Source organism: Ostrea edulis, chromosome 3, assembly GCF_947568905.1.
Source record: "Ostrea edulis chromosome 3, xbOstEdul1.1, whole genome shotgun sequence".
Lineage (NCBI taxonomy): Eukaryota > Metazoa > Mollusca > Bivalvia > Ostreida > Ostreidae > Ostrea > Ostrea edulis.
This window is the reverse complement of record NC_079166.1, coordinates 66523241-66811598: the sequence shown is the minus strand read 5'-3', so window position 1 is coordinate 66811598 and position 288358 is coordinate 66523241. Positions and strand designations below refer to the sequence as shown.

Here is a 288358-nt window from a genome sequence, read left to right as displayed (position 1 = left end):
TTATTTTTATTTCTACAAAAACTAGGTATATCTTAAGCGAAATAAACATGAAGACATACTGATTTAAAGTATGAGACCGATAAAATGTAGGATCGGATCAGTCAATGTTCGAATCGGCATGCAGTCGTCTCAAATATCTCCGTGATTCAGAATTGGCGGTGTGATGCGGAACGAACCTGTAAACTTGGGTATGGAAAATGTAAAGACCTGTGACATTTACAGCAATTTTCAGACAATTTAAATGATTTTTCATTTGAGAAACTTCTGATCTTCTCACAAGAAGATTGAAACCTAAATTATCTTCCTGGTACCCCCAGCAATCGTTAATGAAAATGTGATCCGGAACTGGACAAACGACAGTACATTTAGTCTTGAAATGTATGTACATCTGTACCTGTACATGTACAAATACAATTTTAAATGCATTCACTGAATTGTGTTATTCATTTCTTCATAATGAATTTCTATACGCAATGCTTTGAACACGTAAACTAAGCAATATATTATCACATTTGGGTATAAACAAAATGTCTTACAGAAACACTGCCTGTAATTTTGTATTTACTGAATTATCAATATGTGTATTCAAAGGGGCATTTGCTTTCATTTTGTCACCAAAAAATTTGATTCAATGAAAATTGCTCAATATTATATATATCAGGAATAACTGCACGATTTAGTTATTTAAAACACTTTTTTATCCCGAATGCAGGTCCATGAATTATGTATATATTTTTTTATGATTAATGTCTTGCAAGGCAATTATTCTTCCATATATATTTCTTTACACCAAAGCGGTTATCTAACATAGTCTTATCAGGGTTTCTCTTGTTTTTGTGCAAAATAAATGTGTTATTAGTTATTTTATATATTCCTTTGCCATTGAGAAATTTTGAGGAAAACAAATTACTGTCACTTTCACAGTTAATGTCCCTTTTAAAAAAAATAGAAAATTGGTTATTTTACATGTCAGGTGATTTTGAATATATTTTTCATTGTTTTACAATACAAAAGTTTAAGAAAGAAAAAAAAAATATAATCGCTCGCTTTGCTCTATTACGATACCGCCTGAAAATTATGTTGAAAATAAATTTTAATATTGTAAATAGTAAATCGCTCGCCCGCCCTTATTTTTTGGGGTCATTTGTCCGAAGAACAAGAAATTTTATTGGTTTCGCCTTATTGTCATTCAAATAGTTATTTTCAACTAAATACGGAAATTTTATTAGAACTGTTAACCATCAATATACGTTTCGTTCAAACCCTATATTACATTGTGATGTAAGTGTAAAATTTTAATAACGAAAGTAAAATCATACTAGTGCATTCCCCTTTGCATATAATGTAAACAAAGAAATTAGTTCATTTAGTGTTTAGATAATTAGATTCAGAAACGTCAACTTATTTCTGATAACGATATCTACACGTGTATATAACTTGATTAATACAATTTATCAAAATTTAGTAAACAAAATACATATACATGTATACCGTATGTATCGAATGCACTCAGTTTAAAGTAGATGACGTTGGAGACGTGTTTATGTTCCTAAAACAGCGGACAATACATCCAAATCACGTGGTGTCGTATTTTGTATAGAGCGAGCTGCTCCGGGTAGGTCATCAAGTTCAAACAGGTTTTCATAATGGAGAGGCCTCTAGTGAAAATTTTGCTTATCTTTTTTTGAAGATATCGACGATATGGGCTACGTTTATCACCATACGAAATTTAAAAGTTTATAATGATATACAATTACAGCCTGAATGATTTAACAATACCTAATATCACTCATATATTTCCAGATCTGTGAATTTCAGCTAATGAGGAAACCCCAAGCTTAAACTCAGCGTTATATACCGTTTGTGGCGAATTTATGCGCCGTGTAACATTAAATCATGCAAAGTGCAAATGTTGATAAGTTGAATCATGTAAAATTTTCATAGATATATTGGAGGCCATTTCACACAATCATTTCACTTCATCCTTTGGTTTGAAAGTGGTGGGGTGTTAATGAAAATTATGAATTTAGTATTTTTTGACAGATATTCATCGTCGGAAACCCACGGTTGATTACGCTTCGTTCCTCTCTCCATCACCCGTGGGTCCATTCATACCTATTCGCTCGTTCTCATGAATAATATCTAAAAATATTGTCCAATCAAAGTAATCGTTATAATAACGGAACTCTTCTGTTTTTAAAGGTAGCATTACTTAACTGCTACCACAGCAAATATGGCCGCGCCTGTAAAATATTGCGTGCTTTGCCAAAAGACCATTACTGACCGATCATACAGGTCTCTATCGTCAGCCACGAGTCAGGAACAGTACAAGGATGTGTACAAACTTATGTGCGTTCCAAGCATAAAAGGATTTGCATGTAATTCCTGTGCCAACAAGCTCAACCGCGTTCAAAAGCTCAACAACGATCTGAAAACTAAATTAATTAGCATAAAAGACGAACGAGATAAGCTGTTATCCACGTTGAAAGATATGACAGGTGTTCGAAGTCTTAATGACAAACTGTCAACGCCTAAAGGGACAAAACGAGTGTTAAGTTCATTAAAACTCACCCCAACTCCAAAATCAAAAGTAAAAAAGGGTTTGTTTTTAAGTCCTAGTTCTTCAAGAAAAAGAAGAGTTGAACCTGTAAAGTGCCACGATGATAAAAAGATTGATGAGTGTACTCAAACGAAAGACCAGTCTGAGGAATTTGACGTGAAGGTAATTATTTTTTAAAAATATCATTTGGGGGGGGGGGGGTATTTCTTTAATGTTCCATGATCTTTTGTCTGAAAATAAGAGGGGTGAAAATGAAGATTTAAAAAATACTTTCACAAATATCATGTTTAGCGTAATGTATTTGAACCGTGCAATGATTTCAATACATGTAATACATAAGATTTGTTTCTGTCATGTCTGTTTAAAATATCCTAGAGTAGATAAAATGTAATATTTTGATATTTCGTCATAATGTAACCATAGGTATGGAACGTTTAAACCAAGAAGGGTTGAATTGAAAGAACGCAACACTTAAAAAATTAAGATAAACAAGTTTATCAATACTTGTTAATCCTTCTATTGTTTTAAAATTGAAATGCAGGAATATGTGTGACAAAGGTAGAAAAAAGCTCAACAAGTTGTTTTAGACGTTGAATTTAACTAATTTTCAGTATTTTCCTTTAATTTATATGTATGCTTCTTAATTCTAATATTTTTTGATAATTTTTAATGACTTACAACCCAGAATCATTAAAGCTTCCAAACATCGATCTACCAATTAATCAGACAATGAACAATTTGTAGCAAACCTGTTCTTACAGCACTGAAGCCCCTTTTATTGTTTACACCCACCTGTACAGGTATACAGACATACATGTACATTCCCTTTTGCATCTGTGTAAACAATAGCTTTCACACTTGTCGCTCCATTGACCACAGGTCGCCCTTATACTCACCACTCCAATGAGTAAATATCACCATTACAAAGTTTTTAATTTTGTTTTTATATATTTATTTTTATTATCTTTTTATTGGGGGGGGGGGGCAAAATTATTGGGGCGACGAGTGGTGCCCCTGAACTTATTTTACTTTGAATGGATTTTCTTATAAATGAACATTTACATCTTTATACAGATAGTAGTGAAGTACAGTGGTGTTGAAAGATTAAAGATTATCAAAGAAGAACACGAGCAGGCAGCTTTAAAGTCATTGCTGAATAATGCCTCACCTCGAGCAGTGCTGAAGAATTTAAGTTTGAATGAAAATTACAAGAAGGAAATGTTTGACATTGTTAAAAATGTGATACTAAATGAAATAAAACATATTTCAAAAAAGGATAGTGAAATATTCAAAGGACATGCATCCAACAATGAAAAACTTATAAAATTTGACTGGAAATGTACAAGTCAGCAGCTCCAACTAAAGGCACCATATCTGTATTCAGTATTTAGCAGCGTTGTTGGCTTGCAAAAGAAGAAAAACCTACCACAGATGCTTACATCCCTTGCTGTACTTTTGTATGGAAGATCACAGACCATTAACCAGTTGCAATACATACTAGGCTTAATTCTCCAGAAATGTGGCTTGAACAGAGAGGTATTATAAAATTTAAAAAGTGTTGTAAATGACATCTATATTTATAAATCTCCATGTGTATGTTATTTAATTGCTGTATCACAAGTATGACCTACAATCAAAAAGGCCTGCAGGAGGTAGTACTTTCGAGGATCCAGTGCTACATTTAGCCAGTTTGAATTTGGGTTGTGTAATGTATCTGGTAATTAAATTTGCATGAAATTGAATTAATTGTTCGAATCAGATAAACTGTAGTTACCAATGTACAAGTAAATTTTTAGGTCGCCTGAGTAGACTTGCATGTAGGTCACATTTTGCAATTGTTTTGCATCCGTCGTCTTGCGTCTTCCGTCGTGAGTTAACAATTAAACATCTTTAACTTCTTCCTTGATAACTACCATTCCAATTCTTTTCAAATTTGGTATGAAGCATCATTGGGACAAGGGGACATAAATTTTAAATTTCCCCTAGGGCGTGACAAAAACTGCCCAAAATTTTACCAATTTTCAAAAATCTTCTTTACAACTACACATGTATGGGAAAAATTAAATGCATAGTAATGTAGAGCCTCTAACAAAATTGTAACTTTCATGATCACTGGTATAAGGGTTCTGACTTCAGGGTGGGGCAAGATTTGGCATATAGAATTTTTGTGTAAAACATTTTAATGACATTTTTAATGCTATTGATACTAAATTGTAACTAAATGGATATTCAGAATGAGCAGGTAGCCCTTTACCAAAATTGAAAATATGATGATGGGTCAGGCCCTAGGTCAAATAGTGAAAATATATTAAATCTTAGAAACTCTTCTTCTCTACTCCTATGTATAATTGAGATAAACTAAATGCATGATTATGATGTGCATAAAGCTCTCTACCTAAATTGTGAAATTTTAGGCTCCTGTGTATGGGGTTCAGGTCCTAGGGTGGGGCCAATATGGCCACATATAATGAAAAATGAAAATGTTTAAAAATACAATTAGGAAATGTTGATATGATTTATATCCTCTAAACTTCCATTTTCCTTATTCTGTAATTAAATATGAATTGTGTGTATTTTGAAATATCATGAATATGTGCACAAAAGACTCCATATTGATGCTTATATAGAAATTTGAGGCTCTGTATGGGCTGTGATACTCAGGTGACAGTTAAGGCCCATGGGCCTCTTGTTTGTAAGTTTTAAAAAGAAAATACATCTGAATTTCAGGGAATGAATATCATTCATGACTTGGGAATAACAATTTCCCCTACAAGTCTACACAAGAAAACAAAAGAGCTTGTGAAGCAGCAAGAAAATCGACTCCATTCAATGATGACATCTTATGTTGAGGAGATTGAAAGCAGGCATGAGATGGGGAATGAAACTGCTGCAGAAGAACAAATGGATGCAGAGGAAGTTACATGTAACAAAAAGCTGAGACCAATTGAAATACTAGGTGACAATCTAGATATTACAATCACCCCTTCTAAAATGAGCTTGCAAAATCAAAAGAAAAGTTTACACTGGTTTCTAGTTTTGGTCAAAGAGAAACAAATCACTTTTGATGAATCCAAGGTCCCCTTTGATCCGCCTGTGGATTTCCCAACATTGAATGCTGTGAACTGGATCCCATCAAGTGAACAGTTGAATTCTTTAATGTCCAATTTCAAATTTCATGTGGCTAATGTTCTTATGCATTATGTTCCTTTTCTGCAGTTACATATTACAAATTTTCCCAAGTATATAGAGCACATGTATATGGACCAAATGAGAAAGAAATCTGTTTTTCTGAACTGTGATTTAGTAGATGCCAGTGAGAATAGCTCACAAGGAATGATAGAAATTCTCCAAAGAGTTCATCAACTTGCTGTTCCACATGTTAGGGAAAATCCTGAAAAAAATGTTTTGGAAAAGGTAGTTTTTGGTGGGGATGTCCTGACAAACGAAAGGGCATTTAGTGCTCAAGAAGCAATGCAGAACAGCCCTTCTGAGTATGAGTCTTTATTGGGAGTAATTCACAGACCAGAGGGTCTACATAGAGAGATGAACTTCCTTCTGGTATAATTTAACATCAGTTGAAAGCAGTTTGGAGTTTTGTTGAAAATTACAGTCGTTGTTTATTAAGGCCCATATTACCATTCCTTAAATTTTTGACTAATGAATACTAATAATAGATATCTCTAACTCATGACTGTTTTAGATACTGTAGTTCCATGTTCAAACATGTTCCTCTAACACAACTATTAGCCACCTTCAGAGTTTTTATCCAATCCCCAACATATAGTTTCTTTCTGGAGATTAATTCTAAAGGTACATGTAAGTAATGCTATATTTTTCTGTACTTTTCTCCCCTATATGAATAGGAATATTTAAGATTCAAATCCTGTTATTTCCAGATTCCCCCCCCCCCTTCCCATTGATCTTTTCAATCATTGACCAGTACATTATAACTAATTTGAACATGGAACTGCAGCATCTAAAACAGTCATGAGTTTCCCGATAATGTTACCACAAACCCTAGCCAAATTGTTACCTTATTATAGTTTTTTAGCTCAAGTAAGCTTTTCTGATCACCTGTTGTCCGTCTGTCTGTAAACTTTCACATTTTAAACTTCTTCAGAACCACTAGGCCAATTTAAATTAAAATTGGTACAAATCATCTTTGGGTGAAGGGAATTCAAAATATCAGTTCAATTGAAGGGCCATACCCCTTTCAAGGGGGAGATAATCACAAAAATGCAAATATGGTTCAATCAAAAATCTTCTTTCCAACAATCAGAAAAACCAGAAAAGTTGGAATTTACATGGAAGCTTCCTGATATATTGCCGATTTAAGTTTTTTAAAATTATGGCCCACGGGTTAGGATGATGCCACAGTAGGGGATCAAAGTTTTACATGCTAATAAATATGAAAAGTTTTTAAATATGAATTATTGTTAAGATGACTCAGAGCGATGTGGCTCATGGGCCTCTTGTTTTGAAATGTTAATTTTGTGTTTGTTTCATTTTACATTCATATTTTTTGTTTCAATTATAGAAATCTTGTTAAAATATAGAGTAATTAGATTGATATAATTACTTCTTGCATTGTTTGGAATTTTCATGATACATATTTCATAATAATGCTGCATTTTTTAAAAACAAACCTGCCATTCAGGCTTTTGAAAAGGGCTATAAATGTAATATATAGTAGTTAATAATTTTTGAGCTCTTTTTGCCTTTGTAAAATTTTATAAAGTAACAAATAGAACCATTGGTTAAACAATCTGAATTTTTAAGCTACAAATATTTTGGTTGTTGCTATTCTTCTTTGAATAACCTTGTTCACTTTTCTTTGTGCAGGGAATTTATCAGCTCTTCTACAAAGAAAAAAGCAGTGCAGATAAAGGGTCTTTATACCAGTTGCGGAATCTGATTAATAGACGAAATGTTTCTGGCCCTGAAGAAGTCAATTCAAGCTACAGGTATTGCTAGTCATACATGTCACACATGTACTTCATTAATTTCTTGATATGACAATTCCTTTTATAAGTGTTAAAATTGGGTTGTTACATTCCAAAATATATACATTGCATCGAACCTGTAATATGTATTATCAGAATCATACAAAATGGATGAATTTTAGTAGTGCCTATTTTTAAGTCACCCAGGAGACCTATTGCCATTCGTCTTTATCCGTTGCATGTTAACAATTATATACATTTTTAACTTCTTGAAAACTACAAAAAGCTATATCCAGGTGACTGTTATGGCCTGTGGGCCACTTGTTAAAACTTGAAAGTTTGCTATTATTACTTTATTTAATTATTCAGAGCACATCATGACTTCAAAACAGACATCACAGACTCGTACATTGTTGCAGCATTTCTAGATCTCATGCAAATGGAGGATTTGAGTTGTACACCTAATCCGATACCCTTGTTTTCGTTGATGTCTGATAATCAGAAAAATGAGTGGCTTCTGAATGCAGCAGAAAGAGTTTTGAATGAGCTGAAAGTAAGCAAAGTTTCCTTTCAGGATATCGTTGACGACATGGGGGCTCTGGACGGTGATGTAAATAACCTTGATGCTATGAAGTCTGCTGATTTCTTTTTATGTGCAGTATGTGGAAAACAATATCATAAAAGAGGCTGGCTTAAAAAACATCTAGAAAAGAAACATCATTGGAAATTTCATATTCCGAAGGGAAACTCTGTGTGTTACAATCCCATACAGACTTTTCTATTCATGTCTTTGCTACACAGAGACACCTGCGACTCGTATCGAATGGGTGATGGTGATAGAATCGTACGAAATGTGTATTTTGAGTGGTTATTCGCATCAGGACTGAAGCACTCAAAGTATAAAATCTGGCTTTTCAGAACTCTTTGCTACATTTATCTTCTAAGTCCTGAGCTGAGTTTCGAATACAAATGGAATATGACAGTAAATTTAAAAGGTGGAACTGGACAGTGTATTCCCAATGATAACTGTGTTGAGTTACAAGTGGGCAATATAAAGAGCCAGTTGAACACTCAGGGTTCTAACAAGTCATATAAGTCAGCAAAACAAATCTGTATGACTACTCAAGTCATTGATGCTGTAAAAGAGAGTCTTATGTCGTCCACAAAAACAGCAAGATCCAAAAGCAGTCGACCAGTGGTTGACAAGATGAAGGACATTGTGGCCGTTATAAACTGCTTAAGATCTAAAGACTTCGTTAAAGACTTAACATGGTCAAGTTTCCACAATTTTAAAGATCCAATCAGTGGTATTGACTGTAAAGATTTGCATGAGTGGATTTTTCATCAGAGAGAAGTTGCCAATCAGTATATGAAATAATGTAATGATACTTGAACATGTTAAGTGTTCAAAATATCAGAGTATAAATGGGGTAGATTGGGAGTTTACAACTAAGATTACATATATCTGATGTTAATAAATTGGTATTTACTCAAATGAAGGTTTATTATTTTTATTTTTATGACCAGTTTGTATAAAAGTACACACACCACTTTATATTACTCATCATGTATTGTTATTCATCACATACATGACATGCCACACAAATGAATGGGATCTAACTTCATCTACTACTGCACTGCACTTAAGATAATTTTGCTATGATTAAAAAGTGGTAAAATAAGGTAATTGGTTTTTTCCCTTGATATGAAAACAACGAACAATGACCACTAATGGCAATTTATTACCTCATGTACATCATGGTATGCAACTTAATTAACATGAAAAATTAATATGTAATTTGAAATATACTTATGTCAACAAGCAAGATTATTATGTTGATTCTTGTGACATACTTATCGTAACATTTGACTTATTTATATGAACAGAATTTTCTTGCATGTTCACACAATTATCTTTCATATCTGCATAATCTGTAGAAAAAATGAGAGGGGACAGAAATATACCACAATTTTTCAGAAGGGTTTAAATAAAATGGACATATTTTCCATATATAATATTTTGATTATACAAATAACCTGAGATAGAAAATTCTTCATATCACAAATATTTGGCAGATATCAAAGGTCAATATTGAAATTTCGTCCAACTCTGAACTACAGTATAAAAATAACAGCCAAAAATTTAATGCTCTTTTTTTACACGTCAATAACTTGACAAATACTGAACATTACTAGTAGTCTTTCAGACAATATTAAATGGTTAAATACAAGCAATTAGAAAGAATCAGTATCACTTTCACTCTCGGAGTTATCAGAAGATGTTTCTTGTAGTTCCTCATAATCCATGAATGAATGTTCATAATCATTACAATTGTCTTTTCCGCATGAGCAACTAGCATTACATATATCGCAACATAAATGCTTCACTCTGTTTTCTGCTGGATCATAGTTGTACGCAGACAACATAACTTGTCTCCTGCACTTATCCGAGTTATCAATGTACTTTTTCATATCATCATCTAAATTTTTGCATTGTCTTGAATTATAAAGTAATAAGGCCATTGCTGTTTGTGAACCATCTCGTCCTGCTCTACCTAACTGCTGTACAAAAGAATCCATATCCTTTGGTGGACCAAAGTGAATTACATTGTTTACACCTTTAAAATTAACCCCCATTCCTGCAGCACTTGTTGCAATCAATACTCTTATTTTACCATTTTCATCCTGCATATCCTGTTTAATATTTTCTTTTACAGTTTCAATTGTTTTTGAATGATACATATCAATGTTCTGAGTTTTTTCCATCTGAAATGCACTAAATACATCTCCACATAACTTGATAGAAGGACAAAAAATAATATAACGTTCACATAGCTCTTTTTTTTCCTTCAATAATCTTACTAAAAACAAGAATAAATCTGCTATTGGTATTGTACTTTTGACCTTTTTCACAAAGAGTTTAATATTGTCTCTATCAGGATTGTCAATCAATTCAAAGCAATCATTCATGGCAAACTTTCTCTTCAGGTCAGATCTAGCTGCCTTGTTAGCAGTTGCAGTTATCAGTAAAATAGGGCATTGAATCAGGGATCGTATTTCTCCAATTTTACCATACCACACTCTGAAAGGTTCATCACCTCTGCAACCACTTTCTCCCCTGAAATAAAAATAGAAAACTCTTCATTTTGCAAAACTTGCTCATGGTTAACAGGTCCAGCACAATCTCTATCAGCTGTTTATTAAGCTATACAGCTTTATTTAGCCTTATAACTTTATAAAGCTGTTTTAAGCATCTTTGACCGTGGAGAACTGATCCCACTGTGTACTGTTTGACCACAGGGATCAAACTCTGGTCCCACCGGTGAGAAACGAGTGTGTTAAGTACAGTACTTGGACACCCATAGCTTAATAAAGCTATAGCTAAATAAAGACATTCATTGTGCTGGATCTGGTTAAATTATGATACACTAAAGCTCATGAAACAACAGTACATTTTTAAAACAATTACATATAAATGCTAATATTGAATTGGACTCCTTTGATATTGAGTACAGGTTATTATTATAAGTGCACATGCTTAGAGGATGCTTGTTCTCTCTCTCTCTCTCGCTCTCTCTCTCTCTCTCTCTCTCTCTCTCTCTCTCTCTGAAAACATACCATCGTAAAACAGTATGGGCCTCGTCTACAACAATCAATTTGAAGTGCTGGCTCCTGGTCACCATTTCACGCCATTTCGTAACGGATAAAATCGCTTCCGGAGAGGTAAATAAAAACTGAAACTTCTCATCTGTTATTTGATCATCTTCTTCTGAGTTTCTTCCGATGTAGGTCGCAGTAAATCCAAGTGACATCAAAGACTCGCACTGCTCTTTCATTATTGAAATCAGAGGGGTTATCACTAAAACATTGCAGGGATTTCGATGTTTTTCAGTCCACAACAATGGGAAAGCTTGATAACATAAGCTTTTCCCGCCCCCTGTCTTCATTGACAAATATACATCTCTTCCTTCTAACAACTTGTTTATGGTGTCTTCTTGGAAATCCTTTAATTTGCTTATTCCGAACCGTTCAGCAATCGCCATTTTGAATTGTATACCGAAATTGGACTGAAAGCGTCTTTTTGATTGGACGAATTCGCTCAGGGTATACGTAAAGCGCCCAATCAAATTGCCTCATGAATTATTCATGAGAACAAGCGAATAGGTATGAATGGACCCACGGGTGATGGAGAGAGGAACGAAGCGTAATCAACCGTGGGTTTCCGACGATGACAGATATTGAACTTTTGATCTTTTGATCCCATCCCTTTGTATATTCGTTTGTCATTTTAAATTCTTTTTAAAGTGTTTTTATTTTGGTTGCTAACCTATATAACCTAATGCAGACGATAAAAAATTACACAAAATACATATCATGATATCAAAAACTTAATCCTCATGTTCAACTCCTCTCCCAGGAAAATTTTCTAGATTCGAGACTGGATAATGTTAATTGCATGTTCATGTATATTGCATACGCATCTAATGTAATCTTATCATTGAAATCCGGGCTAGTTTTTGCTTTTTCACGTGTGATTCAATATTTTGAAAATTGTTTTTTTTAAATCAACTTTTAATACATTAAACAGTTCGACGTGTATTGACTTACGTATCAATAGGTGATGGAGGTGTGGATTAGCTCCATACGTTTACGATCTATATAGGCTGGCTCGTGGTTTTATTTTAAATAGTAGTGGAAATATAATCAAATTAACCGACGAATTGAAATAAAGGATCGACCCCTCTTACCCCCACAAATTTGGATTTAAATAGAGCTTTAATTTCATTTTTGAATTTTGCGAAATAAGAATTTTCAGACGTGAAACCAACTTTTTTTTCGACTTGCCTCTCTTGTTTATAACAGGTTACTTCTAAAATTCTCGGTATTCCTATTGTATCACAACTTGGACATAAATAAACATTAGATACGGCTGTACCCCCCCCCCCCTTCCTTTCACCCAAAACCCTACAATTTGACAAAATTCTTGGCAAAATGTACCATACTCATATGTAATGCTCCAGTTTGACATGCTACAACCGTGTTCAATTCTCGTTCAGTCCGTGTATGAACAGTTTGACGGCGTGACGTCTAAAACACACACCGCTTGTCAAACACTGTTGATTTTCTGTCTTCTAATTTTAGAATGCCTCGCTATATAGTGCAAAGGCCATGCCATTTAAATGTTATAGTCGGGAGTTTTACATGTTCTACCATGAAATGATTTTTTCATGGTCAAAAGAAAATTATGATATATAGACCCTTGTCTAAAAAAATAAATAGATATATAAAAGACGTCATTCTTTATTAGAACACTTCCGCGGTAATATACACCTGTTCCGCAGAAGCGCATGCGACTTCTCCAAACTTATATCATAGAATGGGCCGGCTCGTGCCTGTCCATAACAAGAACTGGGTGTAACTTCTAGTATGATTGTATGTTACAAAATCCCAGTTTTTTTTTTTTGTCGTTATATTTTAATTGTTTAATCAAACTATATGTAATTTATCCTACCTAACTAAACAATTCTACGTCCACATCGCCATGCACTTTGATTACTGCCTCCTGTTGTCTGTTTCCTGTTTAATCTCCGTTTGTTAACAAACGATGAGATCGTCGGTGCATGCATATGTATAATATATGGTCGACTTTATCTTAGTTGCATTTTACGCGCTTGTCGCGTGCTGCTTAACCCATCGTGCCTCTTTATCCCGAAATAGGTTGTTTAGACGTTTAAGTTTCGTTTCTTTACAAAATTTCCCTTGAAGATTATTTCACGTCATTTCATTTCACTACAGGATACCCTTTTTACACGTTATAAATGAAACTGACCACGGTCAGAAACGGTAAAGTACGAAGTGGTGAAACGGACCGATATTGGTTCCCTTTTTTACAATCACAAGTGAAGTATAGCGAGAGTGGCATTACTTTCAGGAAGTCAAAGGGACTTTACCGATCTTTTCCCCCGATCTATAAATAGGTCGGTAGAATACTTGATCACCTGTCTTCGTTGCGCCTGTGTATATTACCAGTAAGTTGATTTTGTTTCATTATATGTAATATTTCCCCTTGGTTATCTGTAAATGAGCTATTCTGTCTACTTGAAACATTCCTGCAGGAAGGTAGAATATATGAACGCTGAATCATTACAGTATTTTTTGCGTGTTTAATGTACCTACTCTCTTTCATTAATCCATCGGATAAGCTTACCTTTGTAAATTGTTGTATCTAAAACACGCTTGAGTAATCAGGAAATTCAAACGTGAATACCAGGTGTCTATATCTGGGGTAATTTACATGTATATGTAGTTAATTCGTGCTAGATAGAAGAGTCACGGCGGGCTTGGCTGGTCATAAGCGAATCGTTGTTAGTTTTGTGTCCAGTCGAGAATTTTTCAATTATATTGAAACGCTACTAGCTGTAAGTACCACTTTAGTCCTACGCTTAACGCTTCTGCTCGTAACAGTGAGAGTCATTTAAAGTACCAACGCCATTCGCGACACGGGACCTTCGTTTTGTAAAGTCATATCCGAAATCAACGTCGGAAACCCACGGTCGGTCGCACTACGTATACCTCCTGTGGGACAAAACGTTGATATTTATGTTGATCAGCTTCTATTACCCAAACTCTCTGCTCATTGTAGCTCGGTTTTGCTGTCATTAAAAATCTGAAGAAAACAAAAGTTATTGAGATTGAAAAATTGTCATTTATTACAATATCAAATGACGGGGGAAATCTTCAACAGAAGATTCTGGTGAAAATCAGTGAATACATTCTACATCAAAGTAACGGCAAAGTTGAATTACTCAAAGTTTGATTTCCCCCAAAGAAGACAAAATGACGAAAATGATGCTACGCTATGAGATGACAAATACAAAATCATCAAAACAAACCCAGAGCCATCGTCGGATTCCCACGGGTGATCTCGTCTTTTACTCATCACCCGTGAACAAACTCGCCGAAAAAAAAATCATCTTATGTAATTAATAAGCGCAGTTCAGTTGATTGGCTGCTGCACAGAGTCGCGATGGCTAATCAACGAATCAAAGTTTATGTTACGTGTGTATGTTCGGCAATGACAAAAACTTTTCCGTAGTTAAGACACCGATTGCAAATAAATCCACTCACCGATGTATTTCGCAGTTTGAGAAAGGTACTCCCATATAATTTTTGACTGGTATTTGATCTAAATGACCTTTACGACTTGTCTGTCATCGTTTTAAAACAAAATTTGCACGTTTTAACGGGTGTCAAGATCTTTAACATAAATGGCAAACTAATAAACATATTTTCAAAATTGAAGAATTCCAACATTCTGATTGGTTGTCTATAATCAACAAATTAGCATATTTTACACCATATTTTGGAGAGTTTGCCCACGGGTGTTGCGTAAAAAACGAGATCACCCGTGGGTATCCGACGATAACCCACAACAAAAAGATGGCGAAGAAATAAGGTCATATATATATACAAAAAAAAAATAAGAGAAAAAAAAACAAACATGTAAAACCAACATCTAAACACATTACACAATATCACTAACCCACATAATTTATATAGAAAGTTACATAGCACCGAAGTAAACGCTGATATTTTCGCTGGAAAGTGTTTCTCGGCTTCTATATGCGATTGGTCGCTTTACCATTCCTTATTGATTGTTCAACCAGTGAAAAATACCCTTATTTTCAGTGTTCGGGAGCATAGAAAAACATGTTTTTGAAGCGAAGATATTTATTACGTTTAAGTTGGACAAGTTACAAAGCTTTCATCGAGATGCTTTATCTGTATTATTGACGCGGATGGTGTATTTGTGTCTAGAAATACTGGGGAGGAAAAAAACTGTGTCACCAAGCATTTACTACTGCGTACGAGTCTATGTACAGGTCTACATGTTCAGCACTCGTAGTCTCGCGATCTTTCCACTTTTATCTATCATACAGGAGCAATGTGTTTTTAAGAGACTTCGTATTCCATCGCTTTATAGGCCTATAGGTACATGTATGTTAAATTTACTTGCGTATTAAGTTCCTGCTGTAATTTGTTCCAGTTGTGGTGTCGACACAATTTGAATAAGTAATTATGACCTTCTTTACATACCTTTTTCGTGTTTATAAACACAATTGAAGTCTCAACTACGATAATTACAATATGACATGTGAACGGGATTGTAAGACCATATTTTGATCATGCATTATTGATTTTATTCACGTGCTATGTAGCAGTGATGATGATAAACATACCAATGGCGGATCCAGGATTTCTAAAAGCGAGGGGGGGGATGTGAAAGTGAACTTGTAGCCATAATAATCAACCATTTTGGGCACAAAATCTGGAGTTTTCATCTATTTATCTTTGCTAGTGGCACACAACAGACACACACTTTCATGGCGCAGTCATTACTGCTGACACTTTGAGTTCCTGGAACATTTTCGGCGATTCCCATTGGTCCTCAAAAGGTCATGTAAGGTCATGCATTTTGATGAGTTATGCGAAAATATCGGCGTTCTATCTCACGGGAGGTAAACGTAGCGCGACTGACCGTGGGTTTCCGACGATAATCCGAAATACCTGTGATTCTCATTTTTAAATGCCGACCGTTTGGCAAAGGAGCAATGGTTATCTAATAAACGTTTATGTCTAAGGCTTCACGTGGTTAATGTACGTGCGGGGTACACACTCACGACCTCCCTGTTACGAAGTGAACGCTCTACTACAGAGCTATCGCGACCGGAATTTTATTTTACAGTTGAATCCCTGATTATGAAAACGTTTTACACAAGTAATAAAAAATATGTTAAATCAATTTACTAGTAGCTATCTGATATTTATTTTGCGGGATAATTATACAATACACACACAGGTATTGATATTGTAACATGTATTCTTGTCCCAGCCCCAACCACTTATTGATCATTCGTTTTGTGGTCCCCAAAACGGGTAGTCAATGCGTGGTATAGAACGGGGACCAGACTAAGCTACAAGTAGCCTAATCTATAATAATTTGTTTTTCATGATGAAATCATTGTTAATGCTTATATACTTGTAATGTTTTAAATACCGATAAAGGAAATTCCCAAACATCGCTTGCAGAAAATAAAGGTCTTTAAAAATCTATAAATTCTAAGTAATTCAAATTACTATGATATAAATTTTATAATTAATTAAATATTTCGTACGACCTCTACTTGCATAGTACATGTAGATGATAGATATGGTGCTAGCACCGTAATCTTTTTTTAAAAGATAAACTTGTAGTAAGGTAACCCCACGTTTGGTGTGCCCAGTGATCCTTGTTTTATGTTTTCTTTGAAAAATTGTTGGGATTGCTTACGTTTAGTTCGTTTTGGTCACCTTTTTCATCTGACGGAATGGTCATCGTATCCATTACTCTTTGAGACGCTAATAGGGGCAACCATAATATCATTTGGAAAGAACAAAAGACAAGGTCAATTGGGATTTTAAATCTTATGCACTATATGTAAAATAAAAGTCGAAACTGGTTCCGGATTTGATTGAATATTGTAAAGGTCATCTTTGATATACGCGTTTATCAAATAGATAGCTCATGCAGGAATGAAACAAAACAACAAATGAATATTTATTTGTGAATATATTATCGTTGTAAAATAGCTTTTTTGGAGATCACCTTCACTAATTAATAAGTTTTAACAAAACTTTATCAAAATATGATTTATAATTAGTGTACCGAATTAGCAAGTGTTTAACGAATCAGGTTGAATTGTGATACTAAACACACCAACATTTCAGTATCATCGTATGACCTCGGTTTGATAGTTTTTCATCTTCACAAAATAGATCATATGTGAATAATTCTATACAAAATGTATGTTGAATCATTGATACCTATGATAGTAGTAATAAAGTTCTATATAAAATGTAGGAAAAGACACGAGTATTCAGATGTTACAATTTTGATCTCATTTGTTATGAACACATACTCACAGAAAATAAACCTGTTTTTTCACAAAACTTAAAAAGAATAAACAGTCTTGGTTATCAATGAGAAATACCAGCTCTCTTAAAATAAACTAACCAAAATATAAAGTTTTACTCAAAGTTCTTTTGTTTAGCTTGATAAGCATCTTTGAAATTGGGATTTTTACTTGCCCGTATTGTATAGAGTGTATGTGGTTGGTTCCGCGGAAACCCCAAGTACCATAACACGGAATCTATGTGAGCACAGTAACCTAAAATTCTAATTCCCACTTTACAATCGCAGTACCAGCCGGATATTGGATTGTTAGTGTTATATTCATTCTCTATCCAGCAGTATCTTTTAGCCGAGACATGGCAAAACTGTAATCGAACATGGATAAGATTAGATAGGTTTTCATTTTCATTTACAAATATTTCATAGGTGCCCTTCGGGCTAATGTGCTCATTCACATAGTTAATAGCTTGCTTCAGTTGATAAACACCAAACGTTATCCCTCTTGAATATTCCTCAGACAAAGTAGTAAAATCAATAGGCGCTTCAGAGCTTTCAGAATCTACTTTTCGCCTTTTTCCCCTTTTTCTTTGTTACATGCATGTTTGCTACGCGTTGTTAAACAATATTTGACTTTGTCTTCATGTTTAACATTTGTCTTGCAAGATTTTCACCTTGTGGTGTATCGGTTACTGTATGCATTGACGAGGTTGATTGATTATATATGTTTTAACATCTCACTCGATAATTTTTCACTCATATGGAAAGGTCTCCATCGTCGGTAAAGGGTTGCAAATTTTAGGCCTATGCTCGGCGCTTACAGCCTTTGAGCAAGGAGAGATCGTCACCGTGCCACATCTGCTGTGACAAAGGGCCTTGGTTTTTCCGGTCTCATCCGAAGGGCCCTCTTATAGTCGCCTCTTACGACAAGCTAGTTGTACTGAGGACCTATTCGTACCCGAATCCCCACGGGACTGCATCGATGAGAGCAACAACTATGTTTACATAGTCTTTTTTAAATGGTAATTGAGTATTTGTCACTACGTTTGCTAAACATTTCCAATGTTTAAGCCTGCAGACTCAACCACCCAACGTAATTTTGTAACCAATCTAGTGCTATTGGCCTCATCTGTACTATGTTGTTTTTGTGACCTGTTTAAGAAAGCTGGTATTTCCCATTTATATTGAAAACTGTTTATTGCATCAACAGCATCTCGGAATCCACGATCAAGAATTAATAAATCTTGATCATGCAACAAATAAAAAAATCCATTGGTATTACTTGTAAGCATACACATGTACTAGATACGATATTGACGTCATTGTTTTCCCGTCAGTGACCAACAACACTGCATGATGATGTACCCACTGGTACCAGTACTTATTAAGGATTAACAAGTAGCTTATCTTTATGCCTACTAAAGCACCTACGGTGTTGGGCATAACAACTACTCTTTCCAATATATATGTATGTCCCACCCATGACCAGAATGGCAGTGTCGTATAACCCAGTCAGAGTAAATCTTCCTTCGTAAATACAGTGGTGTGTTTTTCAATGACATCTTCACGCGATATATGAGAGATATCACCTCCATATGGTGTTTATATATCTCAACTGATTCGATATGCAAGAGCTTGTTCTGGGTATAATCAGTTTTTAAATCGAGGTAACCTACTGACAAACAAGTTGATGGTACAGGGATTTCAACAGTCTCGATTGAAGTCAGCATTTCGCAAATTCTATGGTCGTTATAACGATCTAGTTCGCCAATACAACCTCGCATTGGGTCAAATGTTGTCTGACGTGTTTCATACCGATTGTTAAGCCGTTTTTGGCACACTGATTTGACTACGGATAACTCCGTTTACCTGATCAGGATATGGGGCTCACGGCGGGTGTGACCGGTCAACAGGGGGTGCTTACTCCTCCTAGGCACCTGATCCCACCTCTGGTGTGTCCAGGGGTCCGTGTTTGCCCAACTATCTATTTTGTATTGCTTGTAGGAGTTATGAGATTGATCACTGTTCGTTATCTTCACTTTGCATATGCGAGAATCTGAGGTATAGGGCCACAAAATCTGCTAAAAACGCTTTTCTGGCTAATGCAATGATATGCGTGACTTGGTTTCCGTTATAACCAAATAGTGTAGAAAGAATAGAATGTGACGTGGCTGTAGGTACCTTAGTCAACAAGGGAGCTGCGGCATTGCGAGTAGAACGCATTGATATGGGACTGAAAATGGTAGACGGGTTAAAGATATTGAAATTGTGAATACGTTAATCCAGTTAAGGTCATGTGGCATCCTTGGATAAACGTGAGGAGTTGATTTCACTGACATTGTCCTTAATTTTGTCGTATCAATATGACCCCCCTTTCTCAAATGATTATTTTGTAGATGAGTAATGCAACATTTCCCACAGGGGATGCTTACTCCTCCTAGACACCTGATCCCACCTCTGGTGGTACTTATATTTAAAAGGTAAAACAGGTAAGGAAATACACGGCGAGTTAGTAGATGTTTATGAGTTTTCTGCACCATCTTATGCTCAGGTTAAATTCTGGGTTAGGGAATTCAACCGTCTGTAGAAAATTAAGCTAGCTCTGGACGCCCACTGGATGCCACCGACGAAGAAATGTGTAAGAAAGTTCGGGATCTGGTATACTCTGATAGACGAATTGATGCGGAAGAAATAGCGCAGGCGTTAGGCATTTCACATCGTAGTATTTCAACAATCTTACATGACGTTTAGGTATGCGCAAGCCCGCTGGGTCCCCAAATCCCTTAGCGATGAGCAAATGGCAACCAGAGCATCAGTATGTAGCGCCTTGTTGAAGCGTGTTAGGTAAAAAGATGATTTTCTTTTGCGTCTGGTGACTGTAGATGAGACTTGGGTTCATCATTATGAGCCAGAGAATAAAGCTCAGAGTCGTCAGTGGATATGACCTGGATCCCCGAAGCCAAAGAAGTTCAAGACGCAACACATCTGCTGGCAAGGTGATAGCCACAATTTTGGGACGCAACAGGCGTTATTCTGTTGGAATTTTTAACCAAGAGAAGAACAAAAACTGGAGTGTACTATACAAACTTGCTAGACCAGTTGAGACCCGCCATCCGTGAAAAACGCTAAGATAAACTCTCTAAAAGTGTTTTGCTGCAACAGAACAACGCGAGAGTCCACACTTGCAAAGTTGCAATGGATGCTGTAGAGCGAAACGGGTATGAATTGATACCACATACTGCCTATTCGCCAGACCTAGCTCCTAATGACTTCTTCCTATTCCCAAACTTGAAAAAGGATATCCTTGGACGTCATTTCCGGTCTAACGAAGAAATCGTGATGGCAATTGAAGAGTGGGTCAATGGAAAGGACCGTGACATTTTCAATTCTGGGCTGATGACACTTGAACACCGTTGGTCTAAGTACATCGCATTAGAGGGCAATTGCATCGAAAAAGAAGAAATGGATGTCAACCGGAAATACGTTAGGCTGAATACGTATTGACTCACCTTCGTACATTGAATGGAAACCCGTTTTACTTGAGTGAATCAGTAGTTACATTTCTCGTTTCATCTATTAATTATGTTTTTGTACTAATCTTTAATTTGATGATGGAAAAAGAATGTCCTTAAGTATAAGAAATGTTGTTAATGAAACGAATAATAAGGATAATAGTCAACCCATCACTGTCAGTAGGGCTCGAAATCATGCAAAAAGGTTCTTCATGCACATCGGTGAAATCACTTCCACTCTACCTGTTGTGCCACGGGATACACAGTTTTTTGGGACATACGTTACAACAATAATTTTCGATGGGGGGGGGGGTCGATATTTTCACTCTCATGGCAGTGGTGCCCCTGAAAATAGCATTATGATAAGGAATTAACAAAGCTGAACATGTTTAATTTGTCCATCGGCACAACTGCCATCATGCTTTTTGAAGGGAAAGTACTGTCAAAATTGACCACAAAAATGGGAAAACTGTGTTATTTGCCAAATATATCATCTAATTAAAAAAATAATATAACCCCGTTGTCTGTTAAATTAAGAACTGTTATGATTGGAGAAATTTGAGTGCACAAAAAGGTGACCTCAAATTAATAAATGTTTTGCCGGAACTCTGAATCTAGTTGTGGGTCAATTCCTCTAGCAAATCCATATCATCCTTTTCAAAATAAATCAAGTTAGTAAGTCAGTCATACACTTGTACATGTATCAATTGACGTCCAAATCTGTACGTACATTGTATATCATGTCATATAAAAAGGTGTATAATATAAGGGATTATTTACCAAATTCACTCTAAGTTTACGATTAAGTTTTGCTTCCAAATGTCTCATTGATAAGTCCTCAGGTGTTGGCAGGCAAGACCATCAATAACGGTCTGCCAGAATTGCAGTCTATCCTTCATTTTCTTATCAGCGCTTTAGTGCATATTGTATCGAAAAGGGCGTGGAGATGATTCCAACTCAAAATTTCCAAAAATTTCCTCATTTGTAATGTTTACAACGCTTAACTAGGGTATTTCTAATGTTCAGTAAATATTTGAATGTCAGTTGTTGAGTTACAACACTCACAATTCTTTGTTATATTTTGGAGTTGATTGTCCAAGATTTTGGACTTGTATCCAATACGTTTGTCTGATTGGCAATAAAATAAATTCAAATGAAAGCTTAATGGAAATTGTCTACCCCATCAATTAAAAGTACACTTAAGAATGAAATGCAATGTGAAGTCACATCATTATAGATTGGCTGTCGCATTAGCAGACTGTGGATCGTTAAAGTATATGTGTACTATTTCCATATTTACAGGTATAATCCAAAATGGAATGCTGTTCTACTCATCATGAAGACTCGGAAATCAAAGATGTTGGACTTGAAAATGTATCTCTCCCGTACGATCGAAGGACGGTACAGGTGCGTAGAATGTTTTGTTACAAAAGTTGAGATGCATCCTTTTCGTTATTAAGACGTTTTAAGAAAACATACATGTAATAAGTTCTATCAATCATCAATAACTTACGTTGCACGTATTCTATGCGTTAACAAATGTGCACTTAAGTTTATGAAAGTTATTTGTAATCAATAGTAAGATTAATCCTGTTTTCCTATTTGTTTCCTTGTACTGTATATAGCTTAAGTCCTTTTAAGTCCCTTCATTCATATTGAGACATAACCAGTCACAGGGTATATTACCGATTGTAAAATTACCCATTGCTTTCATTATATTAGATATTTATTTCTGAGATGATTTATCTTATCACAAAAGGAAACATATATATTTTTATGTTGCCGTTATCCTTTCCCGTGATTCGGTTTCCTTCTATAATTTTCTTTCCATTAATTATCTCTACATCCAGCTACAATTTGGTAAATATACATGTATAAACCATGCAAACTTCAAAGTGAAAACTTATTTGGTTTCGGCCTAATGTTTCTTTTTACGGGGGTTATGTTCCTTCGACATTGAAAATTTCAAAGAAATGACAGTCTCAATCCATTATCGCAGTCATAGATGAACGATTTGTATTGAAATTTGGCATATAGATACACCATGAGAATACACAGGTCAAAAATGCATATGTGTCCAAAAAAAATGGCAGTGATGAAACCTGTGGTCGGAGACATTCATGTCGATCAGTCACATCTAGTTTATTGTTTGAGAAAGTTACTTGAAAGCGCTAATGATACAATACCGAATTAGTGATTGAAAAAGTATTAAGCTGTACAAATACAACGCTTGATATTATAAATAATTTATTAATAGTTGCCACTACCAACAGCTAAGGCTAAGTCGCTGCTTTTTAAATTAGTGATTTGATAGTAAACGAAGCGATATGCCTCCCCCTTCCACCACCGTAAAAATGTTGAGGCACAGAAGACCCAATTCCTGTAAAATTTGTAGAATCAAAATGCGACGCAATGTGATGAACTGCATATTCCGACTAACAATCTTGCAAAATTTGAACAAAATATGTACAGCGGTCTCTGAGAAGTTGCGACAACAAACTGTTTATCTATAAGAGCATATACAAAATATGCAAAGCTCCAACTTGGGAGTATTTGTATTTGGGTGTGATTTAGTGTGGTCCTGCTATTGAGAACACACAACTTGGGACTATTTGGGTGTGATTTAGTGTGGTCCTGCTATTGAGAACACACAACTTGGGAATATTTGGGTGTGATTTAGTGTGGTCCTGCTACTCTTGAAAAGAATTTGTTTATTTATTTCCTGTATATCCCCATATAAAACTTTTATTGTATCCATGACCACCGAGAGGTTAAAGCGTTCGCCCTGCATGCGGAAGGCCGGGGTTCGAATCCCGGCCGCAACAGACCTAAGTTGTTAAAACAGGTAGTGACGATAACATCGCCAAACGCTCGGCATGAGGTATGAATGCCACGGATCTTCGGATATGACCTTAAAAAAGGATGACCCGTGTCAAAGTAGGTGTGGCACGCTAAAGAACCCATAATGCTCAATGGCCGTAAGCGCCCGAGCATAGGCCTACATTTGAACCCTTCACCGGTCTTGGTGACGTGTACAACTGAGTGAAAAATTCGCGAGCGAGACATTAAGCAAGATACAGTCAATCAATCAACCCATAATTCCTGTGAAATTTGTCGAATGAACATGGCGGTGCAATATGATTAACTACATGTGGCGACTAACAATCCTGAGAATTTATACAAAACCGTTGAGCGGTTTCGGAGGAGTTCCGTCCACAATCTATTCCAAAAGTGTAGCAGTTCCATAAATCCTTTAAAATGTGTCAAATCAAAATAGCGGCGCAATATGATCAACTACATATCGTGACTAATAATCCTACAAAATTCAAACAAAATTTCTTTAGCGGTTTCGGAGGAGTTACGCCCACAAAGTCAAGTGGGACGGACGCATGGACACTAGTAATTCTATGTCCCCTTCCGCGATGCGAAAATTGATTTCAAGAACACATGCAGTACAAAACTTTATTTTCCATATACACGTATATTGTAGCTGTTCAATCACATTAGGATCCGTTGACAGGGCGGAGTACAGTTTTTCTTTTACGCGAAAAGAGGTTTTCAGGAGAGGTATTTGATCCATGGGCCTCTTGTGTTCACACTATAAAACTACCCCAAGTATATTTGTGTCAATTTTATGCATCAAAGGAGATATTACTTGTCACGTTACTTTTGACATCATAGCCAGTTGCTTATTCAACAAAAATGGAAAGCGGAAATATTCATATCTAGTGATCAGTTATCGAAAAAAATACTTTGTTAATCACCACTTTGATTCCACGCACAAGTACTTTCAAGTTGAAATAAAGAAATATGCTAGAGTTCCTCATTGAAAATATCTTCGTAGTCTTTGGTGATCAGGTCTTCCAACAGTCTGTTGGAATTCCCATGGACACAGATTGTGCTCCTTTGTTGGCTGATCGGTTTTTTATATTCTTATGAAGCAGGATTTATTAAAAAAATTCTACGTTAGAAGAAAAACTCTCTTCTTGTGACCTTTAATTCGACATATAAATATATCGACGATGCATTATCTATTGACAATAAGAATTTTCATTCATATGTCGATTCGATATATCCCTGTGAACTCGAAATAAAAGACACCACAGAGTCGTCCACTTCTGCTTCATACTTAGATATTTTATTGAAAGTAGATATTAACTGCAAACTATCAACCCAACTTTATGAAAAAAGGGATGATTTTAGCTTCTCCATCATCAACTCCCATATTGATGTAGCAGTATTCCATTACCACCTGCATATAGTGTTTATATCTCTCAACTGATTCGATATACAAGAGCTTGCTCTGCGTATGATCAATTTTAAATCAAGGAAGGCTACTGATAAAAAAGTTGATGATGCAGGGATTTCATTAGTCTCATTTAAAATCAGTATTTCGCAAATTTCATTGTCATTATAACGATCCAGTTTGCCAATATAACCTATAATTGAATTAAATGCTGTCTGATATGTTTCATACGGATTCTTAGGCTGTTTTTGGCTTTTGACTTTCGGATATAACTTCGTTTACCTGATCAAGATATAGGACTCTTGCGGGTGTGACCGGTCGACAGGGTATGCTTACTCCTCCTAGGCATCTGATCCCACCTCTGGTATATCCAGGGGTCCGTTTTGCACAACTCTCTATTTTGTATTGCTTATACGAGTTATGAGATAGATTGTTGTCGTCTTCGCCTTTCATTAAGACACTTAGAGTGGTAATAGGGAAAATGTGGGGCCCTTGAGAAAAATCATGTTCCGTAAGGCGTAAGTCAACCTAATTCTATCTTTTTTTTATTAAGGATCCCATGTATTTCCTTGTTGCCCCTCTAAGTGTCTAATCCCGTGGGGATCCGGGTTAGAATATGTCCTCAGTACCCCCTTGCTTGTAGTAAGAGGCGACTAAATGGGGCGGTCCTTTGGATGAGACCGCAAAAACTGAGGTCGCAGCAAGTGTGGCACGATAAAGAATCATCCCTGCTCAATGGCCGTAAGCGCCGAGGATAGGCCTAAATTTTGCAGTCCTTCACGGCAGTGTTGACGTCTCCATATGAGTGAAATATTCTAGAGAGGGACGTAAAACAATATTCAATCAATCTAAGTGTCTACATAAAGCAGTTATCCTGTCGATAACTCTACGTATACATTTAACTGACATTATTCATTCTTGATGCTTTACGTATGTACATGTACAGTAATAATAAATGATTGCAATGTATGTATTTTCTATATACTTTATCAAACGTAAAACAATGAAAAAATGGCTGCAACATTTATACTATTAACAACGGGATAAAAACAAGTTTTTCAACAACTGTGAATTCAAAAATGAATTCATCTGTTTTCATACACCCATGACGTCATATTATGCGCTGACTCCACTGAAAGGGTATACGTACCATGACGTCATAGTAGACATATATGGTCAGTAGACCACGTGGAAGGGCATATTGACAAAATAATGTTAATAATAGGCATGATATCGTTGTATTTAGTATTGATTTAAGCCAATGAAATTCCAAGATTTTTATCAGAGGTAGGATAACAAAGATTACATCATGCTTACATATGCTAATACACTGTAAACATCCCTCCTCCAACTCGGACATGTACAAGTATACTGGGAAAATGTCAACACATACCCACACATGATGCACACAACCAGCTATTATTCATTCCTGAAACAATTTGTTTTGTAACAATCTAAAACCTGTCTTTATGAAGTGTTTATGGTTCATGAAAGTTATCTGTTATCAATAATTTTTTTGTAAAGAAAAATAATGTAGAACTTTATATCCCAGACCTAAGTGTCCTGAAAGGGTCATTTGCAAAAGCATGGCAGCGCGGTCAAAACACGCCGTCACGCCAAAAAGTAACACATCGTTACTCTAACACACCTTTACACAATTCGCCTTCGCGCCGATAAGCAATGTGCCGTCACGCTTTTGCAATTGACCCTCTCTGGACACTATCAAAATCGGGTAAAATGGTCAAAGATTCATATAGAAGTTCAATAATCTTCTTAACATAAATGTATCAATAAGTTCAGTAAGGTTGCTATATTACGTGCCTATCTCTCTCTCTCTCTCTCTCTCTCTCTCTCTCTCTCTCTCTCTCTCTCTCTGTGTGTGTGTGTTTGTGTGTGTGTGTGTAATCCAAAAATAAGTAAATATCCACATAAACAATAGTATGAAGAAAAATTAGAATACATGATATAACTCAACCGGTTCCATTTTCAATCTTCAACACTTATAACAATATTGCATAGTTACACTAAAGATTTAACAATGACGTCAAAAGCGCCGGATCTTATTTGCGCTTTCAAAAAGATCATTGTGACATCATGATACAACGTTATGAAGCATTACAGGAAAAAATCACAGTCGACTTTTGGTCTGTGCAAGATATAAGATATACAGTATGTACAATATGTATATATGACTGACAAGTTTGTTTATACAATAATTGATTAATAAAGTTTTTCAATATTTTTAACACATTAAGTCCTACCACTATGGAATTCGATAAAAACATGTTTTCATTTCTCGATGTCATGGTATTTAAACGTAACAACCGCAGTACTGACAGACGTGTTTTACAAATTGACAGATACCAAACAATATCTTATGTTTGATATCACCCTAAGCATACAAGAAACAACATTCCATACAATTTAGCAAACCGCCTCTGCACAAGTTTTTCTAATACTGAAATCCTAACAGTCGCTTGGCGGAATTAGAAAACGCACTTCCACAAAAACGTTACCCAGAGTAATTAATCAAAAACGGAATAAACCAAGCCAAATCCCAAGAAAGAAAGGATCTCCTGAAAGTAAACTCCAAATCCTGTCAAAATGTTCTACCATACGCTTCAACCCACATTCCAAAGAATCCGGAAGTTTTTCAAGGTATCTTAAAAGAATAACCCCCCTATCTTGGAAGAGGGCCCAGACATGAGAAAAATATTGGAATAAATAAACATTATCAAAAATAAACGACAAAGCCCTTCTCTAAAATCAATTCTAACTAGAACATATTTTCCAGTAGCAACAATGATATCCCTACCGTCAGCAAATGTTATAAGTGAAGTTGCGCCTTCTCTGCTGTAAAGGGTAGCAATCGTCCAGATTTTGTCGTATCCGAAGTTAAATGTCACAGAAAATGGGGCAGGTGAAAGTCTTTCCCACCACAACTTCACATCACCGTCATAAAGGATATTCCTGAGTGTACAAAGTATCCCCTGTTTCCATTACCTAGACATTTTTCTTGATATATTTGAACCTGTAACAAAAGTAACCTGTAGGATTTTATTTCGTGAAATAACACGGGCATAGAATGATACCCTTTTCCGTCATTTTGTCTTCCCGTTCTGATTTTGTTCCCGTTCATTATCTCTCTACGGATGCACATACTCAAATTAAATTTGATACACCATGATAATCTTAAGTATGCATTCTATCTAATTCCAGTTAAATGAAGGGGGAAAAAGTTTTGACACAGTTTTGCCCATTTGACTTTTAAATCAGCAAACACTTCATACTTTCCGCTCATTATCTCATTCATACGTTGACATTGGGATGTAAATCCATCATGATTTTATATTCCTTTTCTTCAAGCCAAGCAACGGTGGAAAAATGGAGAAGGAAGAAATTGAAATTCCAGATGTATCACTACGTTCGGTAAGTTTGTTATATTATGTGCATAAATAGATAGATAGATAGATAAATAAATAGGTAGATAAGTAGATAGATAGATAGATAAATATGTGTATGAATAATCCAAAGTATAAGTAAATATCCACATAAGTAGTAGTATAATGAAGAAAAGTTAAAGTGCCGAAAGTAACTCAAGAGGTCCCATTTACAATCTTCAAGAGTTATAGCAATATTGCATAGTTACACATTAAAGATTTAACTATGATGTTAAAAGCGCTGGATTGTATTTGCGCTTTAACAAAGATAATTGTGACGTCATGATACAACATTGTGTAGTATTAAAGAAAGAAAACCACAGTCGAATCGTTGTCTGTGCAAGATGTCATTTATACAATATGAACAATATTAATAACAAGTTATATGTGACTGACAAGTTTGTTTACATAGCAGTTGACTTCTGACCTATGTGTTAACAATCAAATAAAACAGTTTATAAAGTGTGAAAATGATGAATTATTAATTATTATTATAACATAATAATTATTGACATCAAAATATAATAATATAATGAAATAATAATATATTATTATTATTATTGATTATTATTTAATGAAGTTTTTCAATATTCTAAACACACTAAGCCTTACCATGAATTTCACTATGGAATCCGATAAAACATGTTATCATTTCTCGATGTCATTGCATTTAAAAGTAACAACCGCAGTACTGACAGACGTGTTTTACAAATTGACAGATACCAAACAATATCTTATGTTTGATATCACCCTAAGCATACAAGAAACAACATTCCATACAATTTAGCAAGCCGCCTCTGCACAATTATACCCGATACTGAAATCCATAACCGTCGCTTGGCGAAATCACGAAATGCAATTCTACAAAGACGTTACCTAGGGCAATTAATCAAAAACGGAATAAACCAAGCCAAATCTCAAGAAAGAAAGGATCTCCTGAAAGTAAACTCTAAACCCTGTCAAAATGTCCTACCATACGTTTCAACGCAAAATCCAAAGGATCCTGAAGGTTTTCAGGTTATTAAGAACAACCTCCCTATCTTGGAAGAATACCCAGACATGCAAAAAATATTGGAAACATCAAACATTATCAAAAGTAATGACAGGGCCCTTCTCTATAATCAATTCTAGCCAGACCATGTTTTCCAGTAGTAACAATGAAATCCCTACCGTCAGCAAATGTAATAAGTGAAGTGCGTCTTCCCAGTTGTAACGGGTAGCAATAGTCCGGATTTGCCGTATCCGAAGTTAAATGTCACAGAAAATGAGGGAGGTGACAATTTTCCCCACCTCAACTTCATATCATCTTCACAAAGGATAGTACTGGATGTACAAAGAATCCCCTCTTTCCACTTGACATTTTTCTTGAAATATTTGAACCTGTAACAAAAGTAAATCTGTAGGTTTGTATGCGTCCCCCGTGAAATGACAGGGGCATAGGCTGTCACTCGTTTCCATCATTCTGTCTTCCCGTTCTGATTTTGTTCTGATTTTGTTTCCGTCCATTATCTCTCTACGGATGCACATATTCAACTTAAATTTGATACACCATGAAAATATCAAGTTTGAATTCTATTTAAATCCAGTTTGATTGGTTTTAAAACAGTTCTGCCCATTTGACTTATAAATCGGCAAACATTTGTTACTTTCACGGTGGCCGGGAGGTTAGAGCGTTCGCCCCGAATGCGGAAGGCCGGTGTTCAAATCCCGGTCGCGACAGACCAAAGTCGTTAAAACAGGTAGTGACAGTTCCATCGCCAAACGCTCGGAATCAGGTGTGAATGTCACGGGTTCTCGGAGATGACCTTAAAAACCGATGACCCGTGTCACTCTAGGTGTGGCATGCTAAATAATCCTCACTGCTTAATGGCCGTAAGCGCCGAACATAGGCCTAAATTTGAAGCCCTTCACCGGTCTTGGTGACGTCTCAATGTAAGGGAAAATTTTTCGAGCGAAGCGAGACATTAAGCAAGATACAATACAATCCTACTTTCCGGTAATTATCTATTTTATAGATATACATTGGGATGTACATCCATCATGATTTTATATTCCTTTTTTTTCAAGGCAAGCAACAGAGGAAAAGTAGAGAATGAAGAAGTTGAAATTCCAGATGTATCAATAAGTTCGGTAAGCTAGCTATATTATGTGGCTATATATAGATATTATATATATATATATATAGATATATATATATATATATATATATATATATATATATATATATATATATGTATATATATATCTATATATATATATATATATATATATGTGTGTGTGTGTGTGTGTGTGTGTGTGTGTGTGTGTAAAACTTATACGGTACCAATTTTGATGCACCAGATACGCATTTCGACAAATAATGTCTCTTCAGGGAAGATCAACCGAAATGTTTGAAATCCGAAATAACTATGAAGTTTTAGATCTAAATATAGACAAACACAGCGTGCCAAACAATATATATATATATATATATATATATATATATATATATATATATATATATATCAGAAGTTGATTCTTCGGCAAAGTTGTAAATTAATATTGAAAATCAGAATGACACATTCCATAAAAAACAATAATTTACTGCTAGCGCTTTCTCCATGTCTACATGCCTAAAAAAACTACTAACTCAAGCCAATTTTTCCCCGAATAAGGTCAAACACGTCCAAAAATGTGGTGACCCACGCTGGGGGACGTGCGAATACATAGAGGAGGGTGATTCCATTACTTTTAAATCCGGGAAAATATTGAAAGTCAATGCCAACATGAACTGTAAATCCGAGAACCTTATTTATTGTGCCACTTGCCCAACTTGTGGAGAAAACTACATAGGACAAACGAACAAACTTAATGCGCGAGTAAGGGTGCACAAACAACAAGTAAAAGATCCTAGTGTGCGGAACATCCCATGTAGTGAACAGTTTGCGGAATGCCGGGGTGGTAAATTTAAAGTGTTCCCGTTCTTTAAAATGTGGACTGAAAATGAAATAACTCGCAAAGCCAAAAAGGACTATTTTATTAAACTTTTCAATCCAAGCCTTAATAGAAAATAATTATTTGAATAATTGAACTACAATTTAGCATAATATTTTTACAAAATAGACAATTACCAAACCCTACCGGTTAACGTTATTATGACGTCATAAAGGACTCGTTTAATTGACGTCATAACAAAGACGTTACTAAACAATTTTTGTATACATATTTGAACTGCCTGATGAACCATGTAGACATGGAGAAAGCGCTAGCAGTAAATTATTGTTTTTTTTATGGAATGTGTCATTCTCATTTTATATATATATATATATATATATATATATATATATATATATATATATATATATATCCAAAGTCTCTATTTTGTAAGAATACTAAATAAACATTAAAACACTTTTCGAAATATTTCAGCCGTTTCACCAGCCTTCATCAGTCGTGTTTATTAAAATGCATAGCAACTAACGTTGAACAACGTATTATGACGTCACAATGTACATACATCTGAAAGGCAACGTATTGTATCAAAATTGCGTCAAAAACATCTGAAAAATTGCGAGAACTACTGTAATAACCTTCTAAATCATACCTGTAAGTGGACTCTAATTGGTGTAAAGTAAATTCTTGCATATACATAAACATATATGTTTAAAAAAATATTTTAAATAGGTAATACACATATACTACACCCAAAAATGTTCATTAAGATAGTTTATAGACACAAAAGTGTTTAATGTTTATATATATATATATATATATATGTGTGTGTGTGTGTGTGTGTGTGTGTGTGTGTGTGTGTGTGTGTGTGTGTGTGTGTGTGTTCGCGCACTATGCCGACACTTACGACACGTATAAGGTTACACACGAGCAACCTACGACATTTTCAGAACCTACGACACAAAAGTGTGTCGTAGGTTTGGAGACCCCTTGAAATCGGAATTTTTCATCGTGTTTTACCCAGAAAATACAAAATTTTGTATAGTGTGAGTTTCCGGGTTACACACGACTTTTGTTACACACAACACCGAGCCATAATGGGGTGCTTACACACTTTGCATCCTTGCCACATTCTCGCGCATGCGCAAATTCAACTTCCTAAGGAAACGAGGTCGGATGGATGGAAATGTAAATGTAAGTGTTTTTGTTTCTTTTATTGGATATAAGTAATGGATTGATGACTCAAAATTGATATTGATGTTCCTGGCCGGTTTTTCCCCTCAATACGATAAGATTTGATATATCGTTATTCTGCAGTAATGATGAGAAAAAGTAAGTTGACCTTTGACATGTAGATATTTGTAAACTTTAGCCAAGTTTAACGTTAATGCTTTCCATTTCCTTAATGTTTTAATGTTTTATATTAGTATGCATATATTCATTATTAATTGGACAGAAATGATTTACTAATGCAGAAGCATGCAAGGAATAGTTAGAATTTCCTCTTCAATGCAATATCGGTGTACACATTTTTTATATACAAAGGCATCGTTATAAAAGATAATCATTTAAGTCTTGAATGAAATTTAAATGATTTACACAGTATTTGACATACATTATTTTTTTATTTCCGATGAATTTATAAATGATATCTTAATTAATGTATGTCATTGAGGTATAACAAACTAACGAGTAATTCGAATTTTCTCTTTCAAATATAATACAATAATCAGGGCCGTAGCTAGGACTAATTAAAGATTCTTTAAAATGTAAAGTCGAATATTCAAACATTTATCAATCGTGATTGCCGCATCGCATAAGTTTAAATAAAAACATATTAAATACCGAGCGAAGCTCGGACGGGCCAAGGCAAGGTACTAAAGGTAAAGCATCACATGCTTTAGCATCCTCTCAAATCTCATTGAACCATTTTCCAGTTTCATATCAGTGAAAGCCAACACAAACGCAAAAATCTTACATATTTTGAATGTTACTGGACGTTTCATGATATGCATCTGAAAGTTAGACATTCTTTTTTCTAGTCTGTTTATTGTATTTTACCAAATATGATTATCACTTTGGACACGCCAATGACCATTTCCTGCTGCACTCGGTCCAACGGTCACACTGTTATACACATTATTAAGATTTCCACTTTGAAATTATCTGGAATCTTGATTTTTTTTATTCAGGCATAATGTGGACACTTTTCTTTCCTTGTTGGGTTTATTTGTGGCATGGTTGCTGTCGTTATTCGATATGAAAAATTTACAAATTGAATTTGAATTTTTGCGGATAAATAACTTTTATATCAATCACATACTTGATTTGTTCTTATAATTTTCCAAGACAGGCATCGTGATATCATGTAGAATATATTGTTAAAAAAAGGGGGGGGGTTAAATAAATAATTCTATTTCCGATTCTAAGATATGAACATATTTTGTGCATAAGTTTATGAAAATTGTTCAATGAAAATAATGTGTAGGTGCGTGCCTACTCGAGCGTAACGGAGCTATGGCCCTAACACAGGCCAACATCTATTTTAGTTTGGCGAAATATTTTCAACATTTTAAAAATAAAAATCACGTTTTATAGCGACAATATCAAACGAATTCGTATCTCTTCATTCATAAACTTGTCTCTTTATTATTGTACCACTAATTTTGGAATTTTTATCTCGCACGGTATGTGGCGTGTGCAACTATCCAACGCCATTCTCCTTAATGTTGTATTTTATCATGATTTGTAATTTATCTGATTCTTTGCCAAATTAAACATAATAATGATAACAATAATAATAAGGGAGGGTGTGATCAATAGGCTTAAAAAAGTTCATGGGAAAATATCTTTCCTAAATTGGTTGTATGGAAAGTATGTGTGGTTGAAGTGTCTCTTATAGTTGCCAAAAAATTAAGCTTCTTCCCGTCTCCAGTGGCGTAGCTTCCATTGAGGCAACCGAGGCAGCTGCCTCGGCAAAAAAACCCACCTTTTACGTTGTTAAAATGTCGATAGCTTCTGGGGGGCGCAGCCCCCCAGACCCCCTGCCTCGGTAATATTCAAACCCAAGCTACGCCTATGGTCTCTCCAACTCCTCCTTCCCTAGGTACCCCCACCCCTATTCCGAAACTTCCACAAATATCAACCAGATAAAAGAGGAAATATGTGCAGCTAGATCCAGTGTTTTCATGCAACACCGATGTCATAATATTTAATGATATAAAAATATTAATGTTTCTCCGGTTAAGCAGATTTCTTTTTTTATACAAAGATTAATTAGCCTAGTACTTATATAGACCTAAATTGAAACCTCGACCTAATTTTCTGAATTTATGGAAAGGCACGGACAGATCCAGAATTCTTTCTAGGGGTGTTGTAACCCAAATTTTCAAGGGTTTTCGACCTGTTATGAATTTTGGACACTAAATACATTACAGCACATCCGCCCCCCCCCCCCCCCCCCCCCGCCCCCTCCCCTGTATACGCAATGTGAACCAGTACTGTAGGCCTACAGACGATTGTTCATTCGGGCGGGAAAAATCCACCCAGTTTTTTCTTTTCCGATAGGGGCCTACAGGTGCAGAAATGACAAATTTTGTCGGTTTTTCTATGAGGGTGTTTTGTGTGTGTTTTTTTTTTTTTTTAATTTATTTATTTATTATTATTTTTTTGTTTTTGTTTTGAATTATGATAGGGCATCAGCACTGTACATACTATTACATATATTTGGTGCATCAAAATTGGTACCGTATAACTTTTACATATATACGAATATTATCTACAGTTAAAGTCGAATGAATAGGTGGTTGAACTGACTAGTTCAGGACATGGGGGGGTGGTCGCCCATCATGGAGTCACTACTTTTCCGCCAGATTTTGAGTGTCGGCGATTGCAAAATACCACCAACTTATAGGTATATTTATATCGTTTTACGTGTTTTAAAATGTATAAAGTTTCATCAAGTATATTAGATTTGAAACAGTTAATAACCAGGGATGCATTCGCAAATTAACAACACTTCAAAAGTTAAGGGGCCATGTGGCAACTTTACAAACATGTCTTGCCCACACGAATATGTTAGGGCCCACAGTTGCAGATAACAAAGTTTCTGTCATATACTTATATCCATACAAAAGAATAAACCTCTTAACACAATAACATGGTGCTTTATTTCTAAGTTTATTCAAATTCTCAAGATTACACTGTTCATTCTAGCTGCAGTAATTTTATGTAGCCCTCAAAAAAAAAAATTTCTCCCTAGGATCTCTGTAATGGTGCAAATGCGGGAGTTATTCACTCCCGCAACATTTTTGATCATTCTAATAATTTGCCGACTTTCTTTACGTAAATAAAATGATATTCTATGTTTCTTAGTCAATATATGAATTTACAATCTGCAACTTACGATTGGGCTCTATTCTATCATTTTCAACAATTTCAATATATTGCAATTTCTCGATTCATATTTGTGTGCCATATTTGATGTACTGAAGTTTCAACTTCCTATTGTCAAGTTATTTGTATATGCCATATAAGGTAGCATTTACATCAATGGACAAGTATGGAGGAGAAAGCTATTTCGTTGGTATTAAAAAGGTTTAAATTTAATATCCAGCAGAGCTCCAGATAAGGTGCGTATCAGCGTAAATACTCATTAAATTTTACCAAATACGCATTTAAGTTGAAAATCATGCGTACAATTACGCATCAGCAAATGTAAATATGCTTTACACTCCCAATGTAATGCGTATTAGTCCGCGTATTTGTGATACATGTAGTATGATATAAATATGAATTATCTATTCATATGAATTGAGGTTAGCTCAGAACTTGATCATATATGATATTTAGCGCTATGAAATACGTTTTGATGGCAATCACAATTTTGAAAAATTGGAAGAGTTAACTCAAAACACTATTTATATATAGGTCTACTTGTTATACTTTCTTTCTTAAAGAGTTAGTGTGCGGTCGAAAGCACAGGGGAAAAAACTTGTATTATCAATCGTGGACGAATGATATACAGAATTGGATCATAATCATGTGACTGAGTGTCTGACATATTCAAATTTAATGTATCAATGATAAATATCAAATTCCAAATGACAATGAATAGTTTTGATAAAAAGAAGTACAAAGGATTTCCCCCGTAAATAGCTGGAGCGGCCTTTTAGTATAAACTGTAAGTTAAAAGTTTAATGGAAGAAGTATCGTTTATCTGGTGACATCCTCTGTGCAAAAGAGCAACGATAATCAGTAAATTAACTAAATACACTTTTGAATTTTTCTGAAAAGCAAAATACTCATTGATTTGAAAATCAGGGGGTAAATACTCTTTGTGGTAAAAAATTATCTGGAGCTCTGTCCAGTTAAAAAGCGAACAGCAGAGTGTAAATTAATTCTGCAACCATGATTTCCCTTTCTTTGTCGGAGTGGCTCGAGTAACTACATTTTTGCACAGATTGTCTATGTTTAGGTTTTTCAGTAGATCCACCTATGAGATCTCGCGATAACAAACATGGTGAAGCAGATGAAGAATTTTGCATGCTGTACATGATATTTAATGAAAATTCCTGTATTAGACATGCCCAAGCACAGTTGGTACTCCTTTTGGTGTAAACATCATTTGAGACTAATACACGGAGCTTATTATCGGTTATTCATAAAATTATTTTGCACCATTACAGAGATCCTATGCAATTGTAGCCCTATCCTGAAAACATCAGAGTAAAAAAAATCGAATAGAGCTATATTATTGCAGCTATGTTCATTCACTTTCAATCTCACTTCTACACTTTACACCCTCTTTTTGCAAATTTTCATTCTTTTTTTTTTAGCACTTCCATATATCTATCTAAACTTTCGTCCTCATTATTCTCTCTCCCGTGGGGATACGGGTTAGAAAAGGTCCTCAGTACCCCTTGCTTGTCGTAAGAGGTGATTAAATGGGGTGGTCGTTCGGATGAAAGACCGAAAAAAATGAGGCCCTGTGTCACAGCAGGTGTGGCACTATAAAGGTCCCTCCTTGCTTCAGGCTGTAAGCACCGAGCATAGGCCTGAAAAAGGTGTTGCACATCTCAATAATTTCCCTAAAGGTGTTCCATGAAAGGTCGATAAAATGAAGTTATTATATAGCTAATAGATAGTCTATTATAAAATCTGTGTAAAATCTAGAAAATGTTAGCGTTCAATATCCTGAGAATTTATTGAACGCTAATTTTGAATTGCATAAATTGTGTGTGCCCAAAACATTCCGAGTATGAGCGTTCAATATTGACCTTACCGTTACTCACTTGTTTATAGATGAACAGAAAAAAGAAAAACCTGTGAAATCGACCAAAGGAGATATTAAGATTTTCACGGGTTTAATATTGAACAGTTAAGAAATGCATGCTGATATTGCACACTTTCACCTTAGATGCCAATATTGATGAATGCTCTTCTATTTTGGAGTATTTTGAGTGAAAAGGGATATAATTTAACAACTAACTACTTTAGCTAATTTGTCTTTTTTGGGGTAATATTTATGTAAGTGCTATAACAAATACATGTACAAATAAAAACAAAGAATGATCATAAGTTAACAAACAAATAAGTCAAACTTCCTGTCAGTGACTAAACTAGATCTAATAACTAGATTCGTTGTCCGAAACTTTCCTCATACATTCAGAACCACATGCATGCTGATATAGCTTTGTTTTGGTAAGATTTCTGCATAATGATTGAATTTAAACTTTTATTGATTTTCAAAATGTTTGAAAAGTATGAGTACTTAATGTATAGGTATTGAAAGTGTATCAAAATTTTAGATTCGAAAAAACAAACATGCCTTGTTTGCTGTGCTGCATGACATTGGCCTTAATATATGATCATTGCAACCATACAAAGGCTAGAAATATTACATATCTTTCCCTTAAGACTCTTCATTCTTCAATGAATATCATTATGACAGCCTTGTTTAGTGTTGTTATCGAAAAGTGAAACGACACTGAAGTATTCTGCTCTGAACTTTGGAGTTGGCAGTTTTATCAATAATGCTCTTCATCTTCCCTTCATATTTGAAACATTTCTAGTCCTTACCTTTAAATCTAAACTTTGCGTTTAAAAATTGATCACCACTAAACTATTACATTTAAATGAAAAATTAACAAACAATTCATAGACAAGACATTTTATATATGTATATTCATTTTTAAACGATTTTACTAATAATATTCTGAATCAACAACGATATTTCAGCAGCAGAAAGTCGCATGATCCTCATATGGTAATTGATAGGGTTTTTTTTTGTGTGGATATTTTACATTTATTGCATGATAGTGAGGGAGATATGAAGATTTATTCACCCAAGAAAAATCATATTGGGTGAATAAATCTTCATATCTCCCGAACATTCATGCAATAAATTGTTTATTATACCGAAACAAAGCAAGACTACAAAATTGTATTTGAGATTGGAGTTTACTCATCTATACATCGTACATGTATGTAGCTGAGATCGCCCTAACAGTAACACCGCGCCGTCAATGTATATATATAAGGTACAAACAGCGAAACGCAGTGATATGATAACCAGTTTTTGTATTTCCATTCTCCTTGAATGCTGATTTACTTGCATGTTTTTATATCAACCAAAATCAGTCGATTTTAAAACTGTATATCAGAGACCCGCATATTTTGTGCCTTACGAACAATGAAAGTAGAATGACTCGGACTTATTGTGACGTCATAATACACTTCGTCTACTTTGACGTTAAATTTATGGAAAATGCACGAAGCTGCCCAAGGGGAAATATGATAGGGAGATATGATGTTTGAGAGGGAGATATGAAGTTTTGTCTTCCCTGGCATGTGACTGTCTAGACCAATCAGATTACGCGTTGCATAGAATTCTCATACTGAGGTATAATAATAGATTTTAGAGTCAATTACGTCAGAATCAGGTGGGACATATTATGACTCGTGGTGTTGTAATTTTGACTGAATAAATCACCCTTGACTAAATGTAGCACTAGAGCAGAATTTGTCAAAATTGCATTGCATTTCTGGCACCACGCTTGCAAAGCTCAGTAGTTATTGTTAACATTCAAACTACCGACTCCTGTGGTCCAAGTCATTTGAGGTGGAATTGAATGTTTTTGTTGGCAAACTGACACAAATCTAGAAATGTTGCAAAAACAAATTAAAATGATGTTTTAAAAAAATTAAATGATATACCTACCTACCTATCCTACCTAATTTTTTTTTCAGAGTGAAATTTTAGGAAATACTCATATTTTATTTTTGGACTAATGAACATAATCATTATTAAAGGGACTGATTCACGATTTTACCCAAAATTTTGTTTTTCACTTTTAATGATCAAAATCTACTGTCTAATGTGTTTGAAAGATTTCAAATAAAAATTAAGGTTATACATCATCACAGAAGCTAATTTTAGAGAGTTTATTATTTGTTTTGTAAACAAAGATTGCAATATGTTATTGTTTACGGGATTTTCAAAAGAAATGGATATCGATCTAAGTTTATTATATCTTTCACATTTCAAGCATTTTAAGAGTAAAATGTGTCATCTAAAAGTTGAAATTTGTGATTATGCAAAAGTAAGATGAATTATATTACAAAATCAATATTTCACTTGTTTGTTTGTTTACATAAAAAAGACTCGAGTCTTTGTTTACATAACACAGATTTAAGGCTGAAATATTGCTTTCATTCTTGCATTCAGAAGGTCAAAATTTTGGCTGTCAATATTAAATGAGTTATATTTTTAATGCTTAACATCAAAAATGAAAAATATTTTGATCAAAAATCGTGAACCAGTCCCTTTAATGATTTACATAGCAACATAATTTTGGCAATATGTTAAACAGATTCGCAGTGTCAGTCTTACAAACTTGATCTACTAGAAAGTAGTTTGGGTATAGCCTTGAAATAGCTGCTTGATTCTTATATTTACATTTTTATGCAGAAATGACATGTCAGTCTAATTATGCCCTGTTTCATCTAGTTCTGATTATTCCTTGATTCTTTTTCTGTAGTTCATGAATTAAGATTATCTGATTTGATCATGGCAGCATATTCAAGAGGAAAGATTGCAGTAAGTGAAAAATTGAATAATGCACACATTCTACCATAGTCATGCAGTCAAATTGTTGCATATTTTTTGAAAAAATATTATTACATACAAAAATGTAATTTTTTCTTTAATCTTCTGAAAGAGACAGTGCTGCTGATTATGGTAATGTTTGCTCTGCACAGTAATGAAGTAAACACACTTATCGCAAGGCAAAGGCAGTTGATAACTTGATTTATTATATACCCATCAATGTATCGTTCTTTGATACTGTGGATTTCACAGCGTGTGATCCGGTTTTCTGGATCACCACCCTGTGGTTTTCTGATTCCGTATCAGTATTCTCTGAAACTGATACCGTCACAATGACGTCACAATGCATCAACGTAACGTTTTTTGCTTAAAATATTGGCCGCGTCACAAACAAAACTGCATAAACAAAACATAATTTCACTGTATGTCTGTATTTTTGATAATTTGGATTACATTTAGTATCATATAAATGTGGATTTAAAATGCATAGGGGGTATATAATAAATTTATCATTACTACGGTAACTTAATTGATCCGAAGAGTTGGATCACATCTCGTTGACAGGCGCGGATCGTCAGATCAAACTCGACGCTTCGCGTCTCATGTGATCTGATGATCCTCGCCTGTCAACTCGGCGTGATCCGACTCTTAGGATCAAGTTACAGTAGTAATAATATATACAACATAATTTCAGTGTGTACAATGTATATGTCAGAGCAGTAATTTGGTGCTTCATTGCATTTTGGTGAATCAAATGACATCAACAGATTCGAATGATGTAAGACAATATTGAGATAAATGTATTGTTTGGTTAAATTATTTTGAACCATTGAATCATGTAAAAAAAAATTAACAATGTATTAATTCCTATTTGTAAATAGTTCCAAGTGTTAAATTCATGATATGCATTAAAGCTTATTACATATAGTTTTCATTTTAATCCTAGTTGAAAAGGAGTTTGCAAGCAAGAATGCAATGCCTAAAGGTAATTCAGTTTGAACAAAACAATGTAATAGATTCTATAACATTTTTGGAATTCTCAATTGTGTTATCTGACATAAGATTTGTTGTACATGTTTAGAAACAACGAATAAGCCCGAAAGCAGAGGCAGAATTTATGTGCCGTTCAGGACTAGATAGCGATCTGTTGAAAGTGAAATACATCAACAGAAGAATTGGTGAGTTCGATCCACATGTAATAGAAAGTAACAATCATTATGCAAGTTGCAAACACATTAATGTTGTTTATTTTGTGACATGAAATTTTTAACTATAATGACTCTTTAGTACCTGTATAGGAAATGCAAATCTACTTTGGTGTAATATCATAAACCCGAAGTTAACAAAAAGTTTGAAAAGTTTGAATTTAGATTTACTAGACATAGACCTGTATGTATTATGGTAACCGTTGTGGATTTTTAATATATATATATACAAAGCACTAAAATGACCAACGACACAAACAACCAGATTGTCAAATTTTTGGGACTAATAAAGAAACAACAGACACATTAAAAAGAATGAATAATAATATAATAGTCCAGGAAGTGATGGTTTTACAACTGTACAGAGTTTTTCACATTTTTCTGGACAGATTTAGGCCATTTTGTAACTAGATCATTAAATTATGCATATGAAATGGGAGAACTATCTAGTACTCAAAAATGGGATTATCACTTATTTATCAAAACAAGACAAACCAAAACAATTTTTAAAAAACTGGAGACCATTAACTCTACTAAATACTGTCTACAAAATAGGATTAGGATGTATAGCAAATCGAATAAAACATATTCTACCAAAATTAATAAATGGGGATCAAACAGGATTTATACCAGGCAGAAATATTGCAGAAAATACTAGACTGATTTATGATATAATGAACTATACCCAAGTAAAAAACATTCCATATCTAATGCTACTCTGGAAAAGCTTTTGACACGGTGTCTTGGGATTATTTAATTTGTGTTATGAAACTACTCAATTTATATAAAAAATATATAAAATTTATACTTTATTTTTATAGTGTTCATTCATATACATATATATATTATTTTTTTTATTAGTTTTTTTTATTGATGTTCAGTCTTCACGAAAAACTTTGTAAAGCACAGGCCCTTCGGGCCTCCCGGTATAATAATTGTGCAAGCCCGAACAATATTTTACAGGCCCCAAATGTTTTTTTCTAATTTGACCACATGTCATTTGCTGATTCTACACTATAGATACATGCATGTTCTACTGTAGGAAAATACAGGTCAAGATGATCATAGTTAGAGAACAACTGACATTAAAAGGATTGTCTTATTTTATTTTTCAATATATTAATCTCGCAGATACATCAGCAGCTCATGTTCAACTTTGTTTTGTATACACCGCGTACAAATCATTTTGTTGTCTCCAGAATCAAATGTTAGCCAAGGCCTACCCTCGGTCCAATGGGCCATGAATTTTCGCTCTTTTCTCCTCGTACGACAGGTTTTTTGGGTTGTTTTTTTTATCGGATGGTTGTGATTATGAAATACGCTTGGGTGGTTTTGAATTTCCCGGACGAGCCCCCTCCCTATACTTCAGAAAAGGCAGCATGGTTGATAATTTTTCTATGCGAAATTTGACTACTAAGTCATGACATTTAGTCTGAGTCAATCTCACGCTTTATTTATAATATATACAGAACATATAAGAAAACATTTACAGGCCCGCCGGACTCCTGGGTTTAATATTTTAAGAAGCCCGATCCCGATTTTACTGGCCTCGGGCATCGGGCCACTGGTTAACGTCGAAGACTGGATGTTTTTTTATTATTATCTTTTATAAATTATTTGTTCATGGATACATAATTAGTATACATAATAGTATAAAATATATCTTAATATTATATTAACCATGTTTGTTTTTTATCCAAGTTCATCATTATAATCTTGGCTTGTTTTTGTTTTATGATTTCTTGATGGGTTATTTTTGTGTTTAGGGTATGGCGTTTTTGCTAGTGAAAACTTCTCTAAGGGCAGTTTTTTAACTGAATATGTTGGGGAAAGAATTGCTCCTAAAGAAGCAGAGGAGAGGGATAGGAAGCGGAAAATTAAACACTGTTACCTCTTCTACTACAAGTGGAATGGTCTTAGATGGTGAATATTGTCTTGCCATTGATATACATGTATCTGTACTTTGACAATCCATATTTAGTATAAAATGTTATATTAATCATGTGTCATCAATGCTTGATTAAAAACTATAAACACACTGCACTTCAAAATCTAATGTCAAGTTTCTTTTTCTTAGTGTTGACGCAACAGGTACAGACAGAATTGGGAAATATATAAACGATGCTAAAAATGGTGACCCACTAAACAATTGTGTTATGAAGCTTTTGACGGTGGAAAACAACCCTCGACTCTGTCTATTTGCTAATCGAAATATAGAAAGGGGAGAAGAGTTGAGATACGACTATGGGGAAACTAACCTACCTTGGAGACAAGTATGTGACAAATTATTCATATCAATTGTGTTTTGAAATATCACCTGGATTTCAGGAATATATATAGTGTAACATATATGTACAACAGTTTGATACAATTATACATGAACTTAATCATTTGAATTGTTGCTTGTATGAATATTTTACAGAGTGCACTGCATGAGAGTAAATCAGATCTGCATAGTAATACTTTTTAACATGAATTTATCATTTCAACACTTTACATTTACATTTGTAAAAAATTCATTATGTTCATACGAATTTACAAATTTAAAAAAAAAAAAGAAATACCATAACAATGATTTTTTTCATAAATCCTTAGTTTAAATTTCTTGTTGACATTGTGTTTACATGTTACAATGTACATTACTAACTTTCTTAGTTTTATCTTTAAAATATAATAACTTTTTTCAAAGTGTGATGAATTCGTTCAATGTTGTACATGAGATAGTTTATTATATTGTAAATAACTTGCCTGTCTATAGACATGCATGTATATGGAAATTACCTCATTCTCTTAAAACTGCACAAAAAAGATAGAAGTTTTAAAACACTAAGGTAACCTGGGGTATGATAAATATTTTACCATTTTCCTGCATGTCATGATTTTTGTTGCAATCTTACAAACTGCTACTGCAGGTTCAACTGGTTGGTCATTTGAAATAACCCTAAGTGCACAATTATGTCCTGAGATATTGGGGTGTTGAGATAGTGCAGTGGTTAGCTGCTACCCAAGTTGTTGTATGTGAGAGGGTGATCTCCTGCTAGAACTCAAGGACTTCATCCAAGTGTTTTAGTTTTCCCCTACATCATTGACCCACTTGCACAACTGCCTATACTAATGAGAAATATTGATACTAGTTGTAGTACTCATTTGTCAATCATTATGAAATAAATATAGGTCCAGTACTGAGCAGAGACCTCAGTTATGCAGTGTGTCATGAGTAATGGGTGACATCCTTGATTTAAAGAAATCTTTTCAAAGAAGGTGTTGAATAACTAAAAACTAGAAGGCTTCACCCCTTTACATGAACTTTAGATATACTATAAAATTAACAGTATGACAAATTGTACAAAACTGATAAGGTCAAAATAGAATAATTATATGTGTGTTTCCAGTTTCCCTACCCTACCTACATTTTTGCTGACAACTCTAAATATTTTATTTATGCTATACATGTAATTAAAAGAAAATAAAAATCCTGAATTTGGAATTTTTATCTTTTTGCATTCGAGTTTCTCTGATTTACATTTTACAACTATTGATCTTCAAAATGTGTGAAAAGTATTTGTAATGTATATAGACCTGTATTGAAAATGTATCAAAACTAAGACTTCAAATAAAATGTTTTAATAAAATGAAATGTTTTACCTACATGTAACTACCCCACCTAATTTTTGGGAGTGAAATAGGAAACACACATATATTTTATTTTGACCTAATGATGGAAACTTTTGCATTTCATACATGTACTTCATAAATTTTGAGTAATTATTATTTTTGTGTTCAAGATTCCTCTGACACAGTGGATGATGACCCATTTGATGTCACCAGTAATAAAGATGAAGACTGTGAAGGTAAAATTCAATTAATACTAATCATTTTGATATTCAATTGTATTAAATGTATGATTTGAATATTCACAAGTTTTCTTTGAAAGAGAATCTTAATTGATATTTTAAATTTGCACAAGTCAACTTTCTTAGTTTGCATCATGAATACACCATTTCAATTCATCAGATGCACATGTAATTAGATTCATGCCAATATACATTTATAGCACACATGTAGTGAGTTTTGATGCCATTGCACACTGCACGGTCACATGTAGTGATTTTCAATGTCAGTACAGTTTTATCACACACATGTAGTGAGTTTCAATGTCTATACAAATTTATCACACACATGTAGTGAGTTTCAATGTCAATACAGATTTATCACACACATGCAGTGAGTTCCAATGTCAATACATATTTATCACACACATGTAGTGAGTTTCAATGTCAATACAGATTTATCACACACATGTAGTGAGTTTCAATGTCAATACAGATTTATCACACACATGCAGTGATTTTTAATGTCAAAACAGATTTATCACACACATGTAGTGAGTTTCAATGTCAATACAGATTTATCACACACATGTAGTGATTTTTAATGTCAAAACAGATTTATCACACACATGTAGTGAGTTTCAATGTCAATACATATTTATCACACACATGCAGTGATTTTCAATGTCAATACAGATTTATCTCTTACGTGTGGTGTATATTGAAAGTGAGATAAAACATTGGCTTTATCACACGCCCGTTTGATAAAACACTTCCGGTCCGAACTACTTTTGACACCGTCCCCGCTTGGATGACATATTGTCTATGTTTATGCATATCGATGCTTGAAATAACGTGTACAATTTGTTATTCTGTATTTATTTAGAATATATTTTATAGCAAAATTAAAATGATGTTGCCCCCACTGACATATAATGCAAGTTATCGGCCATAAAAATGTCAACTCGATCAATATTAAACTACTCAAAATATTCGACCAAAAAAATGTCCACACTATTATCATCGACAAGAAATCAACCGCCTACTGGACAAGCCTAATTGAAAGTACCTAGACATGCTGTGGTACCAAGTATTCACAAGCACAGTCTCTTTTCTCTGGAGCCATATTGAATGTGAGAAATCTCAATAGCTTTACTTCCTAGGCCTAAAGTGCCTCAGGATTTCCTCTCGCCCTCAGATCTAAAGAAGACACGTGAATAAAATCCAAATGCACAAACACTTCTACTTTTCATTGTAAACTATTGAACATTCTAATACTGCTGCATTAGAATATTACTTTCATTGATCGTTGTTACACATGTTTATTTCAAAAAGACGCCGACATCAAACTTTTATCAGAAGGTCAGGCCTACGTCAAAAAATAAATACTCGGTCAATAGTTTTTATTTTGTTGGAATGGCAAAACCATTATTAATTATAAACTATAATCCTCTCTAAAACAATTCTATGCCCCCCTTTGAAAAAGAGGAGGCATATTGTTTTGCAACTGTCGGTCGGTTGGTCTGTAGACCATGTGTTGTCCACTCAATATCTTGAGAACCATTCACTTGATGATAATGATATTTCATATGTGGGTTGGTTATGAGTAGAAGAGGACCCCTAGTGTTTTTAAGGTCAAAAGTCAAGGGTCAATCTACTCTGGACATAGGAATATAATGTCCGCTCAATATCTTGAGAACCCTTTGCTGAAAAACATCAAACTTAGCACACTGGTACATCCTAAGGAGTAGATTACCCCTATTGATTTTGAGGTCATATGGTTAAAGGTCAAGGGTCAAACTGGGCATAGGAATATACTGACCATTCAATGTTTAGAGAACCCTTTGCTTGACAGACATCAAACTTGGCACACCAGTACATCTTCAGAAGAAAATTACCCCTATTGATTTTGAGGTCACATGGTCAAACTGGACATAGGAATATACTGTGAACCTACACTGGTACATCTTCAGGGCATATGTGTTTTACAAACATCTCTTGTTGTCCATGGTTTCTTTTATAAAAATGCCCTTTGTACTGTATATGAATGGATTATAAGCGCACTATTTTTTCCCGCGTAAGGAAAACTGATAACCATGACGTCTGAGCCACGAATTCAAAACAAATTCAATCAGCTGTTTCTACCATACTGGGAATCATCTCAAAATTAAGCGAAAAGAAGACGTACGACATAAATACAACATCTATAATTGCGTGTTTTGATATTTGGTTTATCCAACGAGTTTATATGGTGTATTTATTCGCTCGGCAAGCCTCGCAAATAACTACACCATATCAACTCATTGGAAAACACGCAATATAGATATCCTCTTTTTATCACACACATGTAGTGAGTTTCAATGTCAATACAGATTTATCACACACATGTAGTGAGTTTCAGTGTCAATACAGATTTATCACACACATGCAGTGAGTTTCAATGTCAATACATATTTATCACATACATGTAGTGAGTTTCAATGTCAATACAGATTTATCACACACATGCAGTGAGTTTCAATGTCAATACATATTTATCACACACATGTAGTGAGTTTCAATGTCAATACAGATTTATCACACACATGTAGTGAGTTTCAATGTCAATACAGATTTATCACACACATTTAGTGAATTTCAAGCCAGTACATTCAACAGTGATCTTATTTTTTTGCAATAAAAGTTACTTGATATTTGTCCATTATATTGTTCATTTTTTAAAATTTTTAACTCTTGAAGTAAACAATAAAAATTTATAAGGAAATCTTTTAACTCTGTTTTAATAGTGTCTATGTCACACCTTCTCAATAATAATGTCTCCCCTTCTCAGAAGGGGGAATATTCTTTTAGTGTGAATTCTTCTTTTTCTTCTTTCACTTCTTCTTCCTCTTCTTATACAAAGTTTGTCCGGGCCATAACTTTTTTTGTCTTTTGACATAGGCCTTTGATATTTGGTATGTGGGTATACCATGATAAAACTGTGTCACATGTCATTTGTGATGACCTTTGACCTTGACCTTTTATGTAAAGGTCAAATAATAGAATTTTTGGGCTAGGCCTTTGGTATTTGGTATGTTGGTAGACCATGATAAGACAGAGAGTCGGAAGCCATTTTCGATGACCTTTGACTTTGACCTTTTATGTAAAGGTCAATAAAAGAAGTTTTTGGGTATTTTTGTTGTCCGGTCCATAACTTTTTTTGTCGATTGACATTGACCTTTCATATTTGGTATGTGGGTATACCATGATAAGACTGTGTCAAGTGCCAATTTTGCTGACCTTTGACATTGGCCTTTTATGTAAAAGTCAAATAATAGAAAAAAAAATTGTCCAGACCATAACTTTGTCTTTTGACATATATGCCTTTGATATTTGGTATGTTGGCAAGTTTAGTTTACTATCATATGTTCACAACACCGTTCCTTGTTAGAAGCTCATATACATATCTAGGCGATTGTTATTTTCTGTAAGTCCTAATTTTCCACTTTAAAGATGATCCCTAAAAATGTTTTTAAAAAAATTATGGAAAATGTCGTCTCGTCAGTTTTAGTGACTGTGAGCTTAAACAATTCTTCCTAGTTTATGTATGGCTTATAGTTAGGATTATAATTTTAAATGATCCATTTTCCCCATACATAAATATAAGAAATAAATAACAATGTTAAAAAGTTTTCTGGAATATGAACTTGGTTGGTACATGATCAAATCTACCGAAAAGCCTGAAGTAATGGACCAAGTTTATATCCCAGAGACCTTTTAACATTATTCATTTCTTAGATATTCAAAGTTATTTGGATTTCAAAGATCTTTTGTCTCTAAACATTTGAAATTTGGTGTAAAGTATACAGTATTGGTGTTGAACTTTTGATTTAATTTTCAACATGATTGTGCTGATTTACCATCCTTCATCCAGAAAATCCAAAGGCAGCTTCTAAATAAAAATGAAATAATTTTAACCATAAATTTTCAAAATTTAAAAAGATATATAATGTCATCGTGAAATATTATTTGTAGATACTGTTGATGAGGCCGAAGTTAGAAGTATGAAGATAGGTGAGGGAAGTGAGAGACAAGGAGTCAGAAAAGACAAATTGAGGTATTTTGGGACAGAAGTGAGCAACCAAGAGACAGATGTTTGGGTTAACCAGGTAACAGATTTGGGTAATCCAGGAACCAAATTAAGTAATACACAGGAGACAGATGTGAGGAATACACAGGAGACTGATGTGAGGAATATTCAGGAAACTGATGTGAGGAATACTCAGGAAACTGATGTGAGGTATATTCAGGAGACTGGTGTGAGGAATACTCAGGAGACTGATGTGAGGAATACACAGGAGACTGATGTGAGGAATACACAGGAGACTGATGTGAGGAATACACAGGAGACTGATGTGAGGTATATTCAGGAGACTGATGTGAGGAATACACAGGAGACTGATGTGAGGAATACTCAGGAGACTGATGTGAGGAATACACAGGAGACTGGTGTGAGGAATACTCAGGAAACCGTGAAAAGGCAGAAGAAGAAAAGGAATTTAGAGACAAATATGAGGAATATTCAGGAGACTGATGTGAGGAATACACAGGAGACTGATGTGAGGAATATTCAAGAGACTGATGTGAGGAATACACAGAAGACTGATGTGAGGAATACTCAGAAGACTGGTGTGAAAAGGCAGAAGAAAAAGAGAAGGAATTTAGAGACAAATGTGAGGAATACTCAGGAGACTGATGTGAGAAATACACAGGAGACTGATGTGAGGAATACACAGGAGACTGATGTCAGGAATACTCAGGAGACTGATGTGAGGAATACTCAGGAGACTGATGTGAGGAATATCCAGGAGACTGATGTGAAAAAGCAGAAGAAAAAGAGAAGGAATTTAGAGACTGATTTGAGGTATATTCAGGAGACTGATGTGAGGAATACACAGGAGACTTGTGTGAGGAATACTCAGGAAACCGTGAAAAGGCAGAAGAAGAAAAGGAATTTAGAGACAACTGTGAGGAATATTCAGGAGACTGATGTGAGGAATACACAGGAGACTGATGTGAGGAATATTCAGGAGACTGATGTAAGGAATACTCAGGAGACTGATGTGAGGAATATTCAGGAGACTGATGTGAAAAGGCAGAAGAAAAAGAGAAGGAATTTAGAGACAAATATGAGGAATATTCAGGAGACTGATGTGAGGAATACACAGGAGACTGATGTGAGGAATACTCAGGAGACTGATGTGAGGAATACTCAGGAGACTGATGTGAGGAATACTCAGGAGACTGATGTGAGGAATACTCAGGAGACTGATGTGAAAAGGCAGAAGAAGAAGAGAAGGAATTTAGAGACTGATGTGAGGAATATTCAGGAGACTGATGTGAAAAGGCAGAAGAAGAAGAAAAAGAATTTAGAGACTGATGTGAGGAATATTCAGGAGACTGATGTGAGGAATACACAGGAGATTTATGTGAGAAATACACAGGAGACTGATGTGATGAATACACAGGAGACTGATGTGAAAAGGCAGAAGAAGAAGAGAAGGAATTTAGAGACTGATATGAGGAATACACAGGAGACTGATGTGAGGAATACTCAGGAGACTGATGTGAGGAATACCCAGGAGACTGATGTGAAAAGACAGAAGAAGAAGAGAAGGAATTTAGAGACTGATATGAGGAATACACAGGAGACTGATGTGAGGAATACTCAGGAGACTGATGTGAGGAATATCCAGGAGACTGATGTGAAAAGGCAGAAGAAAAAGAGAAGGAATTTAGAGACTGATTTGAGGTATATTCAGGAGACTGATGTGAGGAATACACAGGAGACTGATGTGAGGAATACTCAGGAAACTGATGTGAGGAATACACAGGAGACTGGTGTGAGGAATACTCAGGAGACTGATGTGAGGAATACACAGGAGACTGATGTGAGGAATACACAGGAGACTGATGTGAGGAATACTCAGGAAACTGATGTGAGGTATATTCAGGAGACTGATGTGAGGAATACACAGGAGACTGATGTGAGGAATACTCAGGAAACTGATGTGAGGTATATTCAGGAGACTGATGTGAGGAATACACAGGAGACTGATGTGAGGAATACTCATGAGACTGATGTGAGGAATATCCAGGAGACAAATGTTAGAGAAGCAGTGATAAAAAAAATCCATATCAAAAGCACTCGGTAAGTTATTACAGATAAGACTATTTGATATAATTGCCATATGAAAAATGTGAGAATTTATTTTATCACAATCATTTGAAATATCTGTTGTATAATTTGGTACCTCTAATTTCATTAGTTCCCATGTTTGGTACAATTTATTTAGTATTACAAGATGAGATATATTTAGGAATGAAGCTAATTATTTTTATGAAATGATACCAATAGACTTGGTTCAGGGTAGTTACTAAGAAATGGCTTATGGGTCACATTGCTCACCTAAATTTGTTGCACAAAGAAAATTAGTTAATTGTATACCATGGTTAAAATTAAGTTTGATTCCATTTATAATTTCAATTATAGGAAGCTGTTCAGTTTTCATTAAAAATTGTCCCATTGGGATCCAAGTTAGAATAGGTCCTCAGTATCCCCTTTGTTGTCGTAACTAAATGGGGCAGTCCTTCAGATGAGACCGCAAAAACTGAGGCCCTATGTCTATTGCTCCCACTGTGTTTCTTTTAGAATTGAATGTATTCAGGCAGGCAGAAATTTTGAATAGGTGTTTTGCTGATGCATAAGTTTGATATATGGTTTTATTCATAATTTCAGATATTTTAGAACATCTGTCTGATGATGACTATGCAGCTGAGAGTATTGATGGGATGGATGATGATTCCTATCATCCATCTGAAAGTGAAAGTGATGAAGACGAAGATGAAGATTCATCAATCGAATCAGGTATATTTGTATAATCCATGCCAATAACTACATGTGTAATTTGGCAAGATTCGTTTTCTAAAATTTGATTGAATATTGGAATTTTTGTTAGAAATGTTGTTGATTTAAAGTTAGTAGGTTTTATATTTCAAATAAGAACGAAGTGACACATGATGGTTCATATGTTTTCCATTTATAAGCTTAGACAACCATACATATATATATATATATCTTCAAAGAAGAGTAAATAAATAATTTCTTATAGCATGTGTAGTTGTACACACACAGAAACAATTTCTTCATTTTTTGTCAATAAAACTTGAACATGTTGAAGATTATAGAGTATAAACAATCAAAGAAAACACAAAAAAGTACAGTACTCTATGCAATGCACAAAAATCGAGTAATCTATTTTTAGCTCACCTGAGCAAAAGTGAGCTTTTCTGATCACCCATGATCTGTCTGTCTGTCTGTAAACTTTCACATTTTCTACTTCTTCTCCGAAACCACTGGGCCATTTTCAACCAAACTTGGCACAAAGCATCCTAAGGTGAAGGGAATTCAAGTTTGTCCAAATAAACGGCCATGCCCTGTCATTGGGGAGATAATCACAAAAATGCAAAAAATAGGGTGGGGTCATTAAAAAATCTTCTCAAGAACCACTTGGCCAGAAGAGCTGAAATTTACTTGAAAGCTTCCTGACATAGAGCAGATTCAAGTTTGTTAAAACCATGACCCCTGGTGGTAGTTTTGGGCCACAATAGGAGATCAAATTTTCACATGCGAATATATCTATAGGTAAAATCTTTGAAAATTTTCTTCTCAAGAACCACTTGGCCAGGAAAGTAGAAATTTACATGAAAGCTTCCTGACATAGTGTAGATTTAAGTTTGTAAAAATCATGGCTCCCGGGGGTATGTTGGTGCCACATTAGGGATCAAAGTTTTACATGCAAATATATATTTTAAAAAATTCTTTAACTATGGGTAGTGATGAAACGATTATCGCCGATGATCGATTGTCGGTCGTTCAGATACCTACGATGCTACTAATCGAATACAAAATATAAGTCGCCGACATCGTTGACCAAACAAAATCCGGAAATCACTTCAACTTTGTTCAAATTTTATTTTCTGTATGTCAAACCCGATCAAAAATAAGCAAACAAAATGGCGGGAGATATGAAGGACAGTAACAACGACATTCAACAGTCAAATAAAGGAGCCTATCTCTGATGTCTTTGATACATTGAGATTATAGATAAATTCCATTACTTGATATATTGGAATTCTGATTTATTTACCAGTGAACAAATGAAACAAAGAAGAATTCAAATGTTTCCATACATTTAATGGTTCTGTTACATCTCATTTGAGGGGGAAACACTTAAATGCCAATTCCGATTATAATCGATTATTAATCGAGTACATGTGTCCGATTATTGTCGATAATCGATTGTGGTTTTTGGTCCGATTGCCCATCACTAAAGTCCAAGGTAACTTGGGTGAGCGATGTGGCCCATGGGCCTCTTGTTTATGTATACAATTTTGGCCTTTTTGTTTACTGGATATAATGTTTGTGCATAAATCTTTTTGTTTTTGGAGAAGTCATATATTTATGTAAATTGAACACACATTTTGTAGAGATTCTGTATTAACTACATTAAATTTAATCAATATGCTGCATACAGGTATCCTCAGGGTATGCCTTGGTTTTAAAGGATTAATTTCCAGATTTTGTATTTGATTTTGTTTTTGTAGATCATTCTACAAACATGACAAGAACTGTTTTCCCACAACATGAACATGTTAGTGACAGTGATGATGAGGATGATGAGTATTCTTCAGTCAGTCAAGTTTTTCCAATTTTGAATGGGACAGAGAAGAAAATAACTTTCATGAAAACTGATAAATCAGCTAAGGGACATTATACTAACAAAAGACATGCCTGTCTATTCTGTGAAAAAGTTATGCCGAATATGGCTAGACATCTGACTCTAAAACATCACAATGAACCTGAAGTGGCCAAAATTCTAGTGCTGTCCAAAAGAAGCAAGCAAAGAAGACAGCTCTGGGAGGAACTTGTGAACAAAGGAAATTTTAATCACAACTACTCAGTAATTGAAAAAGGAAAAGGAGCAGTTATTCCTAAATACCAAAAGAGTAACACATCCAGTGCTGATATCAAAGATTATGTGCCTTGTTATTACTGTAAAGGATTGTACAAACGTACAGAATTGTGGAAACATACAACTTCTTGTGGAGAAAAATCCAAGGAATGCAAGTTGGATAAACAGAATCATGTGAAACTTGGGCGTTTGTTACTTCCTCCTTCATGTAACAATGAGCAGTTTGAACAAAAGGTACTTAATGTAATGAGAGATGATGAGGTAAAATCTGTAGTAATTTCAGACAAAAGGATATTGGATTTTGGAGGGAGGATGTTTCGTAAGCATGGAAATGAAGAACATAGAAACATGTATATCTCTCAAAAATTAAGGGAGCTAGGAAGACTGTTGCAGCTCAGTAGGAAAAGGTCGTTGAATGCCTTGGATGATTTGTTGAAAACAGAGCATTGGGATACCCTAATTGAATGTGTGCATTTAGTATGTGGTTATTCAGAAGTTAGTAAAGTTTATAATGCTCCATCCCTTGCATTGAAATTAGGCCATAGTTTGGTCAAGTGTGCCAGTTATTTAAAATCTGAAGGATTGAAAGAAAGTAATGAAGAGAAAATTAAAACTGCAGATGCCTTTCTCACTTTATATGAAAATGAATGGACTGAAAGTGTGTCATCCCATGCACATTCCACTTTAAATGAGAAAAAATACAACAAGCAGCTCTTCATTCCACTGGTTGAGGACGTGAAGAAACTGAATGACTTTTTGGTTCAACGAGCACATGAACTTTGCTCAGAAGTGGAATTCAGAAAGGTGGATTTGTATCCAGAACTTGCACAGGTATGTTTGGCACAAGTCATTCTTTTTAATCGGCGTCGCAGTGGAGAGGCAGAGAGAATGACTGTGGCTGCCTACTGTGATGCACTGAAAGGCAGTGGAAAACCAGATCCAGTAATAATGAGTACCCTCAATGAATTTGAGAAAATACTGTGCAAGTCCCACATTAGAGTGGAGATCAAGGGAAAGAGAGGGAGAAAAGTGCCTGTACTGTTTACCGCTGATATGAAGAAATCTATTGACATTCTCCTGAAAACCAGACAAGAAGCTTGTGTCACACAGCCATATCTCTTTGCCAGGCCTGGAATGACCACAAAGCCCTACAGAGGCACAGATTGCATGAGGAAATTTTGTAACTTGGCTGAGCTTCGAAATCCCAGTGCCATTAATTCCACAAAACTTAGAAAACAACTTGCTACCTTAGCTCAAGTCCTAAACCTCAGTGAAACGTCACAAGATATTCTTGCCACTTTTCAAGGACATAACATAAAAGTCCATAGAGAGTTCTACCGGCTGCCTGAAAGTACTTTGCAAGTAGCAAAAGTTTCAAAAATACTCCATAGCATCAATAATGGAACCATAGATAGATATAAAGGAATGGATTTCGATCAGATTGATTTTGCTGACAAAGGTTTGTGTGTTTATCATCATCATGGTCTTTGTTAATTTTCTGCCCAAGTTTCATCTCAGGCTGTCTAAAAGTGTTTCTGATATCTAATGGATCTTTTCTTCAACTTAGAAACACTTGACAGTGAAACAGAGAGTGAAGTGGATGATGACAGTGATGATGATTCCAACCATGAATCTCTTTTGGAAGGTATATTGAACACTTTCAGATCTTCAAATTCTTTCAATTCTTGAAACTTCACATATGAGTGTTCCAGAGTGCTTAACATTTATTTTGATGATAAGGATTGTGATTTTTGTGTAGTCTATTTCTTGCCCTAGGCAGGGCTGTGTACAATTCATTGTCACATATATTTCAAACAGAAGTATTCCTATAGTCCAATCCTCCTTAACACGTACACTTTGGTTTTGTAGTACTTAGTGCTTCACTTGAAAACTCTGTCTGATGATTCTTTATTTTATGACCACCTCCTCAGATATCTGGTACATGTACTACCTTAGAGAATACCCAATTACTAATGTATTACTTAATTACAGTACTAATTATGATCATTATAGCATACTTTCTACTCAGACTTGATTTGTGTCAAATTGATATTACAGAGCCCTGTAATTCTGGAGACATGGGTAAAGAAAGGAATGCAAGGATGCCTCAAACTTCAGCACAAGGTTTGTTTTGATGAATTAATTTATCACATGTTTACCCCTTTATCCAGTGGAAATCACCCATTGCATAACTTTTGACATACATCTATATTTTCGTACTCCGCATGGCATCAACAGTTTATGCATCGTTTATGTGTGGAAACTTAAAGAAATGCAGTCATTTAATTGAATGTCTCCAACATTGCAGAAGGAATGCAGATGCAGAGACCTAGCTCATCTAGGAAGTTGGGAGGAAGAAAGCAAGGTATTTATATGTCATAATTTGTATTATATTTTGTTAAACCATGCTGACAGACAGGCATCAAAAGTTTATGCATGGTTCATGTGTGGAAACTTAAAGAAATGCAATCATTTAATTGAATGTCTTCAACATTGCAGAAGGAATGCAGATGCAGAGACCTAGCTCATCTAGGAAGTTGGGAGGAAGAAAGCAAGGTATTTATATGTCATAATTTGTATTATATTTTGTTAAACCATGCTGACAGACAGACAGACCAACCAACAGACAGACACGGTGATTCCAATATATTACCAACATTCGTAATAAGTTTAGGAGGGTATCTTGGAATCACTGTATCTGTCTGTTGGTCTGTTTGTCTGTCGGCATGGTTTTGGCTGGATTTATTCTAAGAGAATGGCACATACATTTTTCTTAAAATGTGTACACTCTCTGTTCCTCATGTAAAGACCTGTACCTAGTGTTTTCTTAATGAATGGACAACTTTTACTCATCTAACAGGTTTTTTTCACTTCATGGACTTTATTTTTTACTTAGAAATTAGAAAAACTGGAAGCTTGTACTTGAGTTAAAAGTTTGCTTGTGGCTTGAGGGTATGTCCCAACCTTTACAGAGGGTCATTTGGACAAGGTCACTGATATAAGAAATATGCAAATTTTTGCCTTGGCCATAATTTTCAAGAGGATTGATTGTTTAGCTGTTGTCCGCCACACTCAACAAATTTTAAGTTATCTGGTGGCGCCCAGTTTTTATTGGTGGAAGAGAGAACCAGATACAATGTACCTGGGAAGAGACTACTGACCTTCCGAAAGTAAACTGGGAAACTTTCTCACTTACCAGTGCGAGCAGGATTCGAACTCGCGTTGACCAGAGATGAGAGGTCGTGTGATTTTGAGCGCCATGCTCTAACCACTCCACCACGGAGGCCCATAACATGAGGAATATGTTGGTGCAAAGGTTACTTGTGACTAGAAAATGTGTAACAACCTGACATGATGATCTTTTGACAAGGTGAAGATCCCTGGTAGGAAGTGCACAATTCTTGTCCTTAATGTCATTTTATTATGAAGATTATATATACCCTCAACATTGACTATGATGGAAGAATGTGCCATGACTTTGAACTCAAGTCTGACATTTAGACAGTTTAAGGTCACAGAGATTGAAAGTCTCAGAAATATAAAATTCCATGGCAGACTCTATTGGAGGTGCATCAAGAGGTAATACTTGACACAGAGGCAGCTTATGGCCAAGGGGTATGTCATAATTCTATGCCCAGGTTGTTTGTTGAGAGTCAAGGTCACATGACTCCGATGTTCTTTAGATTGTGACATTTTAGTGCTTGAATTTGGGAGGTTAACTTTTTCTGTACTCCAAACAAAGCTCACAACCATAAACCATTTTCATTTCCATAGTATTTAGCTATTAAGCTCTTTTAAAATAATCATTTTCTGTATTTGCCTCATAGGAGTATTAGTCCTATTAGGACAGTTCTAATTTTATTTTAATTAACCATTGATAGTTTACTGAAGGTTTATGACAAATGTTGATAAAAATTATTGGTAATTTGAAATCATTTAGTTTTAGCTATGGTAAATGACAGAAAAAATAAGTTGGACGTACTTTTAAGAAACTGTTGTACAACCGTTACAAGTGATATCTACTGTCCATTCTTTGTTACAGGCAGTGTTCAGCGCCACACTTGGACATCCGCAGAGAAGGCAGCTTTGCACAGACAGTTTGATACTTTCATCAAAGTAGGGAAAACTCCTGGTCAAGTCGACTGTTTAAATGGCATTAGAATGGAGAAATCTCTGTCCACTTTTACATGGCGTCATGTAAAGTTTGCTGTGAAAAACATTATTACTTCTCGGCAGAGGTGTTGCAAAAAGTAATTCCAGTTTACATGGTTGTAATTATATTGACAGCTTCAGCATTGGTCATTCACTGTCTACCATACATCATTGCATTCAACATTGATATGTAATTTATAGCAGTTTTGTTATCTGACAATTCTTGAAATAATTAACTATATAAAAGGTTTGATGGTCATACCATTTTAACTCTGTGAAGATATAATAAGATAGTACAACACTAGTTAACTAAAACTATCTACAGTTTATATACCAATAGACTATGAAGTAATTGATAGTATCACATCCTCCTTGTAATTTTTTTTATATGCCCATAAAAGATGGGACGTATTATGGTATGGCGTCATCTGTCTCTCCAGACCTTGTAGGCAAAATTCAAAATGAACGGTAAGCTCGAGGATCTTACAACTACATGTATATATAGACATTTCACCGTGAATCAAGGCCATAGTATCAGTTAATAGGAAAACCTTGTAGGCAGAATACAGACTGAACTATTGGAGCTAGGACCGTCTAACTTGGTACACATACTCCTCATGCCAAGTGTAGGATGCTCTATGTTCTTCAAGGTCAAGGTCGTAGTATCACTTAGTAGGAAAACCTTATAGGCAGATACAGACCGAACCGTTGGGTCTAGGACCATCAAACTTGGTACACACACATTATGCCAAGCAGACAATGTCTATTGTTTCTCATGGTCAAAGGTCAAGGTCATAGTATCACTTAGTGGGAAAACCTTGTTTTCGTTTTGGATACAGATATTGTTTTGAAATTTAGTCACAAGCTTCCTCTAGGAGGAATAGGAGTTCAGGTTGCTGAATACATGTCAGATAGATTGGTGCAACATGACCCACTATTAGGATTTTCTTTTTGGAATATGTATGATATCAATACAGAGTGCATAATGTGCTTACAGGTCCAACGGGTGTATATTGTACTGATGTACTGTTTGTAGTACTCTTGTTTCATTCCAAGTTTGATTTTAAACCTATTCAAATTGTCATGTATGAATAGATATTAAGTGTCAGCTGTTTTAAGAGTAGCTTTATTTACATCATGTGAGCTTTTTGAGCTAAATTGAACAGCTTTGTATGCTTATGAAATAAATATGTACACTTTGATTCTGCAGTTGATTATATTTTGATGTCTTAAAAGACTGACAGGTTTGGACTTCACAAGTGACAAAGGATCAGTTATTTGTCACAAAAGGAAAAAGCTATTAGTCGGGATCTGGTTTTAGTCTTTACAAAACGCTCACCCTAATTGTTCTAGATTGTCACCAAAGGCCAAGTAAATATATTTGAAACCTAGTAAACTTTCAATAGACCTCTTACAGGGATGTACTAGCATGTTTTGTTTACGCATTTTGAGCTCTATTTGATATTTTTGTAATGGTATATATCCGGTCTTTATTAACTTTGGGCTAACTCCCTACTTGATACACATTCATTGTTTCTGGGTACAATAAAACATATCACTGATGCATGAAGTACATGCAGGTACAATACACAGGGCATGTTTTTTTCCCATTGAGTAACGCGCAGAATGAATGAATATTGTTCTTGGAATAAAATCAGCCATGGCAAGGATAGTTCCACTTGACTGTACTTGTTCTTTTAATGCATTCTATTTAAAGAATGGATATGCGTTTGAACGCATAATTGTGTAAGATATGGAAGTGTTGAAAATGAAAGATACGCGAGGCAGATTCGAACCATGGCACAAACTAATTGCAGAATGTACTGCCAGCAGTGCAGGTGACTGAGCTGTTCTAAGCATAAGTAATACATGTACCTATGTAAATATGAACCAGGTTTTCAAAAACAAATCCCCAAGCATTTTGTCTTTTTATCGTGAATTTCAACCCCAAGGCAGGGGTGGTGTCTCGTCAAAAAACATACAGGTGTAATTTGTTTTAAGATCAAAATATCAACAAGTATTTTAGGGACAGGCATGCCTTGAAAGACGTCAAAGCCCAAATTCATGTCAAAATCGGTGATTAAATGGGGAAAATGCTGTTTGTGTCATCTTTGAAGGTTAATTATCAATTTGTAGATTTTACATCATACTGTAAGTATGAAAATCCATCTATTTGCACCACAGAAAATAACTAAAGAAACCACGGGCACCTGAAGTATGGATATTACTTACACCCCCCCCCCCCCCCTCCTCTTGATATTTTTTTGCGGCGATAATTTTTCTGGAAGCTGTAGGATCCCTGATGATCTCATCCCTTTTCGACTTGTGTAATTGTTTCAGGCCTTTCGTAAGCATTAAATTAGAGACGGGCCTTCTACCGTTATAACAAAATACAAAAGGTATAGGAAACAAAACTTTGTAAACAAACAGGGGGTCTCCGTTTCGGGGCACATTTTCCAAGTAATTACAGCGTCAGATAACGAATGTTGGCGAGCAGGACAGGTCAGGGGAGTGTCATACTACAGTACTTCAACTCTAAACCTATCTCATCTCTTATTTGTCACAATCTGACAGTGTGTATTATAAACCTATCTCATCTCTTATTTGTCACAATCTGACAGTGTGTATTATAAACCTATCTCATCTATTATTTGTCACAATCTGACAGTGTGTATTTTATACCGGTGGAAGGCCCATCGAAAATGGTGAAACGATTTCATAAATCGAAAGAGAGATGAAATAAACAGGGAATCTACATGTACATATTAGAGAAATTATCGCCGCAAAAAAAGGGGAGGGGTGTAATTTCCATACTTCAGGTGCTTGTGGAAAGGTTAGCAAGAGCTCAAATCCTGAATACTCTAAACCATATACAAATATCACACACTAAGAAAAAACGACAGATATTAATAATCTAATTTCTTAATTAGAATGATACACTAATGTATTGAATTTAGAAACAGCATTGGTTATATTACAAGTGTGACTGACAACCCCGTTGAAATGTACAAAACATTAATTATAAAAGTGAATTTTTGGTTAGAATATAGCATTATCCCTAACTCTCTCTCTCTCTCTCTCTCTCTCTCTCTCTCTCTCTCTCTCTCTGATATTTTGATTAATTTTCTAAAAATTTGCCTTTTGAAAAATGGTTGTAACACTGAGTTTCCTGTGAGTGCCCTCAATCAGTCGCCAGACTAAATGTAGTGACTTTCAGGTAATATATCAGGTGTATACACTCTGTAGTGAGTTTCCGGTGTGTGTTCACATGAGTCATGTGACTTCGTGTCGTAGGTATCCGGTGAAAATTCATTTTTTTTAGAGACGGGTTTTCAATATTTCAAGTATCAGAACAATATACAGGTGCCCCACATTACGTAAAAATGAATTTATATTCTGGTTAGCATGCCTAGAACATAGTGTAGTGAGTTTCAGGTGTAAAGTCTTGTGTAGTGAGTTTCGGCATTTTGCACGTATGTGTGTGTGTGTGTGTGTGTGTGTGTGTGTGTGTGTGTGTGTGTGTGTGTGTCAATGTATAATCCAAAATTTAAGTAAATATCCACAAGTAATAGTACATGTATAATAATAAAAAAGTTAGAATGGCGAAAATAAGTCAATCGGGTCCATTTTCAATCTTCAAGAGTTATGACAATATTAAATAGATGTAGTACACATTAAAGATTTAATTATGACGTCAAAGTGCCGTATTGTATCTACGCTTTAACAAAATTCACTGTGATGTCATGATACAACGTTATGAAGTATAACCGAGAAAAAAACACAGCTGACTTTTGGTGTGTGCAAGATATAAAATATACAATCTGTACAATATTAATAACAATAATTGTGCAGAGGAGGGTTCCTAAATTGTATGGGATGTTGTTTCTTGTATGCTTAGGATAATATCAGAAGTCAACTGCTATGCAAACAAACTTGTCAGTCATATATAACTTGTTATTAATATTGATAAATATAATACGAATATTTATGCTTTTTCATTCATTGTTAGAAGAAAAAATGAATAGAGGAAACAAGACATTTTAAGTATTTGAGGCATCTTGGAAGATGGTAGATGGTATATGAGGTTATTAACTCACATAAATTTTTTGAAAACTATTTATCTCTTAAACTAAAGATTTATAGTTCTCATAAAGCAGTGAACAAAATTATCAAAGAATAATTCAAACAAATAGTATATGGGGGAAAATACGAGAATTATAAGGAGAACATATTCGGTGAAGCACAGAGGTTAGAAGATTTTGCTAGAATTATCGTTCTTTGAAATATCGCTTATGCGAGAATGGAACACATTTTTCTATATTTACAACCACAATTTGGCATTTTCTTATCAAATTTGAACATATATAAACTAAATATGCTTTAATTTATACGTTGAAAGGGGGATTTCGGTAGTTTCATGGGGCATCTCGTTAATTTCTGGGGGCATTTCGGTAAATTAAGGACATTTTGATAATTCGGGGTACCCTGTTTTCCAGTAACAGCAATGAAATCCTTACCGTCAGCAAATGTAATAAGTCAACTTGCGTCTTTCCTGTTGTAACTGGTAGCAATGGTCCGGATTTTGTCGTATCCGAAGTTAAATGTCACAGAAAATGGGGGAGGTGAAAGTCTTCCCCACCACTTCAAATCATCGTCACAAAGGATACTCCTGGGTGTAAGAATTATTCCCTGTTTCCATTACCTAGATATTTTTTCTTGAAATATTTGAACCTGTAACAAAAGTAAATCTGTAGGTCCTCGTGAAATGACAGGGACATAGGTTGTCTCCCGTTTCCGTCATTCTGTCTTCACGTTCTGATTTTGTTTCCGTCCATTATATCTCTACAGATGTACATATTCAACTTAAATTTGATACACCATGATGATATCAAGTTTAACTTATATTTAATTCCAGTTGAACGATAGGGAAGAATGAATAAGTTTTGACACAGTTCTGCCCATTTGACTTATAAATCGAAAACACTTCCTACTTTCCGCTCATTCATACGTGGATATTAAGATGTAAATACATCATGATTTTATATTCCCTTTCTTCAAGCCAAGTAACAGAGGAAAAGTGGAGAATGAAAAAATCGAAATTCCGGATGTATCACGAACATCAAGAAGTTCGGTAAGCTTGTTATATTATGTGCCTATATGTCTATCTATCTATCTATCTATTTTATCTATCTATATATATACATATATAGATAGATAGATAGATAAGGAAAAAAGCATCTCCTGAATGTAAGGTTTTTCAGGCTATTAAGAACAACCTGCCTATCTTGGAAGAAGACCGAGGCATGAGAAAAACCTTGAAAGCATCAAACATTATCAAAAGTAAACGACAAAGTCCTTCTCTCAAATGAATTCTAACCAAAGCATGTTTTCCAGTAGCAAAAATGCAATCCCTACCGTCAGCAAATGAAATAAATCAAGTTGCGCCTTCCTTGTTGTAAATGGTAACAATAGTCCAGACTTTGTTGTATCCGAAGTTAAATGTCACAGAAAAGTCTTCCCCACCACAACTTCATATAACCGTCATAAAGAATATTCCTGAGTGTACAAATTATCCCATGTTTCCATTACCTTGGCATTTTTCTTGAAATATTTGGACCTGTAACAAAAGTACACCTGTAGGTTTTGATGCCTCTGTCAGGAAATGATCGGGACATATGTTGTCTTTCCGTCCATTATATCTCTACGGATGCACATATTAAATCTTATACACCGTGAGAATATCAAGTATAATTTCTATTTAATTCCAGTTGAATGAAAGGGAAAAAACGAATAAGTTTTGAGTGGGTTCTGCCTGTTTGACTTATAAATCGAAAACACTTCATACTTTCCGCTCATTATCTCATTCATGCATTGACATTGGGATGTAAATCCATCATGATTTTATATACCTTTTCTTTTTCTTCAAGCCAAGCAACAAAAGAAAATTGGAGAATGAAGATATTGAAATTCCAGATGTATCAATACCGTTGGTAAGTTTGCTATATCATGTGCCGATATATATAAATATATATATATAGGTAAAAAAGATACACGAAGATGTTTAGTAAAGCTTTAACGCATTCATTTCAAATCTTCTGAAGATTTGAAATGAAAGCGATAAAGCTTTACTAAACGTCTTCGTGTATCATTTTTATTTTTTACCTATACTTTTACTGATCATTGCGAAAAGTAATTATATATATATATATATATATATATATATATATATATATATATATATATATGAAAGGTGAAGATAACGAACAGTGATCAATCTCATAACTCCTACAAGCAATACAAAATAGATAGTTGGGCAAACACGGACCCCTGGACACGCCAGAGGTGGGATAAGGTGCCTAGGAGGAGTAAGCATCCCCTGTCGAACGGTTACAGCCGCCGTGAGCCTTATATCCTGTTCATGTAGATGGAGTTATCCGAAGTCAATATCAGTGTGCGATATATATATATATATATATATATATATATATATATATATATATATAGGTTCATGAATCCTAAAATGTACAGTTGATCCCCCCCCCCCTTGTTCCGAAGATGTTTCATACCAAATTTGAAAAGAATTGGAATGATAGTTATCAAGAAGTTAAAAATTTCTTTTCCTCACACTTTTAATAACTAACCATTTTAGCCCCACCGTAATACCAAACTTCTACCCCTGGGATTTTCAAATTTACAATTTTGGTAAAGGAATACCTGCTCTTTCTAAATATCTATTTAGTTTCAATGTAGTATTAACAACACTAGAGAAGATGTTATTTTAAGTGTTTTGTACATAAACACAATATAGTGAGTTTGGCCATGCCCTGGGGTCAAAACCACTTCCCCGGGGATAATGAAATTTACAATTTTGGTAGAGGCCTTCCTGCTCTACATCACTATGGATTTAGTTTTCGTTAAATATACACGGTTTTAGAAAACAACATTCTTGAAAATTGATGAGGTTTTAACAGTTTTTGCCCCACGCCATAAGCCCCAGGAATGCAGAAATCCTGAAATGTACAGTTTACGTCCCTTAGATGCTTCATACCAAATTACAAAAGAATAGCTTTTCATTTCAAATCAAGATCTTAAAGCTTAATACACGTCTGAAACACTACATGTCATAAATTATCATTGTCTACTGAATTTATATAATCTCTGGTATATGATTCATTTATTTAGCATCAGAAATAAATTGCAGAGAGCTAAGGCTTGATACACAATATTTCCATGTATATACATGTAGGAATGTATGATGAACTAAGAATTTTAAGTGAGTGACAATCTTCTTCTACTTCCTCCATGGCCGACTGGTTAGAGCATCGCGCTCAAAATCACACACCCTCTCACCTCTGTCGGCGTGGGTTCGAATCCCAGTTTACTTTCGGGAGGTCGGTGGTCTCTTCGTAGGTACATTGTATCTGGGTTCTCTCTTCCACGAATAAAAATTGGGTGCCACCATATAACAGAAAAATTGTTGAGTGTGGCGGAAAATATCAATCAATCAATCAATCAATCTTCTCCTTCCATTTGTTTCAACTTTTCATTGTCATTTGTTCAAATTGTTTTCCTTTCATTGAATAATTTTGTTCGTATTTTGAGGTACTGTTCGTTCACCGAAAGATGGAATATGGATGTCACAATATGGGCTTCCATAAAATCTGTTATGTCTTTCTTAAATTTCTTGTAAATGGAAAAGAAAAAAAGTTAAAACAAATGTTTATTGCAAACATCATTTTAGATTTCATGATAAATGTCTGATAATAAATGTGTGAAAATATACATCTAAGGTTTTTTTCTATTATCATGTATGCTGTTAATCTTTTCAATGTGTACTGATAAGCAGACTAATCATCATATAAACAAATTATGAGAGCGTCATTTTTTACTGGCTTAGGTAAAAAAAAAAAACAACTAAAAAGTACTCACTTAGAAGATCTCCTTCATTTTGTAATTGCCTGCTAGCTATATCATATTTAGTCTGCACATATTTTTGAAAGTAATCGGTCAAAAATATAATTTTCTGTAGATCATTTCACTGTAAAATTTTTTTTTTTACTTTTTTTTTTACATGTTTAACCAAAAGTGTGATACTATATAAATATTGCATGTAGTTGAGGGTAGCATTGAAAATTTTCACCCCGAGAAAACCGTTGTCAACCGAGGCGTAGCCGAGGTTGACAATGGTTTCTCGAGGGGTGAAAATTTCAATGTTACCCTCAATTACATGCAATATTTGTTTTATTATACTGAATGTTATGTAAACTGGAAAGCAGAAAAAACTTACGTCTGTTGACATTTGATCAATCACTGCCATGCGATATTTCGTATTTCGATGCGGGTACTCGCGTTTATTACAAGCGATAAAACGACGTCGTTTAGCAATCTACGGCGAACCGTACGCGCATAAATTTGACGCATGTGATAATTTTTTTATAATATCACCCGTTGTCAAGTACTCTTACCCGTTGCTGAATACTATCACCCTGGGGCGCGTGTTTTTTTGTTGTTTTTTTTTTGTTCTCAGAGGGTAACAATATGTTTTTTCAAATGCTTCTCGACCAATCAGGTTCGAGTATTGTACATGAAAGTATAATAAATGTAATTATATTATAGTGGTATTATTTGAATGTACTTCGCCGAAATAGTAGTCAGGTTTTGACACAAGGTGAACGAGCCGGAGTTGGGTGCACTCTATATCAAACCCTGACTACTATGTCGGCATGGTACATTCAAATAATATCACCATTATAATTATTAAGCTGACTGTTGTACGTATACGACAATTTAAGTTAAATTCTCAATCCCAAATCTGTTTACAGACATTAATCTAAATAAAAATTTTCTTGATCATTTCTTACTAAAGTATAATAAAAAGAAGAAATTTCATGATGACTCCAATGTACCATTTGATGTTATCTAGAGCCACGAAAGGTCAAATCGGCCTGTATTTTTATGAAAATAATCTGAAACTTAACAAACAAATATTGCACTAAATATTGTCAATATACATCGTAGTAAATGTATTCATATCAAAATGTTAATTCCGTGACATCATAACTGTGCCGTAGTTGCAAGGTGAAGATAACGAACAGTGATCAATCTCATAATTCCTACAAGCAATACAAAATAGATAGTTGGGCAAACACGGACCCCTGGACACACCATACGTGGGAGTAGATGCCTAGGAGTAAGCATCCCCTGTTGACCGGTCACACCCGCCGTGAGCTCCATATCCTGATCAAGTAAACGGAGTTATCCGCAGTCAAATGAGTGTGTCAAGAACGGCTTAACAATCGGTATGAAACAAGTCAGACAGCATTTGACCCAATGTGAGGTTGTATTAACGAACTAGATCGTTATAACGACCATAGAATGTGCGAAATGCTGACTTCAATCGAGACTGTTGAAATCCCTGTACCATCAACTTGTTTGTCAGTAGCTTGCCTCGATTTGAAACTGACTATACCCAGAACAAGCTCTTGCATATCGAATGAGTTGAGATATATAAACACCATATGCAGGTGATAATGGAATATTGCTACATAAATGTGGGAAGTTGACGATGGAGAAGCTGATATCATCCCGTTTGTCATACAGTTGAGTTGTCAGTTTGCCGTTAATGTCTACTTTCAATAAAATATCTAAGTATGAAGCAAAAGTGGACGAATCTGTGGTGTCCTTTATTTCGAGCTCACAGGGATATATCAAATCGACATATGAATAGATGTCATAACACGTGACGTTTGCACATTTTTCTCTAAAAATGACAAATTTTGGAACTTTGATTCAAAATTTCAGTTTGGCCACATTAAACGAACAAATTAAAAAATCTGACATGGGTAAATAAATGGAAACTGCACAAATAAATGTTGGATTTATTTTGTTCGATGAAAGTGTCCATACGTAAATTTCTTGTTTTAGGTCTTTCACAAACATAATTTATGCATCGAATGATGATAGTTTCTCATATTAAAAATAGACGTGTCCTTATAAAACATTATAAAATGATAGATGTTTACATAGGATCTCAAAGCATACATGTATATCCCAATTATTTTGAAAAGTTTTATGTACATCTATGATCGAGGAATGAAATATAGATTTTGGATGATCATCGTCGAAAATATATAATGACAATAATCAATTATATGCCTTTGCTTTTAAAGATAGCTCTAATTTAATCAAAGAGAGATAAGTCGATTAACATAACCGGTAGAGGACTAGATAGGACAAGCTACAAAAACTGGCCCCCATTTTCCTTGAAAATTACACATATGTAAAAATTACACCCAATGGATCAAATCTTTTAATTTTTATCCTATCTTGCTGTAACAAGATTTTTTTGGTCCAATTGTTTTGTTTTAGCAAGATATCGGTCTCCAATGTTAGCATAATTTGGAAAAGCATGGGAATTTTCGATTTTCATGCATTTGTATTGAGTTTTTTACTATGAGCAAGAACGTAAACAACGACGATATCTGGACAATGAGTTATCTGAATACATAATATTTTTCTGTATCAAACATTTTCGTGGTTTGTAATCTTGCTAATATCGAAAATTAATTAAGAGTAATTCTCTGTAACGACCCAAAAAATTCTGAAGGGGTCCGGCACACATGGTCTCAGATTTTGATAAAATTTACAGATTAAAGAAAGTATCCCACAAAATGACAGAAATCAAACATATTTTATTATTGTGATGCATGGTTGCCATCGAAACCATGGTAATGTATTTTAACCATTGGGGGTACTCTAATTCATAGCTATAATTGTAAAAACTTACATTTTTACAAGCCTAATAACAAAATTAGCAGCAACTCTTCTCTATCTTTGAAATCAGTATAGGTAAATTAACATATCAATAGCTGAAAATTCTCATAAGTTTGAGTTTTATCGTTAACAACGAATTGGCTAACGTTGTCATGGAAACACATCTGAACGGCTCATTGTCAAGTGCACAAAAATTGATGAGAATTGTTATGTTCACCACCTATTCACAGGAAAAGCCAGCACTTTACAGCAATATGAATATTATAGTTGCATAGAACTAACTTCAGTATTGCATATTATGGAATAAAATCAGTGGGCAAATCATATACGAAAATTCTATAAATAATAAAAAAAAATGCATAAAATTCAAATTTTCAAAGTTGCTTCTTTATTGAAGTTTGAATACATTTTTATTATGCACATAATCACAACACTATCTTTTGAAAATGATTGATTACTAATTTTTCAACAGTGAAATTGACATAAAGAGATCAAAATATAACTGATAAAACGGTTGCTATGGCAACAAAACTCTTGAAAAAACAATATAATCATGTCTAATATTTAATTGATCAACCAGCCAGTTTCAACAATTAGAATATTCAAATTCAACTTCAAAATAAAATCTAATTCAGAATTGCAGGTATCAACATATCAATTGCAAAAAAAATAGTTGCCATAACAACCCTTTCAACAAAATCAGTTTTAAAGATGCATTTTTTTAACTATTAAATTTTACATGGAGTACCACAAACATAAAGATAGTGGTGCGTATTTGTTGTTTTCTATTAGCATCAAATATTAGATTTCAATTTTATAGCTTTACTTCCATTTTTTTTTTCAAAGTAAATATTGACCAAAAATTATCATACAGCTTTACAAATTACGAACTTAATCCAAATTTCTTCTGTTAAATATATAACACAGCCTTGTAGCAATTTTCAGCTGACTACAAACTTCCCATGCCATCTTAAATGATAGCAATTTTTCACCATATTTCATTATCTCTATTTTTTCAAAATTTAAATTAAGTAACAAAAAAACAAAAAAACAACAACAACAAAAAAGAAAAAACCACCAAAGACCAAAATAAATTACAAGTGCATTCAAATCCGTTCTTGGCACACTGATTTTGACTGCGGATAATTCCGTTTGCCTGGTTGGGATATAGGGCTCACGGCGGGTGTGACCGGTCAACAGCGGATGCTTACTCCTCCTAGGCACCTGATCCCACCTCTGGTGTGTCCAGGGGTCCGTGTTTGCCCAACTATCTATTTATATTGCTTATAGGAGTTATGAAATTGATCACTGTTCGTTATGTTGACCTTGCATTCAAGAATCAAGTTTGAATTTCCTTTGCGAAACTAACATTTTTTTAAAAAGATAATCGTAACTTTCTAACTACTGATTGCATCTTGATCAAAGGGAACATATGTTTTCAGAAGAAATTAAATTAGTTTTTTTAAGGTCGTCCATGCCAAAGGTCAAGGTTATAGTAGGCACAGGGATAAATAGGGTAATTTAACAAAAAAGAAATTTTCATAGACATTACATAAATGTTTTTTCTATATAGCATAGCTTTCCTAGAAAAGATCAGCTAAAATTCATACCTAAAATTGTCAACATTTCCTAGTATTGCTTACAAAACATTACAGTAAATTTCTCCTTGAAATTGAATCATTATAATTAAATAAATAAGATAGATCAATCTTACATAGTAGGGAACATAGTATTTAACTACATGTTTGTAAGATTTCACATTGTGTCTTCTGCTCAATGATCAGATAATGAAATTTCACATTGTTTTGCTTCCTAATGCTAATGTAAACCATTGCTGTACATTGACAAAAGTTCAAAAAAAAAATTTAAGTCTTGATAAAATCATTAAACTGGGGTTAATCCAAACTGACTTGACAAATCTGAATACTCTGGATTCCTTCTGACTGTGCATCCTGGTTATGTATGTCTGGCTAGTCGACATTAACTGATGTAACCTAAATCACATAAAAACTGCATGTAGAATGAATATATCCAATGCATACACCCGCTGCGGTGGTCGAGAGGTTAGAGCGTTAAAACAGGTAGTGACAGTTCCATTGCCAAACGCTCGGCATCAGGTGTGAATGTCACGGGTCCTCGGATATCACCTTAAAAACAGATGAACCGTGTCACAGTAGGTGTGGCACGCTAAATAACCGTCACTGCTCAATGGCCGTAAGCGCCGAGCATTGGCCTAAATTTGAAGCCGGTCTTGGTGACGTCTCCATATGAGTGAAAAATTCTCGAGTGAGACGTTAAGCAAGATACAATCAAGCAACCATTACATATATGCACACAATATATTCTATGTCTTGATAAGTTTTCTATTAGAAATTTATGTCTGATACATGTAAAAAATATTAATAAAAATTCATTTTCTAATACATGTGCAATTCCAGTATTCCTACACTGCCCACCAAAAATAAGTATACACTCACCAAATAAGTTACTTGCGCATACAATATATGGGTTACATCATAGATACAGATTTTTATTGGTCTTTTAACTGTTTATGTCCTTATTTTCAATCAAAATACCCCATTTTCTGAATTTTCTAAAAAGAGATAATATTCTAACTTTTATCTTGAAAAAAATCAAACTAATTACTTATATATATTATTGTGTATTTAATGTATACTTTTATAAGATCTTTTGATTTTTCACCTAAAGTAAATCAATATCACAATTTAACAGACTAAGCCAAAAATACTGAATGTCCATTATTGTTTTACATATAATAAATGATTATTTTACTGAGATAAATTAAAAGTTATACATAGTGAATTCAGCTCCTTTTCATTATATTGAATATATTTCATTCCAAAATATGTAAAACACTTATGTGTATAATTATTTATGGTGGGTAGTGTATGCAGTGGCAGATTTAAGGGGCATGACTTTTACTGAGATAACTTACATTTTTTCCGAAAACCCTTAGAATTTGCGTCATTTTATTAATTTCACCTCATCAAAAATGATAGAAAATAGTAAAAATGACTAAATAGAAGACATATTTCAAGCCAAATAAAATCCAGGAGCTTTCGGGGGCTTCGCCCCCTGGGCCCCCACCAGGGCTTCGCCTTGGACCCATTGGGGGCCTCAAGGCGGCCCAGGCCCTGCCTCATAATTTTTCCGCCCCTAACCGTGATTCCTGGATCCGCCCCTGGTATGTATAATACATACTGTAGTCCAACCTCATGATTTAAACAAAATCACCTGGACTACATTTTGTGATAGCGCTACCACATAACAAACATGGTGGGGATCAGGGTTAGAAAAGGCCCTGAGACCTAAATATCCCTTGCTTGTCGTAAAAGGCGATTAAATGGGGGTGTTCCTTCGGATGAGACCGCAAAACCCAAGACCCCTTGTCGCAGCAGGTGTGGCACGATAAAGATCCCTTCCTACGTGTACTCAAAGGCCCCAACCGCCGAGCATTGACGTACATTTTGCAATCTTTTCACCGCCAATGAATCAGATGACGTCTTCGTGTAAGTGGAAAACGTTAGACAATATCAACCAACCAACCAACAACAAAAATCATTCAATTTCTACTAATCCCTTCGTTTCATTAATTTTCAAAGATATGCTGTGCAATATCAGACTAAGATAAAGATTTATACAGTGAAGTTGGGAGGGGGGGGGGGTAGTCCAGGGCATTTGAAAATTGTTGTAAACCAAATAAAAGTTACATGTACATGTATATACATCAAGCATTACTGAGAAAATGTTTGAATGCAGGATTTCTCTCCAATTTACAATGATTGCTCCTTTGTCAAACGCTTGGCATTCAAAAGTGAAAATCACAGGTCTTTCGGATATGACCTTTAAAACGGAGGTCCCGTGTCACGTCAGACGGTGGAACGTTAAAAAAGCCTCATTTCTACGGCCTTGAGGGCTAAGTATAGGTCTAATTTTGTGGTACTTCACCTACAGCTAATGACATCTCAATATAATGAATTTATTTTAATAGAATGTAAAACAAACAAACATAACCAACCAATATTAACCTGGAACATCTGACGGTCTTGGATTACATACAGTCCCCATTCCCTCGCAGTATGCGTGATGTTATGTATTATACACTTAAAAAAGTCAATATAGACAACGTCTTTTAATGATATCTGCAAGTGACCTCGGTTTATGGTTCATGCACACTTTCTGGTCCCCCTGTAAGTACATGTTTGTGCATTTAGTGTATTGATTCATGCCTCTCTGATACAAAGCTACAACTCTAAAAATTTTGAAACCTTGACATTGACTAATTCAGAAAGTGATGCAGCAACAAATGATTCTATTCTCTTTTATATGTGACCTTGAGCAAATTATTTTGAAATTTAGATCTATGGTAAATAATTATGGGAAAGGATAGTTTATTGTTTATATAGATATGCATTGTCAATGGAACAACTATACACATATTACACAGGTGCACCAAACATTTCAAGCAATACAATAACATATGCATGTACCTTATCATTTAATGAAATTCATCACAATCTATAAAGGCATGTGGTCATTGAAATCATTTACACACATTATTTCTTTTTTTAAAAACATTATCACCACTGTTATTATATCACGAGAGGGGGGGGGGGGTGAGAGAGAAACTGAAAATTTCCTTTCCATAATTCACTTGAACAATCTGTTTTTAATGTACGAGATGAACAAATGTTTGGACACTATTAGAATAAATATAACATTTATCTTAACCTTCGATATTGAAAATAGGTGAAATTAACATTGTTAATGTTAAATAAACCAGTCAGATATATTATAGTACTTATTTTAAGATTACAACCCCTCCCCCTTCTTTTACACCCCCCCCCCCTTCTGTCTCAAAAGCATTATCTGCTTTAGAAAATATTTATTATATTTTCACCCTAGCCCAGTGAAATAACATGAATGTGGATGCATTTCCATGATCACTAATTTACTGAGAAACAGAACTTGTCATTGTGAGGTAATGTTACATTATCAATGTATCAAACTACAAGCAGTACTTCCGTAAAATTGTGTTCTGCAACTGTCATGAATACACTTTTTTCGTAGTAGCAGTGTCTGTTGAATAAACATGTCGGTTGCGAACGTCCGTCATATATATATATATATATATATATATATATATATATATATATAAATATATATATATATATATAACATATACAATAACACACACACACACACACACACACACACACACACACACATATATATATATATATATATATATATATATATATATATATATATAATCCAAATAGAAAGAGTTGATATAAGAGTTATATATATATACATGTAGACACAAGCTGAGTTTTGAATTCATATTCAATGAAGTTAATTCTTCAGAAAACCCTCTTCACTACATGCAGTGTGTATTTATTAACTCCTTCACACTTGAATACATCCAGTACATATATAGTAATGGTCAAAGATGTTTAAAACACCCTAAAAACACATGTTTTCTGCATTTCTTTCCTTTCCTTCCTGTTAACAATACAACTACTTATTATCTCCAACATTAGAAATTCCGCAAAATGAGATAACTCAATGTGCAAAATTCAACAAATTCATATTTTCCATGCCAAACTTCTATCATAAAATGTCATTTGCCCATTGATTTTTTTATCTGCATTATATTACTTATTTACCTTCTTCTTAAATTTATATTTTATTATCTTTCATATGGCTGGTTTTTTGCTCTGGAGTTGGTCAAAGTGCACAGTAAAACTGCTAAATTTTGGTCATTTGAGCCTGAATTATAGGCTGTGCTACAATAATGATACCATTTCCAGATGAATTTACATACTGATAAAGATTGTTACTACTTTGTCTGAGCATGTAGCATAAAATTCCTTGTCAATTATTCGTGATATAATAAATTCAAGTGAAAAATTCCCAAAACTCCAATTTTCCTGTTTTTTCTATATAAATAGCCCGTTGCTATGGAAACGAGTCACTTTTCAGAATAAGTGTACCAATATTTTTTAAAGAGTTTATGTATTTCAATTGAATGATGACATTTATAGTGGAAAATTTTTCAGTGAGTGCCGCAATATTTTGGTCCTTACAGAGAATTGCTCTTAAAAGAGTGATAAATGTCACTGTCGGATATCTGTGTCGCTTGTTGCGCGATTAGATGAGGTGAAAATGGCGAGAAACACAGAAATGTGCATGTTATGTATGCTTTCCAGGTGGAGATTACGGTAGATATAATGTTAAACATTTGGGGATTTTAATGAATTACATTCATATGCATTTCAATGACATCAATGCGTGTTCATTCCGTTAAAAATGTATATAAATTAGTTGTTGACGCAATTGTTTATCGGCAGACGTCATTCTTGTTGGTTTACCAAATTTTCATTTGTGATTATCAAATTAGTAATTTATGTAAATAAAATATTATTTAGTAAAATCTAAGAACAAACAATAAGCAAATAAAATAAATAATAATGATAATAATATTAATAATAATAATGCTTTATTTAGAGAAGGTAGTCCGATTAGTACATGCTACTATTCTTCCCCGGGACCTTCTGAAATACAAACAATATACTCATAATGTTACGTACAATCAAAGATAAGAATAAAATGATAGGTTCCGTGATCATATACAATGTACAGCAAAGTGGTACTTAAAACAATTATGGGGGTGAATATTCATGGCGTGGAAGAGCTACATGTAGTAGAAGAGAGAAAAGGGGCGGGCATGAAAAGATATACATAGATATATCAACGACGTTTTGTCTATCAACAATAATAACTTTCATTCATATGTTGATTCGATATATTCATGTGAGCTCGAAATAAAAGACACCACAGAGTCGTCCCCCTCTGCTTCATACTTATATATTTTATTGAAAGTAGACATTAACGGGAAACTGACTAAACTGTATGACAAACTGGATGATTTCAGCTTCTCCATCGTCAACTTTCCATATTTATGTAGTAATATTCCAGTATCACCTGTATATGGTATTTATATCTCTCAACTGATTTGATACGCATGAACTCTGCGTATAGTCAGTTGTTTTAAATGAGGCAAGCTACTGAAAAACAGGTTGATGGTACAGGAATAGCAACAGTCTTGATTGAAGTCAGCATTTCGCAAATTCCATGGTCGTTATAACGACCTAGTTCGTCAATACAACCTATCATTGGGTCAAATGCTGTCTGACGTGTTTCATACCGATTGTTAGGCCGTTCTTGGCACATTAATGTTGACTACGGATAACTCCGTTTACCTGATCAGGATATAGGGCTCACGGCGGGTGTGGCCGATCGACAGGGGATACTTACTCCTCCTAGGCACCTGATCCCACCACTGATTTGTCCAGGGGTCCGTGTTTGCCCAACTATCTTTCTTATACTGATTATAGAAGTTATGACATTGATCACTGTTCGTTATATTCACCTTTCATTTTGTTTTTAACAGTAAGTATGTATAGTATATGATCTTATATTCCTTTTCCAGAAGTTATACAAGAGACCACGCTCACAAACACGCATATTGGTAAGTTGCTAGAATATGGAGAGAGAGAGAGAGAGAGAGAGAGAGAGAGAGAGAGAGAGTTATCATTTTGTGATCGTTTTGATCATGAACATTAAAAGAGTGATAAATGTCATTGTCGGATATCTGTGTCGGTTATTACGCGATTAGATAAGGTGAAAATGGCGAGAAATACAGAAATGTGCATGTTATGTATGTTTTCCAGGTTAAGATTACGGTACATATAATGTTAAACATTCGGGGTTTTTAATCAGTTACGCTAATATACAGTTCAATAATATCAATGCGTGTTCATTCCGTTAAACATGTATATAAATTACTCGTTGACGCAATTGTTTATCGACACACGTCATTCTTGTTGGTTTACCAAATTTTCATTTGTGATTATCAAATTAGAACTCTATGCAAATAAAATTTTATTTAGTAAAATCTAAGAACAAACAATGAACAAATAAAATAAATAAAAATAATGCTTTATTTAGAGAAGGTAGCCCGATTAGTACATTCTACTATTCTTCCACGGGACCTTCTGAAATACTAACAATATACTCATAATGATACGTAAGATCAAAGATAAGAATAAGATGATAGGTTCCGTGATCACATACAATGTACAACAAAATGGTATTAAAAACACTTATGGGCGTGAATATTCATGGCGTGGAAGAGCTACATGTAGTACAAGAGAGAAAAGGGGCGGGCATGAGAAGATATGCATAGATATATCAACGACGTTTTGTCTATTTTACAATAACTTTCATTCATATGTCGATTCCTTATATCCATGTAAGCTCCGAATAAAAAACACCACAGAGTCGTCCACTTCTGCTTCATATTTAGATATTTTATCAAAAGTAGACATTAACGGCAAACCGACAACTCAACAACATGACCAACGGGATGATTTCAGCTTCTCCATCATCAACTTCCCATATTTATGTACCAATATTCCATCATCACCTGCATATGGTGTTTATTTCTCTCAACTGATTCGACACGCAAGAGCTTGTTCAGCGTATGGTCAGTTTTTAAATCGAGGCAAGCTACTGACAAACAAGTTAGCAGTTTTTACTCGTTTAGTTTTCACTTTAGCATACCCATTGATAATAGTATTAAACAAATTGTAAAAAGTTTCTAATTTGTCCTTAGGATTGTTTAAATTTCTTAGGCTATTGAAATTGGCACTTCGCAAGTCCAAGAGAAATTCGTTTTCATTAAAGTTCTTGAAGTAACGGTATTGAATGTAAAACTTAAATGGTATAAATTTTGATGCACCAGTAATGCTCAAGCCGAAATTTTGGACATTCGAAATAAAAATAAACTTGTAAGAGCTATAAGGAACACTAGAGTGCCAAGAACTGGATCCAAATTCGTCCAAGGATAAGAGCTATACATGAGGGAGATGATCCTTAATTTTGAAATGAATTTCTAAATTTCATCCCAGCAATTAAATATACATCCGTATTTCCAAGCTAGTAACGAAGTACTTAGCTACTGGGCTGTAGAGACCTTCGGGGACTAACAGTCCACCAGAAGAGGCCTCGACTCAGTATGTGTTCCTTTACACTGCATGTTATTAGATCTGCGCGTTACACAAAAAGGATAATGGTCTGACATAGGTATGGGGGTACCTGAATTTCACAAATATTATCAGGATGGGTTTTGTAGAAATTATCAATAAATGTAAATGAGGTGTAAGTAATTCTAGTAATTGTGTTAATTAATTGAGTTAGTCCAAATTCTCCAAATTCAGATGTTCAGGATAGAGGAGAGTCTTTTAACAGATTAACATTATAGTCGCCTGTAAGTTTTACATAAACTTATACGGTACCAATTTTGATGCACCAGATGTGCATTTCGAGAAATAATGTCTCTTCAGTGATGTTCAAGCCGAAATTTGGGAAATTCGAAATGACAAAAAACTAGAGTGCCAAAAAAAAAAGCACTGGAGCCAAATTCGTCCAAGGATCAGAGCTATGTATGAGGGAGATATCATCCTTAATTTTGAAATGAATTTCTAAATTTTATCCCAGCAATTAAATGTACATCTGTATGTAGGGAAAAACCGTTAAAATCAGTTTATCAAATTCATATCAAATAAGTCAGGAAAAAATTTGTTTTCTTCTTCTTTCGGGAAGGGGGGTGGTGGTGGTGGTGATTGGGTCAGCTGAATACCTTCAAATCTACGTGCAATCTAATCTAATTAGATTAATACATGTATTTGCCATGTACATGCACATGCATAGAACCTGCATGTGCTCCCGTGAATTTGTTTTATGAGCATATAACAAATGCATCCTTTGTAAAAATTCATTTGTAAAAATCACGCAAATTTTCCTAATCAGGAATACAAAATTAAAATATAAAACGCGATGGGAAATGGAAATAATCCCTCAGGGAAACACGATTTATTTTAAATATGACTACGTTTAAGTTCATATCGATTGGTCAATGCACTGTCTGCTTCGGGTTGAGAAAAGTTCGAAATCAATTTTCTGTGGCGTGTAAATTCCGACAGTACTCGAAACTCTCCTATTCATCGACGAAAATTTCCCATATTATGAATTAACGCTAACTTTATTATGGAATGAATCCTTACAATTACCATCTAATTATTTTTTAAAACAAAATCTTTTTAATTTGTGAAAAAAAAGTTTTATCCAAACCGTATTACAAAATAATTCAAACCGTACCTAGTTGAGTAAGCATTGTCATCCAAACATGTCCCGTTTGTTTAGCGTGTCGCCGATTAAAACAGTTACTTTACACTGATTTTCCGAAAAAATGTCAGGATCACAATATTAGTAATTAATTAAAGATTAAAACTGTCCTCTAGTTGCACAATAGCACATTTCATGTCTATTATTTCACTTAAACCATCGCTGAACCAACGTGTTTTTGTTTATCTCATAAAGTGCAAACAGACACAAGCAATACATGTTTATAAATGTTATTTGGCGATAAAGTGCACGGCTGATTAAAGTATCAAAAGCAAACAAATTAAGTTGAAATTGTGGGCTGCCTCACACAAATGACAAGCCCCAAAAGCATCATATCAATGTCAACATCAATTAGGGATGATCTTGACCCTGGGAAATGGAGAGGTCAAGGTCAAATTCAAAAACAAATTCAACATATGACCTTGACCCTGGGATATAGGCAGTTTCTTAAATGGTCCTCCAACCCTTCCTAATTTGACCTCATTGTTTATTTTTTCCATACTTTCGTTGGGATGTTGACATGGTGAAACTAAATTACTATTTTCTAAATGGGTTCTTGGGCCTGAATAATGTAAATGAATCCAAAAGAAAATCCTGACAATAATTTGTTTGCTACTTATCTGTTGAGATAGTTTACCAGGTACTTTTTAGCACCGATTTATTGATTGGGGCTTTTCCTAGTTCACATATGTTTTTGGTTGCCTGCATTACTGAATTTGTGTGGTTGCGGTGACTGCTGTCTCCAATAATGATGTTGGTTTGAAACCCTGCATGGTGATTGGACGAGGTGTACGAGGAGCTTGGACGACGAAAAGATGATTGGCCCGATTTTTGTCCATAAGGTGTATAGAACTGGGGCTTATTTGGATTGCAATTAACTTGCGGGTGCAGACCACTACATCGAGTGCACGAATGAGAATAATGGTATTGTATTTTTGTGGAAATGCCCTTAAAGTTGTAGTCGACGCATTTTTGTGTTGTTTGTGATGGAATGTAGGACTTAGGTGACATATAAAGTAGCCATAATTCTGTATCAACCCCCCCCCCCCCCGGAGCTGACTGGACTGATGGCCTTGCGAAGTCTGTATTGGGTGTCATAATCAAACCAACTTACTGCCCCTCTTGCTGCCCCTAGCCTTACTGTATGGATGTACTTTAGCAACTCAGGTGATTTAGCAGGGTGTGAGGCCAGATATATTGAATCAGTTCATTTATCAATGGAGTCAATCTTTTTTGTCGCCTCTTTGGTGATTATCCCCCCTGCACTAGTGAGTACCAAGTTTCTTTGACTTGTATTAGCCCCCTGACCCCCAGCAGATGGGATGAGAGATTGAAGTTCGATAAATTTCCCTTGCACTATATTGTGCCTAACTGACTCGCTAACATTTATGCCTAAATTATGCACTGATTGCATAGGTACAACATCATTACCTTCTGCTGGCTGCTGTACCCCTGGTGGGCTCTGCTGTGGGGAAAGTGAAATTGTCTGTATATGCTGCTGTGGAATCTGCAGATTTTGTTGGTCCTCTGTACCCTGCAGCGGGGCCGGTAAACTTAACTGGGAATGATAAGGGTACTGTGGGGTCTCCATCGATTGACGACTTTTACCCTTGGCAGGTTGTGGATCAGGCGGTGGCAGGGCTTGGCCGTCTTGCCGTCTCCCCCTTTTGGCCCTTTTGGGTGGTTGATCTGATGTTTGTCGTTTGCGTGGCTTGACAGGTGACCGCCTTGTGCAATGATTCCCTCAATGAAAGTTCAACTCATTTAAATCATATACATGTACCTACACAAATCGGTAAATAAAGATCGAACAATACAGATCTCTAGCTTTTCAGTCTGGGGTAATGAATATTGCTTATAGGAAAGAATTGACCGAAATCCCGTAACTGCTAGCGGCTATGTATGTAGTGGGTAAATCAACTTAAGACTTTTGATCACCAGAGAAACAGATATCAGATAATTTCTAGTCCAGGTAACTGCACCAGGGTATTGACTAGGCATGCAAAGGTAAAACATACTCCATACTCGTGTTATCCATGAAAACCCCAGTAGCTAAAAATTTCGCATCTCGATCCCGATTTAAATTCATGACGTCGGTCGCCAAGTCATGCGAGTGTAGCTCGCGCGTAAATATAGATTGACCACGATATAACCATTGCATTGTCCATAAATTTCAGTCTGACTAAAGCCAGTCGCTACTAATTTGCTTCTTGTAGGGATAATTTTATAATTAATATATCTGTAATAGTTTGCATGCGAACAAAAGGAATTAATAAATTCCTTTTGATTTGTACGATACCCCCCCCCCCCCCCCCCCCGATTGAAATTGGTATTCAATCATAAAAATAATTAATTCGAATCGTTTTCCATTGTACGTACTTTTTACTGTATCAAAATGTCTAGAAAACTTAACAATCAATGTTTGAACAATTAAGAAAAAAAATCAAAAATGTAATGAGGAAACCAGTATGGCCGGTGATCAGGGACACATGTAAAATTAAACAAACAATCCGATGTCATCGTTACAACTTATGCGCTAAAATATGACAAATAAATCTATTAAACGCAATAAACAATTGTGCTAAGCCAAATTAGAGGTTTTGCGTATTTGAAAATTCAGATATTAAATACAAATTCTTATGAAATAGGGGAACACCAACCTGTGTGTAGCAGTTATAAATGGAAAAGGTTGAATTAAACCGGGGTACTTAATGTATATATGCCCAAGGGAAGTAATTGGAGAGCAATGAAAGACAACACAAATGGTTGGCAGCCTTCGATAACAACATCGTATGTGAACATGCGTATCACATAAATGCCAACTTATTTAGTCTGTGATGTTCGATCGATTGATTACGGTTTTATGCCTGTGATGTTCAATGAAACATCATTATTTAGAAATAAAACTTTCATCTAAATCTCTCTGTTTAAACATTGATCTTTTATATAATGCGTTTAGATAAGAAGTGCAGAAACCAACAAAAATGTTGCATTTCATTAAAGTATTCAGTGTAAAAAACTTTCTTTCAAAGAAATTCTCCATTTTCATATAATTCAAAAACATTACAACTGGCGCGGATGCACGACAATGAATACTATTCATAGAACACATTGACTAAGGGGGAGATCAAAAGATCAATGTCTGACAAAAACTAAATTAACAGTTATCCCTTTAAAACTAAATATGATGAATATTGAAACTAATTAATTAACACGTAAAAACATACGAGTATAAATAATACTCTACATACAACATTGCAAATATATATATATATATATATATATATATATATATATATATATATATATATATATATATTGACTTACCTAGATGGTCGAGCGGTATAGCGCGCTGGTTACATGCTGCTAGGATATTTGGTTCCGCAGGTCATGAGTTCAACCCCGGGTAGGAGCGGAAGTGAGTATCCAAATGAAGTAAAATTATCTGTGCTTGATATTAAATATTTCTTCACTTAAGGCAGTTAAGTTCATTTAAGAGTTCATTGCTATTGCTCTGCTTTATATATATATATATATATATATATATATCTATATATATATATATATATATATATATATATATATGCTTTTTACATGTAGGTCAGTGATTTGATTGTAAAACGTAACGATATCCCCCGCCGTGTAAACTTTGGAACAAAATCCTGTAAAATTTGTAGAATGAAAATGTAACGCTATGAGATGAACTGCATATTCCGACTAACAATCTTGGAAAATTTGAACAAAATCCTTACAGCGGTCTCTGAGAAGTTGCTTCATCAAACTTTTCCTATATTGGAGCATACACAAAATAAACAGTCTCATCACTCCTGTGAAATTTGTCGAATCAAAATGGCGGTGCAATACGATTAACTAAATGTGGCGACTAACAATCCTAAGAATTGAAACAAAATCCGTTGAGCGATTTCGAAAGAGTTGTATCTATAATCTATTCCCAAAATGTGGTATGTACAAATTCAGCACTGTCCCATAACACCTTTAAATTTTGTCGAATCAAAATACCGGCACATGATGGTCAACTACAAAGGGCGATCTGTTCAGTTGTTTCCGAGGATTTGTGCCCACAAAGTCAAGTGAGACGGACGCACGGACACCAGTATTTTTATGTTCCCTTCCACGTTTCGGAAAAGGGACACAAATTCGAAATTTGATTTCAAGAGCACATGAAGTACAAAGTTTTATTTTCAACAAATATTGTAGTTGTTCAATCACATTAGGACTAGTGGACAGGGCGGGGTGCAGTTTTTCTTTTGAGTGGAAAAGGGTTTTCATGAGAGCTATTTGGTCCATGGGTATCTTGTTTGTGTTCATACTATAAAACAATCACAAGTATATTTGTGTCCATCTTATGAATCAAAGGAGATATTATAAATTACGCACTTTTTGATATCATTGACAGTTGCTTATTCAACAAAAAAGGAAAGCGGATATATTCATCACCACAAGAGCATAATGTTTCGAAAATTCTAACAGTACCATTAAGTGTAGATTAAAGTTTGTTAAAAGCATGACTCTAGTGATAGGGTGTGGCCACGATAGAAATTTGAATTTCGAAAATGGAATACAGAAGAAAAAAAATAAATTATTAATTTCAAGAGTCAATTGTGGAACAAAGCTTAGTCATCCTCGTATAGTGTAGATGTTTAAGTTTCTTCACACTTTATATCTTGAGCTTAATATTGTTTTTAATAGTAATTATATTTAGTACATGAGTTTATATTCCTTTTCGTGAAGACAAACGCGTCAGTCCACCGTCTGTTATCATTATAACTCTTGGTATAGATATTTAGATATGCATGACTTTTCTTCCTTTTTAAGAAGTTTACGGGTCTAACGTTCGCATATCCAATTTATTAATGCAAACAGTGTGATGCTGTCTAGATTTCCAAAGCGTTGGCTCTCATATTGAAAATGCAATATAGTGGAAAATCTTTGAAACGTTTATTATCAATAGCCACTTGTACATATTGATTCACATGGGCACCCGTGTAGTTGGTGGCGTTATAATGAAGGTTTGTAGGTTTAGTTCCATTTGTGAAAATAATTTTTTTCAGATTATCCATTTGATATATGGCCTTCTAGTTTGTGTTAATTTTATACACAGTGCATGCACGTTCGTCTTATGGACCTGAACTGAGAATTCTGGTGGGTTTTTTTTTTTGTAGTTTAGTAGAATCGATTCTAAATGGACATGCAATAGGAATATTCCGTTCAAGCGATTTTTTAGTCCTGATTTATAAAATACAATCCTCGTGGAAAACATGCAAGAGAGACACAAAAGTGCACGGGTTCCTTCAGTCTCGTTTTAAGTCATTATTTAGCAAATTTTATTGTCATTATGACGATCCAGTTTGCCAATACAACATTTCATTGGGTCAAATGCTGTCTGTCTTGTTTCATACTGATTGTGAGGCCGTTCTTGGGTTTCTGATTTTGACTGCGGATAACTCCGTTTACCTTATCAACACGTAGATTTCAGGTGGGTGTGACCGGTTGAAAGGGGATGCTTACTCCTTCTAGGTACCTGATCCCACCCCTGGTATATTCAGGGGGTCTGTTTTGCCCAACTATCTATTTTATAATGCTTATAGGAGCTATGAGATTTATCACTGTTTGTTGTATTTGCCCTTCGTGTAGACACTTAGAGGGGTAAAACGGAAATATATGGGGCCCTTGAAAAAACATCATATTGGGTGAGCTGTGAGCGAAGCCAAATATGTTTTTATTAAGTATCCCACATATTTCCGAATTGACCCTCTAAGTTTTTACATAAATAATTTATCCTGTCGTTGATTTCACATGATCTTTTAACCGACATTATTCATCCTTGATTCTTTTGGTATGTACATGTACAAAAATGATACATTACTGTAATATATGTATTCTTGAGATATTTTATCAAACGTAAAACAATGGAAAAGTAGCTGTAACATTTAAACCATCAACAACAGGATAAAAACAAGTTTTTCAACAACTGTAAATTCAATAATGGATTCATTTGTTTTCGTCTACCTATGGCGTCATAATATGAGTTGACTTCAGTGAAAGAGTAACCGTATCCTTATGACGTCATAGTAGTGGTCAATAAACCACGTAGAAGGGGCATATTGACAAAATTATGTTATTAAGAGGCATGCTATCGTTGTTTATCACACCTCAGATCTTGGTCACATGATGCCATAAAGAAAACCGTATTATGCGAGAAAAATCAGTATTGAGGAAGTAATTTATTGTCGGGTTCGACTTGCCAATTCTTCTTAATAAAAGGAAAGACATTTGACCAGATTGTATGATACAGACCCCCACACATACAGATTGTGGTCTTCAACGTGATGAATTCGTTACACAGTTAGTTAGTGACGTGATATGGAAAAATACATGATTTGATAAAAAAATCTTTATTTTTCGGGGGGGGGGGGGTGTTTCACACCATGTATTTTTCCGTATCAGGTCACTAAATATGTGCCACACCGTACCTAGTCGGGTAAACAGTGTTACCCAAACATATTTCGTTTGTTTAAGGTGTCGCACCGTCGCGGTGGTTTAGATGTTAGAACATTCGTCCTGCATGCGGAAGGCCGGGGTTCAAATTCCGGCCGTGACAGACCTAAGTCGTTAGAACAGGTAGTGACAGTTTCATCGCCAAACGATCAACATTAGATGTGATTGTCACGTGTCTTCGGATGTCCCGTGTCACAGAAGAGGTGGCACGCTAAAGAACTTTCACTGCTCAATCGCCGTAAGCGCCAAGCAAAGGCCTAAATTTGAACCCTTCACCGGTCTTTGTGTCGTTTACATATGAGTGATAAATTCTCGTGTGAGACGTTGAACAAGATATTATCAATCAATTTAGGGTGTCGCCGATCAATAAAGTTACTTTACACAAATTTTGCGGATGAAGGTCAGGGTCACAAAATTAGTAATCAATTTAAGATTAAAACTGTCCTGTATAGTTGCACAACGGCATATTTCATATTTATTATTTCACTTAAATCATCGCTGAACCGAAGTGGGTTTTTTTTTTGTTTCTTTAGTCTATGATGTTCGATTGATTGATTGCGGGTTTACGCCTGTGATGTTCGATGATAAAACATTATTTACAAATAAAACTCTGATTTGAATCTTTCTGTCGTATCATTGATCCTTTATTTAGTTAAAAAGTGCAGAAAGTATCAAAAATGTTGTATTACATTAAAGTATTCAGTGCAAACAACCTTCCTTTCAAAGAAATTCGCCATGTTCATACCATTCAAACACGTCACAATTGGAGCGGATACACGGCATTGCAGGATGTTGCTAAAACGCGGAACGGAAGACGGAACGGAACGAAAAACGAATTCAAGAATTATTATTGATATAGCTAAGATAACACAACAAATATATGGGAATGCTTTATTTTTTGATGAAAATCTAAATTTTGGGAAATTGTTTACAAGCGGTAAAACAACTTTATCGTAAAATTCTGCATCATAAATCGACTAAGCGAAGTAAACGTTTGTATAAGAATTTAAAAAGCGTTTTACAAGAATTTTTAAAGTTCGGCATTGACAGATGTGTTAGTGAGCAGCGACACCTATGGGTAGAGAATGGAAATATGCCCACCCCCCCCCCCTCCTGGCATTAACGCACATGTAAATGTAGTTACACATAATATTGTGCATGTGTGTACCTGCAAAAGGGAGTGTGATATGTATAAAACAATACTACATGATCTTTTAAAGTTGATGTGTTATGTATATTATACCAGGTGTAAAACTAAATTCAAATATAATTATCTTAAAAATATCTAGTTCGAATAAAAGCAAGGTCGCTTTAAAAGGCTATGTTAGGGGAAAATTGTTGAAGAAATTATCTTTTACAATTTTATTTTCGGGGGGAGGGTGATTACTTCAATAGATAAACTATTTGAAAAGGGGTTAAATTATAATTTAAGTCTTTTTTTTCAGAACAGTTTTGTTTTCTTTATTTGTGACACAACATACTGGAACAATCGGGGATGGAGGGTGGGGTCAGAAAATGACAAAGCCGGGGAAAAAAGGGGGAGGGGGCAGAAAATGACCGATGGTATCCGCAGGCGCTTGCTTAACATTTTTCATTGTAAGTGAATAGTTTTAAAATACATATATATGTGCATTAACTAGTATGAAAGTATATGAAACGGTGGGTTTTGTAGATTAATTTCCGTTATCTCTGTAATTTTTGCTTTCTTTGTTCATAATAAGCCTTTTGATTTTACAAAATGCTGTCCTCCTCATAATATTATTGCATACGATGTTTTCCGTTCCGTCTTCTGTTTCGGTTTTTGTTTCTCGTTTTAGCAACACCCGGCGGTGAATACTATTCCTGGGATACATTGATTAGGGGCGAGATCAGAAGTTGAATGTCTGACAAAAACTAAAGTAACATAGTTTTCCCCATTTAAAAGTAAATATGATGAATGTTAAACTAATCTTTTAACAAGTAAAAACTTACGAGTATAAATAACTATGCATACAACAATACGACATTTAACTTCGGTCACGACAAAGTCCAAACTTTTTGCGACCATTGATTGATTGTATTGTACTTACTCCCTCGAGAATTTTTCACTCATATGGAGACGTCACCAAGACCTGTGAAGGGCTTCAAATTTAGGCTTTTGCTCAGCACTTACGGTCATTCAGCAGTGATGGTTCTTTTGCGTGCCACGTCTACTGTGACATCACACGGGACATCCGTTCATCAAAGCTGGGCAAACACATATCCGTGGACATACCAGAGGTAGAGCAGGTGCCTAGGAGGAGTATGGATCCCCCTTCGACCGTTCACACCCAACGTGAGCCCTATATCTTGATCAGGTAACCGGAGTTATCCGTAGTCAAAATAAGTATGCAAAGAACGGCCTTACAATCGGTATGAAACAAATCAGACATCATTTCATCCAATGATATATTGTATTGGTAAACTAGATCATTATAACAATAATAGAATTTGCGAAACGCCGACTTTAAACGAAACTGTTAAAACTCTTGCACCATCAACTTATTTCGTAGTAGCCTGGCTCGATTTAAAACTGATTATACGCAGAAAAAGCTCTTGCGTATCGAATCAGTTGAGAGATAGAAACACCATATCTAGGGGTAGGAAGGGGGGGTGGGGGGGGTAGTTAAGCATCTTGGTAATGTCATGTTTTACTCATTGACGTGACGGAACCACAGACAATAGAAAAAGATTTAGTCTATGTGTTTTAATTTGCATTTCATGAATTGTAGCTATAGTAAAAGAGCACATATCACATTGATACATTTAAAATTGGTAGATTCTTATAATTCAAACATTTAGGACCACTTATCAAAAAAGCTTTAAAAGCGTCAAAAAATGAACAATAGTTTCCTTCGCCACTCCACTGACGACCGATCGTCGTTATATTCGCTGCTCCAATAACACGGATCTATGTCACCAATCATTCCTCCCTCTGGAAATCTATTGGGCGAAGGTCATTACCCTCTCCCACCTGCGTCAACGCCCTTGCCATAGGATACAGGCACGATATTGTATCACGTGACAATTGCACAAGGGAAAATGCAAACAGTCATTTTAGTATAGGTTTGTTTGTGGGAGAATTCTGTAAATTGTGATATAAGTTATGTGACAATTTGCTATTATTGAAGGTGTTACTCGCTTGAATTTTGCATTGTGTTGACGTTCGTCGTCATTTTCTGTGTAATTGATCATGTTAGAATCACGTGATTTCCTACCGTGATTGGGGTGAGAGTCATCGACAGCACATTAAATCGCGTTTGAGAACTCATTTTTGAAAGTGTCTGTATTGTAGGTATCACACCGGTAATTATGATCACTACATATTCATATGTAGGGAAAAAACCTTAAAATCAATTTATCAAATTGATTTCAAATAATTCTGCAAGGAATATCCTTTCTTCTTATTTCGGGGTACAGGGGGTCAACAGAAAGCCCTCAAATCGACGTGGAATCTAATTTTAATTAGATTGATCCATGTGTTTTCCATGTGCCAGTACATGTATAGAACATGTATGTGCTCCCGGGATGTTTTATGAACTTACAACAAATGCATCCTTTGTAAATAAAAAAAATGATTTCTAAAAGTTACACAACTTTTCCTAATCAGAGATACAAAATTTAAGACAAAACGTGAAAAGAAATGGAAATAATGTCTTACAGAAACACGAGTTTTCGTAAATTTGAATAAATTTAATCTCATTTCGATTGGTCAATGTATTGTCTGCACGAGGCGGAGAAAAATTCGAAATCACTTTTCTGCAGTGTGTAAATTCCGGCAATGACTCGAAACTCTCCTATTCATCGACGAAGAATCAAACAGTACCTAGTTGGGTAAACATTGCCATCCGAACATTTGTTTAGTGTGTCGCCGATTAAAAGTTACTTTACACTAATTTTGTGAATTAATGTCAGGGTCACTAAAGTAATTGATAAAAGAGAAAAACTGCCCTTTAGTTATAAAATGGCATATTTCATGTCTCGTATTTTACTGAAACCATTGATGAACCGAAGACGTTTTTCGGGGGGTTTCTTTAATCTATTATGTTCGATTGATTGATTGCGGTTTTACGCCTTCGATGTTCGATGAAAAAACATTTACAAATCAAACTTTCTTCTGAATATATCTATCTTATCAATGATCCTTTAATCACTGCATTTAGTTAAGAAGTGAAGAAACCAACATTACAGTATTCAGTGTAAACAACCTTACTTTCATATAAATTCTTCATTTTCATATCATTCAAACACGTTACAATTGCCGCGGATACATGGAAGTGAATACTATTCTTTGAATACATTGATTAGGGGTGAGATCAAAAGCTCAATGTCTGACAAAAAACTAAATTAACATAGTTTTCACCACAACGCCTCCTCCTTCCCAGTAAAACTAAATATGATGAATGTTGAAACTGATCTATTAACAAGTAAAACATACGAGTATATTTAATTTTCTGCATACCACAGTGCAACATTTAACTTCGGGCACGACAAAGTCCACACTTTTTGCGAAAGATGAAATGTGAAGATAACGAACAGTGATCAATCCCATAACTTCTATAAACAATACAAAATAGAGAGTTGGGCAAACACCTATCCCTGGATATACCAGAGGTGGAGTCAGGTGCCTAGGAGGAGTAAGCAGAAGAAGCTCTTGCGTATTACAGGTGATAATGGAATATTGCTACATACATATGGGAAGTTGACGATGGAGAAACTGAAAGCTAAAGTTGAGTTGTTAGAGTTTGCCAGTAATATCTATTTTCAATAGAATATCCAAGTATGAAACAAACGTGGATGACTCTGTGGTGTCATTTATTTCGAGTTCACAGAGATATATCAAAACGACATATGATTGAAAATTAGCATTGATAATAAATAAACATTGTTGAGATATTTAAATGTCGTATTGAAGGCCACAGGAAGATATTTTTTATTTTCACAAAAACTTTTTTTTTTAAAGAAATTCTGCTTCGTAGGAATATAAACACAGGCAATGTACCATAAGGCATTTTTTCACCCATAAGAAAATGATAAGATTTTGACAGGACAAAAAATCCTCCATTCTTCAAAAGGATTTTTGTCTTTAAAGTTTGCATTTCTTATTGTACTCCATGAATCAAGTTCAGCCTTGATAAGGGATACACTGCACAGAAATCACATCAAATATATTTTATTTGTTTCTGTATCTCTCTTGTAAAGGGTAGCAATAGTCCGGACTTTGTTTTATCCGAAGTTAAATGTCACAGATAATAAGGGAGGTGAAAGTCTTCCCCACCACAACTTCACATCACCGTCACAAAGGATATTCCTCAGTGTACAAATTATCCCATGTTTCCATTATTTATCGTGGATACAACCTAGACAGTGTTACTTGAAATATGTCAACCTGTAACAAAAGTAAACTTGTAGGTTTTTATGCCTCTTCCGTGAAATGACAGGGGCATAGGTTGTCACCCGCTTCCGTCATTCTGTCTCCCCGTTCTAATTTTGTTTCCGTTCATTATCTCTGCTACGGATGCACATACCTAACTTAAATTTGATACACCATAAAAATGTAAAAAATATCGATCAGACACTCTTGGCAGAATTCTGCTCGATGGACTCAAGTTACAATGGATGTTCATTATCTCAGCAATGCATGAAGATTGTGAACGAAAATTTGATGTATAAATAGTTCCTGAAAATATGCAGGTCAAGTTTATATTTAGTTGCGGTCGAATAATTTTGAAAGACTTAAGCCGTTTGGAGTTTGAACGTTTCTAAGAATACAGTTTCATATCATCATCTCAATCATACATAAACCCACTGAGCTTAGGTTTCGAATATTGATACATCATGAGAATACATGGTCAAGAACAATAATTATGTGTCCAGTAGGATAATTAGCAAAGGTGAAGCCCTCGGGTGGGATATTCGTTTCGTGCCGGCACATCTAGGCTTTTACTTATTAATACCATTTTAAAAGTATACCTGTAGCCTCTTACATATAAGTCATAGTAGTGGTCAATAAACCACGTTGAAGGGGCATATTCAGAAAATTATGTTAGTAATAACATGTCGGTATCTTTGTTTTTCACGCCTGCGACAAAATTGTTAAAATTTAATTGGTCAGATCTTGGTCACATGACGCCATGAAAAAACCGTATCATCCGAGACAAATCAGTATTTAGCAAAGTAATTTATTGTCGGGTTCGACTTGCTAATTACTCTTAATAAAAGGAAAGACATTGGACTAAATTGTATGATAAAGACCCCGATATAAACAGTGTGTGGTCTTCGACGTGATGAATTCGTTACACAGTTAGTTAGTGACCTGATATGGAAAAATACATGGTGTGATAAAACCGTATTTTTGGGGGAGTTTTCACACCATGTATTTTTCCGTATCAGGCACTAACTAACTATGTATCAAACCGCACCTAGTCGGGTAAACAGTGTCATCCAATCATGTTCCGTTTGTTTAAGGTGTCGCACCGCCGCGGTGGTCTATATGTTAAAGCATTCTCCCTGCATGCAGAAGGGCGGGGTTCGAATTCCGACGGTGACAGCCCTAAGTCGTTAAAACAGGTAATGACAGTTCCATCGCCAAGCGCTTGGCATTAGGTGTGATTGTCAGGGGTCCTCAGAGATGACCTTAAAAACGGATGGTCCGTGTCACAGAAGGTGTGGCACGATAAAGAACCCTCACTGCTCGATGGCTATAAGCGCCGAGCAAAGGCCTAAATTTGAAGCCCTTCACCAGTCTTTGTGACGTTTCCATATGAGTGATAAATTCTCGAGTGAGACGTTAAACAAGATACTATCAATCAATTTAGGGTGTCGCCGATCAATACAGTTACTTTACACAAATTTTGCGGATTAAGGTAAGGGTCAAAGTTGGTAATTAATTTAAGATTAAAACTGCCCTGTAGTTACAAAAAGGCACATTTCATGTTTATTATTTCACTTTAATCATCGCTGAACCGAAGTTTTTTGTTTCTTTAATCTATGATGTTCGATTGATTTATTGCAGTTTTACACCTATGCTGTTCGATGAAAAAACATTATTTACAAATAAAACTCTTATTTGAACCTGTCTTATAATTGATCCTTTGTTTAGTTAAAAAGTACAGAAAGTACCAAAAATGTTGTATTACATTAAAGTATTCAATGTAAACAACCTTCCTTTCAAAGAAATTCGCCATTTTCATATCATTCAAACACGTCACAGTTGGAGCGGTTACACCGCATTGATACACGGCGGTGAAGGATGTTGCTAAAACGCGAAACGGAAGACGGAACGGAAAGAAAAGCGAATTCAAGAACTAGAATGATTAATGTAGCTAAGATAACACAAAAAATCTAGGGGAATGCTTTATTTTGATGAAAATCAAAATTTGGGACATTGTTTACAAGCGGTAAAACAATTTTATCGTAAAATTCTACATCATTAATCGATTAAGCGAAGTAAACGTTTGCATAAGAATTTAAAAAGCATTTTACTAGAATTTTGAAAGTTCGGCATTGACAGATGTGTTAGCGAGCAGCGACACCTATGGGTATAGAATGGAACCCCCCCCCCCCTCCTGGCAAAACGTCATTAACGCACATGTACATGTATTTACACATAATACAGTGTATGCAAAGGGGAGTGTGGTATGTATAAAACAATAGTTCATGATCTTAGTAAGTCAACAAGTTAAACATCTTGTGTTCGATTTATCATTTTGACTTGGTGACCGCAGCACTCCAGTCCTAAATAGGGAAGACCTCTGGCAGTTTATTTCTAAACTAAATACTTGTATCTTATCATTTAAATTAATAATGAGATGACCTTTTAATTCAATTCAAGCATACATTCTCTGTTAGCCTTTTAGATAGTTGATATATTATGAAGTATATCTGTTGATTCTTAATTATGGGTAGTAAACGTCACCTTAATTTTCATTGCTTTTATTTCAATCTTTCTTTCCCGCTGTATCTCTTAAGATTCAACACTAATCTGCAGGTTTGAACTTCCACATCAATTCATTCCAAATGAGGCAAACCTTTCATACAGTTACACCGGATTCGTTTCCTTTTAAATTTGATGTGATACATGCATACTATACCAGGTGTAAAACTAAATTCAAATATAATTATATTAAAATATCTAGTTCGAATAAAAGCAAGGTCGATTTAAAAAGGCTATGTTAGGGGAAAATTGTTGAAGAAATTATCTTTTACAATGTTATTTTCGGGAGTGCGGTGGGGGTAATTCATTGGATATAAAATTTGAAAGGGGTTAAATTATAATTCAAGTCTTTTTAGTACGTACATTTTTTTTTCTATATTTGTGAAACAACATACTGTAACAATCGGGGGTGGGATTGGAGCTGGGGCAGAAAATGACAAAAGCCGGGGGGAAAGGGGGGGGGGGTAGAAAATGACAAAGCCGGGAAAACCGATGGTACCCGCAGGCGCTTGCTTAAAAATTTTTCATTGTAAGCTAATGGTTTTAAAATACATAAATACATGCATTAATTAGTATGAAAGTATATATGAAACGGTGGATTTTGTTGATTACTTCATGTTTTCTCTATAATTTCTGCTTCCTTTGATCATAATAAGCCTTTTGATTTTACAAAATGCTGTCCTCCTCATAATATTATTGCATACAATATTTTCCGTTCCGTCTTCTGTTTCATTTTTCGTTTCGCGTTTTAGCAACACCCGGCAGTGAATACTGTTCCTGGAATATTATATTGATTAGGGGCGAGATTAAAAGTTCAATGTCTGACTAAAACTAACTTAACATAGTTTTCACCATTTAAAAGTAAATATGATGAATGTTAAACTAATCTATTAACAAGCAAAAACGTACCAGTATAAATAACTCTATACATACAACAATGCGACATTTAACTTCGGGCACGACAAAGTCCAGACTTTTTGCAATCATCGATTGATTGATAGTATCTTGCTTTCTCTCGAGAGAATTTTTCACTCATATGGAGACGTCACCAAGACCTGTGAAGGGTTTCAAATTTAGGCTTTTGCTCGGTTCTTATGGCCATTGATCACTGGGGGTTCTTTTGCGTGCAACATCTACTTTGACATCACACGGGGCATCCGTTCATAAAAGTTGGGCAAACACGTATCCGTGGATATACCAGAGGTGGGAACAGGTGCCTAGGAGGAGTAAGCATCCCCTTTCGACCGATCACACCCACCGTGAGCCCTATATCTTGATCAGGTAACCGCAGTTATCTACGCATAGTTAAAATATGTGTGCCAAGAACGGCCAAACAATCGGTATGAAACAAATCAAACAGCATTTCATCCAATGATAGGTTGTATTGGCAAACTAGATCGTTATAACGATGATATAATTTGCGAAATGCCGACTTTAAAGGAGACTGCTGAAACTCTTGCACCATCAACTTATTTTCAGTAGCCTGCCTCGATTTAAAAACTGATTATACCAGAAAAAGCTCTTGCGTATCGAATCAGTTGAGAGATAGAAACACCATATCCAGGGGTAGGAAGAGGGGAATTTAGGTTAAGCATCTTGGTAATGTCATGTTTTACTCATTAACTTGATGGAACCACAGACAATCAAACAAAGTTTAGTCTATGTGTTTTAATTTGCATTTCATGAATTGTAGATATAGCAAAAGAGCACAGATCACATTAATGTAAAACTTATACGGTACCAATTTTGATGTACCAGATGTGCATTTCGACAAATAATGTCTCTTCAGTGATGCTCAACCGAAATCTTTGAAATCCGAAATAACTATGAAGTTTTAGAGCTAAATATAGCCAAAAACAGCGTGCCAAAAAAGTGGAGCCAAATTCATCCAAGGATAAGAGCTACGCATGAGGGAGATAATCCTTAATTTTGAAATGAATTTCTAAATTTTGTAAAAGCAATTAGATATAGATCCGTATTTTCAAGCTAGTAACGAAGTACTTAGCTACTGGGCTGTAGAGACCCTCGGGAACTAATACATTTAAAATTGGTAGATTCCTAATTCAAACATTTAGCACTGCTGTCAAAGAAAGCTTCAAGAGCGTCCAAAATGACAATGGTTTACTTCACCACTCCACCGACCACCGACCGTCGTTGTATTCCCTGCTCCAATAACACGGATCTCTGTCACCAATCATTCCTCCCTCTGGAAATCTATTGGGTGAAGGACATCACCCTTTCCTACCTGCGTCAACGCCCTTGTCATAGCATATATGCACGATATTGAATCACGTGACAATACACGTATCAACACTTCGCCGCGAGTTACGTTCCTTTGCGGGGTCAGCCAAAGGTCAATCGGTGAAAAACCAAGTTTTATTTCTCTACCTTACCAAATGTAAGATGTTATTACTTTGAATTTTAGCAAATTGTCAAGTTTTCATACAAGTTAATGGGTTGCCCCAATCTGGGGCATTATTGTAGTTGACTGCAATTGATGGAAAAATAAGAGATGTCAAAGCTACAGATAGGAAAATTACAAAGGCCAACGTAGGGAAATACGATTTTTATCCGGAAGATGGCGGACAAGGGATGTAACTTTCGCGAAGTGTTGATACGTGTATTGCACAAGGGAAAATACAAAAAACTAGCATTTTATTATAGGTTTGTTTGTGGGACAATTCTGTAAATTGTGATATAAGTTATGTGACAATTCGCTATTGTTAAAGGTGTTACTCACTCGCTTTAATTTTGCCTTGTGTTGACGTTCGTCGTCACTTTCTGTGTAATTGACCATGTTGGAGTCACGTGATTCGCTACCGTGATTGAGGGGAGAGTCCTCGACAGCAAATCGTGTTTGAGATCTCATTTTGAAAGTGTCTGTATTGTAGGTATCACACCGGTAATTATGATCACTATATATTCCTATGTAGGGAAAAAACCTTAAAATCAGTTTATCAAATTGATTTCAAATAATTCTGCAAGGAATATCCTTTATTCTTATTTCGGGGTATAGGGGGTCAACAGAAAGCCCTCAAATCCATGTGAAATCTAATCTTAATTAGATTGATCCATGAGTTTTCTATGTGCTAGTACATCTATAGAACCTGTATGTATTCCTGGGATGTGTTATGAAGATACAACAAATGCATCCTTTGTGGGAAAAAAAAATGATTTCTAAAAGTTACACAACTTTTCCTAATCAGGGATACAAAATTTAAGACAAAAAGTGAAAAGAAATGGGAATGGCTTACGGAAACACGACTATTTGTAAATTTGACTACTTTCAAGGTCATATCGATTGGTCAATGTGTTGTCTGCACGGGGAGGACAAAATTTCGAAATCACTTGTCTGCAGCGTATAAATTCCGGCAGTAACTCGAGACTCTTCTATTTATCGACGAACATTCAAACCGTACCTAGTTGGGTAAACATTGCCATCCAAATATGTTCCATTTGTTTAGTGTGTCGCCGATTAAAACAGTTCCTTTACTATAATTTTGCGAATTAATGTCAGGGTCACTAAAGTAATTGATAAAAGAGAAAAACTGCCCTTTAGTTGCAGGATGGCATATTTCATGTCTCGTATTTTACTGAAACCATTAATGAACCGAAGGTTTTGTTGTTATATATTTTTTGTTTTGGTTACTTTAATCTATGATGTTCGATTGATTGATTGCGGTTTTACGCCTTTGGTGTTCGATGAAAAAACATTATTTACAAATCAAACTTTCATCTGAATATGTCTGTCTTATAATTGATCCTTTCTTCATTGCGTTTAGTTAAGAAGCGAAGAAACCAACATTACAGTATTCAGTGTAAACAACCTTACTTTCAGAGAAATTCATTTTCATATCATTCAAACACGTTACAACTGCCGCGGATACATACAAGTGAATACTATTCCTTGAATACATTCATTAGGGGCGAGATCAAAAGCTCAATGTCTGACAAAAAACTAAATTAACATAGTTTTCACCACAACACCTCCTCCCTCCCATTAAAACTAAATATGATGAATGTTGAAACTGATCTATTAACAAGTAAAAACATACGAGTATATTTAATTTTCTCCATACAACAGTGCAACATTTAACTTCGGGCACAACAAAGTCCACACTTTTTTCGAAAGATGAAATGTGAAGATAACAAACATAGATAAATCCCATAACTTCTATAAACAATACCAAGTAGAGAGTTGGGCAATCACCTATTCCTAGATATACCAGAGGTGAAATCAGGTACCCAGGAGGAGTAAGCAGAACAAGCTATTGCGTAATACAGGTGATAATGGAATATTGGTATATAAATATGGGAAGTTGACGATGGAGAAGCTGAAAGCATCCCGTTTATCATAAAGTTGTGTGAATTGAATTGTTAGTTTGTCGGTAATATCTATTTTCAATAAATTTCAGGAATGAAACAGTCGTGGGTGAGTCTGTGGTGTCTTTTATTTAGAGTGCACAGGGATATATCGAAGCGACATATGACTGAAAATTAGCATTGATAATAGATAAACGTCGTTGCGATATCTAAATCTTGTATTGATGGCCACAGGAAGATTTTTATTCTCACAAAAAAGTTTTAAATAAATCCTGCTTAGTAGGAATATAAACACAGGCAATGTACCATAAGGCATTTTTTCAAACACATAAGAAAATGATAAGATTTTGATAGGACAAAAAATCCATCCTCCAACAGGATTTTTGTCTTTCGAGTTTTGCATTTCTTATTGTACGTCATGAAGCAGGTTCAGATACTGCACACAAATTCCATCAGATATATTTTATTTATTTTCTGTATCTCTTGTAAAGGGTAGCAAAAGTCCAGACTTTGTCGTATCCGAAGTTAAATGTCACCAAAATGGGGGTGGGAAAAGTCTTCCCAACAACCCCCTCACATCACCGTCACAAAGGATATACATGAGTGTACAAATTAGGTCCTGTCCTGTTTCCATTACCTAGACATTTTTCTTGAAATATTTCAACCAGTAATAAAAGTAAATCTATAGGTTTGTATGCCTCTATCGTGAAATGAAAGGGACATATATTGTTACCCATTTTCGTCATTGTTTTTCCGTTCTGATTCTGTTTCCAATCATTATCTCTGCTACAGATGCACATATTCAACTGGCCATGAAATTGTGAAATGTCGATCAGACAATCTTGGCAGAATTCTGTCCGATGGATGTTCATTATCTCAACAATTCATGAAGATTTTTAACCGAAATTTCATGTATAAATAGTTCCTGAAAATATTCAGGTCAAGTTTATATTTAGTTGCGGTCGAATAATTTTGAAAGACTTGAGCCGCTTGGAGTTTGAACATTTCTAAGAATACAGTTTCATATCATCTCAATCATACAGGAACCTACTGAGCTGAAGTTTGGAATATTGATACATCATGAGAATGCATAGGTCGAGAACAATAATTATGTGTCCAGTAGGATAATTAGCAAAGGTGAGGCACTTGAGTGGGGTATTCGTTTCGTGCCGGCACATCTAGGATTTTACTTATTAATAACATTTTAAAAGTATACCTGTAGCCTTCGAATTACTACTCACAAAATTAGAAGAAGAAAAAACAATCCTATTATGTTTGTAATTTTCTCTTCTTTTAAATGACTCCATATTTTCTACGATTTATGAAAGGTTGCTTTAGTTCAGTGGTACAGCGTTCGCATTGTAACCGGGGAGTCGAGAGTTCGAGCCCCGCTTGTTTCATGGTCGCACAGTGTCAAACCTAAACATTTTACATAGACAGTGACTACTCCTTCGCCAAACGTTTGGTATTTGAAAGTGAGAACCACGGGTCTCTCGAATATGACCTTAATAATGGAGGTCCCGTGTCGTAAGGGGAGTTGGCACGTTAAAGAACCTTCATCACTACGGTCCTGAGGATTTCAGCGGTATTTTCCCTACACCTGGTGTTGGCTTATTATCAGTGTAAAAGTTTCAACGGGACATAAACGAAGAAATAAACAATGGATAATGATATTTGAGACGTTGGAGAAGTTCAGGTGTATTTAACGTCTTGCGCGGGGATATTCGTGTCCCTCCGGCACATTTAAGTTATTGTTCATGAAGTTAAATTTACTTGTTCAATATTTTTGAAAGTATACATGTAGCTTTTGAATGACTATCACTAAGAAACTAAAGAAGGAATTCAATTTAATATGTCTCTTTTTTTTTTTTTAAGGATGTGTTATTTAAGTGTTATAAATACAACGCTTAACGCTTTAATATGATATTGTAATAATAGAATAGTTGGCAGTCCCAACCACTAAGGCTAGATCGCTGCTTATTGAGAGAAGTATATCATTAAGCATCACAAACGTACAACATTCCTAACACTTAATGACACAAATATCTACATGATCAACCGCTAATGATGCACAGTAATGTATAAACAAACGTATCAGTAACAAGATTTAATGAGACATTCGTTTCGCTCCGGTACATCTAGGCTATTTCTTGTTATCAACATTTTCAAAAGTATACTTGTAGCCTTTAAATTACTGCCTATAAGAATTAGTTTGTAATTTCCTGTTCTTTTAAAGGAATGTATATTTTCTACTAATTCTGATCGGTTGAAGTAATTCAGTGGTACGGCGTTCGCTTTATAACCGGGGGGGGGGGGATCATGATTAACCGCTAACAATGCACAGTAATGTATAAACAAACGTATCAGTTGCAATATTTAATGAGACATTTCACCTCCCCCCAACCACACCTCACACACACACACACACACACACACACACACACACTCACACATTCTTTTCTGACGTCGTATGCTGTTTATATAAACCTCAAGAGTATAATTTTTCGAAAATGCTAACAGCCCCATTAAGTGTGGATTAAAGTTTGTTAAAAGCCCGGCTCTCATGACTAGGTGTGGCCACGATAGAAATCTATATTTCGAAAATGGAATACGGAGGGGGAAAATTAAATTATTAATTTCAAGAGTCACTTGTAGAACAAAGCTTGGTGATCCTCCTATAGTGTAGATGCTTAAGTTTCTTCATACTTTATATCTTTAGCTTAATATTGTGTTTAATAATAGTTATATTTAGTATTTGAGTTTATATTCCTTTTCATGAAGACAAACGCGTCAAGATTCGAATGATCCAGCTACAAAGAGAACAGAAAGTCTGGATTTTCTGCCACGTCTAGCGCTATCTTATATAAATCGTCTATCCAACGCTCCCCTCCTCCTACAGCGGAACTTCTATAATATACGTACACATGTTTTGAAGATGTCAGGAAAACAACAATTTCAAGCCAACGCTGACAAATTAATTCTAGAAACAAGTTGATTGGGTTATAAAGCACTCGAACCCGCTTCAGTCCGTCATCTGCCATCATTGTAAATCTTGGCATAGAATTTAAATATGCATGAATGTGCTTTCGTTTTAAGAGGTTTAAGGGTGTAATTGTCAGATATGCAATTTCTTAATGCAAGCAGTGCAATGCTGTCTAGATTTTCGAAGCGTTGGCTCTCATTTTGAATATGGAATATAGCAGAGTGTCTTTGAAACGTATATTATCAAGAGGCCCTTGTACATCATCTTCACTAGCCAAGTGTTAACGACCCGCTCCGCTTCTCTACAACCCTTGGCTGCATTAGCATAATCTAACGAGGCTGTTTGTACAGATTGTAGCACAAATATTAACAATTTTTGTTCAGACTAAGACCAGTGTAGTTGGTGGGGCGTTAAAATAAAGATTTGTAGCTCAAGTTCCATTTGTGAAAATAAAAGTTTTCAGGTAATATATTTCATCTATGGACCTCTAGTTCATGTTCATTCTATACACAGTACTTATTAATTTCATCTTATGAACTTGAACTGTCTATGGTTTTTTTTTTTCGTGTTTTTCGTCAATTAATTCTAAATGGGCATGCATCAGGAATATTCCTTTCTAACGCTTTTTCTTGGAAACAAACAAGAGAGCATAAAGTGAAAATACGTTAATAGCAAACACGCAGTCATTGTTTATATATCTACAGAAAATTTCATCTATCTCATTCATTTTTATTTACATTTTGCAAATGTGTAAACCATAGATTTTATACTCAGTTGTGTGGTGGAGAATGAAGTAAGGATGAATAACACCAACGCTATGTTTTGAATGAAAGGTGAAGATAACGAACAGTGATCAATCTCAAAACTCCTATAAGCAATACAAAATAGATAGTTTGGGCAAACACGGACCCCAGGATATACCAGAGGTGGGATCAGGTGCTTAGGAGCAGCTAGCATTGACCGGTCACACCCGCCGTAAGCCCTATATCTCGATCAGGTAAACGGAGTCATCCGTAGTCAGTGTGCCAAGAACGGCCTAACAATCGGAATGAAACATGTCAGACAGAATTTGACCAAATTATAGGTTGTATTGGTAGACTAGATCGTTAAAACGACCATAGAATTTGTGGAATGTAAATAAAAGATAAATACGTTATTCACACTGCGTCATTCAATCTCATGAATTTGCGGAGGTAGCAAGTAAGTGGTAACGAAATATTGTATATCGAATAGTGCCAGTGTCGGAAATATCTAGCGGATTTGTTTTTGATAATAATATAACAACCGACCAAAACTGCAGATGATGTATATGTATATAGTATTTTGTGTAAATATGTATGTTCATTTTGTTGTGTTTTTCGCAAATGTACATCATATTTCATTTGTGAATGCAATTTATTTTTGTTGTACCTTACACTGTGTTTCATCTAAAAATGGGGCGTTGCGAATACATAGAACTGACAATGGAACGGAGAGAGGGATATCAAGGGATAGATTAATCAATACGGTATCGGGGGAAATAGTATGAATATATTCTAAGCTTCATACACCAATCATTTATATTAAGGAAAGAAACAAAAGACATGGATCATAGTAACATAGTTACATTATTACAACGACAGGATTGCTGATGAAGATATGTTACAGTATATCTGGTAATTTTCGCGTCCTGGAAATGTCCGTATCTATAAAGAATTATAAAAGTTTGCTAAACTTAAAGAGCCAAAATTTTGAATCATATCAATGATACAATTGTTAAAAAAATGTGCAAAAACTGAAGAGCTAGAATTTGAAACTACTGGTATATGTTTTCGACACAACCGCTAAATATCATCGACGCCAAAATTACCCTCTACATGTGTATGCGGTAAAATTGGACGTATAATTAGCATGATATTTTCGTTATATAATGCTATCACTGCTGTACCTTGGTGATACTTCATGGTAAAATTGTATCGATATTTGGCGATTTCTCATTAGCGGTTAAAAATGTCAACTATTAATGCGATACTTCAAAGCATTAAGCGTTACATTTGCAATTGATATTTCTATCATTAAGCGGCGTAGTATCAGTAGTGGTTGATAGATTGCATATTATACAATGACTACATTGTTTGATGATGTCAGAGAAACGACCATTTAAAGAAAGACTGAAATTGTTCATGGAAAACATTGATTAGATTTTTAAGCAACCCAAGAGCTCTCCAGCCTGTTGTTGTCTGTTGTACATATAAGTTTTAGTTTAAAAAATCTTCATAAGAACCAGAAGAAAATTCTAACAGTCCCACGTAGTGTAAATTCATGTTTGTTCAAGTCATGACTCGTGACAGAGTGGGACCACGTTAGTAATATAAATTTCGGACATGTAATATACTGACAAACTTTGAAATGTTAATTTCTAGAGCCACGTCTACTATAAAGTTTAATCCTCCTCCTATTGTGTAGTTCTTTGAGTTTCTTCACACCGTGGACAGGGCGGAGTTATAATGAAGTTTTGAAAATGTCCACACCAAAGAATAACATTGTTGAGGGGGGCTATATAAACCATGAGTCCCTTGTTTGTGTTGATACTACAAAGCTACCCTCATTATATTATGTTATGAGTCATAGATCTAGAAAATATCGTCGAACATACAGATTACGCTATGCGTACATTTCATTATGTGCATACATTTACTAGTAAACTGCAGTCCCCCACACAATGTAAACTACCTAGACATTTATTCCTGGAATAATTCACTTTGCAATGAATCTAAAACTTGCCTTTATGAAAGTTTTCCATGATTCATGGAAGTTATCCGTTTTCAACTATATTTATGCAAGTTTTAATCAACATCCAGCAGCAGTTAAAGGTAAAATTCTCATATAGGAATTTCGTAAACTTCTTAACACAGCAACAGAGTCAGTTGAAAATGTTCTTATATATTAAGCTTCATACTGTTTTAAAAGAAATTATATCTTGTATATGATTTTAATTTCCCTTTCAAGGAGAGCGCAAGTGAAGGAGTGGATCATAGAGCATATTTGAAGGACCTATTCACAGATTATACTCTATCGATACGTTATATAAAACCTATACCCAAGCCACCCCCTCCTCCGGAGGGGCCTGTATAATATATGTATTACTGTTTGCTATCTTTATCCTTTGATGCATGCATGTTTTGATGTCATAGAAACACCATTTCAAGACAAAACTAAGAAAAATTTAACGATAGAGAAGCTGAAATCACCCTGTTTGTCATCAAGTTGAGTTGATAGTTTCCGTTAATATCTATTTTCAATGTAAAATTATCTAAGTATGAAGCAGACGTGGACGACTCTGTGGTGTCTTTTATTTCGAGTTCACAGGGATAAATCGAATCGACATATGAATGAAAATTATTATAGACCAGTGTCCCTTTTAAGCTGCGTTAGCAAAGTTATGGAAATGATAATTTTTAAACATGTATACAATTATTTTCACAAAAATAATTTGTTTTACAAATATCAAGCAGGATTTTTGCCTTGGCATTCTACAGTTTTCCAATTACTAGAGACTTATCGTAGCATTGTAAAAAGTATCGATGATGATAAATCTTGTTGTATGGTATTCTGCGATCTATCTAAGCCATTTGATAGAGTTTGGCACAGAGGTCTTTTATTTAAACTACATACTTATGAAATCAGATGCAGTATTTTTCAGTGGTTTAGTAGTTATCCCTCTTGTCGAACCCAAAGAGTTATGTACAAAGACCAATCGTCATCAAGTACAAGTTTAAATGCAAGGGTACCCCAAGGCTCTGTTCTTGGACCTCTATTATTTTTAATCTATGTTAAAATGTAAATATGGCGTCGGTGGCCTAGTGGTTAGGCCGTCAGACTCTCGACCAAAAGGTCGTGAGTTCGAGTCATGGCCGCGAAAGGGCCGACGTTGTGTCCTTGGGAACGACACTTTACATGAATTTCCTCACTCCACCCAAGTGTAAAAGGGGTACCTGGCTATAGACAATGAAGGATATTGTTAGAATGTTAGTGCTCTAGAGCTTGTAATTGCAGTTTACACTGTATGCTTCCTAGGAAGCTGCGAAAGTTCTAGATTGATATAAGGTTTGCTGGGGTAATGATGCATTGTAAAGCGCTTTGAGCAGCATACGCTGGAAAAAGCGCTATATAAAACCAATTATTATTATTATTATCGTGATGTTGCTGAACATATGTCTTTCTGTAGATTATTTGCTAATGATAACTCAATTCAACATGCATCTAAGAATTTAAATGAAATTGCATTATCGTACTAGATGAACGGAGGGAAAGGGTTGTTAAAGTTTAATCCCTCTAAAACTAAAGCTGTACTTTTTCCCTTGAATAAGAACATTGATCCTCCGAAATTATTTTTTCAAGACTGTCAGTTAGAGTATGTGCCAGTGCACATACATTTAGGATTGGTTGTTTCATGCGATATGGGCTGGTCCCAGTATATAGTACGGCTTACAAAAAACTATGTCTTCTTAGAAAATTAAAATTCACTTTAGGAAGAAACACTCTTTCAAAAAAAAATATACCATACTTTCATAAAACCAGCTTTAGAATATGTCTCTCTTGTTTGCGATGGCTGTAACTCATATGAAAGTGATCTGTACAATTATGTGCAGCACGAATTATTACTGACCTTCCTATATTAGCCTCTAAAGATTTTCTATATTTAGAAACTGGTTTAGAACCTCTATCTTCTAAACGAACAAGGTACGGTTTTAGCCAAAATCTGCCCTGTCAAGGAAATTCACCAAACTACTAAATCTGGTATCTGAGAATGTGCCATTTATGAAAATGAGCATTGCTATTCTTTATCTACAATAGTAGCTGTAATATATTCAACGGAAAACTTGATATTAACCTGACGACGTCACCAAATTTGACGTTAATTTTGACGTAATATACGAGAGTTCTCCCCAAGCGATGTTTTGAGTAGGAAATAAAAACTGTATCATACATAGAAGTATTAATTCTTAATAGATGCGAAATTATTGGTTTTTGTACTTATATGAATGGGTATTAAATGGAAATTGAAACCACATCAGATATGCCGCACAGGGGCAAAAACTGCAGGTATTCGCGGCTTTTCTGGTGCAGAAATATAATGGTTTAAACACCAAATTAATTAAATAAACATTTATATACTGGTAACAGTGATTTCTTATTTCTGTCTCCAACTTCCTTTATTGTGGCGAATTTTAAAGATTTTTTTTTATATTTGTTAGAGTCTCGCGTGCATTCTGAAAAATATGATGACATCAAAGGCAGCTCAAATTCAAATCACTGAATTTTATGCGAAGTTTGGGTTATCACCAGTGTAATTCTTCACGAATCGGAACACAATATAATTCATCGGTATTTGTTTTTAATTGGCATACGCAATATTCCATATATGTATATTCTCAATATTATATGCGTGGTATTAAGTTGGAGCAAAGTGTCATTTCATAGGTATATTCAGGAAAAAACGCAATGTTTCTGAGAAAATAGAAACACAACTTCAAAGGGAAGATAATTATGATACGGTTATCAGTGGTAGGGCATTAGCTTCGTAACCGGGAGGTATAGTGTGTTCGAACCCCGCTCATGACATGCCACGTCGAACCTGAGAGGTAGACATACATGTGCTCTTCGACAAACGCTCGACAAAAGTGAGAATCACGGATCTTTCAGATAGGCACCTGATGCCACCTCGACTGTGTCCAGGGGTCCGTGTTTGCCCTACTCTTTATTTTGTATTCTTTATAGAAATTACGCAAATTCGAATTCATCACTATTCGATATCTTCAGCTTTTCGTGACCTTTAAAAAGGAGGTTCTGTGTCACAACAGGTATTGGCACGTTAAAAAAAAATCAATGCTATAGCCTTAAGTGCTAATCATAGGTTTTATATGTGGTACTTCAAATACAGCTGGTGATTTCTCAATTTGACAGAAAAGTTCTCAAAAGGACGTAAAATAAACAAACAAAACATGAAAAACTTTTTAAGTCAAAATACTTCTCTCTCTCTCTCTCTCTCTCTCTCTCTCTCTCTCTCATAAATATACCATGCCTCAATCAGACCATCTCTCATACATATATTCACACACACTCTCACTCACCACTATCAGGCTTCTCCACAAAAAAATCGTCAATGTGTTCGGTACTGTACAACTGAGCTATACAAAGCTGGTACACCCCAACATTTGGTTTGCGCAATTTAATGTCATTGTATCCACTTTTGTCCAAAGACACCCTCTTAAAATTTGCAAAATACAAAAATCATTCGATAGTTTATACAAGAGAAATAAAACTTAACACTTGCTACCCAGCCCCTGCCCCATGATAAAAGAAAATCATTCAAATATAAACTGCATTTTCTCATTATGCAAGTATATACATACATCGTATATTTATCTGGAATGGAGAAAAACAAAATTTTGACGGAATGCTCAATACTGCGAGTCTCAATATTATATTTATATATATCCATATGTTGTGTATTCGCTTTGTGTAACCTCCTTCCCCCGGGCTGCATTTTATAGTAGTAGAGATAGATAGATGAAATGTAATTGTAAGTGATACATTGGATACATGTAATCAACCCACTCCAATGATACCAAAATCCCAATTTTTGTGTTTGTCAATGTTTTCGAGAAGTCGAGAAGTAACTCCCCCCCCCCCTTTAAAAAAAAAGAAAGATCAATGCGCCTATAATCTATTTCAATCATTGTAAATTAAAATACATATCGTAATACGAGTAACACATATGGAGCAAATTATCTTTCAGGCACCTCAATTTAAAAATAATTTTAATGAGTAACATGTATTCCTTAGTAAAAAGTGCCTTGCAAGAAATGTATATTAATTCCTATCTTAGCTATACACACTTTTTTTGTTTTGTATTGTGTTTTGAAAAATGAAAGTGAATTAGTGTTCCCCAAACTACGAAATAGTTTTGTAACCATTGCAGATATAGTAGAACACTGAAGACCCCCAGTGCCATATTGTGACACCGGTCATCTCCGAGGACCTGTGACATTCACATGTGATGCCGAGCATTTGGCGATGAAATTGTCAATACCTGTTTTAACGACTTAGGACTGTCGCGGCCGGGATTCGAACCCCGGGCCTTCCGCATGCGAGGCGAACGTTCTAACCGCTGAGCCACCGAGGCGGTGTCTATTTATGGATAGTGTGCGTAAAATTTTATATTCGTGAATAACCATCGTAAACTTTCTGACAAATAAATTATTGTCTTTGAAAAATATCAAATGTTACATTCGCACTAAATACGTCAATGATGTACGTACGTACCTAGGGGGATATTGTCGTCTGCTGTTACATGCCGTTTCCCATTTAATCAAATGAATGTGAATGGTAAAAAATAATGCTTGAATCTTCAAGGAATATATTATTTATTAAAAGAATCGTCCATCGTTATATAAACTATTTAAATGTAGTTTGCCTGGTATGTAACATGAATTCTCACGAATCGTCGGTTGGTGCTATTTATACACCGTTCTGTTTACACTATAGTCATAACAACAAAAGTGGCATCCGGTCTGTAAGATAGGCTTAAATTTATCCGGATTTTTATCATTATTATGATGATTTTAATAAATGTCAATGTGTTTAAATAAATAACTATATAAGCATATATTATTTGAAAATATATTTACTACTCAAATGATTCTCGTTTCCTCTTCAACCGCCACGATCAACGCAAATTGCATCACGATGGCGAATTTGTTAGCATCTTTCAACTGATATTTTAACCCCTCTTCCATCGTCGCCCGGGATGAAACTAAGAAGAATTGTAAGTTATTTAGTAAATTTTTAATCCATATAAAAATTATTCCGGGCGACGAGGGAAGAGGTGTTCAATTTCACAGGTTTATCAATACAAAAACCATGAAAACACCACAAAGAGCCTGAAAGCCCTTACTTTATTTGATTATGTACTACACATGCGCGTAGATGAGTTGATTTCCATATGCTTTTGAGAGTTACTATAAGTTACTCTTTTAGGAATTTGACAGGAAAATATCTGCAACGCAAAATTATTTTCTTCCATAAACGCCGGGCAGAATTTGGTCAAAACCGCACCTACTCCTTAGTTACCATGTACAAGATTCATAATAACAAGGTTCCACAATATCTAAAAGAAACAATACCTAGTAAAATAAACAATGTGTCCACATATAGTCTCCGTTATGGAGATAGCTATTTAAGAGCCTGTCTAGCATAAAACCATGCAATACTGTCCAAATTGTAGGTTAACACATCTTGATGAAATTTGGTGGGTAGGTAGACATCCAAAATAGTAATTGAAAAATTCTCCCCAAAATTGCTATTTTCAATATGGTCGCCACATTGCATATTTTCGTCAATATTATATTTAAAAATACAGAGAAAGGGTAAAAATCAAATGTAATTTATTTCACTAAAAATTAAATTTATATTTTTCAAAAGTATTTCAAAGTTACAACAGACACTCTTCTTCCAAAAACGGCATAGTTCATAATCAAACATAAAAAAATGCCAATCTTTCATAAATGAAGGAAAAGTACATATTGGAAGGGTTCAATCCTCCAAGAGCAGGCTAGGATATAATTCATTTTTACACTTATGTCAAAATAGACTACTAAACATCATTAAAGCATACTATTAAGCTTGGGATTTAAAAATCAAAAGATATATTAAGGGTTTAAATAATGCCTTTTTCTTCACAAACATCTACAGAAAAAGTTAAATGTACCTATACATTTGGGTTAATAAACTAAAATTAAATTCATACCTCATTCAATGAATTTCATAGTTGCAAATTACAATGGCATTCCAAAAGTAACATTAGTAAGTCTTTAACATACAAGACAACATAATACAAAGGGTAAACAAGTCTTAAAAGTATGCAATTTAGGACATTGACTGTACTTCACATTGACATGGCCATTTTATTCGAGTACAAGCTGGGGAATAAATTTTTCAAATAGTACATTTTTAACAACACATTTCATATGAGTGATATAAATAGTAAGTTTGACTTTTAAAAATCAAATGATATCTTAGATTCTTTGTATTATTCAAAATTGTTGAATTCACATAAATTCATTGACTACAATTATATTGATAATTTTTCAACGTATTTCAAAGTTATAGCTGACAATGATCTTAAAAATTGACAAATAAAAATTAGATATGCAAAACATAAATGGGTAGTCAACCCTTAAAAAGTGGCATCATGCCACAACCAGTTTTAAAACAGGTCAAATAATCAAAAACATAGTCACTCCGTTTTCAAGTTCCCAATCAGAATATGATCCTTGAGTTAACTTAGTTGACAGGGTAGATTGGATGGTACATGTATTACTTTCCTGATAGAAATCCTGTGACAGGTAATCTGCAAAAGAGAGGACGAAGATAATAAAACACAATACAATTTATAAATAATTGTAGAGATAAAAAAAACCACAAAGTGAAACCTAAATGGAGAAAAAATGAGATAATAATCATAATGCATGTGTGGTGGTGGGGGGGGGGAGATAAGATAGGGTTCACAAGTTAACAATCTTATATAGGAATTTTCTCGAATCTAGGAGCTAGATACTATTGAAGGGTTACATGTAAAAAAGGGTATCAGTAGTAAAAAGAACCTTGGTAATGATATATACCAATCATTACATATTATCATATCACATTCACAAATGACATCAAACATACATTGCATTTTAAGAGCAAAATTTCGACTTTCACAATAAAGAAACCAATCAGAAATTACAGTTGATATAATAAATAATCATTCATAAAAATATATACCCTATTCAGACTCTGTTATAATGTGTAAATTGATTAAGAATAATATGATGTCACATAATGAATGTAATCAAAATTATATATCCTACATATGTCACTCACTGACATACGTAAATTATTGTATGTTTGAAATGCTACATGTAGTACATGATTTTCAATATACATTACAAGTAATATGAATTTCAGAAATAAGACATTGTGAATAACTGTGTCTTGTATATCTGTGGTAACCGTTCAGTAAACTAAAAGGATTGTGTTTCTTATTTTTCATTGTACTCAATTATACTAATTTATAGAGCAGATAATGAAATGTTTCTTCACTGTTTTGAATATGAAATACAATGCAGTAAACTTAGTGGTAAAAAACAATAGAATATAATTTTAAAAACATTTTTATCATGGAAATATAATTGAATTAAACATACTTTATTGACATTAAAACAATGTTATTGACCATTGACTGATTAATGTAGACTGGTAAAACACAATTCTCAAAATGTTGTGAAAACAGTGATGTATGATAAAAGCAAAACAAATTTATGTTGTATGATGTAAGAATATCAAATATGTAGGCCGAACAAAAGTTACAATATGTAAGAGTTGACACCCCAGGTTGTGACATATTTCATTTGTAAATAACCATGCAGCCTATCAATTCGTACTATATTTAAAATGTAACTCTTATAATATTGGCATTTTCTGTAAAATTCTGTTTTTATCTCTTACCAGTTCCCACTGCAATGAGTTGTCTTTTATGAAGTCAGTATTCTTTGCATGAGGATGGTTGTGTATCTCTGCTCGCTTTCGCCTTACTGGTGTTGGGATGACCTTCAGATTGGCATGTTATTTTTTCACTCTTCAGTAAATGCCCAACTCATCATGATGCTTTGGACAAATACTAAGTTCTTAACAAGTTGGCCTATTGTTTGTCTATCGTAAATATTCCACTTTGGTACTGTAAACAAGAAATGCAGTGTTGCCGAAATGTCCAGACCTGTTTGAGCGTCTTAAATGAGTTGTGGTTTCTTTACAACACTCGTATATCTTTTACAATCCATTTTCACTCTAATTGTACAGCAGTGTTCCACAACAACTCCCGGAAGTTGAAAAATAACATGAAATATTGAGATTACCTCCTTGCATCATTTGTGTTACCGCCTTTTTCACAAAACAATATTGAGGAGTTCTAACATGGGGAGATAACAACGCCCAAACCCTCAAAAATACATTTTTGTAGATTTTTCAAAACAGCACCTTATAAAATCCAAAAATCCATTATATTTTAATTTAAAAAATGAATAAGTTTTTTTTAGCTATATAACGTGTTTTTAATTCAATTTTCACCAGATATATATTATTTGCCAAATTCAATATTTTTACATGTGTTGGAACTAGGATTAGTCTGAAGAATATTTCTACTTTCATCCATTTCCGTACCTACTTTTGAGAGAAATTACCTTCTCAAAAAAGGCAAACAATCTAAGTTACTGATGTGGGGTCTATAGAGAGACCTTAAAGAATATAACCCCATCATCAAAATTCATTTTTACAGTATTTATTGTGTAGTTGATAATATATTTTTATAGCAAAAAATAGGTTTTCAAAATGAATTCATTGTAATAAATTATCCCAGAGTCAACCATATTGTGAATATAGTCCTCAAAAATGAGCTGTTACTAAAAATAGATGCAAGGTTGGGCAATTTTAGGACGATATTCTAACTTCAAAACATATGAAGAAAATAATAAACAATTATTATCTTGCGTCTACCCTTTTGGATGATTTTTGGTATTGTGCATGGTTTTCTGGTGGATTTACACTTAATACCAAAATGCAGTGTTGAAGTTTACAAAAAATCATTTGTACCAGACGCTGTTTGAAGTGGAATTCTCTTAGTATTGAATTAAGACAGGCTTCTTCAATTAAACAGTTTCGTAAAAGTGTTGGCTCTAATATCAGCAATCCCAAACTCCCTGTATACTTTCATATGGTTCTCGTCTTTTGAATATAATTCATACCAAACTGAGGCACACATGTATTTTGAATTATGACCTTTATAGACGAAGTATTGTTGATTCTCCATTATGTTCTTGTGGCATGCGTGAAGACGCATATCACTTTTTCTTTATTTGTGAGAAATAGTCAATTGCTAGATACAAATTAATGGATATATTGCTTAGGTTAAATGATTTAGTTATTATTGATACACATCTTCTACTTTGTGGTGATAATCTCTTCTCTACTGAATTGAGTAATTATATGTTCTCCTATGTTCAGACGTATCTTCATGAAACCAAAAGATTTGGCTGATGATCATATCATATTCCATTGTTTATCTATAGAACACTTACCATTCATGTATTCTGTGTATATTATGTTAATGCCAATTGTGTACCATGTATTAGATTATAAGCAAAAGAACTCGTAAGTTGTAAGAAGTTGCTTCTGATCCCTTTGTATATATTATATATAATAAAATACGTTCAATTCGAAAATTATTATTGTCGATAGATAAAACGTCGTCGATATATTTAAATGCCGCATTGGAGGCCACAGCAAAAAGTTTTTTCTCACGTGGAGTTGTTTTAATAAAGTATGTTTTACGTCAATATAAAAACAGGCCAGCTAACAGGAGTAAAATGCATGCTCATGGGAAGTCCAACATACTGTTGGAAGATCTGATCACCAAAGACTACAAAGATATTGTCAATGAGGAACTCAGAATACCTGTGCGTGGAATCAGAGTGGTGTTTAACAAAGGATTACAGTCTTATCATTCACTACTGCTATCAAAAATAGTCAGGAGGGCAGCAGACCAATATATCTTTATTTACATATGAGAATAACAAATAATGTTTGTTGTCCAAAACGCCACCGCTGTTTTCAATATCGAAGCGGATTTTGACCAGACTAATGAATTCAATTTTCAAACGTAGTTAATCTTAAACTCTTAACAAATATTTTCAACCGAACTGGAATGATGATTTCATACAAAATATTTAACTAAAATACTTGTGGGGATAATAGTTCACATAGACATTATTTCAAAAATGAGTATGAGTATGGAAATCAACAGGGTTTGATTGGACTGGCTTCCTTACATGGTTAGTTCAACATATTACAATTAATTACGCTTTATGAGGTCAACATGGTGAAATGAGGATCCGACACCTGGTCCACGAGGTGATCTGATCGAGTACGCGTATCGGTCGAGGTCAGGTCAGGTCAGCGAGAGGGCCAGATCAAGTGTGCTTATTTCAACATGTTGACTTCATAAGTGGTAATTAATTCTTTCATTATACCGATATGTTATTAGATTGGAAATGTATCACTTATTTAATCTACATTTTAAAAATTACAGAAAACTGCAATATTCAGTGTATAACAAGGACATATTAAATTTAACAGCTTTTAAATATAAGAACAGTCAATGTTCCTCCAACAGGTAATAACAATCAATTGTTATTCATATGGTAGTGATTCTCACTGCTTGAAAAAAACAGCTTTACAAAATAAGTAAAGGTTTTGTAAATTTGAAATTTACATTCACTTTTATGAGCTTTTCTGTTTCACGTCAAAGTTGGTAAAGGTCATATTTACTTTAACTTTACTTGACCTTAAAGGTAATGTAATGTCCCACATTGAATTAACTTTACTGAAAAGTAAATTTAAAATTTAAACACCTTTAACTTTTCTTAAATAAGAAATTTAATTCATTAAATTTAATGATTAAAAACCTTACATACCAACTTTAATTTCAGTAAAGATAATCTTTACAATATGTAAATATTGAATTTACAACATTTATCAATAATACATATCCTTAAATATCAACTTTACTTGCAGTAAAGATAATATTTACATATTGTAAATTCCATCTTTAGTATGAAGTTTATTTTTTTCCTAGTTTAAATGTAATTAAATCCAAGTAAATCCATCTTTCATGGAATAAAATTTAAAAAAAAATATCAACGTGCAAATATTTTTATTAATGATAAAATCTGCTTCAAATAATTGCTATTTACATAAAAACATATCCATTTACAATATATACATTTGTACATATAGTTATACAAATCTTAATCAGTTATTTTAATACAGAGACTGTTACATTTATTTTCACTTTAAATAAAAATCCACTTGAACTGCTCCTCAATGTCTGGCTTTTCTTCTTCCTTAAGGGAACCCCTTGTTCTTTTCTGGAGAAGCCTCCTGCTTCTGGATGGACATATCTCCAGATATTTTTTGTCCAAACTGTCTTTGATTGTCCTCCATGCATCACTCTCCCATGAATAGGGGTGGGGAATAAACCCTTCATCAGCCTCCCCATCACTTGACATCAGATTGTGTGCTGACTTCGATTTCAACAACTGAGTCACCATTTTCTTCTTCTCCATACCCCAGTTCTTCTTTTCCACAGCCCGAAGTCGACGTCTTACTTTCTACAATGAAAATGAAATATAATGTAAACTTAAGCGATAAAAAGACTTTAATTGAAATTTTTATGTTCTGTAAATTTACTATTACTATTACTCATGAAATCCTATATGTGCCATCACAAAGATAGAATATGAAAATACTAATATTGATTGATCATTTTTTTCAATTTTGGGTTACTAAAATTATGTATTCTATATGAGTACTATACACACAAATTAAGGAGAGATACATAAAACAAACTCTGATAACTTCATGAGCAAAACTGATAACTTCATGAGCAAAAGGTCAATATTTAAAAAATCTGCTTGAAGACAAACACACTATTTTCGATTAGGTTAATAAATACTTCTTTTATTGTTCATGATGATAGACTTCCACAATTATAAATAAATGAAAAAGTATTATCACATTTTCTAATAAATCAAAGAGTCAATTAACATGATTAATATATTTCTGACTATGATATATTTTCAAGTTTGAAGATTATCAGATCCTCTGGAAGTTAATAGGTTAAAAATGCCCTTGATATCTTTCATTCATTTCAAAAGTATGCTATTTAAAATTATTTTGAAAAAAACAATCTCAGTGATCTTTATGAGGAGTTAAAAAATGCCAATTTCTGTAATACCTATATATGTTTCTGATTATGTTTTTAAAAATACTTGCCTCTTTCTTTCTCTCATATGTGGCTTGTCTCTGCTTGTGCAAGGTGTCCTTGTTTTTGGATTTTCTGTTGGCAGCGTCCTTTTTTGACGTGAAGTATCTCTTTACAGCAGCTGCATAAACAAATATAAATCAAAATGATTTCCAAAAACAATGTGCAGTGTTCACAAGATTTGTAACCAATTATTAGGAGTTGCTAAGTGAGAAAAAAAATGTCTTTACTGGAATAATACCCCCCTCACAGGGGCTTATTTATGTTGCAAAATTGAACCAAATTGATTATTGATAATCAATTTGAACTGGTATCATACAATTGACTATATGAGTTATAGTTTGAATTTGAATTAAAGGTTCATGAAATAAGTTCACATGTAATATTCAGATATCCTCATAAATGAAAACAATATTCCAATTCAAATCTGGTAGACAGACCAACTTCAAGACAGACTTAGTTGGAAAGATCATCCGTCATTTCCAAGAAGAATAGAGCAACTATTTTGAAAATATTGAAAGATAAACAAGTTTTGTTGAAAAATATTTCTCAAAAACATTTCAGCAACATTTTTTCAATAGTAGGCAACTATCATACACGTAACAACACTAGGGCTTATTTATTAGCAGGATATATTTGAGAAATTGCATACAAGGCTAGCACTCTACAATCTGATGAGAATTACATCTCATATTTTGACCTCCAAGAAATGAACATTTTTACATTCATTCTGAAATTACTTCCACTTCCATATTTGCAAGGTGTTTTTTTTTTGCTTCAATTTACTTTTTACCATAGCTTACTACCAATTTTTTTAAATCCTGAGTCGGAGGTGGACATGCAGACTTTTAATTTTTCAAAAGATTGCCTTACCTTCTAAAACTTCATTTGCTACTTCAGGAGCAACCCCCTATACGCTGTTCTTTATATAATCTGTCATTTCGCAATTTTCCTCGTCATAGAATCTACAGTATACGAAACATAATATTAGAAGTAAAACACAGAAATGAAAACAAATTTATACTATAGGACCCCTGGACACACCAAAGGTGGGATCAGGTGCCTAGGAGGAGTAAGCATCCCCTGTTGACCGGTCACACCCGCCGTGAGCCCCATATTTCTCTTCTTTTAAAGGACTCCATATTTTCTACGATTTATGACGGGTTGCTTTAGTTCAGCGGTACAGTGTTCGCTTTGTAAGCGGGTAGTCGGGATTTCGAGCCAGCTTGTGCCATGGTCGCGCAGTATCAAACCTAAAACGTTTACATAGACAGTGATTACTCCTTCGCCAAACGTTCGACATTTTGAAAGTGAGAACCACAGGTCTTTCGAATATAACCTTAATAACGGAGGTCCCGTGTCGTAAAAGGAGTTGGCACGTTAAAGAGCCCTCGCCACTACGGTCCTGAGGATTTCAGTGGTATTTTCCCTGCACCTGGTGTAGTGAAAGAGTTTCAACGGGACATAAACAAAGAAATAAACAATGGATAATGATATTTGAGATTTTAGAGAAGTTCAGGTGTATTCAACGCCTTGCACGGGGACATCCGTGTCCCTCCGGCACATTTAGTTTACTGTTCATGAAATTAAAGTTACTTGTTATCAATATTTTTGAAATTATACATTTAACTTTTGAATGACTATCTATAAGAATTTAAAGAAGGAATTCAATTTAATACATCTCTTTTTTTAGCTCACCTGAAATGTCCGTATCTATAAAGAATGATAAAAATTTGCTAAACTTAAAGAGCCAAAATTTTGAATAATATAAATGATACAATTGTTAAATAAAAATGTGCAAAATCTGAAGATCTAGAATTTGAAACTACCGGTATATGTTTTCGACACAACCGCTAAATATCATCGACTCCAAAATTACCCTCTACATGTGTATGCGATAACATTGGACGTATAATTAGAATGATATTTTCGTTATCTAATGCTAACACTGCTGTACATTGGTGATTCTTAATGGTAAAATTGTATCGATATGTGGCGATTTCTCATTAGCAGTTAAAAATGTGAACTATTAATGCGATACTTCATAGCATTAAGCGTTACATTTGCAATACATATTTCTATCATTAAACGGCGTAATATCAGTAGTGGTTGATATATTGCATGTTATGCAATGAATACATGATTTTATGATGTCAGAGAAACGACCATTTGATTTTAAGAAAGGCTGAAATTGTTCATGGGAAACATTGATTAGTTTTTTAAGCAACCCAAGAGCGCTCCAGTCTGCTGTTGTCTGTTGCACATAGAAATTTTTAACAGTCTCATGTAGTGTAGAACTTTGAAATGTTGATTTCTAAAGCCACGTCTACTATAAAGCTTAATCCTCCTCCTATTATGTAGTTCTTTTAGTTTCTTCACACTAGGATCCGTGACAGGGCGGGGCTATAATGAAGTTGTGAAAGTGTCCACACCAAAGAATTAAATTGTTGAAGAGAGCTATTTAATTCATGGGTCGCTTGTTTGTGTTGATACTACAAAGCTACTCCCAGTATATGTGTGCCCATGTTATGAGTCATAGATATAGAAAATATACAGATTACGCTATGCGTACATTTCATTATGTGCATATATTTACTAGTAAACTGCAGTCCCCACACACAATGCAAACTATCTAGACAGTTATTCCTGAAATAATTCACTTTGCAATGAACCTAAAACTTGTCTTTATAAAGTATTTCATGATTCATGAAAGTTTTCCGTTATCTATATTTATGCAACTTTTAATCAACATCCAGCAGCAGTTAAATAGTAAAATTCTCACATAGGGATTTCTTAAACTTCTTAGCAGCAGCAGAGTCAGTTGAAAATGTTCTTATATATTAAGCTTCATACTGTTTTAAAAGCAATTTCATCTTATTCCCTTTCCAGAGCTGTTCTGAAGTAGAAGATCATAGAACATATTCGAAGGACCCAGTCACAGAGGAAATAGAAAGCCAGAATTTTCTCCCACATCTAGGGATACCTCATATAAATCCCATACCCAAGCCACCCCCTCCTCCGGAGGAGCCTGTATAATATATGTATTACTGTTCGTTATCTTTACCCTTTGATGCATGCATGTTTTGATGTCAGAGAAACACCATTTCAAGACAAAACTAAGAACGAGTTCATAATGGAGAAGCTAAAGTCGCCCCGTTTGTCATAAAGTTGAGTTGTTAGTTTGCCGTTAATATCTATTTTCCATAAATTATCTAAGTATGAAGCAGAAGTGGACAACTCTGTGGTGTCTTTTATTTCGAGTTCACGGGGATATAGCGAATCGACATATGAATGAAAATTATTATAGACCAGTGTCCCTTTTAAGCTGTGTTAGCAAAGTTATGGAAAGAATAATCTTTAAACATGTACATGTATACAATCATTTTCACAAAAATAATTTATTTTACAAAAATCAAGCAGGATTTTTGCCTGGTCATTCTACAGTTTTCCAATTACTAGAGACTTATCATAGCATTGTAAAAAGTATAGATGATGTAAAATCTTGCTGCATGGTCTTCTGCTATCTAACTAAGTCATTTGATAGAGTTTGGCACAGAAGTCTTTTATTTAAACAACATACTTATAGAATCAGATGCAGTATTTTTTGGTGGTTTAGGAGTTATCTCTCTTGTCGAACCCAAAGAGTTATGTACAAAGACCAATTGTCATCAAGTGCAAGTTTAAATGCAGGGGTACCTCAAGGCTCTGTTCTTGGACCTCTATTATTTTTAATTGATGTTAATGATGTTGCTGAAAATGTGATGTCTTTCTGTAGATTATTTGCTAATAATAACTCATTTCAACATACATCTAAGAATTTAAATGAATTTGAATTCACTCTAAATCAGGACCTTAGCGTCCTAGATGAATGGTTAAAAAAATGGTGGTTAAAGTTTAAGACCTCTAAAACTAAGGCTGTACTTTTTTCCTTGAATAAGAACATTGATCCTCCGAAATTATTTTTTCAAGACTTTCAGTTGGAGTATGTGCCAGTGCACAGACATTTAGGATTGTTTGTTTCATCCGATGTGAGCTGGTATATAGTACGGTTTACAAAACAACTAAGTCTTCTTATAAAATCAAAATTCACTTTAGGAAGAAGCACTCTTTCAAAAATGTATACTAATTTCATAAGAACAGCTTTAGCATATATCTCTGTTTTGGGGGATGGATGTAACACATATGACAGTGATCTGTACAATTATGTGCAGCACGAATTATTACTGACCTCCCTATACTAGCCTCTACAGATCTCTATATTTAGGAACTGGTTTAGAACCTCTATCTGCTAGACGAACAAATGCTGAACAAGGTACGGTTGTATACATAAAAAGGCCCAAAAAAATTCTCTCTATAAAATGTGTCTGGAATTAACCTTAATCAGCGTTTTAAGAAAGTAAAATAAATGCCAGGTTACCTGGGGATTTTGTGCGCGCCGACCTTTTTTCAAAGCTCAAAATTCACGACATTTTAGCATGAAAATAAATATTTGTCCTTTCAAATAAAATATCAATCAAATCATTGTTAATGTATCATATATTAACACAACATCAAATGTGTTTAACCATTAACTATATAAAAAAAACTTTGAAAGATATACATTAATATTTTATTAAAATCATCTATTCAGCAAAAAATCTTCTCCAACAAGTCACATACATAATATCAAATAATATTTAAGGTTGCATCCTTTTACACCATACAATAAACATTGGCCGGTCTGTATATCAAAATTGAAATTAAAGCACATGCATTTAGGTACGACTGCAAAGGCGATCTTGCTTGTCTGTAAACATGGGTTTGCAGAGACTGGTGGAATAATCTGCATTGCAACCAAAAAAGGAGTGATCTGCCCTGCTATGAAGTTTGCGAACAAAACTTTTGCACCCATGACATCTGAAATAATTACCAGGGAAAAAAAACACATCAAAATATTCCGTTTTACTTGTAAATTAAGGCTACTTGCTAAATAAAAAATTCAGTACAGACTTGTGCGAATTACGCATCACAAAGTATATTTAATGAATACTACACTATATAGACTATATAATACATCGCTATAGACGGATAGATTTGGATAGCCTATATTATTATAGTTGGAAAAAATATATACTTGACGTACCTTATTGCAAATTTTGGATGCTGTCAGCGAGAGGCGGAATGTCCGATTGTTTGGTGGTGACACTAGCATCGTTGTCATTCACGTTTGTGTAAAGGATAGGTCAATTTGAAATCCGTCTTCCCGATTAATTACTATCAAAACATGCTTCGTACTGTCCAATAAACACCCCGATACAGGCAGACCAACCCAACACCATGCGACACAGGTAAACAGCAATGGCTGACTATTGTCCCGATTTCTGAGTGGCCAGTTCAGAAATGACGCAGGATTTCCAATTCTGGTCACGAGATTTCACGATTATCCCGCTTTCAAACTCGTTTTCAATCGTGAAATCGGAAATTTTGGTCGGAAAAAATTTCAAATCGGGATTTTAGAGTAATTTTGCTTTCCCGATCGGGAAAGCGGGACCGGAGGGTAAAATCGGGAAGATCCCGCCTAAATCGGGAAAGTTGGCATGTATGCAGGTATACTATGTCAACAAAATCAGAATGATAGTTTTAAATGGATAGCATTATGACATCATGAATAAGACATTTCCCGCCTTTTTCTCAAAATAAGCCTGAAAACTGTCAAATGTCATACATATTATTGCTCAGGAAAAGATGTGCGCAATTGTCGAGCAAAATGAAAATGATATATATTGTGTATTATTTTGAGATGAAAAACATGCTTCAATATGAATTTGCTCGACGCATGCGCTGTATGTTTTCTAAAAGGAAAACCACCTGAATTTGTGGATATTTTCATTGAAAATGGCATTTTGCAATTTTATGCCAACTTCAAGCTCTCGTCATATGACACAAACCATTTTGCTGATCAAACTGAGTGAATTTTGGGTTTACTAAACTATTCCTTAATTAAATGCCAGGATTTGAGCTCCAAGTGAAAGCATCAATATTTTGGGCCAGATGACTGTAGAAACTGTACCTACTTCTTAGTGAGCATGTACAAGATTCATAATAACGAGGTTCCACAATATCTAAAAGAAACAATACCTAGTAAAATAAACAATATGTTCACATATAATCTCCGTTATGGAGATAACTATTTAAGAGCCTGTCTAGCATAAAATCATGCAATACTGTCCAAATTGTATTTTAACACATCTTGATGAAATTTGGTGGATAGGTAGACATCCAAAATAGTAATTGAAAAATTCCCGTCAAAATTGATATTTTCAACATGGTCGCCATACGCAGCACCATCTGTATTTTGAATATTTTCATCAATATTATACATGTATTTAAAAATCCAGAGAGAGGGTAAAAATCAAATGTAATTTATTTCACTAAAAGTTAAATTTATATTTTTCAAAAGTATTTCAAAGTTACAACATACACTCCTCTTTCAAAAACGACATAATTCATAATCAAACACAAAAAACCATCAAAGGGTAGACAATTCTTGAAAATTGGCAATATACCAATCTTTCATAAATGAAGGAAAAGTACATATTGGAAGGGTTAAATCCTCCAAGAGCAGCCTAGGAAATAATTCCTTTTTACACTTATGTCAAAATAGACTACTAAACATCATTAAAGCATATTATTAAGCCTGGCATTTAAAAATCAAAAGAGATATTAAGGGTTTAAATAATGACTTTTTCTTCCAAAACATCTACAAAAAGAGTTAAATGTACCTAAGCATTTAGGTTATCAAATTAAAATTAAATTCATACCTCATTCAATGAATTTCATAGTTACAAATGACAATGGTATTCCAAAAGTAACATTAATAAGTATTTAACATACAAGACAACATAATACAAAGGAAAAACAAGTCTTAAAAGTATGCAATTTAGTACAATGGCTGTACTTCACATTGACAGGGCCATTTTATTCGAGTACAGCCTGGAAAATAGATTTTTCAAAAAGTACATTCATAACAATGCATATCATATGACTGATACAATTAATAAGTTTGGCTTTTAAAAATCAAATGATGCGTTAGATTCTTTTTATTATTCAAAATTGTTGAATTCGCATAAATTCATTGACTACAATTATATTTATAATTTTTCAACATATTTCAAAGTTATAGCTGACAATGATCTTAAAAATTGACAAATCAAAATTAAATATGCAAAACATAAATGGGTAGTCAACCCGTAAAAAGTGGCATCATGCCGCAACCAGTTTTAAAACAGGTCAAATAATCAAAAACATAGTCACTCCGTTTTCAAGTTCCCAATCAGAATATGATCCTTGAGTTAACTTAGTTGACAGGGTAGATTGGATGGTACATGTATTGCTTTCCTGAGAGAAATCCTGTGACAGATAATCTGCAAAAGAGAGGACGAAGATAATAAAACACAAAACAATTTATAAATAATTCTAGAGATAAAAAAACCACAAAGTGAAACCTAAATGGAGAAAAAATGAGATAATAATCATAATGCATGTGTGATGGGGTGGGGGGTAGGTAAGATAGGGTTCACAAGTTAACAATCTTATATAGGAATTTTCTCGAATCTCGGAGCTAGATACTATTGAAGGGTTACATGTAAAAAGGGTGTCAGTAGTAAAAAGAACCTTGGTAATGATATATACCAATCATTACATATTATCATATCACATTCACAAATGACATTAAACATGCATTGCATTTTAAGAGCAAAATTTCGACTTTCACAATAAAGAAACCAATCAGAAATTACTGTTGATATAATAAATAATCATTCATAAAAACATATACCCTATTCAGACTCTGTTATAATGTGTAAATTGATTACGAATAATATGATGTCACATAATGAATAATGAATGTAATCAAAATTATATATCCTACATATGTCACTCACTGACATACGTAAATTATTGTATGTTTGAAATGCTACATGTAGTACATGATTTTCAATATACATTACAAGTAATATGAATTTCAGAAATAAGACAATGTGAATAACTTTGTCTTGTATCTCTGTGGTGACCGTTTATATTTAAAATGTAACTCTTATAATATTGCCATTTTCTGTAAAATTCTGTTTTTATCTCTTACCAGTTCCCACTGCAATAAATTGTCTTTTATGAAGTCAGTATTCTTTGCATGAGGATGGTTGTGTATCTCTGCTCGCTTTCGCCTTACTGGTGTTGGGATGACATATGAAGAAAATAATAAGCAACAAAACAATTATTGTCTTGCGACTACCCTTTTGGATGATTTTTGGTATTGTGCATGGTTTTCTGGTGGATTTACACTTAATACCAAAATGCAGTGTTGAAGTTTACAAAAAATCATTTGTACCAGACGCTGTTTGAAGTGGAATTCTCTTAATATTGAATGAAGACAGGCTTCTTCAATTAAATAGTTTCGTAAAAGTGTTGGCTTTAATATCTGCAATCCCAAACTCCCTGTATACTTTCATATGGTTCTCGTCTTTTGAATATAATTCATTCCAAACTGAGGCACACATGTATTTTGAATTATGACCTTTATAGACGAAATATTGTTGATTCTCCATTATGTTCTTGTGGCATGCGTGAAGACGCATATCACTTTTTCTTTATTTGTGAGATTGCTAGATACAAATTAATGGATATATTGCTTAGGTTAAATGATTTAGTTATTATTGATACACATCTTCTACTTTGTGGTGATAATCTCTTCTCTACTGAATTGAGTAATTATATGTTCTCCTATGTTCAGACGTATCTTCATGAAACCAAAGATTTGGCTGATGATCATATCATATTCCATTGTTTATCTATAGAACACTTACCATTCATGTATTTTGTGTATATTATTTTAATGCCAATTGTGTACCATGTATTAGATTATAAGGAAAAGAACTCGTAAATTGTAAGAAGTTGCTTCTGATTCCTTTGTATATATTATATATAATAAAATACGTTCAATTCGAAAATTATTATTGTAGATAGATAAAACGTCGTCGATATATTTAAATGCCGCATTGAAGGCCACAGCAAAAAGTTTTTTCTCACGTGGAGTTGTTTTAATAAAGTATGTTTTACGTCAATATAAAAACAGGCCAGCTAACAGGAGTAAAATACGTGCTCATGGGAAGTCCAACATACTGTTGGAAGATCTGATCACCAAAGACTACAAAGATATTGTCAATGAGGAACTCAGAATACCTGTGCGTGGAATCAGAGTGATGCTTAACAAAGGATTACAGTCTTTTCATTCACTACTTCTATCAAAAATAGTCAGGAGGGCAGCAACCCAATATATCTTTATTTGCATATGAGAATAACAGATAATGTCTGTTGTCGAAAACACCACCACTGTTTTGAATATCGAAGCGGATTTTGACCAGATTAATGCATTAAATTTTCAAACGTATTTAATCTTAAACTCTTATCAAATATTTTCAACCGAACTGGAATGATGATTTCATACAAAATATTAACTAAAATACTTGTGTGGATAATAGTTCACATAGACATTATCATTTCAAAAATGAGTATGAGTATGGAAATCAACATGGTTCTATTTGACTGGCTTCCTTACATGGTTAGGTCAACATATTACAATAAATTATCCTTTATGAGGTCAACATAGTAAAATGAGGATCCAAGACCTTACCCACGAGGTGACCTGACTGAGTACGCGTAGCGGCCAAGGTCAGGTCAGGTCAGCGAGTGGACCAGATAGAGTGTGCTTATTTCAACATGTTGACTTCATAAGGGTTAATTGATTCTTTTATTATACCGATATGAAATAAGATTGGAAATGCTTCACTTATTTAATCTACATTTTAAAAATTACAGAAAACTGCAATATTCATTGTATAACAAGGACATATTAAATGTTACAGCTTTTAAATATAAGAACAGTCAATGTTCCTTGAACAGGTAATAACAATTGTTATTCATATGGTAGTGAATCTGAACTTGATTCACATGAGAAAACATTGGACTGTATGTTAATGAACGTGATATTGCACATGATGTTGAAACAGGGATGATGGCAAAATCTTTCCCCGACTCGGGAAATTTGCAAGTATTGCGACTAGGAGCTCAGTATTATCAACTTGCTGAAGTTCATACTCATGGAAATATGATTCAGAAACATTTTCAGCAGGTTCTTGTTGATGAGCTTAACCACTAGAACAAGATGAATTCATAACATTTTGCAAAACACTACATGTTTCATGTTTTTGTTTTCAATATCATTTCCCGAATAACTTTTGATGGAGTTTTCACTCTTGTGGCCACTAATAGACATGATATGACGGAGTTCAGTTCCTTTCTGATCCAGGGCGGTAATGCACGTTGCCCTTATGCAGTGGTTAGTATATGTAGATGTACTTGATAAGTGGACCTTCAATGATATTGTTTTCATGAAGTTACCAAGGGAATTGTGTCCTACAAGAACATTGTCATACCAAGCACTATCAAGTTCTTCAAACTTTTTGCGGGGCCTTTGCCAGAACCAATCACTCCCAGGATTTAATTTGGAGATGCATTTTTCAAGACTTGAACACTTCCTGGAAAAAATGAGGAATTCTTATATTTACATGCCTGATTTAAAAAAAAAAACACTTTTCAAAAATGATTCAAATGGTATAAATTAATATTCATATAAAAATATGTAGATCTAACTGGCATTTCATAAACCCTGCCTCCTGAAGAGTCAATGTCTGCAACATCAGCGCCCCGGTGATTTTTAGTTTCATATTTAGCAGCGTTTATGTAGAAAGGTCTCCCCTAGGCATCATTCTTTAAGACAAAATCATCTTTCTTCGTGTATCTCAGATTATATCGTCCCCTCCTGCGCGTGTAAAACATGACATCCAAAAAGGTCTTGTACTTGAATCCATGGGGATGTTTGATAGCAAGAGTGGCCGAATAAAATTTGTCAATGTCGGCATCGCTTATAACCTCTTTGTGTAGTATACTTTCTTTACCCAACCGTTTTATTTGTGTTAAAATAGCTTTAAACATTTCAGTGGACAACTGGAATGCAGGGTCATTCACAATATCTAATTTTCTCAGTGAAAGAAAGTGCCGTTGTAACCCAAACCGAACATTTATTATTGTTGCTCTCGAATAAAAATCTCCATTCTTCTTCCGACGCTCTGCATAAAAAATTATGAGGAAAAATCTGCCAGGTCGTCCTTTGTTTTCTGCAAATCGTCATATTCCTCCACTTCCTTGGACTCACAGTACTCTCGAATAATCCTAATGGAGGCTTGGATTACGTTTTTGGTATTTGCACAATTTCTGTTTTCAAGAATGCTCGATAATTCGCTTTGATTCAGCTCAGCAAATCTCCCACCGATAGAACAACTTTCTTCGGAAGCAGCCATAGTTGTGACAGACGACAAATGATGAAGTTGTGCACATCCAGACTGATGACGTATTTCACACCTACGCACTCTTTAAAATTATTAACAGGAAACACGGATATTTTATAACATTAAATTTTATCTTGCAAAATAGGTTTAAAAATCATAGAAAATTTTATTCATTAATAGCAGCTCATTATTCCAGAGGTCATTATTTATAATGACTCCTTCAGCTGGTCAACACTGGGAACCTGCAGCACTTCTAGGTCACTTACCTGATATCCGGCCTTATATTGAGGTATAATGTTTTCCCTTCGGCTTATCCAATTCAAGGATTATAGATGGAGATATAATAAACGAAATTATTACAAATCTATCAGTTGTTTTTGGTTCGAATGGAGTTTTATTGAATGTTTGCAGATATACATAAACACAAGTGTAATGTGAAACTATATTAAGAATTATTTTTTATTAAGAGTTTGCAAGAATACAACGATGCACGACCTCAATTGTGCGCAGAAAATAGAAACAATCTGCGCCATCAATTGAATGCTTTTAGATAAGGGATGGCTGTGTAGTTTTTAGAGGTGGAGTTTTTTCATCCACATATTTTCAAGATTTAAAAATTGTATGTAGTAAGTTAGATAAACCAAAAAATGAAATCCTGACTTTTCTTGATTTCTTTATCCACGTTTCTTATCCCCTGTAATCTCATCAATGTGGAACGTATTCTAAAGCCAACAACACTGAATCCGTTGCTGATTGATTGTATATTGTTTAACGTCCCTCTCGAGAATATTTCACTCATATGGAGAGTTGCAAATCTCATCAATGTGGAAAATATTCTAAAACTAGCATAATTATGTCAGTTAAAATTCACATTCAAATTAAAGACAATCAAGTTCAGTATCCATGTATATTATGTACGTCATGAAAGAGGATTGTAATGATTAAATTCCAAATATAACCTGTCATTAGGTCGAATTTTCTCTCATCTTGTATTTAATAGTGATTGTTAGGTCGTTCTTCACATATTGATTTGACTACGGATTACACTGTTTACCTGATCAAGACAAAGGGCTCATGGCGGGTGTGACTGGTCAACAGCGGATTCTTATTCCTCCTAGGCATGCGTTCCCACCTCTAGTGTGTCCAATGGTTAGTGTTTGCCCTACTTTTAAGTTTGTATTTTTTGTAAAAATTGTGAAATTGATCACTGTGCGATATTTTTTACAACTTCATCACATCACATAATAATTTGCATTATAGGTATGTATTGCACATTTGCATATTAAAAGTTTGCAAGAATACAACAATGTAAACCCTCGGTTATGCACAAGAAAAAACAACCTGCGTCATAACTAGAACGTTCCTCTTAAACAAGGCGTGAATGTGTAGGTCTCTGTCCCATCCCCCGGAGAGGTAGGTGTTTTTCAGTCACATGTTTTTTCTTCAGCTTTTACTTGTAATAAGTATGTTAGATACACCAAGGAATGAAACCCCTATATTTTTTTCTGATTTTTATCCACCTTTTTATCCCCTGTAGTCTCATCATTGTGGATAATACTCTAAAACTTACATCACTATGTCAGTTAAAAATCTCATTCAAATTTAAGACAACCATATTCAGTATACATGTACATGTATATTATGTATTTTATAAAACGTGGGATATAAATATTTGATTTTCACATACAACCTGTCCTTATGTTGAATCCTGTCTGACACGTTTCATAACCTTTATTAGGCCCCTCTTCACATACTGATTGTGAGTACGGATAAATCGGATTGCGTGATCAAGATAGAGAGTTAAGGCGCGTGTGACCGGTCAACAGGGGATGCTTCCTCCTCCTCGGCACCTGATGCCACATCTAAAGTGTGTCCAGTGGTTCGTGTTTTCCATATTCTCACTGTAACATTCTTATTAGGAATTATGAAATTGATCACTGTTGGATATCGTCACTTATTTATCACATCACGCTATCATTTGCATTGAGGGTATATATTGCACAATATATTTTGTATTGCTTGTAGGAGTTATGAGATTTATCACTGTTCGTTATCTCCACCTTACATTTACAAATTAAAAGTCAGCAAGAATACAGCGATGTAAGACCTCAATTGTGCACAAGAAAAAATAACATGAGCCACGAATCGAACGGTTTGTTTTGTTTTTTTTCAAACAAGGGTGGATGTGTACTTGTTTGTGTCCCATTTCCACAGAGAGGTAGAGGTTTTTTTTTTAATTACATGCTTTAACGATTTTACATGTAATAAGTGTGTTATACGAACATACACCAAGGAATGAAACCCCTATCTTTTTCTTAATTTTTTATATCTCATCAATGTAGAAAGTATTTCAAAACTAACATCACTGGATCAGGTAAAAATATCATCATGTGAAAAGTATTCCAAAACTAACAACGCTATGTCAGTTTAAAATCCGATTTAAATTTTAAGACAACCAGATTCAGTATACAGGTATATTATGTATTTTATAAAACGTAAGATATAATGATCTAATTTACAAATACAACCTGTCATTAGGGTCGATTTCTGTCGGATGTTTTATAATGATTGTTAGACCTTTCTTGGCACACTGATTTTGACTACGAATTACCCTGTTTATCTGATCAAGACATAGGGATCACAGTGGTTTTGACCGGTCGAAAGTGGATGCTTACTCCTCTTATGCACCCGATCGTACTCCTGGTATGTTGAGGGGTTCGTCTTTACCCAACTCTTTATTTTTTATCCCTTATTGGAGTTATGAGATTGATCACTGTTTGTTATCTTTATCTTTCATACTGATTGTGACAATGGATAACTCCATTTACCTGATCAAGATAAAGGGCTCATGGCGGGTGTTACCGGTCAGCATTCCATGTTTCCTCCTCCTAGGCACCAGATGTCGCCTTTATAGTGTGTCCAGTGGTTCGTTTTTTTCCAATTTTACATTCTTTATAGGAATAATCAAATTGATCACTGTTCGATATCTTCACGTTTTTTATCACAGTACGTAATCATTTCATTGTAGATGTATATTGCATATTTGCGTTGGAATTAACAAGTTAACATGTCTTCTGTATACCAGTAGTCCTTTTCGTTGTTTTTTAACTTTGGTAGTCTTTAAGTTATTACATGTAGCTGAATGTGTTATACAATCGGGGAAAAAATCCATCGGTTATCTTTGCTGTTACAATCTAAACCGAAATAAAGATTTATTTACTTGATTTCAAAGTAATGTATGAATGTTCATTATCTCTACACAAGATTAAAACCTCAATTAATCCTTGTATTTTGCATAATACATGTATAAATATCGGAAATTGTGATTTTCCGTAATCTAATGAAAACATGACACATTGATGATTTTAACTTTTTATTCAAGCAGGGAAGAATACAAAGTGCACAGTGTAATAGGGAAGATCAGCAAATTCTGAGAAATAAACAGGAAACTCCAGTTCACTCTTGTATCATCACGTGGATGTCAAAGACTGCCATAACCATCTAGAAAGAAATATACACTATCATTTCAATTAAAAAAAACTCAACGTTGTTGTACTTGTCATTCATGAAGTGTAAAAAGTATTTACATAAATGAGAGGGAGAGAGATAGAGAGAGTCGTGTGTTTCAGCGGTATCTGTATATTGCGTGTTAAGAGTTAAAAGTATAAAGGCTAAAATCCTAGAGATGCAGATTAAGATTGCTATAATATTTTTTTATGTTATGGGGCTTATTTGTGATTTTTAAACATTTTTGTCTGTTATCAATTTAGAATATCAACGAAATATACAATTCGTATAATGTTTCAATACACAGAATTTCTTGATAAATAAAATTCTGTCTTTCATTGAATTGCTGAAGTTTGGCTTTTCAAAACAAAAAGGAAAAGATAGAAGTGTTTATGGAATGAATTCATTATTTCTTTTCGTTGGATGGTTGATTCATTGATTGATTTAATGTTTTCCGCCACACTCAACAATTTTTCAGTTATCTTGTGGCGCCCAGTTTTTATTGGTGGAAGAGAGAACCCAGATACAATGTACCTGGAAAGAGACCACCGACCTTCTGAAAGTAAACTGGGAAACTTTCTAACTCACCGGAGCGAGCGGGATTCGAACCCGCGCCGACAGAGGTGAGAGGCCGTGTGATGTTTTAGCGTGATGCGCTAACCACTCGGCCACGGAAGCCCTTCGTTGGATGGATGGAGGTATACCACGAAACATAAGACTGAAAATGTTTCAATGCGCTCAGCACAAGATGCAAAGTTTTCCATCTTATTTTCGTGGTATACCTCTATCCAACGGGAAAAAAATCAATTTATTCCTTATCGTTTAAATATTTCAAAACATTGAGTTTAAATAATAAACATGATCATGATTTGAGTTGAATTAATGACTCATTTTTAGGCTACATTCTATATAATTTCGAGATGGGTGTAGTAATTTGTGAATACAAAACTAGACAAACGTCAACTAAATCCGTTAGTGGCGACTTTCACGAACTGTTTACTGTTAAGCAAACGGGTTTCTTTAACTTTCTTGGGAATTGAAAAGTGCAGTTTCGATGTGTTAGAGATAATTGTTATTGAGAGAAAATTTCTGGAGGTTTATTGAATGGAAATGGAATTATGTCGAATGGATTGATGTCGGTACTAACGGCAAGCGTGGGACACGTGCATGATTATGACGTGGAATGCGATCAGAGACAAGAGCAGGTTGTCGCGGTTTCCAGGTGGAAAAGTGAGGGTTGCGGAATGTTTTTCTAGTTTGACCAGTGAACTGCTACGGCGTCACTGCTATTGTAACGTCATACGGAAACCTCATTTCGGTGCCCAGTCATAAATATATGTCGGAGTTCGAAACCATCGTCGTTAAGGGCTTGACTATTGCAGTTGCTCTGAGGCAGTTAGGTATGTGACATGAATAAGTTGTCGCAGGGTACACACTGGACTATTGGCATCCCCAATGGAATGCCTTTGACTCTCAGAATAGCAGAAGCAGACATGTGGGGTTTTTGTGGTTTTTCTTGTCATCAAATAGCTAATAGCCATCTTTATTTAATTTTGCATACTTGATTGTTTATTTTTCTTTGATACTTGTTTGTTGTTGTTAAATAAATTTATACACCTTAACAGAATCGTTCTTTTTCTTTTCAGGATTTCCAATCAAAAATAGATATATAGATACTTAGCAATCAGAGGAATCCCCATCATCCTAATATAAAGCAGTTCTGATATATATTTTTTCATTCGATACGATATACCACATTTTTCTACCAATAAAAAATCATGTAAAATTATTTTTTTCTATTTAATATACATGTATTTTAGAGTAATAAGGTGACAGAGAAATTAGCAATTATTGCAAAAATGATAAACGCGAACATTCACTGCTTTGTTACTTTTATATAGTATATTAAATGAAAGGTGAAGATAACGAACAGTGACAAATCTCATAATTCCTATAAGCAATACAAAATAGATAGTTGGGCAAACAGGGACCTTTGGACACACCATAGATGCGATCAGGTGCCTAGGAGAAGTAAGTATCTCTGTCGATCAGTCACATCCATCGTGAGCCCTATATATTGATCAATTAAACAGAGTGTTCCGTAGTCAAAATCAGTGTGCCAAGAACGGCCCAACAGTCGGTATGAAACACGTCAGAAAGCAGTTGACCCAGTGATAGGTTATATTGGCAAACTAGATCATTATAACGACATTAGAATTTAAACGAGACTGTTGAAACCCAGCACCATCAGCTTTTGTCGATAGCCTGCTTTGATTTCAAAACTGACCATACGTAAAACAAGCCCTTGCATATCGCAGTTGACATATATAAACACCATATGGAGATGATAATGGAATGTTGCTAAATAAATATGGGAAGTTGACGATAGAGAAGCTGAAATAAAGTTGATTTGTTAGTTTGCCGTTAATATCTACTTTCAATAAAATATCTAAGTATGAAGCAGAAGTGGACCACTCATTGCTGTCTTTTATTTCGAATTCATGGAGCCATGTCGAATCGACATATGAAGGAAAATTATTATTGTTAATAGATAAAACGTCGTCGATATATCTTAATGTCAAATTGAAGGCAACAGCAAGAGATTGTTTCTTCTCACGTAGAAGTTTTTGAATAAATTCTGCTTTCCTGGGAATATAAAAACAGGTCAGCTAACAATTCGTGTCCAAGGTTATTCCAACAGACTGTTGGAAGACCTGATCACAAAAGACCATGAAGATATTGTCAATGAGGAACTCCAGCATATTTTTTATTTCAACTTCAGAGTACTTGTGCGGGGAATCAAAGTGGTGTTTAACAAAGCGTTTGGGTTTTTTCTTTTTTCTTTTTGGATGACTGATCACTAGATATGAAGATTTGCGTTTTCCATTTTTGTTGAAGAAGCAACTGTCTATGATGTCAAATAGTCTAGTCTTTAATTGGTCGTGTAAAGTGTTGAAAAGGCATACATGTACGTTTTGATGGTTTTGATTTGAGAAAGGTTTTGCGACTTGAAGTTAACTAAAAGTTCTTTAGAATTTTTTAGAATCCATATTTGATTGACAAGACCTCTGGCATATATAGTTGCACAGTACGTTTGAAGTTTCTCCTTCACAGCTGTCCATATTTTCGTGAAGAGCAAAGATAAGGGCTTAGTAGAACAATTACTGGATCCAGCAAAGTATCTTTGTAAGGGTTTGTATGAAGTTAAGGAATCCAGTATAGGTAAGATAACTCATATTCACCCGACCCATTGACTGGGATATCAAATGACTGTGTCTAAAATTGAAGCATGGTTTTGAAGAATTGCATTTACATACATGTATGTAATTTTAAATATTTTTACTCAGGGTCAGAATTTCTCTGCCTGTTATCTTGTATAAACTCTTCATATTAGTTCAATAGGATCAGAATTTGTATGCCTGTTACCTTTGTATAAACACTTTATGTTAGTTCAACAGGTTCAGAATTTGTCTGCCTGTTAACCCTGTCTAGGCTTATCATGTTTGCTTAACAAGTTTTCAGATTTGTGGCAAACTCAATAAATTCAAAATTTTGTCTGCTTGTAATAAGTGTTTTTCAAGTGCATATATTCTCTTAGTATTTGTTAACAATGTCAAAATTTGTTTCCTTTTTAGCTCGCTTTGTCTTCATTTTAAATTTTACACCATTACATATGGCATTTATACTTATTTGCTGTTTTTCAATCATTTCAATTACCCCGTTTTTAATTTTGTCCCAACCATGTTTGTTCATATCATATTTATGGTTTTTTATTTTTTTTTATTTTTAATTGTAGTTTCAATTTTCCAAGGCAACATCTTGAGTGGTGCTTCAACCCTTTGGGCTGATGGCCTTTTTTATGCACCACTTTTGTTTCCAATAAAGATTGATATGTATTCTATAGCATTATCACATCTGTGTTTTGTAAAAATATTGTGGCTGGGAGACCACTGTTGTGTAATAATTTATTGACCTGCATTTCTAGTCAAGAAACAGTTTATATGTCAACAATATCTTTGATGCTGGTTTGTCTCCCAGCCAATTCTTTTATTATTTTATGATTTACATTTTCTCGTCATTTAAATAAATGACAACTTTTACACTTCAACATGTTTTCTGTTATGATATTTGGAAACAAACAAAGCTGCTATGTTGCCTTGGAGTGAGGTTTTAACATAAAATAAGGTTTATTTTCAAATAAAACAATTTATGTTAAAATTATACAATTTTTTCCTTTTTTGATGTTGGAATGTTTTGTATTCTTTAAGTCATTTACAAAACATGAATTATTAAACTTGGAATAAAGAGTCCCCCCAATTTTCTCTCTGTGATCCGTTTTTATCTGTTCCATAATTTTTATCAAAGCCCTTATCTGTCTTAGCCAATCAGATTGCCGCGCAAGGTATCTTATTTACATAATCCTTTGTTTACTCGGAGTGCTGCCACGAAAGTTTTTACTGAAGAAAAAGCAACCACCACCTCCACTCCATCCACCACAATTAGATATTTTGTAATTTTTCTCAACTTTTTTACGCACCTTTTGCCTTTTTTATGCACCACTTTTGTTTCCAATAAAGATTGATATGTATTCTATAGCATTATCACATCTGTGTTTTGTAAAAATATTGTGGCTGGGAGACCACTGTTGTGTAATAATTTATTGACCTGCATTTCTAGTCAAGAAACAGTTTATATGTCAACAATATCTTTGATGCTGGTTTGTCTCCCAGCCAATTCTTTTATTATTTTATGATTTACATTTTCTCGTCATTTAAATAAATGACAACTTTTACACTTCAACATGTTTTCTGTTATGATATTTGGAAACAAACAAAGCTGCTATGTTGCCTTGGAGTGAGGTTTTAACATAAATATCTTTGTGATATCCTAAGGTGGTTCCCATATTTAGAGAATAACGTGGCGGAACTTTTGTATTTTATCCTACAGATTATGTTAAAGTATATAATGTATGTGTATAGATATTAAAAACATTTTAAAGTTCCGTTTTCTATCAAATCTTCCAAACGCTCTCTATGTATATTTCATCAAAAAATTCCACACATGTTGTTATGAATTAAAGTTCCAAATTTTAAAGACACATAATAGCAAAACTTTACTTAATCACAAAAATATGTGCTTTTTTAAAGTACATGGATTTCAAGTTAACTCTAATAACAGGAAATAGACATGGAATGTTACCATTTTACTGATGTTTAAACCTCTGCTTAAATGGCTCATGAACAGCACTTGGTTCTTTGAATTTGAATTTGAATGAGGACTGAAAGAGAAAAAAATCTATGAATTAGATGTCAACTGAATAAAGTATGTTATAAATTGAAAACGTACATATTTTTAAAACAAATAGTGCAAAATGAAATAGTCAAAGAGAAATCAAATAGTCAAAGAGAAATCAAATAGTCAAAGAGAAATCAAATAGTCAAATATAATCATTATTAAAGACGATAAAGGTAAATGTAAAGTCGAATGAGATGTATCTGTTGCGAACATGGCCACGATCTTAGGGGTACCGGATGACAAATTACTAAAATCAAATAGTCAAAGATGATCAGTATTTCCTTCTATCTTATTCTAATTACCGGTACTTTGGATAATTCTGCGTACCTGTTCCTTTCAAAGTTAGCTACTTTTTAAAGTTTTTAAAGTTCTAAGTTTGAGATGACTTCATGATTATTTAGAAATATATACCACTGCTGTCATTTGTAAACAGTTCGGGGGAGCTGTCACCAAATGAGAACTACAAGAAACTCACCAAGGATCGTCTTTTTCTATACTCAGGTACGCAGCAAACTCTTGTACAGATAGAATTGTTAGAATTGTACTGACAACAATACGTTTCGCATTGAGCAGATACCGGAACAAACGTTGCGCAGATAAGCAAGCAGACGAGAAACACCACCTTCATCTAAAATAAAGAATGGGAAAAGGAAATCCGTTGATTTTTAATTATTTTGGTATTTTGATGAACCTTATATAAGAAATATACAACACATCAACAAGTTATCTATTGAATTGAGAAGTACACGGACGATTTAACTCTTATAATAGTCTTGTCATGGTTTAGTTGAACAAATCTCGATTTTTACAGTCGACTTTGAAATGATGAATACCGAACTCTTATTTGCAAACATGAGATCCTACTTTATTTTCAGACATCTACATACATGTAATATAGAGGCTTTAACCGTGATGCAAACAAGTTTGTTGACATATATAATCCAACATTTAGTGGAAAGTATTTAGCACAATCCATTTAGCATTCACTTCTTCCCCACTATGATGAGATAATGCTGCAGACAATGATCAATGTAATTACAGAGATGAATAGATAGTCAAAATATGGTTCATACAGACGAGTATGTTAAAAAACAGATCCGAGTTGTCGTACCTGTCCAAGCATTAAATGCGCTTAACCAAATACAAATCAATGGTATGCTGGTGCTACAATCAATTTGTATCTTTTATTAGAGTCAAATTTGTTAACAGAACCTCTCTCTCTCTCTCATGATATATATATATATATATATATATATATATATATATATATATATAGCAATGCTGTACCCTGATAGTTAGATCCTAAATTAATTCGTCGAATCTATACCCATTGTCATCCTATAATAATTGCGCTTGAATAGCTCAAGTAGGATTTAATGATTATTTTTAGAGATGCTTACAGGTAACCTTTCTGTCACTATTGGTAAGCTGACCTTTTTATCTTTGCGATTATTCAGCTGTATAGTATGTACAATTATTGGATAATTGTTTTTTGTTTATAAATCATAATGAGTTCGTATATGTTTTCTATTACATTTTTGTTACTTTTACGTATACATTCATACGTTTTCAGTGGATGTTTCATTGTAACTCAAGTTTGTATTGTACTGTTCTGTGCTATAAACAGCGATTGATATGCACGGTACATTGCATTTTTGTCATACGATTTAAGGTGTTATTTGTTTCTACTTCAAAAATCACATTCCTAGAATAATGTGATACTATCTACGTTTTTATTGATATGCTCTTATTATCATGATGTGAAATCATCCGTGTCAATTAGTTTATGTTTTACGTAATGTGGCACTGAAAGTCATAAGCTGATATTTAAATCTAAGGTATAGACAATTTCAAGGCGAGTATCAATCCCAGCCTTGTAAGTATTGACATTCCCTGGACGCTTTTAGGATGCATTGACATTCCCTGGGCGCTTTTAGGATGCATTGACATTCCCTGGGCGCTTTTGGGATGCATTTACATTCCCTGGGCGCTTTTATGATGCATTGACATTCCCTGTGCGCTTTTAGGATGTATTGACATTCCCTGGGCGCTTTTAGGATGTATTGACATTCCCTGGACGCTTTTAGGATGTAATGACATTCCCTGGGCGCTTTTAGGATGTATTGACATTCCCTGGGCGCTTTTAGGATGTATTGACATTCCCTGGGCGCTTTTAGGATGCATCAACACAGACGCCAGCTTGTGTTGGTGACGTTTTAAGTTTCGTTTTGTATATTTCTGTATCATACGTAGAATTTATGGGTATATTGAGCGTATCTTAGGTATTTCAAATTGATGTTTGAAGGTCACTATGCATTTTGAAAAGTTTTAAAAGTTGAGGGCGTGCAACTTCAGTTGATGTTCACAAGTATACCTTAAAACACAAATATATTCAAAGTATTTTCGAGGTGATTTGTATTCCTTTTTTTTTTTTTTTTTTTTTACCAAAATGGATTTCTGAAATTGTTCACATCATAGAAATTAAAAATTGTTTTGATACATGGGGAACACTGTTGGAATGATAATATAGCGAACTTTTGTGAAGTTTAATTTCTTTATCTTAAATGAAACTTTCTCTTATTTTCAAGCGCTAATATCGGAGCAAAGAACTTGGTACGTTCGTTGATATCTTATAGATTTTTTCTAAATGATACGACTTAATCACATTTTTGTCTGGCTTATGTTCCTCTAATTCATATAATCATACGTGCGTGTGTTTGGTTTTCTTAGCTATAGCGTGATGATGAAAAATAAATTCTTACAACTTTAAAACATATTACTATACACAAGGATTTCATTCTACAAAACTAGTATGTAGCGTAAACTAAATATTTTCATACTGATGACAAAGCCGAAATTAGGAAAAAGCAGTGCACTCTAAATGCAATGACAATTATTACTAAAACGAATCAAGCATGGGGTTATTTTCAAGCATTTCACCAACAAGTAAATACCATAATATGATTTTATTTAAAAGCAAATAAAGAGTAAGTTTACAATACCTTTTCTGCCGATGGTTGTCTTTGGCAATATTGATATTATTCGACACGCCGAATTTATACTTTTACGTAGAATGCTTGACACAAAAATCTTGACCTTAATTGGTCTATTTACAAGTACCCTTCTCTATGATAGTGTACGTATACTTGAATTTTACTGAGAAAAAACATGCATTTAAAAAAAAGGGAGAGCAAAGTCGACAGTTCAGAGTACACACTAACATGTGTTCTATCGCATCATTACAGCAATGGGTTCTATATTTTAAGGTAGGAACGGAAACAATATGCACCCATCTTGACCTGCATCGAGGCACTTCTTATCTTATGTGAACCAGTCCAATTAATGAAGGAAACTATGACATGAAGTATTTTTCGGAGAATTAACACACTTCCTGTTTGCCCTTCAATAAAATTTGCATGCTTTTTCCAGATATGTATATTTGACGAAGTGTTTGGATCACGTGTACCTTTCCTGCAGAAGTCTAAAACTTATATTGTACATGTACGTGAAGTTTGTTGTTGAGTTGGGGTCCCATGTGTATATGTATAGATATCAAAACTTTACTTTCCTAATGAATGTTATGATGGGTCGGCTGTATTTAATAATGCAATGTTTTCATGTGTATCTTGAAATGAATAACTGCAGTCCCTTGGTATTAGAAGAATTCAATGTGATACATTTAGTGCATTAAAGGTTGGTACTTATTTATATCACATATAAAGGGTCGGGTTTACTATATTCTTTCGGCGACATATCTCAAAAGGTATAGATGCAGAGAAATATTGTGCAAAAAATATCATGTCATTTTGCTTTATAATCTTTAATACCTTAAAACAAAATATAGATTTGTTATATTGACTATATGATGTAGCAATATACCGAATAACAACAAACACATAACACATTCAACCGTGACTATTAGAGATCAGCAAAGCTTCATTTGTATACATAATGGCAAACGAAGGAAAATGTAGATTGAATGTAGCCAAGTTGTCTAATAATTATTTCCGATTTCGATAAAAATACTTAATATGAGTATAACTATTATGTTATTTGTCAAGGAACAAAACGTTAAACCCAAGATTCATATCAAAACATTTAGAAATGAAGCTAATTTTTACCAGTCTTCACTCCAATTATTGAATAAAGGATAACTGCACGTAATTCAAATGTTATTTATTGCAATTGATTTAGTTAGACAAAATTAAAGTTAAACGATACTTTACACATCAATAAATCCGAAAACACGATGTCTTCATACGCGCCTGAAAACAAATAACGTATTGTACGAAGACTCGGCGAGGAAACTTTTCAATTTTTAGAAGTTTCAATACAAAGACCAAATTGGAATTATTAGAATCAAACATTCTTTTTCAAGAATGTATCAATGTGTATTTTCCTGACATTTGACTCACAAACTTAACATAAAAGTGCTTTGCACTATTATTCAGTTTGTGAATCAAATGTCCAGAGTTTACAAATCGATATCTTCAAAAAGAATGTTTTATCAAATAATAACCCCTGACAGATCAGGGTAACATTGTATTTCATACTAATCAACTCAGTTTAGTCTATTAAGTGTAGTTAATAGGCTGTACAGGGTAGCATACTGACCTGATGCAGATTCCTCCATAATTCCGAAAATTGAGTATGTCCATGATATTACAGATCCCATTTACTAAAAGTTATAGTAATTAACTCCAAATCAATAAAACAAATAACTAATTGGAATTTTGTAAAAAAAAAAAAAAAAAAAAAAAAAAATCATCGTTGTTCTATATAATGAAATCGTTTTCCGTAAATATCATAGCTTCTTACCAAATTATTCCAAATACGAAAGCACTGCATGTACCTCATATTTCAGTGATGAAACATACATCAATCATTATTGTCTCAAGGGTAAGTAAATCACCGTTTTCGTCACTTATCTTGCTCCTATCGTTGTCTGCAGATGATATACTATTGATTAATGAAACGGGCACCTGCTGTTTGAATTTGATATTTTTGTGATTATCTAGTTAAGCTACAACATATCTCATTTTTATGACGTTATACACATGGATAAGGGACTCAAGTGATTCTCATATGAAATACCCACAAATTTAATGTCCTAGGATACCAAAAATTTAGGACGCATCAAACGACATAACATTTTGTTGTATTCACCTGGAATCAGTCACGAATGATATGAAATGTACCAATAAAAAGGCAGTGAAGGATATCAATTTCTGGGTAATTTTTTGTGATTTGTAAATAATACAGATTTAAAGGTGGTTTTATTGTAAATTATTATGGGAAATATTTCTTTAAGAAATATTAAAGCATTTACAAACAGTTTTACAAAATTCTATAACATTATTGGGGGTGGGTGGGTGATGGGTGTAATAATTCATGTCCTAAATGAGAATTTTCGCATGAAAGGAAGACGAATAGTAAGACACATGCTATAAATACTTACAGGATTGCCATGCAAAATATTGTGTATGGAAGTCATCTGGACGTAATCTGTCATTAATGATATATTGGTTCCATAGCTGAGATGATAATTCAAGATATAAAGCGTGATTTCGAGCAGAATAGGAAAGTATATGGAGTTCCTGGCATAAAATGCAGTACACGAAGTTTACGGACGGAATCTAGTGTAAAAATGGTATATTAAGCTACCGGTTTTAGAAGCAAGACGGTATCAGTAGGGGAGGGGGTGATTCGTACAATGTATCTATGTTGTAGGTAGGGTGCAAGGTGAAGATAACGAACAGTGATCAATCTCATAACTCCTACAAGCAATACAAAATAGATAGTTGGGCAAACACGGACCCCTGGACACACCAGAGGTGGGATCAGGTGCCTAGGAGGAGTAAGCATCCGCTGTCGAGGGTACACATCCATTTTAAACGCTCAAAACTAATCTTTGATATAAAACACATGAAAGATAAATCATTCTATCGGGTGCATCTTTGTACCAAAGGACACATTACTTGGGGATTGCAGTGCGCTCTGGACAACCTTGAGAAGTATAATTCTTAAATTGCTGTAATTTTAATTAATTCAGGGTAGGTATAGAGTTTCCCTTTTTAAATGTATTCCATGAAAACACAAAAAAACCAAAGCTTTCGGTGCTTAGATTTGTCGAATTCTGTGATGATCATCCTTCTCGGGCTTACAAGATTCGTGAAACGGCAGGAAAGAATAATTACAGATACTTCAAAAAAAATTGCCAGAATCATTCATCTACCAAACTGGCACCGCAAAAGCCCAAGGAAACGGAAATCAATAAAGCGCCTCACTTTGGGAACACATCGAGTCATGATGAGGGCCGTTGTCTGCTCGTGAAGATGACGCCGCCGAGTCTGTCAATGAGGTGAGGATCAGCGATAGCAATACTCCTCTGGAAACGTTATTACTCACGATGACTTCTAACGAAGTGGTAGCATACATCAGTGGCGATCAGCATGAAATAATTGTGATAGATAATTTAGGGAACAGAATGCGCAGCATTAACACTGTGGGGTGGCCATCTGGTCTGGCGCCAATGGCGGACGGGAGTTTGATCTATTCCGTCTACAAAAGCAAGACCGTCTACCGTGTGTTTTCGAATGAACAGTCCACGAAATTGATAGACGCTGGGTAAGAGCCTGGGGACATTTGCTGTTCCATTCCGGAGATATCTTGGTCCGTTTGGGTAGTAGTGCTACACCTACAGGTAAAGTGGTCCGATACGACAACACCAACGGTAACAAAGTATAGGACTACCAGCAAAGGAGGACAAAGAACTGGAAGTATTTGGACAGTTTTATGAAAACATCTACGTTTGTGAAAATATGAATGGTGATAGTTCTCATGAATATTCCAAGCGAAAGGTCATGCAGACATGACCCCCTATGGGGTTATGTCAGATCCTATTATAGCGATTGTGAGCGTATCCTAGGATCTGATTTTAATTAGATTACCTCCTTTTAAACATTGCATGACATGAATTCACATGTTCACTTCAAACCGAAACCAAAGTGAAAACTACAATATATGTATATGCGCATGCGCAATTGAAAATGATGAGGATCAGCCCAACAATGGCAATCTCATCACAACATCTTCAAAATACAATGATTAAAATAATAAAATAGGATAAGAGTTTGATATATACAATAGAGCAAACTATCATTAATTTCATTGTCTAATTTTAACAAGATGTAGACAATAACGCACTTTTTTGGTCGCGGTGGCTCTGTGGGAAGAAAGTTCGTTTCGTGAACGGGTAGTCTTGCTCTGTACGTTCCTTGGCCGATTTTAACGACACCACCACCCCCACCCCAAATAAAACAAGAGCAAATGGACTACATCGTTCACCTCCCTCACCTTTGTCCTGTGGCCACCGTACCTCAGCTGTTGTGATTCTCAAAACATTTTCTATCAATCGTTCCTCCTATGAAAAATGTTGACCTCATATTATAGCCCTAACCTAGCTTCAAATGATCGCAGCATAATTGAAAATAAATTCTCATAACTCAGAGACACCTCAATACCAATATGATTGATATTATCTTGCCGTTCTGGATAAGACCAAGGTCATAGATCATGGTATAATATGAAATACCTTGCCACCAGAAATCTATAAACAAAACATGAAAACCCTATCTTAAAATAGTTCAGAAGATAATGCATTGGTCAATTTGTTATCAAAAGTAGGTCAAACTTGCAGGTTAAGCTCATAAGATCAGATACCAAAATATAAAGAATCTATATTTCTGATTATTTTGGTTCAATATTGACAAAATCCACCATTGTGTTAGATACTAGTTATACATTAGATCCTAGGTACCTGACCCGCCTCTGGTGTGTACAGGGGTCCGTGTTTGCCCAACTATCTATTTTGTATTGCTTGAAAATACGAATGTATATTTAATTGCTGTTATAAAATTTAGAAATTAATTTCAAAATTAAGGATTATCTCCCTCATGCATAGCTCTTATCCTTGGACGATTTTGGCTCCACTTTTTTTGGCACGCTGTTTTTGGCTATATTTAGCTCCAAAACTTCATAGTTATTTCGGATTTCAAACATTTCGGTTGAGCATCACTGAAGAGACATTATTTGTCGAAATGCGCATCTGGTGCATCAAAATTGGTACCGTATAAGTTTTACATTATAGGAGTTATGAGATTGATCACTGTTCGTTATCTTCACCTTTCATACTGGACTAACAAGAAAATATTGAACTGGTACGGCAACATATTCAACTGTCAGTATAAAGGTAATGGAATAACGCACTCTTAGAGGTCATTACCAGGTATAGTGGTTGTAACAAAAAGTGAAGGTAAGGAACATTGATCAATCTAAAAATAAATCAAACGAAATTAAGAGAAGGACAATCGCGGAACAGACCCCTATACATACCAAAGGTGGGTCCCTAAGAAGAGTAAGTATCTCCTGTTGACCTGTCACATCCGTGGTGAGCCCTATATCTTGATCAGGTAAACGGCGTAAACCGTAGTCAAAATCAATATGTAAAGAACGGCCAAACAATTGATAAAACACATCCGGCAGCATTCGACCTAATGGCAAGGTGTATTTGCAAACAAGATCATTATTACGACCATTGGATTTGCTAAATGCTGACTTTAACTGAGATTGCTGAAACCCTTGTAACATCAAGCCTGTCTTGATTAAAATATATATCATACGCAGAACATGCTATAGCGTATCGAATCAGGTCAAAGATATAAACACCACATGCAGGTCATAATGGAATAATGCCACAATTATCAATCTTAATAGGTCACCTGGGGGATTGAAGTGACCCTAAGGTAGTGATTGCATGTATCATTGAAAATTTATGAATCTATGATTTTTTTTTAATTTTTACATATTTTGTAGTTGACAGTATCTGTAACTCATTATGAAAGTATCACAATTGTGACGCTACGGTTGTCATAGTAACCCCACTTGTTGACTTTCCGTAATAAATGGTACAGGTATTTCAGATGGTGTTAAAAAATGATACAAAAAGAGTTAGTGATACAAATTTTATATGAAATTGAAATTAAAGCCTTAAATGATATATAATGTATCATGGAGACTTAGGGTCTAATGACTATTATTCAAAAGATAATTCAAACATAAAGGGTTTTTCATTTGTAATGTATTTTATTTGTATATTTCTAAACATATTTTCACTTTATCCTGTGTCTTGTTATATCTGACAAGTCTTTGTTTCCATTGTCTGTCATTATTACTGATGTTTGACGTATTCCGGAATCAGAAACGAAAATAGTCTCTGTTTAGATACTTCATGAATAAACCACGTGATACCTTGCAATCACTACCTTAAGATACGTATGCATTAAATTGATGCGCATGCATGACGTTGCAATTTTTTATTAAACATTGTTTTGGGCATCACGTGGTGATGTCTCAATATGAGCGAAAAGTTTTCAACGGGATTTTAAACAAAAAATACAACTTAATTGTATTGTCGTGTTCACTTCGTTTACCTACGCACTCATAAGGTCTACCACATCCATTAACTACGCATTCATAAAGTCTACCACATCCATTAACTACGCATTTCAATGGAAATTGAAAGCGTCCAAATGGACGAAACAATGTGAAGGTAACTGAAAAGGTGTATCATATATTCGGACTTACACAGCGGATTCACAATTTAACTAAATATATACAAGTACTGCCTGTCCGGATTTAGTGATCCTGTACAAGTACTGCCTGTCCGGATTTAGTGATACTGTACAAGTACTGCCTGTCCGGATTTAGTGATACTGTCGCTCGCTCTCTGCGATTAAAGTTTTAATTCCTTGCAACGTGACATAATAGAACATGTACGTCTGTAGGATCAGCATGAGAGTTAACCTTTTGAACAATCCTAGTCATACCGAGGTCATAAATACAGATACAAATGATATACAAGTAACGCTTTTTAACAAAGCTTGTCGTCTTTAGGAACAACCTCATACAGTAAACTGATATATATGTATGATATGCTTTCAGTATTTATGTTTCTATTGAATTACCACATAATCAAACTTTTCTACAATGGTAAATCTTATATAAAATTAAAATTTTAAAAGAATATCTCCTAGAAACTAAGTACTGTACTGTAATCTTTCTAGTATGACCCTGAAGTAGACATGATATTTGTACCAAAAATAGAAAGCATTGTTTCTTTTCACTCTCAAAAATAAAAAAATAAAAAAAACAATGAAAAGCAGATGTTCAGCGTGTTTGATATTTCACACAGCAAGAAACAAAGACTACTAAATAGCTGAAAATTGTCCAAATTTTATCAAGAATAATTTTAAGGTTTGCGTGCAAAAAAGATTATTTCTGTTATTATTTTTTTTTAATTATAAACGTTTTTGATATTTGTTATGAATAAGATTAGAATGTCAGTTTCATTATGTTACAATCTTTCTTCTTTCTCCTCTTTGCTCTCTCTCTCTCTCTCTCTCTCTCTCTCTCTCTCTCTCTCTCTCTTACGTAAATTAGATCATTAGGAAATTTTCTCCCTTGCGTTAAGTAGAATTTCAACAAATGAAATAAATTAGAATTTTCACATCATGCATTTTCTACCAGTCACAAAGGAGAGGAAGCTCATTGTCCAAAGACTGTAAAATACTTCAACTATATGATACAGTTGCTTGTCTTGTTTGATTAACAGTAAATCTCAGGTCGGAGGGGCCGTAGGTCAAATTGGTGCTTTTTCGAAATACGTTTGGAACATGGATCTCAAAGCTTATCAGCTACAATGATCACGTTTTATACTAAATCTGGTAAAAGTACAGTGTACTCTACTGGCGGATAAATGCAGGTGTGTCTCTTACTAGTGGGGATTTTGTCACTATGGGTAAGTGCCATGAAAGTATATGACGTAAACCAGTAATTATGGTTCCTGGCGAATCCTTACCATGCATTAATGAAAACAACTCGGGAATTTATGCAATCAAATCAATATGAAAATACCTTGTATGTAAAATTATAACCCAGAATTCTTGCAGAACTAGCTGTTGTTTATTAATTAAGAAATATAGCTCCATATGTATAATATAGCATACTTCCTGTGATCTGAAGAAAGATATATCGAAATGATGAAAAGTTTGTTTCACAAATTTGTTATACGTAACAGTTGATCATCCAAGCCTTCCCATTGAGAGCTTATCTTAAAATATTGGACAAAACTGCATTTCAATCTCTTGTTGTGGCCTTCAACTCGACATGTAGATATATCGACGATGTTTTATCTATTAACAATAACCATTTTCATTCATATGTCGATTCAATATATACCTGTGAACTCAGAAATAAAAGACACCACAGAGTCCTCCAAATCTGTTACGTATTTTTTTTTATTGAAAATAAATATTAACGGCCCAACTAGCAACTCAACTTTATGATTTATGACAAAGAGGGTGATTCCAGTTTCTCCATCGTCAACTTCCCACATTTATGTAGCAATATTCCATTATCACCTGGATATGGCGTTTACATCTCTCAACTGATTCCATATGCAACAGCTTGTTCTGTGTATGATCAGTTTTTAAATCGAGCTAAGCTACTGACAAACAAGTTGATATTACGGGGGTTTCAACAGTCTCGCTTTTAAAGTCAGAATTTAGCATAATTCTATGGTCGTTATAACGATCTAGTTTGCCAACACAACCTAGCAATGGGTCAATTGCTGTCTGACGTGTTTCATACTGATTGTTAGGCCGTTCTTGAAACACTGATTTTGACTACGGATTACTCGGTTTACCTGATTGAAATATATGGCTCACTGCGGGTGTATCCGATCGTCAGGGGATGTTTACTCCTCCTAAGAACCTGATCCTACGTCTAGTATGTCAGGGGGGTCCGTGTTTGCCCACATCTTTATTTTGTATTTCTTATAGGAGTTTTGACATTGATCACTGTTCGTTATCGTCACCTTTCATATAATAAACGACAGGTTTTGTTTTTTAAGGATATGTTTTTCTATAGAATCCCGTTTACCCCGCAACCGTACAAAGAGGGACTACACATCACGTGACTACTAAAGTAACAACTACTCATCGCCCTACACGTGAGCCGGGTGAATTTGTTAATAACCAATACATGTACGACAGATACTCAGTAAGTAAAACATCTGTATAAACGACACAGTTACGCCTTAAACAATGCCAACAAACGGTTCTTAAAAAGTGTCGTACTCCACTTAATTTCTGCATCTGCAGCCTCCACTTTGATCTTCCAGGGATAATTCAATGTCTATTGAAATATCAAATTCTATGGTCGTTATAACGATCTAGTTCGTCAATACAACCTATCATTGGGTCAAATGGTGTCTGACGTGTTTCATACCGATTGTTAAGCCGTTCTTGGCACACTGATTTTGACTGCGGATAACTCCGTTTACCTGATCAGGATATAGGGCTCACGGCGGGTGTGACCGGTCAACAGGGGATGCTTACTCCTCCTAGGCACCTGATCCCACTTCTGGTGTTTGCCCAACTATGTGTTTGGTATTGCCTATCGAATGATTATATCTCTAATTTATTATATTTTCCAAGATCTAAAACTGAAAATTTTAAACGTTCATACAGCTACTCTTCTGCATTCCTTTGGAACAAACTGTCTCAAAATGTTTGAAGCTCTGGTTCGGTTGGCATTTTTAAAGCTATGTATTTGATGGAATATTTTCATAGAAGTAGCACTTAAACATCGTGCTTTCCTCTTTTTGTTCAGGTATGCCAAATGTAGTTGTGATTTGGCACTGTGTGTGCGTGTGTCTTATGCTATTTTTTCTTCTTTCCTTCTATGTCATGTATTCATATTTAGGTAATAATTTTATCACTAATTAGGTGTGTCTTATGCTATATTTTTCCCCTTTTCCTTTTATATTGTATTCATGTTTAGATACTAATTTTAGATGTTAATTTTATGTTTGTGTATATGTTTTAATGCAGGGCCACAATGGAAACTAGCTATATGCTAATTTGTGTAATCCTGGATAAATAAAGGCTATTATTATCATTATTTATAAGAGTTCTGAGATTAATCACTGTTCGTTATCTTCACATTGCATTCATGTTTCTAACCTGTCTGGTGAAAATTAATGTATATCTTATAATTTGAATTTGAAAGGCGAAAAAGTCAAATTCTTAGTTTTTGGTTCCCTGTGATTGAAACATCTTATAACTCAAAACCATGTTTTTTAACATTACACATAATTTATTGTTCAAATTTTAAAGTGAGTTGTCTTGATTTGCTTTTGATTGTTGTCATCTTTTAACATCTCGATCTTCATCTCCTAAAGCCTGCTTACCCCGACAATAATCCAACATTGTTAACGCGCTGTAAATCGACTAAGACAAACTTTTCTCCTTCTTCTCAGATGCCAAATTAGATTTTTTTGTTTTACGTCCCATTGGAGATCTGTTCACTTGTATAGTTTTAGTTGAAGTGTCAAAGATGTTGACTTATGCATGACGCTTACGGACGTAGTAATGAGAGTTCTTTATTGTGTTAACGCCTACCATAACACGGGACCTCCATTTTTAAGGTCATATCCGAAAGACCCGTGACTCACTTTAACTGTTCGATGCTTGGCAAAGAAACAGTCATTCCCTATGTTAAAGGTCTTGGCACTGCGCAGAATCGAGCCCGGGCCTCCCGGATGTAAAACAAGTGCCCTATACATTAGGCTAACACGACCGGAAAAATAATGGATGCATGGAAGATCGCGGAACTCCGCATAATATTGGTCGAGTGTCTAGAGGAGTTCAAAATTGACATCGATTAAGTGAAATGTTCTTGGTGTAAGGACAACTAGATGATATCTATGTCCATTTAATATGCTCTTTCTAACACTGGGCTTTTCAATTCTTGGAGGATAACCTCTCTAATTTACAAACATAGTTATCATAAATATGTAAAGATGCAGGTTGAAAGGTTGACAATGTATCGAAAACATTCAAAATCCTTTAATTGTTAGACTTTGCAGATTTGACACAGGCGATTGATTACGTCACATATCAGCCTCTTTGTCTTAACCTTGTTCTATATCTCATCTTACTCTGTTGATATATTCTAGCATTTCCTGTGCGACTCGCACTATTCCAGATACCTTCACTATTGCATGTGCTACCATATACCTTACGAACAGCGAGATGACATCCACGACCCTGTAACACTCCTTAAAATAGAGGTACACATTTAATTAACAAAACATTTTCTTTTGGAATCAAGTTTTCTCGCCGTGATGTGTGGCCTTAATGTTCGGTGGAAGACGGTGTCTCATTCTGTCTCCGAACTATCTATTTCCTTCGATAGTGATGGTGGAAAATACATGAAGTAAAAAAAATTCAATTTTTAAATATTTTCATTGGTTGAAATGTTGTTCTTTGTAAGAGAGAAAATTTGGTGCTGCTCTAAATTACAATGTATGTACAACTTAACAATTTTACAACATTTCCAATCTTTAAATAATGAGAAAAGCAAAGGTTATTAATCCCGTCTAACATTATCGACCCTTTCGTTTGCTTGAAATAACATCATTACACTATGACTGACATGTTATTAATATTAATTATTTCAGTCCGTTTTAAGAGCATTTCTATATCTTAATAGATTCATTTGCATAGTCTTTTTATATAATTGTTAAAAAACTAATGTCAGGAAATGTTAATACTGAAAACTGTTCAATTACATATACCGTAAAATAAAGGTGCATTTAAGCAAGTTTATACACTCCATTTTACTATTACAATACTATAGTAACATAATATGTTGTTGAAATTCTATAGTTTAAGGCATATATGTGTATAGTGCATGTATGCCTCTTTAATATGCCTTTTAAAACTCGTTCGTAAAGACGACAAACCTAATTTTCAAAAACCTATACTTGTCTCAAGCCATGAGTTGTAGAACCTTACCTAATTGGTAGTATCAGTAGTCAACATATTTTCTTTTACCTCGAATGAATAAAATGCGCTAGTTTTAAAACCCATGACTGGAGTTAGTTAGACAGAAAAACTAATAGCTCTGTGTGTGTAAAATATACACCACAAATTGACTACGTGAAACAACCTGTATTTCTATTGAAATAAGAAAGTTGTTGGGAATCTAATCCTAGCAATACACGTAATGTTTAACGTCCCGCTTGAGTTCACTCATGCGGAGACGTCACTATTGCCGATGAAGGACTGCAAAATTCAGGCATATGCTCGGCGCTTACGACCTTTAAGCAGGGATGGATCTTTATCGTGCCACACCTGCTGTGACACGAGACCTCGGGTTTTGCGGTCTCATCCGAAGGACTGCCCCATTTAGTCCCCTCTTACGACAAGCAAGAGGTACTGAGGACCTATTCTAACCCGGATCCAGTACATCCGTCTGTTGCCATCAAGTCGGTGTTCTGGCGCATCCCGCAATCGGCGATGCAATTCACTCTTAGATATTTTACATCTACAATGAATATTGAGATATATTATGGATATTTCATACATCTACAATGGATATTGAGATATATTATGGATATTTACATCTACAATGGATATTGAGATATATTATGGATATTTCATACATCTACAATGGATATTGAGATATATTATGGATATTTTACATCTACAATGGATATTGAGATATATTATGGATATTTCATACATCTACAATGGATATTGAGATATATTATGGATATTTCATACATCTACAATGGATATTGAGATATATTATGAATATTTCATACATCTACAATGGATATTGAGATATATTATGGATATTTCATACATCTACAATGGATATTGAGATATATTATGGATATTTTACATCTACAATGGATATTGAGATATATTATGGATATTTCATACATCTACAATGGATATTGAGATATATTATGGATATTTTACATCTACAATGGATATTGAGATATATTATGGATATTTCATACATCTACAATGGATATTGAGATATATTATGGATATTTCATACATCTACAATAGATATTGAGATATATTATGGATATTTTACATCTACAATGGATATTGAGATATATTATGGATATTTCATACATCTACAATGGATATTGAGATATATTATGAATATTTCATACATCTACAATGGATATTGAGATATATTATGGATATTTCATACATCTACAATAGATATTGAGATATATTATGGATATTTTACATCTACAATGGATATTGAGATATATTATGGATATTTCATGTTTGTTCGATTTCTCTCTATAGTTGAATACTAATAAGAGCAATAATACTTCACCGGACAAGAATCATTGTATACGACTTCGTAGGCTAAGTGTCCTCAAAATTAGGTCATGATGCTTTAAGTTTCAACATGATTATTTGTAAAATATTCTAATACATCACTCAGTATTCATATTTTTATAAGACGCCATTATTTATACAGTGATTTTACAGAATATTTATCGATAACTTTCAGAGGCGCATGTTCGAGTTGTACCAGGTAGGCCATTATAAAACGATGAACATGACGGAGTTGAAGTATTACAGCGATCGGTGCTACCGAATGTGTACCCACACCAATTATAACCCCGGAGACAACACCACTTTATTTATGATCTACGATGATCCTCGTATGTCTTAAAGACTGTTTTAATGATCAATAAATTACTAAAATCAATGGCTGTCTATTCTGAGTCCCTCGGGTTATTGCACTGCAATTTGTGTCCTTCTGTTTTCATCTACTGGTTGTTGTAACATTGTACTCAGTATATTATAAATCATAATAAATAAATAAAAGAATAAAGAGGTAAGATCTAGAGTCCCGGTTTTTATGTTTCAAAACATTTCTTGATATCAGTGGTTATCCTGCAACTTCCATGAAGATACGAACTTTATTTCTTAACCAATGATCCAATAGATGAATAGTGAAGATAACGAATAGTGATCAACCTCATAACTCCAATTAGGAATGCAAAAAAGAGTTGGGTAAAATACGGACTCTTGGACACACCGGAGGTGAAATCACGTGCCTAGGAGAAGTAAGCATCCCCAGTCGATCGATCACACCCACCTGAGCCCTATGTCTTGAATAGATAAACGAAGTAATCTGAAGTCAAAATCACTGTACCAATGACGGCCTAACAATAGGTATGTAACACATCAGACAGCATTTGACCTTACTTCTTTAGTTCTTTACAATGACTGAAATCAACATTAAAAGATTAAAATGAGTCCGGTAGCTCATCTGCTAGAAACGTTACCAACAAGCATAGTCAACGGTAATGAATTATGAACGTAACACCGTCACCTGAACTGGAGATCAGTGATGGATTCTGAAAATTTTCCAAGGGGATTTACGGCTAAGGTTTGTACATTTTCCGCCCAAGAAGGAGGGAGGCCTCAACAAAGAGACCTTTTATAACAAATTATTCACGAAAAGGGGCCGGTTGCAACCCCCATAATCCACTCTATTTTAAAACAATTTCATTTATCGATTTTCTAACCTTCCCAGCTGGTTTTGTTTTCAGTTTAAGTGAAAATTATATTCAATTTACGCATATCAATTTGTCCACTGTTGTGCACTACATCGTATACGCGCCGTAACTTCCGGCGAATAATTAAGTTGCCCTCTATCTGTGTTTGAATTATTTCGATCACGGAAATGACCGAATACTTACGATTGCATAACCAGTGCCAATGCCTAAGTTGACTACACAAGATACCAAGTGTCAGTTGGTGCAGGGAGTGGTAAAGATAGCATACATGTAACAATGGCAACAAAATTCTTTCCGAAACTTCTGCTGTTATCATTACCTGTGAGTATATATATTCCAATTACTTTTAAGCATGTGAAATTCATTATTTCAGTGTTTAAAATGTACATGTACATGTATATACATGTATAAAAACTCTTTGCACAACATGGTTACGATAAATTCATTCTTAGGAGATGGACTGTGACAGATTTGAATAGGACATAATATTCATCAATTTTTTATATAGTACCGTATAGCCAGAAGCCAGGTGCAAAATATTTATCATGTATTATTTTTTAAAATCAATTTGAAAACATCTGATGCTGCCATTTAAATGACAGATACTGACAAAGCGTTGAATTAATTTTCTCTCTTCTTACTTGTCTCCACGCCACTCTGATACATTTAATTATTTTGGTTTGACTCTTCTGGTACTGACTGCTACAAGTATTTGCGGTTAGGGGGATCCAACTTAAAGGCATGGCCTGATCAGGTAAACGGAGTTGTCCGTAGTCAACACCAGTGTGCCAAGAACGGTCTAACAATCGATATGAAACACGTCAGACAGCAGTTGACCCAATGATAGGTTGTATTGACGAACTAGATCGTTATAACGACCCTAGATACAACTTTTGCACTTTTCAGCAAGTTCTGTTACGACCAGAAACACGATTCGTCGATTTCCAACGTTTTTTCCTACTGTCTGTAATTCAGGGACGGTAATAAGCAATTTTACTTGCAATCATAAGTTTCTGTGACGAAAACAAGTTACAGAGGCCGTGCATCACTTGAAAACTCCGAACAAAAGAACATTCATTATGACCTGGAGTCAATAGCATATTATGTCTATGTTTGATGTCTTCTGAAAAGTAATGACTTCCGAAAACATTCAAAGGGTTAGGAGCTCATATCAGGAACATTCAATCAAGAATTATAATTTCTTTTACTACAGAACAAACAATTCATACCAAACTTGGACACACCTGTGTTTTGAATTATGATCTTTATAAACGCAATATTGTCGATTCTCCATTATGCTCTTGTGGCATGCGTGAAGACGCATACATATATCACTTTTTCTTATTTGTAAGAAATACTCAATTGCTAGATGTGAATTAATGGATATATTGCTAAGGTTAAACGATTGGGTTTTTACTGATACACATCTTCTATGTTGGTGTGATAATATCTGATTTACCGAATTAAATAATTCTCTTATGTTCAGACGTATATTCATGACACTAAGTCAGCTGATGATCGTATTGTATTGTTTATATATAGAACACTTACCATGTTTGTAATCTATGTATATTAATTTTGCAATGACAATTGTGTGCTATTAGGTTATAAGGAGAAGAACTCGTAAGCTGTATGAATTTGTTTCTAATCCTTTGTATATATTATATATAATAAATACGTTCAAATCAAACTACAGGGCATTGCATATCTTGCTGCGATACACCAAAACGCTACACATCACGTGACCACAAGGGGCACCACTCCCAGACCTACTCCGGAACCCTGGGAATATGTCAACAACTTCTACCTATACGATAGGGATTCAGTAAGCATATACTTATTTCAAAATTGACACCGCGTTATTTTTATCATTTTACGTCCCAATTGAGAATCTTTTAATCATATATTAGGGCGTCCGCAACTGTAATACATATACATGTAGCTGTAGATTGGTAGAGTTATCCGGGGAAATATTGGGACAGACCTACGAGCTACATGTATCTACTCCTTAAAATTTATAAAAATCTGTGCACGGCTGGAGCCTTTTACCGGTATATTCGTGCATCACAGTCTCAAAAAATTCCGAACATATTTTCGCAATATACTTTCGTCCAGACATACCTTCAAACATTCATTAAAGCCCCATGCGAACCGAAAACTCACAGCTTCAAATGAGTCCGTTTGTTGATGTAGCCATAATTATAAGGTAGCATTTCAATTCGAACCCAATTGACTTTTGTATCTATAAATTCATAATATCCAAACCGACTTGTAATCGACTATATTCGATCTTCATTTATCATAAACACGAATAACGCATGCAAATGGAAAATATATATAATTCCTCTCTCAACATAAAATAAGTTAATCTTAGGTAAGTATTGAAATATAGAACTGGTGATGAAAGCCTAGTATGCCCCGTCCCCACCACTTAGTATGTAATTTAAACTGGGTGGTGGAGATGGGGACCAAATTAATGAAAACCGTGAATTTAGTTCAGTATCAATATCATTTTAAAAATAAATTCTTTTAACTGATCAGGTTTGATTTCAGCCAAAATATCTATCTAAAGGCATTTGGGGATATTGATTTACATAAAGATTATTGTTTCAAAATGCGTATAAGTATATGGAAATACACGTAAGCCAGGTTCGAATTGACTTGCTACCTAACATGGCTACGCCAACCAACGACATCTTTTTTTCTGCGACGTAAATCGACGGTTTTTATACGCAGTGGATCTGCACCTCGATCTCTGGTCTGCCCCAATATTTTCTCAGACAACTATAGATCTGCAGCTGTGGGTGAGGTGTAAAGCCTTTTGATTTATGCTTTGCGCTCAGGGTCATAGTACATGTAATGGTTCTTCATCAAAGCAATGCCAATTGTGACGTGATTTTTAAGCTATCACTAAACAAAACATAACTTTCATATATAATGTTGGGTACTTGTCGTACGAACTGTCATAGCTTATTTTAGAGGTCTTTGGATAGATTGAACATGACACTTCCCGGTTGAGAGTTCTGATCCTCGGCTCCCTTGAGCGGCTAAGGATAAGAATAATGGATGGGTCTAAAGGGAATACTACTGTAACTGTACTTCCTTCTACAATCTCCATCCATATGCTCGTTACCCAATCGTAATTTATCTCAGATAATACCTTTTCTACAACAGAGTTTGTACTAACATTGCAGTATAAGCGAAGCTTTCTCAAAACCAGTAAACTAAACCTGTTGCATAACCCGGTATAACGTACATTCAGACTATTGTGGCTATTAGAATTATGTCATCACAACCTTTAATGATCTTCACAAGACTTTATGATGTTAATTGAAGTTCTTTGAATTTGTTACGCTAATTCCTTGAAAGTTACATATACTGAAACAATTATAAAATGTCTCTTGGTATCGCCCTATACACCTGGTAGTTTATCTTTTGTAGCATTATTTCTGCGTCTCTCATCACTCATCCCACCAACACAAACACTTCTGCCTCTGTTATCATCTTCCGTACGAACATCGAGGGGACTTAAATAACCCCGCGACGCTGTTGGAGACCGAGGTAACAATAAGCTCAGGCCAGGGAAAGCTAGTTTTTATACTGGAGTTCAACCACGTGAATCCTTTTAATAACACATTAAAGGTGTTTTCTAGTATTTGAATGTATATTTCAAAGAAACCCGTGTTTCAAGAATGGGGTGATCCTACTTCGATATTTTTGAAATCTTGAGCACTTTTCATTGATTTATCATTTTAATAATAATCAGATTTCCATGTAAACTAACATCACATAGCGCATCTGGTGCATCAAAATTGATACCGTATATAAGTTTTACATTATGACCCCTGGGTCGAGGCCTCTGCTGGTGGACTGTTAGTCCCCGAGGGTCTCTACAGTCCAGTAGCTAAGTACTTCGTTACTAGCTTGAAAATACGGATGTATATTTAATTGTTGTGATAAAATTTCGAAATTCATTTCCAAATTAAGGATTATCTCCCTCATGTTTAGCTCTTATCCTTAGACGAATTTGACTCCACTTTTGGCACTCTGTTTTTCCCTAAAATAGCTCTAGCAAGTTTATCGTTATTTCGGATTTCAAACACTTCGGTTGAGCATCACTGAAGAGACATTATTTGTCGAAATGCGCATCTGGTGCATCAAAATTGGTACCGTATAAGTTTTACATAGCTTATATTCATGTGTCAAGTTAAGATTCACAAAATGGCTGATTTACAGAAATCTGACAAATTGCCATATCACAACAATAGAAACATAATTATAAACCAGGTATCATATACTGAATAACTAAACAATGAGAAATATCTCTCTGCAAATACATTTTTCGTCTACAATATAAAAGTAATCAGTATGAAAAATGAAATAGGGCAATTGGTCAGAAAAATGTGGTTTCAAAGATCAATAGTGAATGTTAAAAGTACTGTAATTAGCAGATTTACATGTTATAAATAAATGAAAAGGATAAAAATCCTCAAAATACACATTTCCCGAGCTGCAATTGCATCAATGCACTTTGTATAGAAAGGAAATTAAAAGCAGTTGAAGATCAAATGCGAAACTTCCAACACTGTTAATTTCTACTGTTATAATTTAGTTGCTTGTATATCTTTTTATTTTTTTATTTACTTTTTTTAGAAACTCATGTTTGAGCTATATGATGCAGGATTTCGCGTTCAGGTGAATTTAACGGAACTTCGGTTCTACAGCCAACGCAATTTTAATATGTGTATACACACCAACGCTAATCCTGGAGCCAACACGACATTCTATATGGTGTATCCCAAGCCCGATGGATACAATTCGGCAACGTATCCAATACAATCTGATGTAAAATAAATATACATTTCTATAATACATATTAAATATTTGTGAAACAATACAGATGCGAATGATATGAAGGTGGTCAGCAAGAGTATGGCATGTCAAACGTTGCAATATTTGATCTTTTCCATTTGTATTGTATAATTTTCCATTTGTATTCTATATTTTCTATTTGCATTGTATAATTTTTCATTTGCATTGTATAATTTGTATTGTATAATTTTCCATTTGTATTGTATAATTTTCCATTTGTATTCTATATTTTCCATTTGTATTGCATACATTTCCATTTGTATTGTATATTTTCCATTTGCATTGTATAATTTTTCATTTGCATTGCATAATTTGTATTGTATAATTTTCCATTTGTATTCTATATTTTCCATTAGTATTGCATAATTTTCCATTTGTATTGTATAATTTGCATTTGTATTGTATAATTTTTCATTTGTATTCTATATTTACCATTTATATTGTATAATTTTTTCATTTGTATTGTATTCCAGGGATTGTTTATTATGTTCCCCAAACAAAGTTTGGGAACATATTGTTTTTACTCTGTTTCTTATTATTATTAAGGTCTTCCGTTTCCAACGGAAGACCTTCTAGTGATTCTACTGTTTATTATTATTATTAAGGTCTTCCGTCTCCTGCGGAAGACCTTACTATTATTGTTCGCGTTCTTCTTCTTCATTATTATTATTATTATTATTATTAAGGTCTTCCGTCTCCTGCGGAAGACCTTACTATTATTGTTCGCGTTCTTCTTCTTCATTATTATTAAGGTCTTCCGTCTCCTGCGGAAGACCTTACTATTATTGTTCGCGTTCTTCTTCTTCATTATTAAGGTCTTCCGTCTCCTGCGGAAGACCTTACTATTATTGTTCGCGTTCTTCTTCTTCATTATTATTATTATTTTTATTATTATTATTATTATTATTATTATTATTATTTTCCTTGGTAGTACACGCGTTTTTCTCAGCCATTTCTCGATCGATTTTCACGAAATTTTCAGGAAAGATGTCTTTTGGGGACGAGACTTTGCTTGCAAAATTTCGTGCTTGACGTCACTTCCGGTCAGGAGTTATCTCTCTTTTAGTGACTTTTTGAAGGGCCTTGTTGTCCACACATCTCCTCCGTTAGTTTTGAAGCTAGAGTCTTGAAATTTCTACACAAGATAGAGTAAACATTTAGAAGATTTGTGGGGGATTCGATTTTACCGGAGGCGATTTGCCTAAACGCTCGCCTGGACCTGAAAAAATGGATGCCAAAATTTTTCGCCGATTTCGGCGATTTTTGACCTTTGATCTCCAATATCTTTTTTCTTGCAAATATTTTGTTAAGACATGTAGAACAAAAGTTGTGCACATTTACGAGATCTTTTCGAAAATATCAAGATTTAGGGGCTAGCCCCTTCAATTAGGGATCTAGAAGGGCTCAAAGTCTAGATCAAATATCTCAAAAATCGTTAATATTTTGGTATAAGTCAAAGAACAAAAAATGTTCATCTCAACAATCCAAATCTATTCATATAAAAATGTAGGTCATATGTTACGTAATAAGGGATTTTAAGGGCCAAAACCATAATTATTTTACCCCTTGTATCTCGAAAACGACAAATATTTTGAAAAGCAATAAAGAACAAAAGTTGTTCAGAATGATGATCTGAACAATATGCATATTTCGTTTTTACCCTATGTGGCCCCGTTAGGGAGCTACAGTTTGGCCCCTAAAATTACTTCTAGAAATAACTCGAGAACGGTAAAGAATTTCTAAATACTTGTTGAACAAAAAATGTTTGAAATGTCATGACCTTTCTTAAGATATCAAGCAAAAGGGGCTGACCCTTTAAATTAGGGGCCCAGAAGGGTCCAAAGGTTTATGAGAATATCTCAGAAACTATTAATATTTTGTAATAAGTCATTGAAGCGGAAATGTTCATCTAAACGAGCTTGTTCTTATCAAATCAAAAAGTAGGTCATATGTTACGTAATAAGGGATTTTAAGGGCCAAAATCATAAATAATTGACGCCTCATATCTTGAAAACGACAAATATTTTGAAAAGCATTATTGAACAAAATTTGTTCAGAATGATAATCTAAACAATATGTACATTTCGTTTTTTCCCTATGTGGCCCCGTTAGGGAGCTACAGTTTGGCCCCTAAATATTTCTTGTAGAGATAACTGGAGAACGGTAAAGAATTTCTAAATACTTGTTGAGCAAAAAATGTTTAAAATGGCAAGGCCTTTCTTACGATATCAAGCAAAAGGGGCTGGCCCTTTAAATTAGGGGTTCAGAAGGGTCCAAATGTTTTTGAGAATATCTCAGAAACTATTAATATTTTATAATAAGTTGTAGAAGCGGAAATGTTCATCTCAACGAGCTTGATCTTATCAAATCAAAAAGTAGGTCATATGTTACGTAATTAGACATTTTGAGGGCCAAAATCGTAAATATTTGACGCCTCATATCTTTAAAACGACATATTTTTTGAAAAGCATTATTGAACAAAAGTTGTTCAATGTGTCATAAACTATCGATCAATATCAAAAAATGGGTCTGTGGGCCTCATGGCTCGCCTGTAGAGTCGATTTTTGTCGATATCAGTCGATTTGAAAAACTTGTAACTGGTAAATATTTTGTAAGGACATATTGAACAAAAGTTGTTCAGTTTATCGAGATCTATCGATTGATATCAAGAAATAGGCCTATGGTCCTAATGGCTCTCCTGTAGAGTCGATTTTTTGTCGATATCGGTCGATCTCAATAACTTTTTACAGGTAAATATTTTGTAAAGACATATAGAACTAAAGTTGTTGAGTCTATAGAGGGCTAACAAATGACATCAAGAAATAGGCCCACGGGCCTTATGGCTCGCCTGGAGAGTCGAATTTCAAACGAATTTCACCGCAACTTTGCTTCAGAAGCTTATGATATGAAAAATTGATTATATCTAAAGTGTCTTAAAGTCGGAAACTAAATTGGGACTCATTTGTCTTTTCTTTTTTTTTTTTAACTCCGAGTGCATCAACAAATCGGACGGAAGACCTACTCGTTGCTCGAAACGAGATCGTGTCTAGTTATTATTCTTTTTCTCCGGTACTTTTTTGTCCGGTAGTGTTCTCAGAAACTACAAAAGGGATCGATATGAAACTTTCCAGGATGATAGTATAGCGTTTGTAGATGTGCATAGTGATAGTCATTTTGTTTGCACGTGCATGCACGCGCGCGCACGTGCATTGCAATTTTGGTACAAAAAATGGAAAATCAGAATATTGAAGGAAGCGATATAAAACCTAAATAGGATGATAGTATATTATTTGTACATATGAAAAATAATAGTTATTTTGCCAGCACGCGCACGCATGCGCGTGCACGCGCATTACAAAATTTGTACGCTAACTTTGGAATCAGTCTAACTTTTTTGTTGTTCATTGAAATGGCTTGAAATTCATATCATAGGTAGATATTGAGACCCTTAACTGATTTACATGGTCAAAATTACCAATTTGCACGCGCATGCACGTGCGCTTCATTTTGATTGAATAATGCTAAAACGTTTGTAACTATCTTATTTATGAAGCGAATGAGATGATATTCACAGCATATGTAGACAATATGTGTATCTATATGTTGGTGTAACAAAAAATGCCAACGCACACGCGCATGCGCGTGCAACGTTTTTTAAATGTTCAATTTTTAAAGGACGATAACGTTTTTGTTTTTCATCAAATTCTATTCATATTAGGGGTTTAGATGTATCTTGGTACTCCTTACAAATTGATGTGGTTAGAATTACTGCTCAGCACGTGCATGCACGTGTGCTGATTTCTGATTGGACGATTTTAAAATCGCTATAACTTCCTTATATTTGGTGGAAACGTTATGAAATTCATACTGTGGGTATATGATACAAATGCCTGTTGAACGACATCAACAAAAATTCGGAATCATACACGCGTGCGCGTGTATGCACGTGCAACGCTTTCTTTCATTTCTTGGTACTGAAATGACCATATTGAACGTACTACATGTAATTAAAGGCTAAAATAAAATGATTTTTTCCTATAGATTCACAAGGACATCACTTTTTAATTGGGGGAGGTTTGGGGAACATCTGTAACGGTCCCCGTTACAATTAGAACTAGTTTTGATTTGTTACGAAGGATTTCATTAGTTAACTGTTCACTGATGTACCACAAATGTAGACATGCTTAGCGCACAGGACCGTAGCAATGACGGTTCTTTATCGTGCCAATGCCTGCACCGTCACGGAATATCTGTTTTTAAGGTCATATCGGAAAGACCCGTGATCCTCACTTTTAAATGCCGAGTGTTTGGCAAAGGAGCAATCACTGCCTTTGTTTATGTCTTAGGTTTGATGCGGCAATGGCAGGATCTATTCTCGAACTCACGACCTCCCGCCCACAAACCAAGCGATATATCACTGAGCTACACATGTACATGTACCGCGACCAGGTCCATGCGAGACTAGTTATTTTTTTTAAAAAAACGTAGCTAGCTCTAGCAATGGCGAATCCCCCCTCCCCAACATGATCCTTTTTTTTTTTAAATAGAACTGTCCAGAAAAGCATGCACATTTTATTTAGTCAGAATTCAGTATATTCGGAGGACTTCGGCTTTTGGGTCCCCACCAATTGTTAACATCGAGTTTGGTTTGTTACAACTATTCAATGGATTAATCTTAAGTTATCGTTTATCGAATTTGGTAATGTGCGAGATGTTGAAGAGGTCAAGTTCAGGAGTCACATTTCGCAGGAAGGTACCGCATTTGCTAAATGCAATGGCGTAACACCCCCCCCCCCCTAATTAATTTATCGCTTTCATGCGCCTAATGTGATCCGCTTATTCAAACTAGCTAGTCACGTGTTTAACCACTGGCTGATCTAGATAATTCTGAATGAAAGGATGCAGTAACTGCTGGATGTCTGGGGACTTGGTGAATCCAGGGCAAAGCCTTGATGGTGGTGGTGGGGGGGGGGGGGGGGGCGAAGTCCACTGAAACAAGTGCGTTCTGACAAAATAAAACGTATATGTATGCTTTTTTCAACATTTCTATACAAATATCATATTTGTGAAGGGAGGGGGGTGTCCCGGCGCATGATTCGCCATTGCTAGCTACATGTATGTACAACTAGTCCTATATGGGACCGGTCGCGGTAGTTCAGTGATATACCCTTTGGTTCGTAACCGTGAGGTCGCATGTTCGAGTTCTACTCATGGCATGGCTGCATCTAACCTTTAACGTAAATATTGTTAATACTTCCCCATAAGCATGGTTATTTAAAAGTGAGAATCACGGGTCTTTCGGATAATGTGACCTTAAAAGCAGACATTCCGTGTTCCGACAGGAGTTGGCACCCCCACAGCTACGCCACTGTGCGCTGAGCATAGTAAGTCTATTTGTGGTACGTCACCTACAGAACAGTTGGTGACGGCTAAATATAAGTGGGACCTAAACTAATGAAATCCTTCGTAACAAATCAAAATAAACAATCCCTCGGATGCAATACAAATGAAAGATTTTGCAATGCAAATGGAAATTATACAATGCAAACGAAAAAATTATATAATACAAATTGAAAATATAGAATACAAATGGAAAATCATACATAAAAATGGAAAATATAGAATACAAATGGAAAATTATACAATACAAATGGAAAAGATCAAATATTGCAACGTTTGACATGCCATACAAGAGACATTAGAAATTAAATGTGCAATCTTTGTTTTTAAATTTAGTTCAAAATGGTTTGCAGCCAGAAATAATTCGGATAAGTGCTGGAATCACAAAACGCGGCTTTCTATATGCATGGAGATGGAATGTGGGAGCCATTATTTCATTTCCGATTCCGTCGCGGTTTTGATATTTAGTATGTCCAACGAGATCACGTTTTTTGCGGTAAATTGGGCAACTTTTCAGTTGACAAACACATGCTACTTAATTACTATCAGATAAAGTGAGTTCAGGCACACTTTAGCTTCGTTTTTGAAAGTTGAGGGGAGGGGAACAAATGGAGAGAAAAAGGGGTGCCTTTATATTTAATATGGTGTACGGTGTGACCGTTGAGACGAGCGAAGTCCAGTAACATCTTGCAACACGACTGAAGACATTTTATCCGCCTCTTCATTTAACGCGGGAAATATAACGCGGTGGATGTAAACAGTTACATTGTGACGTCATATTAGCTGCAATGTTTTTTCTTCTTCTCTCAAATGAAGCAAAAACAAAACGTTTGAAGCTATAAGAAAGCTTGTCTGGAATTTAAAAACGTTCATGGTACTTTCTAAACAATCTAATTATTTTAATTATGGGATTGTCAATGAAGTATACCGCAGTGACGGCGACATTTTTCCAGAAGCATTATGGGTAATACTCATCTTTTTTTCAGCTGATGAAGAGCAAATCACGTTATTCATATGTGTAATCATTGGAGCTAGCTCGTCGCGTCGCTTCGCTCGCTATAAATATGAAAAATCTTAGCAAGAAAAGCGGTACATCTGCCCAAACCTCTTTATCGTAAAGAGGGAGGGGGTTGGTATCCTTCAGTACATGTATGAGTTCAATTCATCGGTTCAACCCTGCATTTCTACTACCATTCACCGCTACTATATCAAGGTAATAAATCGATCTTTACATGTACTAATAACAAATGTAGTATGTGATAATTTAACGCAATGTTAGGAAAACGGAAGGGGGGGGGGCTGGAGGAAGTGTGCGTGTTGGGTTGGGGGGGGGGGGGGGGGGAGCTACATGTTGCTGCATGTACGTGTCTGGAGATCAGTGCATAAGTTGTGATTGTTTCATTTTGTGTCATTTCATAGCGGTCGATTCTTTTAATGCCTCGAGAAAATCTCATTAAATAAAGATCCACATACGTGCATACGGTGAGGATTTAAACTTCATTTTTTTTTTTTTTTACTTTGCTACCAAACATCAGAAATGTAATCCAATAACTCATGTTTTGGTATTTGGGTATTCACTTGCATGTAACATTCTGAAAAATCTTCAAACCCGGCAGATATTTTTCTATCAGAAATGAGTTGTCTTTCGTCATCACTAGGATTTGTAGACAAGAGTTGTCCAAGTAACGCATAATTTTTGCGACTTCTTTTCTATCGAGTTCCAAACTTTTCTAGTACCAAAACTATTTCAACCATGACTAAAACCTTTTCAACCATGACTAAGACATTATTGATGAAATAATGTGATTGTGAAATGGCAAAATAAAAATCAACCGATGCATATTCGTCGTGTCTGATGAAGTAAACAAATGTACTATTTGTGAAGATAGTTATTTTATTTATGAATATTTACGGAACATAGAGCCCAGGCCATCTGTTCACAAGGCTTGTCTTGCCAAGTATAATTCTCTCTATCAATAGGAAACATGCGCACACAGTCCTGTGCAGGCTCTCTCACGGGGTCGTTCACATTTGGATCATTGGGTTGGCCGTGCCGCCAGTCAAAAAACTTTTGTGGTGACCCATCTGTATCGACGAACGACAACTCGCGTTGTTTATCAAAGACACCAATAAATGTCCCACTATGGTCACCACTGAAACAAATAGAACAGGATAGCATAATTAAGCTTAACAAGTAAATGTCAAATGTGCATGTATGAGAAGGTGAAGATAACAAACAGTGATCAATCTCATAACTCCTATAAAGAATACAAAATTAAGTGTAGGACAAACATGGGCCCCAGGGCTCACGGCGGGTGTGATCAGTTGACGGGGATGCATACTCCTCCTAGGCACCCGACCCCACCTCTGGTATATCCAGGGTCCGTGTGTGTCCAACTCTTTACTTTGTATTCTTTATAGGAGTTTTGATTGATTGATTGATTGCATATTGTTTAACGTCGCTCTCGAGAATATTTCACTCATATGGAGACGTCACCATTGCCGGTGAAGGGTTCCAAAATTTAGGCCTATGCTTGGCGCTTACGGCCTTTGAGCATGCAGGGAGGGATCTTTATCGTGCCACACCTGCTGTGACACGGTGCCTCGGCTTTTGCGGTCTCATCCGAAGACCATCCCATTTAGTCGCCTCTTACGACAAGCAAGGAATACTGAGGACCTATTCTAACCCGGATCCCCACAGGACTATAGGAGTTTTGAGATTGATCACTATTCGTTATCTTTATCTTTCATACATACATAAACTAAAGTTAATGATCAGGAAACAAAGTACGTACATGTATATATTAATCATTGTAGATATCTTCATACATTTTAAAGCATAATTTCTTATTCAATTCTTATTCCAATGGTTTTGCGATCTCACATCCTTATTAGTTCCAAAACAAATAATCCTGAGAAGTTTTAAGATAATATGAGAATGGTTTGTAACTCTTTCAAAGATGACGAAAAGGAAGGGCTCCAACATAAGACCTTTAACACCTGAATGTTAATTGTTGATTTAATTAGCTTAGAATTTTTAATATTTGTTATATTGGTTGTTTAATGATGTTTATCATACACCTCTAGCTGCAATATTGAAGCCCTCTTCAACTTACCGTGGGATCTTCGTAATGGTGCAAAATATATGTATAAATAACCTGTAATAAGCTCCGTGTTTTGTCTTTAATGTTATTTACACCAAAAATTATACCAATGTTACACTTGGACATGTCTTTCATCAATACTATGTACAACAAGCAAAATTCTTTGTCTACTCAATTAATAAAAAACGGTTTTAAATCTACGTGATATAACAATTTCTGTTTCATCCAATATATCTTTATTTTCATACTTCTATGCGTGAATTTAAGGTTTTTTTTTTATCTATGATACAAGTAGTTGAGACTAGAAACTAGTTCAAATATTGTAATTCATCACTTTGGTTGATATATTTTTCGAAACAGAACATCGATTATTTAAAACATTTAAAATAATTTACTCGAAATGTTGTATGAAAATTCAATATTTTCGCCAATAATTTAAACATTTGATCTTTAACTCCCACTTTTCAAAGTTCTATTTTGAATTCTAAAACAATATCTTGAAAATTATGCGAAATTCTAGAAATTTATATTACTCCTAATATGTCCTTTAAACTTTCAAATTTTATATCATGATTTGTTTCGTTTATCAAGTGCAAAAAGGTCACTACGATTACTAGTATTGAACCTTTTTTATCAGTATTGTTAGAAGACATGATTATGTATCTACTTTATGTGATGATTGATTTGTGTTGCTTAGGTTGTGTTGACACCAACAGACAAATCAAGTTTAATTGAATTTAATTTGAAGTCCAAAAAGTACAACCTATCATTGGGTCAAATGCTGTCTGACGTGTTTCATACCGATTGTTAGGCCGTTCTTGGCACACTGATTTTTGTCTACGGATAACTCCGTTTACCTGATTAAGGTATAGGGTTCACGGCGGGTGTGAGCGGTTGACGGTGGATGCTTACTCTTCCTAGGCACCTGATCCCACCTCTGGTGTCAGGGCCGTAAATTACATGGAGGCGGAGGAGGCAGCTTTTGAGCCAAAAAAAATTAAAATTTAAAGTTCATTAGAATTGATGTTGTTTCCAATAACTAAGAACATGATACCTCCCTTAAAAAGCATTCCAAATCTTTCTTTTAGAATGAGTTAGTCAAGTAACATCTTAGAAGGCCCTAGAATCAAGGATTTTGCACGAAACGTGTTCAGTGTGCACAAAATGTGCTCAGCGTCTGGGGGCCTGGGCGGCCCCCAGACCCCCGCCTAATTTTCTGCCTCCTCCAAATTGAAGGTTAATTTACGGCCCTGGGTGTACCCAGGGGTCCGTGTTTGCCCAACTATCTATTTTGTATTGCTTACAGTTACGGGATTTATGAGATTGATCATTGTTCGTTTTCTTCACATTTCATCTAGATAAAGTGAAAGTAAGATTAACTCAGACTTCACCAATCTCTACCCAAAGTTATCGTTCCCGCTACGCTCCACTAATACCTCTGTCAACGTCTAAAAAGTTATATCAAAATGTACAAAAACTAACTTACCATATCGAACTGTAATGATAATATCTGAGCAAATCAAACACTTCTCTGAATTTTTTAAAATCAGAAGATGGTAAATATGAGACACCTGAGCGAATCAGAAGGTTTATATAAATATTCATTCATTCAATAATACTAGTATAATCATGGAATTCGTTGTTTTTGTGAACCTACTTTAAGATTTAAAGCATAAAACTTAAACTTATAAAATTATTATCCATGATGCTATAGGTATAGGTAAGTTTTGCCAAGAATCTTGACATTTAGACGTTGACAGAGGTGTTGTAGCGCAGCGTAATACGCCCTCTGGTGAGAGATTGAGACTTCACATTAAATCTAGATAAAGTGAAAGTAAGACTGACTCAGAATACCGTCAAGTTACTATACTCGTGTCTGATGTTTGAGGCCTGCACATTGCAGTGCATTTGTTATTGCTGAGATAGCGTAGTCATAGTGGTAGATCCCTTCAAGGCCGAGTGAACAAAGTTTATTGAAGTGTAAGCTATTGAGCAGCAAACTTATTAACCAATCAAAAGGCTTGATTATTCAATGGGTGTATTAAAAGGGTCTGGTGATTTTTGAGAAAAAAATCATTTCTGATGTTAGATATTAAAGATGTAACTCATTTAGTGTTGACAGCCAACCTGCTGAATGCAAGAATAAAAGCAAGATTTTAACCATAACCCTGTGTTAAGTAAACAACGACTCGAGTCTTTTCAAACCAGTAAAATATAAATTTTGTAATATAAAGCGTCTTAATTTTTCATAGTTACAAAGTTTGACTTTTAGATGACACATTTTACCTGAAGGTTACTTTGAATATGATAGATATGATAAACTTAGATTGATATCCATTTCTTTTGAAAATTTCGTAAACAATAACATGTTTACAAAACAAATACATGTAATAAACTATATACAATGAGCTTCCGTGATAATGTATAACCTTAATTATTTTGTGAAACCTTTTAAACACATTTGACAGTAGATTTTGATCATTAAAAGTGAAAAACAAGATTTTGGGGAAAATTTTGAATCAGTCCCTTTAAACTGGAATTATTATATATGATTACTTACACAAATTCACCGCCGAATGTTGATTTAATAAAGTTGTCGGCAGCTCTTGATGGGATATAAGCTAAACCTGCGCCTGTGAATTTGCGTGCACATGCCTGCGCACCATCATCAGCATTCTGCTCTTGTTTGAGTAAGAAGTAACATACATTCACCAATCCATCTCTGAATTCCTGGGTAGCGGGAGGACATACTGTGGCTGATGACAGAGAGAAGAGCTAATGAAATAACTACCAATTCTTGTAATCTTTTGTCTATAGACAATAAGAACATCCATAGCCAATACCACCCCGAAGTAGTCTGCTATGCCAGAGAATCCTGCTTGTTTTCAAAACTCGCAGACATTTTTTTTTCAAGATTACATTTTGTGGAACCAGTCACGGTAGACTAGTGGTTGGGGGGATCGCTTCGCAACTGAGAGGCCCCGATTCGAATCTCGATCCCGCCGCCTCGTCAAATCTAAGACGTTTGGAAAAAAATGTAGAATGTGGCATTTAGAAGTGAAAGTCATGGGTCTGTCGGATATATATGACCCTAAAAACGGAGGTTCCGTGTCACGGTAGGTGTTAGCCCGATAAAGACCCCTCACTGCTGCGGCCCTGAGCGTCATACGTAGTACTTCATCGGAAGCTGGTGACTTCGATATCAACATGAGTGAAAACTTCTCGAATGGAACGTAAAGCAATATACAAAGAAACAAAACATTTTGTGGAGACGATTGGCATAGCTTTAAATTACATGTAGGTTTTATTTATATTTTGTGGAGATGAATAGCATAACTCAAAACTTAATGTAGTTTATATTTTGTAGAGACGAAAGGTAATAGATCAAAACTTACGTTTCAAGGCACTTGGCATCTTATTGTTGCATAAGTCAGAATTGCAGCAACCGAATTCTAAGTTACGTTTCAAAACTGCCCTTTTCCCCACTACGGGTCCCGAAGATGGGTGGGGAAGATCGGAACCAGAAGTACAAACCTAAAATTTAATTCAAGAACAATACATGCGGATTTTTTAAATATCATCTTAAAGATAGTCACTGTAATTTCCAACAGAATGGCAGAAAAAAATATTTGCATTAACTGTTCATTTTTTAAGACTGTGCAGAATTTGCTATTTTGTTTCGTAGGAAACGCACGGTCGTTCAAGCTTCGATATGCTCACTCATCAGAGCGTGACCGACCATCAATGGTTTCCAATGATGGATTCCCCGATATCTGCTCATGTCTGTGACAGTCCATGTAAGAATCATGCAGAAGATTTTTATTTGGTGATATTTGACTATGGTTTGTTGTATGACCTTTGTACATGCGAGATGACCTGTTACGGTTTTATGAAAGGCAGATAACTGTGTTTTCTCACATAATACATAAAGAAAGCTGAAGCAATTCTCGGTCAATTCCCTAAAATTTAAAGTATACTTTCTTTTTATACATCCAATGTACTAGTTTACTGCACAATATTAGCAATCATGATGTCGGTCGTATCATGATACATGTATGCGCTTTCCTGTCCGCCCGTCTGTTAAGGTAGTACTCTATATCGTCATAATGGCTGACTTCCTTTAAAAACATGGATGAAAAAATCGATATCAGCAACATTTGACTTTTCCTTTTCTATTTAAATACCTAGCCGAGTAGCTCAGTAGGTTAGAACTGTAGGTCGCAGGTTCGAGTCCAGCAGAGGTTTTTAAAAAATTTCAGATTACCTTCTACTAAAACTGTATTTTTTGACAAAATAAAGTAAATTTGAAAATGTTCAACTTCAAATTATTGTACATATCCTCCACTTTTCATCTACATCAAATTGCTCTGGTGTAGAATATCTCCTTAACTTTTTCGTGTCCAGGTCATATCTTTCACAGTTTGAGGCTTAGGACTATTAAATCTAGTTGGCGGAAAGGTGGGTCGTGATAGATTACTATGACCTCCTGGAATTTTATGCATATGGCTACATCTACTAAAATTGTGTCTGGGTCATATATTGTGCACTGTAGGACTTAGTACAATCAAATCTGGTCAGTTAAGGGGGTGGGGGTGTCGTGACCCAAATATAGGTCACTGTGGCTTCACGAAATATTCAAAATATGTCCGGATTATACCTATGTGTCTTGTACATTAAAACTAAGCTCCATTAAACCCGGTGTACGGATGGATCTTGGAGTATTCAAACATGCATAAGCATGATGGGCATATAGTTCCAGACGGATTTACCATGTATCCTATAGCTGGTGGTTCACTTTATGTTAGATACTGCATGATTCTTAGGTACACTGCTGCATCTGAAACTGTCCTGACGTGACTGTGTGTATTTTGTGCCTGCATACCAAAACTCCACAGACAATATATTGTTTGACATAGAAACATATAATTTAGTATCTGGAATTAAATAGTTCATAAAATTGATAATATTGTACCGATGTCTCAGCGCAGCCTAGATTATAGTGGTATGTAAAATCGTCTCCTATTGTTTCCGACACGATGCATTCCTAGAAAGAGAGGAAGGAAAAATGAAAACATACTCATAAGAAATTATTTACAACAGCAGACTCGATGATATTTGCAAGTTCATTTCTTCTCTAAGATCATATTGAACACACATGAGATACACACGGAGAGAGAGCACGCAATTGATCAGCACGCTAGAAGTCGTATTCATCAATGTGTTTAAATCAAAAGCCTCGCTTCGTAATTGCAAAGTCGTGCGTTCGAACCCCGCTTGTACCTCGGCAGCGTCAGACTGCGTTAACGCGTCTTAATCGAAATGTATGAGCACCTTTCTCGCTACTGACATTAGTTATGCCAAAAATAATCTTTTAATGCTTGTATCAATACTTTGCCGGTTTTGACTGGTTCTATTACACAAGGAGCTTTATACCGGAATAAACACAAAATTTACAATGTAGTCTAATGGGAAAATACATAGGAAAGTATGTGTACACTAGTAATCAGAGCTCAGAACGCCACTGGATTATTACCAGCTGGTGTGTAAAGTTGTCTATGCAATTAACATTGTAAAATGTATCCACTACATTGCATGCTGTTCAAGTGAAAGGGTGTTTTTCATTAAATCATATCTGATATGTTTTCATAAATAATCATACCATGGTTATTGCAAAGATCAAAGGAATTCCGCGGTCATTATTCTGCGATATACCTTCATTATTAACTGATTATGAGAAAATTGATACACATCTCGTGTTTTGCTAATACAAAAATAAAGTGGATAAAGTTCTGATAATTCAATTTTATAACCATAAAAATTAACCAACATATGTTGCAAAACAAATTTATAAATGACTGAAGAACATTTCCTATTTAGTATAAATCAATTGTCTGCATTCTGAGATCGATAATATGTCGATGCGCGCGCAGTTTTCTTGGACTGTATATTCAAGGTAGCTGATATAATTAGTCAATATCAAACTAAATATACTTAAAATATTTTCCAAAATAGATTTAGTATTCCGTATTATTATATAGCTAATAAATAGTCTATTATAAAATCTGCATAAAATCTAGAGAATATTAGCGTTCAATATCCTGAGAATTTATTGAACGCTAACTTTGCATTGCGTAAATCGTATGCGCCCGAAACATTCCGAGTATGGGCGTTCAATATTGACCTTACCGTAACGACGTAAACAAGCCAAAATGGCAGACGACGATCCCCGAATCTGACAGAGGCGGTATTCGATATTTACTTGAACAAAATGTTTTACTGTACATAAATTATGATGTCCCCCTTCACAAAATCAGTTTGCTACATGCATCAATGACAGGTTTAATATTGAACAGTTAAGAAATGCACGCTGGTTATTGCACACTTTCACCTTACAATGCCAATATTGATGAATTCTCGTCTATTTTGGAGTATTTTGAGTGAAAAGGGATATAATTTAACAACTAAATACTTTAGCTATATAATAAAAGGGTTATTGAACTTATATTGGTGAATATTGGCACGAGTTGGCTGTCAAAATGCACTCGCAAGCTCGTGCATTTTAAACAGCCAACTCGTGCCAATATTCACCAATATAAGTTCAATAACCCTATACGATCTCACCTTTTTCGTCAGCAAAGAGTCTGTTTCGGAAAATGTCACGACGTCACGGTGACGTCATTCGTAGCTGTATATGTAAACGATCGGCTGTATATTCCTGGACCGTATTAGAATAGAAATAAAGTTCTTGTTTTCATGTATATTGCAGGATAATCTCCTCTGTCTCAAAATATTGTTTGAAATATAAAATTTTATATTTCAAAACAGTTCTCGGTCTCGGGGGTTATCCTACAATACACACGAAAACGCGATCTTTATTTCTTAATTCTGCTGGTATTCATATAAATAGTGGTATCTATATACATGTAAGCGTTCGAACCCTGCTTGTATCTAGGTTACATCAATCCCAATATGTAAAAATAGGTACATGTGGTGACTGTTCCTTCAGCAAACGTTCGGCATTTAGAAGTGAGAGCTGTGGGTCTTTCCGACCTTGAAACCCGAGGTCACGTGTCATGACAGCCAGTGACGGGATAGTGAATCCCAAAACAACTGTTACACTGATTGATCGCCATGCGCATATCAAAAAGCTCTCGATAGACGTAAAAACATTTTAGTGAATTTATACGTCTACTAAAACTTATCCTGACACATGTGGTTGGTCTTCACTACATTTAACTTGTTGAAGAAAACAGCGGTACAAAAAAAAAGTGTATTTATCAAATCTTAGGCATCCTCACATGTCAAGGTTTTGTGTGTATGTGGTGGTGGTGGGGGGGGGGGGGGGGGGGGTTGTTACGTAATCACAAAACCTTGAGATGTGAGGATGATGGCTCACTACACCTTGAAAGAGTTTATCAAACCAGAACGAAATAATTTAATCATGAAAGGTATGAAATGTTATAAGTACGTATACATGTATCAATAAGGCATTTTTTTTTAAAATGGGATTTTGGAGAGAAAGAAAAAACGTGATTTCAACAAATTTTCTTCAATGATTAGCACAAAAGACACTGGTGAATTTGAACTCGGAATCTACGTGTCAGTATCCCGATACCTTATTCACTGAGCTACGTAAATATCCGTACAAGTATTTGAATCGTCATCATGTGACGAGGCATCATAAAATATATATACGTCTTTATAAAGTGAGCACCAATCAAATGTTATTAAAAACCATTTACATCTAATGGCTATTCCCCACAATTTTCAATTTTATTTATTATTTCGCTCAAACCATGAAATTGTATATTCAAATCAAAATTTGATAGACTTTTACATTGAAGATTTAGCAGTATCCCTCAACTGATACTTTATATGATTGATTGATTGTATCTCATTTAACGTCCCTCTCGAAAATGTTTCACTCATAGAGACGTCATCGATACCGGTGAAGGGCTTCGGCCTATGCTCGGCGCTTACGGCCATTGGGCAGTGAGGGTTCTTTAGCGTGCCACACCTACTGTGATACGGGGCATCCGTTTTTAAGATCATCTCCAAGGACCCGTTACATTCACACCTAATGCCGAGCATTTGGGGATGGAACTGTCACTACCTGCATGTGTCGCGGTCGAGATTCGAGCCCCGACCTTCTGCATGCGGGGCGAAACGCGCTACCTCTAGAAATTAAGGTATCCACCAAGTCATCCAAGGAATACATTTTCGCTTACCTTTCCAGTACCGCAGTTGACGGACGTCGTACAGTCTGCAGGGTTGTTGACCTCGTGACATTGATAACACCTTCTGGCTTTGAAACGATTTGAATTCAATAAACATGTAAAACAGATTGCATCATGAATTAGAGAAGCGGCATCTGACGGCTTCTGTATGACATAGATGTCCCACGTCCCGAGATCAATTTTGTTTTTCTGTTCATGTACATGTACTAAATAAGTATGCCCGCCTCCTCCGCAAAAAAGTATTGATTGTCAATGTGCTATGCATTCAGAGAAAAACAATTAATGATTACTTCTTAACTGAAACTTTAATTATCTCTTTTAATCAAAAGAGAACTTGCTCAGGATTACGCCATTTCATCTAAATTGTGATTAATTAGTGAAGTGTAACGTTATTACGTAACAATCAAGAACAACTCTAGGTAGATCTACAGTAATTACTGAATTTCATTCAGGATATTGTTGCAGTAATTTTCAAATTTTGTTACCATGATGTTTTTTTTTTCATAAACAATACTTCCAAACCAAGACTAATCTTACTTGATAATTACACCCCCGAGTTTGTTCATTAATTTGTGTTTAGAATGACTGTAAGGAGAGCACGTATGGCAAACTTACAACATAATCCACAGAAAGCCGGACAATCTGCTTGTCCCGAGGGAGAGTTGCAGAAATTCGGAGAAACTTCAACAAGCAGACGACATGCATCAGTGCTGATGTCTGCGCATGTGGAATCAGCAGCCGTCGAGACTCGGAAAACTGAATTGTATGCATAAAGTTAAAACACCAACATATATCTCCACAGTCATGGCAATACTACAACATACAGTCTTATTATCATCTCATATGTCATTGCGAGAAGGGATATAGTTATAGGAACGCTTGTGTGTGTAACACTGAGCTTGTAGACACTCTACATGCCACAGTGTGTGCTCGATTGCACTGATACATGTACTTCACATGTACATGTAGCTTTGTAATCAAGAGGAAGAACCCTATTGATTTTGGGGCCAAAGGTCAAAGATCAAGGTTACTACAGGACTTCATCAAAAAGATTGTGATCACTTCTCGATTGATTTGATGCTTCTCGTGTACCGTTGCTATCAAAAGAGGAAAAACCCTATTTATTTTGGGTCACTAGAAGACTTCGTAGAAAAAGCTTGTAGACAGACGCCATATTTTTACTCGACCCATTCAATACTTCGTATGTAGCTTTGTAATATCAAAAGACGCAAGCCCCTACTGATTTTTTTTTTTTGGAGTCAAAAGGTCAAGGTCACTAAAGGATCTTGTAAACACTAATCGCGAGGGTATATGCCCCGCTATGCGGAGCTCTTGTATATTTTTAGAATCCTCATTTCAAGTTTCTACACTTTCCCCAGCTTTCAATTGTTCATAAAGTGTTACCTATGCATAGCGCTTATAGCCTTCTTTTTCGTGCCAACGCCTACAGTAGGAGGAGACCTCCATTTCCAATCATATCCGAAAGACCAGCTGTGAGTCACTGATTCCTAAGTCGGGTACTGGGGAAGAAACAGAAACTAACTATGGTAAACGTGGGGATGGAAAATTGAAGACGGATCTTCCGGTTGCGAAGAGAGCACCCTGATCGCTAGGCTACTGCGACTGGCTGAAGAAGTGTCCATAACTAGAATAGTCAGCGTGTCAATAACTAGAATAGTCAGCATGTCAATAACTAGAATAGTCAGCGTGTCAATATCTAGAATAGTCAGCGTATATCGTTAAATGGAAACAGCTTTTAATCATTATTTTCGTAGATACATGGATCGCTTAAACAAATTAAGAATTTTTTTTTTAAATCGTTTGGAAAGATTTATTGAAATGATAATTACTCTAAAAATCATTCCAGATATATTGTGTGTTGAAATATGATTGCATTTTCCATTATAATATATGGTCATTAGTCAGGGAGAATAGACCATAAACATCAATTAAAATCATCACTAAATTTCTTCCTTTCCGTGCTTTTTATGGCCATAACTTTTTAAAATTGATTAGTTAGTGATATTCTTGGTAAAAATAAAATACAAAGTTTGCAAAAATGTTGTTTGATTTCCAAATGTATCATTAGGTACAAATCTGTCATATAAAGGGAAAGCTACATGTAATTAGGGTGGGGTCGTGCATTTTATTAACCTTGCTGTTGTTTTGTTTATGAACATTCCTGCAGACGCCTTGCACGCACGGTCATCAGGGGGGTGAAGCCACTTATCTGCACGGTACATATACATGTATATATATCCAAATTGTGTTTTTAAAAAAAATCACAGTGTCCGGTATAAAATATTAAAAGAAATAGAATAAACAGTACACAAACTTTGTGTACTGTTTATTCTATTTCTTTTAACATGTGTATATATATATATATATATATATATATATATATATATATATATATATATATATATATATATACCCCTTTCAGCTATGTATGATCTTATTTTCGTTATTTCAGTCCGTCGTCTGTCCATTTTGAACATGATTTTACCAAATATTGATTTTGGATAAGCGACACAAGGGGTACAGGATAGAGACAGAGGAAACCATTGTGTTATTTTCCTTGGACGGGTGCAATGATATGTCTAGTATATTCATGCGTTTCAGGATGCTCTGAAAATGATGTCCGACTGTCCGGTTTCTTATTTAAATATTTCAAATAATGTGCGATTGATAACTTTAGTCATGTTAGCAGTATACCTGTGGAGTTTGAATTTCAGAATCGCTTAATCACCAGTATCAGAGAAAGAAAAAACACAGACCGATAGTAATTCTTGACATTTTCTAAACAACACCATAAACTATAATGCACAAACTCTAATTACATTGTTCACCTCATTAGGAAGTGACAATGTTTGGTCATTAACAATGTAGAACTTATTCAGTGTATCGAGCTTAAGATTGTTGATTGAAGACGGAACAGTCCATACCTGATAAAACAAGTGCGATCCCTATCATGGTTATAACTTTATTGTACCGGGGACGTTCTTATCACGGGGTTAGGGAGCATGCCTCGTTATTAATGCGAACAAGGTCGTCATTCACTGGTAACACGCAAAGCAAAGTTATTAAACACAGCCAAATGTAATCTCTGTCCGAGATCTAATAGATATAAATAGTATACTCTGCTTGATATATAACTAGACAAAATCCAATATCTACTGTAAGGTCGTTCTTTCTGGTCCTTTGTAAAAGCTTCCCATGGAAATCTGGATTAGAATAGGTCCTTAATACCCCTTGCCAGTCGTAAGAGGCGACTAACTGGGGCGGTCCTTCGGATGAGACTGTAAAAACCGAGGTCCCGTGCCACGGCAGGTGTGGCACGATAAAGATACCCCCTGCTCAAAGGCCGTAAGCGCGACCTGCTCAAAGGCCGTAAGCGCCAAGTATATGCCTAAAATTTGCAGCCCTTCACCGGCATTAGTGACGTCCCCTTACGAGTGAAAGATTTTCGAGTGGGACGTTAAACAATATTCAACCATCCAACGAATCTTTGCCAAAGGACACGTAGCTTTAACGGGGGTTTTCAGCTGCAATATGAAATTCCTTTTCTGTATTTTCAAATTCATCTTTAATGTTCACTTTTCCAAAGGTCAATCGGGAATGCTTACTCCTCCAAGGCACCTATTCCCACCTCTGGTAGTTCCGGAGGTCCGCATTTGTCTTGTTCCCAATTCTGCATTTTATAGGATTTATGATATTGATCACTGTTCATTATATTCGCTTTTTCATACAACATGTATAGTTGTAAATTCGTTTCATTTTATGAATTTAAACTGTCTTTATCTATTTAATCATTAAACAGCCCAGCTATTTCTTTTGGAAAATCATGTCGAAGTTTGCACTTGTTTGATCACGAATTATACTTATTCTGGACCATCGGGCATGTGTATTTTAAAAATGTTATTTCAGGTTCTAATTTTTTTTTAAAAGTCGACAAAAATAATTTAAAAAACTGCAAAACTCAACGCAAGTATGAAGGAAATTCAATTATCCTTTTAAGAATTTCGTCTTACGTGAATTTTCTAACTTTCATGTTACTTAATCACCAAATACTGGTGTTATGGAACAGAAAAACACATATTTTCTCTTTCTCTTCACCCAGCCGAACATAAATTATTTCCTGTTCTATTATCCAAAAAATAAAATAACCCACACAAATATTGTAGGTTGCGACACTGTTAGCCAATTTTATTCATGTAGGTACAAAAGACGCGCGATTCTTTAAATCCGTGTAAAGGCAATCCAGGATGGTGAATGTTATCAAAACACCAATTGGGAATACGAGTCAAACTACTTCCACACTGGTGAAAAGGAACTCATTTCCAAATTAAATGAATATAGGCCTACAAGATAACTGCAAAGAAAATTTATGCATAAATGTAAATATACACTTAAACTTATATGCCGTAGCTAACTTGTTGAATGATATTTATGATTCGAACATGACTTTATATACCCTAATGACTAAATAACTACGAGCGATAAAGTAGATCCCGAAGGCGGTTTAAGGAGATACCCTACATTGTCATAATGGCTGACTTTCTTTGAAAACATGGGTGAAAATATAGATATCAGCAATATTTATCTATTCATTTCAAAGTAGCGCAGTAGGTTAGAACGTCTACTCACGACTGCTGAACTGCAGCTACGGGTTCGAATCCAGAAGTTTTAAGGAGTTATGCTACACCAGAGAAATTTGATATGGGTGAAAAGTGGAGGATATGTACAACAATGTTTTGAAATTGAAAACTTTCAAATCTACGTTATTCAGTCAAAAAATCCAGTTTTAGTTCATAGAAATCTGAGAAAAATTCAAAACCCCTGTTGGACTCTAACACGCGATCCACGTTCAGCAGCCGACGTGCTATTTTCTCTCTTTTATTGATAATCTTCATAAAATATCTATATATACTTGATGATAATAGTAACTAAGCACAAAATATTTAAAACATAAACATCAAAATATCATCTGTTTCTTTGACTAGAGGACTTTTGTACAAGATTTTTTTGTAGAATATATCTTTTCTGTTTTCAGCAAGACAAAGTTGATAATGATTATATGAAATATAGTGTCTTAAATGTATTTGCATAAGCAAGATATATCAACATTTTTGTTTTCTTTTAGAAATATTTGTCTCCGTCTAAATATGCTAAATCTACAGAGTGATATAAAAAAAATTAATAAAAATTACATTGACATTTTTCGTTTCAGGTGGCAATATTGACATGAAGACTACTTCAAAGTTCAAATTATTATAAACTGAATTATCACAATCCTTCAATAGATGTTCTAGATGATATAAGACGAAATTATCTTTAAAATCAGTCAATTCTGTATATATCAGGTGGTTTACACGATTGTAACGACGTGTTAACCTACTGAACTACTCAGCTAGGCAATGATTTATTAAATGAATAAGCAACTATTACTTTTATCCATGTTTTAAAAGGAAGTCAGCCATTATGACGATGTAGAGTACCCCCTTAATTTTTTTCCAGATTGCTTTCTACTAGATATGCATTTTTTTTTTTTTATTAAAGAAAGTAACTTTAAAAGTTTTCAATTTCAAAATATTGTTTCACATATCGTCCACGAATACATGTACATTATCAATTCATCATTTCACACTGAACAAAACTACTTGTTGCTAAATGTACACTAGGTACCAATAAATAAAGCATTCTAATTATCTCGAATTGGTATCTCTAGTGTAATATTTTTGTCAAAATATTTTTTCGCGTATGATTTAATTTTTTGAAAGTTAGATTTTGTGTACATCGACTTAAACACCTCTTCTTGCACTTCAATTTCCTAAATGAGCACAAAAACAATCATCAGGCTCCTAGCAACAATGGGTCTGCCCCCTGTTACTATTACATACAAACTTGGTTATTATACCCCCCAGAACGAAGTTCAGGGGGGTATATAGGAATCACTCTGTCTGTCTGTCTGTCTGTCTGTCCGGGTCATAACTTCTTTGTTCTTTGACATAGCCATACCATATTTGGCACACAGGTGGATCACCATGAGACGATGTGACGAGTACCTTCATGACCTCTATATGACCTTGAATCTTGACCTCAAGGTCAAAATTAGTTTTTTTTACAATGGATTCGTGTCCGGGCCATAACTTCTTTGTTCTTTGATATAGGCATACCATATTTGACACATGACTGTATCACCATGAGACAATGTGTCGGGTGCCTTCATGACCTTGACATCAAGGTCAAAATTAAAGGTTTTTACAATGGATTCGTGTCAGTACCATGACTTCTTTATTCTTTGACATAAGCATACCATACATGTATTTGACACATGAGTGTATCACCATGAGACAATGTGTTGGGTACCTTCATGACCTCAATATGACCTTGGACTTTGACCTCAAGATCAAAATTGATTATAGGGTTTTGACATAGTCATATCATAAGACATGGGTGTATCACTATGTGCCATGTACATTCATTACCTCTTTATGACCTTGACCTTTAATCTCAAGGTCACAATTATAGGTTTATACCATGGATTTGTGTTCGGACTATATCTTCCATTTTCTTCTACAAAGGCATACCATATTTTACACCCAGGAAAGAGGTAATTTATACCTATTAACAACACCCTCTGGGAGATTGGGGTAAGCGGGGGGTATTAGTGAGCATTGCTCACAGTACCTCTTGTTTTTACATGCAGAGATAGATTTATAGTCAGATAGACTGCCCCCCCCCCCCCCCTCCCCCCTTAAAAACAAATATTGTCGTGAATGGTAGTGGAAATCTAAAATTTAACTGATGAATGGAAATGAAAGATCAACCCTTGCCGCCTTCTTTCTCGAGCTTTGGATTTTAGGCAATATTATGAAGTCAACCCTCCACCCCCACCCCCCGCCTGTATAAACGATGCTACGTGCCTGATTGTATCAAATGCTTTCATTGTGCTTTCAATTCTAGGTGTCTGTTGTTTTTGAAACAGAAGACTATTGAAATATCCTCGGTATTAATTGTATAATTTGGCCAGAAATAAATGTCAAATACACCTATAACACCCCTCCCCCCTTCCCAACTCTACAATTTGACAAAGTGCATACTTTAAAAAGTTTTCTCCATAAAATCCAAAGGCGGATCCAGCGCCCCCCCCCCCCCCCCACTTGAATTTTTTTCATTACCAAAAAAATTACAAACGCCCACAAAAGAGCAAAATATACTTATCTAGACGTTATATGTTCATTATCTAAATGAAAAAGAACCCACTCTCTTATTGGCAAAATTTCTTTAGCTTCCGGGGGCTTTGCCCCCTGCACCCCCATCAGTGCAAAGCTTCAAGGCAACCCCAGTCTTCTAATGAGCCCCCCCCCCCCCTCCCCGTTATGAAATTCCTGGATCCGCCACTGAAATCCATTAAATTAAACCTTGTTTTTGTCATAGATATATTACAACCTGTTAGAACTTGGTATACTATAGAATTTGGTAACGTAAGCTTTAGTATACACTATTTGTACTATTTATGTGAAGCTTAGGACCTCAATCGTAAGCGCGCCCCCAACTTCTGATATAAGGGGAGTAACTGCAAAAATGTAGGCCATCATCCACGAAAGACATTTTATTGTCATAAATATAAACATGTTTCATATATATGTTATACTAGTCGAATTGCTGGTAGTCTGTTAAACTAAACTCTTCTGGCCGAGAATCAATTATTCACGTAGTTGAGAGTCAGAATAATCTTGACTAAATCGTTGGAAGCAGTATCAACTTCTACAAGTTTATCAAATTATTGAACTGAGTCAAACTACAGTGTAATTCAAAGTTTAATCCAATCGATAAAGCTTGAGGATGAGTTTATCTGATTGATTGATTGTATCTTGTTTAACGTCCCTCTCGAGAATTTTCCAGTTGGATTCTTCAGATTTTATCATAACTCCACAACTTCTGATAAACCCTTTACTTTTTTCTGCATACACAGAAGTCGCAATAAGGACTTGTATAGACTTTTTACTTTATCCCAAGTAGTCATTTCTCTGACACGAATCTTGCTGAACGACTGCTCAAACAGTAATTTGTCTCCTTGAAGAACAATGAAAACGTACCTCACACCGTCTGTCAACACGTTAAACAGAGGAGTGGTACCGATATTGTGGCTGTTTTTTCTTTTTGTCAGTCGTTCTGTCTGAAGTATACAAAGTTCGATTACGGCCTGTGCTACAGATTCAGGACGGAGAGATCCTGAACTCTTCGCTTCTACAGCTCCAACAACATCCCCATCAGAATTGACTATTCTGTAATCAAATCTACAGTTGGGGAGATAGGAACAGTCTATGTTTCTTTCGATTTCAACGGAAAGATCTAAATATGAACACAACGGAAAGAAAATTTCATTCAATATAAGTCTTGCTCCGACTTCTGTTCTACAGAGAGATGTAAAGTTAAGTGTTTCTTCGGAATTTCGATTGCTATGTGTAACCGTTGACGACGCTATCTTAATTCTACTTCTAAAGTTTGACACCATCTGATCGACAGGTACATGTATTTCACTAGCTGGACCACTGTGTTGATCCAACTCTAATTCCTCCACACAGTCTTCAAAATCAAAATAGCGGGCAAACAATTCTATCCTCCACTGAGAACACGGCTTGTCGATGTCGTCTTTTTGACTGGGAGACCGTTCAGATCTCACACGCGTTCTCTCTATAGAATGATCTCTTTCCAATAATGGAATCTGCTGTGCGCTCATGTCAGCCAACAGTTCCGTTTTATCCACTGCCGACACCGGAGGGATTTCCTCTTCATAGTTCATATCAAATTTTACAAGGCTCGAGCTCTTTCCAAGTTTAGAATCTCTGTTACTTGCTTGAAATGAAACATTAGTCTTGAAGTTATCGTTTTCTTTCTTATTACTTAGTCCATTGCCATTTATGTTATCTGAATTCAAGCTTTGAATAAATGCATTTCCATCTATATGTTCAGTATTGTTCTCTTCTTCAGCGTCCACATTTGCCTTAGAACTATGATCTGTATTTAATTCGGACGACCCAACTTCATTGACACTGTCACGCTCCTTTGTATCCGCTCGCCATGATGTCGTCTGCCGAATATCAAATGATACTGGACTTTTACGTGATTGAATATCCGTCGTGTCAGTTGACGGTTTTGCATCGAATTTCCGTATACTGCGTCCAGAAAAATATTCTACAATTTTCATAAATGCATTTTTGGTATATGAACTCTTCGCAGTATCCTCCGTGCTAGTTAGATCCTCTTCCAATCGTTCCGGAGATCGGTCACGATCCCGTTTTGGCGGAGGTAATTCGGATACCTCAAAGTCATTTTCATTCCCCTGCTTTCTTTTCCGCGGAATGGAGAAATTTTCATCTTCAAGCGATTCGTCCATCGACTCGTCATCACTAATGGCTATAGGATTTTCGCTAGAATTTTCTAATAATTCTACATTAATAAAATCAGGTGAGGATACATTTTTCTCGTTGCTAGGATGGGATTTCCGATGACCTTCATTATTTGTTCCTGCTATTTCCGTCACATCTGTTTTTCTATTCGTCAAAGTATGAGAGTCTCTATTTACATCTGCAGAGGCGCTTGAACCATCAGCGTGAGTTGACGTAATCCTTGTTCCCTGGTCTCCACTTGGAGACGATGATCTGTCTACTTTTTTACGTAAAGGTGGTCGGCTAAATACATCGGGTTTTCGAAAATTTTTGGTCACTTTTCTTAATTCCTCCAAGTTTCCTTTCACTGGTATCGGTTTTTCCGTCTTTTCCAGTAGTTTATTTGCGAATGTCTGAGATAAATACTGTGTTCCGGGAACTTTGTCCTTGATTTTTATGCCGCTTCCAACCTTCGCCTCTTTGCGGGAAAACGTAATCGGTTTAAGAAATGAATCCCATTTTCTTTTATTTTCTGAAGTAGACAAAAATCATATAGATATTATTGACTATTATGCAATGTATGAATAACGCAGACCTCCCGTATAATTAATTCCACGCATTGCTTGTTGGAGGTGGCACTTAATACATTGTTCAAAGTACACAGCCAGAAATGATGAATTAAGATATATATAAAGCCTCTTATCCTAGATACATGTAGATCTACATGCAAGTTTGTTTTGGTTTTTTTGTTGTTGTTTTTTTTGGGGGGTGGGGGGGGGGTCGTAATCAAGTACACAGCCAGAAATGATGAATTAAGATACATATAAAGCCTCTTATCCTAGATACATGTACATGCAAGTTTTTTTGTGTTTTTTTTTTTGGGGGGGGGGGGGTCGTAATCAAATCTTGACTTTTTTCATTATTAGAAAATACCCAACAAATGCCCTATTGTTTACGTTAAATGTGAAATACTAGTGTTATCAAAGTATAAATTATGTAAAAATCCAAGCTAAACCGGACTGATATACATGTACATGCAATAGTCAAACAAAGGACCATGGTGACCTGTGAATATGGGCCATGCATAGATATTATTGTAGCCAATTTAACATCGTACAAAATGTTTTTCCTGACTTTTCAGTTTCGGATTTTTTTTAAATATTACATGTATATCAATCCGGTTTAGCTTGGATTTTACATTTTTCGCGGGTGCACGAGCTTTAGTAGAACTTGCCAGCCATTTACAAAGGACCATGTGCTGATAACCCTACCTGGTTTTTTGAGGAGAGAAACTTCAAAGGTAGTAAGTTAAATATACCATTTCATATGCAAGTTGTTTTACAATGTACAAGAAAATTTGCATGCATATATTAATTGTTGAGAATTTAGTTGTATACCAATTGTTGTTAGTTGTTTACAAAAATGTTTACTTACGAAAGTACATTTTGGGTAACATGTTTAGAGTTCACGTTTGTTATATGAAAATGCATAACTTCATCGTTACGTTGGTAAAGTATATGTTCATATGATTCATATTAACGTTCGTTGTATTGAAGGCAATAGAATTACGCTGTAAAATGTGTGTGTGAATTTTTTGTGCATTCATGCATCATGTATTCATGGTAATGTTTTCTTATGATTGTTTATGTGTGTAAAATTCTATAGTGTCTAGTAACATGTAACATGGCTTTTTTTATTTTCTAGTAAGATGAATTGGTTTCTGTACAGTGTGTGCTGGTTTTCTAGAGTACATGTGTATAACAGCTGTATAGTATTTACTGCAAACAATGTTACTCACTGACGTTGATAGGGTACGGATTTGTTTACTCGGGTTACGTTTATCAAGTGTTGGGTAATTTTTCGTTGCTATGAAATACTTATAAATACTTGTTTTTGTATATTTGTTGTAAATCACACATATATACGTATGGATGCTTACTAGTGAATAAAGATATGCATTTACAATGAAGTTGACTCTGAAGCGGGGTTGATCAGTACAGATGTTTAAATTAAACTTGTTTAGCTGACATGCAATCTTGATTGAATGTGTTTTTATAAACATTAGTCTGATTGCATGCAGATAAGTCAACAAGACTTCTGTACCAAACTTATATAAATAGGTTTTAATAATTTTTACAATTAATAGAATATGAAACGTATTTATGAATCTAAATTAAAATGAATAATCAATGGAACTAAGCACTTTAAAAGAATCTCTTATAATTCCTTAAAATAATTTAAATGGTCCATTTTTTTCTATTACACCGGTCGAGCTATATATAAACTGAAAGTTCAGTAGCACTGCTTTAGTATACAATTTTTACAAAAATGAACATTTCCTGATATAGATCTGATCTATTTATCTAAAAATGTACGACATGGGACGTCAAAACCTACCAAGTTTTATTAGGTTAAGATACAGAAGAATGTCTCGGGATTATATCACTCAATGATGTTTATACAACTAAATCCAAACCCCACCTGGACTGCATATAATGTTTATTAGCTCGTATTCATATTACAAAAGTACAGGTGAAGAATGTGTGTGACAGCGTAAGTTACTGGTGTAATTTGGGTAGCAAGAATTTAACGAAGACAAATTTGCAAGGGAAATGAAAAGAAAGATACATGACACCATCTATTTATAAAATATCAGCAAGCATTATGAAAATTTTAAACAAAGTGGAAAACTCCACTTCTCATATTTTTCCAATTGGACCTGCGCGCTTTAGGCTAAGGACCGATTGTAAAAACAAATGATTTTTTGGTTGTTGTTTTTTATATATATATATATATATATTTATTTTTTTTAAAACATACATACAGTATCTATATATACATGCATTCTGCAAAGAAACTTGTACAAAATGTTTATAACAAGCTACCAAATTAAAGGTACATATATGTATATATTCTTTTCTGAGAGAGAGATGCATAGTCATTTTCTAATATATTAAAGGTACATGTATATTTATTGAAATTTATCATTTTTTAAGAAGAAAAAAAAACCACTCACTCAATGAAATAATTGATTAAACACAAATGTTTCTCATACTGAATTAACGTTGTTCTCAAAATATCAAAGACTGGGTTGCGAGTACGTAGTAAACGACTCTTATCATCCATGCATGACATTTTTATCCCAGCTCAGAATGTGATACAGTACACGACACGAGTTTTATGCGTGTTCCACGCAACGCGGTGGAACAAATTTGCCCCAAACACGGTGGACCTTTAAAATTGTCGGCACCGTTGGAGTCCCTTTTTTCCGCGCAAGATAGACATTGAAGTTCACGGAGGATGTCACCTGTACCTCCGTCGATGCCACCGTGTACCTCCGTGTGATAAAACTAAGAAATAATTTCCGAAATGATTCACCCAAAAAACCTTTTCGCTAGGCCAGCATGCATGCCCCCACCCCATTAATTATTTAGAAATTTGCTATCAATCATTCAATTCTTGCAATTGTTGTTTAATGATACGTTGGTGTTTTCGGTACATATCCGTATGTAGACTTCCCTGCAGACGTTCACACCTTTTTATGAAACGCCCAAATTCTCGACATCCTGTATATGAACACCTGTGTTATTCCTACCACTCGTCGGTACATTGTTTCACGGCACGTGCAGCACAATTTCACCAAATAAAAGAAGGGTCATGAACAACGACAATCACATGCCAGTAATTTTAATTTGATAAATAGCAGTTCAAAGATGTGTACTATAAGCAGTGGCTTATTTTTAACGTAGGGTTTTCATTGTAATTAGGAATAGATAATGGCGCGTAAAATATCGAAGAAAATATGCATATCGCAAGATTTGAATTTCATCGCTTTCAAACTCGAAAACTACACAAACTGTTTCATTTAAAACACATGTAAAGTAGTTTTAGGTATGAAATGAATTAATTTTGCTGAAAAAATTTAAAAGTTTCAAAACAGGCGATGTGTCCTTTAAGGTCAGCTATATACTTGTACATGTTTACATTGGAGATGAATTTCATTATGTACTCACCTGTGATGCAGTGTGAGCAAAGAATCAAATTTTTATCACCTAAACAAATAAATATTAAAAATATATTTACTTTTAAACAAACCGTTAGAAAACTCCGTACTTTCATTAAGAAAATAATAAAATAAAATGTGCTCCTCTACCTAGAATGTCCATACTTCACATTAATAATGACACGTTTTTTTCTAACTTGATAAATACTTTATTACACGCATGTATTATTTACTAAATGTATATATAACAGCTTTTTGTCTTTATATTTTTGTATACCATTGCATAATGGTGATGAGATCCAATAAATTGAATTGAGTACATGTAGTCTTGAAATATCACAAAGTATAGAGTTGACAACGATTGAAATAAAAATGCAGACGTTTTCTCGTTTATTCAGTGACTCACAAACTTGCGCGTCTTCTGAATGAAAGTTGTAAAACAAACGTACTAGGTTTTTGGTCAGTTGTAACATAATACGGGGGTAAAATTCATATTATATCCGCTAGCAATGGGTTGTGGGTCAACTGTGCCTTCGTGGACGAAAAATCTTGGCTAGCGAAGATGGAGAAAAATGCCTAGATAGTCCGCTTGCATTAACATGCATTATGAAGGTGAAATCGAAGAATTATCCAGTAAATCCAATGATGTTGCAGTATATATAGCATGTATTTATTTTATTTTTGACTAAGAGGGAGATAGACAGCTAAGCACGTAACATCGTTTTAGAAGGGGGGGGGGGCTCATTCATTAGTCCTAACCCGGACCAGCCGAAAAATTCAACATGTAAAGAAAACAATATGGGAAATAAAAAAAAAGTATCAGAATGAAAATGGATGGATAATTAATCAGAAAGAAATTGTACTTTCAAGATTTATACTGAACGTATTAAACTGCCCGTACCTGCATACATTCATGAATATTATAATCAATGATTACCAACGCTCTCTCTCTCTCTCTCTCTCTCTCTCTCTCTCTCTGTTGCTTTCATTATCTAATGCATCTAAAGATTAAATTAAAGATTTTAATTATCAATAGCGTACATGAATAAAAGCAAATAATCGTTAAGCCATTTCTGTTTATATTGATATTAGTCTTTTTTTTTCATGTATTGTATTGTATTGTATTGTTTATTGGCTTTAAGCCTTACGGCTCATCAGCATAATACATATTCAATTACAAAGTATAAACAAAAAAGATGTATACAGTATGAACTAGTTGCATTTGACACCGTGGATTTACATCCTTAAATATTGATTAAGGTTTTCGTAATCGGACAATTTAAGCACCATTTTTGTTGTTATTTTATTGCTTGTCAAGAATTTTACACAATTTAACCGGCAACATACCCTGAGGCAGGGTTTGACACTAAGGCACGTCCGACATAATAAACAAGAAACTACCAATCTTGAACCGTGTGGTGGAATAATCTCTATTTTCAGTTCTAATAAATAAGTCGCGGTCGGCAGTGATGTTTTACGACATCTACTCGATGCTAATTTTAAACAGTTTATTTGAATTGACTATAATACAGTGTTTATTAGGATAATAAATTACGTCGTAAACGTTTGTCATTTACATGAAGTATTTAAATATGGAGAAACTATCAGGGGTTTTTCTGGAAAGTTGGTCAGGGCTAGTGGATATAAAGTCAGGTTTAGTAAAAATCATTTGAAGTAGCCCGACTGGTCTAGTGCTGAAAAAAGTAAATTTCAAACCCTGGCCCCTTCTGATACATTGAAAAATATAAGTAATGTTAGCACGGGGCTCTATAAAGTTCAATCTGCAGTTTGCTCATACTTCGTCATTCAATAACTTATTTAAAATTAAAAAAAAAAATTGTCGGGTTAGCGGTACTATGATGTATGACTATAACAATGACCTGTGTATAACTTGTACATTCCATGCAAATTCGAAGGGGTTTTTGGCTCAGTAGAACAATGGGGTCAGCTAATCCGTATATTTGAAATCAACAGAAGTGCTTAGCTTCTTGCGGAAAGTGTAAAATATATTGGGTCGGCGCAAGATACCCGTGATCTTAGACTAGATCTGATATCGCACCGACCCAATATATTACACACTTTTCATAAGAAGTCAAAACCCAAACTAGCTAACCGTAATTTAGTTATGCTGTGACAAAGACCCCGGGAATTTGCATGGTATATACTTATTATACAAAAATCATTGCATTATCAAGACACTCCCGATAAACATTTTTTTTTTATGAAAACCTCTTATCAAAGTACATTGAACATAAGTCTCGGTCAAATGTAATTAACTCGGGATTTTAAAAATAAATTATTCGATGGTTTGTATTTTTGCTTCTATTAATTATATAATAACTTAATTCCAATTTGTTAATCATTGACAATGCTCTAATTTCTATATTGGATTAAGTTATATTTGTCAAGATGCATATTAACACAATATGATGGAAGTAATTATGTTAAACAGCGCATTTGTCAGAGAGAGAGAGAGAGCACATCGGTAATTATTAAATATCCCTATTACATGCTGTACATGTATGCTTTTCATTTACTGAATATACTAATTCACATTCAAAACAGGAATTGCCTGCAATATAGAATTTAAGAATATTTTAATGAAGAAAGAAGACAAAATGAAAAAAAAATCAAAATCAGGTTTTCTCAGAAACATAATATATAGTGTTTGGTATCGTTGGAATTGGCTCAAAATACTGAAAAACAACACAAGTATCAGGGGGGGGGGGGATATTGACATTTTTTTCTTTTCTTAAAATTCCACTCTTATCTTGATTATTTGGCCTGCGGCACATTTTCAAATCTCCCGCAAGGCGCCCGTGGCCAGAACAAAGCTCCTAGAAGCTGTGTGTATTCGCAAATAACACACACCGTGGAACACGGAGGACACGGTGTATCTCCGTGGATTTTCTACGGTGATCTTTCCACGGTGGGGTGTATAAAACTCGTGTCGTGTACTGTAATTATCGTGTTTAGGGACAACCCCAGGGCTTTCAAAAGTAGCCGGTAGCCGGCGGATTTCCGTCGCCTATAGTAACATTAGGTGCCGGCTACTTTAGTGACAAAAATGTATGTGCAATGAAAAAAACTTTTATAAAACTTTAAACATCTTCCAAACTTTAGTAGACTCAGAAATCGCGGCCGTATCAACTAGGATGTAAAAACGTGTTTACTTGTGCTAAATTTAGTTCAGGTAAATACCGGCACCTGATTGGTCGTCTGTTGGTGTAGAAAATAATACTTCAATTGCAATAGTCGGAAAGCCTCGGATTTACCCAAGTCGTGACAACACAGACGAGAAGTTCCGAAAGATAACAACAAGTCCTGAACGTAAAAATCAATGATGTTGACGGAATGAAGAGAACAAATATCCTGTTCAGTTTTGGCTTTAAAAAGGCCAGAAGTGAAAGTGATACGAGTATAATATCAATCAACAATTTTAAAGCGAAAACAGAATTTAATCAGGAAAGATTTCAGACTTGCTATTCTTTTTAATTTGCAAATGCCCATGTGGTATTAAATAAAAACGAAAGTAGAATTTTTCAGCACAAATCTGTAGCTGTTAACTTGAATTTGTGGAAAAATAAAATTATAGGTCATTTAAATGTTACTTATTAATTTGTAATAAAGATTGTTTGGGTTTATTTAAAAATATTGGGGTGAGCAAAACATGCAGTTTAGTTCATTTCAACAATACTTTCTGCATGTAGAAACTTTCTTACAGAACAATTCAGTCTTATAAACTTTCAGTACAAATGTAGAAATAAAAGTGAAAGTTTCTGTTCAAGCAAAGACACTTAAAAATTAATTGATACAGCATTGTAAAAAATGATTACATGTAGTTATCTTGATGCACTTTATTTTTCATTTTGCATCAAAATTAGTACTTTGCAATGTTGAATTTTTTAAGTCTTTGCATGAACAGAAAATTTCACATATGAAACAATAAATTCATGGTAAAAGTAAAAATTTCAGGCAAAAAAATGACAATTTCAAAACTGCATTTAAGTGCCAGGAAACCGCCAGAATGCAGGATTTTGCCTCATTTACCCCAGAGCCGTAAGGACGCGGAGCATTGGATCGCCTTCTACTTTTTCATTTCAGCCTCCTACTTTTAAATTTGTTGAAAGCCCTGCAACCCAGCTGTATGTTTACAAGTGGGCTTAGAGTACGCAATAATCGAGAACGGAAAACATTAAATGCGATGTATAATGATTGACTCACCTATCAAGTCCATCTCGCCAGTCCTCTGTTGGAGTTTTGTATATAAACGCACTTCCTGGTTAGATGGTAATTTAAAAAATGTTGCGGTTTGTGATCAGACTATCAAGGGCGTACAACTCTGTACAGGTTGTAATAACACATTAGAAAGGATAACTCTTTTCCGTAGAATGGTGAGACTGGTTGTAGAAGTATTTAGCGCATAGTAACAATTATATTTAATCCGTTGTAATACTGTAGCGTGATTATTGAACTAATTCTAATTCAATTACATCGCCATAGTTTTGGGCTGCTGTTACATGTATCCTGAGCAGGAAACGTGTATGAAAATTGTGAAAGTTAAGCAAGGGATTTGGGCCCATGAATGCGACTAAATATATATGCATTAAATGCTTAAAAATATTTCTTCTCTCTGACTACCTACATATGTATAAACAAAATATACATATTATTATATTAGTATCTAACCTGTGATCGTCTTAAAAGCTTACAGAAGGTAGAAACTGACTATTCTGAACGACTTATGAGGGTGATCGGTGGGGGAAATAACATGCATGTATTTGGGATAAATTATTGGTTATGTATAAAAGTAATTTCATGTTAGAAGAGGGGTATGTACATAAAATCTATACAGACTATCCACAATTCAGATGTCTGTAAAAATAGTCAGGAAAAGGCAAAGTTGAATAGGTTGGGGGTCATTTAAAAATATTCTGAACAACCACTGGGACAAAAAAAAACTTATGTGAAAGCTTCCTGACATAGAGAATAACCCCAACCCCCCAAGTCATGGTCATAAAGGAAGGATGAGGCCACAAAAGGGAATATGAGTTTCGACCTACTGCTAGAACACCCCCCCCCCCCCCTGCTAATTTTATACACGCCTTTATAATTGGATAGCTCAATGGACTTCAAGTTTCTTGCAAGCTGTTCTAAGTGGGTAAAAGTTACAAAGAAAGATGTTTACACTTTAAATGTACAAGACCTCAGTTCACAAGGTAGAGCTTGCAACGGAACTGCTTCTTGACAGAATAGCACCCAAAGACTCGGAGGAGGGGGTGAACACAACTAGTTTACATATTGCTCTCTCTCTCTCTATATATATATATCTCTAAAGTGTGAAAAAATACATACCTCCGGTGAGGGTATTAGGATGGGGCCTCGATAGGAGATTAAAGTTTACATAAGCATATTGGGGAAAGCATCTTCAAGAGCAGAAGGGTTGTGATTAGTCCTGTGAGCGTCCTCAGATAGTGCAGGTGTCAGTTTGTTCAAATCATGTATCCACCCGGGGGATGTTGGGATGCGGACTTCATAGGAGAACACGTTTTACAGGATGTTTTTAGAGTGTAAAGTTTTCACCTCTCGTGCTACCCTTTCTTTAGTCATTTGGTTTTCTCTTTCTTTGTGCCTGTGTCTATGAAGCGGAATTTATAACGGTTTATTTTAAAACGTATGTAAATCAGTAAAAATGCTTTCTTGAACTCCTCTGCTTATAGCGGATTTAAGGATCGATAAAATTAGAGAGAATAAAAGCAGACCTTTGTAATTTTCATAACCGATTAGGATGCAACGTCCCCTTCCGAAATATTTCAAATATGTTATGATATCCTCCCCTGGGGTCCCAGCGCAGGGGTCACAATCTCGTTTGGTCATTACCCATTTTTACACTATAACTCTGGAGTTGGTGTTATGACGTACCACGTGTTTTAACTTACATTTATACATGATGCTCAAGGTCATGGTCGTGAGGTTTCTTTACCGTACATCTACCGTGACGCAATATTTCGGTTCATAGGCGTAGCTTGGGTTCGAATATTACCGAGGCAGGGGGTCTGCCCCCCAGAAGCTATCGACATTTTAACAACGTAAAAGGTGTTGTTTTTTTTACCGAGGCAGCTGCCTCGGTTGCCTCAATGGAAGCTACGCCACTGCGGTGTAGTGGGTTCTCGTATCTCACTTCTAAATGCTAAGCGTCCGTAGATGTATTAATCTCTGTGTAGTTTTACATATTAGGGTTGACGCGAGATTCAAACTTACAGCGTCCTGTTCATGAAGTGAACGCTACAACCACTGAGTCACGTGACCTTAGATACACTACATGAAACTATGAGTTCTTTATTTTGCTTGCTGGAGGTTGATCTTTTACCACGTAGTACTTCAGAAAATATTTATTATTAAGAATAAAATGAGCTCCTTAATAACAAATCACAGGGATATGAAGTGGGGAGGTCACACGGTCAAGTGATGTGATGCCCAACAGCCTTTTGAATGAATTTGATTTCTTTTCACACCATTTTATATCCCAGTGAAATATTTGTAATAGTTATTAATTCATTCTACATGCATTTGCAATTAACAGACCATTTTAGAATTGTTGTAATAATGATGAGAGAATGTGTATGTAACTAGCTATGAACATGAGATTGGTGGTTAGGACGAAATTAGGGGAGCTCCAATCGGACAGTCTGAGGAATTTCGAACGGGAAGAATAATTCGTATTTCACGACTAGGCCTGGCTAATGATGATGCTGTGAATGTTTTACTGAAACATTACTGAACTAGATTCTATGACTGTTATAACAATCTACTTTACCAATACAACCTGCCATTCGGTCAAATGCTGTCTGATGCGTTTCCTATCAATTGTTAGGCCGTTCTTTACAAACTAATTTTGACTACGTATACCTCCGTTTACCTGATCAAGATGTAGGGCTCACGGCGGGTGTGACCGGTCAACAGAAGATGTTTACTCCTCCTAGGCACCTGATCCTACCTCTGGCGTGTCTAGGGGTCCGAGTTTGCCCACCTATCTATTTTGTATTGCCTATAGGAGTTATGAGGTTGGTCACTGTTCATTATCTTCATCTACTGATATAGTGGTTTTTTTTAAATCGGTTTACTTGATTTGTCCCAGTGTTAATGACTATTGACTCCAAAAAAAAGCTTCAATGGAAATGATGCTAATTGTTTTTATATGTTTTCATAACAGAGGAGTGTACATGTACTCAGTGCATACTTCTGAACTTATTTACAAAATACAGAAAATTTGTGATCGAGCGATTTACTAGGATGTGCACTGACCTTAGATTGGTCAGGGCACGGGAGACTTGATTAGCCTTTTTATATGATAAAAATTCCCTTTCCCTGTTTTTTGCCCGATTGATTTATTACCATCCATTGTCAGTATTAATCATTCCAATCTTCTTTGCCAGATTAGTTGCACCCATAATTGTAAAATTTTGCACAAATTATACAGTAATTGGAAATTAAATAGGTCGCTGTGGGTTCTGGTAATTGGATAAGCAGCTTCATGATCTCAATAAAGTAATTTCGCAAATGACTGGACTTCTATGAATGCATTAACATTTTACTGCCTATAGCAGAATTAAATGTGTTTAAAATGATGTCAAACATACATGTAATCATTTAGTGATCGTTTGTACAATGGAGTACTGTAAAAGTGTTTATTTACGCTAGGGGTTAAAGGACACATCTCGTGTTTTCAAAGAATACAGAATTATATGCATTTTGTCTTCCATATAATTATAGAAATTAATTGTAATAGTTCGTTCGCTGAAGTATTGCGATAATTAGCTACAATACGGACTTAAATCTACGAGTGTGTATTGAATTTGAGAACAGAACGGAAAGCATATGCCGTGTATATGTAACAGTGCGTAGCTTCGATAGGACCATTTTATCGCAGTTTATCTACGTCTTTGTCCAAGTGCTTGTTTGAAGAAGTACAGGGACAAATTCTACTGGGGTTTTTTATGGCAAAGTTGTTGTGCCGACAAAAAATATTCACATTTTGTCCCTCATACCTTCCTTCGAAAATTAAAAAAAACCAAACAGTCCACATCCTCTCTACTGACAGCAAGTACACCCTTAAACGGCACAAAACACCCTAATGCAGTGTTATTTACAAGCCGTTAATGTGATAATTGTTTGGGATTTTTTTTTGGGGGGGTTGGTTGGTTTTATTGGAGGGTTTTTTTTGTTGTTTTTTTTTGGTCAATTAAATCTAAGCCTAACACCTGTTCTCAAATATTCTCGCTCGAGGTCGCAAATGACGTCACAGATAATGGCGCGTAAAATATCGAAGAAAATATGCATATCGCATGAATTTCATCGCTTTCAAACTCGAAAACTATACAAACTGTTGCATTTTAAAAAACACATGTAAAGTAGTTTTAAGCATGAAATAAACTAATTTTGCTGGAAAAATTAAAAAGTTTAGAAACATGCGATGTGTCCTTTAAGTACGCGTTTTCCCGTGCCCAACATTACGCATGGGAAACAAATACGTGTTAACAGAATACAATTTACAGTATATCAACTATTTATAACTATACACATGGGAGAATTTACGCGCTTATAATTACGTGACCGCGTAATTAGTGTAATTTCCCCCACGCGTAAATAACCACTTTTACCGCATTCTATAATAAATTGCTGTTTTTCTATGAAGTAGATTTGTTTTCGTTAAGTTCGTCTAGTTATTATATGACGGAGATCAGTGTTGTTTTTCTATAAAGTGTTGTCGTTGTTCTTTAAAATAAAGTTGTTTTTGTATACCTATAAAGTAGTCTAAGAGCAGTGTTGTTCTTTTATGAAGTACGTTTCGTAGGAATTCGGGTTAGAATAGGTCATCTTGCTTTTCGTAAGAGGCGATTATGGAGCGGTTTTTCGGATGAAACTGCAAAAATCAAGGCCCAATGTCACAGCAAGTATGGCACGATAAAGATCACTGCCTGCTTGCGCGGCTTCTGCATTTTTTTCTGCAATGCTACCTTCATCATTCTATGAAACAGCAAAGAAAGCATTTTATTGTTTAAATAAATGCTTCAACTGGTGTGTATACAGGAGATTATTTTCATTTGGTGCCTTGACATAACTTTCTCAAAAGATCGGTTTGATGACTGGCAAGTGCTTAACTTGTGGATGAAAAGAAAGATTAAAGACTCTTGTGATGGCAGTAGCCTCTAAACACTGTTGTTATAAGTACAATTACCTCTCGGGGTCTGATTAAGTTGTGAAAGTAGAAAACGCTTTACGGGCATTCCACCTCACCTTGTAACATTTATATTTACCTTCTCCGAATGTTAATCGAGACAAAAATGTTTTTTTTCCAAGAAAGAACTGGGTCTTTTTCGAAATTTATTGAATATAATTTAAAGTTTAAATGTCCAATTTGAATCATCTTACAGTTGGAAACTTGCAATAAAAAACGTGATCCTCAATCTTGTCATCTTGTGTGATACCTACTTTGACAAACGTCAAATGTGCAGGTTATCAGAGTGTTTGGTAAGAATGTATAGGCTCTAACAGGTCAATCTATACCGAACACTGAGCCCGTAGCACTGTACCGGAAGTTATCCTAGTCTATGCTGGTTTGTTCATCCAGGGTGGGGGGGGGGGGGGTATGAATGTTTAGTAACCCAGTGGATGGGTTTTGACTAAAACACCTTACAATAACAGAGGAGTGAGTACATATGTCTTGCCCAAAACTCTCTTTCGTATGTCAAACCCTTAGTTCTGATTTCGAACCCTTAGTTCTTTAATTTACTGAGAGTTGTTGGTGAGTTGAGCTCTCAGGACGTCGAATCCGCGTAATATATGTACACATTGTAACGACACATCCAGGGGATGCTTACTCCTCCTAGACACCTGATCCCACCTTTGGTGTATCCAGGGGTCAGTGTTTGTCCAACTGTCTATTTTGTATTGCTTATAGGAGTTATGAGATTGATCACTGTTCGTTATATTCACCTTTCATCCACTTAAAACTCTATACAGTAATAGTAAATATGTGTAATTACAGAAAATGTCAGATTCCCTTCGCGTAGTTGATTTAAATTTTAGCGGTCTGTAATCTTACATGCGCTGCAGACGACCATCTAAGCCGCGGACCCTGATACCGATCGAGGAACTTCGGAACGAAATACGCATGGAAGCGACTGAGCGACAATACATTTCGAAAATGATTTTTAGGACAAAATTACTTGAAAAATGGATTCCATGTAAAACTAGTAATTTCAGGCCGACATGAGGCGGGTGATTATATGCTATGGTTTTTAAAAGACGGCCATGATTAACTGCAGGCTTACATTAGTAACCGTAATTATATATATCAAAAGCTATCATTATCATTTTATTAAATCCACTATTACGGTAGTTAGATATATTTAATCCCAGTTTTGATGAATAACATGAAAAAAATTTCAGCGAGTCTAATTTTGGTGTTATAATTGTAATCGAGATCGATATACGGAATCTGTTAGCTCGTACGATTTATTTCTACACTGAAAAGGGCTATCTAGATATAGGGATAAAGGGCTATCTAGATATAGGGATAAAGAGCTATCTAGATAAAGGGATAAAGAGCTATCTAGATATAGGGATAAAGGGCTATCTAGATATAGGGATAAAGGGCTATCTAGATATAGGGATAAAGGGCTATCTAGATATGGGGATTTCCTTTAGATTTTATAGCTGTTATACACTTTATTTCATTCACTTTTTTTAATATTCATTCGTTGTGTCATATAGATATGGTATAGATTATACATGTTTGTGTCGTCGGATATTATCTAATGAGATGAGATATTATCTAAAATGTTAACAATACCCTTAATCTGCCGTCATGTGTTTTATTTCGAACAATAATGAAGGACTGACAGTAGACAAAATAAGCTTCGAAAAAATAAATATGAAGGTTTCTAAAAGGTTTGTTTTATATAGATGGTTACCAGGAAGTTGCGGCCAATTTGATGTTTGTGTCAACAAGTTTTCTTCTTATTACATGTAGTTGTTATTAAGCATGAATGTGCCGCAAGATTACTAGCAAAAGCCATTTATAAGCAGCGGAAGAAACATAGAATTGTGCTGTGTATTGCTGAAATTGTTGTGCTTTTTTGACAGCTCCTTCTTCAATACAATTAAAAGTCGGTGATATTCATATTTTATCGGTCGACAGGGGATGCTTACTCCTCCTAAACACCTGATTCCGCCTCTGGTATATCCATTGTTCCGTGTTTGCCAAACTCTTTATTTTGTATTCCTTTTAGGATTGATGAGATTGATCACTATTCGTGATCTCCATCACCTTTCATTTTAAAAAATGCTTTGTTTTTCTATATTTGAAATGAAAAAAAAATTCTAACATTATTCATTTTTATTCTTATTGGATTCAATATATCCCAGTGAACTTGAAATTACCAATACGACAACATAGATTGTCTTGTTTAAATGTTTTACTGAAGATAGGCGTTAATGCAAACCAACAGCTCAAGTCAATGACAAACTTAATGGCTTCAGCTTCTCCATTGTCAGTTTCCCATATTTACTAGTGCATAGCAATACTTAATTATCACCAGCTTGTAGTGTTTATTTCCCCCAACTGATTCGATACGCGAGAGCATACATTGCGAACGATCAACTTCTTAACCGATGCAACCTATTGATAAATAAGTTGATGTTACATGGGTTTCAACAGTCTCCGTTAATGTCAGCTATTTGCAAATAATGATCTTGTTTGCAAATATATCATGTCGTTTGATCGAATGTTGCCCGATGCGTTTCTTACCGATTTTTATACGAATTTTGACTAGGGCTTAGTAGCATCCTGTTGATCTTATCATGAGAGAGTGTCACAGCAAGTATGACCGGTCAACAGGGGTACTTACTCCTAGGCACCAGTTCTACCTTCGGTCCGAGTATTTCCTGTTATCGATTTATGAAATTCATCAACGTTTGTTATCTTACCTATTTCATGTTTACAAATATGTATTTCCTTAATTTTGATATTCTGTATTGACTGATTACCATATTTATAATCTTAAAATATTCAATTATCATATGAAAAAATATCTAAACATCAAATTTGCAAAGTGTGCATTGCACCTGCTGTACATTGAAAGAGATCACGTAAGTTGTACAGTTTAATTACGGCATTTAACAGTGGACAACGTAACCATGGAAATATAAAAGTCTTTAAAATTACAATTGATAACACATAACACAATTGGGATTTGCTCCCGGTAAAAATATCTCTCGCATTCAAAAACATACAGAAAATATTTGCTGTCTTATGAAACTTTCTTGATAAAATGCCTAATATAATCCCTTCCAAATCTTCGTCAGACGTTGAACCACACAGTGTTACCACAGTGTTACACGATGGTCAGATATTATTTGGTCATTCTGAAAGAAACATGTACATGCATGGTGGATGCAAATTGTAACTAGAACAGTAGAACCTAAAATTAGAAATAAAAGAACGGAGTGAGCGTGAAGGTCCCCTGTCCCACAGCGTGAAGGCAAAAGACCACCACGATAATCGGTATATCTGCATAGTGTCCAACATCGTATGACGTGCACAGGTTATCGGGGTACTAGTCGTCTACGAAATATTTTGGAATAGTGTCAGTCATAGTGCACCTTGAAGACATTGGTAATCAAGCACTATCCATTAACACTAGTGTAAAAAATCAAAAAGAGGAAATGTGCCACATTGCTCACCTTCATAAAGTTGTGAATCTTGTACACTAAAGAATGTGCCGTTTTACTGTGCCCTCGACCTATTCAAGTAAACGTCTACGATTTGACAGTCTGAAGATGGTTTTTGTGGTTTTAATTCTTCTTTTTTAAAATTATTATTCTTAGCCTATCAATCTCTACTATTTCTGTATTGGGTTTAGGACAATTTCAGAAGAGTCCCAAATGCTTCTCCGTAAGAAAAGTATAGCAAGAACAACTGTTTCGGAGTCATACCTGGTATGCTGCCTTTGCGATAAATGTCGCTTCTATCAACTATATTGCTTTTTCCACACCCAATGCACTTTCTAAACAAATTTCGTGCCATATTGACTTGCGAATTCTCTGTAGATATTTGATTTTGGAAGTTAGTATTTTAAATCTTTCACGCATTTACAGCGATCGCACCTGCTGGTGATGAATCGTCACAACCATTGTTCAAGGTCGTAGCTGTGAGGATTTGTATCGTATCAGCACCTACCATGACTCAGGAACTCCATTTTAAATCATAACCAAACGACTCGCGACTTTTACTTCAAATGCCGATTGCTTGACGAAGGTACATTCACTACCTATCTTAATGTCTTAAGTTTGATGCGACACTGGAATCACAAATCGAATACAGGACTTCCAGACTGCGAACCGGGAACACTAATCACTAGAATGCCATTATAAGTATAAGGTCATAAAGGTTTGTCAGCTAACAATAGAGAACATGTGTGAGTATGTCATACAGTCTAAATTCTATCAATTATAACCCCAAGTTCCTGCATGGTGACTTATACTTGTACCCAGAAAACAGGAAATCTAACTTTAACTTTTTGTTACGGATTTCAGCTCAATATGTATCCATGTATATCTGTAGCGTGGATCTCCAATAGATGTGCGGGGTTGAAAATACATGGTTATACAATTTCCTCCCTTGGGGCTTTAGATCTATTACCGGAGTTTTTTTAGTTTTACATTTTTGGTTCATCGTTTATTTTAACCCAACACACGGATTCCCTACTATATGTCTAACAGGCAAGATTTTCAGTGTTTTTTTCAACGAGAATATAGCATCACTTTGAAACCTGAAATCCTGATCCAGGGGCCAGTAATTTCATATTGATAAGACGTACAAAATTCATGAATTACAATTACAATTTTCGAGTTTTCACCCCTATTCCATGAGGACAGAGACCAAGAAATTCATAACTTTTATCTACCTCTTCTGAAAGAAGTCAAATATGTTTACCAGTGTAGGGCAGAGTTAACTGCAGACTGACAGACAGACATCAAACAAAAAAACCACTTAATAATAACGATGAAACTTATGGTATACAAGTGTATATGAATTGTCTATATTAGCGAGACTTCAACCTGGCACAATCTCCACGATACATGTACAATACCTGCATTGAAATATTTTAGACATGTAATACATTTCCTGAGATTCCACAATGTTTATTTCACCACTTTGATTGATAGACTGTTTTTGTGCAAAAATTACAACATAAACATTCACCCATTGTGCAAAATATGAATGAATGTAAAAAGAAAATCACAACCCATGTCAAATTGTAGATGAAATAGATTCCAATAAAGCGAAACGGTTCAGGTTCAAGGTCAATTTACTCCCACGTGATCTTCTTTACACTTCATCTTCCTGGGCATATTCGTTCACAGTCTTTGACTTCAGTAAGGAATTTATCATGAACAAAACCTGATCTAATTTCTGGTCCATTTTATTCAACTGCAAAATAAAAAAAAAATTCAGAAAATACAAAATAGACTTTCAGACCTTTAAACAACCGACAAATGCCCTATGGGCCACATCACTAGCCTTGTTCGTAGAAAGAATTAGTATTAATGAAATTTAGGTCGCACTTGAAATGTGTGTCATTGTTCCACCTGAGCTTTAGATGTACCCGAGATGCATGAAGGTCCCCACACGGAATTACTCAAAATGTTCCTTTCCGATTACCGAAGTTCCATTAACAGTTACCCGAGTGTCACTTATCCCAAACCGAACTTTACTGTGGAAATTTTAATGGAGGAGTTGGATGACCTTTCTCATTCAAACTCTAAGAACAGTGTATCGTCAGTGTTCTAGAACCCCGTTTAAACACCGCAACCTTTGACCCAGGGATCATGAATTTCACAAGTTTAGGTAGAGGAATCCATGTTCGTTACTATGGAGAGCCAACGAGTTCAATATTCTATCTTTGTAATTATGTATTTGTTGTTACTAAATGTGCCATTGGTTCAATGTAAAATAGAAAAATGTTAATCGTTATCTTGACATTTGTAGTACATAACGGTATATTCGTTATTTGAATGGCGTAAGATGTAAAGGAATGTAATGTCTGTGTAGATGCGTAACAAGTGAATGCATTATTTATTCAATGTAAATTTGAAATTAGATCTTCGTCATCCGTATTTGAGCATTTGCACATTGCAGTTGCGAGTTACAGTAAAATATTTTGGTAATCCGTCCGATGATAGTTCGATATTCGAATTTGCTTATTCGTTTACTGCATTTCAACATTTGTTCGTTGTTTTACCATTATGACGACAGAGGGGGCGTGCTACATCGAATCTTTTGGGAAACAGACTATAGAATCATATTGGAGGACCAGTTTATGTGACATTTCCTCGGAGCTATTATTTTCCCGGCCTTTCGAAGTCCGAGGTAAATTATTTTATTTTGTGCAAGGAAGATATTTCGATAAGCAAATTCATACCATATTTTTACTATGAGTTTCATTCCTTCTGTTTATCATAAGTAGAGTTTCTCCTCCTCCGATGTACTGATTAATAGAAAAATTACCCCCAATTATAGATAATCTATTGAAAGTTTTGATAATCGATTAATCAAAATATAACTTTAAGTAATTTATTCTCATGCTTTCTTGATTTATTTTCTGTGAATGTAACTAATTCATAAGTATTAATTTGATAAATGAATCCAATGATAAAAAATACATCAAAAATGCATTTCAGAAATCACCTCAATTTTTTTACCAATTCATTCTTCATTCAATAATAACAAATTTAATACTTGAAATTAATCGATTATTAATCAATTATAGTGCGTCCGATTATACTGATAATCAATCATGAAAAAATATTCCGATGGTTCATTACTACGACTGTTTAAAAGGTTGAACACAATTCCCTAACAGGGCAATTGTTACACTAAAAATGGAATTGTTACTCTTTTTTAGTGTAATTAACTGTATCATTGGGATTTTCAGTTGTTTCCCCTCTATTCTCGTGTTTGCTTTGAGTAAAAAATTAAGTGCAAGAATACTTCTACATCCTCTAAATATTTATAGTCTAGGAAGCGTATATTTACATATATGTACAAGGACTCTATATGTGGCCAACAAGGTTTATAAATAACATCTAACATAGACTATCAAATAAAAAGATGTTTCTTTCTCTGCTTTAAACATACAAAATGAGTGGTTTACAATAAAGAGGCCTGACAGAGGACAACTGGAACAATTTTTTTGACAAGAGAAAAGTATCTCAAATTAAACTATATCAAAATACCCCCGGTAATGTTGATTAATGATACATTTTTAACAAAAATAGGAGTTTTGAAATTGGGGTGTCTGAAATTGAATTAGCTATCTTGTCGAGAAAAAAAGAAGGGGGTGATCAGATACGAAACAAGTGCTTGTGGAAATAATGTAAAATTCAAATCTAGGTCATGGCTCAGGCTACTGGTTTTATGGCCTGGCCTAGTAAAAATTATGGAAAAATAGCCCGACTGGTCTATTACATAAAAACATTAAATATGTTACATTCAAGGTTGGCTGTCATTTAATGAAAACAACTGGTAAATGAAAACTGATTCACTTTGTTTACAAATATAAAACCCATAGGCGTCGGAACCGGAGGGCTAGGGAGGGGTTAGCCCCCTCCCCCCCCCCCCCCCACCCCACTTTTTTTGCAAAGATAGACATAATAACCCCCCCCCCCCCCCCCCCCAAACGACGTAGAAACTTTTTTGTTGGTTTACGATGTAGCGCGCGCCCTCTGTCGTCATAATGGTAGAACAATTTACAAATGTTGAATTGCGCAAATGCGAATGTCGAACTAACATCGGACGGATTACCAAACATTTACCACAACTCTCATAGGCTTAACAAACTACAATGTGCAAATGCTCAACTACGGGAGGCGAAGATCCAATTTCAAATTTACATTAAATAAATAATCCATTCACTTGTTACGCATCTACACAAACATATATTCCATTTACATCTTACGCAATTCAAATGACGAATATACCGTTGTGCACTACAAATGTCAAGATAACGATTAACATTTTTCCATTTACATTGAACCGATGGCGCATTTAGGAACAATAAATACATAATTACAAAGATAGAATATTGAACCCGTCGGTTTTTCATACATATGTACGTTACATGTATTGCTGTATGTACTGAGTTTGGTTCTCTCGTGTCCAGTTGCGCTACGGACCAATAATTGTACAATTTCGATACAGATCTCATTGTGGCTATACACATAGTTTAAGTGCTAAATGCTCTATGATTTTCAAATATTGTAATAGTCTAAAGGTTTTAATGACACACATACTCACACAAACACACAAGGACTCGTGCAGGCAGGGACCATGAAATTCACATTTCCCCCTTTAACCAAATATGGTCTGTATCCAAATTGGTTCAAGAACTTTAGAGGAAAAATTAGAATTGTCAAAACGTTTACGAACGACTTATGGATACGGATCGCAGTATGTCACGTGAGTGAAGCAGGACGGAGGTGACCGAAAAAACATTTCTACTTAAGGAATTATGATTTGAAAGAAATTGGCACTGAGTATATTCTTATATATGTAGCTAGTGTATAATCTGTTTCTCCATTGAAGGCATTACGACCCTTCCACATACAACCTTCTGCAGTCTTAATTCAAACCATGATAGTTTATTCCATATTGTAAACAAAAATATAGTGAGACTATAACTGATCATCAGCCATAAGCCTATTCAAACCATCTCCCTAATGAGAAAATTGATTTAAACCCCCTAATGAGAAAATTGATTTAAACCATCTCCCTGATGAGAAAATTGATTAAAATTTTAACTTCTAGTCTAGTATTAGCACGCACTTAAAACAATTCTGATTAGTGATATTTTAAGTAAGACTTTTAATTACCTGGTTTTCACATCGAACGATCCTTGCGCTGATGGTGAGTTTTTCCCGCTCTTTGTTATGGTATCCACTGGAATATAACGTACTGGGTTTCCCGAGAGTCTGGTCTAACCTACGTTATCAAAGTATTAATGATTAATATAATGTGTATCACACTGTTATTATAATAATTAAAATCATATTGAAAAATTCAAACATAATTTTCCCTCAGAATAATTCAATATATACCTTGCAGATTCTGCTATAAATTTCGATTGTTAAATTCATGTGTCTGAGTACAGAAATCAGTAGTGTGTCATACACTTTTATGAATTGGGAAATGTAAATATTTAAATTCGTAAAGAACTTGGACTTCTAAAACAAAGTTGTACACATGAAACGTAAAGTTTTCATTTTTTATTTTTATTTTTCGTTTTCCGATACTCTTGTTCAAAGCAACGCGTTTAGAAAGCAAACCGTGGTTGGTTTGTGTTTGGTTTTTATTATCATTTCTGGTAGTCATGATGCCTCTTTATAAGCTTACTCTTTTATCAAACGCATGCACCTCAACGACAGTGTCAGAATCTCAAAACCCTGTATCAAAATCTAAAACAAAAACCTTAATCTTACCTTCGTTGTAACTCTTTGATTCGGACCATCATATTTAAATGACCTTGAGAATATTGCTCTATCACGTCGCGTACGTCATAAGGTTTACGTGCTTGCTGTCGAAATAGAAAAAAAATACCCACGATAATGGTTTCTGCAGTCTTCATAAAAGTCAAAGAAACCTCTCTAGTCCTGAAATTTGAGACTCTTCTATTTATATCATATTTATTAATTTCTTTGTGGAAATATTCAAAAACGTAATGCCTTTTTATTTCCTGATTCATCTTCTTGGAAAATGACGTCACAATATGGTGGTTTTACAAAGATATAAAAAAAAATCTACTTTTAACAAATACCAATTTTTCAACCAAAACAGCTAAAAACATTATCTTAGATTAGTTGAAAGAAAATTACGCATGTTTTACTCGTCTAGACATCGTACACAATAAATTGAAGTGATCATAAGAATTAAAGTCCAAAATTGTAAGGGCACTAATTTCTTTTAGTGACTTTAGAAAATATATTAAACATGTTCTTGGGTTCTTGATTTCGTGGGCAGTTTAGATACACGAAAATGAGAGTTTTTACACAGTAAACAATTCTACTGCATATCTTAACTATACTGTCTTTCTGATACATGTGTACATGTACTTGGCTAAGCACTCTACCGAAATAGTAGGTTTAATTAAATCAAATTGAATACGATCCTAAGCTTTCAATCCATTTATTTGATCGACATGGCTTGCAAATCCAAAATTCATTACGTAAAAATACACCTACAAATATAGATGTTACTATGGTAACTGAAAGTTGGCCATTTTTATATACATGTAATATGATCAATGTTCAATAAATTTATATGACGAAAGAAATAAATACCTGGAATTTCCGCCTGGCTACGAAGTATTTGATTTTTCTAATAACCCTAATGGCTGTTTTGTGTGCGTCTGTTAATCTGAAGAGAATAGAAGATTTACATGACATTCAATTTAGTTTGGGAAAAAGAATCGGTGCAACAGAGAAATGGTCTCCGAAAAATTGGATGTTCAATACAATGCTGATTACATCATCGTCCAAAGACAAGCGATAGTAAATTACTCAACAGCACGTCAGCGCGGAGACTTTATAGGAAAAGCATTTATTTTTCACTCTACACTTACAAGAAACATGAAACGACCTAATCTTAATAGATTGGCACGTTGCGTAAAGAACACGAGTTCGTTAAGTCTGTTATTTTTTTCTAGGTCTTATTTCACCGATATGCGATTTTAACAAGACAAGTGTGTGATGTCCAATTCATCTGTTAATATCCATCTCTTCTGTTTATGGTAATGTGCAATTCATTAGGATGGCACTATCGTGCATTTGATTTATGTTTAAGAATTCCATTGAAAATGATGCATGAAACGGTGAAGAATATGACAACACATTTCGGGGCTGTGTCATTGTCCCGTTATCTGGGGATGGTTTTGTTTCATTGTCCATCCCCCTTAGAAAAGCGCCATAGCATTTTGAATGTCAAACATTAATTTAAAGCTTTAAAACAATGTCAACCCTCTACTTTTCATCTCAGGTATTACACTTAAATTCTAGGCATGAAAAAAACCCTGGTAACTGCCACTATTCCTGAAAATTTATTAATACAAATACTGCCGATGACTGTGTACCCCACGGCTGTTGCTACTGAGGAGTACCGCATGAAAACTAATAGAAATAAAAACTTTTTATGCATTTCTTAGTTTTCGGTATGCATGTATAAGATATCAAACGGTTCAACAAGACGTATTCATCTAGGTTGAGATAGCCTAGTGAACATTGTGCTCTCTTTACAACCGGAAGTTCCCGATTCTTGATCCCACCATCGCATCACACCTTAACTTTGAAAGCGAGTGTTGCTTCGCCAAGCGATATCCACTGTGCGTTAGCATGAGAAAGAAACCTTACTGTTACGGCTGTGAACGTCACGCATAACTCAATATTTGTAGCCACAGGTGCTTGTGGACAGAACTTCCGGTACCCCCCTTCTTTTATTTTTAAATGTTCAATTCCTTGGGTATTTCGGACGTATTTTTGATAAAATATGTAACTTCAGAGTTTATCTATTTCAATGGAATACACAAATCTCGCATAGAAACCGTTTTTAAAAATGTCATATCACCGATCATAATATAATGATCGGTGATATGCCATTTTTAAAAACGGTTTCTATGCGAGATTTGTGTATTCCATTGAAATAGATAAACTCTGAAGTTACATATTTTATCAAAAATACGTCCGAAATACCCAAGGAATTGAACATTTAAAAATAAAAGAAGGGGGGTACCGGAAGTCCTGTCCACAAGCACCTGTGTTTGTAGCACTTCATCTAAACCTGGAGACGTGCATACATGAGTGAAATATTCTAGAAGGGACGCAGAGCAACAAAACAAACAAAGACCTATTTGTTGTATCTTACCACAAAAATGAGATAGATGAGTAATACTGTTAAGATTAAAACCGCAGAATGGTCACACACACAATGTGCTTTATACTAACACCATGCACCTATGTACATCATCTGTAAAATTTGAAAATTCTAATTCCTTAAATACATACTGGACTACTTTTTCTGCCTCTTCATTATCATAATCATTGTCATCCATGTAGGTATCCCCAGTAATGCTATTGGAATGATACGTACTAGAACCAGAACACTGCCTTTGGTAATCCCTCCGCGGGTTTCGAGGTGTTCCGGCTAATTAAGTACAAAAAGCATTTGAACAAGTCGCATATCATAAAATATTACAATCGTACATGTACTTACATCTATTGAAAATAGAATGACCCAAAAGACTCTAATGTTAATAATGAAAAAAAATGCAAACAAAGATGTCGCGTCTGCCATTCACGAGATGACGTTGGTTTTATAAAAAGACAAATCGTTGCTCCTATACCGGGATATTGTATATGACAAAGGTGAAGGTAACAAAAGTGATCAATGAAAGGTGAAGGTAACGAACAGTGATCAATGAAAGGTGAAGGTAACGAACAGTGATCAATGAAAGGTGAAGGTAACAAACAGTGATCAATGAAAGGTGAAGGTAACGAACAGTGATCAATGAAAGGTGAAGGTAACGAACAGTGATCAATGAAAGGTGAAGGTAACGAACAGTGATCAATGAAAGGTGAAGGTAACGAACAGTGATCAATGAAAGGTGAAGGTAACGAACAGTGATCAATGAAAGGTGAAGGTAACGAACAGTGATCAATGAAAGGTGAAGGTAACGAACAGTGATCAATGAAAGGTGAAGGTAACGAACAGTGATCAATGAAAGGTGAAGGTAACGAACAGTGATCAATGAAAGGTGAAGGTAACGAACAGTGATCAATGAAAGGTGAAGGTAACGAACAGTGATCAATGAAAGGTGAAGGTAACGAACAGTGATCAATGAAAGGTGAAGGTAACGAACAGTGATCAATGAAAGGTGAAGGTAACGAACAGTGATCAATGAAAGGTGAAGATAACGAACAGTGATCAATGAAAGGTGAAGGTAACGAACAGTGATCAATGAAAGGTGAAGATAACGAACAGTGATCAATGAAGGGTGAAGGTAACGAACAGTGATCAATGAAAGGTGAAGGTAACGAACAGTGATCAATGAAAGGTGAAGGTAACGAACAGTGATCAATGAAAGGTGAAGGTAACGAACAGTGATCAATGAAGGGTGAAGGTAACGAACAGTGATCAATGAAAGGTGAAGGTAACGAACAGTGATCAATGAAAGGTGAAGGTAACGAACAGTGATCAATGAAAGGTGAAGGTAACGAACAGTGATCAATGAAAGGTGAAGGTAACGAACAGTGATCAATGAAAGGTGAAGGTAACGAACAGTGATCAATGAAGGGTGAAGGTAACGAACAGTGATCAATGAAGGGTGAAGGTAACGAACAGTGATCAATGAAAGGTGAAGGTAACGAACAGTGATCAATGAAAGGTGAAGGTAACGAACAGTGATCAATTCCATACATCCTGTAAAGAATGCAAAACTGAGAGTAGGACAAACATGGCCCCCTGGAAAATAAACTGTAAAGAAAGAAATAGCATTTCCCTGAAAGATCATTCGTATTTTATGATTTCATGTCAATTTCGACTGGGGATATATCTAAACATTTTGATGAATAGAGAAGGAGACATACATATTTTGTGATCCCGAGGTTAAAGGTCGAGCTCAAAAAGGGTCTCCAATCTTAGTTTAATACACTTTCATTGTGACACAATATTTTTTAAAGTTTTATTTTCTATACACTTTCATATTTTACAGTATTGAAGCAAGATACCCACAGATTATGGTCGTCTGTCAGTTTGTCGTCCATCGTCACTTCTGTTGTGAATATGATGTCTTGAACAATCATACTTGGGCAGTTAACCATTAAGAGAAGACGAAGAAGGATTTGTTTTGCTATGGGTTCTAAGGCCACAACATACCTCCCCACTAAGTTCACTACACTTAGAACATGAAAATTCCTATTTGGGAAAAAGAACTAATGGCTCCTCTCTGTCATTGCAATAATAAATTCTATTACGTGTAATATTTGTGGGACCCTTCTTGTCTACTTTTTTTTCTAAAAGGGAAATTAAAATCTATACCTAGTTTATCCTCAGTGCAAACAGAGGACATGCTCTCCCTGTAATGGTTGCCTAAGGAATCCATCCTTGAGGACCGTCGTTTTCTTAAAGTCAAACTTGCGCGTCGAGCCATGCGCGCCAGCATATTCTCCTCATTGGACGCGTCGTGGATATGGATCTTCCAGGTGGCTTCCGAATGATGTGACGGATCCGCGGCAAAACAGCGCCATACGCACTGCAAAACAAATCAATAGGATGCATGCTTCCTAGTTATTTGAGAGCAAATATGCAAAACGAAGTTCAACGAATCACTTCATGTTCAGTATATATAGCAACAGAGAGCGACAGCAAAGGAGAAGCCAAGACATTAAAAACAGAAAAAGGGTCAATTTAGCCTCCATTACTTGCAATCTCGTTAACGGATCAAAAGGGTAAGAAAGAAATATCTTCAGCATTTATTTCGAGATCATCAGAACAAACTGTTGATTATATACAGCGGGAACCATCCAATAGTCTTTGTACGTGACTATCGTCCTCACAAGTAAAGGACTGTCGATATCATTTTTTTAATACTGTAATTAGTAGTTGTGTTCTATGTATCTGAACCTGTATAAGAGTTGCTGCTGCGGGGATTTGTCTATTAAAGTGTTTCTGTCGCTGCTTCTGTTGAACCTTTAGAGCAAAACCAGATCCAAGTATCCCCTGTAAAATCAAACAAAATTGGAAAATACAATAAGATGAAACGAATTCTTATTGAATTTCGTGGAAAAGAATAGATCATTTTCGAATTACTTTTCTTCCAATAAAAGGGCATTAAAGAAGTCCAAGCAAGAGCAGGGAAGTGTCCCATTATTTAAATAATCACACAGTGTACGAAGTGTACACAGAAATGATACATTTAGCAATATCAAAATAATTTGAAATACAATGATGATATTCCGATGAACTGTGTGGAAGTACGAGTAATCGTACTAAATAAATTCAATTGCACGTTTAAACTGATAAGTTTGTTTCTCTTTTTTTAATTATAATCTCTGAAAGAAATCCAGTATCTTTCAGGGGAAAAAATATGAAAAGAAGGAAGAAACTTTCTCTATAATGTAATTGTATAAATTGTATATATAATGTTCCAATAACCGGAAGTCATGGCGACTACAGTTGAATATTTCCTCGTGACTTTAGATACCAAAAAATATTTTTAATACAATTTCAAAAAAATGTAAAGATGATTTATTGACAAAAGTGGATAAAAAGTTTGTATTTGAAGTATAAAAGAAAGTCTTATCGGAGCTAAACAAAATATGTTAACGTTCCATAGCTGAGAAATATAACACGGTACATGTATATAATAACTTACTGCAGGCAAAGCAAAGAAGGAAATGGCAAAGACTGCAAAACAAGAGGCTACAATTTTTCCCACCCATGTTTGGGGTACTTTGTCCCCGTATCCAATCGTCATCACAGTTATCTAAAAACAGAAGTTTATTACATTTTACATTATTTACAATGAAATGGATTCATATCGATGGTATTTTGTTTGGTTAAATTTTGTAAAGCGCCACACATCAAAAATACCTACAACTCCCCACCAGAGGGCGTCAGCATAGCTATTGAAATCCTTCCTCTTGTCACTCCTTTCTGCGAGGTAAACAAAATACGAGGAGAAGATGAGACCAAGGAACCCTATATACAAAGTCGTGATCAACTCCTGCAAGCAAAAGATACCGAAGTCAGACGAGTTCTGTAAAATCAGTCATGGCAATTACATGTATGTATGTGGTCCATACTATTACAATGATATGTATTCATGGGACATGAACAATGTGTATTTACAGTTTATTAAATACTATTTACATTTTCAAAGTTTTTGCCTCTGATATTTTTTTTAAAAATTGTAATGATAGGCATTACACCATGAAATTGTAGCAGAACGGAACTACTTGATAGATACAGCACCTTTTACCCCTAGTAATGCCCACAGAGATAACAGTAGAAAATACAAGAAATAAGTTTCATTTTTACGGATACTTAAGGGTATGAACTTCAACTCTTAACACCGGAATACTTTGAAGCGCTTTATTATACCGGCGTGAGGTCGCAGTGCATACCCTCGTGTATTTTCGAAAATAAAATTTATGTCTTAAATATATATATATTCCATCAATATCGGAGATGTGTGATATTGGGCGTCTTAAAAATGTTACTATTGTTTGTCATTTTGTTTTTGATGGCGGACAGCTGTTTATAGCATTTTTGTCTGTTTTGGAATTGTATTAGGTTTATGAGGGATCAACCTAAGATACATGTATACTGTACAATTCTTATTCTTGTCTGGTTGACCCCCTTTTTTCCTATGTACATCTTGTTGCAATACCATTATGGTGCAGGGGATCAGATTGGATTATATTTTATCTAAGATGTGTAATACTCTTTATTTAGTACTCCTTTTCTGACCCCCATTTTTGTACTTGTTAATCATAGTTTACTACATTTCATCATTTACTCAATAAATGACATTTGTTCACTTCTACATGGTGTTACGTGTTGTTTGCCTGCTTTTAACAAAAAACAAATTCAGTCGCTTGGCAGGTGAACTAAGGAACATAAAAATACATCGTTGACAAAGATAATAATTATCTCCTTATGTTTCTCCAAATCTTTTTTTCAACAAATTATTAGTCCCCTACTGGCAGAACCGAAGGGGGACTACTCCGATTGGCCTGTCCTTCATTCTGTCACAAGTTAGATCATACAGATCAAAGTTCACGTTTGGTACGGTTGACCTATTCTAACCAAGATTCTAAAACTTTGAACTTTTCATGGCTAAATGAACTTCAATTTATATTTTCCGGGATCTTTTTTACTTAGGAAGCTGAAATTTGGGATGTGGTTTACTAAGTACTGTGTGTTGACACTTCAAGTTTAAGTTTCGTCACAGTGAAATGATTTTTACGAGATTTATGGGACTTTGTACCAAATGCAGTTTTCCGAACTTTTCTCTACAATGTTTTAACTTATAAATCAGAATTTTGAAATGAGGTTATATAATGAGTATATACCCATTAATTACAGATACGAATTTGCAATAGAGTTTGTCGAATTCGCCGAATATATTTACAAAAGAATGAAATTATTATATTTCCTAATATTAAGAAACAATATTCCCCCGCTCGTCCAAAAACTAATTTATTCAAACACACACGAGACCTAAACACCACATGACAACGCCAACGTTTGAAAATGTTAGATGGAAGCGAAATTACCGATATTATATAGTTCAAAATACTGGATGTGTGGTTGTTCCTAAAACATAAATAGAATTCAAGGCTGATGATCGATTGATACGACAATAAAAATATCGCAGAGCTGATTAAAGAAAATGCCAAAAGTGATACTTTTGAAATTTCGAGATCGGATAAGGTCCCAGCAATATGTATAGACTTATTAGATTCCATTTTCCAATAAGTTATTTAAGTTTATTTCATTATGCATCAGCTGCTGTCATATATATGCAAGATTATTCTCGCAAAATACTACGCACACGACTTGACTTGTGGCCCTTAGGGAATATCTATTGCTATGCAATACTTGCAGAATGCTTGTTTAATTGCGTATTACTATGTGAAATGCAGTTTCAAATGTCTTATTCGGAGATTGCGTTTTTCTTTCAAACTATAAAAAGGTACACATCAGATATATGTAATATTTATGCACTTTTTAAAAAAAAATGATAAATGACAGGTGTCAATCTAATCCAGTTTAATTACCTGTCTGTGTAGATAAATAACAGATCCTAGAAGGCGCCATGTTCCCCCTTGTCTGTCTACATGTAGCATGCGTAAAATCTGCAGAAATCTAACTCCTCTGAAAACAGAAAATCATCTCAATAATCGTGACATAAAAAGATAACTGAACATAAGTCATCTTTTTTGTAATATTCATCTTTGAAATGTTTTGAGAACACATCATTATTCAATCATTGATTTTCATCAACTAATCTAAGTATCAATATTTCATACATCTTTATCATTTTAAAACTTTTTTTTTCGTTTCTACGTTATTAGAAGCTAATCGTGCCTAAATGTCTATACATTAACCATATTAATGTATTTGATGTAGAGACTAAATTTGGAACACCTGCATGCAAAATTCAAGCGTCTATTCGACAGGGACTGCTCAATCTGAGAACTTTTTTTTTTAATTTTGTAACCAATAATGGATATCTCTCGAGTATCCGGAAAAACGATTGCTTTTTCCAATTAACTTTAGCCGTATTATGAGTTAACCGAGAAATATTTGTCCATGGTGACTACTGTCAAACCTGTCAACTCGCTGTACTGTGATAAACGAACGTGACCTTCTGCTTACTCTTTTCATGCAATCTTAGAAATTCTCAAGGGGACGATACATACGACATGGATTCCAACTCAGTATTATCTCTGTCATTTATTTTTAATCTGCATAAAATGCCCTGCCATTGTGCTAATGGATCTGCTGTTTTGTTTTTCGTGGGAGTTCAATGGTTGACCACAAAATCCATAGCTTGGAGATTAGGTAGAACATTTAAATAAACCTAGTTTTATGCGGTATTTTGTAAGAGTACTTTTGCATAGGTTAAGTATTACATGAACATGTAGTAAGTCACTGAGGTTGTAGTGTAGACTAGAATTAACAGTGTAGACAATGATCACGTACTTACCCGCAATCATGACTTAGAGCCTTGATGAGCTACATGAACATGTAGTAAGTCACTGAGGTTGTAGTGTAGACTAGAATTAACAGTGTAGACAATGATCACGTACTTACCCGCAATCATGACTTAGAGCCTTGATGAGCTACATGAACATGTAGTAAGTCACTGAGGTTGTAGTGTAGACTAGAATTAACAGTGTAGACAATGATCACGTACTTACCCGCAATCATGACTTAGAGCCTTGATGAGCTTTACAATACATAAATGGATGCCAAATTCTTTCCAAGTAAAATATTTTCTTCTTCTGAAAATGAGTTCTTTCAACATTTTGATGGGAGTACCTACAGACGAACGTTACATGTATGTTAATCGTGATTTTTTCCTTTGGTTTTCGCTTTGTGCATAATCTGTTTGTTAGTTTGACCTTGTGTGATTGGCCTGCAGAGACTACCAAGGTCTTCCCCGAGACAGACAACACTTTGGTCTGTGATATCATAAATGATTTATTATATCAATAAGTAAAACTTAAGCGATTAAGAAGGGATAGAGTGAGCAAAGTGATAGAGTCCCTCATTTTACTTGAAATGATCTAACTTGCTTAGAACATAACCCACTTTTTCATTGGTTGATTCAAAGTTTTGCGCCAATCAAAATCTCTCTAAATCTCTCTCTCTCTCTCTCTCTCTCTCTTGTCTTTGTTGCTCGAAGCTGTCAACTAAACATTTGACATCACTGTGAGCATAAAAAAAACGATTAACTGCATATATCCTACATTGATTTATTCATACTCATACATGTCTTCCGTCAACCCCCCTTTCTTCTAGTGTTTCTTAGTCTAGCTATCTGCATAGAATTCATATATATGCTAGACTTCAACAGAGAATTTAAATTATCAAAGAACTTAATTTGTTCAAATCGTATACAATATTCATGCCAATTTCAAGTTTAATCAATGATACATATGCAAAACTGTAAGGCAGCACGTGATGGATTTCGCTGAATGGTAATTGCTCACTGCTGTTTCATGCCGTTTTGTGTTTGCCGTAAGTATATCTATATACATATAAACAAAGTAAAACATATGCGAGACCCGGTCTGGTACATGTATCTGGGTCTTGGCTTGATAAGGGGTGTGACAAAGAAGGCGTGCCTCAATTGTCTGCATATTAAATCAGAACTAAACTTCAGTTTAAGAAAGACTTTTTTCTTAGAATTAAAAACCAGACAGTTGAAGTTTAAAGGAATCGTTCTCCAGAAACGTTTACCTATACCACATGGAAGAGCCTCGATAAGTTTATTTTTCTCCAAACAACATGCAAATTAAATAATGTAAGAGAGATATATGCTGCAGTGAAATATCTACTATCAGCGTAGATTAAAAAAGCGAGGAGCTTATTCATAGCATATCTAAAAATACAGTTAACATGATAAGGAAAAAAATATCTTATAACAGAAAGATAATATAGATAAATATGTCCAATGTTCGTTTTATGCTTTCATTGATTTGGCCTTGGATATAACTCTATAGTCTGTTTTTATTACATGTATTTCTATTTTATTTGTAGTTTTAATGGTTTCTTTTAATGCAATATAGCATTAGTAAATAACGTTTTCCTCTTCTAGTCGATCATGAATTTTTCTAGTTTATAGAAGTAAAACGCTTTTCAGACTCCCTAATAAGGTGCTTTGGTAAATTTCGATTGGCAGATACTAGTACCATGTAACAAAAATACTATGGAAGTTTATTTAAATGTAAATCTACTGATATGAAAGTTATCCCCCTTGACAACAAAGGTATTGCACCTTAATGAAGGACAATGGGTGTTCAGAAATATGTTACAGTCTGTGAAATATTAAAATTATAGGACATGTGGTACCGCGATTGGTACATGTAAACCGCATATTTGACGTGAACTTTTCCCATTTGAACCCATCACCATTGTTGTATTCTGACGCAGGGATTGTCCTATGAATATCGAAATTCAAGGCAATAGCATGATAAATTTGAAACTCAGTAACACCTCCCTATAAATTTAACGGAATATGATATACATTGTGGATTTATGATTGAGTTACGTTATCGTGTGTATCATATGATGTACCGGTATTCGTATTTTTGTGCATATAATGACTTGAACTTGAATTGAACTTGGTCCGAAATCAAACTGTCTTGATATCATTTATATTTTCTAGCCCAGTTTCCAATCCTCTGTAGCATGCAAATATTAAACTTTTTGACGAACATAGCACATTTGTCCGCCAGCTCTTCTTGATACAATAATTAAGTTTACCAGAGACCACAGAACCATGAAATTAACAATGAGTGTAGAAATTTATGCGTCCATTGTATCTATGCTGTAAGATTGTCTTTCACATGTACTGGAGTAAGCATTGTTTTTCATTGTAATATCTCGACATATTTAGTCCTACCCTGGAACATAAATCGCTGACTCAGGGATCACAAGATTCATAATTTTGGTAGAGACTTCTACTCAGTATAACCAAATACATATATTACTCTCCGTTTGTTTATTGTATGGTCAGAAATAAAGAAGATTTTCAAGAAGAAAAAGAATTGATTCCTACATTCTATATGAGCTACGTAGCCCCACCAAGGGCCTAAAGCACTGTCAGAGAGGTCAAGGATTTCACAATTTTGGCAAAATGCGCTCAGTTTATCTGCTTCATGTTCAGGAGTAAAATAAATACATTAAATACATTTCTTCTATATCACGTATTTATCTCACCCTCGGGCCTGAACCTCTACCCCAGGGACAATAAACCTCACGACTGAAGTAGAGGCTTCCATGCTTCTTACCACTATACACATGATTCTGTTACTTGTTCAGACGTAAGGAGGGCCTTACAGATTGCGTCAATTTTGGTAAGTTTTGACGTCATCCCTAGAGCCCTAAAGAGACAGTGACAATGAAATTTTCGTCTTTTATTTCCGTATTCCTACAGATATTGTACACCAATTTTAATGACCACTGGTCAAGCAGTTCCTCGTCAGAAGTGGTGGACGGACGGGCATGGATAGCAATAGTTCACACGCGTGACTCTTGTCGCTTCAAATGTAATTTGATATAATCTATTTCTTATCTCTCATTTTCGGTCAGTGCAATTGACATAGATGTTCCTGTAGATAAGTATAGATTTTAAAATCAAGATTAGCATGTCTTTCTTTGATTTCAACGAAAAGATTTTACGAATCATTTGTGATTTAAAACGTCTAGAAACAGTGTTCGTGTTTTTTGTATTTTTATAATATTTTCATTCATTATGTTGCGTCGAGCGCATTGGCGGATGTTTTTCTGTTTGTGAAATGAGGACAAATATTTTCATACATAACATATCCTGACGTGTTCCAGAGCGTTCTAATCAAGCCAGTTTGAATTAAGAAGATATCGTTGTTTTTTATTTGCAATGTTTAATGCAATATTGACATGTTCACACCAAATTACGTCTTAAAGACAAACATAAGGACAACCTATCACAAATATTCTTAATGAGATATATATATAAAAAAAAATACTACATGTAAACATGTATTTCCTCTGTGTATTGTGACTTTCGTGTACTTAACAAGAATACTCTTATCTACAATAACATCAATCACAGCATAAGACCTATTTATCAAGTACTGAGATGTCATACGTCAGTGGTGTAAAGTTGAACGCAAGAATCTATACACAACAGGACACTTCTCACCACGGCAATGATATGAGTTGTGTCAAGTTAAATAAAAAACGTAATCACTTCTAAAAAAAATATTTGCACGATGTGTTTAAAACATAGGTCGCATGCTAAGCAGCCTAGGTCTGAGCTTCAATAGTTTGATTGCGATTGTCAGTACTTTTTTTTTGGATAAGTATGCAGGATTGCCAAAAGTCAAAAAGATATCAAGTGGAAGACAATCAGGTGACAATTGAATTACAGTAGCATCTTCAATCTGCTGCTAATCTGTCTCCATGGTGACAACAAGATCTTAAACTATAGATTTATCCGAGCTACAAATAACAACGTATATATATCACTGACGGATCTGTGTACACGTCACGTGGGTGTGTGTCTCTGATACTGACGGATCTGTGTACACGTCACGTGGGTGTGTGCCTCTGACACTGACGGATCTGTGTACACGTCACGTGGGTGTGTGCCTCTAACACTGACGGATCTGTGTATACGTCACATGAGTGTGTGCCTCTAACACTGACAGATCTGTGTACACGTCACGTGGGTGTGTGCCTCTGACACTGACGGATCTGCGTACACGTCACGTGGGTGTGTGCCTCTAACACTCACGGATGTGTGTACAAGGCACTTGGGTGTGTGCCTCAAATTCCTAGACTAGGCATGATATTTAGTTTTTGGAATTTAAAAATAACTAGTATAAGACAGATGAAAATATTCAATGGAAACACATGTATATTGTACCTGGATCCGTGCCTCAATATTTGTAGTCACTTAAAAATGTATATGCACATATATACATGTATAAACAAAAGCATGAATCACAAGGACAGGCAAACATACACAAACAATATTATTTGAATGCTCTGTGCAGAGATCATAGTAAAACAATATCCTGCTTTGCAAATTGTCAATATTTTGCTTACGAGAGAATGATCCTAACAATATCATTCGACGTCTTAGTGCACATTGTCAATATATATTTACATTCCCATTGGTTTGTTACTTTTGCTATCTATGCAAGTTTTAATGAGAGCCATTTCCTCGTGAAGGTGTTGCATTTGTGAACAATGCGCGTATGAATCTAGATAAACATAGTTCGTCAGTTTTAACGGCTGGGAATTCAAAATTAAAAAAAAATGAAAGTGAAATGTAAATAGAAAAAATTAATTTCACTTTCAAAAATAAATGAGGGTATGAAGTGCACTGTTTCACGATGCACACGTTGTACTTTTAGTGACGCGCTAACGCACTTCTCAAACTGTTAAAGTATGCCTGTGTGAAGCGCTGCAGTTCATATCATCATGTACTTTCAAAATGAAATGAAATTTATTTCTTAAGCAAATGATTAAAAATGCAGTGGATGCGTGTGTTTGTCAAAATTTAAACAACAAAAAACCGTTTAGATTTTTCAATAATAAACATAGTCTATCCTGGTGTTATCTGAGTGTCTGATGAATGATTTTGCTGAGTGGGTGTTTCAATAAAGGATTCCCAGACAAAATGCATGTTATTTTTCCCACTGACAATGCTAAAGTATATCGAAAAGATCGAGGAAGTTGTGCAACATGTGTTTGTCTTGAAAATATCCCTGTATGTTTCAGTGTGGTGAAACAAAACAGGCTCACGATATTTCATTCAATATTAACAGCAAAACAACTAACTGTAAAATACACATTTACACACATTTCATAATTGTATATTTTTGAAGAAATTAAGATGTAAATATTGTTTTATCATTTTCAAATTGAATTACAAGTCATGATCACCACATGTGGCGCGGTGACTGACGTAGAAAGATAAGCTACTGCAGATCAATATGTGAAATCCACTTCGTTGGTTAATAATATCTACAGCAAAACATAGTATGCATTTTTCACCATTAAACACACATTTTGTACGTGGGTTATCTAAAGTGTCTATATACATGTAGTCGTATTTCATTCAATTTCATGAAATACAAACCTACATGCATCATTTATATATGGAAAACTTGTTTCGTTTCTATGTAAACGTAATGCATATTCACCAGAGCCATATGTTAACCACAAAATGGAATTTTGACAAAGAAATCACAATCAAAGAACATCATACAACAAACAGACGATAACGTATGTCTAAAGAGAAAACGCGCTCAGCAATAAAAGAAATAAACAAATCTATATCGTGCACCTTTCTTGAGATACGTATATCTAGCTAGATGCAAACTTTCCAAGGAGACAGATGCAATTTCTCAATTCGACACAACCCTGACTTTATTAACTCCGTCAGATCCGGTCAAAGAGTAGATGCAGTTTCTTGACCGATTAGTAACATATTTTCGCGGTAAAATGCAGATCTACGCAAGATGCAACGGTGTTATTATCAACAAATGTCCATCAATCTACTCTTTTAATATTCATCATTCTCTAACACGCTACCAAACACAAATACACACGGTCTTTAACCTTTTCTCTACGGTTAGTAAGTTTGGCAGTATATATACCTTATCAATTCGGAAACATCACAATGAAATTTTCAAACGTGTGTGAATAGTTTTGGAAGAAAAATCTTTTACCAAATAAGTTTCCGAAGTGATACTAAAATTCGCAATAAATGAACGAGAGACAACAGGCAGAAGAACAGTTCAGACAGAACAGCCATTTTGTAGACCCCGACAACAACAGACAGGAAGCGGAAGTAGAGAACAAAAGAATAACGTTATCACACATTCAGTTTTACCTTATCGCAGAAGTAGCAAATACTTGACCTTCTGACCCAACAGTGAAAACGCAAATAGAAGCCACGACAACTATTAGATCTGTAAAAAGAAAATGGTTTCCATGGTAACTATTCTAACATTTTTCGTGATTGTATACCTTATTGCTGATGCGGCGAAAATCTGCCCCTCTGAGCCAATTGTAAAAACGACCATGGAAGCCATTACAACAAATAAATCTACAAATGAAATATATTTTGTTATGGTAACAGGGATTAATATATATTATATAAATATTATAAGGGGATAAAGGCTTAGTAGTTTATCAATAACATTAATATACGGACAAATAAAAAAATAGATAGATTTCAGAATCTCAGAATCACTTACAACTAAAATTACTAAAGAAAGAGTCTTTAGTACATTGTTGTGTTGGTCATTTGTACTATACTTTCTGGTTTTTAAACAAATAAACAAGCGATCCATGGGCCACATCGCTCACCTCAGTCACCTTGGCCCATATTTATAGATTTTTCCGATATATTCGCATGTAAAACTTTGATCCTTATTGTGGCCCCAACCTACCCCCGGTGGCATATTTATTTTATTTTTATTTTTTACAAATTTGAATCTGCACTATGTCAGAAAGCTGCCATGTAAATTTGAATTTGTCTGGACCGGTGGTTCTTGAGACGATTTTCGTAGATTGTCCCTATATATTCGCTTTGATTCCCTATTGTTGCTCCTACCTACCCAAGGGGCCATGATTTTGATAAAATTCTACCTTTTATATAGATAATAACTTTAATAAAAACAGTAACATGAGCAACTTTCAATAAATTCTTCACATCTCTTTGATATTTTGCAAAGAGGGTGTTTTTCTTGTACTCGAAATATCCGAGATTTCCGTACTCTATGAATGGGGTTAATATCTGAAGTTTCAGTACTCTATGAATGGGGTTAATATCTGAAGGTTCCGTACTCTATGAATGGGGTTAATATCTGAAGTTTCAGTACTCTATGAATGGGGTACTATCTGAAGGTTCCGTACTCTATGAATGGGGTTAATCATCCTCTCACACGTAGATGATTGATTAATATGCAAACCCTCCCTAAGACTCTTACTCAAGACTTGCGCACTTTCGTGAAATAAGAAACAAAAACTTCACAATACCTTATTTGTTGGGAGAATAAGCGAGAAATGTTACAGCCCTGGAGGAGACCTAGCTCCAGTATTGTACCAAAAATTCCATACCCCCCCCCCCCCGAAAAATTAAGATAGAGAGTGAAGAGGGTCATTTGTCGGTGAAGTATTTCATCAAGCTATTTAATTTTTCAGAATAAAGTGTAGATACAATCAACCGAACTCATCCACATTCTGTTAGGCAAATCTTAGTCATTGACGTTCCTGCCAAGAAAGTGAAAAATAAAATTCAGCCAGAAGTGTTTTTGTAAAAAAAAATTCCATATAACAGAAACCCGAAAAATGCTACTGAGGGGTGACGTAGCTCCAAGGTCGTACTGTTTGTTGTTCACCCCTCCCCTTTTGAGCTCAGACATTGGTCTTATTGAATAATTTGTCTGTGGGGATAAATTTGCAAAACGTAAACTAAGAGCAATATACCTATGATAGAGATGGGTTTTTTCGCAAACCGGATTCGCCCTCTTATCCCCATGTATTTACTTCTACAGCCAGAGGACCAAAGCCGTATAGCGTACTCCAGTCCAAAGAAAGCTACCAAAACAATCTCCTACAAAAAAAGAATTCTAAAATATCAATCCACAAGCAAGCCGGGAATTATTTATTTATTTATCTATATAGATATATAAGATGAATTACATTTTTTAAAATACATGAGGATATGAACTGCAACGCTTCCTGTCGGCATACTTGTCATGAAGCGCGAAGTATGCCGGGGTGAAGCGGTGCAGTTCATACCCTCATGTATTTTCAATAAGGAAAATTTCTTAAATATAAATCATATAATGGTATGAATTATAATAATGTTATACACCAAACGTTGTCAATTCAAACGTGTTACACTAAAGTTTTCTATACATGTTAAACACCATTAACAAGAGGTCCCTATAGATCATGACGGCATAGAGTTGTACACGTGACTTCATTTCCATCCTCACAATACTCAACATACACCGGTGACCCCTGTCTGGTCACATGATTTGAACACGTATGTTCATATTTATGTTCTAAGGTATTATCATTAGGATGTTTCACTTTCTTTAAAATATTAGTGGCTATGTGGAGATAGAGAGAGAATGAAGAGAGAAAGAAGGAAGAGAATGAAAGAGAGAAAGAAAATAAGTAACATACCATCCAGAAAAGTGTTTCCATTGCAAAATCATCGTAGTCCTCTATAGTAGATAAGACACTGAATATAAGGCAAATCAACACCATCATGAACCTGCAATATATTGACTTATCAGTATCATTATTAGTTCAATAATATTTCATTTCTGCTAATTATCATATGAACCTGCAACATTCTGGTTTATTATCATCAGTTCAACAAACGCTATTTCATGTCCACTAATCATAATATGAACCTGTAAGATATTGATTTATTATTATTCAACAATATTTGATTTCCATAGATCATCATGAACCAGCAACATGTTGATTTATAGCTATCATTACTTCAACAATATTTCACTTTCACTGATCATAAACATGCAACATATTGATTTATCATTATTGTTAGTTCAACAATATTATTATATAATTCTCAGTCTAACAATATTTCATTTCCATTGCTTTCAACTGAAAATCAATTTTTAAAGCATGATTAAGATGCATCCTATCAATTAAATGCTCTTGATTTTTAAAAAAAAATTATTCCTTTCATTTATTTGATGAAGAGATCATGACCTCTTCATTTGTAAGGCGTTTGCATAGTATCTGTAATTAGCCATTGATTAATTAGCCATTGATATTCTCCGGTTTTGGAAACAAATAGACCTTTATCAGATATTGCATTTACTTATAGCACAGTTATTCTAGGAACCCATACATGTATATGGTTTTGTTAGAACTTATTGTTTCAGACATTTAAGACAGAGGTATCCGAGATGATTTTTGATAGGGCTTAGAATTATGTCTAGTAAATAATCCAATTCGGGGACGTTTCTCTCTAGCGTCGATTTAAAATCTCTCAGTTGTCAGTTCATGGTGAATGTTGACATTGTTAAACAGAACGATGTGAACTTCCATACTTAAGAAATACTCCGATAAATAAAAGCTTAGCCTTTTGACCACTAGGAAATTGGATGATTTGTGATTTTTACTGTTACATTATGTGCCATTTAATCAGCTGGCAAAGGTATAATATGCTTCAGAAATTTCATGTTCGAAAATGTATGAGATTATGAACTATAATGCTTCATGTATTTTCAAAAATGAAGTTTATTTCTTATGATTACATTTTAATTTCATTTCTGTCGAAATTTCCAGCCGTTGAAATAGAAGTATTATATTTATCTGTATTCATAAGCGCATCTATTACAATTTGTAGAAATAGCAAAGGCATAAGCATTGGAAATGTAACTAGATGTGCATGAACATCTACCGCTCATTATTTAGTGCTGTAACTTTTGGCAGATTCTCAATTAATATAATGTTGATTCACATGAGCAGTGATTTTGGACAAACAAATATAATATACAGTGCATGTATATATTTAAAAAGTTTTACGTAATGTCTGATAAAATTTGCATTATACGTCACGTGAAGCGTTACCCTTATATAGAGTCAAGAACTAATGTAACTCATTTCATTCAAAAGCTGTTGGAGAGAGGGATATATAAATCATGTGAGAAGGAGACTTGCTAGTATGTGACATTTATGCTCCAAAGCCACTGCACTGGGTATCCTTGTATGCGGGTATCGATTCGTGTCTTTTATTTTTATAATCAAAACAGCTTCCATAATGTTCCACTCTAGTTTATTGAGTTTAAGCTGTGTGTTCTGTTCTCCCTATTAACTCTATTGATTAAAATCGGCGAATATTGCATGCATTTTTACATAAAAAATTTAAAGTGCATTTCACGCCTGAATGATTACGCGAAGTAATGTAGTTCGTACAATGTTGTCGATGTCGAATCATATAGATGGTGTTAATGATAATCAAACACACGTACAATTCAAAATCAGATAAATGTATTCTCACCAGCATTGCCAACCTACTCCGATTAGATGCAATTACAGTTTTGTAGGCTTAATCTACTTGGATGTGATCAATGCCTTTCTTAGTTTAAAATATAATGTATCTTAAGTTTCAGACTGAAAACCGGAAGTTAACAATGTGAGGCGAATAATTAAGAAATATTTATTTTAAAACATTTTCAACCTGTATGATTCGTGAAAATATCCCAGTTATCGAAAGAAATCAAACATATTAGCATCGAAAATGGTATTTACGATAATCCGAAATAGTCATCATTGTCCGAAATTCCTCTGTCAATTCTCTGACCATGTTTCACTACGTACATTTCATTAAATAGCCAAAACTTGAAAATACTACACATGCATTACTTTTTCATAAAACTTGGTTGTGAATATTTGGTTATAGTGGGTAAAGTGTCTGACGTCTGTCAAGGTCTTAACCTGAAGGTCACGGTAATTTTATGCAATTGAGAATTTTAGTAAATAAGAGATGGACATATTTTTTCCGTAACATTCTTAAATGTTAACCAATCCACACTGTCTTACATTATGAAACTGAGGTTATCTCATCTAGAAAAGTTACCAAGGATTTTAAATCAAAAGTTAAAGTTTGTAAACATACTGATTTTACATCCTATGAAAAATTTGTAAGAAAATATTGCTGTCTTACTAGAATTTCATACCTAAAACCATCATTATCGAGCAGCTCTTTGTGAAAACGATACTTTTCTGACTTGGATTTCTATACATAATTCATCTCGGCAACATTTTCAAATAAATTTAGGTATATTGTTTTTAATCTGTTTTAAGAGGTGTATTTTTTCTTTCCAAGTAATTGTTTTTCATTGAATTGTCACTGCTTGTTCCAGAATTATGTTGGAGACTAAAATTCTCTCATGCACACAAACATAAATGTTAAGTTTATTTTTTGTTGTGATCTTACATGTAGGTACATAATACCTTATATATATCAAGCATTCTAACAAATCATTATAAAAAATACCCCCACAGTCCAAGGCCAACTAGACCGTTATAAGTGTATTCAGAGATTCTGCAATTATGCTGGACATACTGTTAATGACGTTCTACACAGGTAGCTCAGGCCACTGCGTATTTAGTATTTATCTATATCAGTAGTTGTGATCTTTCTACGCTCCTTTCTCGATAAAAATATACACGTATCAATGTAAATGCGTGTCAAGACAGAAATTGACATCACATAAACCTACTGTGAGATGTTATCCAATTATGTATCACATATTTATTGATTACTTGAATTATTTCTTGATCGACTGATTGATCCTTAGACGTCACAAACAATGTTGAAGATGTGTATGTGCGTATGCTCGTGTGTGTATTTATTTATATTTCGAGGCAATACAATCATCCTCACCACTGTAAATAACACTCTTCATTCAGCTGTACAATACTACACTAACAATGGTGATTTGCATACGTTAGGTCAATATCTTCTTTAACCAAGAAATGTACACGCTTACTGAACCAACTATCAAGAAAACATCATATGGTCTCACAGTAGAAATAAAATTCTACTACAGTGTTTACGACTACACAATCCAGAACTCGTCCTAGGACGACACGAGCAAAACAAACCGTGGTCTTTTATCTGTCATTGACGTGACGAGGGCTATTCTAGTGATCGTTTTTATTGGATTCCAGTCTTGTACAAAAGACCTCAATTACCGCCGCTACTGGATCTCACTAATCTATGTCACGTGACACATTTCGATAAGGAGTTATCTCAACGATTGGCAGTTATCGTAGGGATTTGATTCAAAACACTTTGATATTCTGTAATACAATACACCTTATGAGGTATCATGTATCCATATTGTCCATTTTTCCTAATGTATTTAAAAGCCGATTCAAAACAAATTATGAACAAATGATTCCGTGCTTCTATTGAGATCGCACCGTTCGATTTCGATGTCGAGGAAATGCTAACTAGTGAATCTCGTTTGCCTGGAGTGCTCGAATGAAGAACTTTAATTTGTATGATTTAGTTCTTTCATTATACACAGCATTCCATTTCATTGATCGGATAAAATTATCCACGGGAGTAAAATTATCTTTTTACGCTCTTTGATAAAGCAGTTGTTCGCTTCTTTCCCTAAATTATAATAATCACACAGAAATTATAACCCTGAAGAACATCAGAAGTGCGCTTTCTTTGTTTCACAATATTGGTCAAATGAGACGATCAAATACTTGCACCTCGTGCACTGAAGTGCTTTAATGAAGATCAAGAAGTCAATACGGGTGACCAGGAGCAACCATGTTTTAACGTCAAATGTTCTATTATTAGACGGGATCACCGGAAGTAAGTTAAATCCTTTCCATGTAAAATACAATGGGTTGTGAATTTCACATTTATTAAACTTCTGTTTGTTGATCTCTAACTGTTATTTTCAACTTTTTCTGATTATTTTTGAAACCTTGAAAGTGGTTTTGAAAAAAGTTTACCTTTCATATTTTGCAAATACTTCACGCGAGCCTCTTTTTCGCAGACGAAAATCTCACAAATTTCATAAAGTCAATGCGGCGATCTTTTAAGGAGAGTAGGGCATTTTCTCCGAATACAAAATCATTACTAGGACATTTACACTGTAAACACAACAGCAGCGTACAGTGTAGGTACATCTACAGCTGTACATGTAAAAAAAATATGTTTCATCATTCATACGAATTAATTCTTTCTTCGGAAAAGTCAGTTTTCGTCTTGATCGAATTTCAGAATTCTTTGTTGGAACGAATTAAGTTTTAGTTTGAACCAAAAAATTCCAGTTCCGGGGAAACTGCGGGTGCAAACAGAAGTAGGCGGTGGTAAGCACCCCCCCCCCCCCCCCCAACTAATTAGAAATTGTTTATTTCACGTACAAAATTGGTGAAACAAAATAACAAAACCGATACTACCAAATCAGAGAGAGAGAGAGGGGGGGGGGTCGTAGGTATGATTGAATCAATTAAGCTAGCAAGCTAAAGTCGTACTTTTGTACCATCTATTTTTAACGTGATTTCAATTTCCGATAAGTTGAGGGCGGTGACACCACCCTCCCTGTGTAATACAATTTGCATTCTTCAACAGTACCGATAATTTCTTCGTTCAAACGAAAAACTACTTTGTTCAGTCTAACGAACTGAAAAGCTAATTCGTTAGGACGAAGAATTATCTATCCGAACAAGACTTATTTGTCCAACAGAATTAATTTGTCTGCTCGAAAAGCTAATTTGTCCCAACTAAATACTGTACAAAATACTAAACAACGAACTGATTTGTTAGAACGACCACTTTAAAAGTGGTCCGTACACCCACTAATTGTTTTATCCTATATCTTTTTTCATTTTCATTTCTTGTTTCTTTATTAGCTTGCAATCGTTCAACTAAAGACGTCTTCATCTGTTCTATAAATAAATTACCAGTACATTTCTCTGAAATCAGCATGGGTTTGTAAAGAAAAAATCTTCTTCAACATGTTTAAAAGTACAATTTCAAAACCGTTGTTCGATATTTACATCTAAGTCTACCGACCAGTAAAATAAAATTAGCATATCTGTTCGGCAATCTAAGGTTGAAACGTTTTGAAGCAAATGCGGATTCATGTATTTTGGGAAATAAAACTAGCGTTTTTGACAACTCGTTCGCTGTCATGTCGTAATTTTAACCTAGATATAACAGTTGAAAGATGTTAAAATCTGGAGACTTCAATAAGACATAAATAACAATTTTAAAATCTTCACTCGGTTATGAAGTGGAGCGGTCACGAGATCAATGCTTCTCGGTAAATTCGATCACGTGCCACCCCACTTCATAGTCCAGTGAAGGCTGTTTCCGGTTTCCAGGAGGTGTTTGGTAAGTAGGGGTATGTTTGTGCGAGGCTGACTTTGTAATATGAATAAATACGTATTCAGCATAGGTATAGTATAAGGTTTATAATCTTTAATATCAGTGGAATCATTTTTTCTGTTGGATATTTGAAGTGTGTGACTATCCCCATGCGTTAGAGAAGTTGTCATCTAAAACAAAACCCGGAATAAATAAAATCGTTCCAAGCTTTACTTACGTCGTTTTAAAACTGTCATAAAAAAGGGGAAGAAAGAGTGAAATCGATCGATCGATCAATAGATAGATAAATGTTGTCTTCGGCAAACTTTTTAAAATACGTTTGATTCTATTTGTATACACACAAACACACGCAAATACTGCGAGATTCTTTATTCAGCAGGCAAGCATAAAAACGCGTTCTAACGTTACGCTAAATGGTTTGTGGTCGATTTTTGTTGCTTGTTTATTAGTTATGCAAATAAAACGGGGCCATTATTTTAGAATGTAACAATCACACCCGTAGTACACCTTAGCAGTTGATGCTTAACAAAGTGAGAACTCCTAGGTTGATTATCCAGATGTGTGTTGTATCATTAGAGGCTGAGGTAATACTAAACTATTTCATGACTGAGAATTTCTGTCATCATTCTGAGAGGACATGTACGTATCTTAAAGTGAATTTGATATGGTTGGTTGGGACGAAGTACTCGAGAGGTGATAGGGGAGGGAATCAAAGTTGCACTGGTTGAGGAATTGAGCCTAGATAACCATGATGCTTCAAATGAAACTGATATTTTCAAATAATGGACCATATTCTCTTTATGAGCTACTGATATTAATATAATCCTTCATAAGTACGAGTGTGGATACGGAAATCCCATCGAGAGGACAAGATTCGCTGTCTAGGATGAAGCTTTGCCAGTTACGATTACGGAAATAACTAGCCGATTAGTTACGATCGCAGCAGTGTAAGACAGAAAAATCTCACCTGTCCATCTCACATGGGTAAAATCGATCTCACACTGATAATAATGTGAGAAAATTGTGTTACACTCTTTCCATGTGATTTTCATGATTGAATTGCTTGTATTAAAACAGCATAGATGACCTTTCACCCCAAAAACTTCATTGAAAATTGAAGCTAGTTGGCTCTGGTATGGTTTACATAACAAATGAATGGCTCAAATGCATGTGTTTCCATGCATAAATACTAGCGAAATGATAATTTTACGGTAGAAATTCAACATTTATATATGTTGAATTCAGAGAGAATGTGTATAGTAATTACATGAACTACCACGTAATTTCGCTCTCATAACTTCAAACAGTTTACAGGTTTTCATGGGAATCCGAGTTTTGGGGGTAATGATGTCATATAAGTCGAGTGATACCAACAAGAACATTCTGTTTCTATAAAACATTTGTTTTGCATTAATCTTTTTCATTACTTTGAAATTTTCAAATTATTCATCCTACCAATAATATTTTCTTATCATTATCTACACTGTGAATTGGGGGGGGGGGGGTTCTTTTTTGTTTGTTTGTTTGTTTTTGTTTGTGTTTTTTTTTTTCTTCTTGAAGGGGAGGGGACGTTCAAACAATAGATACCCATGAAATTTATGTTTTAGCGTGGAACAGAAATCCAAATACAATGAATTAAATTTTATATTGTTGGAAAATAATTATTTTCAATCCATGTTTAATACATATGCTCACATTGATTTCGAATAGGGAACTTAAACGGCAATCGTGTGTCATTTTGGCATACTTACACAGTAAAGTGATAGATAAAACACTTCCATCCTGTCGGCCTTTCTAGGAAATTGTAAACTTGGGCTTGCACGCTATTTTTGCTATGGGCACGAGTTACGGGAGCGTCAAAATTGGGGCTCTTTTCATTCATGGACACTTGGTAAGATTTGGAATCTGTTCCTGTGCAGGAAGTGTGATTAGACGAGGAGTTAAACTCGGATTCCTCATACTCTGGCAAAACATACGTCGAGTTTGGTATACATTTCCCCATTGCTTTATTTCCTTTGCCGCGAAATAACCCTTTCATTTCCACTCGCGGAATGAATCTTCTTTTTTCTTCCTTCTCATCCTTGTTCTGTTCCGTCATTGTGTGCAACATTTTGTTTCATTGTGACGTCATCGGGTACCACGATTTAGATATATAAAGGTATATCTATATATGTGTATATATATCTATATTCTTTCCAAAGAGATTTCAGCGGTTTGAACTTGCAATCTTTATTACTGCATCACTTGGTATCTGTGAATTAAATAGATAAAATAAACTCCAACATCATTCTAAACAAGCTATGACAAAAACTGTACGATGAGCGATTCTGCATAACATTAGACATAGTTGTGTTGAACAGAGAAATTTATGATAAATAAATGCAGACGAATCAATATTAAAACATTCACGTTAATGAAACCCAGGTCCAGCAATTTATTTCCCTATATATCCATATCCCCTTTTTGCTTTTCTTAATAATCAGCGGTTCTTCCCAGTCTTAATTAATCAGTAATACCAGCGACATGCACGCACGATACTCAACTGTACACGAACATAGTCGTGCAATGGTCGCAGAAAATTGCATCGGTGCTCTCAAAACATCTGTTTTATAATGAAAATATCCTGTGAGACAATGTGTCTAAGACATGACAAGAGCATTGGCCACTCAACGTGTAAGTTTCATGGCTAACATGGCATTGCCTTGAGCATATGCGCGTAACAATTCACGGAAATCATATTTAAAAATCTGGGTAATCAAGTGACAATATTGGCCACATTCAAATATACTTACGAGTTGGGGAGATTAGAAAAGTCATTAAAATGTCAAGACGCTAAGCTTATTCTTATATGCATATCAACACCCCAAAATCAAGTGTTTACAAGTTAAAGAGTTCCGCTCCTGAGTTTTAGAGTATTATAATTTTTTTCAAAGGTATATTTGTCATTTCTACATTGAAGGGCAATAATAAAATCAAAAGAAAACTCGGGATCATAGGACTTGTTATTGAGCAATAGTGTGGTAAAGTTAACATTTTTGCGCTTAGATTTTACTTGCGATTTATTCGCATATAAAGGATTTGTCTGTTAGTGCCATCATAACATAAGCATTACATCAAATAAATACATACTCATGCTTTCTAACAATATAGATATAAAAAGTTGAATGCTAATTGGTTGGAAATTAATTTTTTACCTTTTTGCACTTAATATACAGAAAAACTTATCTAGAATTTGAGAGTTCAACAGAACATAGAGATATTGTTATTCTTTTTAATTGCTCTTAAGTCATAATTCCAAATTGAATATGAAACTTTAAAAAGTTGGGGTTATGGGTCAATTTTTTTAATCATTGTCCAAAATACTATCTTCATACGAAATTTCGGGCAAATTAAAATAGACAATTATAAGAGTCGGGGTTTGTTTTTTGTTAGAAAAATATATCACAAATTAATGAATTTACAACATTCGAATTCGTCCCAGTTCTCTGTTACACGTATCATGAACTACAAAATTGAAATACAAGCACGTCCTGGAGTATAAATAATAATGATATATTGGATAGAACAGAACCTATAAAATTGTACATATTTGGGACTGTTTTATCAAACAATTCTTCCGCCTCAAAATATAGTCCTTTTCCAACATTTTAAAATTGGTAGAAATTTTTCAACTGAATAGATTTAAGTAATGAATGTATGATATGTTTGCACTAATGAAATAAAGTATAGGACCAGTACCTACACTGTGCGGTTGTGTCCGAATGTAACAGGAAAAGTTGAGAAATGCGAATAGTGACCAATCTCATAAATCCTATGAAAAATATAAAATTGAGAACAGGGCAAGCACGGATCAACGGAAACACCAGAGGTCGTTCCGAAGAGGAGCAAGCATACCCTGTTCACGGGTCACACCCGCTGTGAGCACTCTGACGTAATCAAAATCAGTATTTAAAAAACGGCCTAACACGTCGGACAACATTCGACCTAACCGCAGGCGGTATTTATATATCGACCACAGAATGCTGGCCTTAAACGGGACTGTTGGAACCTCTACATGTAACATCTACTTATCTGTCAGTGTCCTGTCTCGATTTAGAAATTGATGATAGGCAGAACATGATCTCGCGTTTCGAATAAATTGGGGGAAATTAATACTATTTACAGGTAATGATGGAATATCATTACTTTCATAAACATGGGGAGTAGACGATGAAGAAGCTTAAGTTATCCCGTTTGTTATAATTCAATTGCTGATTTGCCATTAAACCTATGTTCAGTAAAACATCTAAAGACGAAATAAATATGCAATACCTGTGGTGTCTTATACTTCCAATTCACTAGGATATGTTAAATCGACATATGAATGAAAATGAATATTGTTAACAGATAAAACGTTGCCGATGTATCTAAATGTTGAGTTGTAGGACACAGGAAGATAATTCCTCTTATCCTGTAGAAGTTTTTGAACACATTATGTCTCCAAGAATACATAAACAGGTCAGCGAGTAAAGGAGCACAACTTGTGTCCATGGGGAATGCAACAGACTGTTGGAAGACGTGACCTCCAACGACGACATAGATATTGTCCATTAGGAACTCCGGTATTTTTATGATATAAATTTCGGAGTAATTGTACTACAATCAGAATAGTTTTTAACGCAAGTAATTGCTTTTTCATTGTATTTATGTAATGGTATCTATTTTATGATGTTTGTGTTTATCAGATGAAGAATATTCATTGCACATGTTTTGTAAACTCGGAAACAAGTAACATGTTGGTCCAATAGAAAGAACGTTCAAATTTACCAATAATATTTTCGTACATGATATTTTATTATATTTCACACACAATAATGATTAAATTTATTGAAACTGGAAGAATTAAAGTTTCTCTTAAAATCATAACATCTAATTAAGGAACATAAGTGTCCTCTGGTGAGAATCTCTCTCTCTCTCTCTCTCTCTCTCTCTCTCTCTCTCAGAAATGAAAATTCCTTCCAGACAACCAGAATAACATATTCTTTAGATTATTGATAAAGAAATTGCACTCAAGGGTCATACCCTTGAGTACCCTTCAGTATGTAAGATCCCCAAAATCATCCCCCACTAAAAATTCTTTATAATGTGTCGTCTTTTTTATGCACAAATAAATTGTGTGACCAAAAAAAAAAAAACAATACCTTAAAGCAAACATCAGATTAACCAATCACTCGAAAGCAAACTTAAAATCCGTCTTTATTGTATTATCCAATCATTGCGGAACACTGAACACAAAACATAACACGACCACGTCCCATCTTTCTTTCCGGGATATTTTTGCAGACTCATCTTTTTTTCATTTGAATAGATATCAACCTTCTAGCCTATTGTTTCAATAAGGTACAAGTGTCTTTTCATTAGCTTATGATTAAAAAGCACACTCAGATGTATTAAAACTATTCTATGCGTAGTATATTAAGTTTCGTTAAAATACAAACACTTGCTATTTGATTTCGAACTCATTTTCACTATGAAGTCTGTTTGACGTAACTTAAAAAGTCAATGATACGGGAGTTATTAAGGTTGTGGACTGTGCTGAATGTTAATAAATCTGGGTGGGGGTGTATACTGTCGCAAAATCGAGGATTGATTTGCCAAGCAATCGGATAAATCCGCTATAAAATTTAATTGTGGTAACATCTGTATTAACATTCGTTTTTGATTGTCTCAATTATTGATTTGCACGGGATTTGTGCAAGTTACAACAAATTTATTTCGATATATTTGATTAATGGAAGTTTATAATGAAAAAGGTCGAAGTAGTATTTATTGATAACCTACTATCATCGCGCTGCATACAAAATCGCATTCTTTCTGCTCAATGCGTTATGCATGTATTCAAAATCTGGAAATTCAAAATTCACAAATGGAACACACGGTAAACGGATCTGATAAAATAAGGGAACCCTATTATCAAGTCTATATATCTCTTTTTGCAAATATCGGACATGGTAATTTTTGCATCATCGCGTTGTTTTCTCGTGAGAGAATGAGTACTTTACAGCCCGACCAAAGTTTGAGGCGGGCACCTGCTGGGCGCAACGTCATACCTCCATACCGTAAATAAGTATGTCAGTTAAAAGTAGCCTCAGAGCCCTGCCCCAAAGCGACGACCTTCATCTAATTCAATATATAATTGTTAAAATTACATTCAGTGTATGTATGTGGAAGAATCGGACGGTATGGCGTCTGTTATACTCGCTTCTGAAACAAGGTCAATTGCGACGCTGCATATTAGAAATATCAATCCATATGTATAAATTAAATAAAGCCTTGATTCCTAATACATGTGCTATACCGTTTCCTTATATTCTGATTAATTTTGATACCCTACCTGAAGAGATTTCTCCATAATCCACTACACACACAAATCCCATAATCAGATCTCCACAGAGAACTGGCATTAAAACATAAATAATTCGCACTTTTGTCTATTTTTTACCAATAAACACAGAGGCCATCAGTGCTGTACGGAGATGCCGGCTAGCTCTCGGCTTTTTGTAATTAAACGTACAACAAATCGGCCTCTGACGCTGACGATTCATACGCACGCCATCTGTAGGAAAAAACCATCAACTATACACGACCTCCTACAAGACTCTTGAACAAAATTGCATATTTCTATATCACAGGTAAAATGGTATCTTATTAATCTGAGGCGTGGATCAAAATGTTACCTTCCTGGACTCGATGATTTGATGTTCCGTTTAGAGCACCGATAACGGATTCCAAATGTGACCAATTCTCGGCGGTGTGATAAGCACTCGGGCCTCAGCTTGTCGTTAAAACCAGGCTCCCGCGCGCAATGCACGCACAATCTCTAATTCACTTTTAAATGTCATCTAGAAATCGAAACACAAGCCGCAATCTATAAATAAGCCGTGTAAACAAATCGATGCTGGAGAGTAGGCTCCCTGTCATACAAGGAGGAATTGAAGAGAACAGCGCATCGTTTGAACACATTATAAATTCACAATCATGGACCATCAAGAGACAAATTATTATCACAATCAATGATAACAAACTTAAATAATCAAGACCTTAGACTCGCATAAATGGAATTATGCATGGGAACTATGTACATATTGTACTTCAGGAATAAGTAGATATTTTTGTTTGTATCATGGGGGTATAAAAATAATGGAAGATTGAGGTAATTTTTGCATATTACCTCATTTCCCTTAATACAAACTACACATCTATTCCTTAGGTATACTATGCGATACAAACAGATTTACATGTACAAACAATTTGGTAAATTAAAAGGATAATCCTTTGTCGAGAAATAAAATACAAAGACACAGTAAAGGTTAATACAAAGACACAGTAAAGGTTTATTATTAACTAAACACTGGAAAATGTAAACATTTACTAAACTTGTGTTTTTGCCGAGAAGGAAAGTGAATATCATTAACGAGGGGGACTTGACTTGCTTACTCGAGAGTAGCGTCGTTTTAACAGCATCTTCCGAACAGACACGCGTTTTATCGTAGACAGCGTTCAAAACTTGGAAAGACGACTGGCTGTTAATTAACCGTTAGACCCTACGGAAATCGCCGATCATGCTCGAGTAACTATGAAATACTGATAGAGATGTGACGCTTCCGGTAAACAATTAACTCTAGGTTGACCGAAACGTCCAGTAATAATTAATGCCAAACTAATCAACGTTTTGTAATGAACTTTAACAGTTCAAGACTTCTTTGATAGAGTAGTTTTGTACATTTTTATAACACATATGATTATACATGTATATCATAAATTCTGTATAGCAGAGGAATCTAGTAAAACCAATACACCGTTTCTACCCGGTAAAACATCCATTATATGCCTAACACAAATGTATGTCCGGCCAAAAACACATCTCTTGGGGCGTCCTGGGAGACGTCTGTTTCTGTGCAATATTCAATCCTTACGATACGCCGTTTGTTAAACAGCTTTCGACATGATAACGACCATAGTTGGTTGTTATACTGGAGATTTCGTGATTTACATCGTCTCTGCTACCATGAGGTACGCTAACGGTGTGTTGACGTTCCATGTCCTTTGTGACTGTTGAGTACATCTTAATATGTTTCAGTAATGCACTATTTTTATCTCTTGTTTTCACATGTGGGCTTTTTCTTTCCGTTTGAAAGATCTGTGATGTACGTTGTACTTGTAAATAGTAAAAAGGGGAAAATGTTTCAATGTTTCCCCCCTAGCAATCTGATTTCTTTTGCAATCTGATTGCATTTGCTTGGCAGTTGTGCTTGCTATTCTCTGTTATTCAATCAATATGAAAACTGAAAAGTATGCACTTTGTAACCGCTACATATAAATCATGCTCTGAAAATCTGTTTCCGTCAGCATCTGTTTGAATATTAGATGAACATACTCCAAGTACGCATCAAAAACACATTCAATATATGATTGATTCATAAATTAATTTCGCTAGTTCTAATTTTCGTTGCGTCTTTGTCAAAGTTTCTCCTACTAAAAAACACACACCAAACTTTCTGGATTTAAAATGATGCTATTTATAGCACAATATAAAAACTCGTATCTTACGACCACAGCCAATCAGTGTGGACAATACTGGGGCAATTAAATGGACATTGGAGCCGGTACAGTCTTGCATGCATAGCGTGATTCGAATTGAAGGATAATATAATGAATTATACATAGTAAAACTCATTTGAATAAGTATTACATTAATTGATTAATCATATACTGTCACCGATGTTTTACATGTATCTCCTGTTTTCTGAAACTGTTGATTGTTTTGGATCCCTTTATGCTTTTGTGCAGCTTTATATTTTCAGATTTGTTCTAATAAAGAAATGTAAACCACCGTGTTTACCCATTCAATCATGTGAATAGGTAGCTATAGGTTTTGAATCAATATGGTAATCTAGAATAATAGACGAACCGATTGATGCGTTGAAAATGAAATATTTACATTTATATATGACTCATCCGTAATTATTTCACAATAACCACATCGATATACAAGTGACCTTTGAATTTGCAATAGAAAGCTATATTTAAGAAAGTGTATCGTGGAGATATATTTTCATATAATCTGGTTCGCTGCAGTCTATCATCTTGCTTCCTTAAATAAATCCCAGTCATGTTACAGTAAGACGCTAAATATCACAGATACATTGCATTGCAACGAAAAGTATACATAAAATTCATATCACCCGACGGGGAAATGATTTTTCCGTGGTAAATTAAGTTTCGTATTACAATGTATATACATGTAGCTTGAATTTATTAGCAATACAATGTCTCTAAATTCCAGATAACGTAGCGTGCAGCATCTGGGTCAATACTGAATGCCAAGATGTGAGATAATAGGACCGGTACCGAAGTGGCACTTTAGCTGTAAACAAACATGGCGGATCAGATATCGTCTGATAAGCCATGGTTGCTACTTTTGATGTTGTATCTAATAAGTATCAATTAATTCTTATAATATTTCGTTTGTGATTTACAATTAAGGACCAGAAAATACTATTCATAACTTGAAACATATCACCTGTATCGAGTGCTGCAGTTGGGCGAATGTTCAAATTACTGGTAGCTGTGGTATTGTACGCATTGATATCAATGTCGTTCCTTGTTTAATCTCTTATGTCCCATTAGAGAAATTCATAGAAAGACGTCATTAGCAATAGGTGAAGTACCACAAATTCTGACCCATGCAGGACGCTCAAGGCCGTAACAATACGGACTCTTTATGTCGTGACAACGTCTACTGTGACACGGGACTTACATATGTAAGGCGATGTCCGAACGACCCGTGCCTTTCTCGTCTGATGATGATTGCCTGGTGAAGGAACAATCACTATCTATGTTAAGCATATTAGGATTGACGCAGCAGCAGGACTGAAAATCAGAACCGGGACCTCCCAGTTACAAAGGCTGCACAGCAACCACTGTACGCAACCAGCGTCACAACCACGGTCCGTAACCAATGTACGCAGCTAACGCCGCAACCAATGTACGCAACCAGCGCCGTATCGATTATACGCAACCAGCGCCGCAACCACTGCACGCAACCAGCGCCGTAACCACTGTACGCAACCAGCACCGCAACCAGTGCCACAACCACTGTATGCAGCTAGCGTACTGTAAGCTATCAAAGCAAAGCATCATTTTCTATAATTTACAAGGAAATAAATAAATCAACGTCATAAAACAACTGAAATACATTTACATATATGATAAAAATATTGGTGAATATTTGCTGCCGTTTGTTGTAAGCACGTGCTCCCAAAACTTGCTCATTTCTACACCCAACTAGTGTAAATATATTTTCTCTTTAATATGTCTCGAAAATCTATGTAATAAATTGTTTATTACACGGCATAGACAATCACTCTCCAAATATTTAGATCTGTACCAGAATTATATACTGTCATCTGATTTTGACGTCATAGTGCTTATGAACTACCTCTTGAGATTCCGCAGAACTAATATGCGATTTCTATTCCAAAAGTAATATGATGGTTACCCTCCTCCATTACATGACCGAATAAACTAATCACATCAGTTTTCCGTCGTAAAATCTTATACATATTGGTACAGTTTAATATCATGTATTACAATTTTCTAAGTCGAGTATATCAGGGAGCATAGAAATCCAAAATATCAATTTGAAACACATGGTGATCCTTACGTTACAAAACACATTGATCTTTTATAGGTTTACGGTGCATAAACGAAAAAAAAAGAACCCCTGAATATCGTGATTTTTCACAAGTTTTTAGAATTATACAATGTATCATAGGACGCGGTCAACATTACTTATATCACTGTCTACATACAGTGCTTGGGGAGTTTGATTTTTTTTTCTATAAATTTGCGACCACTCGGTAGTAGTATAAATTGTTTTTTTAAATGTCAGCAACGCACTAATTACGAACACATATACACTCTCATGGTGATTTTCATAGTAGTAACATTTATTCTTATTTTTTCTCCCATCCGTTTGAACATTTTGACATCAGATCTATCAATAGCATAAAATAGATCACTCTAAATGAAATATTATATTATTGGTATATATATCCCGGTAATGTTCAAAATACCTTGTATATAGAATAGAAAACTGTTATGGATTCACAAAATTAATACCTTTTATGCGTTTTAGTGAAATCGTATTTTACTCAGTTTCAATCTGATATTACATAAAGTTTTTCTTAAAGACAAAATCATAGCAAACGACCATGTCAATGCTTTAACTTAAGCAATGTATGATATGCATATGTTCGCTACTGGAAATTTGCGTGGGTGTAATTAGTGAACGGCGTGGAATTGAAATCGATTTGGTCACTTTGGGGTGCTGTAACTGGAGACGCGACGCAATGGGAAAATTACTCTTCATCGGAGGCGATTGCATTTGCTTGTTTGTTACTGAAATCTGGCAGTTTACGACATATCAGATACACAAACGCGAGGACTGTTGGCGAACGATCTCATAATTGTAATTCTTAATCCGGGGATTTCCTGACGTGGAAGACTCCGTTTTAGAGGAAAACGGAACAGTTCCATAATTACAAACTTTTACCTCTTTGTCTTGTTCTTCTTGTCAACAAGACGTCGTTACAGAGAGGCGACAAATCAATCCCTGCTTTATTCAATTTGCAATTATTTATTCGACGGTCTACAATTTGCTTAAATTGTCAAAACTGACTTTGATAATCTTGTTAGATTTCCTTAAATAAATCCTTATTATCATCGATCGAATTTGCTTTATATTCTAGTGAATTTTGCGACGCAAGTTCCGTGTTGGATCCTCTTTCTGCCAATCGCATTTTTCTTTTTGAATAATGGTCAATACATTATTGTTGTTTATGTGCATAGAAATGATAAAACATATGAACGCGTGTGTTGGCTTTAACACTTTGAAAATACAGCTTCAGTGAATGAAAATCAAAGAGGAAAATGTCTCCCTCCACATTGTATTGTAATAAATAAAAGAACTATATGGGGTCTTTCGCAGGGTCAGTAGGATTTCTTTTCAGGAAAATAAGACACACATCTTTCCTTACCCTTCAAGGGCTCAACACATAATCAGTTCATATCAAAGCAGAGAACATTATAAATCGCAGAAACTCCCGCGGAAAGAAGATACAGAAGAATGGTAAATTGGAGATGAAAGATAGACTCAGTGAGTGATGTTTTCTGTTAGCGGGATTCCCTTAAGACCTTTGGTGACAAACTCATCTCGGTATGAATTCTACTATCTATTGCATTGCGCACAATAAAATATACGGAATGGTGATGTATCAGCTAGAGAATAATTCTCCTCGACTCTGACAAATCACGTGATCAATCATGATGGCGTTAGGTCCCACGTGAATTCAGTAACACTGAAAAATGTCGCCTGCGTGACATCATGAGAAAGAGACACGGGTTTTGAAATCAGTGCGAATGTAAAATAACAAAACGTGTGATTTCATCTTTTGATGGCAGTGCCTGGACTTTAATATCAATATAGAGACTTTTGACCAATTACCAGAAATTCTTCACGTTCTGCCAAATCTATTTTTAGAATACAATTTTATGTTCTTTAATGAGAAATTGTCAACAAGTAAACATCTAATGGTTTAAAGCAGGCACGCAGCGTAGAGGCCATCGACAGTAAAAGTTGATTTCACAATAGTCTAAAATCCTTCACAATCAAACAGGAACTAATGAAAAGAAGAAGATAACGAACAGTGATCAATCTAATAACTCCCATAAGGAATACAACATAGAGAGCTGGGCAAACAAGTACTCCTGGATATACCAGAGGTGGGATCAGGTGCCTAGGAGGAGTAAGCATCCCCTGTCGACCGGTCACATCCGCCGTGATCAGCTAGACGGAGTAATCCGTAGTCAGAATTAGTGTGCCAAGAACGGTCAAACAATATGCAACTTTTGAGATTTCAGCTCTTCTTGATAGAGGTACGTTCAGTGTTCTGTTGAACGCTTGGGTGGGTACAAGATGTATACATATACTATAGACTAGCTATGTGAATACGGATAACAGTAATGAAAGTGTAAATTTTGTTTATATCAGCCATTGGTATACATTAAGCTGACCATATCAAGAATGATATTTGATTGAATTAGGTCATTAAATTAAATTGGAAATTATTTTTTATTTCCTCTTCAGCACGAGTGATATCTTAATTTTAAAAAAATGGTGATTATCGATTTTTGTTTGAGCTATTTTCTATAAAATACTAATAAATTACTAATATTGTGTATCCCTGCAGTTTGGCGGTTGCATGATATCTGATAATCGGTCTTTAGGCAATATATGAAGGCAGTGATAAGCATTTGTACCCACCGTGTGTGGATGATAGTATGTTTTGCGTCTCAATGTGCGTAAGAGTTCCACAAAGGGAAAGACCTATTGGACAACTCGGAAATTGCGTATTGGTGTGAAACACGTCAGACAGCATTATAACAGTAATATAATGATTATAATAACATTAAGTTGCTGTCCTTTAAAACAAATGTAGACGTGTTTCTAACAGAAATTTAAAATTATAGGTTGAAATTTAAATGTGTTTTAAGGAAGTTAGCTCCTACGCTTTTCAGCACAACCGCGCTGGATGTTACAACTAAGTCATTACTGGTTCAATACTGATCCCAAACATGTTAGACATCAATTACTGAACCCTATCCAGTTGAAACATTTTGTGTCAATTCAAATTTTGAAAGGGTTTGACATGGACTAAATTTTGTGGCGGAAGGTTTAATAATCAAAAAGTTCTAAATGTGCATGATATTTCAGTTTCTGGTTCATCCAATATATCTTCTATTTTTATACTCCTATACATGTATAATGTATTTCAGTTTTATAATTTAGGATACAAGTAGTTGAGACTTGGAACTAGTTCAAATGTAATTTATTAATTTGGTTGATATATTTTTTCCAAACAGAACACCGATTCTTTAAATTACTCAAAATTTTGTATAAAAATCCAGTATTTTCGCCAATAATTCAAAAATGTGATCCCCAATCCCCACTTTTTAAAAATTCTATTTTAGATTTAAAGATACTAGTATTAGAAATTGACATTGCTCCTAATATGTCCTTTTAAACTCTCAAATCTTAGCAAAAAGGTCATTATTTATTTCCATTGCTAGTATTAAACCTTTTTATCTGTATTTTTAGAAGCCATGGTTATGTTTCTATTTTATGTATTGATTGATTTGTGTTGCTTATGTTGCGTTGACTACAACAGACGAATCAAATAAATCTTGAGTCAATTTTAAGTGCAAAAAGGTCATGTTTAGAACACTGTGGCTCAATAACAAGCATTGTGACCCCAGTTTTTCTTTTTAATTTCCTAGTTCTCCTTCAATGTAGAAATCAAAAATATACTTCCCAAAAACTTAACATTACTCCAAATATCAGGTGCGAACCTCTTCAAAATATTTTTTGAATCTTAACACATGCAAATATTTCATTATCAATTTTATTCCTAGAGCTGTAATAAAACATTGATCTAAAAGATATGAGATATTTGTAGTTTTGACATTTAACCCCATAATCAAGAATCATCCTTGTATTTGAGCTGGACCTAAAAGTTGAAATTCAACAGGGGACACAATCTGTTCTAAATCATAACGTTCGAGTTTCATACTTTAATTCAATGAATACATCTGGAAACAAATTACCTTAATCCAATGATATAAATCTGTCTACAAAATATTGATGCTCACGGTTTTGAATGTCGTATTTCGTTTCAAAGGTTCAGTGCAACTTCGCATTTCAAGATATGAACAACAAAATATCACTTCCTTTGACGAGCGTTGCGGAGCTGAATATGTTGTATAACTATGTACAAGTGAATGAATTAGACTACATGATATTAATTGGTTTTTTTTATCCAAGCACTAAAATCTGTTTTTAACAAACCATAAAGAACATTCTGTTTTAATTCTCTTAACAGATGTTTATAAAACATTGCTGATTCCAGTAAACATGTACTTGTGCTAATGATCCCCTTTCTTGTGTCATCGAACTCCACAATCGTAATTATTCTGCCATTTCCGCGAGCGATAAATGACCGAGTAGTTACGATTGCAAATTCCGGTGCAATCGGAACATCACTCGGTCTTTTCTTTCAAGTCGAGCAAAGGCCGAGTGATGTTCCGACTGGCTCCGGTGAAAACGTACATGCGTAAGCTAACCATTCGTCATAGCATCCGGTTTAACTTCGCTCATGAAATGTGAAGATAACGAACAGTGATCAATCTCATAACTCCCATAACGAAAGAAAAAAAAAAGAGATGGGAAACACCGACCCCTGGACACACCAGAGGTGGGATCAGCTGCCTAGGAGGAGTAAGCATCCCCTGTCGTCCGGCCACAAACGCCGTGAACTCTATGTCTTGATGAGGTAAACGGAATAATCCGTAGTCAAAATCAGTTTGCTAAGAACGGCCTCATAATAGGTATGAAATAGGTCAGACAACATTTGATCCAATGATAGGTTGCATTGACAATCTCTGTCAATATAACGATCATATAATTTGCAAATAGCTGCATTTGAACGAGACTGTAACATCAACTTGTTTGTCAGTAGCCTGCCTCGATTTAAAAACTTATCATACGCAGAACAAGCTTTTGCGTATCGAATCAGTTGAGAGATATAAACATAATTTGCAGGTGGTAATGGAATATTGCTATATAAGTAGCTGAATTCATCCTTTATATATCATCTACATGGACCTCGAGGTCTATGCAATAGTAATACAAGTTACTTAACATAAGCTTCCAATTCATAAATCATAGAGGGGTGGGGGTGGCAAGCGTTTGCCTTTCACTACACGGGCTCCATTTATCAATTCAAACTTACAATATTACGATTCGATACTATCGAAATAAGTCTGAGGTTAGGAGTGTATGGAGGTCAGAAAATATATCTCACTATGCATAGAAAAATAACGGAAATGAACGCTGTCAAAAAGGTGGGTGGATATCCCCCTCCTTATTAAAGTGGGTGGACACCCCTTCCCCTTATTAAAGTGGGTGGACACCCCTTCCCCTTATTGAAAAGTGAGTGGACACCTCCTCCCCTTATCAAAGTGGGTGGACACCCCCTCCCCTTATTGAAGTGAGTGGACACCTCCTCCCCTTATTAAAGTGGGTGGACACCCCCTCCCCTTATTGAAGTTGGTAGACACCCCCTCCCTTATTGAAAAGTGGGCTGACACCCCCCTTATTAAAGTGGTGGACACCCCCTCCCCTTATTGAAGTGAGTGAACACCCCTTCCCCATATTGAAGTGAGTGGACACCCCTTCCCCTTATTAAAGTGGGTGGACACCCCCTCCCCTTATTGCAGTGAGTGGACACCCCCTCTCCTTATTGAAGTGGGTGGACACCCCCTCCCCTTATTGAAGTGGGTGGACACCCCCCCCCCCTTATTGACAAGTGGGTGGACACCCCCAACCCTGTATTAAAGTGGTGGACACCTCTCCATTATTGAAAAGTGGGTGGACACCCCCATTATTGAAGTGGTGGACACCCTTTCCCCTTATTGAAGTGAGTGGACACCCCCTCCCCTTATTAAAGTGGTGGACACACCTTCCCCTAATTAAAGTGAGTGGACACCCCTCCCCTTATTGAAGTGGGTGGACACCCCCTCCCCGTATTAAAGTGGTGGACACCCCTTCACTTTATTAAAGTGAGTGGAGATCCCCTCCCCTTATATAAGTGAGTGGATACCCCCTCCCCTTATTGAAGTGAGTGGATACCCCCTTCCCTTATTGCAGTGAGTGGACACCCCTCCCCTTATTGAAGTGGGTGGACACCCCCTCCCTTATTGAAAAGTGAGTGGACACCCCTCCCCTTATTGAAGTGGGTGGACACCCCCTCCCTTATTGAAAAGTGAGTGGACACCACCCTTATTGAAGTGGGTGGACACTCCCTCCCCTTGATGAAGTGGGTGGACACCCCCTCCCCTTATTGAAAAGTGAGTGGACACCACCCTTATTGAAACGTGAGTGGACACCATCCTTATTGAATTGGGTGGACACCCCCTCCCCTTATTGAAGTGGGTGGACACCCCCTCCCTTTATTGAAAAGTGAGTGGACACCATCCTTATTGAAAAGTGAGTGGACACCACCCTTATTGAAGTGAGTGGACACCCCTCCCCTTATTGAAGTGGGTGGACACCCCCTCCCCTTATTGAAAAGTGAGTGGACACCACCCTTATTGAAAAGTGAGTGGACAACACCCTTATTGAAGTGGGTGGACACCCCCTCCCCTTATTCTACTTGCCAGTAAAGACAGTAAAGGCTCTCCTAAACACAGTCAAGAATTCACTTATAGAAGCGTACACATAAATTATAAATTAAGCAACAAATAACTAATGCACATTTTCCTTAATGAAGCCGCTCTCATCTTCAAAGGGATTATATTCAGCTTCACAGTTTACTAGTATTATTTCAGAGTTACTCTCCTTGGCAAACATGATACTGAATTGTACATATCCTGTTAAAATGATTACATAGTCCATCAACAGCACTGCAAGGACAGGTGGAAATACATTGTCTATTTTTTTCTGCCGATTTCTTGTCCGTGTAAAGACCTTAAAACTTTTCATCTGGGGTCATCCACCTCAAATACATATATAGACCTTTTACTGTACCATGTAGGTTTTCATCTGAATTTCTCTGACCACGTGTCTTAGTTTCGTATTTGCACCCATCTATATGCTAGCAGTCATGGCGACACCTACATAATATATTGCATATAATTTGTTTAATCAAACACTCAGATACACTTGATATCTACATGTATAGTAAGATTGTTGTACACATTTTTACACATTAATATCACTTCATATATGGGGTGTTTCTATTTCTTAAGAAAGTTGATCGGGTCTATAGTGCGAAACAATCCCCTGCTGCCTTGAGGAAAATGCAAGCCAAGCGTTTAAAAGAAACAGGGAGGTAAATATTTTCATATGACACTGATGAAGAAGAACTAAAAAAAAAAAAAGCGACAAACCACCTTGCAACACGGTATATTCTAAGATTGCTAATGAAATCAGAACTTACTGTCATGAGGATTTTGAAAGTTCTATTTATAATGAACTCGTCTTTCTACTGCTAACCTTGAAATTCAAAAATATCCAAGATCTGGTGTCCTGCAAGTACATGTACAGTTGACAAAATACAAAACAACACTAGTTTACAGGTACATTAAGTCTATTTTCCAGTGATCCTAACCTGATATATTTCTCCATTTGTTATCCAAACTTTATGCAAGTTTCCCTTAATGAACGTTTGATAAACTGAAGGGAGACATCTTGCACACAAATACCTACCACTTTAAAAACCAATAGAAACTAAGACATATGTATGTATGAATTACCATTTCAGAAACTTTGAAAATATCAATAGGAAGACATTTCGGAATGTCCTGTCTACTCACATTGAAATTTCACCTGTAGTCTTATTTTATTTTGAAAACCAACAGGAACTATATGCAAGGGCCCATTCCTGCAAGTTCAACAATATGAATAGGGTAAAACATGTAGGTGAATTAAACACTGGAAATTTCAGAATTTCCTTTTCATTACTCTTTATTTTCACCTCGTACTTTGGAAACCATAGTCGTATGTAACGTATAGTCTGTACAATTCCTGCAAGTCAGGTAAGATTTGTATGAAGAATGTATCTTAAATCTGCAACACAAGAATCTTCAGTAGCTTTTGTGACCCTGGCATTTCATCTGTAACACTGTAAACCAAAAGGAAGCAGGGGTTGTACACGTGGTCACCTTACGTCAGGTGTGGTAAAGGTAGATCTGTCAAAAGTTTACCACTGTTACATAGACGCGTCTAATGACAGCTTAATATGAGACCATATTCGTGGAAATAACAGATGAATCTGATTTAATGCGAAAGGGATTGCCAAAAATGTTAGGAATAAAAAGTTTGGTTACAGACATATAAGCAAGAAATTAATTTGGCACATTACACCAAGACGTCATTGCTTGTTTTGAATATTGGACTCTGTCTGTGACAGACATCTGAGTCTGACGTGTTTTAGGCTTAGATTGCGGGCATTTCGTTGACATTTGAATGGAGAAGGAGCGTTTGTAGGAAAGTGTTGTCCATTTTAAAAAAATCATTCATGTAGTGACATCATCGGCATTGCGTAAAATGCCAAAAGCAACCTACGCATGGAGCGCAAGGTCGTAGCAGAACGAGTTCTTTAACGTGTCAACGCCTACCGTGTCACAGGATCTCCGTTCTGAAGAACATATCCAAGAAATTGTGAATTTCACTTCTAATGCAAGGTCCTTGATGAAGGAACAATCAAAACCTGTGTTAAATGTCTTAGGTTAGATGCGAGTAAGGTGCGGCGCCGGGATCAAGAATCGAATCCGGGACTTCCGCTTCCGGTTGCAAAGCGAGCGCCCTAACCACTGGGATACAGCGACCAGCTGACATTACACATTCAAAACTGGATTTGTGACTCTGAGCATCAAAACATTTTTTAAAAGAAAAAAAAACCCTAGAAATTATCTTTTTCGAGAAAAAGTGTACATATCTTTTCTAATATTAAAGACACAGAGCCTTTAGGTGCTAAAGTAACACGTGATAACCTTTTGTTTGACAAATCGATGAATTGGTCAGAATTACCATGTACTTTTCACGATATACACCTGTATATAGGACTTAGACTAAAAAAGCTGTCGTATGATAAATTGCAATATTAAACTTTTCACACTTTGGTGGCTGTTAAAGCTGTAAAGGGACTGTCTCTTAAAACGTGCTATTGGATAGATGGCGCTGTACAATTTAAAATCAACAAGACTACACATGGAATGTTTAACTTTATTTCAAATAAAAGTATATTCTTTTTCCCTCTCCCTGTGAGTTAGTGTAACCATTATTGTTGTTATTTTTTCTTCAGAAGAGATCCTCTTGGGAAGAATGCGTCACACTAATTTGAAGGTACAGAACTTTAGCATTCGGAATTTAAAAAAAAATAAATGGATGGAACAGAGAACTAAAGATCCATCCAATATAAACATTGTTTTGAATTCTTTGACATAGAAAACTCGAGGCGGCGATGCTTAAAAATATTACGGAGATGCAACACCTAAGTAACTGCTCAGGAAAAGGCTGCGCCATTAATCACACGTTCTTAAATTACAGATCTTTTAGCTTTCAGGTTTATCCCATTTCTTCCCCAGAGAGCTATAATTTTTGCAGCTAAGAACACGTACATGTAATTACAATGTCGTGAAATCAAACTGATAAACTGAACGAGACTTACCGAGCACATTTTATACCCTTGTGACACCGAGGATAAACTCCTGGATACTATAAATTATCCAAGTCCAACCCAGGTCAAACCAAGGCTGTATGGAATACATTCTGGGGTAAATCCCCTTACTTAGACCTGAATAATGAATTTATTTCGTACGTAACCAAATCAACTCGTTATTCAGGTTCAATCATGTGTGGTTGACAAATCAACTCGTTATTCAGGTTCAATCATGTGTGGTTGACAAATGATGGGGATGCTAACATAATGTGGTTTCGCCAATTTTCAGAGATATCTTTTGGAGGCTAATCCAAGAAAGAGGGGGGGGGGGGTATACCATTTTTTTTCGGTGTCAGACTCGCCATGGAAATTGCAATTCAATTAACGGATGATGAAATCACAATGAGCGTTGGCGGAGAGAAGTACAGATTGTCGTCTGTATTTGGATAGCTGTGATTCTAGTTATCGCGTGACTTCAAGATGAACATGAAAACGAAATCAAATCCATAATTAGAGAATAATTAACAAGCTCTCACGAGGGATATCACTGATAATCCTTAGCGCAGTCATTTAAAGCTTTTGATTCACCCAAAACTCAGTCCGTGCAAACTAAACACGGCAGCATCTACCGATACTTTAGACGGGATTAGGTGAAACTCTCAGTTTTTGTCTCGCAACATCCACTAGATGATCAAGAAGGAAAAAGAAAATCCTATCCCTACGTCCGTCTTAACAACAAGTGTAGGTAAGCACTGCGTGTAGATACAGAATCTAGTGTACTGATCTTCAGTCTGATTTCTATTTCCATTTCATACCATAGATGTTCTACATTTGGAATTCTGAGTAATATATTAATTGTTTTCTCTATAACAATCAAGCTCTAAACATATATTTTCTCCAAGTACACATGTATTTATATGGCGGTCTGATTCCATTTCAAGACTTTGAGAGAAGATAGTCTAATACGCCGGTTTCGAGATACGTCCGATTTATTTCCCTTTGTAGAACTCTCGTACATAGTAAGGCGTGAAAGAATTTGTTTACACGCGGGGGTGGGACAGATATTCATCACAGCGTAAGTGCATGTGCTCAGTAAGTTTCTCATACGCTGTTTAATAACCCGAATTCGACTGATACACAAACTAAGTAAGTGATAAGTATTTAGGAAGTAATTAAATACATAGAATTCATATCCTATCACGTTATTTTGCTGGTCATAGGTACCATATCCAAGATATTTCTTGCAAATATGACATTGTTTGTATGTTTCCACTTCGGTAAAACATTTCTTTCGATAGTATTTAGTATTTCCCACATTTACACATTTAAAAAGAAGCAGCTTTTAATACATTTCATCGTCTTCCTTGTTGGCTGTATATCCACTCTGTCCCACTTAGGCATTCAAAGTTCCACTAAATGCACCTCCTATACAGAAGAGTTCGTATCTCGAAACTGGCGTATTAGACTAATGTGCCTTTTATACATATCAGGTATAGGTTTACAAAGATAATACCGGAAAGAAAAGTGATCAATAACATGTTTGTAAATACATGTAATACACTTTGAAGAACAATTCATTTGCTCAACTAAACATTGAACAAATATATCGGCCAACCCCTGGTTTATGATTGGAAACTATTTTTGAAAAGTAGCCTCCCCTTGTTCACACTCAATATATCCCAGCCGTATTTCGTACATTTTTTCTGCTATACAATAGGCCCAATTTTTGCTGCAATTTTTCATCCTATCACAATTGTAATATAATTCATCATAACAATTTCTGATAATGCAATTTTCACTACGTACAGTTGTACATGTAACACTTTAAACCAAATTTTGAACCTTTAAAAATATCGAAAAATTTTCGTAAGTAGCCTCCTAGATTAAAAAATATATAAAGACACATTTTGCTTCAGTCTTGTTTCTAGAGCCGCGTGTGAGTACCTACATTCCACGAACTCCGCGACCTATTTCGTGGCATCGTGGAAATTGTTGAAAAATATATTTTATGGGGTTTATTTTACCTTCTATGTGAATAGGTATAATAAATACCGCTTGAGTATATCATAAATTGTGATGGTTTATTTCATACGGTTTCGGTTTGTCCTTCTTGGACTATGTACCTTTACCACTGTTCAAATATGGAAATCATTACCAAATAAGGAGACGAGTCAAGGTCAGGTGACTTCTGCAGTTAAATAACTTACAATGTGCCTGTTATGTATGTAGTTGAAAGTAAATAAAACTAAAAATTATAATACAGAAAATTTTAAATAATAAAATTCTTTGGTTTGTTAAATGGAATGTGAATGTCGCAAACAGTGCAGGAAAAAAAATTGCATAATCTGCAAACTAACAAAGAAAACATGTTATTATTAAATGAAAACTCTGGTGTTTTTTCTTCTTCTTTTTTCTTTTAATTTTGTAAAAGAGATAGATAGATAGATAGATAGATATTGTAAATAATGATAATTCTACTGCTGCGAAAAATTACACTCCCTTAAAGAAACGTGTTAGTAAAATTCAAAATTAGTATTTTAAATGTTTTTCACCTGAAGGAAACATGAAAATACGGGTGTCTGCGTAGTTCCATACCTGTAATGAGCACTGCACCGAGAAAACCTGCGCGTGTTCGATTATCCATACAGCTACCTATGATACTAACAGGGTAATTTTGTACGCTTTTACCGATATTCAATAGCATCTCCAATTTCACACGATTTTCCTCATGTGATGTGTCAGTTGATGGAGGGAATCTTATACTCTCCTCACTCAGTCCCTCACGTTAACACAACTCGATAGCATGAGCGCGAGCATTATTTGATTAATCATTATACAAGATTTAATAAGTGTCATTCTATCTTAGCGCGAATAAAACCGTGAACACGTTTAGCCTTAAGTTATGATCTTTTTAAACTTTATCAAGAATCTCCAACAATTTGCTATGGAAACTGTTGCTACCATTAAAATGATCAAATATTTAATTTCCTCTACACATAGAGATAAAATAAACACTTACCCCAAAATTGTTAGATATGTATCCATTTAAGATCTTTTTCTAAGATAATTTGTCCACTGAGTAATCCCTTCAAAGAAAATCTAAATCAACACTGCACACGCGCGAACAGGAGGTGTAAGCAAGGAACATATCGTCTGTTATGTTTTGCTGTCGTCTGCAGCCAATACTGTCTCCGAGATCATCTATCTATCGTTATTGACCCGTTAATGCCAGCTTCAGGTAAGACCAAACTTGCATGCGCACTCGCTCGCTGCTGTGTTCTACATGCGCTGTCTCTTAAATATTCTCATTCATCTCTGGGGACTTGAAAAACTTCAGACTACGTCATCCGTGACAAGTGAGTACTTTAAAAAGAGTAGGAAACAATGGGAGCGGATCAATTGTCCACTTGGACCATGCGGCTTTGATGTTTTATAGTCGTCGAGACGACTCACACGATTGCTCTGATAAGACGCTAATAAAGCGCACGAGACCATTTATAGATGATCGCTGCTCTTGATAAACAAAAACATTGTGCTGTTTAAATCATTTTTCCGAACTAGACTGCATGGAGGCAAGATAGCTTTTCTTAACAACAATATGAGGAAGTGATGCGGTATATCCTATCTTTGTAATTGGATTTCGTGCAGAGAATTATAAAATCTATACATGTATATGTATATATTTTTTTCCCATGTCTTTCTGAGTATTTATATATGATTAGTGTCTAGCAAAATGCAAATAATTGCATTTGAATTTAAATAAATATCCATGCATGTTTAACAGCATTGTACAGATTTTATCAGGACTCTTCGTCAGCTGTTGAAATAACACGGAATTGGGTATTTCTTTTATTTTTTACTGTAAAATATTCATATTTAGATCAAATAGTATAGTAACATGACGTGCCCCTAACAGCCATGAGTGAAGTAATGAAGAATGTTAAAATCGTCTAAAGTTTTCATGTTGTGCATCTGTACACGTAACCACTAATTTATTTTTCGTCCTTCGGATGAGACCACAAAAACCGAGGTCTCGTGGCACAGCAGATATGACACGATAAAGATCCCTCCCTGCTCAAAGGCCATAAGCGCCGAGTATAAGCCTACATTTTGCAACCCTTCACCGGCAATGGTGACGTCTCCATATAAGCGAAAAATTCTCGAAAGCATTAATCTTATATTGTTTAACGTCCCTCCCGTACAAGAGGAACGTTATTAACAATATACAATTAATCAATCAATCCAAAACTCAAAAAAGTGAAAGTCATCTCCTCGGCCAAGATATCGACAACCACGAGAATTATCACGTTTTTGTGTTAACAAAGCTAAAGAGGCTACGTTTCCGGTCCTCTTAGTGTTAGTTGTAAATGTTACATGAAAAGTAGAGCTTGGATGAAAGGCTAAGATAACGAACAGTTATCAATCTCTTAACACCCACAAGGAATTCTAAATAAAGAGTTGGGTAAACACGGACCCCTGGAAATACCAGAAGTGGAAATAGGTGCCTAGGAGGAATAAGCATTCCCTGTCGACCGGTCACATCATTCCAAGTTCACGCAAGATAGGTTGATAACAAGAAAGGGCTGAATTTATTTTGGGAGCGGTCTATGGGTTCGAACAGTTACAGAGAAAGAGAAACTGGGGAACCTTGGCGGAAGGTAGCGGTCTCCGTTTGAAATAAATCTATTGCATACACAAAATGTGTATACTTCATTTAGTTTTGTATTGATATCATTGGCCTTTAATATCATCAAGATCCCCTCCTCCAAATAAAAACCACGATTCGATGTAAAATTTAAAACCAATAGATACTATTGATCTATCAGTGAACATGATGTAAGAGGGATTAGTAGGGGATCTTCTTTATAATTTGTTTTTTAATTAAGTATGAAAATATAAATATATTTTGTTCTTGTTCATGCCCCCCCCCCCTCCCGTTGATGATGTTAAAAATCCGTCATAATTTCAAAGTCCTGCCATTTTGTTTACCTTCTGAAATATCATTTAATTAAAGTCACAAGGAAGTAATCGGATGAACAGTGCCCTATCAATCGCTGGACCCATGATGCGTGAATAAAGCTCTGAAGTACTATTGTCCCCTACATGGTTTTATGTCATCCACAACGGAAATTTACCATCATTTCCAACATCTTTGAATATAACGTTTTAAGAGATTTATAATTGCATTGCATCAATCGATGTTCAAGTTACATCCATTACATAGAAATGAAAAAACGTGCACACGCAAAACTAAGAAATTTGTTACACATTGAACATGGGCAACGAGCAGTAGCAGGAGTTTTATCAACAAGTATCGCGGGGGGAAATTTTGTTCACTCAACATAACAACATTGCAACACTTATTAATCAGAGTGTTAATAATTTTAAAGACGTTATTTAGGTTGACAAAATCAATAAAGAATTGCTCCGATTATGTAAATACTCGTGCACTCCCTGATGTTGAATTTCATTTGTTTGATGTTTGATCAATAGACACTTGGTATCTTATAAAATATTCAATGAAAACCATTGGTAATGTCAACATTTGGATCTAAACTCTTCTCTCTAATTCAGATTATTGGTTTTAGAAAATATTTTGTATGATTTTCCTGTTTAATCTGCAGACATACAATAGCATGCAGAGGATGCTTGCTTACATTATTTGCTTTTATTTTGGTTTACTTCCTGTTGAGAATTTTTCCCTCATTAACGTATAAAGACGTTAACAGTTTTAATGAAGACAAATACATAAATGCTATAGCGCTTAAGGTCGTCATAGTTTTTTCGGTACTCTGCGCTTGGTGAAGGGGCACCCCTGCCTATGTTGGGCACCACGTCATTAGGATCGAGATTTGAGTCGGGGACCTACCTATTGCAAAGCAATCGTCCTAACCTCTGTACTAACACGGTTTTTGTTTTGTTTTGTTTTTTTTTTTAATTTTTTTTTTTATATTAGATTTTTTAGTTAGGCTGTTCTTTACTCACTGATTTTGACCGCGGATTATTACGTTCGTCTGATCGAGATACAGGGTTCATGGCGGGTTTGACCGGTCGACAGGGGATGCTTACTCCTCCTAGGCACCTGATTTCACCTTTGGTATATCCAGGGGTCCGCGTTTGTCTAACTCTTGATTCGTAATTCCTTATAGGAGTTATGAGATTGATCACTGTTCGTTATCTTCACCTTTTCATTGTGTAAAGCAGTGTTTAATTTGTGACGTGAAAAGAACTTTTTTCGATAAATGGGCCGAGGAACAAACAGTATAATCGTTCTATTTCTCATGAGTCATTAATTTTAAAAGATTCTCACACGCAATCGTTATATATCTACTTTAAGCTCATTGCGGTCCCAGGCTGACCTTGAGGACAATCATTTAAGAATTTAATTTAAACAATACTAATTCATAATAAATGTAGAAAACATAAATGGATTGGACAACAGGCATCGCCTATAAAAAACCCTCTCCATCAGGATGAACACACCAGAAAAATATGATATGTATGGGGAGTGGAGAATATGAACTATGATACTTTGAAATTGAAAACTGGTAAATTTACTATATTTACATGTATTTAAACAATTGCAGTTTAGATAGTTTTTTTCTTCAAATTATATACACCTACATGTACTAAATTCCAACCCATGATCTACAAATCTGCATTCGACACGTCAGCTTGGCAATATAAAAGGAATACTCTCTACGAATACTGCTGATATTTATATTTTCATTCAAGTTTCAAAAGGAGGTCAGCCATTTATGACCACGTGTTATTCTTCCTTAAATCTCTGATACATGAAAATGTTGTCGTATCACTGACAAATTATAGCCTTTTTGCTCATAACAAGAATAATGCTTTTGAGAGAGTCCCTATATGTTCCTAATACATGTAGATGTAAAACTTCGAACTACATCGTGGCCTTCAGCTGACCTGACACCATTAACCAATATTTCAATACATTTGCATCTACACTATATGAAAATGCTTACAATACAAGTTTAGCCTTTTATGGATGAATAGGTTAGAGAAAAAATTTGAAGGACCCACCGTATTTTCACCTTTTTGGGATTATTTCTCCTTGAAAGGGAGCATATCCCTCCAAATGAAGAAACCCGAACCTTCTTAAGGTAGCTCATTACACTAAAATTTTATTTAATGGCTCGTTAAAACACCTCTTATGAAGTATGATATCACCATCGAAAGAGTGATACAAGCTCTCAATTATTTTACATGATTTTTTAATGATTTTTCCCGGAATGATTAAAATGGTGTTTTGTTTGCAAATAAGAGATTCTAGAGTCCAAATTTCGCTTTGATTTGATGCATAATATGAATATCTAAGAAAACATGCCTAAACGACTCAGATAGATATTTATGAAAATTAACGTTATTTGCTAATATTTTTTAAATCTACGGATAAAATCTTCAAGAAAACGGGTCATTTGGAAAAAAGATATACATGTATCAGAGAAATATATTTTAAAAAGAAATTGAAATGAAATGGTCAAAATTCAGAAATATTACGAATTTTCTAATATGAAACAAGCCCGATCGGAATTATAAAAAAAGTAGTCATTCCAGGAAAAGTCACCAAAAATTCGTATAAAATAATTGAGAGCTTGTATCACTCTTTCGATGGTGAAATCATACTTCATAAGAGATGTTTTAACGCAGCCATTAAATAAGATTTTAGTGTAATGAGCTACCTTAACAAAAGATTGAAGTATATCACCATTGTTGTGATAGGCAGTGAAAAATATATTTGAATCTACATTATCTATCAATGCTGAAGAATTGTAATCATGTGGACATGGTAGAGAGTTTTAAAGAATTTTCCTATGCATTATATTATAATATTTGAACCCGCTCTTGCCCCTGGGATCGCAGTATATACAAACCTGAATCCAACATACCTAATGAATGCTTGCATATTGATTCCACAAACTATCTCCTGGTGGCTCATGAGATAATGCTTATTATTTTTTCCCTATTGAAATATTGACACTAATGATGGAACATTATCCTGTCCTCTGATGGTCTCGATGTGAAGAAACCGGAAACTACACTACACTAGATTCCTGTACATCAATGAAAGGTGACGATAACAAACAGGGATCAATCTCGTAAATCCCACAAGGAATACAAAATAAAAGAGTTGGGCAAACACGGAGCCCTGGACATACCTTGTTTGGTAGCCTTATGAAGACCAATTTTCCTGATAAATGAGTGACCCATTAACACCACGGTAGTTGAATGTGTTAAAATGCATTGTATATTAGCATTAAGGCACTATGATTACACGGCATTAGTTAAGCCTGGTTCATTATTTGTTCAATGACATGTATACAAGTTCAGAATTCATATGGTTTAAGTTATACCAAGATAAAACATGATTACTTGCAACATCATTTATTGGAGATAATCTGGTATACATTAAATCAAATAAGTCATCGACAGGGATGCTTACTCCTCCTAGACACCTGGTGTGTTCAGGGGTCCGTGTTTGCCCAACTATCTATTTTGTATTGCTTGTAGGAGTTATGAAATTGATCACTGTTCGTTATCTTCACCTTTCATGCAATTCATATCGGCTACTGATGACGTTGAACTTGTTGTTAAAATAAGTTCAACATCATCAATATTGGTCAGTTTAATTGTGGGGGTCATGATTTCATTTCATTATTGTTATGAAGGAGCGGCAACAAATTTGTTCATTTACTACCTGACATCTCTTGGAGGAGTCGGAGAAAACCTTTCTATTCATTTGATGTTAGTTGCCTTGTTTGTTATCGTCATTCAATAGTTGCAGCTAAAATTGTTAATATCGTACCTCATATACCTTGAAATGAGGGTACACCCTTTTCCAACACTTATTTATCATGCAACTATTTTTATTATATGACATGATTGACCATATTGCTCCTGGTACATATTGTGTTAGTGTATCTAAGTTTACTTGTTTAGCATATTATCACCAGAACCATTCTCATTTTCTGTTTCACACAAATTACTTCTGAATTACCCATGTTCATTTATATTCTGGTAAAAATTCCAACATTCCCACGTACCTGTGGTAGTGAAAAATACCACCAAAGAAAATGTCGCAAAGTACCCCAAAACAAGCCAGCACAGTCAAACAGTAGAACACATCTCAAACTGGTACTACAACCTGGAAGACATCTGGCTGTTCAGCAGGGGCCATGCTCCCCTTACAACAATTTGCGACAAACACCATTGTTCCAGCCAGATCGATTGCAGCACGAACACCTTTTCACCATCTGCTGCCCCTAGCATCCCGTCCTGCACCAGTCAGGGCAATTCGAATAATCCAGAGCTAGTTTTATCACCACCCTTCAGCAATTGTATTCAGGTGAGTCAGTGTCAGATGCTTACAGAAATGTTAGCAACACCTCACATTCCGTTCACTCGGCAGTAGCAAATGACATACCTTTATCAAAAACAAAATTTGGAAGGATCAATTCAATGATCTTACGTGCCTTTTCCCCAATTTCAACGATGAAAAAAAATTCCATTCACATTGAAAACAATGTCATTCAGGAACACTCTCGGACATCAAAACAATCAGTCATGTCCTTACACCAGTGTTACTCTCGCTCGTCCCTTTCGCTCCTTAAACTGTACAAGAAAAGTACAACATGTCTGTTTCAACTACATTAATGAAACAAAATGTTAATATTCACCGTGTTATTTCAAAACATCTGCCAACATTGTGGTCAGCAACATCCAAGAATCAAATGCGAAACCAGACAAAAATAAGGCCAACACTAATATATTGCCAACCACTATAAAGCATGAAGTCCTTCCACAATAGTTGCAGGGCTATGATGAAGATGCACTTAAATTCTTGGCCATTGCTTGAAACATGAGCACACTGAGTTTCACTGAAAGTTTGTACAAAATAATCTCACTTCTGAAAGAAAAAGTCCATTAGTAGTCAGGAATAAGTAGGAAAAAGAACTGGGCCTTAATCGTATTTCAGGCTCGTAAACATTTCAACCCTTTCATGATGGTATTTGTTTACCAGTAGGGCTTGTTCCAAAGAAGCTACCTGGAGAATTTAGAATCATTCACGATTTATCCTTTCCAGAATGTAATTCAGTAAATAAACATATATCTCGGGATAAGGCAGTTGTACGCTATGATTCCAGGCCCGGGTAGCGAAGTGGTTAACACACTTGCTTCTCACCGCTGCGACCCGAGTTCGATACCCAGGATCAGCAGTGATTGTTTGTGAGAGTTTATTGTGTTCGCTCATTAAGACACGTGGGTTTTCTCCGGGTACTCCAGTTTCCACCCACATCATTGACCCCTTCACGCCAAAATCCAAGCCGTCGAGAAGTACTAATATAAGTTATAGAACTTGTTTGTTAATCGTTGTAAAATGAATAAAGTTTAAACTTTGTTCTACAGATGATGTAATTCAGCTTATTAAAAATGTGCGATTGGTTCACTTGTGGCGAGGCTGGATATAGAGGATGGTTTTCGAAAGATCCCTTCCGTGGGGATCCGGATTAGAATAGGTCCTCAGTACTCCTTGCTTGTCGTAAGGGGCGACCAAATACTAGGGCGATCCTTCGGAAAAGACCGTATAAACCGAGGCCCTGTGTCACAGCAGGTGTGGTACGATATAGATCCTTCCCTGCTTAAATACATAAGTACAGAGCATAGGCCTAAATTCTGCAGCTCTTCAACGGCAATGGTGACGCCTCGATATATGAGTGAAACAATATGTTTTGAACAGGGAGGGACATTAAATAATATACAATCAATCCCTATTAGTCCTTCAGATTATCACTTTTTAGGCTTTGAGTGGGGTGGGACATTTCACTTTTATAAATATTTACCAATAGTACTAGTTCATCATCTCCATTGCTTAATAATTTGAGCACATCCTTACAGTGAATCATGCTCGATAAGTAAAAAGTATCTGGCATGTCGCATCTAATTGATGATTTCTTGTTCATAGGTTCAGTATCATCTCACAAATGACTTTCAGATGTCCAAAATTTAGAGAATGTGAGTTAAATATTAGAAGCCCCTCTTAAAGAATAAAAAAAATGTCCTTCCAAACGCTTGTGTAACCATTTATGGAACAGAGGTAGACTCTCTACATATAGAAAGTCGGTTACCCGATGAGAAACTTATCAACATCAGACAATTATTAGCAAGGACAGTACATAGAAAAGTAATACAGTTGGAAGAAATACAATCCTTGATATGTTTATTTAACTTTGCTTGTTAATTGGTCACCCTTGCTCGGGTATTCGTGAGACGTTTAATTGATTTGAGCTGCAATCTTTCCAAATCAACTCAGTACATTGAATTTACTTTTGAGGAACGCAATGACATTAAAGCATGGTAACTTTTCATCGACCATTTTAATGATCAATCTGTTTTTCTTCAAGATGAGTGGTTCTCTTCAGAGAAATAACTTATGTATACTGATGCATCCGGCAGCAGTGTATAGCTCCAAATGGTTTGTTCATCCCTGGTTACAAATTTAGTTACAATACCATATTTCTATTAAGGAGCTTTTTCCTATCGTTTTGTTGGTGGAGATCAGGGGGCCAAAATTTGCATAACCAAAAAGTTCTTTTCTACTCTGATAATATATTAAAGTCATACAAAGACAAAATATCAATGAAGCTTCTTCGTCGCTTGATGGTTGATGCGATGAAATGTACTATTTTGTTTAGTTCAGGAAACCAAAATGTACTTCCAGAAAACCACGAGTTATACTCCAGGGTTGGACCCATGACCAACAATGGTGCCGGGCAGTATCATTCACATTTAAGCCTATCAAGTCAGCAGTTACTAAATAAAAGCCGGTGATATTGAACAGTTATCAATGAAAGGTGAAGATAACGAACAGTGACCAATCTCATAACTACTATAAGCAATACAAAATAGAGAGGTGGGCAAACACGGACCCCTGAACACACAAGAGGTGAGATCAGGTGCCTAGGAGGAGTAAGCATCCCCTGTCGACCGGTCACACCCGCCGTGAGCCCTATATCCTTATCAGGTATACGGAGTTATCCGTAGTCAAAATCAGTGTACCAAAAAACGGCCTAACAATCGGTATGAAACACGTCAGACAGCATTTGATCAATCTTATAAATCCTATAAGGAATACAAAATAAAGAATTGGGTAAACACGGACCCCTGGACACACTAGAGGTGGGATCAGGACAGTAAAATCATCATGTGCCTAAGAGGAGTAAACATCCCCTGTCGACCGGTCACACCCGCTTCTTTGTCTGCATCATGTTAATACAAATTTCGAAATTCACCAAATTCTCTCCCCGTTTCAAAATCTTTTGCAATTTGAGGGGGGGGGGGGGGACTATTCGCACAAGGTTTAAGCACATCCACTATAGCCTCACACATTCCACCTATTAGTTATGTTCATCAACTATATAACCTCTGTGATCCAACTCATTCCTTTATAGTAATAAAAAATCAAAGATCTTCACTACCTAGCAAAACCTTCTGACACTAAAATGTCCAGTCAAAAAACATTTACTTATCTCCACATTGCATTATACAGTTCAAGAGGCTGACACAAGAATTTTGTTGGTGATGCCTCTCTTTGCTTTGTATGTATTTGTGTGACTGGGTGAATTGGTCTCTATAAACAATAGCTTCAACCCGAAAGTAATACAAAGGTATAATGAATGCCAATTCTGCACAGATACTGAAACAGTCTCAACACGATAGATAGCCAGCCAATAGTAATTATCTTTATAGCCAATCTTTCAAATAATCAGTCGTCCATTTCAAGCTTTAAAATTTATATGTACATCGCCCACTATGTGCATACGTCCCTTATTCATCTTCGATTCTGGCACTCCAGTTCCTCATAGCTTTTGGCATCTCTCTTAAAACTTTGCTACCAATTTCATTGGCTGGGACTCGTTGCAATATATACTTAGACCACAGTTTTCGCAGCTGCCATAGAGGCTGCAAAGAATAGTATTTCTGAAAATATTATTCACCAACTTGGGCGCTGAAACTCCAATACAGTGGGACGTTACATTATGATAGAATCATTCAAATTGAAAATCCGTTAACAAACTGTCTCAGAGTTGGTAAAGTCAATACACACACTGCCACGATTCAGATTTAATGAGGCCAGCTTATCGCCGCTCCACATCAAAGTAGTAGAACTTAAAGTATCATATTGCATTAGCTTTTGTGTAGATTAATTTTTCATATTTAGTTCTGTGGTATATCTATATCGTTTCCACGGCTGCAGCGTAAAACGGATATAAAAACGGGGTTCATACACCCAGGAACGATTTCCTGGTGGATCCTTGCAGCGTTAAAAAGCAGGAATAAGAAAAGCCGGGTTTAGATAGCGGATGTTTATTTCTCATAGAACGGCCAAACAATTTGACTTTGAATAAAAATCCTGTTTTAACTTGATTTTTCATTGATATTAGATAAGAAAATAGAAACTTGTTTAATAATCTTGAAATATGTCTCATTATTTTTGTAAAATCTTGAAAACCCCACCATTACATAGTGATATAAATATCTATAAGAACATATGCACATCTACAAAATCGAGGAATAGTTATCCTCCGCAGTCATCAATGTACATGGAAAGTGTTTAGAAATAGCAAAATTATTCTTACGAATATATATTACGTAACTTTATAAGTGGGCGTTTCAAAACTTTATGGCATATCTGAACTTGGTAATTCCTCAAAAAATAAAAGACCCATATGAAAGGTGAAGATAACGAACAGTGATCAATCTCATAACTCCTATAAGCAATACAAAATAGAGAGTTGTGCAAACACGGACCCTTGGATATATCAGAGGTGGGATCAGGTGCCTAGGAGGAGGAAGCATCCCCTGTCGACCGGTCACACCCGCTGTGAGCTCTATATCTTGATCAGGTAAACGGACTTATCCGTAGTCAAAATCGATGTGCCAAGAACGGCCTAACAATCAATATATCAACAGGGGATGCTTACTCCTCCTAGGCACCTGATCCCACCTCTGGAGTGTCCAGGGGTCCGTGTTTGCCCAACTATCTATTTTGTATTGCTTGTAGGAGTTATGAGATTGATCACTGTTCGTTATCTTCACCTTGCATGAAACACTTCAGACAGCATTTGACCCAATTATAGGTTGTATTGGCAAACTAGATCGTTATAACGACCATATAATTTGCGAAATGCCGATTTTAATCGAGACTATTGGAAGTCATGCACCACAATCTGATTTTAATCAGATTGTCCTGCACCATCACCTTGTTTGTCAGTAGCCTGCTTCGATTTAAAAACTGACCATATGCAGAACAAGCTCTTGCGTAGCGAATCAGTTGAGAGATGTAAACACCATATGCAGGTGATAATGGAATATTGCTACATAAAAATGGGAAGTTGATGATGGAGAAGTTGAATCCATCCCGTTTGTCATTAAGTTGAGTTGCTAGTTTGCCGTTAATATCTACTTTCATTAAAAATCTAAGTATGAAGCAGACGTGGACGACTCTGTGGTGTCTTTTATTTCGAGTTCACTGGGATATATTGAATTGACATATGAGTGAAAATTATTATTGTTAATAGATAATACATCGTTGATATATCTAAATGTCGAATTGAAGGCCACAGCAAGAGATTGTTCTTCTCATGTAGAAGTTTTTGAATAAATTCTGCTTCATATGAATATAAAAACAGGTCAACTAACAAAGGAGCACAATTTGTGCCCATGCGGATTCCAACAGATTGTTGGAAGACCTGATCACAAAAGACCACGAAGATATTGTCAATGAGGAACTCCAGCATATTTTTTATTTCAATTTCAGAGTACTTGTGCGTGGAATCAGAGTGGCGTTTAACAAAGTAAATTTTGGATGACTGATAACTAGATAGGAATATTTGCGTTTTCCATTTTTGTTGAAGAAGCAGCTGTCTATGATGTCAAAAAGTCTAGTCTTTAATTTATTGTGAGGAATGGTCATGTAAAGAGCTGAAAAGTCATACGTTTTGATGTTGTTGATTTGAGAAATGTTTTGTGATTTCAAGTTTACTAAAAGTACTTTAGAATTTTTTAGAATCCACATTTCATTTACACTACTTCTGGCATATGTAGTCGCACAGTACGTTTGAAGTTTCTCCTTCACATCTGTTAATATTTTCGTGAGGAGAAAAGATAGGGGCTTGGTAGCGCACTTACTGGATCCAGCGATGTATATTTGCTTGTAAGGGTTTTTATGAAGTTTAGGAATCCAGTGTAGGTACGGTAACTCATATTCATCTAATCCATTTTGAAGAATTTCGTCATTTGAAAGGGCAGTTGGAATATAGGTACGATTACCAAAAGTGGAAGTAATGTCAAGTTCGTTTAAAATACGGTTGTAATAACGAGCCTTACAAACAAAGACAATGTTGTTACAAGCTTTGTCAGCTGGAACCAAAACACATTCCTCATGTAACCTATCTAATTCTTTTATCACTTCTGGTTTACTAAACAGAGAAGGATAGATGGTACGCACTTTTGTTTTCATATGTCTAATGCGGAATTTTAATATTCCTCTTACACTTTTAATCTATTCTGACAATGTATCAAGTTCTTCTTTTTCATATTTAGCCCATCTTCTGGAATAATCTCCAACTTAATTCATAATAGAAACGAAGTTCTGTCGCCAATTGAAAGACCGAAGTTCTCTGTATTTAGGACCTTTTAGAATAAGTGATTTGAGGTCCTCATTTTAAACTATATCAACATCACCAGTAATGATATGTCCAGCTGGACTATAGTTGAAAGAAGATGAAGAACAAGAATACGTAGGTGGATTAAGTATACGATGCTCTATATCTAGGCACTGCAAAGTTTGTTTATAATTGAAAAGTTTGGATGCAATAGTAGAAGTATAGGAAATACTGGGTGTAGACTTGAACTTGACATATGTAAGGTAACAAATCGATAGCGTATAAAACCGTAACCTACAAAGTAGGCAAAAATGTGTTAGCGTACAAAGTCGTATTTGAGTACGTTAAAATCTGCTTTTACTAGAGCTTAGATTACGAATACAATAATAGGAGCTGTGTCGGAATGATCCGTAAAAAGAGAACAAGAAGAAACGAGAAATAGTTGTATAGGTTATGAAAAAACACACCACTTTTTACACGTATTTACGTTAAGGCGATAAATATGTGGATTTATATCCGTTTTATTAGTCTATAGATGTCCATCTTGAAATCACATGACCCCGGTTTTTCATATCCGTTTCTAACGGCACAGCCAAGCGGGTTTGAAGGTTCCCGAATGTTGAAAGGATATGTAACATGTGGTCAGCATATGGCTGCTGATGTAGGGATTTTAAATCCATTGTGTTTGGTATATGTCATTACATCAACTCATGAGGTGAGGCAACATGTGGATGTGCGTATGAGCCAGATTTTAGACTCGGTCTCAACATATTGCTTATAGATTGCGAATCGAAATTCATGAGGTCAGCATATGGCTACTCTTGTGAACCGGACTATGACCTTGGTCCCAACATCAATTGCTTATGGATTCATGAGGTCTTTGCCTGCTAATGCTGAACATAATCTAGTCATGATAATGATATCAACAATATTTTATGGACTGTGAAATGACATTAATGGGGCTTAGTATTCGGATGCACATTGCACTGCAATTTAGTTATGATCTGGTAAACTGTATTAGTAACTTAATGACATGTTTCAGGTCGAGTTATGGCTACTAAATCCATTTAGTCATGGGTTTATGGCCTATCAAATGTGATATATATTTTGTCTCCAGGAATTGTAATTTCGTTTTGAAATAACTTAGCATATGTCCCTTTAGTATTGTTACTGCATTATAAACGTCTGAAGATCAGTATATGACTGCTTACACGTGAAAAATAATTGTACTTGTTCAATTCGAATCAGGTCATTAATACTTATTTCGTACTTAAACTAGCTGCAGCTATAGACCCTTTACTATATTTTTCATTTGATAAGTATCACTATGTGATACCATTTTCCTGGATGGTACTGCATTCGTCAGGCAAGTATTTCACATGTTTTAGTCATTTTTCTGACGCCACCTTCTTGTTGTACAATAACTGCATAACTATACCTGGAATACGAATTTGCAACATAATATTTTAGATTATAATTCTTCATCATATGACTTTATCCCAACGATCAATTTTGTTCAACGTGTGGTATATATGTAAGATGTTGTATGTTCTTCTGTTTCTTGTCATTTATTTGGTCAATCTCGCATCACTTGGTTTTTAAGGTTTTTCTTTCAATACTGTAGCAACAAGTATAACTCCCCCACCCCCACCCCGGGGGTGACTATACTTGAATTTGTACTATGTCAGACGGCTTCCTTGTAAGTTTTAACTTTTCTGGCCTAGATGTTTTTGAGAAGACGATTTTTATATGACCCCACCCTGCTTTTGTCTTTCCTTTGTAAAAAGCTTCGACCTTCATTTGAACAAACTTGAATCCCTTTTACCCAAGGATGATTTGTGCCAAGTTTGATTGAAAAGCTCTGTGATCCTGGTGAAGAAGATTAAACTGTGAAAATTTTAAGACAACGACAGACAACGGACAAATCTTTATCCGAATTTCGACTCAGGTGAGCTAAAAACCTTATATGTTTAATGGCCCAGAGCGTCTCGCTGATGATAATTAATCTACAGTTGGAGGCCTCACCACCTCTTCGTGATGCTCACCTGTAAGAGTTATCCTTCGTGTGGGACGGTATACAAAACTTCCAGTAAAGTTTACAAAGCGCCAATATACCAAAGCTTTACGATTACAGTGAACTCGAAATAAAAAACACCCATCTGCTTCATTCTTAGATATTTTATTAAACATAAATGTTAACGGCAAACTAACAAGTAAACTCTATGCCAAACGGGTTGACTTAAGCTTTTCCATCGTCAAATTCCCATATTATATAGCAGTATTCAGGTTGGGCCAGGAAATCGGATGCATTTCCTATAATCGGTATTGAGGATGTGGAAAATTATCTTATTCATAATAGCCACAAGATGGCTGACACACAGAAAATGCGGTGTATAAAGTTGTATATGCGGTAAACACTGAAAATATTATATTTAAAAACTGATCATACGCAGAACAAGCTCTTGTGTATCGAATAAATTGAGATATATACATGTAAACACAATATGCAGGTGATAATAGAATATTGCTACATGAATATGATAAACAATTTTTGTAAGCTTTTTTTTTAAATGTAAACAAACAATATTTTACCTATTTCAGATCAAATATAGGGATGGGCAATGTGAGCAGTCATTTGATAAACACTATCTACACTTGTATTATTTATGATTGAAATAAAATGTTATAAATCCATACTGTAGAAAACAAATACAATGTCACTCCATGTGTAGTTTGAGGATTTGCTATAAAACTCAGGAATGGTGACAAAGGAAATTAAGAAGACGTAGCAATACCAGATTTCTCCAAATCACTTGACACAGATCTACATGATAAAATGCTAAATAAACTCCACCAATATATGATACAAGGTAATATTTACAGATAGCTATTAAACTTCCTCCAAAAAAGACACATGAATCTAACACTAGTGAAAGGAAATCAATCAGACGAAACATCATGAGACTCCGGGGTACTACAAGGTTCACTTTTAGACCCATTAGTGTACCTTTGCCACATAAATGACCCCCCTGGCCAATACACCTCGTCGGTCCGCCTCTTTGCAGATGAATGTCTCCTATACCGTACCATAAAGAAAATGAAGGTCATACTAAATTACAAGACGACCTTAAAACGTTGAGATCTGGGTGGGAACTTCAACACCAAAAATGCTATACCCTATCCATCAACCAAACATCATCAAAATTCTACGAATGGAATAAGCACATCTCCGGCAATGGTGTCGTCTCCATATGAGTGAAAGATTCTCGAGATGGACTTAAAACAATAAACAATCAATCAATCAAGAAGTAAAGGACAACCTGAACGTAGGTGTACATTAAGGTATGATTGATAGATTGATTAAATGTTGTTTAACGTCCCTCTCCAGAATATTTCACTCATATGGAGACGTCACCATTGCCGGTGAAGGGCTGAAAAATTTAGGCCTATGCTCGGTGCTTATAGCCTTTGAGCAGGGAGGGGTCTTTATCGTGCCACACCTGCTGTGACACGGGACCTCGGTTTTCGCGGTCTCATCCGATATTTATATATATATATCCTCTATGTGAAGAGTTCTTGTATGATTTTCGAAATAGGTTCAAATTTTATAATGTTTGATAATATTACCATAATTCGTATGTCGCCCCGGTTATCTCAGTGGTTAGGTCACCAATCTGTATTGCAAGGGTACTGATTGATCCAAAGATTTTTCTCAATTTCTTTGCCACAATAACTTAGTAATGTATATATAAAACTTTATATAATTCAGAAGAGCTAACTTTACATTTTCACTTGCCACAATTAGAAACTATCAAAATATGTTAACTCTAACAAAGACCTTGTAATATACCTCATTTTTGTAGATCGGATGCAAGTGAAATTGTACCCGAAATTTCACGAAAAATTATATAGTATTGAGAAACGTCCAAGTCTCTACATACCTGGCGAATTGCCAATACGAAGCTAAAGTGACCAGGCCAGGGTTACAATGTAAATATGTTAAAAGAGTATTTTATAGACTTTAAATAGTTTCATTGTTATTGATATCTGTATTAATATAGGGAGGTGACCATTCTACATTGATCCAGTGCCTTCTTATGGGATTCGAAACTGTGACTGTGAGATGTATGAGAGTTTGACTTCTACATTGTAGGCGGGCAATTCTACTTTCACTTTAAACGGTAAGTTGGGAAGAGCATGCTGCATCTTTGATGTAAGATATCTTGAAAAGGAATCAAGAACCCTATTGCAAATTTGGACTTGTTGGAAAGTTTAGGATTTTTGCTGAAAGTTGATATCTATCATCATACTGGAATTTTTTTTTTTTCTTTTTTGAATTAGTAGGGGTTGAAAATAGGTATATTTTCCTCATGTTTGTTGATTTTTTACTTCCATGATGGCAGGTGTCTGGGTGTATCTTGACCCATTTCCAGGCTGGCAGCAGATGTCATGATGGACCTTTAAAATCTTTCACATGTGTACTTTCAAGAACAATATACATTATTTTTTTAAAATTGGTAATAAAATCTGAAGATTAAAACATGGGCTCCTGAAGGCGAATTTTTCTCCATTTCCTGGTAGTTTGAAACCTCAGACGAAATTTGAAGAATGTACCAGAAAAGATCATGTAATACGAAGCAAATGTCAGTAGACCATGCCTACAAGGTGATATCAATAAATTAGAGAAGCTTCAAAGCAAATCAGTGCGATTCATAAAAAAATACCACAGGACGAAAGAACCAGGAACCATCAGGAAAATGAGGCAAGAACTAGAACTCCAACCCTTACAACAATGAAGAATTGATTAGTCTAAGGTTCATTCTTATGTACATGCACAAGTGGGTGATAGGTTGGTGCCGTCTTTCCCTGCTTCAATTTTCATTTCAAAAAACCCCGGAAAAACAATTCAATCTTAGAAATCCACAGATCATGTACACGTAACAACCAACATCGTGGAAAAACACACAGTGACACCAAAATGTAAAAACCTGCAGTACACTTATTTCTGTGTTCACTGTAATCAAATGGAACCATCTACCACATGAAATCGAACAGTGATTAATCTCATAACTCCTATATAATTTACCACATGAAATCGAACGGTGATTAATCTCATAACTCCTATATAATCTACCACATGAAATCGAACAGTGATTAATCTCATAACTCCTATATAATTTACCACATGAAGTCAAACAGTGATCAAGCTCATAATTCCTTCAAGTAATTCAATCTACCACATGAAATCCTGCATGCCGACTCTACAGAGACCTTCAAGATCACCATACAGAACAGGCGCCAGTAATATCTCCACTGACGCACTCTCTCCACTGTTTTACAAAAGTCTACGCAGGATCCTACAATCTAATTAAAATCACATGTTATATCCGCTTGTATTCTCATACATATACGAACGAGTCTAACATATCATTTTGATTAAATTGAGGATCCCACAACATAAACACACATATAGAGATGGATGTGCAGGTGCTTAAGTACCGCTGCTCTGATTTCGTGATTCCCTATTTGTAAGTAGCTTCGTAGGTTTTTTTATGGCAAGTTTTCGCTTGGTAATTTAATCTCTCAATGGCATTTGGTCCAACACCATCTTAAAGTGGTCTGAACACACCTGTGTATAACTTGTTGGTTTCCGATTTCTTCTACTTATTGAGCATATCCACGTTCGTCGTTTGTATATATCTTTAGGCAGCTGGCGTAGGGTGACTTGTATTCCAAACTGCTCATTAAAATCATGACAGCTTGTCACATAGCAGTAGTATTTATATATGTTTCCCACTTTCGCACGATAACCCGTACCAGTTAATGTTACGAAAATCCGGAATGAAGGACGCAGCACTCAATAGACATGTGTATCACGTGTTTTATAAAAATCTTAACATATGACCTTGACATTAGTACAAATCTGAATCATTATACATGTACTCTATTTATAGTTTCAATATGTATGACTAGAAACCAAACTTGCACGAACAGATTGTTCCTATTAAAGTATGATAATACATGTACATCGATACCTTGAGGAAATTAATAATTTGTACATTTAATGGTCGTACGACGAAATTGGTTGTAAACATAATGATTTTAAACATTGATTACAATGGAAATGTTCGTGTAAAGATTACAATCCGAGGAGAAGGTCTTTAAATGCAAATAATGCATTATATTACCATAAATGCAAGCAATGCATAGAAAACAGCACAATATTTAAGTAGCATTTAAAGGCTAAATGGTTTGATGGTAATCGTTTTTGAATTGCAAATCCTGAAGGAAAAAATTCTTATGAAAAATTCAATATAATTATTTTGTCTGTTTGAGGAAATTATTAGAGGTGATCGACATAATTGTCTTCATTTTTATTCCTTGAGGGTGTTTCGTTTCAATTATCGACTACTTACCGACATGCGGCTCTTAATGACTAATAAATAGTGGCGTCACGTCTAGCTTGAAAAGTGCATGTAAATTCCAAAATCGACATGAGAAACTATGTTCAACAAAGGCCCAAAATGCAGCGTCTCTACATAAGTGAAAATATCCCATATCAGTTATCACGTTAGTTACTGACTGTCTATGGTTGATAAAGATTATCGAACCTAATAACTGTTTTATTATGTCGAGGACCATAGCTCAACAATTTCCACACTTGGTAATGTTTTACGCAAATCCGCCATATTGTCGAATATGGATTTCTTACTGACTGTCTATAGAAATATTGTCGACGGTCACTTGAAACAGTTTAACCAATGACAGAGTGGCATTATAGTCCGAGGCAAAATGAATATATTCATTTATTATATACCTAGGAATAATTCTACCACGGTTATTGCAAAGTCGCGATCATTATTCTGCGATATACCTACATATGAGAAAATTGATCCGCACCTTGCTTGCACTTTGTATTTCGCTGATACAATAAAGTCGATAACTGATGATTCAATTTTATAATCATAGAAATTAATCAATATATGTTGCAAAACAAAGTCATAGATGACTGAAGAACATTGGTCATTCAGTCATTCAATATAAATCAATCTGAATCGTCTGCATTCCGAGATCGATACACATGTAAACAAATATGTCAATGCACAGACAAGTTGACCCTCTTTCACGTATGTATTATAGTTTTCCTGTACTGTGTTTGTAAAGCAGGTGATATAATCCGTCAACATCAAACTAAATACTTGAAATATCTGTTTTCAAAATAGATCTAGTACACTCTACCATCTCACGTTCTCGTCAACAAAGACATGTAAGTCTATAGTCCGTTTCGGAAACTGCCATGACGTCACGGTGATCTACTTCATAGCGGATAAGGTAAACGATTAGCTGTATATTTCTGGGCAATAATAGAATAGAAATAAAGTTCTTGTTTTCATGGATCATGCAGGATAACCTTAGTCTCGAAATACTGTTTGAAAGCCTCGGCTAACACCTTGTTTTTTTTTTTATATATAATTCAAAACAGCATTTCTCGAACTCGATAGGCTCTCCTGCAACATTCACAATAGCGCGATCTCTATTTCTTTATTATACCTATTCTGTACTGTGTGATGCGGATGACGTCACATAACCATTACGAACGGCCGATCGGAAATCAGATGAATATCAATCCGGAAACTACGTATGCGCTCGTAACACCTCTGATATACATATGTACTCCTTAGCAGAGGACAACAAACATCATGGAAGCAGAGGGTGCGGATCCTGACTTAGGTTTGGTGATTTTGTTTATTAATAGAATTGATTGAATCAAAGGAATACACCAAGAGAATGGATATTCGTGACTTTGCATACATGTATACAACATTTAAGTATATGATGATTAGAATACTGCATATGGTACATGTAATATCCATAGCATGTCATATCAGCCTTATGGCTACTATTGGGTCACTTGTTCTAATATACATGTAACATATGATACGGATTTAACATGTAACATGTTCTCGATATAATTCTTTATCATGGTTTAATTCTTCGAAACTGATACGAATTAAAACGCCTGTAGACCTATGCATTTATAGCCCTCGTAGTAACTGGTAAAGTGCTTCTGGTGTAATTATTTTCAGACAAGTGAAAGTTCGAAATAAATCCCATTTGCAGAAACTGATCAAGAAAATATTCGAAGTAAGTTATGACATATAAATTGTTCTTCTTCTGGCCTAAACGGGAGCTACAGCCTTCACAATAGCCCACGTACAACACACGGATTCAACTCACACAGACCTTGACATATTTACAGCCTTATGGAGGAAAATCATCGAAGATTATTGCACGCTTTCCATTTTGTCTTACCCTTTGTCTCTATCAGAAGATTGTGTCATCTCAAATGAAGTTGACCTGAAGAAGTTTCTGCTTTGTCATTTAATCAAGGGTCCTTCTTCAGGAGCGTGTCTCATCTATTGACTACTCAATAGACCCTGCACGCGATCCGGGATTTGCGATAATGTATATCGTTTTATGGTGAAGATAATTAAAAGCGAATATTCGATTTAAGTCTCCCGAGCTCCATCAATATTTGGACGGACTGAAGATTTCATCGTAACTTGTATTGATTTCATTTTTCATCAAAATGGATAAATATTTAATCATGAAACCCTTGTGAATTTATATTTAACAGCTCGACACTTGTGTAGTGTTATCGACACGCACTCAATTGATGCTCGCCTTTTCCCAAATTCCTTGTTTCCAAAGAAACGTTTTAGTGAGTAAAAAGAATCTTTTCTGAGTCGACTCGCGTGCAGTATGTTATATAGGCCGCATTTGCGAACTCAGCATTTTATCTTTTATTGTGTCTTTCTATCATGAACTGATATATAGAACAAATTCAACAGAACGTAACTGTCTTCTTATACATTTACCTGTGTTTTGTCAGCAGGTGTTTATATATGATATGATTTATTCCAAATTAGTGATATATGATATGATTTATTCTCAATTAGGGCCCAAACGGGCATAACACTCAACATATATGATTATAATCACAAATACAATATCAAACTGAGCCCCAGTACACAAATATAATGTTCACATCTATGCAATGGACATACTTAATACTCATCATGAACATGGGGGTGTCATCTGTTGGTGAGAGACTGTTGAAATGGAAATGCACATGTAGCACAATATGTTGTTTTGTTAGTTATACCAGTAATTTAATACAAAAGGTAGCAAGAGACAAAATTATGTCAGTAGTGGAGATATCCACTTCCACCAAAAACACCATAAACAAAGCAACAAAAACAAACACAGAGTACATCTATCTATGTATCTATCTGTCTTTTTGTGAAAGGTTTGGGTTAGACTTCTTATATCTAAGTTACTGTTAAAGTCAACGCAAAACAGCCCTATCCAGTAAGTCATGAAAAAATTTTTAATAAGACTGTACATTATATCCGCGTATTTATAAGACTGTGTCTGTACATTATATCCGTGTATTTATAAGACTGTGTCTGTACATTATATCCGTGTATTTATAAGACTGTGTCTGTACATTATATCCGTGTATTTATAAGACTGTGTCTGTACATTATATCCGTGTATTTATAAGACTGTGTCTGTACATTATATCCGCGTATTTAAACTTAATAAGACTGTGTCTGTACATTATATCCACGTATTTAAACTTAATAAGACTGTGTCTGTACATTATATCCACGTATTTAAACTTAATAAGACTGTGTCTGTACATTATATCCGCGTATTTAAACTTAATAAGACTGTGTCTGTACATTATATCCACGTATTTAAACTTAATAAGACTGTGTCTGTATATTATATCCACGTATTTAAACTTAATAAGACTGTGTCTGTACATTATATCCACGTATTTAAACTTAATAAGACTGTGTCTGTACATTATATCCACGTATTTAAACTTAATAAGACTGTGTCTGTACATTATATATCCTCGTATTTAAATGAATTTATAGTTTGTATTACGGAGGATAAAACAATGCAGATATTTGGGTAATATGCTTAATCGGCGTAATATAGCATAGAAGACGATACGAATTAGATATATATCTTCTTTATAGTCGTATGTTTAACAGAAGGTTAGACCTGTACCTATTGGGACTAATATTCCCGCAAGGTCAATCCATATTGGACCATATATTGTACAACTGAAGATCCAGAAAGACATTAGGTTCAGGTTTCAACAGTATTCATTTTTCACCTCATACAAGTTACAGGCTACACTACATTCCTTAGACCTCGGTTTTTATCATTATTTATGGTGTAAAAAGAAAAGGAAATGCAATTCCGAGTAACACATTAACATAATAGTTCTTTGGTCACCTCGTGAATTTATACACTTAACTGGTGGAGGGGGTTGATACTTATAATAGATACATGGATGAAAAGACAGACATGTCTCATAAAACCAGTATACCCCAAAAGTCATTTGTGGGAGAAAGTACTGGGAACTGGAGAAGATTACAAAACATAATACCGTGCGACAAATGACCACAACTTTCCAAAATTTGATCAAATTAATCTGAAAATTCCTGATTTACATAGCATACATTTTCACATTTTTTATCAAAATGTAAATGAACAATTTCCGAAATAATATGCGGACAAAATACATATATAGGGAAGGGTCTACAATGGAAAGGACGGAGAGAATACAATATACCATATCCGAACTTCCTTTGTGTGGGGTATAACAATCTAAAATTAGCAATGCTTTTGACAAATTTTACACGTTCTTTTGATATGGGTCAAAATAACAGAATACTAGCAAAACGATTCACAATTCAAAGATTTAACAATTTATTTACAGAAAAACATGTCAATGACAAACATTACTAACTTCCAGTGGGTCTAAACAAAGTTCACAAAAACAGTGTCCGATGCTGGTTTACTGCCGACCTGAATACGCCAGTTGTTTCGCGATTAGAGCTCTCCTGTGTAGGAGGTGCATTAAGTGGAACTTTGATTGCTTAGGTGGGACAGAGTGGTACTACAGTCAGTGAGAAAGATAATTTAAAATGTATAAAAACCGATTTCTTTTTATATACTTGATGTAGGAAATATTACATAATATCAAAAGAAATGTTTTACTAAAGTGGAAACATAAATACAATGCCATATTTCCAAGCAATGTCCTGGATATGATAAGTAGGAGCAACAAAATAGCGTGATATAATAAGAATTCCACGTATTGAATTACTTTTTGAATGCAAGGTGAAGATAACGTACAGTGATCAATCTCTTAACTCCTACAAGCAATACAAAATAGATAGTTGGGCAAACACGGACCCCTGGACACACCAGAGGTGGGATCAGGTGCCTAGGAGGAGTAAGCATCCCCTGTTGACCGGTCACACCCACCGTGAGCCCCATATCCTGATCAGGTAATACTTTTCATTTACTTAACTGGGTAATGAAACTGCGTATGATAAACTTACTGAGCAGATTCAATAATGAAGTGATGAATATCTGTCCCACTCCCGCGTGTAAACAAGTTGTTTTGCACCTTACTAAGTACGAGCATTCTGTAAAGGAAAATAACTCGGATGTATCTCGAAACCGGCGTATTCAAACACGAAAATATACACTGTCACAAATCGGCCTTTAAGTCCGATTTCCAGAACCCTAAGTCCAAATGTTATTGCGCAGATAGTGTTTAACGAGTGCCTATTACGACAAACTTTACAGTCTATCTATACTAAAAATGAAACTTCTCGGACCTTCCTTTATTAAAACGTTCTATCGCCAATTGAAAGACCGAGGTTTATTGTATTTAGGACCTTTTAGAATAAGTGATTTGAGGTCCTCGTTTTCAACTATATCAACATCACCAGTAATGACATGTCCAGCTGGACTATAGTTGAAAGGGACGAAGAACAAGAACATGTACGTGGATTAAGTATAAGATGGTCTATATCTAGGCTCTGCAAAGTTTGTTTATAACTAAAAAGTTTGGATGCAATAGTAGAAGTATATCTGTAGGAAATACAAAGTGTAGACTTGAACTTGTAGTAAGGAATACAAAACTGAACTCTTTTATGACGACAGATGTTGCTTATATTGACGGCATCTATTCCTTTGTTTGTAAATTTTAACTTAAGGAACTGGCGGCATGATTCATAAGGAATAGTATCCATGACCCGTGCTGGTTTAAAGAGTGTGTGATTGGCAACATCCATAATCATAGAGTTCAGTCTATATTCAGGTATTGAAAAATCCAAGTATTAACTAGCTGTGGCTTCTTCAAATAATGTATGTAACGCTCTCAATGGAACAGAGTAAATTTTTGTGAGAATATGATGTGTACTAAATGTCTGTTGACGTAAGGTAAAAGTGAATCAAACGTGACATCCTTTATACTTGGTCTTTTATATGAACGATGTCCATGACCACGTTTCCGTCTTTGAGTATTTGGAAAGAGTCTCATCACATTCACGTTATTTCCTTGTGGACTAGTCAAATTTCCAAATCATATACATTATCATTGCATCTATATGGAAATGCAGTACCTAGGATCCTGATCCAGTGATTTTTTTTCGTTGTCTATGAAAAGAGGTACCTTAATTTGGGTTGTTTGTGTGATGGTAATTTTTTCCCAAAATCCTGACCTCCATGGACAAGATGAAGTGTTCCAGGGAATTGATATTCTTGTAAAGAAGTTGGTTGCCACCATTATTTATTTGAAATATGTGTCCCGATATTCTTTTAAGTGAATCCTTATGTTCTCCCACATACATTAAGCCAGAGAGGTTACACTCAATAGCGTAGACAACGTTAGAAGATTTTACAAGTCATATTATCAAACGTTTTGGTACAAAAACTACGTCCGGTAAGATTACTACTAAATGCATTTATAGTGATCAGTATATCCGCAGCTATGTTAAGGCTTCCCGGGGTTTGAAATGCGTTCAAAACATACATTGGATTGCGAGGTCGGTTTTTGGTTTTCACTTGTAATTTATATACTTAAGTACAGACAATTTATACAGAAGGTTCTCTCAGCTATATTTTAGCATATCTGCTATGATTTCACATGACTTGTTTTTAACTTTTGTCTGATAAATGAACTCACCGTATCCTTGTGTACCCGAAATGTGCTTGGGAAAAATGGTAGTATTACTTGCGTACAAAATACACGTATTTCATTAATAGTTCAACTTACCGACACACTTACCTACACATTTGAGGGCAATCTGTATTCCAACAAAGCCATCACACATTTACACAAGCAAGATTCGGGTAAAGAACAAACTCCTCTTACGATTTCCGTAAAAGATCTCAAATGAATCCTCATAAATTGTCTGCGCTAGACTCTTTTATAAACACATCAAAAATTCTGCCTCTTACCACTGGTATAAAAAGAGCACATTTCAAAAGTATATTTTTCGAAAGCAGTTTAAACACGCTGAATTTCAATCGAGGGTAATGAAAAAAATTACTATATAAGATATTAAAATACAATTCAGACAGGTGAGTTTTGCAATAGCGTTCTGACATTTTATAGGCAGTTTGAAATAAGGTCTAAAGTTGTTGACACTCTCCCCGTCATAACAGCTCAAGTTTGCAGAGACTTAACGTCATTTTCCATTATCACGTCATATATTGGTAGTTCGGAGAAGTAAAGGCATAAAGTGCACTGTGATATTCTATAAGGGAATCCTTAACCTATCCGCGTCAGAAATTTTGAGATCAAGCACATGGGATCGGAAAAGGCATCATCAAAATTATCTTTAAAAGGAACAGAACAGTCTTTAATTTGGGTATAAGAATTTTCGTTTCTCTACCAAAGCTGACAATTGAAAGACACCACAGAGTCCTCCACGTCTGCCTCGTACTTGTATATTTTATTCAAAATAAAATTAACGGCAAACATTATCACAAACGGGATGGTTTCAGTTTCTCCATCGTCAACTTCCCATATTTATGCAACAAAATTCCATTATCACCTGCATATGGTGTTTATATCTCTCAACTGATTCGATACGCAAGAGCTTGCGTATGATCAATTTTATTAATCGATGCAGGCTACTGACAAACAAGTTGATGTTACAGGGGTTTCAATAGTCTTGTATAAAATCAGCATCTTGCAAATTCTATGATCGTTATAATGATCTAGTTTGCCAATACAATGTATAAGTATCATTGGGTCAAATGCTGTTTGACTTGTATTATACGGATTGTTAGGTCGTTCTTGTCACACTGATTTTGACTACGGATAACTCCGTTTACATTATCAGGATATACATGTAGAGCTCACGGCGGGTGTGGCCGGTAGACAGGGGATACTTCCTCCTCTTTGGCACCTGATCCCATCTCTGGTATATCCAGGGGTCCATGTTTGCCCAACTCTCTATATTGTATTCCTTATAGGAGCTATGAGATTGATCACTGTTCGTTATTTTCACCTTTCATGTATGAGAATGATTTACTTAATAGATAAAATGTCATTGAGATATCTAAATATCAAGTTGAAGGCCACATCAACAGCTTTTTCTTCTCATGTGGAAGCCTTTGAATAAAACCTGATTCGTGCGAATATAAAAACAGATCATTTAACAAAGGAGAAGAATTCGTCCCCATGGGAGTTCCAGCTGATTGTTGGAGGACCTGATCACCAAAGACTACTAAGACGTTGTCAATGAGGAACTCTAGCATATTTTTTTTTTATTTCTACTTCAGAGTACTTGTACGTGGAATCAGAGTGATGTTTTACAAAGTAATTTTTGGATGACTGATCAATAGATACGAATATTTCCTTTTTCCATTTTTGTCGAAGAAGCAACTTTCTATGACGTCAAAAATCTTTATTTATCGTGAGGAATGGTCGTGTAAAGTGTTGAAAAGTCATACGTTTGAGTTTTTTGATTTAAGAAAAGGATTGCAATTTCAATTTTACTCAAAGTTCTTTAGATTTTTTAGAATCCATATTTCATTGATACCACTACTGGCATATGTTGTGGCGCAATACGTTAATATGTTCGTAAGAAGCAAAGATAGGGGCTTGGAAGAACATTTACTCGATCCTGCAATGCATCTTTCTTTGTAAGGGTTTTTGTAAAGTTTAGGAATCCAGTAGATGCACGGTAACTCATATCCATCCGACCCCATTGACTGGGATATTAAATGTGTTTAAAACGGAAGAATGATTTTTGAAGAATTTATGTTTCGAAATGACAGTTGGAGTATAAGCATGATTACTCAGTGAGGAGTTAATGCCAAGTTTGTTTAAATTACAGTTATAATAATGAGACTTAAAATCAAAGACAATGTTGCTTCAAGCTTTAGCAGCTGGAACTAAAACAATTGCCTTGGGTAACCTATCTAATTCTTTTATCACTTCTGGTTTACTAAAAACAGAAGGATAGATGGGACGTACATGTACTTTTGTTTTGATGTGTCTAATACATGATTTTAATATTGCTCTTACTGTTCATTATCGTCACTTTTCTTATACTTTTAATCGAGATTATTTGAGTTTATATCAAATAGTCCGTATTAATTTTGATACACCCTGTAGGTCGGGTCTACGTGACTTTAGCGGCTAAATGGTACAAGTTAATTTGTATGCACTACGTCACACTCGGTACTCCCTGTGATCGAACCCATTCATTACACTTTTTCCAACCGAAGCAGCAACGTGGTTCTTGTATTAGAGGCGGAAACCAAGCACGTGGCCGAAGTTTTTCTCTCCCCTTTTTGGATTTATTCCCTACACATAGCCTTTTGACAATTTTTTCCTGCATTAGGAATGCCACCTATAAAACGAGCAGCGACCCAGAGATCCCCGGCCAGGGGGGTCGGGATGAAACGTAATCGTCGGACAACAGCTCAACTCCGGGAACGAAGTCCAAATCACACGGCCACACCTTGGACGGATCGACTAGCCCCTGCAGAGGGGCAGCCACAGCCCCCTGAGGAGGTCCCTCGATTCCCAATCGATACATGTACACCGGATAACCCGGGTGAGTCTTGCAATTTTTTGTTGAACCAAGCGGCATATTTACCCTTGGCTTTACCTTGTCAAATTATATCTGCATGCGATGATATCGGCAGTCATGTCTCGCTTAAACTCAAGCAAAAAATATGGGAGGGGGGATTTATTGATCTGTCTGTCCTACTCAAATCTGCTACGGAATTGGAGCAGTTTGAGTCCCACGGGGATTTACAACTTGTCAATGGCAAGCTATGCGTAGTCAAGCGCCAACTTCTTTTTGAGCATTGAAAAGTGGACATCAGCCTTCATGATTTACATGAGCATTGTACTTCAACATAGTCAAACGGCCCAAGAAATGCTTAAGTACATGCGAGATATAAGGCTTGCAGCTAATCGTTCACAAAATTGGCAAAAGTATGACGACCAATTCCGACTCCGTAAGGCCTCCAACCCTGCTATGTCTTGGGGCAAAATTCACAGCGAATTCTGGTTGATGTACATAAACAACCAATCAAATTTCTCTCATCCCTAGAAGGTGTCAAGCGGTTTATAGGTGTCTCAATATATCAAGACTTCCTATATCTTATTTTTTCCAGCAACCTTTTCATTGGCATTTTTACGGTTTGCGCAGTCAGTAAGTTTTGTCATCGTCGATTCCACAAGTTTCTCAAAACCAGCTAGGTCAAGCGTTGGTATTTTCACATAGGTCCAAGACCAACCAAACCGGCAAACCCATAGTTTGTCAAATTATCTGCCCAACACTACTAATTAAGGCATATTTATAGCCCCCCCCCCCCTCCCATTACTTATATATTGCTCTTTTCATGCGGATGGCACTCCTACGACACGTTTTCAGTACCTAGAACATATTGGCATGATGCCCATAGTTGCATGATAAAAATTCATGGCTAACCAGGTTAGAAGTTTGTACATTGGACACAACCATGTCATCAAGTCTACTGAGATTGAGTTGTTCCGAACAGATGGCACTCGTCTGTATGTCGGTCCTGGGAAATCAATTATTTCTCAACAATATCAAGCGGCCTTGGAATTTTTTTTTTCTTTCTTTCTTTTTCTTCAAATGTCAAGGTTTTTCTTACCCGCCGTAATTTATCATTTCGTGCTTGTTGCTGTTTGCCAATTGTGCGTTTACTGTAATTTTTGTGCAACTCCAGTTTCAAGTACTGTGGTTTGGTCAAATGACTTATTCTTATCCATGTAATTCTTTATTATGCCCCCCTTTGAAAAAGAGGGGGCATATTGTTTTGCGCCTGTCGGTCGGTCGGTCTGTCGGTCGGTCTGTGGACCACGTGTTGTCCGCTCAATATCTTGAGAACCATTCACTTGATGATAATGATATTTCATATGTGGGTTAGTTATGAGTAGAAGAGGATCCCTATTGTTTTTCAGGTCCAAAGGTCAAGGGTCAATCTACTCTGGACATAGGAATATAATGTCCGCTCAATATCTTGGGAGCCCTTTGCTTGAAAGACATCAAACTTGGCACACTGGTACATCCTAAGGAGTAGATGACCCCTATTGATTTTGAGGTCACATGGTCAAAGGTCAAGGGTCAAACTGGGCATAGGAATATACTGACCATTCAATGTCTAGAGAACCCTTTGCTTGACAGACATCGGACTTGGTACGCCAGTACATCTTCAGAAGAAGATGACCCCCATTGATTTTGAGGTCACATGGTCAAGGGTCAAACTAGACATACGAATATACTGTCCGCTCAATATCTTGAGAACCCTTTGCTTGACAGACATCAAACTTGGTACACTGGTACGTCTTCAAGAGAAGATGACCCCTATTGATTTTGAGGTCACATGGTCAATTTTCAGGAGAAGACGACCCATATTGATTTTGGGGTCAAAAGTCAATTGTTGAACTGGACATAGTAATATCTTGTTTCCTATATTTTAAGAATTGTTTGCTTGATTGACACCAAACTTGGTGCACTGGTACAGCATAAGGAGTGGGTGACCCATATTGTTATTTAGGTCACATGGTCAGTTCGCTCTTGACCTGGGAAGATATTGTCGGCTCAGTGTTTTGAATTGATGATACTACTATCAATTAAATGATGTGTGTGTGTATAGCCCCTTTTCAATTTTGCACCATGGGGGGGCATATGTGTTTTACAAACATCTCTTGTTGTATTTTGAGTTTCACTCAGTTTTTAATCCTACAAGTTTTTTGTGGGGGACATTGTTCCAATGTCTGTGGCCGAACTGGGGAGTCGGTAATGGTATGTGATGACTGTTTCTGCTCCAAAACCTGGTTGTTTCCCCCACCTGCTTCTAAAGCAGGGGGCAATTTACAGTACTAAAAGTCGTACAAGTTAAAACAAGTAAACTAATAGTAGGGCCACCACCGGGGACGGTTGGGCCCACATCCACCTCACTTCAGTGAGGGGATGCTACAGTCTGATGCATGTTTGGGGCTTATGTCCAACATGATAATGTACATACCAGGTAGCACTGCAGGAGACAGGGTGAGAAGGGCGGGTCTCGCTTACCTCCTTAGAACGCTGGCGTCCGTTCAGGTCTGGGCACTGAATGTTTTACTCGCCCCCCCCCCCCCCCCAGCGTACCCCTTACAAGTTAAGTTAAACTGGCTCACTGGGCGACTCCCCAGTTACCCCACAAAAGTTTCACATGCGGCCGATATTGTCCATTTCAGTATATCCCGGATGTGTCATTGCTGTTATATGAATAAATTGGTAAACGTTGTTTGTGTCTGTTATTCACTGCAATGAGTCATGGACTGTTATTACAGCCAGTTTTTTGGTTTTATCTATCAGGCGGATTCTTTAATCAAGATTATTTGAGTTTATATCAAATAGTCCGTATTAATTTTGATACACCCTGTAGGTCGGGTCTACGTGACTTTAGCGGCTAGATGGTACAAGTTAATTTGTATGCACTACGTCACACTCGGTACTCCCTGTGATCGAACCCATTCATTACACTTTTTCCAACCGAAGCACCCACCCACCCTCCCCCAATTTTAATTTGTATATACATGTTCTTTCCTTTTGGTTCTGCTGTTTCCTTCTCTTTCATAGGTTTCGCAACAGACGGAAGACTTCCAACAGGTTACCTGGATAAAGTAAATGGTAAAGCCTGGACCACACCAAGTGTGACTGCATTGCCATTCGGGATGGAGTGCCTTAATAACAACTTTTTAAATGTTAAGGGGAATTTTTAATATTAAGGCAAATTGTTGATACAGTGTATTTGAGTCTAATTAATTAGACTGTCGCATGTTTAAGGGGGGGGGGGGGGGGTTGGGGACTGGGGAGTCGGTAATGGTATGTGATGACTGTTTCTGCTCCAAAACCTGGTTGTTTCCCCCACCTGCTTCTAAAGCAGGGGGCAATTTACAGTACTAAAAGTCGTACAAGTTAAAACAAGTAAACTAATAGTGGGGCCACCACCGGGGACGGTTGGGCCCACATCCACCTCACTTCAGTGAGGGGATGCTACAGTCTGATGCATGTTTGGGGCTTATGTCCAACATGATAATGTACATACCAGGTAGCACTGCAGGAGACAGGGTGAGAAGGGCGGGTCTCGCTTACCTCCTTAGAACGCTGGCGTCCGTTCAGGTCTGGGCACTGAATGTTTTACTCGCCCCCCCCCCCCCCCCCCCCCCCCCCCCCCCCCCCCCCCCCCCCCAGCGTACCCCTTACAAGTTAAGTTAAACTGGCTCACTGGGCGACTCCCCAGTTACCCCACAAAAGTTTCACATGCGGCCGATATTGTCCATTTCAGTATATCCCGGATGTGTCATTGCTGTTATATGAATAAATTGGTAAACGTTGTTTGTGTCGGTTATTCACTGCAATGAGTCATGGATTGTTATTACAGCCAGTTTTTTGGTTTTATCTATCAGGTGGATTCTTTAATTAATCAATTCTGACAAGGCATCAAGTTCTTCCTTTTCATATTTAGCCCATCGTCTGGCATAATCATCGACATAATTCATAATAGACATGAAGTGTTGTCGCCAATTGAAAGAACGAGGTTCTCTAAATTGAGAACCTTTTGAAATATGTGATTTCAGGTCCTCATTTTCAACTATGTCAACATCACCATTAATGACATGTCCAGCTGGATTATAGCTGAAAGAAAACGAAGAACAAGAACACGTAGGTGGATTACGTAAAAGATGTTTTATATGTCTGCTTTACAAAGTTTGTAATTAAAAAGTTTAAATGCAATAGTAGAAATGCGTTTTAGGAAATACAGGGTTTAGACTTGAACATGAAATATGTTAGAATACAAGACTGAACTTTTTATGGCAAAGAATGTTGCTTATGTTGACAGCATCCTCTCCTTTCTTAGTAAATTTGAGCTAAAGGTACTGGCGCCATGATTCGGAAGGAATATCATTCATAACCTGCGGTGGTTTAAAGAGTCTGCGACGGACAACATCCATAATCACATTTGTGACCTGATGAAGATATAGAGCTCACGACGGGTGTGACCGTCTTTAATCCATTTAGAATAAAATGACCTCAATATTTTTTTTAAAAAAATTCTATTTCATAAGCGGTGCTTTGTTTCTTCCCAACGTTTTCCTTTTATCTCTTTCTTGGGACATCTTTTGCTCGACAGTAACCGTGAAATAATGTCGCACGATGTATACCCTCCTTTTGAAGCTACTGACATCACGTATAACGTGGTATTTCTTTTCTTTTAAACCCTTCTTTCACATCCATAGAACTTTAGTCTTCGTTTCACTGTTGATTCAGTAATTTTCTTTCTCTTTTTTCTCATTTGAAAGGTTTGTGGTGTTTTTCACAAGTCAAGATTTGGCTGTTTTCATTCGCTGCTCTTTCTAGGTCGTACACTTCTCTACTCTCCATTCTAGC

At 35.2% G+C, this 288358-nt stretch overlaps 8 protein-coding genes, 2 long non-coding RNA genes, 1 other non-coding gene and 1 pseudogene across 21 annotated transcripts; 7 read left to right on the top strand and 5 right to left on the bottom strand.

The window, feature by feature from the left end:
• The first annotated feature begins 2060 nt into the window (after window positions 1-2060).
• LOC125663463 (uncharacterized) lies at window positions 2061-8993 on the top strand. 2 transcript variants are annotated; one of them, XM_056158625.1, is made up of 5 exons: window positions 2061-2722; window positions 3635-4096; window positions 5288-5516; window positions 7403-7524; window positions 7873-8993. In XM_056158625.1, exons 1-4 carry the CDS (start codon window positions 2234-2236, stop codon window positions 7444-7446), a joined length of 1224 nt encoding a protein of 407 aa, XP_056014600.1. In that variant the 5' UTR covers window positions 2061-2233; the 3' UTR covers window positions 7447-7524; window positions 7873-8993. The 2 variants fall into 2 exon arrangements, with proteins under 2 accessions (XP_056014600.1, XP_056014599.1); XM_056158624.1 differs by lacking the exons at window positions 7403-7524; window positions 7873-8993 and having other exon boundaries at window positions 5288-6162.
• On the top strand, window positions 7488-8993 carry LOC125663465 (uncharacterized). The gene is made up of 2 exons (XM_048895755.2): window positions 7488-7524; window positions 7896-8993. The coding sequence occupies exons 1-2, from the start codon at window positions 7488-7490 to the stop codon at window positions 8879-8881; spliced, it is 1023 nt and encodes a 340-aa protein (XP_048751712.2). The 3' UTR covers window positions 8882-8993.
• A 232-nt stretch (window positions 8994-9225) lies between these two features.
• On the bottom strand, window positions 9226-11637 carry LOC125648859 (uncharacterized). The gene is made up of 2 exons (XM_048875873.2): window positions 11122-11637; window positions 9226-10621 (listed from the first exon to the last, which is right to left on the bottom strand). The coding sequence occupies exons 1-2, from the start codon at window positions 11544-11546 to the stop codon at window positions 9739-9741; spliced, it is 1308 nt and encodes a 435-aa protein (XP_048731830.2). The 5' UTR covers window positions 11547-11637; the 3' UTR covers window positions 9226-9738.
• Window positions 11638-40634: 28997 nt separating this feature from the next.
• On the top strand, window positions 40635-44237 carry LOC130052742 (N-lysine methyltransferase KMT5A-A-like). Its single transcript, XM_056158623.1, has 5 exons — window positions 40635-40681; window positions 41637-41675; window positions 41772-41868; window positions 43662-43818; window positions 43973-44237. The coding sequence occupies exons 1-5, from the start codon at window positions 40652-40654 to the stop codon at window positions 44202-44204; spliced, it is 555 nt and encodes a 184-aa protein (XP_056014598.1). The 5' UTR covers window positions 40635-40651; the 3' UTR covers window positions 44205-44237.
• On the top strand, window positions 44126-60174 carry LOC125676308 (DNA ligase 1-like). 2 transcript variants are annotated; one of them, XM_056158621.1, is made up of 8 exons: window positions 51794-51915; window positions 52504-52632; window positions 54372-56198; window positions 56307-56384; window positions 56798-56863; window positions 57048-57104; window positions 57239-57295; window positions 58782-60174. In XM_056158621.1, the coding sequence occupies exons 2-8, from the start codon at window positions 52557-52559 to the stop codon at window positions 58991-58993; spliced, it is 2373 nt and encodes a 790-aa protein (XP_056014596.1). In that variant the 5' UTR covers window positions 51794-51915; window positions 52504-52556; the 3' UTR covers window positions 58994-60174. The 2 variants fall into 2 exon arrangements, with proteins under 2 accessions (XP_056014597.1, XP_056014596.1); XM_056158622.1 differs by lacking the exons at window positions 54372-56198; window positions 56307-56384; window positions 56798-56863; ... (1 more) ...; window positions 57239-57295; window positions 58782-60174 and adding exons at window positions 44126-44168; window positions 45681-45746 and having other exon boundaries at window positions 49740-51915; window positions 52504-52592.
• Window positions 60175-108810: 48636 nt separating this feature from the next.
• Window positions 108811-108883, bottom strand: Trnaa-cgc (transfer RNA alanine (anticodon CGC)). The gene has a single exon. It is a non-coding gene; the product is annotated as a tRNA-Ala (tRNA).
• Window positions 108884-127128: 18245 nt separating this feature from the next.
• On the top strand, window positions 127129-131148 carry LOC130052741 (uncharacterized). 3 transcript variants are annotated; one of them, XR_008801124.1, is made up of 4 exons: window positions 127129-128287; window positions 128999-129147; window positions 129259-129411; window positions 129737-131148. It is a non-coding gene; the product is annotated as an uncharacterized LOC130052741 (long non-coding RNA). The 3 variants fall into 3 exon arrangements; XR_008801123.1 differs by having other exon boundaries at window positions 129259-129877; window positions 130024-131148; XR_008801122.1 differs by having other exon boundaries at window positions 129259-131148.
• A 210-nt stretch (window positions 131149-131358) lies between these two features.
• Window positions 131359-139895, bottom strand: LOC125675924 (uncharacterized). Its single transcript, XR_007370698.2, has 4 exons — window positions 139803-139895; window positions 137276-137428; window positions 136705-136783; window positions 131359-131499 (listed from the first exon to the last, which is right to left on the bottom strand). It is a non-coding gene; the product is annotated as an uncharacterized LOC125675924 (long non-coding RNA).
• A 7615-nt stretch (window positions 139896-147510) lies between these two features.
• LOC125676090 (uncharacterized) lies at window positions 147511-153450 on the top strand. Its single transcript, XM_048913990.2, has 4 exons — window positions 147511-147658; window positions 148789-148920; window positions 150881-150994; window positions 153250-153450. The coding sequence occupies exons 1-4, from the start codon at window positions 147617-147619 to the stop codon at window positions 153412-153414; spliced, it is 453 nt and encodes a 150-aa protein (XP_048769947.1). The 5' UTR covers window positions 147511-147616; the 3' UTR covers window positions 153415-153450.
• Window positions 153451-154464: 1014 nt separating this feature from the next.
• LOC125676089 (uncharacterized) lies at window positions 154465-159137 on the top strand. 2 transcript variants are annotated; one of them, XM_048913988.2, is made up of 4 exons: window positions 154465-154588; window positions 155964-156092; window positions 157709-157828; window positions 158921-159137. In XM_048913988.2, exons 1-4 carry the CDS (start codon window positions 154544-154546, stop codon window positions 159119-159121), a joined length of 495 nt encoding a protein of 164 aa, XP_048769945.1. In that variant the 5' UTR covers window positions 154465-154543; the 3' UTR covers window positions 159122-159137. The 2 variants fall into 2 exon arrangements, with proteins under 2 accessions (XP_048769945.1, XP_048769946.1); XM_048913989.2 differs by lacking the exon at window positions 157709-157828 and having other exon boundaries at window positions 154477-154588.
• A 7278-nt stretch (window positions 159138-166415) lies between these two features.
• LOC125676092 (uncharacterized) lies at window positions 166416-193587 on the bottom strand (annotated as a pseudogene).
• A 7845-nt stretch (window positions 193588-201432) lies between these two features.
• LOC125676088 (potassium voltage-gated channel subfamily KQT member 1-like) lies at window positions 201433-255292 on the bottom strand. 6 transcript variants are annotated; one of them, XM_048913985.2, is made up of 15 exons: window positions 254876-255292; window positions 233287-233786; window positions 225823-225913; window positions 225115-225241; window positions 223651-223729; window positions 216174-216270; window positions 213986-214114; window positions 213764-213874; window positions 213013-213108; window positions 212428-212641; window positions 210396-210534; window positions 208680-208755; window positions 207822-207916; window positions 207216-207324; window positions 201433-203775 (listed from the first exon to the last, which is right to left on the bottom strand). In XM_048913985.2, the coding sequence occupies exons 2-15, from the start codon at window positions 233643-233645 to the stop codon at window positions 203674-203676; spliced, it is 1824 nt and encodes a 607-aa protein (XP_048769942.1). In that variant the 5' UTR covers window positions 233646-233786; window positions 254876-255292; the 3' UTR covers window positions 201433-203673. The 6 variants fall into 6 exon arrangements, with proteins under 6 accessions (XP_048769942.1, XP_056014592.1, XP_048769943.1 ...); XM_056158617.1 differs by lacking the exon at window positions 223651-223729 and adding an exon at window positions 223514-223592; XM_048913986.2 differs by lacking the exon at window positions 254876-255292 and adding an exon at window positions 238252-238504.
• Between the last annotated feature and the right edge of the window lie 33066 nt (window positions 255293-288358).

What these genes read in the sequence shown, in the direction of transcription:
- LOC125663463 (XM_056158624.1), top strand. Translation starts at nt 2,234, where the DNA reads ATGGCCGCGCCTGTAAAATATTGCGTGCTTTGCCAAAAGACCATTACT. An exon ending in CTGAGGAATTTGACGTGAAG is followed by an intron (nt 2,723 to 3,634) that starts GTAATTATTTTT and finishes ATCTTTATACAG; the next exon opens with ATAGTAGTGAAGTACAGTGG. An exon ending in AATGTGGCTTGAACAGAGAG is followed by an intron (nt 4,097 to 5,287) that starts GTATTATAAAAT and finishes TCTGAATTTCAG; the next exon opens with GGAATGAATATCATTCATGA.
- LOC125663465 (XM_048895755.2), top strand. Translation starts at nt 7,488, where the DNA reads ATGTTTCTGGCCCTGAAGAAGTCAATTCAAGCTACAG. An exon ending in GAAGTCAATTCAAGCTACAG is followed by an intron (nt 7,525 to 7,895) that starts GTATTGCTAGTC and finishes ACTTCAAAACAG; the next exon opens with ACATCACAGACTCGTACATT.
- LOC125648859 (XM_048875873.2), bottom strand. Translation starts at nt 11,546, where the DNA reads ATGGCGATTGCTGAACGGTTCGGAATAAGCAAATTAAAGGATTTCCAA. An exon ending in GCCCATACTGTTTTACGATG is followed by an intron (nt 10,622 to 11,121) that starts GTATGTTTTCAG and finishes TTTTTATTTCAG; the next exon opens with GGGAGAAAGTGGTTGCAGAG.
- LOC130052742 (XM_056158623.1), top strand. Translation starts at nt 40,652, where the DNA reads ATGGCAGCATATTCAAGAGGAAAGATTGCA. An exon ending in CAAGAATGCAATGCCTAAAG is followed by an intron (nt 41,676 to 41,771) that starts GTAATTCAGTTT and finishes GTACATGTTTAG; the next exon opens with AAACAACGAATAAGCCCGAA. An exon ending in ATACATCAACAGAAGAATTG is followed by an intron (nt 41,869 to 43,661) that starts GTGAGTTCGATC and finishes TTTTGTGTTTAG; the next exon opens with GGTATGGCGTTTTTGCTAGT.
- LOC125676308 (XM_056158621.1), top strand. Translation starts at nt 52,557, where the DNA reads ATGGATGATGATTCCTATCATCCATCTGAAAGTGAAAGTGATGAAGAC. An exon ending in CCATGAATCTCTTTTGGAAG is followed by an intron (nt 56,385 to 56,797) that starts GTATATTGAACA and finishes TTGATATTACAG; the next exon opens with AGCCCTGTAATTCTGGAGAC. An exon ending in GCCTCAAACTTCAGCACAAG is followed by an intron (nt 56,864 to 57,047) that starts GTTTGTTTTGAT and finishes CCAACATTGCAG; the next exon opens with AAGGAATGCAGATGCAGAGA.
- LOC125676090 (XM_048913990.2), top strand. Translation starts at nt 147,617, where the DNA reads ATGCAGGTGTGTCTCTTACTAGTGGGGATTTTGTCACTATGG. An exon ending in TGGGGATTTTGTCACTATGG is followed by an intron (nt 147,659 to 148,788) that starts GTAAGTGCCATG and finishes GTTTTTCTATAG; the next exon opens with AATCCCGTTTACCCCGCAAC. An exon ending in TAACACTCCTTAAAATAGAG is followed by an intron (nt 150,995 to 153,249) that starts GTACACATTTAA and finishes GATAACTTTCAG; the next exon opens with AGGCGCATGTTCGAGTTGTA.
- LOC125676089 (XM_048913988.2), top strand. Translation starts at nt 154,544, where the DNA reads ATGGCAACAAAATTCTTTCCGAAACTTCTGCTGTTATCATTACCT. An exon ending in TTCTGCTGTTATCATTACCT is followed by an intron (nt 154,589 to 155,963) that starts GTGAGTATATAT and finishes ATCAAACTACAG; the next exon opens with GGCATTGCATATCTTGCTGC. An exon ending in CGACGCTGTTGGAGACCGAG is followed by an intron (nt 157,829 to 158,920) that starts GTAACAATAAGC and finishes TACTTTTTTTAG; the next exon opens with AAACTCATGTTTGAGCTATA.
- LOC125676088 (XM_048913985.2), bottom strand. Translation starts at nt 233,645, where the DNA reads ATGTTGCACACAATGACGGAACAGAACAAGGATGAGAAGGAAGAAAAA. An exon ending in TTTATCTATCACTTTACTGT is followed by an intron (nt 225,914 to 233,286) that starts GTAAGTATGCCA and finishes AATATATTGCAG; the next exon opens with GTTCATGATGGTGTTGATTT. An exon ending in AAAACCCATCTCTATCATAG is followed by an intron (nt 223,730 to 225,114) that starts GTATATTGCTCT and finishes TTTCATTTGTAG; the next exon opens with ATTTATTTGTTGTAATGGCT.